At 37.0% G+C, this 288358-nt stretch overlaps 2 protein-coding genes across 4 annotated transcripts; one reads left to right on the forward strand and one right to left on the reverse strand.

Annotated features, from left to right (window-relative positions):
* Window positions 1-39877: 39877 nt before the first annotated feature.
* LOC131857729 (uncharacterized) lies at window positions 39878-43715 on the forward strand. Its single transcript, XM_059210436.1, has 5 exons — window positions 39878-40105; window positions 41975-42115; window positions 42246-42668; window positions 42781-43157; window positions 43364-43715. Exons 1-5 carry the CDS (start codon window positions 39878-39880, stop codon window positions 43713-43715), a joined length of 1521 nt encoding a protein of 506 aa, XP_059066419.1.
* A 21173-nt stretch (window positions 43716-64888) lies between these two features.
* LOC131034951 (eyes absent homolog) lies at window positions 64889-207635 on the reverse strand. Of its 3 annotated transcripts, none has more exons than XM_057966565.2 (8): window positions 207466-207635; window positions 207225-207263; window positions 173751-174062; window positions 173352-173519; window positions 116450-116543; window positions 83514-83720; window positions 76650-76941; window positions 64889-65395 (listed from the first exon to the last, which is right to left on the reverse strand). In XM_057966565.2, exons 1-7 carry the CDS (start codon window positions 207508-207510, stop codon window positions 76682-76684), a joined length of 1125 nt encoding a protein of 374 aa, XP_057822548.2. In that variant the 5' UTR covers window positions 207511-207635; the 3' UTR covers window positions 64889-65395; window positions 76650-76681. The 3 variants fall into 3 exon arrangements, with proteins under 3 accessions (XP_057822548.2, XP_057822549.2, XP_057822547.2); XM_057966566.2 differs by lacking the exon at window positions 64889-65395 and adding an exon at window positions 75874-76369; XM_057966564.2 differs by lacking the exon at window positions 64889-65395 and having other exon boundaries at window positions 76411-76941.
* Window positions 207636-288358: the final 80723 nt, after the last annotated feature.

A 288358-nucleotide genomic window follows, 5' to 3' on the forward strand; every position in this document is an offset into this window, starting at 1 on the left:
TTTAATTAATTGATTTTGAGTGTGGTTAAATGAATTAATTAAAATAAATTGAATAATTTATTTAATTAATTGGAGAAGGGGTTGAGGATGGATTAATTAAATATTAATTTAATTAACTGATTATTGAAGGTTAAAAATCAAATAAATAATAAATAGTCATTTAATTAAGTGGACAGATTTATGTGACTACATTTGCCCCTCTTTGATAGGTGCAGTTTATCGCGTCATTTGAAAGAAAGAAAAATAGGTGTGAATAAATATGCCCCATGAATGTTAATTTAGTGGGTGGTATGCTCCCTCGAGAGATGGCCCGAAAAATGTCAAAAAATCAAGCGATCTCTTGGAGTGGAGGGGAGGTGGAAGAGAAGAAATTAGCAATAATGGTGAAAGAATGGAAGAAATTAAGGTGACTATGGGGAAACGACAAGTGTTGGAAGTTCACATGGACCACAACGGTGATCGGGGTGAATTAGGGTGAGCGCTGGAGGGTATATGTGGGGGGGAAAGGGGACAAAACAGGCTCATTTGCATCTATCTCCCTGGCACTTTGGAGCTCTGACAGTGACTTTTGGTGAAGGAGTGAACAACGATCAGCATGCATGTACCCATAGCAGATCACTGGCTAGAGCGGATCCGTTGATTCCAGCGGCCAAATGACTACTAACCAACAGTACGCAAATTTTGAATTTTGGGTTTTGCGTATTTTTAGCATGTTTTTGCAAGCATCAAAGTCCAATCAAGACAATAGCGCTAAAAATGTGTTTTAGCACTTTTGTCTACTAAAATAGCACTATTGTGCCACAATGGTGCTATTGTCTACTAGTTTTAGCGCTATGGCTAGGTTTAGTGCATTTGTGTAGTAGTAATAGCACTATTGTGGTTTTTGTGTGATTGTGTGTTTGTTCTAGCGCGTTTGTTTTGGAATAGCGTTGTTGTGTAGTGGTTTTAGCGCATTTGGGTTTTAGCGCGATTGTGTAGTTGTTTTAGCACTTTTGTCGATAGAATAGCGCAGTTGTCAAAAAAAGATGCCTCAATGTTAGGAAAAATATCTCTTGATGTTTGTGTTGGGTGGATGGATGGACGAGTTGTTTTGAATCATAGCAGCCTCGTTGAGACTAGGTCATTATGATAAATGCCTATTGTAGTTTAGGTTTGCCATGATCAATTACCTGATGAGACCCGAATATACTTGATCAAAGTATCTATTGATAGTCTAGGTTGAAACTTAAGAAAGTTTGAAATAAAACAACTGATGGTGATGGTGATGTTGATGAGTGTAGGAGGACCCTCTTGTTTTACAGATGCGGGAGTGACATCCTACCACATAGCAGTTGCGAGAGTAGTTGACGGAGGCCGAGATAGATTGCATTGTAGCGACTAGGTTGTTCAATATGATGCATCTGCCCATGATTCAGACGAATCGCGGACTACTAATAGCACTAGCCGAGCGGTGGCACAACGAGACATGTACCTTCCACCTAGCGATGGGAGAGATGAGAATTACCCTAGAGGATGTGTGGCAGATACTGCATATCCCGATTTGAGTGGAGCTGGTGACCTATGACCGAGGACTAGGGATGACAACGGTGCAAAGGCTTTTTGTGGATGATGTATATATTGAGGATGGTTCGATCATATGAGCCTTTACCAACAATGTTATTAGGGATCGTCGAGGGTTTACTGTGCCCCAATCGACGTTCACATGGACTGGTCGTTGGTTGGGGCCAGGTGATTGAGCAGATGATGACTGAGGGGACCTGCTATGCCTGCGGACCATGTGTGCTAGTACATCTTTACACGGAGCTACACGAGGTGGCGTACTGGGAGGTGAGATCACTAAGAGGGATCACATTGCTACATGTCTAGGTGTGGGAGCACCTGCCAGTCACTCGGCCATTCTGCTTGAGATTCAGGGCGATAGACCAGCCCTATGCATGCATGTATGGAGGGATGATGAGCTAGCCCCACCTGGGGAAGTTAGAGTTTTGGCGACGAGATTTAGATGATTTACATAAAGTGATATGGAGGCCATATATCGAGTGTGAGCCCTGGGATGATGATGCAAAGGCCCTTCCATATGTATTTATGGCATGGCTTTTGATTGGTCCAACATCCTACCTTGTAGAGAGATAGGTGCCAGGGAGAGTGATGAGGCAGTTTGGATAGAGGCAGGGATTGCCAAGAGGGTCAGGTGAGTATGCACGGGCAATACGTGAGATATTCCAATGGGGACTAGTGTTACCATATGATCAGGTCTAGGATGAGTTCTAGACCTTATAGGCTAGACCATGGTAGATGAGGCCAGAGATTGTGGATGTAGGGGTGACAGAGGAGTACACACAGTATCGTACTGCACATCTGATTCCCTGCATTTCAGATCCCGCTGAGCTGATACCATATTTTCAGGATGAGAGGAGGCAACGACAGAAGAGGAGAGGAGGAGGAGGTGGTGCTGGTGGAGGAGGAGGAGATGGGGGAGAGGGAGGTGGTGGGGCAGGTTATGGTGGAGCAAGAGGAGGGGGAGGTGGTGGGGGTGGGGGATTTGGGGGTGGAGGTGGATTTGGAGGTGGAGGAGGTGGAGGGGGTAGATTATAACGAAGAGGTAGAGGTGGGTAACCGTTGCGACTGTCACAGGGTCCTTTGATACAGGGTGTTTCTATAGAAGGATGGGGGGATGTTGGTGAGGGAGCAAAGGCCAGGGAGATGGGAGAGGGAGCCACAAGTGGAGGAGAGGATCCTATGGAGATGGGAGAGGGAGCCATAGGTGGAAGAGGGGGAGACCTACAGGAGCACATGATAGTACTTTTGCAAACTCAACTTACAACAACAGAAGCACAACTCTACGATAGGGATGTAGAGATTGGAGCTAGGGACATTCAGTTGTTTGCATGGGAGTCAGAGTTGACAGTAGTGAGGCGAGAGCGAGATGATGCGGTTGATAGGGTGATCCAGCTGCAGGATACAGTTAGGGTTTTGGAGGGAGCACAAGCTTAGGGTCCGACGGAGACGATATTGAGTGCGATGCAAAGGGCATGGGAGAGATTGACTACTGGTGAGGGTTATATGAGCAGGTTGTGTCAGTTAGCCAGTGAGCTATGAGCTACTCTCAAATGCGGAGGGTGAGATCAGAGCGGTCATAGAGGATACAGAGTAGTGGGGGTGTTATGGGTCCTCCATGGCGAGATAGTGCGGGTGGAGCAAGGGGTAGTGGTGGAGTAGGGAGTGGTGGTGGTGCAACATCTAGCCAGAGTGCCATTTGAGAGTTGTTTATGCACTAGTTACTTTGTTATTTCGGACTGTACTCTGGATGGCTCTTAGTAGCCAGTATATTTTGACATCATTGTACTCCGATACATGTATGCTTTCTCGAGATGATATATGATGTGATATATGAGGAGATCCCATATATTGATATGATATGCATATATATGATGATATGTATGATTTTATGCAGGATGATGATTATGATTGATGCTTAGATTTATGCTTAGGTTTATGCTATGGGTGATGTTCTTTCTATATGTTCATGATGATGATATGACTTCTATATGCATATTATGGATGTGGTGCTAACATGTGGATGAAGGTGAGTAGATATATGATGCTTTGTGTAATGTTATAAATATGATGTAATCATGACTAAATGATGAGTTAATGATTGATGAGTATGTGATAGATAATACTTGTTTATGTTGATGATATGATATGCTAATATGAGTAAATGATGTATGTTTTTATGATGAACCTAAATGAATCAAATGTTTATGCAAATGTTTATGGTCCTAAATGAATGCATTTTAAATGGACAAACAAATGTGAATACAAATGTTTATGTTATGATTCTAAATGAATGCACTTAAAATGGATAAACAAATGTGAATACAAATGTTTATGCTATGATTCTAAATGGATAAACAAATGTGAATACAAATGTTTATGTTATGATTCTAAATGACTTAAAATAAAATGTGACTATGTGATAAATAAGATGAAATGATAATGCAAATACATGTAACTAAGGGATAATGATGACTGCACTATAATGCGATTAATGGAGAATGAATAACTGCACCTTAATGCAATTAAAGGATGATGAAAAACTGCACCTTAATGCAATTAAAAAGATAATGAAAGGAATGCATTTTTAATGTTTTAAAATGAATGTCCTAAAGGGATGAATGAATTGTCTTGATAATAAATGTACTGAAATGAAATGCAAGTTAATGATACTAAATGCACATGGTGTGTTAAATGTCCTAAGGTGACGAATAAATCAATATACCTAAATGATTATCGAAATGAATTGAAGTGCAACTAAATGATGATGAACTGAATGCAGTTGATGTCACTAACATGATAATGCCAGGTCTACATTCTTTATGAATGTAAGTTGGTGAGAATTTGTAGATGTGAGATGATGTATCAGAGAACTCCGTAACGATTTTTGTACCCAAGATAAACTTATTAGGTGTTTTCTCGTATAAGCCTGAATTTCTTGCATGCGACCAATGGATATGAACAATGAATGTGCAAATGAATGGGTGATATGCAATGAAATTCAATATATATAGATGAGATGAAATGATGTTCCATAGAGTATTCATAGTGCTTTATTTTCCTCATCGAGCATGGTAGTATCGTTATTGGCCAAGGTAGTGGGAACCAAGTTGGAGCATTGTACATATAAGCAAGCATTTATAGACAAGGAAAAGTGACTCTCCATTCTGGTTCATGTGCAGATGGTCGAGGTATACGCTGTAGTCAGTAAGCCATAGTGATCTATGACTAGGTTTTGCATAAGATCGCGTACCTTAGTGAACTTACCACGTAGAAACCATCAGTACATGCCCCAAAACTTCATTGAAACAATACGTAGACAACAAACAAAGAAAAAGATATTAGGAGCCATCCCAGCTACTCTAATCACTTGTGGATATCCCGGAGTAGCATAGGAACCTGATATGAATAAATAAATAACAAACCAGCCAAGTACTTGATAGCTTAAACAAAATATTCTTGTCAAAGAAAATGTTACCATGTCTTTGTTTTTTTTGTAAGGAAGGATGCATCCTTGTCGAGACAGTTGTGTGTACATGTTTTGATTGATTGATTGATTTGATAAGTGATCATCATTTGGGTAGCTCAAAATGTTTGTTTGGTGTCTGTTACGATGTGTATGTACAAGGAATAATATATGTTTTTGCAATGTTTTTGATTGATTTTTTATGTTTTATCATGTTTTTTTTGGATTTCGTGAGTGTTTTGAATGTTTTTGAATTTTGAGTTTTTACGAATGTTTTTGGTATTATTTCTAGACAAGTTTGAATGAAGAACTCAATGAATCACAAGTAATTTATAATCCACTTCCATCAGTAGGTTAAGAGTATTGCCCCCAGTTAGATGTGGCTATGAACGTGAGATGCAAGATACGTGAAGTAAATAACCCTGATTGCAGATCAATAACAAGCCATGGTTTGAATGATGGATCAATGGATGCAATGGATGTGATCGCAACAAGTTTGAAAGACAATGGAGCCATAGCTTTTACGAGTGGCACCTATTTTCCAGGTTTTCACCACCGTACTTACCCAAGGTGCCACCGTAATGGTTTTCACTGTTTGGATGAATGATTTGTTTTTACTATTTTGATTTTTTTTGTAGTTTCTTCAAGACATTTTTTTGAATGTTTTGGTGTTTTTCTGGTATGTGAGGGAGCCTAATGCTCTGTATAGCTTATGTATGAAACTGTTTGAGGTGCATGTTGTTGATCAGATCTGATAGCGGTTCTCCTTCTAAAGTTGCCACCTGATATGCCCCGGACCATGGGGATTCGGAACCGACTAGGCAACATATCATTTCAATTTTGAGGATATCATAAGCGGGGATCCAAAGTTGTTCTACCAAGAACTTGTAGCATGTTGAATTTTGCGGAAGATCGAGGAGAGATGCAATTGTTGCCATTGTGTCGGTAGCTTGATTTTGATCTCTAGGTACTTGCTCAAATGTGATAGTTGTAAATGATTCTTTATAACTATCCACCATCCTTTTATATGGCATGAGCTTATCATCCTTAGTTTGATACTCATCGGTGACTTGTCAGATGACTAGCTGAGAATCTCCATATACATGTAGCTCTTCTAGATGCCATTGTATAGCCAATCTGAGTCATGTGATCAAGGCCTCATATTCTTCTATATTATTGGTGCATGGGAAAGTGAGCCTGTATGACTTCAGGATGCTGTCACCTTGAGGTGTGATAAAAAGAATGCTTGCCCCCGACCCATGTCTAGAGTATATGAGCCATCAAAGTAGAGGTTCCATGGTTGTGTTATTGTGATCATGAAGATCTCTTCATTTGGAAAATTGGAAACAAGAGGATGGTCACCTGCGAGGGGTGCATTAGCCAACTGATTTGCAATAACTTTCCCCTTGATAGCCTTGCGGTCCACATACTCTATATCAAATTCACTCAAGATCATAACCCATTTGGCCAAGCAGCCTATCAATGTTGCCTTGTTGAGTAGGTATTTGAATTGAACAAAATAGAAAATACACAATTTTCATTTACCAGACAAGTACCTACATAAAAATCTTCATATGGGTCTTTGATGTAGACTACCTAGTTCTATGATTTGTCCACAAAATTTAGAGTTATGAGATATAAACCCTTAATTCTATCCATGATCACTAGTTAAACTATCACTGTGGATAATAATGTTGATGCCATGATCAAGGTTCTTGTATTATTATGCATTTCACCAACTCTATGCTTGACCACAAAGATTCAAATTTTGTAGATAGTTTACTCGTGTCACATGTCTACAATATTTCAATATTAATTTTATTTTTTTTAAATAATGTTTGTTGGTTAATAAACAACATGAATTTATCAAGCAACAAATTATGACTCCACCCTTTTTTTTTTTGATAAAAGTGACAAAGCCACTAAAATTTATATATTATATTAAAATAACAAATTATAAAGAGAGCTCAATCCCGTAGTAGGAGAGCACAACAAAACAATAACAGATATACAATGCAATCTCAATCCTAAATGACAGGAGAGTCAAAACATACATGAGAATTATGAGTCCCAACCAGAAATTTCAAACCCAAAATGTAAAAGTTAGACCACCCACCAACCCATAGTTACAAGAAAAAAATTGATATAGACATGAGGGTCGACTGGTAATAACACAATGCTGATAATATAACAAGGCCCATTACAATTGTTCAAAAAGATCATATAGAAGGTAGAGCAGCATGAAAGAGTATGACAAGACCACAACTAGGCCCACAAACTCGAGCTCTGTGAGAAATGAGCAGCTCCCACCATTTGAAGATCATTTGTAGAAAAGTCACCATCTTCATCACCAAACACTTGGAGAAGAGAAAGAATCATGAGAGGTTTTTCCCTGAGGTTGATCGTAAAAGAGAAGAGTGAATGAAGTGCTCCAACCAGAATGTCCGGACGAACTAGTTCAGACATGTCACACAATAACTTGATTGTGTCTTCATACCTGTTGCATATAATACCAGACCTAGCTATGTACAACAAATCTCCAAAATAACCATTAGAAAGAAATTTGTCCAACGAAAAAATGGAAGCAATGGGAAAATCCCCAATATCCATACATACATATTGAATCCACTTTTACAAATATTGAATAAATACATAAAATTATCGGTCATAGAAATAGTATTTTGCCTCTTATCAATAAATTTCTCAAAAGTGTGTGATTGGACTTTAGTCTCTTGACTTAATACTATACTAATTAATTTTTCATTAGCATCATAAATAACTTAAAAAGACTTTCTAAAATATCGTCATAGAAGTATAAAATCATCATTCACCTTCTTAAAGAGAATGATACACTTGGGGAAAGTGAATATCAACTAAAATAATATTTTCCACATATAGTGCATGAAGGGTACATAAATACTACTCAAACAAATGTCTCCCATTGGTTTTTATCACTATTTGGAGCTCTTACTCAAGTAAAAATTCTATAAATTAAATTCTTGATTAATTTGTTTTTGTTACTACTAGGTTAAGGAGAGTGGTTGGGTTGCTTACAAACCTCTTGAAGTAGGTTTCTAATTATACATTAAAAAAAATTAGATCACTTTCAAACATATTTACTACTTAATTGTTGGGTAAATATATCAGTTGTAAGGGTTTTCCAAATTAAATATTATTTTAATATCTTTGTGATGTTCTTGTTGTTGTTGTTCTTAATTCCATTTTTAATGTAGTGTCTATTTTATTTTTTATTTATATTAGTCTCTTTAATAAATTTGTGATATATTTAATTGTTCCTAATCAAAGGATTAATTCTCCTAGATTTACCATTTTGTATCAAAAAAATTGACGTAACTAAAAAGTCCTTTACAAATTCTTCTAAAAAAATTTTTTATAAAAAAATAGTACAATTGTCAAACATTTGATTTCTCACCTCAATTTGATTGAACTAGTGGTGCTTTCCATTTGTTTACATACCAAAGATCACCATTGATTACTAACATTTGACAAAAACTTCACAACACCACAACCTTGTTATTAGACTAATCAATTACTAAAATTATAATAAATTAATAGGATCTAATATCTATGTAGATAATAACTTAATCAAATAAATTTTAATTTATAATAACAATATGATAATTATTAAATTCAAAATTTTAAAAAACTGTATTATAATTTGTTACTAGAGCTGTATTATACAATGAGGAAGGGATAAGATCATTATGACTTTAAAATATTATTTTAAAATTAATTTGTGGCAAAAATTAATAATGTATTGTTATCATTAATCTTAAATGTGTTAAATCAATATTTAATAATATTATTGAAAAAATATTATTAATATGGATCAATGTATACTATTTTTTATTCATAAGAGGCATAAGGGAGTCATACCCCATATAATAAGAAAGAAGAATATTTCAAAGTGCATACCCTATGAATAAGGGGTGCAAAATACAAACTAAAGTGAGTAATATTCCCAAAGACAATGCCTTTGCAACACATGTCAAACCCATCATTATGTGGGCATAAAGACATATTGAAATTCAAAAGTTTCATTCTCTTGGATGATCTTTGTGTCACTAGATGATTTTGTTGAGAGGAATTCTTTCTCTTCACTTCTATCCAATCTTGATTTTTTTTGTAGTGGAGTATCCAAATTCTAATTTACATTACATTATTTTGGTGTCAACATCAACCTTGTGAACCCCAGTCCCCATGGAGGCATCAAACATCACTATACAATCTTTCCCCAAGTCCCAAGAGATATTAACATACTCAGGAAATGTTATAAAGTCATAAGAAAGATAAGTTGTTATAGAATTTTCATTCAAAATCAAAGTTAAAGAATCCCTTGCATTGACACCATTTAAATCAAATCATTCAAAGCCCTTGAAGATAGATCTTGTAAAACTATAGGAGGTGAATCTAATATTACTATTGCCTTAGGAATATCATGGGGTATTGAAGTATCATTTTGGGCCTCAGGGGAAATGATATAATGATGAGGTTTCACCCCCACCGACCAGGGACTTTCTCTTGAGGTCATATCACCCTGCCCAAAAGCTATCTTTTTACATTGTGCAATAGTATGATTTGAAAAGAAGTATTTCCAATAGCTAAAAGGGATTCTCTTATTGGAACCCATCCAGTGTCTCCCCTTGGGATTCATGACATCGTCAACAACCTCTTGTGAGAAACTTAACTAGGATGGTAGCGGTTCCCTGAACAGGTGCATCTTTTGGGAGAAAAGCTCAACTCCCTTCAAATGGTAGCAAAGAAGGGTCATGGACATTTGAATTTCCCTAGGTAATGTTAAGGGGGAAATTGTTGTAACATGTCTAGTATCTCCCCTCCAGATTCATGACAAGGTTTAACAGCCTCTTTCGAAATCCTTAATTAGGATGATAGCGATTTCTTGAACAGGTGCATCTTTTGGGAGAACGACGAGCTCAAATCACTTCATATCACATAATGTAGAGGCTACCTCCAATTTGTTTTACCCACTTTCAAATCTACCTCAACAAGAAGACCTTTGAAAAGGTCCATTTCAATGCATGGGCACACATAAGTTGAGCTAATATAATTAATGGTTTCCTCCGTGGAGTGAAGATAACTCCCAAGGCTATTGCCAATAGATTTCAAGCTCTACAATTCACAATATTGCAATTAAAGGTATGGTAGTTGGACCTAGAAGTTAGATGTAGAAAAATAATCTAGACAAGGATGGAAGGATGGAAACCAAGGTTTCAAACATAAGAATTCTCTATTGAGAAATGACGAATCCATTTCCATTAGTTTCCTCTTATCTTCAAGTGAGTTGACTTTGAAGATAAAAAACCTCTAGAACATGAGTAAATGCACACTTATTCCTCCATGCCCTCCTTCTAGTATTCAACATCCATGCATGCAGATCACACAAGTTTGGCCAAGTCTTGGTGAATTTGTAGATGAGGGTATGATCCATTAAACAGTTTTTCCTATCAAAGATATCCCTTCTCAAACAAATCTCCATAATTACTTTTGATCCACAAAAAGCTAAAGTGCCACCCAAATTGGTAGTCATCCCAAGAGAGGGAGAGGATGAGTGTCCAGAAGAGGGGTGGGATTGCATGTGCCATTAAATTGCATCAAAACCTATGAATCAACATGAAAAAAGGTTAACAAGATGCAGAAGGGGTTGTAACCCATCCATACTATGAGCCTACCCCATCGGAAAGCTAGGCACACCTATTAAGAATCTCCTTGAAGCTACATGGAGTGTCATTTGATTGTGAGGATGAGCTAGAGTAGATATATTGTGCAACAAGACTAGGGCATAGTGGAAGCATTAGTGAAATTTAACACACGTTAGCAACAAGGATCAATGTATATTTAATAAATTGGGAAATTGATTTTTTTATCCTAGTCAAATATAACATCAAAAAATTTAGGCATTTATCACTATGTAAAAGAAGGGGGCATAAAGGATATGTACATTTGTGATGATTTAGAAGACATTATAACTGAAAGGTTAATGTGAGACCTCACATATTGGAAAATTGCAAATAAATTAACATTGGAAAAGCAAGCAAACATAACTTTGAATGTCAATAGCACAATTATTGACTTGTAAAGAGAGGTGAAACGGACCGACTTTATCAAGACAGATGAAAGGACAGTGAAACATTTATATGAACGAAAAATGGCTATTAAAAGTAAAATTTATTGAGTTACAAGTGGGAAAGGTGAAGTTTCATTAAATGGCTAATAAAAGTATAATGTCTTTTCTATTAAAAGGAAAATTTATACTTTTTGAATATTTTATCATTTATGATGTTTGCAATTGATATTGCAAGCATTTAGCTAAAACTTTGCCTATAAATATGGTGTTATCATTGATATTGCTTGTTTTATACTTTTATTTTGAATGTGCAATCACATTATCATATTGGCTAATCTTTTATTTATATTTACAAACATATTTAAAAATTAATATTGCAATTCAGTTCACCTTGTTCTCAATGTTTGGTATTAGAGTTAATGGTTATGTTGAGTGAGGGGTTCCTTTCTCTTAAGTCTTATAGGTTTTTTCGGATATAGTGGGAGCTTTTGTATTGAACGTTTCACATATTTATTAAGAAGTCGTGGTCATTATTTCTCATCAAGACATTGATAATTTCAATGGAACCGGCTACAAGGTGTAGAAGTTGAAGATGAAAGATCTTATTGAGAAAGACTAGTGGTTTCCATTTTCACAATATATGAAACCATCTATAATGACTAATCAAGATTGGAATAAGTTGGAAAAGAAGGAATCCAAAATCATTTGATTGTGTCTTTTACATTTTGTTCTCTTGAACATCTCTAGTAAAGAAATTGCATCCAAGTTGTGAAAGAGAATAGGTAAAAATCTATCAAACTAAAAGTTTGTCTAAGAAGTTATCTCTTAAAATATGTTTATATTCCTTAAAGATAAAGGATGGTGATTATATTGTAGATCATTTAAATTCTTTCAATTTAATTATAAGTTAGTTTGCATCAGTAGATTTTAAGATAGAAGACGAGGATAATTGTATTTTGTTGTTTGTTTTTTGCCAAAATATTGGTAAAATCTAATTATTGTTATAAGTAATGGTAATTTAAAGCCAAAGATTGATAGTCTCATAGCTAAAATTTTCATAGAGCAAATGACAAGACAGACCATAAATTTTGGCTCCCACGATACCTTGTATGTGTAGGGCAGGTCCAAAGAGAAAGAGCCTAAAGAGGATGACAATAAGAATAATTCAAAACGATGTACTAAGACACTCAAAAAGGAGCAAAGTGAAGTGTTAAAATTTTGAAAAAAGATGGTATGTGAAGAAAGAATGTAGAAATAAGAAAAAAGAGTGTGAATTGCTTTACAAAAAGTCCTCATATGATAGTGATTTTGATTCTTTGTTTATTTATGCGAACACTTAATTAGTAATTATGCTTGGCTTATTCATTCAAGTTTCTCCTACCATATGACTCCCCATTAAGAATAGTTTTCTACATCTTTTACTTATGATAGGTGAGATGTTTTCGTCAGTGATAACAACAATAAGAAGATTGTTCGTAAGGGAAAGATAAAGCTGTGTCTCAAAAATGGAAGAGTTAAAACCCTTCATAATATTTTACATATTTCAAGAGTTGTAAGAAACTTACTTTAAGTATCCAAGGGTAAAAGTACAAAGTTGTGTCACACTTTTATAAAGGAAATGGTCAATGTTGATTCAACTTTTTAAATTAAATCAATGGAAAGTGAAATATATGTCTTGAATTTTGAAATGATGTAAACTAATAAAATTTATATTCTTTTGTCTATTTTATGTTTGTAAAATTTAACAAAAAATTAAAAAAAAAATTGAATGTAGTTTTTTATAAAGTAAACACTATAATTTAGTTGCTAATAAAATGCTGAAATTGAAGTTACACAAGCCACCACACTTTATTTTGTAAATTTTACCTTTTTTTCTTCAATTTTTTTATGTATATTGATAACTTGAAACTTTAGTGCATTGATATATTTTTTATAAATATATATTTTTCAATAAATTTAAAAAGTTGCGTGTGTTGAAATATAAGTCTTTCCAATTCCCGCCATTTTTTTTCTTAATTATTTATCGAAATTAGAAAAGAATTATATCATCTTGACAAATTCTTTTCTTTGCTACATATTTTTTTCAAAAAATTTAAAATAAATTTTAATATTTTTCCTTGACAAGATAATTGACCTTATATTTTAGTGCTAATGATCTACTTTCAATAAAAATAAAATATAAAAATAAATTAAAATATTTAAAGATATATATTTTGGAAAGCTCACTCATAGATCTATAAAAGGGTATTTTTACATTTCAAAAAAAAAATATTTATAAGAGTAGGAGTTGTTGAAACATCAAGTTTTTTCAATATTTTTTTTTGGTAATTAGACCCAAAGTGGCATAAAATATATATTTAGTAGAAACTTCCAATTGAAAAAGTTGTGGCCCATATATAACTTAGCTATTATGAATCTATATAGACCATATGTTTGACAATAATTAATTTTTAGTTAGACTTACTTAAATTCACTCATGCTTCTGAAACGTGACACAATTTTGTGCTTTTACCCCCAAGTTGAACATGATTTTGGGATCTTCATGTGACATTTGATAAGTTTGGTTGCATGTTGGTAAGACAGAGTTTGTAGTGCCCCTCCCTCTTTTGGCTTGTCAAACTTTGTGATTTATGCTCTGTTTGGTTCAACCCTGATTTTCGTATTGGTCGATTTTGATTTTGGAATGTGAGGCTTGTTTATGTTTCTAGGATTTCTTTATGACTATGATGTTACATGTTATGTGTTGGGTCAGAATAGTGATATTATGTGATGTATCTTCGTTTGGTATGTGTGTTAGATCATTATAGATGTATATCTACCTTGATCTTGTGTTTCTTATTATCTCTAATGTGTTTATGTGGTTGTGATCATTATTTGAATGGCATTGTCTTTGATGGAAACATATGATGTAGTTTATGAAGTGATTATTAGATGTATTCATACATGATATTTCATTAGTTTATTTATGAGTTTCTTTATATTTATTGATGTATACTGACTTGATGTACACTGCTTACATGTTTGATGTGCTTGGGTGAGGGGGAAAAGCGTCGCACTACTCTCTACGGGCAAGATACATCACTTCCATTCTCTACTCACGGCATGATATTTTGTGGTTCATATATATGTGTGTGTGTGTGCGCGCGCACGCGCGCGTATGCTTGACAGTTTGTTTATGCAGTTGCAGGTACCGAGCATCGACTCCATCTGAATTTTTCAGGTCTACGCGTGCTCTCCAACCTAATGGTAAAGTGGACAAGGAGATATCAATCAAACCCCGTTAGGCACCCTAGTTCCTTGTTCATCAAATCTTGTCAATCGTCACCCTCTATTAATTTACCATGTTTTGAGTTGTCGTAAATTGTTGCTCTTGCTTATAGTAAATAATTTTGTGAAATGATTAATATTTTACCCCCTCTTAGTATTTGGGATGCAGTTGATTAATTAATTAATAAGTTGGAATTGGTGGTACTTTAAGATTTAAATTATTTAATTAATTCAAAAGGAGTAATTGTGTTTTTAAAGATTAATTAATTATAGTTTCTTCATTTGGCTTGTTTAATTGAGTAACTTGAGGGCTTAGATTATTTTATAAATTGGAAAGATTAATTGAATAAAATTTATAAATATTCAATTTAGTATTTTCATTACTTTTGTATTAAATTATTAAAAAATAAAATTATTTCTTATTTGTTTTAAAAATCAATCTTAAAGAAAAGAATTAATATTTAATTAGAATATTTTGCATGTGGGTGGGAGTTACAAATTAATAAATAAAATAATTAATGAATTTTAATGTGGAGGAATCTGCATGTTGAGAGTTACAATTTTTTTAAGTTGTTTTTAATTGGGCTTTCTTGCATTTTGGAAGAGGAAGCTCTGTCGTGAAAAAAAAACTTCCTACAAATTGTTCTTGGTTTTGGAGATTTTGTTTATGAAATTTCTTGGGGGTTTTGCTCTAAATTTTGTGTGGAAGATTGTTGAAGCTCCTGTGGATATTGGCATTGTGTGGTAGGCTTCTGGCCTTTAATTTGTGCATGTTTTAATTCCATGTTATTCTGTTAAAAATCAGTTCACTGTTATCTTTTTATCAAATCAAGAACATATGGATATGTTTGATCATGGGAAAATTTGGGTTTTATAATTCTTGTTATTTTATTCCAGATCAAAAATTGGTATTCAGGAAAAGGGTTTTAATAATTAAAATCTTGATTTTGAATTTATCCTTGCATTTTGTGATTCTATATCTGTGGTTTTAAATCATGTATTCAAAATATATATATACATTTATTTTATATTTTTCTTACTAAGAAATTGAGTGTTTCCTATCTGTGTTGTATTCCTTATGATTTCCATTTGAAATTTAGGGGTGGATTCTTTTCATATTAGGGAAAATTGTCATTCTTAAATCTGAGATTAGACTCAGTAATGTTCTTCCTACCTGTGTTATGGTTTTGTTATCCATATCAGATTGGTTGAAATCTTCTTTTATATATATACATACTTGTATAAATCATATTTAATAATGTCGTTTGTGTTTTTTTACGTTCCTTCGAATTCATTAAATTAATTCTTGTTGTATGCGATTTTCAGAACTGTGGGTTTAATGTTATCACAGTGCATAATGATGGGGTGTAGTACCCCTCCTCGTTTGAACTTATTAGACTCATATTTTATTATTGTTTACTTTTAGTGGATACATTACCATGATGTGTTACTCAAACTTATATGACATTATTTCATGTTTTATCTGGACATGAGATGCATAATTTATTTGCAGTATTTCAGTACTTGTGATTTATGGCATTTTATGGATTATTGCTATGTACTGACACTTTATTTTATCTATGCAATGTGAAATTATATGTTGTGTATCTGCGAGTGTATTGGATGCAAGGGGACGATTTCCTTTCACTCACTTCGGTGATACAAGGAACGTCATGATTCTCCTTCATCGGTGTGTATGTCGTGTTTTCTATATTGTATATATGCATGTGTGGTTCGGTGATGCAGGATATTGCAAGTACAAGTATCGGGTAGGTATGGGGTATCATCTCCACCTGGCTTCACAAGTCTGAGTGTGCCTTATATTTGTCCAATGGAAGTGGAGGAGGTAGTAGTTGACCCTATTTTACCCAGTTACACTCTTGTGAGTATCATCAGTTGGAAGTCCTGTCAGTTTGTTCAGCCTTTGTATTTTGTCGTTTGATCTTTTTATGAGTATTTGTTTGGGGTTTACTCAGTTTGTGTGTTTTAGTGGATTTAATTAATTAATTAAATTTATGGAGTTATCTCATAGTTGGTATTTTGGGGAATTATGTATTTTATGCATGAGATTATAAATTTAACTAATTACAAGAAATTATTAATTTAGATTGCAAGTTGCATTGTATTCAAATTATATCTTATTTAAATTTTAGTGAAAAATAACTTAGATTAATTTCATTTATTGTTTCCTAGAAATTTAAATAAATAAATGAATAAAAGAATAAATTAGAATTAAAGTATTGCTTTAATTTATTTGTTTAGAAAATTAATTAATTTGCATGAGAAAAGAAAGAAAAAAATGATTATTTCTTATTGCGTGTTAATTTATTCCTTTCTTAGGAATTAAAAAATAAAATAAAATTGCTTTTATTACTAAAACTAAATATTAGGCTTTTGGGAAAAATATATGCAACCTAAAATTTTAGGTTAAAAAGAATAGATCTTTCTCTTTTTGGTACACAAGAAGGAGGCAGAGATTTTGGGAAGAAAATTATTTTTGAAGCAATATTTTGTTGAACAAGAAATTATCAAAGGATTGCTGGAAGAAGGATTGGCTTGAATAACTGGTACAGGACTGAGTTCTTCCACATGAATCTTCTAGGAAAGCTATACAGGTTGGGTGGCCTCTTCTGGTTGTTTTTAAAGAATATATTTTATCTCTTCCCTCTTTTTGATTGATGTGTGTTAAAATATTTGTCAAATCCAAAACCTCTTTCTGGTTATTTCATTATTTTTGGCTAAAATCCATTCCTGTGATTAATTCTAGTTTATGGAAATAAGTTATTTCCTGGGTGTTTGTAGATTAAAATTTGAGAAAATTGGGAAAAGTTAATATGACAAATTTTGCTTAGAATTTTATTGTGCATGAAAATTGCAAGATTTGGGAGAAATGGGATATACCAGAGAAAATATTCTCTCTTGTTTGGTTTTGGTTTCAATATTTGACCATGGTTGTTCTATCAATAATTGTGCATCTCTGTGAAATTATTTAGTTACTATAGAAATAAATTTAATTATTAATTAAATTTATTGGGTTATTAAAAGTAAGGGAAAATTGTTTTATTATATTATTTTGGAGAAAATATGTATTAATTAAACTCCCTAGAAATAAATTGTATTGGAAATAAATTTAATTGGAAATAAATTTTATTGAAAATAAAATTTAAGGTTTTTGGGGTATTGAAATTTAATATTTTAGGTTATTAAAATTTAATGTTTTTTTAGGTTATTGAACCTTTTAAAAAATATATATTAAAAAAAATGCATGTAGGGAAGGTTGATAGTTGCTACCGACGGTAGTACGGTAGCAGTACTACCGACGGTAGCATGCTGTTGGCATTTTGATGATGTTTTGATTGTCATTGATGGACACACACTTTCTTGATGTATGAGTTATGCTCAATCGGTAATTGTTCCAACTGGTATTATGTATTATAGTCTCTAGACTATCGGTGTTTTGCAGAAGATGTTTACCGGTCACAAATTGACTAAAGACCTCAAGCAGTATGGAGAACTCAAGCGGTATGAAGACCTCAAGTGGTTCGAGGATCTCAAGCGGTACGAAGGAACAAAGTGGTAGTTAACATTTTATAGTCTTCATTTTTGACAACCGGTAATCAGTATATTGTATGAACTGGTATTACTCTATGATGAGTTACCAATCGGTATTTCTGTGATAAGTTATCATCCACCAACACTTTGGCGGTGATTTTGTGTCGTGTTACCAAATGTGTCTAGATGCACTGAACCTAGGAACTTGTAGTTTAATCCTATTGGACCAACATGAAATCGGTTTCCTTTATAAGGACATCATGTCTAGGGTTTGGATAGATGAGAGATGTATGATGTATGAGAAGGTTATGTGTGATCTTTGCAGAAAAGATTAGGTCTATGAGAAGAGTTAGAGTGTGGAGATATTGAAGACTAAAGTAATGCTGAAATGCATTAACAGTGAGCTATCAAGGATCTAACCAAGCATACTGTGCTAGTATCTAGATCACTCACTTGTTGATTACTCACATCTTCGACAAGTCTGAAACCCTTAACCGGGTAGGCTAAGCAAAGCCTTTGTAAATCCTCTAACAAGGTGGTTCACAACTGTGGATTTGAAATCCTTTAGCAAGGTAGTCTTTAACAGAACTTATCTCCTAACAGAGATCTAGATTCCTAACAGGATCTGTTCTGGTGAAGAACATTGTATGACCTTAACTGGTCTGGTTTCTATTCTGTAGATAGTTACTTGCGAGTTTCTGCTCACCGTGGTTTTTCCCATTTGGGTTTCCATGTCAAAATATCTTGTGTTATGGTGATTGTGCTTTTGTGGGTGAATGCTTTATTTGCTATTTGGTTTGCATTTATCTTAATCAGTTTATTAGTGAATCTGTTATACCAGTTATCTGCTAAACTGTTTAAGAGTTTGAGTTATGTATTTTTTGGTATACTAATTCACCCCCCCCCCTCTTAGTATTCATCAATTGGTATCAGAGCCAACCTTTCTACAAGTCTAACCACTTGGAAGGAGATATGGGGGAATACACTGTGAGGGAACTTACTCATCGTCTCACTCAGACTGAGAGAGCTTATGATAAACTCAAAGTCAAGTATAAAGCCTCTTTGGCCAAGAGAAGAGAGCATGCTGAGAAATTTATGGAACTTACTGAAAATAGCTCTTCTGATGAAGCTGACATGGATCCCCTAGTTGAAGAAGTTGAAAAACTGAATGAATCTAAAGCCAACTTGAGAAAGGAGTTGGAAGGACTGACTATCAGAATGTGTCAAGAGCTTGAGAACCGAAGGAAAGCTGAAGATCTGGTAAAAGACAAAGATCATGAGATCTCCAAGCTGAAGCAAGAAATCAGTGCCCTTACCACTCATCTCCAAGAGAGTAAAGTGGAAAAAGAAGAAATGCAAGGTAAACTAAACATGGCTATTTCTGAGAATGCAACCTTGAAGGAATCCAATGCCTCTATTTCCAAGGAACTTACTAAGTCAAAGGAGATACTTGCCAAATTCAATCAGAGTACTGCTGAGATAGAGCAAAAGCTTGAATTGGCAAAACTGGTAAAGAATACCACTGGACTTGGTTTCTCTGGATATGAGGAAGGTGAGACCTCTGGAACAAAAGTTGAAGCATCAAAGAAGCAACCAACATCCAAGGATAAAGGTAAGCAAAAGTTTAAACCTGTTTGCTTCAATTGTCTCAAGGAAGGACATACTGCTAATGTGTGTAGAATCAAGACCTACAATAATTTTCCTTATTTTCTAAACAATAAGCCTAGATTCAATGGAAATTGCTATGCATGCAACAAGTTTGGGCATAGAGCATTTGAATGCAGATCTGTTTTGCACAACACTGGGAGATACCCTCCAAGGACTCAAGGAGTTATCCCGGAACCCTCTGTGAACCGAAATCCCAACCGGTATAATACCTATGACCATCGGTCAGGTGGCTATCAAGCGACAAATGGTTGGAGAGCAACCTATTTGATCTATCATGCTGGCGGTCACACTACTGCAACATGCAGAAGGAAGAATGGTAGCATGAATAATGGACCATGGAGAACACTTGGAATGGTATGCTATCATTGCAACAAAACGGGACACACTGCCAGAACCTGCAGAATGAGAAAGAACCTATCAGATGATATACCGATCACTCCAAAAGGAAAGATTGATGTTGAAACCGTTCAAGCGGGAATGAATAAAACTTGGAAAAAGAAACCTGAAGAAGTGTCACAGGATGAACCGGTTTTTGCACCTAGTGTGGAAGTCTCTGAACCGGCAAACTGAGCTTCAGAAAAGCTTAGGGGAGCATATCGGTGAAATATTTGAACCCTCGGTTTATATCGGTAAAGACTTTAACCAATATATGTGACCTGTCAATCGGCAGAAGACTTTAAAGTATATTTGCACCCTAACGGAGATGCATTTATTATGGTAGGTGAAAGTTTGTTTAAATGGGATTTTTGTCATCATTTTCACTTATCTGTTTTCGAGTGAAGAATTTTCAAGAGCAAAGCGACAAAGAGAGATTCGTCTAGCAATTCAAAGCGAATCCAAAAATTTTGCAGAGGAATCTAGCAACCTTTTAGTGAAGAACACTAAGCGGTGTTCTAGCAACCAGAGTGGTGTATTGTGGGAGACACTGCCAAACCCTAAATTTCAGTTTGTGAAGGTATTTCTCAAAATTCTTGTTTATCATTTAATCATGGCTTCGGCATCACACTCCAGTTCTAGTGTACCTGTGGATTCAGCCGAGTTTCTTCAAAAGAAGATGAAATACAATGCCCTATCCCAGATACCCACCTGAGTTATTGTTGAAGAGGATATTTCAGGATATATTGATTGTAAACTAGAAGACCTAGGATCCCTAGTGATCCATTCCTAGCTAGGTTTGTTCTGTGGGGATGACAAGAAAATCAAACCTGAATATAGCATCCTAGAGAGGAAGAAACTGCACAATGCGGTTTATTTTCTAGAAGAGTTCACTGAAGATCACATTTGCATCATCCTAAGTAGAGTGCACGGTGATAAAATGTATCTCGAGCGGACGCATGACATCACACCGGAAGCAATTTATATCGTCACTGATTTCTGTAACATTGGAGAAGTGTCAGCTCTAAGGAAGGTCACCAAAATAGAAATGACAAAGCTCACCGGTTCTCTGAGCGACCAACGGGCGATGACCGTCAACACCATCAAAGATGATTTGGTTAAGTATGCTTGCATGGTGATTGGCTACCGAATGTTTTATTCTAGTAGAATGAACTTTGTCCCTGATGCTGCAGTAAATGTTGCCTACAGAATGATCAAGGAAGATGCCTCATTTGATTTGTGTACCTGTTTGCAGAAGCAATTGCTACTAAACCTAAAGTCCATTAAACATGATAATGCTTTAAGGTTCAGGTTTGGACAACTTCTTGTCAGCCTATTCTTCTACTTTCAAGGCTATTTCACTGGAATAGGTGATGTGCAATGGTCTGCTAACTTACCGGTCTCCAGACAAATCAAGGAAAGTCTTCAAGTAGTGGGAACTTCACATTTGAGGTTCTAAACAAATACTTTGATGAATTCAAGCGGAAAATGAGCCAGAGGATGAGGATATCTAGAGATATTATGAAGAAATATGAAGATAACATCTGCTTCACCATAAAGGTAGATGAATGCATAATGGAAGCGGTGGAACCAAGAAAGGAAGCAGTTGAACCAATGGGGTATGAAGTGATGTATGATATATTGATCGGGTATGCCTCTACCCTGCTTGCCTCACCACTAGATGCTAAGAAAAAGAGAACCGATACCTACTTAGAGAGGGTAACACCGGTTGAAGATTCTACACAGAAAAAGGGCAAGGCAATGCCATCGGTATCAGCACCGGTTACCTCAGCCAGTCCAAAAGTGATCAAGCGGTCACTTGCCAAGAAGAAACCTGAGGTTGCTCCTGCTAAAGTATTTGAAAGGAAGCGGAAAATCAAAAACAGCTCACCGGAGTCAGAGGATATTGAACCGGATGTACAGCCAAAAAAGACCAGACAATCAATCAAGAAGGCAAAATATATCAGTAATGCACCTACAACGTCAACACTGGTAAATATAGATATTTCCTCTTACAAGCCGATGACACATTGTCAGAGGACTATTAAGAATATTAAGAGGAAGGTGCTTGATGATTTAAAAGAATATTTTGATAATTTTACTGATAGTGAGAAAGAAGAAGTAGAGCAGGAAATTATTAAATATTTATATGTCAATGACCAGTCGCCATCTGAAATTAGATCGGTCACACCAGATTCTTTATACAATTCTTTAGATAACAAATGGCACATTGCCATTGAAAAGGAACAAGAAGTAAGGGAAAAAGTCTTTGCACAATACTTTCCCAATGCCTCTAATTCTGAGTTATTTGAGATAATGGATAAGAACAAATGATTCTTCTTCATGAGAAGAAGAAGACTCAGGCTACTGGAAGGTAAAGCTTCTGAAGTAGAGAAGGACACGCATTTACATGCCAAATTTGTTGTCCAATTACACCAAGTGTCTGAGGCGAATCCGAAGGCTGAACAAGTACCTAATCTAACATTAGGCAAACTGGATGAAGCATTTGACAGTGAAGGGGAAAGAGTGACAGAAAAAAATGATCCCATTGATGTGGATGCATTAGATGTTGAGGATGTCACTCCGGACACAGAGAAGGAGAAACAGGACAAAGAAAAAGCAGAGAAAGAGAAATGGGACAAAGAAAAAGTTGAGAAAGAGAAGCAGGACAAAGATCAAATGAAGAAAGAGCAAGCGGAAAAAGAAAAGAAAGAAGAAGACAAGAGGAAAGAGGAAGAGAAAAAGAAAGAGGAAGAGAAAAAGAAAGAAGAGGAGAAGAGAAAATAAGAGGAGAAGAGGAAAGAAGAGGAGAAAAAGAAGGAGGAAGAAAAGAAAAAGTAGGAAGAAGACAAGAAGAAGGAAGAACTGAAGAAGAAACAAGAAGAGGAGCAAAAGAAGAAAGAAGAGGAAAAGAAAAGAGCAGCAGAGGAGAGGGAAGCAGAGAAAACCAAACAAGCGGAGACTCCCAAGGCAACCGGTGGTCAAGCCAAACCGGTTGACACCACCAGTCCGATTGACCTTCAATCAACAGATGAGTCCAAGTTGCTGCGAGGCATCAAACTGGCACAAGAAAGACTGGAAGAGTTGCGGAGGAAGAAGGAAAGGGATGTCATACAAACTGCGGTTGACACCCTTACCATTTTGATTCACGGTACTAACCTCCCCAGTACCGATTCCTCTCTGTCCAAGCTAAAACTCCTTTGTATTGTAGTAGAGGACCAAGTACAATGCTTGGAAGATGTTGTTGCAACCACTGCGAAGAAGAATAATGAAAAGGAACTCAACACTGCCTTAGTCAAGAAACTGAATGAGCTCCGGTCACAACTTCTGAAGCAGCAGAAGGATATTAGTGGTGCTATGGATGCAGGCAAATTATTGTTGAGTAAAATCTGCCAACCCCATCTATTTTGTGATGATATGCTTAAGCAGAAAGATAAACTCCAATCGGAGTTCCAGGCATACATCAGCAACTTCAAGATGCCATATGATTCATTTACTACATATGGGAAAATGGTTCATCATTATCAGCTGCAGACTGCCAGGGTAGAATCAGAAATTTGCAACCGAACAAAAGATTTGCAGGAGCTTCAACTAGTCTTATTACCCAGACTACAGATTCTTCAGAAATGTTTTCTCAATCTGGAAGCCATCACGGTAACTCAAGAGATGAGTACCATTGATTCTATGGAAGAACTAGTATTCCACATGTAGACAGAAAGTGAGATTGCTACCTCATTACTTAAGTCATGGTCATTGGCCATGAAAACTTTTATGCAGGATTTTAAATCTGTTTTTGATAAGTTTTATTCCTTATTGTCATAAACATTTACTCTATTTGTATATATAAGGAAACAAGGGTTATTCTACATTACTATGTCATTGTTGGCAAAGGGGGAGTAGTATTTAAAACTTTGGTGAATGTTACCATTTCATGTATACTTTCATGTTACCACTTTAGGGGAGTAGTATACATTGTAATTTCTGCAAAAGGGATAGTGTATATGCTTAGGGGGAGTAATTTTGATTATGGCATATTTTTGTTGTAAAAACACTTAGATGTCAAAATTTTCCTAAGTGTTGCCATCAATGCTAAAGGGGGAGATTGTTGGCATTTTGATGATGTTTTGATTATCATTGATGGACACACACTTTCTAGATGTATGCGTTATGCTCAACTGGTAATTGTTCCAACCAGTATTATGTATTATAGTCTCTAGACTATCGGTGTTTTGCAGAAGATGTTTACCAGTCACAAATTGACTGAAGACCTCAAGTGGTATGGAGAACTCAAGCGGTATGAAGACCTCAAGTGGTTCGAGGATCTCAAGCAGTACGAAGGAACAAAGTAGTAGTTAACATTTTCCAATCTTCATTTTTTACAACCGGTAATCAGTATATTGTATGAACCGGTATTACTCTTTGATGAGTTATCATCCACTGACACTTTGGTGGTGATTTTGTGTCGTGTTACCAAATGTGTCTAGATGCACTGAACCTAGGAACTTGTAGTTTAATCCTATTGGACCGACATGAAATTAGTTTCCTTTATAAGGACATCATGTCTAGGGTTTGGATAGATGAGAGATGTATGATGTATGAGAAGGTTATGTGCGATCTTTGCAGAAAAGATTAGGTCTGTGAGAAGAGTTAGAGTGTGGAGATATTGAAGACTGAAGTAATGTTGAAATGCATTAACAGTGAGCTATCAAGGATCTAACCAAGCATATTGTGCTAGTATCTAGATCACTCACTTGTTGATTACTCACATATTTGACAAGTCTGAAACCCTTAACCGAGTAGGCCCAGCAAAGCCTTTGTAAATCCTCTAACAAGGTGGTTCACAACTGTGGATCTGAAATCCTTTAGCAAGGTAGTCTTTAACAGGACTTATCTCCTAACAGAGATCTAGATTCCTAACAGGATCTGTTATGGTGAAGAACATTGTATGACCTTAACTGGACTGGCTTCTATTCTGTAGATAGTTACTTGTGAGTTTTTGCTCACTGTGGTTTTTCCCATTTGGGTTTCCACGTCAAAATATCTTGTGTTATGGTGATTGTTCTTTTGTGGGTGAATGCTTTATTTTCTATTTGGTTTGCATTTATCTTAATCGTTTATTAGCGAATCTGTTATACCATTTATCTGCTAAACTGTTTAAGAGTTTGAGTTGTGTATTTTTTGGTATACTAATTCACCCCCCCTCTTAGTATTCATCACATGCTACCGGCGGTAGCTTACGATAGCAGGGATTATTATAAATTCACGTTTCCTGGTTATTTCTCATGCAAACCGAAATATGGTACTTTCGGATTTCTGTGCCAGAGTTATAAAATTTGGTTTCTAATTAATTTATTTTATGTATATATGTATATATGTATGTATATGTATGTATATATATATATATATATATATTTGTATATATATGTATATATATATATATATGTGTGTGTGTGTGTATATATATATATTTTGATATATAAGTTTATTTTAAATTTTGAACATTATATCATTTAAGTATTATTTTAATACTATGCAAATTAATTCATGAGTGTATATATATATATATATAATTAATTCAGAATTTAGCTATTTTCAGAAAAGCTTATAATTTAAGATTCTATATTTATGCTTGGAAATACATTAGGGGGTTAATTTTTATGTGATTTTTTATAACCTTATTGGACAAATGACAACATTGATTTCCTTGTATTAATATAGTTGTATTTTCTTATTTTCTGGAAAATCTTAATTGCAAATATTTTATGCTTTTGCCTATTTAAAGAAAAGATTGCCTGTATTAGGATTGTGTAAATGGTATTTGCAGTCAAGCTTATTTTCGTTGCAATTCTAGTTGAGTTGTCGTTATGTCATATGTTGATATACCCCCTTGGTCAGGTGGTGTTGTATAACCCTGTTGATATGAGCCATTGTGTGTTTTGTTCCAAATGGTCAATCCTGGGTTAGTGATTGTGTATCCTTCACCTGTGGTTTGTCAGGATTAGATATGGTTGTCTATTTCGCCATAGAGTTCTCGTAGAGAGACCTTTCCTGTTAGTTTCCTATGAGAGAGAGTGGCTTTCGAGCGGGGGTCGCGCCCGAAGTGGATGGCAGGATAACCCCTCGAAAGTTACTTAATAAGTGATAACCTAATAATTGATTAGAGGGTGGGTAGATTAAATATTAATTAAGATAATGTGCCTCGCACATGGTTGAGTGCTTGTATAGGCTCAGGATGTGGTGAGAAGACCTGGAATGGCAAATTTACCACCTTGTCTTCACGAAAGGATTGGTAGGGTCCGCATGAGGCTTAGATGGAGCTGGAGGTTCGAGAGAGGTTACCAGGATAACCCAGGATGGGCGCCAGGACCTATGGAGGCCTACTAGGGTAACCACCTTAAGCCATGCGATGACACTCTCTCCTTAGAGTCACTAGTGTTTGTGAGTTGAGTCACATGGATGTTTGCGGAGTCATGTAGTTCTGTCGTACTTGTCTTATTTTGCTTGCTTGAGGGTCTTCTACTATCTCCTAGCACGGTGGGGTGGTTTCATTTCGGGATCACATGGTCGGGTGGTAGTGCCACTTCCCATCGGATGTTCTGGATTGTATCTTCAGGTGAGGTAAGGCTTCGCCGGTGTTTCTTGGTTCGTGGTTCATGTACCGGCTCTTGTTCGTGATCATTGTTCATTTGAGACCTTGTGGTCATTGTATCAAACTTTTATGTAACCTTGATATTGTAACTTTTGGATTTCGTGGTATTTTTGGAAGCCATGTATTTATGGATATTGTAATATTATATCGGTGGAATGTACGTTAATTCAATTGCTTTGATCCTTTGTATAAATGGTTTATGGATAAATAAATGCATTGGAATACTTTGATTCTTTCATTATGGAATTTAGATGTATGTGTAGGTTTTATCTTAAGCGTTTAATTTTCCTAATTGGATGGACAATTCGATTAACCATAGTGTTAATATAATCTGCGAATTAAATCTTCGTTGGTATCCCTTAGGAAATCATGTGTTAGACTTCTGTTGTGTTATTAAACGTGCTATTGTTATAATTTATGCACTTAATCTTTAAAAATATATATATTTCACCCTTAATTTCCTAGTTGTGTTGTTTTCCTTTAGGGTTCATGGCGGGGCATTACATGGGGGCCCGTGGGGAGACCACCCATGGCATGGGCAACTCAACCCACAGTGAGGCTTACCCCTCGTTGTGGGGAGCCATCCCCACTACCGTAGGGTGGGGACTTCCCCTCAGCACCCCTTTCCCCATTATTTGCTACTGTGAAACAATAGTCACATTGTCGTTGACAACTGCTGCATTTTATGTGATGCTCTAATTAATAACATATTCTTCCTTTATGTCTTACGACATGTCGTTTGAATTTATGTGATATATATATATATATATAGTTTGGGATGCACATTGTTAAATAATGTTCAGTCTTGGGGTTATGAAATTAGATATATCGATCTGGTTTATTTTTTTAATGATATCATATGTATATATATATATATATATATATATATATATATATATATATATATATATATATATATATATATATATATATATATGAATAATTGGTTCGTAAGTTCTAAAACTTTCCTTGTAGATAATGTTTTAATCATGATTGCAAAATGGTATTAACATATGACATTTTCACTATTAGATGAGAATGAATTGATTGTCTTATCATTCAAATGAATTTGTATTAGATTAAAAAGAATAATTAATGTATTAAATTTGGTTAAAATTTTATTGAAGTTAAATTTGGATTAAGAGAATAGATTGTATAATATTGATTGGTAAATTGAAATAATGGATAGTTAGTTTGATTTAATAATGGTATAGATGTTAATTGATCTCTTTGGTGTTGATGTATGATTGTATTCTTAATGCTTAGTTTCGTGATAACATGGTATTGCCTTGCTTTGGTCTATCATTGAGGGGTGCTCAATTATGTTGAGTCAATAGGATAAGACGTCATTGAGTCCTCCTTGCGTATGATTTCTCCTTGCTTTGGTATGTTGAGATATTGGTGTTTGCGTGAGACCCTGTTCCTATTGCCTTGAACCAACTTGATAGTTATCATTTTCTATCAAGTGGGCTAAGTCTTGCTAAGGTTGGAGTCTTGTCACTTTGTGTCTTGGATATCATGGCCTTGAGATTGTTTTGAATCCTAGGTGCAAGTAGGGGGAGTGGCTTCTATTGGGGGTCAGGACCCAAAGTGGTCGCCAAGGTAACCCAATGGAAGTTTTGTAATCAAGTGATAACTTAATTAATGAAATTGGGTGGGTAGTTAGATCACATTAATCAAGTTATTTCTTTGATGCCTCCTTGCCCGCAAACGCTTGTATAGGTTTGGGGTAAGTGGAGAAGGGCCTGGAATAGCTTCCACCAACCTTGTCTCCTTGAAAGGTTGGTGTGGTCCACTAGTGAATATATGGGGATTGGGGGTCGAGAGAGGTCACCAGGGTAACCCAGGACGGGGGTCAGGACCTAGTGAAGATCTACCAGGGTAACCCATAACATCCTAGTGATGACACTCTTCCCTTGCAACCTAGTGGTAACCCGTATCTTTTCCTTCTCTGTATCGTTGAGTTCCCAAAAGTGGTTGGCCTGCTCATGCTTGTTGCCTTTGTTATGTGTACTAGCCTTTGGAGTGTTGTTGTTATTCATGTGCTTCTATGGTGTTCTCTTGTGAGTCTCTCCCATGTAAAGTTTAATTGTTTCCTTGATAGTATGGATATGTGTTTCTCCGGTGAGTCATGATTGGTACTCTTGTTTATCTTGCTTCCGCCTAGTGGGTCTGACTTGTACCTCCTAGCATGGGGGGTGGACCTATTTTGGTGCCCCATGGTTGGGTGGAGTGCTTTTCGCACCCATTGGGTTTGGTCCTTCCAACTTCATGTTCATGTTGGATTGGAGAAGATTTAAAGACTATCATTGATGTACCATATTTATGTGTACTTCCCTACATGGGACTTTTGGGAGATTTGCATATTGAGGATCTATCATTTTGTATTTGTAAATTCTTATGTAAATTCTCGAGCAATGAAACAAGAATCTTGTATCCATGTATTATTCTATAATGTAATTCATAGGAGTTCCTTGTTATTATTTGAGTTAATGTATAATCTTGTGTAGCATCGTTATGGGGCCTTGAGGACATTTGTTAATGGATTCATTATGCATTTTTTTTTACCGTTTTATAGCATTGTATATGTTATATTTATTGTTTTAAAAAAAAATTATTCGCATTTTCATGTTCTTGGTTGTTATGTCCTTTGGGCCTCATGGCGGGGCGTGACAAAGTTTGGTGATTGTTGAAGGATTTTGAATAGGGACTTCATTTAGGCTTAGTTCCTCTACTTTTTGTACAACTCTTCCAATGCAAATGGCATAAAAAATGCATGTATATTGTGGCACCATAGATTGGATCACATAAATTAAAAAGGTCTTAGGACCATTCTTAATAAAAAGTTGGTTGAAGATATTTTTAATTATTCTATGAGTAGATATAATTTTTGTGAGCATTGTGTGTTTGGTAAACTAAATAGATCGTCATTTCCTCATGGGACTAAAAAGTCTAAGAGATTATTATTTAGTTCATTCATTTGAATGTGTTTGGACAAGTGGATGTTCTCTTTTGGAAAATATCATTATTATGTTACTTTCATTGATGGTGTCTCAAGAAACACTTGGATTAATTTTATGCATACAAAATCCAAGGTTTTCACTAATTTTAAGTAATTTTAAACCTTACTTGAGAAAAACACAAATCATAAGATAAGAGTTTTGAGATTTGACAATGGGGGTGAATATTTTTCTAGGTAATTTGATGAGTTATGTAAGTATGGATGTATTATTTTACAGAAGAATAATCCTTATACTCCCCCCAAAAAAATTGAAGTACAAAGAATGAACCAAACCTTGATGGAAAGAGCTAAGAGTATGTTAACTGGTGCTAAGCTTGATAGATTATTTTGGCTAGAAGCCATTTAAGTACTACTTGTTATTTAATTATTAGATCGCGTTGTTCAATTCTTGTTGATAAAACTCCTTATGAGATGTGGGTAGGTAGAAAGTCTCCTATTTCACATTTAAGGGTCTTTGGTTGTGAAGCTTCTACTCACATGCCTGAATATAATTAATATAAAAAAGATACAAAAACATAGAAATGCATCTTTGTTGGTTACAATGAGAATATAGAAGGTTATCAACTTTTGAATCCTCTAAATCAAAAAAATATTTTTTCTAGAAATATGATTTTCAAGGAGTTTAGAGCTTACTTAAGTGAAGAACGACCAAAGGAGAAATATAAGATGAAAATAGTGCACTTTGCTCAAGAAAGATAGAAAAGTAGAAAGATGCACATGTGGAAGAACAATTAGACGAATATGAGGATGGATAATAAGAAGAGGGTTCATGATGAGATCAAAGCCACAATGGAAGCAAAAACACAATAATCTGAAACAAGGGATTAGAGGCATATTCTAATCCTCCACTTTAAGGAAAATTATATTAATTAAAAAATCCTTTCGTGTCTCTTTCTTTAATGGTCCCTTTATATAACTATAACAAATACATCATAATTAGCCAATTAGTTCTAACTATTTCCTTAACCATCTCCAATAATATCTCTGACTATCTCCTATATCTCTCCAAATATCTCCATGATTCTCTCAACAGTATTTATCCCTACCTTCACTCATCTCTCATTCCTAGGTAGACTTCTAGAATTAGTCTACATTATTATTTTTCATCATATTATTCATTAAACATTACATTGAATTATTCCCTTTTTCATGAGAAATCTTCATTATATTCATCTTTCTTTAATCTTTTCTTCCATGGTCCTTTAATCTACAACTTTAGTTTTCCTAAAAAAAAAAAAAAAAAATTTAATTCTTGTACATTTTATCCCCCACTGCATCACCATCATCATCGTCATCATCATCATCATCATTGTATGTTTCTAGCTCACCCATAACCATGTTGCCAATGCTCCTACATCAATTCAAAGAGTTCAGATGATGTGCAAGATGAGAACACAAGAAGAAGAAAATGAAAATCCCACTACTCCTATCTTGAGAAGGTCCGCAAGATAATAGAATCCAATTGACAAGTATATACTACAAAATTTGTGTTTTGTATTTGCTTTGTTAAGTACTGATGAACTTTGTGTAGGAGAAGATGTCTCTAGATATTTGTGACACTTGATATCTTGTTCTTTTTTAAGAAAGGAAGAAATCCCATTGGTTAAAACTGGGTGCAAATGATTGGTTAGAGTGATACAAAGATAGATTGGAAGCTTTAGAAGTGCTACTCCCAAAGAAAGGGAGTTGATTATGGTTAAAAAAGAATCCCTTTTGTTTCTTAGTTAACTTCTATTAGATAAAATAGATGTTGGAAGTTCTTTCTTGCATTATGGCTAAAAAGAATCCCTTTTGTTTCTTAGATAACCTCTATTAGATAAAATAGATGTTAGAAGTTATTTCTTGCATAAGGATCTTGAGAAGGATATTTGCATGTAATAGCTTGATGGTTTTGTTGTGAAAGAAAAAAAATGCATTTTGTAGGTTACAATAATGTTTGTATGGTTTGAAACAATAACCCAAGATGTACTAAAAGTTTGATTTCTTTGCATTTGAGTTGGGTTTTTTATGAGTGAGGAGGATCATTATATTTATTTTAAGGTTATTGTTGATTAAAAATTACTATTATATTGTATACTGATGGCATGTTTATGGGTAACAATAAGGTGATGATTAGGGAGACCAAGGCTCGAATTTTCAACACATTTGATATAGACTTGGGGGATACATAATATATTCGTGAGATGAATATTAGAAAGGAATGGGCATACAAAAGGATTTCTTAAGCTAGAGCACGTATGTTGATACCATTCTGTGAAGGTTTGTTATGTAAGACGATATGCGAATAAATATTTTATTTTTTGGTAGCTACTAAGTTAAGTTAAGACATGCATCCTAATTCTGCTAATGAATTTGAATATATGTTTAAGGTCCCTCATGCTAGTTTCATTGGTAGTTTGATGTATATAATGGTTTGCACTAGACCAGATATAGCCTAATCAGTGGGATTTTTTAACAAGTTTATGTCTAACCCTATAGAGAGTATTGGACTTTTCTTAGAAGGGTGTTTAGATATTTACAAGGAACTTATAATTAATATTTTATTTATCATGGCATTGATGATGTAGTGTAGTCATTGGACATATAGGGTTTTGTTGATGTAGATTGGGAAGGTGACTTTGATAGTTGAAGGTCTAGTAGTGGCTATGCTTTTACTTTTTTTAGAGGTGTAATGAGTTCAATGAGTAAAAAATAGCCTATGATTACATTATCCACTACTAAAGTAGAGTACATGGTTGAAATATGACTTACTCGAGTGCTTCTTGAGTACATCTTATGCCAAAGCTAGTTAAATTGTGTAAGAAAATATACCTTTTGTGATGTTTTTCTCTTCGTGGCAGCCATATTTCTATTTGTGGTGATCTTGTAGGTGTGTTTATATTGATAATGTTTCATATGTCTCGTTGTCAATGTAGGTAGTGTTCATATACAATTGTGTGGTTATTTGATGTGAACTTGTAGTGGGATGTTGGTGGTTTTTATTGTGTATTAATTTTTTGTTTGGTTGTAGTTTGATAATTTATAATACAAAGATTCAATTAATCTCCATGTATTATTTATGATTGATATAGAATTGAACATGATGATATGGAAATGATCAAAGGCTCAAACATTAAGGAGTATGAAGCTAGGAATGTAAAGAAAAGAGAACAAAGGAGACAACTTTATAAATTGAACTTTGTATGTGAATATATACCATCATTGTCAATTCAACTAAATAATGAAAGCATCCGTTCAAACATGAAATACAAGAATTTGGCGAAACAAAGGAAATAAATCCAAAATATTTTTGTACTAAGTTAATTGAATCTAAAGTTGAAGGTACATCATATTTGCCATCTCAAATATGATATTGAACAAATTTCTCGGTGACTAATTGAATTAATAAATAATTAAATAATTAATGATGATGTTATACCAACTAATAAAACTATTTAAAGGACCATAAGCATACTAAATATTGAAGATGAACAAAATTTATCTAATGAAATAAATCTATGTAATGAAGCAAATGAGTGCTGCTACAACATTGTCTCCCACATTTGGAACATCTTAATTTTTGCCTAAAATCACATATTTTTTAGAAAAATTAATGATTTAAGTCTTGAGAGGTTCCATTTAAATGCCTTTAATATATCAAAGCACCTTGGATAAAACCCCTCTAATATTAAATCATACGCACAATGAAGTCTCCTTTGCATCCATCAAAATGCTGACAAAAAAATAACATTTGCTTCACCTTTTGGAAGATCAAATGAAGTCATTTAGAAAGTATGTTTTGAAAGCATTTAGCCCTTATTATAAGCATTCCAAAAAGTCTAATTTTAAATATATTCAATTTGATTGCCATTTTTTTTTATTTCTTATAAATGTATGTTTTTCATCAAAAAACAATGTCTTTATTTCGTAGACATGGAAAAATTAAAAATAGAGGAAAAAAATTATAAAGAATATTTGTCAATTCAATTAGCTAATGAAGCATCCATTAAAAAACATGGAATACAAGAATTTGGAGAAACAAAGGAAACACATACGAAATCTTTGTGTACTAAGGAAACTGAATCCCAAAGTTGAAGGCACATCATATTTTTCATCTAAAATATGATATTGAACAAATTTCTCAATCACTAATTGAATTAATAGATTTTTTGGTGATGATGTTATACCAAGGGAAAAAACTATTTAAAAGACCATAAGCATACCAAACATCGAAGATGAACAAAATTTATCTAATGAAACAAATTTATATAATGAAGCAAATGGGTGCTACTACAATAGTGTCTCCCACTTTTGGGACATTTAGATTTTTTTGCCTAAAATTACATTTTTTTTAACAAAAATTATTGATTTAAGTCTTGAGATGTTCCATCTAAATGTCTTTAATTGAAGACAATTAGACCAAAGCACCTTATATTATACCACCTTGGATATAACCTCTCTAATCTTAAATCATCTACACAATGGAGTCTCCTTTGCACCTATCAAAATGTTGACCAAAAAATCACATTTGCTTTACCTTTGGGAGATCAAATGGAGTCATTTAGAAAGTATGTTTTGTAAGTATGTAGCCCTTATTATAAGCATTCCAAAAAGTATAATTTTGAATATATTTAATCTGATTACCATGTTAAAAAAACTATAAAATGTATTTGTACCCTAGGTTGATGTCTTTATTTCAACAAAAAATAAGTTAATTTATATGCATACAAAAACAATGATGAAATACTTTTGACTACAATATTAGCATGGGCAACGACAGGAGATCCACAAACAGAGCTCCTCTCTTGAAAGCAGAGAAATCTCCACTCAAAGCTTTCAGAAAGCTAGGTCTTAGTCATGCAAGATGGATCGGTAGAAACAAATGTTACTATAAACAAGGGGCTTATTGGTGTCAACACTTCACAACTGGATTGTGATACTCTCTTTTCTTGAATAACTGAAAACAACAAATCTATTCTAACAAACCTATACTAATCACTAACATGGAGTAAATTGCAAAAGATGAGGGTTAGGAAAATAACTCAAAAATTAAATCCACTGGACAATGTTAATCAAAGGATCACTCACAGCATTTGACAGTTAAACCACATTTGCATGAATTTAATTTAACACAATCAATGCAAACATGATGCAATCATCTAAGGAATGAAATGAAGAATATTTTTTTAGAAACCATCAAACCAAAAAGCCATACCCATGCGCACATACAAAACATAATTCTTAATATGCTCTCCAAAGATTTGATGCAGCTCAGTTATCTTTGCAAGTGAACTATCAATTGAACAACACTACCAACTAATAACTTGATTGAATCATCAACACAAATAGAGATATTGAAATATGAACATGCTTCATCCACACTTCACAAAATCAGTAGAAAGCATGTAATGCCCCTCCAACTCTAACACGATTAAGAAAGTATCATGATATTGAACCTACACTTAGATGCAACTGTAGTAAGTATATTTGATATTGAAATGATAATCAATGCAATTAATTATTTGAAAGTAATTGGTTATATTACAATGGATATTTATATGGAAAGGGGCAATATCACAACATTCAAATACATGAGAATGCATGTGACAATAAAATCCCCTTCCAATGATTTTAATAATTTGTTTATTTACATGTATATGATGATGTCTAGATTATAATATGGGAATGTTCTGATTATACCATTTATAATGTGATTATTTGATGATGCTTTGGTAATGATGCAATGTTTAGATGTTCTATGAGGTTACTAACCATGTTACTGCGTGACCTCGATTGGGGAATGATTAATGACATTTTTAGTATATTGCATTATACAGATATGTATGCATAGGTGTTTGTATGTTTTGATTGACGCAAGTACATAGCATTGACTCCACCTAGCTTCACAAGTCTGAGCATACCTATATTCCCAAACAATGGATATAAGAGAGAGCACAATGGCCAAACATGTTTCCTAGCCTAAGCCATTGTTCCTAATTAGGACGATTCATCCCTAATTCTCATGGTCGCCATTGAGGTGATGATCGGTTACCCTTGTTGTGAATAACTAGTAAAGAGTGTTTGTGCATAGTCAGTTAGTCATCCATTATTGTTATTACAATATGAATATCATTGATATTTGATCTTTAGTGCGATAATGCATGGGCATGATGTTTAATGTGTATTTGATTTATAGTGAATCAAATGATTTTATTTTGGGGGTCCTTTGGGAGTTTTTGGTCTTGTGAATTTAAAATTTGAATTTTATTATTTTATATCCCACTTTCATAAAGTGAGCATATAGTATTGTTTGGAGTTCATATGTGGGAACACTTAGTCTTTTCTAATGTGTTGCTCTCAAACCCTATGGGGGAAGAATGGAATTGCTAGGATTTTGAATTTTTGGTGGTGGAAATTTTGTTGGCATTGGAAGGATTGTTTTGTGGAGCTTGGCAAGTTGTTCAAGTTTGGAGAGCTCTTGTGGAGTGTAGTGCTTCTTCTTTGCATTTGAAGTTTCTTCTGGAGCATGAGGTGGGAATTCTTAGTCTTGGATTGATTTGCCTACTTGATTTTCTTTACCCATGCTTAAGATGTGTTTTTATTTGTATTGGAACCCCCTTGCTCAATTGAGATTGCTCTTATTGACTGGATTATAATGTGTGTTTTGTGTGGTTGGGAAAAAGGGCATTCCAAAGGGTTTTGCTTCCTAATTTTCGAAGATCGATCTTAGGGGCATTTAGATTTCATTTTTGTGTAGCTTAGAGGTGTTTCTCAAATGGGTAGGAGCCAATTTTAGCTCAAACCTAGCCTCGGTGGTCCAATTGATGCCCTAGATAGTCTCCCAAAGTCAAACCCCCAATTTTGGCCCTGAATGACACTTCTGGCATGTAGGTGTGCATCTGCAAAGGAGTGTGGTGCACCTAATAAGCAGAATGGCACCATCAATGAGCAATGGCGCTATTGCAGCCAAGAATGATCACCAATATGACACCTTTGATCAATTTTATCCCGTTGTCACCATTTGGACTCATCTGACCTATAGGTTGGTTTCTAGAGCCTATTTGACTCTCATGTGAATGATGTATGATGATTTTAGTATGATGCTATGATGTGGCATGTAGAATTGTGCTCGTATGCTTATGCTTGAATTGGAATCAATTTGGATCCATTTCTTTGCTTTTGAGGCCCTATGAGTACCCCTTGAGTAGTGATAACATGATACATTGATATATGAGATTCATGAGTTTGATTTATGACTGTCATTTATATGCCTTGTGAAAGTGATCTATTGGATGTTGTTATGATGATTGTAATATATATCTATGCATCGTTCTCATGTGATTGAGAGTGGCTTTGACTGTTGAGACAATTATTGCGTTGAGATGTTTCATTTGATGTATGATTTGTGCCTCCTTGAGTGAATAGAACTAATAGTTCATGTTATGAGTAAAAGAAAATGCATGCTATATGCTTAATGGAAATTTATTGTGATTAACTTCTTCAGTTGCTCATGTGTTTGCATTTGAGTTCTTGTGTTCATGACGAGCTTGATGTGCCTAGGGTTTTAGTTGATGGAGTCAGTTGGGAAATGGAGCCTAATGTGAAACATATGATTGTGATAATATGAGATTATGGATTGTGTATTATTAGTATGTGTATTATACCCTCATGCGTCAATACTAGTGTAGGCCTGGGATGAGCTGGGAGGATGGTACCACCCAAGAGAGATGATTGTTGTTAGTAGGCTCCTCGTCTACATGAGAGGATTCCCCGACTCTGTGTGAGCTATTGGTGTTGTGTGATAGCACTTCCCTATTGTTCTCCTTATAATAAAGCCCTATTATAGATTGAGTAGAGACCCTATGGTGATCTCATGATTATATATCATTCTTATCATGATAGTACATTGCTTACTTGTATGTTATGTTGTGTCGTGTATGCTTCATGAATGGTGTGAGTCATTAGCCTATTGTATGTTGTTTTTTATTATTAAAGTAGCGTTAACTAGGGCGTAGACCCTTAACATAGCCAAGACTATCAACAATACAAAAACAATAGACAAGGGTGTTGACCCTTAAAAAAAACAGCCCAAAGGCAATAAAGGAAACAACAAAACAGGGGTGACAGATGAAAAAACCTATCAAACCTACAACAACCAAAGCCTAGCTCAAAGATGGGGAGAATCACCCACGCCAAGACAAATTTGGGGGAGAGAAGAATGTTTTCCCTTCTGCTTGCGACGAACCATGGTCCAGGCAATACTACCATTAAGTCCATCAAAAGAAGGATTGGGCGAGGAGGGCCCCATAGAGTTACAGTCAGCATCAACAAGCTGCTGCAGTAAAACATCAATAGGCTGCTGCAACAGAACAACATCAGGAGTTATTCGGCAAGAGTGGATCGATGGTGTAGAATAGGAGCAGCAAGCATAGGGCCAGAGGAGGCCAAGTTAGTAGCACCGAGGCGTTCAACAAGAGCTTCAACAACAGTGAGAGGCACTACCTCATCCCGGGAGGAGGAAGTCATTCGCCTGAGAGGAGTCATCGGTATTAGCAACATTGAACGTCAAATGATCAGCAGTAGCGTCCTTCCACCAGGTAGCAAAGCCTTTGCGCTGAGAAAGAACAGTCTGAAGCCAACTAACCCATAGAGAAGCACCTTCGACAGTGAAATGGAAGACCCTCATAGTCCAAGGATTGAGTCCAAGGCCTGTCCCCAACCATAAGAACCACATCCCCAAGGAGAGGCTTGGAAGTGTTAATGTCGATTAAAATGCGGACGAAGGTAGAGTGACCCATGGAGGACGTGGCATCATCAACCTTCAAGAATCAGCCAATAGAGTTACCAATGGCCTCATGACAGGAGTGCTCCCAAAACTAAAGAGGAAGATTAGGTAGGCAAACCCAAACCGGACACACATTGTATGTTGTTGCCTTGCTTGAGAGTCTGGGTTTTGTGACTATCTCCACGAACACTGGGAGTGAACCTAAGGGTACCACATGGTCAAGTGGCGCTTCACACCACCGTTGGGGACTGGTGGACTTTCTTGTGAGCACCTTGAAGAGATACTTCACATTTCCACTTACTTGTTCTTCCTCTTTCTGCATTGTTGGTTACATAAGTGATAATGATAGATGTGAGATTAGTTCATGTGTATGTTCTCTCTTAATTACTTTAAAAATAAAAATTCATTGTATTTCTAGTGTGTCTGCTCTTATCCTCTAGGGTTCCGGCATTATAAATTTCACACCAAAATTACATTAATATCTCTAAAGAATGTACATATCAATCTTCCAACCCCTTTTACAATCAAACCAAAGGTTTATATAGAGTTTACAAGTGCATATTTGCAAACCCGAGATTAGGGTTTCTTTGCAAAATTGAAGCCCAAAATTTATTAAAATTAGCAAGAAAACACACTCAAAATACTCCAAAACTAAAGCTACAGCTCACTAAACTTCATTCAAGAGGTAGATAACTCACTTGGGTAGGCCAAATTTGAAGAAAAATGCAGCTTATTCCACCGTTTTGATCTCTCCTTAATTGTTGTTCGCTTTCATGTGGGTTTGCATGAAAAACGTGGGTTTTTATTTTCCTTCAGTTGGTTGCACTTTAATTGAGTGTTGGTAGACCTTCTTAGACATGAGAAACAAAGAAAAATGATCCCCTTATCATGCTCATTCGACCTCTAGAAAAATTGGATTAACAAACAATGTCACTAAAAACATTATTCTACTTCTAGTCAATTGTCTTCCACTTGTGTACACTTGTATTTTGTCAAAATTTGAAGTATATTTCACTTTATAAATTTGCCACCTTCTCTAAAAAATGTTGATTGAAACTTTCCACCGTATTATGCAACTCATCTATGTTAGGTATTTTTGTATACTTCAAATTAATTACAAAGTTTTTGTTTTCAAATTGTGGAAGCTCAACTTCCATTATTTCTAAATGTTGTTTTATTGCCATCATTGTTGGCATTGTGTTGTCATTGATGTCAACTTATACAGATGCAGAGTTAACCAAATTGATAGAGATGGTGTTGACCCAAGTTGGCAGAGCTAAACAATCATGAGTTTGTGGTCATAACACACCGTGTTAGTCCCACATGAAGATATAGAAGGCAAGCATAGGATGTGTTATTAGGACTTGCAAATTGAACAAGAAGACATAGGCCAATGAGTTGGTAAGGCATTGGTCAAACTGGTCTAACTCAGAAAAAAAAGGACAGTTGCAATGGTGCTAACACACCATGTTAGTCCCACGCAGTTACAGGTCATGTTCGTCGCACACAGTTATGAAGAGCGCATAACACATCGTGTTATTGCTATCACTATCATAAACATCTATGAAATTGTGACAGGGGATATCAATAACATGACAGTTTATGTGGCCTTGCCATCCCGCACCAAGGAAGATCTCAAACGAAGGTCCTTGCGGGGTAACAATGAGACACTGCAAATGGTATTCCCCGCCATCCCTCGGCAAGAAAAACGTTGGACATAAACCCCTACGAGGTAACATAAAGTTGGAGTAGTTGGCGGCCCCCGCCATCCTACAACGTGCAAAGTTGGAAAGGAATGAACCCACGGGATAACTTAATAGCAAAGCGAATGGGTCTCCCCGTTACCCCGCAACATGAAAAAGGGAAGAGTGTTGATCACATGAGGTAACATAAGCAAAGAGAAAGATGCTAACACACAAAATTGGAGAGAGATGGTTCCATGGGGCAACAAGGAATAAAGAAATGTGTTGCACGTCGCTATCCCACGGAAAAGATGATTGTAGACAAAGGGCATTGCAAGGCAATTTTCACAGTAATGAAATGGTAATCTCACCAGCCCGCAAGAAGGTAGTATGATCTAAAATGATCTCGCGGGATAATAAAATATTAGATGATGTGCTTCCCCACCTTCCCGCAAATATATTGTGCAATGTTGCGATAGAGTTGAATTGGTGAACGATTGACGTGTTTTGTGACATGGCGCATTGAATTGTCACGGTGGCAACATTGACCAAGTTTTCTTGGTCAAATCTAGCACATCGACAATCCAGGTTTAAAGATGTAGAAGAACTAGATTTGGCGTGTTAATAGGGCAATCTGGGAACTTTTACAAATCGAATTTGACAGCTATTTGACTGAATAGTTAGATTCTCTATGTTGAGATGATAAGAACAAAGTGCAAACCGACTGAATGGACGATACGTATGCAGCATAGGAAATTGTACAGATCATGTTACATGATAATGATGTAAACTATGTTTGCTTGATCTGTGATGAGTTATGATTTGACCGACCTTATGGAGATGGATGCTGAATATATAAAGAGTATGTAAGTCGGCAAAGGTATATGGCATGTGTGTGAAGATTGTAGCAGGTAGATGAATGCAAGTTGGTGAATGTTGACGAATGTTGGACCGAGCAGAGAGAGACTTGCAAAACTGAAAAAGTGAACCTATTTTCTGAAGAAGCAAAGCAGAAATAGCAAATTCATATTTACTTATTGTTTTACATCAAGATTGTAGTCTTGCACGATAGTGTAGGGGATTGGTGTCTCCTGAAGGTTGGTGCCTTCAAATCTAGTTATTGTAAAGGGATTGGTGTCCCAGATTCAGAAGTAAATTGTAGGGGTTGGTGCTCCTTTGGATTGATGTCCATAAAAGTATAGGGGATTAGTGTCTCCTGAAGGTTGGTGCCTTCAAAATAATTGTAAACATTTGATTCATTTGTGAGGTTGGATTTGGAAAGTAGCTCCAAGCAGCATTTTCTCACCATGGTTTTTCCCATCTTAGGTCTTCCACGTATAACCTGGTGTTATGTGATGTGTTATTGATCTTTTCATTCTTCTACATTATATGTTTAATTTCTTGTGAGAATTGAAAAGTGGTTTTAGAATACACTGATTCAACCCACCCTTTTCAATGTATTTGAGTGTTCAACAATTGGTAACAGAGATAGGTTCCTTGGTACAGGCTTAACCGCTCAAGGTAGATCTTGGTCTTGAAAACATGGCAAGCAATGAAGGAGCTTCATCTAACAAGGCACCACTATTCAATGGTACATACTATGCTTTTTGGAAGATAAGAATGGAGTCATTCATTTCCTCTCTTAGATTTGATATTTGGCAGCCAGTTGTGATTGGGTATATACCTCCTACCAATTCGCCATCCACTCTTCATGAGAAGGAATATGAGAACAATGCAAAAGCAAAGAATGCCATATTGTGTAGACTTTCAAATTCAAAATTTGTCAAGGTAATGCACTGCTAAACTACAAAGGAGATTTGGGACAAACTTCAAAGTATCTATGAAGGTGATGTCATAGTGAAGCAGGCAAAATTGCAAACTCGTAGAGCTCAATTTGAGGGATTGAAGATGAAAGAAGAAGAACGAATTGCAGAGTATTTGCTTAGAATGGATGAAGTTACCAATGCCATCAGAGAACTTGGTGAAGAGATTAAAGATGTTGTGATCGTGAAGATGTTAAGATCTCTACCCTCAAGGTATGAGTCAAAAGTCTCTGCTATTGAAGAAGCTAAGAATCTAGATAGCTTTACTATGGATGAATTGTTTGGATCTCTTTATGCATATGAAATGAGAATAGGAAAAGGTGATTCATCAAAGAGAAGTTGCATTCAAGGCAGTTGAGATGGAAGATCCAGAGTTTGATCAAGAAGAGGCCAACTTTGTAAGAGGATTAGAGAGAGGATTGGGTAAGTACAAAGGAAAATTACATTTCAAATGTTTTGAGTGTGGTAAAGTAGGGCATTATGCATCTCAGTGTAGAATTGAAAAGGAAAGTGAGAATCAATTCAAACTTTCTAAAAACAAGAAAGGAAAGAATAAGAAGAGTCTATATTCCAAAGAAGATAGTGGTACCTCTCATGATGAAAGTGATACAGAAGATGTCACTGAACCTAAAAATAAAGAACAGTTATTCATGGCAATTGTTGAGGTTGAAACTGAAAAGAATGATAACGATGAAGAAGAAGAAGTTGAAGTTGATTTGGAAGGAGAAATCATTTCTGTCTTAATGATCAAGACCTTGCAAGAGCAAAGAATCAAAAATACAAAAAGAAGATTGAGGAATCTGAAGCACTAATTATTAGTCTCGATGTTAAATTGAAGATGCAAAAAAGATAAAGGATACATTGACAGAAAGTCTAAGGGCAAAAGAAAAAGAATGTGAGCTACTTGAAGCTAGAATAGTAAGTCTAAAGAAATATGACAAAAGCACTGAAGCCTTGGATAACATGTCAAGTAAACAACAAAAATCTGATACCTTGACTAGACTAGGCTGTGAGAAAGGGCAGTGTTCTAATAGCACTATGACAAATAAGAAGAAATGCAAAGATAAACTCAGTGATGTCTTTGTAAAAGCTGAAGATTTTGGGAAAGACGAAGAGAAGAACCGATCAATTGTAAAAAAGGACATGACAATTGACAAGAAAACTGAAAGACTAAGGGATTCATTGATGTCAATAGAAAGAAGAGAAGATTCAGAAAACCACCTACTGTCAGGCAACAACAAGCATTCAAGTTCAATCATTCTTTTCTTGGCTACTATTTTTCTTGCAATATGTTTGGTCATAAGGCAATAAACTGTAGACTTAATATGAGAACAAGTACCTTAATAAGTCAGAATCCATTTGCACCTCTTGCTGATTTCACTAGAGTATGTTATAAATATAACAATGTTGGTCATATAGCAAAATTTTGTAGAAGTGGCATTAAGTCTCCCAAACAAGAAATGAAAACCAATACTTATGAAAAGGGAGAAAATAAAGCTAAATCTGATACAGATCAAAAGAAAGAAACTAAAAGAGAATGGAAGGTGAAGAAGGAAGAGAAGAATGTAATGAAATCTCTGATTGTTCAAGTTGCCTTTCATGCACAAGATGAGAATGATACATGGTATGTTGACAGTGGTTGCTCAAGTCATATGGCAGGTGATAAGAGTAATTTTCTCTCATTAAAAGAGAATTGCAAAGGAACAGTAAGGTTTGGTTCAAATGACATTCCTACCATAGTCAGAAAAGGATCAATCAGTTTTGATAATGGAAGGACAACATAAACAAAATGTATTCTATGTTGAAGGGCTCAGACACAATTTGCTCAGTGTCAGTCAGATGTGTGATAATGGACACAATGTGGTGTTCCATAAGAAAGGATGTGATATCAAGAAAAGTGGAAGATTAGTTGTTGATGCACATAGAACAGATGGAAATTTATACATACTAAACAAGCTCAAGGAAAGGGATCCAAATGTCTCATGAGTCAAAAGGATGAAATTTGGCTATGGCATAAAAGGTTGGGACACATAAATTTTGACAATTTTGTCAAAATTTATGTGTCCCAACCTTGTCAAAATTTATGTGTCCCAACCTTTTATGCCATAGCCAAATTTCATCCTTTTGACTCATGAGACATTTGGATCCATTCCTTTCCTTGAGCTTGTTTAGTATGTATAAATTTCCATTGTCAAAATCAGTTCAAAGAAGCTTGTAAGAGGTATGTTTACTATTACAAAGCCATCAAACACTATATGTAAACATTGTCAAATTGGCAAGCAAACAAAAGTGACTTTTAAGACTAAAGAGCACTCAACTACAAGACCACTTGAGCTGATACACATTGATTTATGTGGACCTATGAGAACAAAAGGCTCGAATGGTGAAAGATATTTCATGTGGTTCATAGGTGACTTCACTAGAATGACTTGGGAGTGCTTCTTGAAAGAAAAATCAGAAGCATTTGAAAAAATCAAAACTTTTAGGCCTATGGTCGAAAACGAGACTAATCTAAGATTGAAATGTTTAAGGTCTGACAAAGGTGGAGAGTTCACATCAGAAGAGTTTGAAGATTATTGTGAAAAACATGGTATAAAAATACATCTCTCTGCAGCAAGGACACCACAGCAAAATGGTGTGGTTGAAAGGAAGAATAGGATAGTGCAAGAAATGGCAAGAACCATGCCGAATGAGTCAAAGCTAACAGATAGATTTTGGAAGGATAATGTTCATACAGCTATTCACATTCTAAACAGAGCATAATTGAGACCAAACAACTACAAAACACCATATGAATTATGGACAGGAAGAACAACTTAGTTAGTCACTTTAAAATCTTTCGAAGTGTTATGTAAAGCAATGATGAGATGTGTAAAAAGTTTGCTGAAGCTATGCAAAATGAATTTGAAATGTCCATGTGAGGTGAGTTGTCATTCTTTCTTGGTTTGCAAATCACTCAGACTGACAAAATTATTTTTATTTGTCAAACCAAGTATGTGAAGGAAATGTTAAAGAGGTTTCAGATGGAAGATTGCAATCCAACTGACACGCCCATGGTAACAGGGTGTAAACTAAGCTAAAATGATGAATCTCCATTGACAGATCGGACAAGATATAGATCAATGATTGGAGGTTTGTTGTATCTAATTGCTTCTAGGTCTGATATAATCCATGTTGTATGCATGGTTGCTAGGTTTCAGGTTGCTCCAAAGGAAACTCGTGTAAAGGCGGTCACAAGGATCTTCAAGAATCTACAACATACAAAGGCTATGGACTGTGGTATCCTAAAGGAAAATATTTTGATCTACATTCCTATATAGATGTTGATTGGGAAGGATGTGTTGATGATAGAAAGAGCACTAGTGGCGTTGCATTCTTTCTTGGAAACAAATTGGTTTCCTAGCACAGTAAGAAACAAGATTGTGTGTCCTTGTCCACTAAAAAAGCAGAATATATAGTTGTTGCTTCATGTTGCACTCAGTTGTTATGAATGAAACAGACTCTAAGGGACATCAAGGTAGAGTATGAATAAGCAATACCGATTCTTTGTGATAATACCAATGTTATTAACATATCAAAGAATCATGTGATGCATTCTAAAACGAAGCACATAGCCATCAAGCACCTTTTTTTGAGGGAAAAGGTTGCAAATCAAGAAGTTGGACTACAATATGTGGCTACAAAGGAGCAGGTTGCTGACACTTTTACAAAGCCACTTCCCAAGGAGACATTTGTGTTTCTGAGACAAAAGTTTGGGGTTTTACCCCTTTCTTCCTTATGAAGTGTCTCTTCAGAGAGGGCTTCTTCTCAAGGGGAGCGTCTGGATTTTTTTATTTTATCCTTGTTGCAAATTTTTAGTTCAAAGGGGGAATGCAGTAAGATAGAGCATCATGTGACTCACCCTTTGCCATTGTTGTCAAAGGGGGAGAAGATGAGCATCGGTTGACATCAATGCCAAAGGGGGAGATTGTTGGTATTGTATTATCATTGATGTCAACTTATATAGATGCAGAGTTAACCAAATCGATAAAGATGTTGTTGACCCAAGTTGGCAAAGCTGAAAAATCATGAGTTTGTGTTTATAACACATCGTATTAGTCCCACATGAGGATATAGAAGGCAGGCATAGGATGTGTTATTAGGGCTTGCAAATTGGACAAGAAGACATAGGCCATTGAGTTGGTAAGGCATTGGGCAAACTGGTCTAACTCAGAAAAAATATAGCAGTCGCAATGGTGCTAACAGAACGTGTTAGTCCCACGGAGTTACAGGTTGTGTTAGTCGCACACAGTTACAGAGAGCGCATAACACATCGTGTTATCGCTATCGCTATCATAGACAACTGTGAAATTGTGATAGGGGATATCAATAACATGAGTTTATGTGGCCCCGCCATCCCGCACCAAGGAAGACCTCAGACGAAAGTCCTTACATGATAACGATGAGACAGTGCAAATGGCGTTCCTTGCCATCCCGCAGCAAGAAAGACGTTGGACAAAAACCCCTGCGGGGTAACATAACATTGGAGTAGCTAGCAGCCCTCGCCATCCCGCAACGTGCAAAAATGGAAAGGAATGACCCCGCAGGATAACTTAATAGAAAAGTGAATGGGTCTCCCCACTACACCACAACATGAAAAAGGGAAGAGTGTTGATCACACGACATAACATAAGCAAAGAGAAAGATGCCCCCTGCTATCCCATGACACACAAAATTGGGGAGAGATGGTTCCGCGGGGCAACAAGGAATAAAGAAATGTGTTGCACCCCGCTATCCCGCGGCAAAGATGATTGTAGACAAAAGGGCATTGCAGGGCAGTTTTCACAGTAATGAAATGGTAATCTCGCTAGCCCGCAAGAAGGTAGTATGATCTAAAATGATCTCACGGGATAATGAAATATTAGATGATGTGCTTCCCCGCCTTCCCGCATATATATTGTGCAATGTTGCAATATAGTTGAATTGGTGAACGACTGATGTGTTTAGTGGTGTGGCGCGTTGAATTGTCACGATGGCAACATTGACCAAGTTTTCTTGGTCAAATCTAGCAAATCGATGGTCCAGTTTTAAAGATGTAAAAGAACTTGTACAAGTCGAATTTGACAACTATTTGATTGAATAGTTAGATTCTCTATGTTGAGATTAAAGAATAGAGTGCAAACCGACTGAATCGATGATCCGTATGCATCATAGGAAACTGTACAGATCGTGTTATATGGTAACAATGCAACCTATGTTTGTTTGATCTGTGATGAGTTATGATCCGACCGACCTTATGGAGGTGGATGATGAATATATAAAGAGTATGTAAGTCGGCAAAGGTATATAGCATGTGTGTGAAATTTGTAGCAGGTTGATGTATGAAGGTTGGTGAACGTTGAGGAATATTGGACCGAGCAAAGAGAGAGTTGCAGAGATGAAAAAGTCAACCTCTTTCCTGAAGAAGCAGAGCAGAACAACAATAGGTTCATATTTACTTATTGTTTTACATCAACATTGTAGTCTTGCACGATAGTGTACGGGATTGGTGCCTTCAAATCTAGTGGTTGTAAAGGGATTGGTGTCCCAAATTCAGAAGTAAATTGTAGGGGTTGGTGCTCCTTTGGATTGGTGTCCATAAAAGTATAGGGGATTGGTGTCTCTTGAAGGTTGGTGCCTTCAAAATAATTGTAAACATTTGATTCATTTGTGAGGCTCGATTTGGACAGTAGCTCCAAGCAACATTTTCTCATCGTGGTTTTTCCCATCTTGGATATTCCACGTATAACCTAGTGTTACGTGATGTGTTATTGATCTTTTCATTCTTCTACATTATATGTTTAATTTCTTGTGAGAACTGAAAAGTGGTTTTAGAATACACTGATTCAAACCCCCTTCTTAGTGTATTTGTGTGTTCAACAATCATTTCCTCCATTATTTGTCAAGAGCAACCTTTATGCATCTTATCTTTAAAAATTTGTATAATGATAGGAGCATTGTCCAATTCTAGTTTGTCATCGAGAAGAGTACCTTGAAGTCCTTTAACAAATTCCTCAGTATGGAATAGTAAAGAATTGTTAGCATTTATTTGCTCCAAACTCTATTCCTAGCCTTCTTGCACTCCCACACAACCATCTTTGTTGCCCAAATCCATTCTACTACAATATTTGTATCTAAATTTTCTAATAAAACCCATTTATTATGTAGAAAATGTTCATATGTATTTTTCACCAACTTGATGGTAGGGAGATAATTGTCCCATAGAGAATTAATTCATGTATACTTATTCCTTCTTTCCCCTCTCTTGATAACAGACCATGGAGAATAGTCAACTGAATTTGCAGATAGTCATAATCAACCAAGACTTGTTGAATAAATTCCTCTCTAAGTTTTTCAATCTCGACTCTCCATCATAACGACACTGCAATGAAAGAATCTCCCACCAAGATGATCCCTAACAATCCTTGTGTCAATGTAGCCTATATATTGGTTGAAGGAGCACCTATGTCAACAGGCCCAAGGAGTGACTGATATACTTCTTTAATTCTACATTAAGGGCTTTCAAAACCTGTTTAGCTTCTTCTTCTTTATCGATTCTTCGAAAAATTGTATCCATTTCTTAGCACAAAGAATGTATTTCTTCTTCCTTATTTTCCTATCCCAAATCTACTTCTTGAAATTGGTTGTTTTCAATCGCTATTTCACTTCCAAGTTTTTCAACTAGAGGCATAAACATTTGGGCCTTTTGATGGCCAAATGTATTAGTAGTAACCACCAAAAGTTTCCTAGCACACTTCTTTGCCTAAGGGGTGCAGAATGTCTTCTCTAGCATAGAGAAATCAACTTCCTTATAATTTATGTCTACTTGCAAATCTTCTTGCCAACAAGGGACCATTTGCTGAAATCTCCTTCAAGGGACCTTATTACTACAAACACAAAGAAATCAGTGATAGTGTAGTGACTCGTTCTAATCCTCTAAAGTTACAATTGAGGATAATGGTTATATCCATGTGTATTTGGATTTGTAAGGGATCCTTCTCTCCTTAGCCCTAGATAAGTGTCTTAAGCAACAAATAAGTAGACCACATACAAGCTCATATAAAATTTGGGGTCGGTCTTCACTCTCTGCAACTACTCATTCAGATTGTCACTTATCATTCTTCCTCAATCTATATATTTTGTTTTAGAAAGGATGGTTTTTATAAACAACAACATCCATGGTTGAAACTCCTTGGCATCTAGAAGCCTTTCCACTCTGCTAAGTAGAGTGACGCAATCTCTAGCATCAAGATGCAAATAAGCTCAATAAAAAATCTTTATTTGCTTGAGCTAACTCAATTTTTTGGACTTCTCCATCAAGTTCTCATTTATGTATATCATGGGATCCATTTCAACATTGCAATACTATTGTCCACATTCAGTTGTCACTTTTGTATGTGTCATGCTTTTGGATATGCAATGCATCTTCAATGGTATATTGAGAAATGTCTAGGATAACATCTCCCAAAGGACTGTAGACTCTTCGCTCATTTGAATTATATTTTGTTGCACATGCCAAGATTAGGTCCGAAGATTGAAATTCCACATGAAATCCAGCTGCTTAAACCAATCATGATCATACCAATGAAGTTGCCCACATAGTTTCCAGTCGAGCTACCATCCTTTGCAAGAACTCCTTGAGATCTACATGGTCAATGTTAGTATCAGTAATCTCCCTATCCAGTGAATGCATCTTCATAGGAGGAAGGTAGCCGTTGAATTTGTACTTCATTAGAACCACCTTTTGTTGAGACATCACCAAATCTGCACTCAAAACAACTTGAATTAGGAGCTCTATTGAATCAAGAAAATAACTAAAAACTCTAATGAAAGTGCCTTAGTAAAAGCAAGAAACTACATTGCCCATTAATTGAAGCACTCAAACTAATCTAAGAATTGCCTTAAATAAATTTCAAACACTACATATTTTGAGAGTCAGAGATATCAACGTCCTTGATCCGCACATTGAATCATATCAAGTGTCTTCGAGGGTCGAGGGTATTGCTACTTCCGATCCCTTCTTTATTGCGAGTGGGTGTATGAGTCGAGGGTCAGGAGTATTGCTATCCCCAATCCCCAATCAGTAAACACTGTCGGGGGTCGAGGATAGACTTTGATCCCTACTACTAAATGTTCTATAGTCGTAATCTTTTGGGGATGTGGGGGTGTGTCATCCTCGGTCCCCGACATGAGTATCCAGGATGAAACATCCTAGATCCTCGATAGGATCGAAATAAAACGTCAAGCGATTAATATTTTCGAGGTTCAAGTGTATTGACATCCTCAATTAGTATATCATCTTCAATTTTGGTGAAAAAAGTGAACCAAACCATCGTTAGTTATTCATGCAAAGGGTTTTAAAATCTAACTCAAGGCATAAAATGTAGGGAAGGAAAAACCCTACTTATTCAACTATCTAGGCTAAAACTGGACAAGGCAAGAAACAATAAAACCCTAGGGCACACATTAGCCAATTAGATATGTCGAGCAAAACAAAAAAGGGCTTGAAACACAAACTAAATGGGCTAATGGGAGGACTGAACTCCAATATATGAATTCAGAACACAAGGCTCTGAAAACAAACATGGAACCAAAACACACAAAAATGACAAGAAAATAAAACACAAGGAAGAAGTGAAAAAAAAGGGATGAAATGCTAACTAGGCAAGAGGAAAACAATATAGACTAACACCAACAATCACCAGAATGCTTGAGAAATGCACCAACTCCTTGCTAATTCACCCTCGAATCAATTTGACTACGCCAAAGAATGTGGGTAAATGAACGAGTGTCGAGCATATTTTGACACAAAAGAAAATGCATTAAATGTAGCACATGGTAGATAGACCTATTAGGGTTCACAAGTTGGGCTATCAAAGGTCACCAAGGTGGTGGCCTTTGGCACCTCTAATCCCCAATCCCCACCTACGTGAATTAAGGGTCAAAGCTATGACTACCCTCGATCCTCGAAATGTGAATGAAACCAACAAACAAAGCATGGGGCTCGGGGGTCAAGGGTCTCGATCCTTAAATGGGAAAGGGAACCTCTGATGATAGATCCTTGCAAGCCCGAAAAAGGCAAAAACGACAATGAAAAATGAAAAGAAAGGAAAGAAAAAAGGAAAAAGGGGGGGGGGGGACAAAGGGGGGGAACGACAGGGGAACAGAAAACAAACCAAAAAAAAGAGGGGGGCCCTTGTTTTTTGAAGTGAGAAAATAGGGTGTGAGTTGTGGAGACACAACAAATAGCACCAAACAAACAAAAATGCTTCTAGTATTTTCTCACCAACAAAGGACCATCTAGACCAAACATTGGTTGAAAGACAAGACTGCAACACCCAACTTGTGTTACTAATTATCATAAGGATCGCAAAACTATTTATACAAGTCAACATCAAGTGTGTGCAAAGTGAATTCATTTGACCCAAAATTCTTACAATAAGACTTCCTAAGAGAAGACCTATGTCAGAATCCGCTTTACCTAATTGTGTTTCTCAAGATATTTGGCCATAACTTTGCTACCAGTCAGGCATCCATAGCATTGATAGAGATACTAGTGATTTTCTCATAGCATAGCTTTACTGCTAGTCGAGTGTCCATAGCCCCAGTGGAGATATTAGAATCATCCCATTATAAATGAATTCTTAAGAATTTTGAATATCTTTTTGCTTTTTATTCTTTTATTTCATCATGATTCTTTTTTTTCTCTTTAGCAATTTCCACAATGTAGTCATCGTCTGTTTCTTCTCAATCATCATACTCCATACGGAGTTTGTAATAATGGTTAGAAACCACAATGTAATCTCGAGAAAGTACGTTCAAAAGATGTTTCTAACTTAGGTCTACTCAAAGGAAAACCTTCCCAAAACCTGGTATTTAATGTGTTTCAAGACATATAGATCTGAGATGTAAAATACAACTAGATAATCCAGTATGATAAATATCCTATTTAGCTCTTGGCACTACAAACATGTCTTTTAAGCAAGGTCTAAGTCACTAATAGTCTTTTGACAAGAAAATACACACAACATTAGTTATCCAAGATATTCAAGGGCCTAATCTATTTGGAGCGGAAGCCCTGAACAAACTCACTTACCCAAAACAAAGGAAAGAAACAAACAAAACCAAAAATTCAGAGAAGGAAAATAACACAAAGGAGGAAAACAAAAGAAAGGAAAAAACAAAACCTACAACCTACTATAATACAAGGGTAAAAACCTCGTTCTACTAGGATCTAGAATAATGTTTAAGGAATTACTTGTTGATAGGCAACATAACAAGTTCTACATCTAAAGTATTGATCTTAAAAAAATTGTCACCCGAGATTTCGGCTATCTGATATGGGCCAATCCATAAACGTTCAAATTTTGAATGGTTACGAACCTTTTCTTTAGATTTATCTCACATCAAGATCAAATCAGAAACCCTGAAAGCTTTTATCTTCTCTTTTATCAAACCAACGCTTGACTATGGCTTCATTTTCAGCCATGCATTCTAAAGTTGTAACTCTCTTTTCTTCAAGCTCTAAAAAATTGGTGAATCTAGCATGAATCTTAGTCTCCCTATCTGTGCGACCTACCATAAACTTAAGGATTGGAATTTTGAGGTTCATTGGAAAAACAAAGTCCAATCCATATACTAACTGAAAAGGGGAAGCACCCAAGCAGTTTTTTACCCTAACTCAATCTGTCCACAAAGCAAACTTCAACAAGGAGTGCCAATCTTTTGGATTTTGTTCTAACAACCACTTTGTTACCATTATTAAGTTCTTATCGGTGGATTCATCTACCTCATTCCCTTGTGGATAATAATTGGAGAAAAAATTAGTTACCTTATTTTCGAAAGCCCACTAAAGTAAATGAAGGGAGGAAAACGTAGGGCCATCATCACATACCAAATAAAACGGCATCCCAAACTTGGTGATAATATGCTCCTCCGGAAATTTGATCACAACCTTAGTGGTACAATTTTTGCATGCCAACGTCGTAGTCCAACGAGTACAATAATTTGTGGCAGTGGAGATCTACCTATGCCATGTAGAAGGAGGATTAATCATACCAATAAAATTATGGCCTCATTGGGTGAACAAATGTACCTCGTATGTAGGTTGTAGAGGCATTGCAGCATTCCTTTCTTTAGCGACACTCATGACAAACATGGAAAGATCGAACATGTTTGTTGGTGTCTTTGAACAAATTTGGTCAATAATAACCTGACCTCAATATCTGGTGTGCCATGGCCTCTACTGACCCATGCCCAATACCATACTTATCATGGAAGTCTTGTAACATCGTCAAGCTGTCATCTTTGTCAAAACATCTCAAATACAAACCATGATAATTTCTCTTACACATTTGGTAGCCCTTGATCATATATGAACTACTCTTAATTTTCAATGCTCGACACTATGATCCTATCATTCCATCAAGAAAATAATTTTGCAAGAGATAATACACCACATCCTTATAACATTCATCGGAAGTCACTACCTAGAAAGAACATTGATGACACGCAAAATGTTCCTCAGTTCCAGCTAATACCTTAGAAAGGCCTTATCCTCACACAAGCTTCATCAGTTGGATTGTCTAAATTAAACTCGAAATATTGCCATCCATTTACTTTGTCTCTCCCCCAACTCATTTTGCATAAGCATAGCTTTAATAGATGGGTCTAGTACAACTATGGTAGTTTTGCTTCTCAAAATATAGTGTTTGAACTTCTTTACTGCCTTTACCAAGGCAAAAGACTATCCAAATTGGGGTATCTAAGATCAACATCTTTGAAGGGTGCGTTCACGAAAGCAATTGGTTTTCCATCTCCTTCAAGCCCTTTTTGAGCCAACACTCCAGCACAAGAATGTTCAAAAGCAAAAGAGTAGATTTTGAATAGATGAGAGCAGTTTGGACTCATGAGCACATGTGCACTAACTATAGCAGTTTTGATTTCTGCAAATGCTTTCTTTGCTTTGATAGTCCACTCTATCTTCGCATTTTCTTTAGCATAACATTCAATGGGTGAACTACTTCAGCAAAGCCACTTAATATTTTTTTGCAAAAAAATTGATCTTTCCGAAGAATGACTTCAGTTCCTTCATGTTGTTGGGAAAAGTCAATTTTTGTATGGCTTCGATGCACTCCGGGTCTATTGCAATGCCCCTTTCTGAAATTACATGACCAAACAATTTCCCTTCTGTAACTTTGAAGATGCACTTGTTTGGATTCAATGAGATGCTAAAGTCCAAATAGCGTTGGAGTACCTTGGAGAGATCACTAACATGATCAGCTCTATTCTTTGAAAACACCAAGAGGTCATCCATGTAAATTGTAATACATTTTCCAACAAGACAACTAAAAGAAATGTTCATGGCTCATTGAAAGGTAGATCCTGCATTGATCAACCCAAAGGGCATTCGTTGATAAGCGAAAGTACCCCATTTGGTGGTGAAGGTCATTTTTAGCTTGTCTTCTTCCTGCACCATTACTTGATTGTAACCTAAATACCCATCTAGGAAGAATATCATTTGGGAACCATTTACTATTTGCAATACTTCCTGTAATGAAGGTAAGGGGTAATTATCCTTCTCGAAAGCCCAATTGAAATTCCAGAAATCCACACAAAGCCTTATATCTCCATTCTTTTTTTCTAAATGGGACTAGGTTCACCACCCAAGTGTAAAGAGCGTTGACAATATGATTTTTGCATTCAACAACTTCTAGACTTCCTTGAGAACTAAGGGTTCTATGAGTGCGTTAATTGGGAGTTGCCTTACTCTGAAAAGTTTTGTACCTAGCTTCAATGGGATGGTGGCCACTATCACTGAGGTATCATGTCTTTAACTCTTCATAACTCCATGAAATGACATGTTGATAATCTTTTAGAGCTCTCAGGATTTCTAACTTTTCTTGATTAGTACACACCTTGCCAATTAAGACTTCCCTTACATCTCCATCATCCCCCAGATTATGCAATTCACCTTTATCTCCTAACTTTGGTGGGGATTTTTTCATTTGATGACACCCATCTTGATCAATATTCTTTCCAAAGCTACCATCCCTTTTCGGATAGTGTTGGCCTTGAGGTTGATAATTCCTTCATCTTCAAGCTCTAGAAAATCTCTTTCTATCTTATCAATGATCTGGATTTCAAAAACTCCACTGCACAAAATGAATTCCAATATATGTTGGTCATCATCAAAATCTTGAAAGTTTGTGACATTATCGGGCATAGAGGGAATGGAAACTAGCTCTATTGAATATCTTTTAACTTTGGAGCCTTCCATAGGCTCAAGAGAACTGGCTGAAACAACCAGGGAATCGGTTGTAATATTCTTCCAACAAGGGGTTGACCTTATCTTGAATGCATCAAAACTTTCAATCAAGTCCCACACCCAATTGCAGTATGCACTAAATTTCTTGTCATGGCAAGAGTAGTATCTTTGTATCCAATGAATAAACAGATATGAATCTCCTTCGACTGTTATCAACAACTTTTTTTAGTGCAAACAGTAAACCATGAATTAAAGCCTCCTGTTTTGCAATATTGTTAGTATAGAAAAATTGGAGTCTAATAGTTGCAAAGGACTTTCCTTTAGGATTAATCAACTCAATGCCAGCTCTACATCCTTACTCTTTGACCCATCAAACCTTAACTTCCATATTCCTTCACTCTTGATGGATTTTGTCTTATCTTTTAGGCACTTTTCTTGTGAAGGTGAAGGAACCTTATCTTCTTCCTTTAATTCCAATTGTGAGGGTTGTTGATTCTTCTCCATACTTTCTTGTTGATCATGTGGGGCGAAAGTATGTTGATCTTTAATTATATCCTCAAAATCATTCAAAGGGATAGACTCTTATTCAATGTAAAAATCATCTGAGTTGTCTTCATGAGAGCCACTTTTCAACTCACTTGTTTGCTTGCCTGAATTTGAAAATTCTTGGTTTGATTCCTAAAGAAACTAAAGCTTGACCCTTGCCATTGCATCTTGACAAGCCGGGTAGGCAAACTTAGAATGTTCTTGATTGTGTATGTCGCACCATACTGGTAACAACAACATAGATGATTCTAATGAACCTAGATGCCTCAGATTCTTTGCCAATTCCTTAAATGAAACATCACTAGGGGTGAACTCTTGCACACCAGCAATTGGACTCCCTTCTGAATCACTATATTCGTTATGGTTGATTGCAAAATTCTTAGCCAGCTTGTAAATGCCTAAATCAACTTTTACAAAGTTGACTACTTCGTTCAAGGCATTGTAATCAATTGTCATTTCCTTCAATTTTGGCACAGCATCGATCTTGATTTGATTGATTATACCTCTCGCTGGCAAACACGGCTGAGTAAAATCAACAAAGAAACATCCTCTCAAGCATTTAGTCCATTCGCGACTAAGCAACATTCCACACAACTCAAGAATATCTACTACATGTATATCAATATATTCTTGAATACAAGGATCAACAAACAATTGAATATGGACAATCTTGAGCACTCCAATCACTTTGACTTCAGATTTGTCTAGTTGTATAACAACTCTATTGGTTGGATGAGGGGTCAAGTCTAGCTTTTGACAAATGGAATAGCGCATGACATTACACAAAGAACCCAAATCTATCAAACAATTGTACAAACTCTTACCAAAGATACCTATGCTTAGCATGAAAGGAGGAACTTCAGCTTTGTCCTTGTGCATGGTGAGCATAGCTTCAGATGCATTTACACTAGATAATTGCTTTATTGAGGATGGAGCACCACTACTCCTTGGCTGCTCTAGGGACTTGATCAATGCTTCTCTCTGAGTCGGATAGCTTTCGATTACATCATAAATTGACATATTCGATTTAGTCTTCTTCAACTCCTCTATTGCACTACTTGTCCATGGGGAGCACAGGTGACTTGACAACTAATGTGTATATGTGGAACTATCAGGCCCTTTAGGGGTAGCAGGATTATTACTTGCATGAGGGTCCGATGGTGTAGGAATAGACCCTAGAGGAATACCACGATCAAAGGATCTTTCTTACTCCTTAAATTCTAATTGCTTCGATTTGAACTTTAAAAAGCATGTACTTCAGCTGATACAGTCTCATTCTCCTTTTGGAAAGGGAAAAGAAATTCTTACTCGATAAGCAACTTTACTTGTAAGGACACAAGAATTGAGCATCATTGCATTCATAGGTTGAGATGAAGGTGATTGATTAGCTTGCATAATTTGAGAGACCTTTTGCGTCTCCCCACAATGAATGTCAAAATGGTCAAAAGTTCCATGTAGTCAACATTCATGTGTAGCAGGATTAGCTTCTGAAAAATCACATAAGTTTGCATTCTCCAGTTGATTAGGAATATTTTCATTGTTTGGTCTTGTAATCCAGAGCCTATTTGGTCTCTATTGTCCAAATCTCTTATTCCCAAAATTCTAATTATTTTGATTATAATTATGGGAATTGAAATTAGAGTCAACTAAGAAGTTAGATTCAACCTCAATTTTGTCAGTTCTCCAGTTACTTACGGCAACGTCTTCTTCACTACTTCTAACGCAGATGCTAGAAGTGACTTATGATATTTGCTTTGTTTGGCTTGTTGTCGAAAGAACGTTATCTTAGGTGGCTCATGGTTTGGATATGTCAACAATGGGGTTGAGGCAGCCACTTGTGGGACAAGCACAAGGTTCAACATAGGAGTATGATTGGTAATTACATGATTTAGAGCAGTAATAGGGTTGTTATGCCCCGAGGCAAGCAAAGATGGCACAACTCAAAAATTGCTAGCCCCTCTCGAATCCATTTGCCTAGGAATGACTACTACATGATCATACACTTTTTGCAAAGTATCAATTTGGTTATCAGGAAGCCTCTTAATGAACAAAGCAATGAGGGCTCAACTGAATTCAAATATACTTGGATCGCAACAGGCTTAGCAACTATGTAGGGTCTAACCAATTGTAGATACTGACTGTAGAAACGGCAGTTAAAAATGGCTATGGGCTCATTGGATTCTCTTTTGGCTGAGACAAACTAGTGGTATAAAATTGCACAATCAATGTAAATCTTGAATTGGCCCAAGAACTCGTTTTCCAAATCTTGTCATGTGGTTATAGTACTTTGGGGCAAATTGACATACCAACTATAGGCTAACTCACCCAAGGAATATGCGAGCAACCTACATAACACATCTTGGTGTTGAATTTCCTTTCAATTGCAAATTTTTTTGAACATCTTAAGATGTTCTTCTATTGTCTAGGATTCACCATATATGAACTTGGGACAAAATTTCTCTGAATTCTTGGGTAGGTCATATAATGGTTGATACTAAGTCAAATCGAGAGGTGAACTCTTAGCATTGCTGAAGAAGGCCATTTGAGCTATGGGTTGAACAACATTTGCTTCTATAAGATTCACTGGAGGAACTATGATGGTCAGGATCTAGTTGCTTTGAGAGGGATTTGGAGCAAAGGATGTCTCACCTCTAGATTTCCGTTTATCGGCTCTTGTTTTTCTATGTGGATCGTAAGATCCTCCTATACCGCTCAAGCAAGAAAGGTACCATATTTTCCAACTTTTAAAGTGGTAGGCCCTCCTCCTAGTGCTAGTTCTATTGATTGTGATGTTAGGACAGGCAATGGTAGGAGATCCACAAATAGAGCTCCTCTCTTAAAAAGAAGAGAAATCTCCACTCGAAGGTTCCAAAAGGCTAGGTCTTAGCCATCCTAGATAGATCAATAGAAACATATGTGATTGTAAACAAGGGGCCTAGTACTGTCCACACTTCAAAACTAGATTGTGATACTCCCTTTTCTTGAATGTTGTACATCTCTTCCATTTTTGTATTTTTTGGATTTAAGTCTGCAACAATAAACTAATTCAACAAATATGTTCTAACAATCCTACACTAATCACTAATGTGGAATTAATTGCAAAAGAGGAGGGTTAGGAAAATAACTCGAAAATTAAATATACTAGACACTGTTAATCAAAGGATCACTCATAAAATTTGATCATTAAACAACATCAATTAAGTCACATTTGCATGAATTAGATTAACACAATCCATACAAACATGATGCAATCATCTAAGGAATGAAATGAAGAATAAATTTACTAAATCCATCAAACTATAAAACCATACCCATGCCCGCATAAAGGACAAAATTCTTAATATGCTCTCTAGATATTTGAGAGCAACCAAGTTATCTTCAAAAATGAATTATTAATTCAACAACACTACCAACTAATAACCGTTTGAATCATCAACACAAACAAAGATATTGAAATATGAACATGGTTCATCCACATTTCACAATTCAGCAGAAAGCTCACACCAAAATTGCATTAATATCTCTTGAATGTATGTATCAATCATCCAACCCCTTTAACAATCAAAACAAGGGTTTATATAGTGTTTGCATGTGCAGATTTGCAAACACGAAATTAGGGCTTTTGGGAAAAATTTATTGAAATCAACAAGAAACCACCCTAAAACTACTCCAAAACTAAAGATACAGCTCCCTAAAATTCATTCAAGAAGTAGATAACTGATTTGGGCACCCAAATCTGAAGCAAAATGCAGCTTATTCCACCATTTTGATCCCTCCTTAATTGTTTTTCTCTTTGCAAGTTTGCATGAAAAATGTGGGTTTTTTTTTTCCTTCTATTGGATGTACTTTCACTAAGTGTTGTATGAGCTTCTTGGATGTTAAAAACAAAAGAAAGTGATCCCCTTAACATGCCAATTCAACCTCTACAAAAACTGGAGCTAACTAGCAATATAACTAAAAACAATATTCTGCTTCTAGGCGCTGCCTTCCACTTGTGTACACCTTTATTTTGTCCAAATTTGAAGTATATTTCACTTTATAAATTTGCCACCTTCTTTGGAAAATGTTGATTGAAACTTTCCACCATATTATGCAACTCATCTATGTCAGTCGTTTTCTATACTTCAATTAAATTATCAAATTTTTAACAAAAGTTCGAGACTACTTCTTTTTGTCTTCAAACTGTGGAAGCTTAGCTTTTATTATTTCTAAATGTTGTTTTGTTGCCATCATCTCCTCAATTATTTGCAGAAAGCAATCTTTATGCGTCATTTTTTTGAAAAATTGTTAGATGGTGTGAGCATTGTCCAGTTCCAATTTGTCATCGACAAGAGTACCTTGAAGTCCTTCAATAAATTCCTCGGCACGGGATAGTAAAGAATTGTTAGCATTGATTTTCTCTATAACTCTATTCTTAGCCTTCTTGTACTCCAACACAACCATCTTTCTTGCCCGGATCCATTCCACCATAGTATCCCTATCTGAATCTTCTGATAAGACTGCCTTATCATGTAACAATTGTTCATGTATATCTTTCACCAACTAGAGCGTTGGAAGATAACCGTCCCATAAGAGAATTGATTCATCTATACTTATAGTCAATTGATTTTGTGAATAGTCATAATCAACCAAGATCTCAATGTAGCCTGTGTAATGGTAGAAGGAGCACTTGTGTCAATAGGCCCAAGGAGTTGACTGATATACTTTAATCCTGCATTCTAAGCTTTCAACTCTTTAGTTTCTTCTTTTTTATCCATTTTTCGAAATATTGTATGCACTGCTTGGTGCAAAGAATGTCTTTCTCCTTCTTTATTTTGTTGTCCCAAATCTACTTCTTAGATTTGGTAGTCTTTAGGCCCCATTTCAGTTTCAAATTTGTCAACTAGAGGCATAGCTATTTAGGCCTTTTGAAGGCCAGATGCATTAGTAGTAACTACTAAAAGTTACCTAGCACGCTTATTTGGCTCAAGGGTATTGAAGATCTTCTCTAGCATAGAGAAATCAGCTTCTTCAACTTCCTTGTACTTTATTTCTCTACGTGCAAAGGTTCTTGCCAACCAAGTAGGAGTTGAGCCTATACCAACAATTTCAATTTGTTGTCGACCTGTGTTGTCTTGAGGTTGTTCCTCTCTTTCTTGGTTTCTGAAATCCTCAATATATTCCTCACTCTGACCTCCCACATTTTCATGAATCTCCTCAACATGGGAGTGCTCAATTTCTTCTTGACCCTTATCCTGTGTATCTTCCTTATGTTCTTCATGGTGCTCTTATTCTCCCATTGATGTATCATGTTCTTATTGTTGAACTTAACTAGTTGACATTGATATGTTATCTTGTTGTTCTTCCTCATGAAGAGCTTCTCGCTCTTCGTTTCATAAAGGCTCATTAACTTTTGTATGCTCAAAATGTGGTGGGAGGTCCTCATGTGTTTGTTATTGACCTTCTGCAAGATCCCTACCTAACATAGAAAGCAATGTTTCTTTGGTAGCCTTATCAAATGTTTCAGTCTTTGAAGCAGTACTAGAAGGTTGTGATTGCACTTGATTCGAAGGAACCGCATTGTCCACTTGTGGTATTTCTTCAATTGGCACATTTTCTTATGGAATGCCTCATTCACACCTCACTTCTCCTTCAACCACAGGTATTTCTTTTTCTAGCTCAATCCCCTTTTCAGCCTCAACCTCAGTGTCAAATTCTATATGGATCGTATCTTGAGGCAGATGTGATTATATTACATGTTCTTGTGGAACCTCTACTCAAGAGGATGGTTGAGGGCCTTCTTCTTCAAGGGCAATAGTGTGTTGCCCAGAGCATGTTACAGTGAGTTATTGATGCACTTCATCATCTGGTTTCTGAGTTGTAACATCAAGCTTTGTTCTTTTCCTTCTTTACAATAGAGGTCCAAGGTCATCCTCATCTTCTTCTTCTAACCAATCCTTGATTACTCTTATAGGAGGTAGTCCTTTAGGGCCTTTCCTCAATCTTCTATATAACATTAGTTCTTCTTTAGGAATTTCTTTGAGCTTCTCCTTTGCCTAAGTCAACCTAGTTCTCTAATGGATGGAAGATGAAGGAGGCACTCCAAGGAGTTTCTTTTCTCTTTCCAAATTGAGGAGTATTGGAAGAAGGTGCCTCTTGAGTTCCTTTCTTTTGTTCCATTGCTTATGAACCTTTAATGGAACCTTCTCCACATAGGACCTTGCATGTCCAGTAAGGTTCTTAGTAGGAGGTGGTTATCTTCTTGATGAAGTGAAAACCTTCTTACCCTTTAAAGTACTTGCTCCATCTCACAACAATTGAGTTTCTACTTGGGGGATGGACAACATGTCATAAGGGTGCCCCAGCCTTTCATTAGTATAATGTCTTACATATCATTCCCTTTTGTTCATATATTCTATCTCCAAGCAGTTGGGATCAACATTGTGAATTGGAATATCAAAAATTATTTTGTCATTATACAAAGAATGTAACCTATTCTCACTATCATGCTTTCTCACCTAATCAAATATCCACAACTTATCTACTTCTTGTGCCAAATCAAGCTCCATGCAATAATCATGTACTCTAACTCATGATCATTAGCACAGTTTCCCCATTAATCTTCACTATCAGGTACATGCTTGAAATGTGAGCCCATGATCTTACTAAACGTTTGTTGCACTCTACCTTTAATTGTTTCAAGGAGAACTCAAGGAGCTCTACTTCTACATTTTTGATAGCTTTTATCTCTAGGCATGAGTGTGCTCCTACTCTTACAAGTAGTTGGAAGCAAGGCTTATGCTTACTCTTGATAAATTTATGTGCATCTACAATCTATTTGCACAATTCCAAGACAATCATCCTGTCACATGGATATCGGGTGCAGCTTATGTGGCAATTGAGAATAATGGTTACACATGTGTTTTTGGATCTGTAAGGGATCCTTGTCTCCTTAGCCCTAGATAAGTGGCCTAAGCAGCACGCAAGTACATCACATATGAGGTCATATAATATTTGGAGTCGGTCTTCACTCTCCACAACTGCTCATTCAAATTGTCACTTATCATTCTTCCCCATACTATACACTCTTTTTTGGCAAGGATGGTTTGTATAAACAACAACATCCATGGTTGAAACTCCTTGGCATCTGGAAGTCCTACCACTTTGCTAAGAAGAGTGGCATAATCTATAGCATTAAGATGCAAATAAGCTCGACGAAAGTCTTTATATGCTTGATGTGACTCAGTTTTTGGACTTCTCCATCAAGGTCTGCATAAAATGTCCTTCAAATCTACAATAAATGGCCTTTGAAATCTACAACAACTAAACCTTCAAATCTGCAATTATTTGCCATTTAGATTTGCACAGATTCCCCTCAAGGTCTACTCTTAGGTCTACTACAATATGCCCTTTAGGTCTACAAAAATTTGCCTACAAAACTACTCTTAAAATCACCTTAGATATGCTTCTAAGGTCTACTCCAAATTTTCTATTGATGGAATAATACTCAATGATTTTCTTGTTTGAAATGTACCCCAATGACCTCTTATTTATACCAACACATATGCCCAAGCCAAGAAGGTCAACCCCAACAAAATAATTTATTTTATTTTATTTAATTTGCACCTCTCAAGGGGGTTGGCCTTCTTCAAGAAACTTAATTTCTAAAAATAAATTTCCCAAAATTGGGTACCACAAGGAGGGAGGCTAGCCACAAAAATGGAAAAAAATAAGTTGCAATTCTTAAACTCTTTAAACTCCTCCAAAAAGTGCAAGGAATTGGTCGACCCATGTAGAAATAAAGAAAAAATCATTCATTGAATTTAAATACAAAGACTTCCAAACTGAGTACTAGAGCTAATTTGATGTCTACATAAAACTCAATGGATGACCTTTGACATCAATGACAACAATTTCCAACACTACCATTGGTGGCCAAAGCTTTGCAAAATTTGTTGCTTGTCCTTTGAGGGAGAAAATTTGTCCCATATCTTGTGCCAAATCCTTCAAGATGGTTGTTTATTGCAAGGATGTGGTGGAAAACGAGGAATTTTATCAACGTAGGGATCTAGTGTCTAGATTCTACAACCTCTAACCTTCTCTACTTGACCTTCACAAATGGGTCTTAGGTTGTTTAATAGAGATTTAGTGCTAGGTAGCTTTTGGTCTTGGGGAGAGCACTCTCTCTCCATAAAGCCTTGGTCAACTTCTTTTAACCCTCTTACTAAGCCTCTAAATGTGCATCTAATGTGTGTTAGAATTATTAATCTTCCTTTCTAATTTTAGGAGGTTTCATGTTTATGAGGCCATAGGCAACTATATTAATTTCTTTTTAAAGGCCAATGATTACACTTCCTACATGGGATACTCTACTTTTCCTTGCATTATGATGGGCATTGACATCTCCAAGCCTCTACAAGGAGATGTGGTTTTGATGGTAGGGTAAAGGCCTTGGACTCAACCTCTTGATTATGAGGGTCTTCCCTTCAAATTTAGACAATACTTCTCCATCTATCACCTTGTTATGGATTGACCTCTCTCAACATAAGGGTGTTGCTATTTGGTGGAAGAATGATCACTTGACTATTCATAGCCCTAATTTTTTGTTAGATGGCTCTTCTTAAAATTATGATGATTTTTTAGTTTTTGGTGTAGCTCTAACATGCCCTTCGGGCACTATTAAAGAACCTCTTGCCTCAATCTCACAACCACTTTACCTTAGACTTTACATCAACTACATATTACTCATATGGTGAAAGGTCACTTTTCACCTCATTATTCCATTGCTCTTTCTTCACATGTTGATGGTCTTTTGATGGGGAAATCCCCCACTTCCTCTTGTTTGGAGAATCTAGAATAAAATATTTCTTGGACTATTGTTAGGAGGACAAAAGATCTTTCTAAATCGTCACCCCAAACTCATGCTAGTGGGTTTGGTAAGAGGCCAATTCATACTAGACCTAGTATTGCCAAAGACGAACCCCAAAGGTCTCAACTCTATCTTTTATTTGTAATTGTTTTAAATAATTTTGTTGTAGTAGTTCATCATTTTTTTCATTGTGATGTTTTTTTCTTATTTTTGGCCAGCTCAAGGGGCCCTTTTTAAAAAATTGATTATAGCAAAAAAACAATACATGTAACAGTATTTTGTACCGGATTATAATGACAACCTATACTAACAATATAACATCAATTATGTCCAAGACTTGATCAAAATTTGACCATCTAACTATCAACATGATTATGGTATGAGACTCAATAAACTATAACAGACACTAAATAATTATATGTTATGTACAAAACAACCACTAAATGCTCTATACAAATCAAAAAACAGAGATTGTATGCTCTCATATTCACTGATCCACCCAAGTTGTCCAGCCAAGGGGACGCTCCATCCAAATCACTTGTCTGGCATTCCTAATTGGGAGTGCACCATGGGCTGCCAACTTGGGCAATGTATTATCTCTTCATATTTCTGCCCTCATTGATCTCATTCATAAAGGTTGCTAATGCATTGACAAATGGGGTCCTCTCCATGTTGGCCCTGCTCCATGTGTAACCGTGAGAGATTTCTGATGTGTAAACTCTTGTGTGCCCATCCTCCAAGTATCTCTCAAACTTTTTCCTATCTATTCTCATCACAATAGTGACCTGCGCATCAACAAGGTAAAATGTGAATCTTCTAAAAGACTCGGTAAGCACCCTAGCTTTGTCCTAATACTTATCCTCAATTCTAATTTTCCATAAGAACCATAAAATTTCACAAGGTAGAATAAACCAAAACAAATTGCATTCCTTTCTTAAACCATGCACAAAGCCAGTGACAATGTTCATAATGTTAATAGTGTTAGCAATAATAATACCAAATAGGAGCTAAATTTCCTTAGCTATTATGCAATCAAAGAATAAATGGTTAGCAATTTCTGCTACTTCACATACACTACACAAATCAACAGCATGTTGCTCATTCCTGAAGGGCAGTCTATTAAGAATAAATAACCATTTGAAGCATTTCTTTTTAGGAGCCATAGTACTACTCCATAGTCTAATAAATGTATTATGTCATTGTTTGTTAGAGAAACCAACATGCCACGTTGCATTAATATGACAAATAATATCATCACTACAACATAAAGCATTATAAACAAGTGTTTCTTTTGTCCTCACAAGCGGAGTGCCATCCATCCAGGTGCAAGTAAGAAACATGCAATTGTTAACCATACAAGGTTTAGGGAGTTGGAGAATATTGCAAGCCTCTCGACGCATAGAATAAGTCCTCCAACTGGACACAGGAATATGAAATTCCTAAGACAATTCAACCCACAAGATAAGATGATCATTAATGATAATATCTTTAAAACAGCATATACCTTTACCATCCCAGCTCTTAGCTAGGAGCCTTGAATAAGAGCAAGGAGTTAGTCTTTGTGGAAAAGATTCCACCATATAGACCTCTCCCCACTAATATTACTATTACTGTTGACCCTACAATTAGAGACCCATGTCCTAACAGTTTCCCAAGCTTTCCAAATAGCTTTAAACACAAAAGAGCCTATCGTGGAGACAGGGAAGTTCCCAACAACTAGATCACTAAAGGGGAGAGACTTCTAGGATTTGGGTTGTTTAGGTACAGTCATCCTAATATTATTCCTAACAAGAACCTTCCAAGGTTTTTCTCCTTCCAACACATGAAACATCCATTTAGCAGCAAGAGCAATACCTTGAAGTTTGAGGTCCTTCAACCCCAGGCCCCCCATCCTTTTATCCATACAACACCATTCCCATTTAACAAAGTGCCTCTTCTTATTTCCTCTCCCATCCGAGTATGAATTGCTCTAATATTCAACTCATGTATTGTGGCTCCTAAAAAGAAATGCTTCAAATGGTTATTTATTCTTAATAGACTGCCCTTCAAGAATGAGCAACATGTTGTTGATTTGTGTAGTGTATGTAAAGTAGCAAAAACTGCTAACCATTTATTCTTTGATTGCATAATAGCTAAGGAAATTTAGCTCCTATTTGGTATTATTATTGTTGATATTGTTAACATTCTGAACATTGTCACTGGCTTTGTGCATGGTTTAAGAAAGGATTGTAATCTGTTTTGGTTTATACTACCTTGTGAAATTTTATGGTGCATATGGAAATTAGAAATGAGGATAAGTATTAGGGCAAAGCTAGGGTGCTTACTGAGTATTTTAGAAGACTCACATTTTACCTTGTTGATGTGCAAGTCACTATTGTGATGAGATTAGCAAAGAAAAAAATTTGAGAGATACTTGGAGGATGGGCACACAAGAGTTTACATATAAAAAATCTCTCACGAATACACATGGAGCAAGGCCAACATCTATGTTCTCTCTCTATAATCATTGGAAGCATATATAGAGCAGACCCCATTTTTCATGTTACACGGGTTAAAAGTAGCCTATATAGTCTATTACATGGTGAGGAGCCAAAATCCAAGATTAAATCCTTCCATTTACCATTAATAAGTTGGACAACACCACCTTTTTATTTCTCGTGTTTGGTGGCGATTTGACAAGCATCTTTCCATATAAATTTCAAGTTTACTAATAGGGTAAACTTAATTGCTTTGACTTCTTGAAGCATTACTATGTTTGTATCCCTATGTTGATTGAGAAACCTTTTGACCACATGCTTCCTATCAAGGGATTCAAGCCCCCAAATGTTCCAAGAGATGCATTTTTCATCATCATTAACATATATTTTATTTAGACTTCTTGGCAACCATAAAGCTGCTGAAAGACTTGGGGAATTCTGCCTTAGAATCAAGCTTTTTAGGGAGGGGGGATATTTTGCCTTTAGAGCCTTTAGGCCTCCCTCTTTTTCATCTGGCTCGGATGAATTTGCCTTTACCAACAGGCACAAGAGTTTCACCATAGTCGAGATCAACATCCCCTTGAATATCAAGCTCACACTCTAGATCCCCACTAGTGAACGAGTTGTTGGAATTCAACTCTGCCTCCACTTTAGACTCAAAACAAATATCCTCAAGGGAATTTTCATATTTGTTCAACTTAGTAGCACCATAAGGTACTACGCCAAGATTGAGAGACTTATCAAGGCTAGATGCTTTAATTGGCGGGTCAGCAGTAATGATATCAAAATAGGCACTATCTTTATCGGCCACATTTAAGGTTTCGTGGAGTCAAGCTCGGGGCAAACAATAGTCTGGGGGGTTGGAGGGGAAGGATCTACCCCTTAGGAATACAAATCCTTACTCCTTAACAAGAGCAAAATTCTTAGAATGAACCTCTAAAATAAAGTCAAAATTGTTGGTTACTTCTAGGGCATCTGTAGACTCCAGGGGGGATATTCTTCCCCTAACCTAGCCAAACAATTGTTGGCTCGTTCTTTATCCTCAAACCCTTTAACAATATATTTAGCCATAGAATTCCTTTTTACCATTGGGAAACCTCATCTCATGCGAGGTGGCACCAAAGTCATCATCCACTCTATCTTTTGTTTGTAATTGTTTTAAAAAAATTGTTGTAGTAGTCAAGCTCAAGGTGTCTTTTACAACCTTATGATAGCTTTTGTAAAGGGTCAAGGCCCTTATTTTCTTGCTTAATCTAATAAAAAAATTAGAGACTTGCTTATATTAGTGTTATGATTTTATAACCTATTTTATTATATTGATTTTTGAAGTTTATTACTTAACTAATTTTATAATTGCATTCATTTTACTATTTTTTATTTTATCATTTCATAATTTTATGATCTCTCTAATTTCACAATTTTATTAATTTTATAATTTATTTTTTAATTTATAATTTATCAATTTCTAATCTTATAATACTTTATTAATATACTTATTTTATTATTTTATTGAATATCGTAATTTTTTTCATTTTATTAATTTAAGTTTTTATCATTTTTTCAAATTTAATAATATAATTTTTATTTTACAATTATATTAATTTATAAATATATTGATCATTTAATTTTATTGATTTTAAAATTATAAGTGTTTAATTAAAAAGTAAGAATTCTTTAAATTTATACTTATTTTTTTAAATATGAACAAAATTCAAGTTTATGATCCTCGTTCTCTTCCCCTATCTAGTTCCTCTGTTGCCTCAATTGTCGAGTTCAACTCCCATATTTTGTGCAGCCCTTCCATATTAGTTTACTTTCAGTCTTTATTGCTACTTATGGGTTGAAACTTGCTCCCATTTTGTTCGTAGCCTCTTCTTCTAGGCTTCTTGTTTATATTTTTCTCTATTATTGTATATTTCTCTTATCTAATATATTTCATGCTTAATGTGTTTTCCTTATTAAAAAAAATGAACAAAAAAGGTAAACTTAATTTAAAATTTAAATTTAAATAATCGAAAATCACTAAGAAAAGAAAAAAATAGTTAGAAAGACAACTAGAGATTAAGTGGGGGAGTTTGGGGCAGCAGGAGCAAGTTTGATCAAAAGAGACTTTTCCACAACATACCATAAAATATCTACCATGCTCATATTATAGTTGAAGTGGCTTCAATCTAATATAAACCACTTCAATCGAAGTCTTCTTGCCATGAGGCACTACAAGGGTGTTAACAAGATTTGATCTAAGCAATTTTGACTGAACCTATCTTTGGTCAAACCCAGATGTGTTTGTACTAGATTGCATCATTAATTTTCCCTGTCCTCCTAAAAGGGGGACCTATTGTTGTACTTTTACCCATTTATAAGCATCTTTACTTGACTTATGACAACCATTGCTTCAAAAATCAAACTCATTGTTTACACTTGATTGCTAAATAAAACTATTGCAAATATATCTAATTCATGTGGCTTGCAATCCCCAAGTTTTTTGGTATATAAAGAGGCCAAATAATCTTTTGATCAAGTGAATAATGATCCTCACCTACAATATAATGTCCCTATTATTTCATGGCTTGAACAAATGTGTAGAGATGCATCTTGTAAAGAGTATTGTCACATGTGTTCACTAAATGTTTATGAATAGTATGCAACAAGATGTCTATATTGAGTATGTACAACACCAAATGTGAAATTCAATGCATTAGTCTTGATTTTGAAGGCATCGATGTCAAAGATTGAAAAGATGGTCATCCAAAAAAGCATGACTTTGAGTTCCCTAAATGCTTCATGTTATGTCCACTCAAATACTGAGCTATCTTGCATGATTTGATCCAACAAATGGAAAGATGAGAAACTCAAAACTAATGACCCATTGAAATTTATAAATAAAACAAGTTCTAATCATTGAATGTTCTTGATATTGTTTGGATCCACACAATTATTTTCATAATCTATGATGTACTTCAGCTACTAAACTTAAATAAGACCAAAGTTGCACATTTAAATTGGCTTACAACTCGTAAATGAGAAATGACCCCAAATTTAAGAGGGACTATTGTGTATGCCACCTAGTTGTAACTAGTGCATGTAGCAATTATATCATTTATAATCCACCTCATAAAAACTTTTCAAACTATTATATACTTTTTCCTATGCACCTCATGAGTGAATTATTTAAATTGTATCAAGGTGCTCAAGGCTAAAATTTGCCTACAAGAGAATAAAATACTTCTTGGTGCCTTGTATGTATTTTTAAGAAACCAGTGCATTTGAAGTGCCTTACACACTTACTTGGGGCTTTATTGAACATATTACTTACGAAAAAGGAATCATTGGAGCCATGAACCACAGTCAATGGTTCCAAACCATGTGGTACAATTAAAAGTTTGTACGTAAATATAAAGACATCAATGATCAATGCAAGCCATAATTGTCTTCCTTGTTAAGTAATGTTCCTATGTTTTCACCATTTACTACTGCCTACATCTATCCCATATGTTAAGTAGTTTAGGATTGCCCATTTAGATAAGTTGAGAGAAATAGTAAGGTAATTTCAAAACTAGAACATTGTTGATTTTAAAGTTCAAATCATCAATTTAGGACTATCATTATTTTGTCTTCAAGGAAATGACTTACAACTTGATGTGAAAGTATATTCAATTGTGATTTAGAGAATAAGACAATGAACCTTCAACTACATTTGACAACACCCACAAAGCTCCTTCATTTGATCAAGTCAGAAGATTATTGTGGCTAGGTTAAATCAATCATAAACTCTCATTACAACAACATCCTAGATCACTTTTCTTCAAGTCAAGCAAATGTTTCTCTGTGCATGTAGAAAACAAGAATTCCACCCACCATACTATAAGAGAAGAATAAATGAATGACAAAATTCATCAACATCATGAATCTTGTGGGTTTACTACACAATCTAAAATTCACTCAGAATATACTTGATATGTTTTAAATATTTTCTTCTATATATCCTATAATTTTATTTAAACTTGACAATAACCCAACTTTAAGTCCCTTTGTTCTTATGTACTTGGCATGTTACATTCAATCGAGTAGATCATAAATTCTTGGTTGTGGTTGCATATTCTTAACGATGATCTTGTTTTGAACTCTAAAATAATTGTGTAGGCATTCTTCAACACCACCACAATATGTTAGCCACATGGCAAATTGTTAGGACAGATTACATAGTGGTCCAAATACTTGTGCAATTGCTTCATCACTTCACCAAACCCAAAGGCTACAATTGTCTATATAACTCAATGGCGAGCAATTGAAGTGGTCCATATACTTGTGCAATTGCTTCATCACATCATCAAACTCAAAGGCTACAATTGTCTATATAACTCAATGGCAAGCAATTGAATTTTATAAAACTTACTAATCTCATGGTCTACCTTTCATTTTTTTGACAATCAACTTCATGCTTGAAATTCTTCTTTGAATTATTAGATTATCCCTCCAACTTTATTTGTTCCTCCTTAATTCAACTAACTTTAGATTCCTCCACTTCAACCACACCATCTAGTGTGAGCTTCACAAATATCAACACAAACATCTTCCATTGATACTTATCTTCACTTGATTTATGACCAACATTTTTATGAATAGTGACACAAGCATCTTTCTTGTATTGATAAGTCTCTTCACTTTATTTGTGACCATCACTCCTTAAAAAATCAAAATTATTTAAGCCCCAAAATCAAAGAGTATATCTACCCTTAAGTTTCTACCTAAATTTGATAAGAAAGATGTACTTCATCCAATCAAACTCTTGAATTTTGAACACTTTAATTTTGATTTTGAATACTTCAATTTTGGAAACTTTTCTTTGATATGACCATCTCCTTTGTAATGTTGATAGTGATTCTTTACAACCCCTGAATTTATGGCTAATCTCAACATTCCCTTTGCCTTGACCTTAATTATATTTTAGGCATTTTTATATTTTTGTTGAAGGTTTTTATCAATTTACATTTAAAATGTGTACATTAACACCTATCAATATTTTGAGCCTATGAATCGCAAGAAAGTGAAAAATAAAGTAGAGGTGTGGGATATCTTTTGCAGGGGGAACCTCTTATGTTGCCTTGACGCCATCAACAATCATGATCTTGTTTTGTCCAATGGTTTTGCCTCTTCATAGAAAGTTTATTTGGTCTTCATAAAAGGAATTTTGTTTAAGGTCCTAGAGAACCTGATAGCTTTGGCTACAAGACTCGAGATGGAACGAAGGAAAATTCAAAAGATGATCAAGAACTATGATCATGGGGAAATGAATAAATTCTTGCGGCCAAGAGAAAAGTTCAATAGATTCTAGAATGGCTTCAAAAGGGACGATCTTCTTGAGTACTAGAAAGAAGTTGCAAAGACCTTAATGTGCTACATCACACTAAAAAGGATATTTTAAAGGTTTTAATCTTACCTATTTCCCATGTTGAATCACTTGAGATGACACTAAAATGAACTTTTCTTAATGGATGTATAGTTCTCTTGAAGAGTCAATCGATAAAATTCTAATGGGTAAACATGATTTGCTCCTTCACCAAGGGCTAATATACTCTTTATATAAATTCCAATTAGCTAAAACCCCTGCCACCACACCAACCCCCCACCCCGTGACTCTTTGGTGGGCCCTTCAAAACATAAGCCTAAGGCCTCTACAACTAGAAATAAACATACCACTACGGGGTGAAAATTATTATGCCCTCTCTACCACTAGAACCCTCACACTCTACCAACCCTCAAATTCACTTGAAGGGAAAAAGCATTAACATGGTTGGCTCTAGAACCTCTAGCCACATCGATTCCCCTCCTAATAGTCTCAAGGAGAACCCGTCTACCCACCCCAAGGTCAAACCAAGAAAAGGATGAGTTACCCCAACCCCTCCTCTTCCATGTCCCTTGATAAAGCCAATATCTCTCTTGTGGACCATTCCACTTCTAACACCCCTAAAAAAAGTAGAGCCCAATCCTTTGAGTGATTATATATCCCCAACACAAAAAGACAAACGTCTAAAAGTAAACTGCCAAGGCTATTCTATCATGAAGGAAAAATTGGGGAAACTGCAAAATACTTCCAACTACACAGTAATGCTTTGAAATGGATGCTTGCCCAACAATTAACAGCCAAGAAAAGAATACAAGATATGAAATGGAAAGTGTACAAAGGCAATAGAGACTAGAAAAGCAACGTGGCAAGCAATAGAGTTTGGGAAGAGGTGGAAAAGTTTGCTGCAAAGTTCAACAAATGGAAGAATCTTGAACGGAGCATGGAAGAACTAAGAAAGAACCAAGAGGAAATAAGAAAGAACCAAGATGAAGTTGTATCTTCCAGTAGAGAAATAGTTAAAAATTTGGCCACTGGCAATTACGTCCTACACTCTGAGCTTCAGTAAAAGAAAGACGAGGTGCTGGAAGTTCCTACCAAAGGAACCAGGGCAAAGGTCATCGAGCAGAAAGCCAATGTGCTATAAGGATGATTATGTAGACAAAGGCAAAGTTCTTAAGAAGGTTTCCTTCATGGATAAACTTAGTTTTATCAGCACTGAATAGCAAGTTGGCAGATGGCTAGCGTCTTAATCTTTTATTGTTATATTCGTGATTCTGGGCTGTCCCCCTGCCATGTGTTGTATTACTCCAGTCTTTGTGTTTCAGTCTATGTTAATATTTGCTTTCTGCACTTGAGCCTCACTTCTCGTGAGACTCAAAGTATCTGCCTTTGTGGCCTTTTTGTTTAATAGGGCCTGGGCATTTTTTGTTTAACAGGACCTGGGCTATGTAATCGTATCTTTTACCAATATCAAAAACACCTATCAAAATTTCAATATATTACACTTGTAGACATAATTTGCCAATGATCTACTGTTTGAAGAGTAGAACCCACCTCCTATGTAATCATTAAGTCTTCGAGACATTTAATTAATGCTAAATATTCAATAAAATCAATTGCAAATTTTGGCGGGTTACCCTTGACTTAACCAAAAATACTAAGTTGTTTAGTTGTTGATATCTTGAAGTTTTCCCATTTTGTAAAAATCAAAAATTATTTGGGTACTCTTAACCAAAATACTAAGTTGATCGGTTATTCACTTGTTGAATTTTTTCTATTTTACTTTTGGCGACCTACCATTCAAACTCAAGGAATTTACATAGCTCTCATCATTTAAACGCACAATTGAACATCTTTGTGTGTAAGTACATAAGCTTTTTACTGTTTCCTAGATGTTTACACTAAATAGACCTCAAACTTCAAACTTCTTTAGTTAATAGTTAAAACTCATTGTCATATGATTTCGACTTTGCTAGAAATCTGATACACAACACTATATTGTTAGAACTTTGATCTGTTCTAGGTGGAAGCAAATACTTACAACAATTGTAGTATAATATCATTGTTGTCAGCTTAAATTGCCTGTTGTTATGTTTGATAATATTCGTTATCCGACAATGTATTAATTAATTCTATTAAGCAGGTTGTCACTCTCGGATAGGTAGGTGTCGGTTGGTTGACGGTTGTGTACCTCTCAGCAACTGTGCGAATTAAGATATATTTTACTGCCGTGTTTGGTATGCATTGTCATGTACATTATTATTTCTTGTATTTAATTTATCAGTTGTAGCGATAAACAATCATTCTAGAAATGCAACCAAATAAACAGAGATAGAAGTATATGCAGAAAACAAAATCTTAATAAAGCGACAGCTATCTTTCAGAAGAATTAAATTAGTACTTGGACAATTACAAAAAGTAGCTTCTAACAAGAGATGTAGAGTTCTCACACTCAAAACTCGAAAGGTGGGCAATGCACCTCCCTCTCTTGTTTGCTACGTGCAATTGTGTTAACTACATCAAGAAGATTAGATAGAGTGACCGGCATATAGAATTCACAGTCACTGTACAGGAAGAATTGACTTGTCCTAAAAATATATATGAAAAAATTTATTCCCAAGAAATGAAGAGGATGTTTGCTGAAGTGGTATCAAGTGAGGTTGTCCACTTGTGTATTTCTCATGTTTGTCATATTCCATACCCATGCCTCAAGGTATTAATCTATTTTAAATCATTTGCAGGCATCTTCATGATGATCAAGTTATTACCTAGAGGTCAACGAGGTATAACCCATCCTTTTCTCAAACATTTGCACAATTTTTTGTCACTCTGGTCATTTAAAAGATCAAGTTCTCAACTTGTGAACTTAAGTGTGTGTATATGTGTGTGCACACGCTTGAACCATGATTGGGCAATTATAAAGTTAGATTGATCTAATAGTCATAAAGTAGCATTTGATATGGCTCATAGTATTTCCAGACTGCTGAAAGTCTAAAACCAACAAGTATGCCTAGGTACAACTCAGACTGTACTTTACAGACCCTAAAATTAGCAGCATATGAGGTTGAAATTATTGTAAAATAGTACCTTTTTTTCAGTCAACACTAACCAAATGACGTGTACTCTCGAGATGCCTCATTCAGATTAGATATACACATTTATATGCTAAGCGTGTCATTTTATCATTATATCATTAATGCTGGATGTCTATATTATAAATTTTGAATTTCACTTGGTTACTTTTTCAAGCACAAGCACAAGCACAAAAAATATTAATTGCTTTGAAGATGAACTTTCGATAGTTTTCAAAGTTTGATTTCAATACATTCTTATGGTAACTTAATATAAGGAAAATCAACTATAAACCCTGTTATGTGTTGAAATTTCTTTTTAAAAACCTAAGATACGCCAAAAAGTAAATCTTAATTTGACGATATATATACTGAAAAGATTCTAGGACACCCACAAGCAATGTTACATTCAGCTATAACAGGCATTTCCAACAAAACCTTTCAACAATGGATCTTAATATGAAGGTTTGGGACAATCTTGAAATCACCTGTATGGCTACTGAAAGATGTTATTTGTGGAACAGCAACAAAACCATTCCCAAGTGAACGCTTGCTAGCTTGTTCCAACACCAACTTTCTTGGATTCCATTTGAAATTTCATAGTTTTTGCCATGTTATGAGAATTTGGCAAACTTATGATCCTATAATTAATTTTGTATAGATTTCTTATTTTCAATTTACCATATGCTTGCAGATTGTAATTATGAGATCTCATTTCATGACTATACATAGCACTTAAAATTCATAGAAGCGGTGATTTTGGATAAGAACCAAAGTACCTTGATAACATTTATAGCTGGACCTGTAAAAGCTTGTGAATTTAATTGAGATTTCGAGGTTGGAAAATCAGCACGTGACTTCAATCTGATTTTTGACTAGTTTATCAGACTAAATGCAAAAGGAGAGAAAATTCAATTTGCAGAAAATCAAATAAAGCAACATACTACATATCTTCCTGTACGCTCACAAAGTACCCCAATACAGATATATTACCATTATAATTAGTCCAATGAGTAACACGGCTGCTGTATCTGCTAACTAAAATTGAAAAAGGAATCCATAAACTATATATGCGACTTTATACTATGGAACACAACTTGTTTGAAGAATAAAAAGCGAAAGTCACTAAGAGTGAACTACTTACTAGTTACTACGAATAAGCACGATGCAAGCTCATTATTTTTCTGGACCATCATTCTGAGAGCTATCATATATGCAGTTCAGATAGTGTTTTATGGTAGAAAGAGAGAGACCCGGAAACCGATGTACTCCATTTGGGTGTGGATCAATTTTCACAAAAGGCCAGCTCAGGCTCTCTGCTGCTTGGCATTCTTCCATGCCATCTCCAATAACACAAAACTGTACTCCTGGCCCTTCAAAACGTTTTTTAATCAATTGAAAACACTGCAACTTTCCCACATCCCATGAGCTGTACACTGTGTAGGATATCAGATTATAAAAACAAATCATTACTTGTGAAAAATTTTGGAATTGACAAGAAAATTTACTGCTTATAATATGGAATCCTTCAAGACAAATTCTTTGAGAAAATAAAACATCTTACAAATCCAACTGAAGAAAATCTCAGACAAAAGGACTAGTTAGCATAGTAAAAATATCAGCATAACCACTACAATACAAGGAATTTATTAATTTTGAAACTTGTAGGTTGGTTTGTTGATTGAAATCACTAATTCCCAAACACAGAATTACAAACTAGGGAATATTAATTTATTTCTTATTTATTTAGCTGTAATTATAATTCTATACTTATAGAAACACAAGAATTGAGTACTTATAAAACAAAAGATGCTGAAATAATATTTTCATTGCTCCACTATGACAAATGTTAAACTTTGAAGTATAACATTCTTTCAAAAAAGAATTAAATCAAGATATTAGTTATCATAAATCAACTTTCAAGTGTAGGTTTAAATTTTAAAATGCTTTCCACATGAAGTCCTTCACCATCTGAATGTTTAAAAAATACATTTGACAGACCCACGAACTAATTACAGCATGCACTGACTCTTATACATTGATATATAAATATTGGAAAATAGAGAAAACATATCAATATAACTATGGAACGAAAGTCCATATAAAGCAACTTCTATCCCATTTGTTAGACGTGGAATTATTATGTATGTAAATTAGGTTTCACAAATCAGAGATAAAATCATTTGAGTAAGAAAAGACACCACACCTATGGTGCTATGTAAAGGTAATCAAATTTGAAGGGCAGGAATGCACTTTGTGGGATGCTAACATGAAACACTTTGGTTTTGCATGTTTTGAACAATTAACAGTTCAGTTGGCGAGAACAAGAAACATTATACTAGAACTTAAAATTTTGAGGATAAAGTTGCAGTTCCAAAGTTTTCAGTAGCATAGAACATGTTCAATATTTTTGCTTGAAAGCCAGAAGCCCAAAAGGTCAAAACGATCTAGATTTTGCTCCCAAGAGTATGGCCAAATATAATGGACAAATGAAGAAGTTCCATAGACTAAATCTTTAGTGTAAACAAAAGATCGTTCAATGCACGGGGGCTTCATTGGCTAGGCAATATTATATCACATGCATTCATATTGGGGGATTTAATATCCAAAAAATGAGGGTGCAATATATTGCCTATCGGTGAAAATTGGGGGTTTTTTAATTTCGGCTATAAAAAAATACAATAATTGGTGAAAATAGGGGGGCTTTTATTTTGGGTCGTGTATTGGGAGGAGGTGACAAAAAAGGAGTTTAAGGCAATATTTTTTGAAAATAGGGGGATTCTTTAGTATGCCATGAACACACGTGCTATAACCCAAGTTCACTAAGTGAAGCCCCCGTGGTTCAATGTATGCAGAGTAAGGATTTTAATAGATTATTTTGCATCTAATATAAAAAAATATGATGGTATAATTAACTTAGGCATCAAATTTCTTGTTGTATGATTCTTTAAATTTTCAATAAGGAACATGCTTTATGAATTTTCAGTTGTCAACAGAACCCATTAATTGCACTCCTTTTTCATCACTAACAATCAAAAGATAATATGAAACTGGAAAATCTTTATGGTCTAGAAGGATTTTGATTAGTACATAATAATTGGCTAAACTTCAAAGTTTAGAGATGATAGATATAAATAGTTTATTCTATTTTGATAGAAGGCATCAAGTTTGTTACTAATACATGTAACCTCAAGTTTGGGATCTGTTAAGTCTATGCCCGCAATGATCTTAAAGACAGAATAGCCCTGTGGCAATGGATGGCTAACTCACTCCCAAATATACCATGGGTGCTTGGTGGGGTTTTTAATATGATGGAGAGCAAAGAAGATAGAGAGGAGGTAACCCATAGGGTTGGAAAGGCAATGAAGCTATTAGAGAGGGAACATTGGGGAAAAAGCATATGACCAGGTTGAGTGGTCCTTTATCTCAATGGTTCTAGATGCTATTGGCTTTTCAGAATCCTACTACATGATGGTCAAAGTTCTTTTCCAAGATGCTAACGCACAAATAGATATCAATAGAGAGCTCGCTGATGCATTCCCCCTTGGCAGGTCTATGAGACAAGGGTGTTCGTTGGCCCCCTCTCTGTTTGTAATTGCATCAGAAGCTTTATACCATGCACTCAGAACTGAATTACTTGGTCCTAAAGTGATGGGTATCAGTTTACCAGATCAGTCTACAATACTCAATATCTAATTTGCTGATGGCACTGCCTTGTTCCATGCATTAGAAGAAGATAAATGATTAACCTAGTAAGCATGTTAGTGTTTTTTTGTAATGCTTCTGGATCTAAGATTTCTCAAACTAAGTCTACCTTACTAGGTTGGTCTAATGACCCTCCTGAGTGGGTGAGTCAGTCTGGGTGGCAGTGGGGTGGGCCTGGTATTCTGCTGCTTGATTTTGAAAAAGCATATGAACAGGTTGAGTGGTCCTTTATCTCAATGGTTCTAGATGCTATTGGCTTTCCGGAATCCTACTATAAGATGGTCAAAGTTCTATTCCAAGATGCTAACACACATATAGATATCAATGGAGAGCTCACTGATGCATTCCCCCTTGGCAGGTCTATTAGACAAGGGTGTCCATTGGCCCCCTCTCTGTTTGCAATTGCATCAGAAGCTTTATACCATGCACTCAGAACTGAATTACTTGGTCCTAAAGTGAAGGGTATCAGTTTACCAGATCAGTCTACAATACTCAATATCTAATTTGCTGATGGCACTGCCTTGTTCCATGCATTAGAAGAAGATAAATGATTAACCTAGCGAGCATGTTAGAGTTTTTTTGTAATGCTTCTGGATCTAAGATTTCTCAAACTAAGTCTACCTTACTAGGTTGGTCTAATGACCCTCCTGAGTGGGTGAGTCAGTTTGGGTGGCAGTGGGGTGTGCCTGGTAAAATTATAAGGTAACCTAGGTATTCCTTTTGAGCTTCCCCCTCACTACCTAATATGTGGGACTGGATGCATGCAAAAATTGAGAGAAAACTCAACAGTTTGAACAGAAATTATTTGTCTTTGGCAGGCAAACTTCAAGTTTGTCAGAAGATTCTATCCTCTTGCTCCATCTACTATGCTTCAATTTGGTTCTTTGCTGGCTATCAGGTTGAGAATGTACAAAGAATCATTAGACAATTCTTGTGGTCAGATGGGAGAGGTAAGAAAAGAATGCAAGCTGTAAAATGGGAGTGGTGTTGCTTGAGTAAAGAGTTAGGTGGATTGGGACCTGAGGATCTTAGGAAGCAAGGAATTGCATTGGGATTATCAATGCACTAGAGGGAAACGAACCATGGAAGATATTGATCAGGAGGAGTATTCAAGATGCTACCCCTAACAAGGCCAAAAAGTGGAAAGGGCTGCATAGTCATGATATTCTTTTTGGTAAGTTTAGTGCTACCCCCTTAGGATCTAATGTATTCTGTAGCATATGGAGGGCTTGGGAAACGTGTAAAAACAAGGTACAGTACAATTAGGCAGTTACATTGCAGAGAATAAGATATATGGTTTTAGATCCCCTTGGTGGAATGTGGAATGCAAAAATAAGTGTCTTGCAATACTACAGAGGTGCTCGGCGAAAAGATGGCATCAAGCTGGTATTACTCAATTAAATGACCTGTTTGTTAATAACAATATCAAGGTCTGGGAAATCATTAAAACTGAGTTCAACCTTGAAGATACTATTAAGAGATCATATTCTGTGTTAATATTCTGTGTTAATGAATACTATGTCTAAGTTAGAACAACCAATAAAGATCTTGAATGATGAGAATGACATGTTGCAGTTTAAATGGACGGATGGTACTCCCTTCCCTAATCTTAAAGCCCATGTTTGTACAAGATCCTCACCCAAGACTATGGTGTCTTTGAGCATATCAATAGATATTGGAATTTGAACCTCAATGACAAAGAATGCATGAAATTCTTTAAGGTCGTCTGGTCTAATAGTATTGAACAAAAACAACAATGTTTTGATGGCAATTAGCCCTGCAGAGACTAGTAATTAATCTGTAACCTGCTAGCTGTCTTGTTTGTGGATGTGTTGAGGATTGCTTTCATATTTTCTTTCAATGTAAATTTGCTAATGTGATCTAGTCACTTTTTATGGGTAACATTGTTTCCTAGAATGTTGTTGATAAAGTGTCATGGTTTGAAATCCTTGCTGGTTATGTCCATGGTCTGAGCAAAAAATTTAATTGGTTTTGGCTTGTATTGTCTACTGAAATCCTTTGGATTTTTGTGGAAAAGAAGAAATGAACATGTTCCAAGGTAAAGAGAGGGTTCTTATTGAGTCTGATTTTAGACTCACAAAGTTAATGATTATTGAACAAGTTACATATACATTGAAGCTTCCAGCTGAAAGGTTCATGAAGGTACTGGAGGAAGGCACCTCACCAATATTCAAAGAAGATATCCAGGATGCAGACTACTGGCCCCAAGATTTGAGGAAGATTGATAAGAAATTCCATGGAGAGTATTTAGATTTTCAGAACAAGTACTGCAAGGAACACCAATATCAATTGAAGAATAATGAAGCAGTAAGGTAAATTTAGATCACACACCAAAACTTTGATACTTCTAGTTGGGAGAAAATTTCTCCTCCCCTCATTACATTTGAGACCTTCCAGATCAGTAGGGTTGAACCAAAGAAAGATGACAAAGGAAAAGTCGAAGCAAAAGTTAATGAAAGTGAGGAGGAGGATCAGCAAAAGGGCAGTGACCATGAGGAGGATCAGGGAAAGGATAGTGATAGTGAGGACTAGTGTCCTGTGTTTAGACTAATTGTTTGAATTTGCTGCATATAGATATTATAAAGATGTAATGTGATGCTGTACCGAACTTCTCAGATGGTGATCTCTTCTTTACAAACTGGATCTTTATTTTTTTGTTGGTATTATGTCCAGCCTGGTTTGGGCTTAGAGTGAGTAACTATCTTGGTCACTAATATTGTAACCAGTCTGTGGATGTAGGCTCTCTTCTTTTTGGTAATCAATTTGCAATTCAAAATAATATATTCTTCATTGGTCAACCTTTCTATTTTTAAAAGTGTAGTAATGATTAAAAAACCTCTCCCTACCCACATTATAGATTTTCTTACTAGTAAAATAACTATCATCCAAGGGACCACATGCCAAATATCAAAACAAGGCAAACAAAAAAAGGAAGAGACTAGGATAGTTGTTGCATGGGGACAAGCATGGAAAGAGATATCTGATGGCTTGATCATAGAGGAACAAAACATGTTGCAACCCTGTAAGCACATCTAAAAAGTAACTGAGATAAGAAGCCAAGAAAAACAATGTACAAACACATTCACATTGTTTGCATTAAGGTAGTCAATAACCGTCCAGTCATTTTTATTTGAAGATTCTTAGAGATGTTCACACTCCCTGTAGGATCATCACTGATGGTCTGCAAAGCAATGTTGTGAAAGGCGAAAACCTGATCAGCCAATCAGATGGAAATCGCTACAAAGTGCACCAAGAATATACAGTAAATTTCCTGAAATGTTTTGTTGCACCTTCTATTAAGCAAACATTTGTGTTTTTCTTTACACATATCATGGAAAACACTCCAACTAGAGAGCATTGGTGCTATCTTTCTCTTTACGGAAATTCTTCACAATATAACAGAAAATGTGCAAAACATGTTTTTCTCCGTTTTTGTTTCCCAATAAGCTTACCCTTCACACTTACAGTCTTCCTTTAGCAGTTGTGCCTTCCTTCTTAATCATTTGACAACTTCCATCAGATGATGAGGTCAAGAATCTTATCCACACTTTTGTTTTAGAACCTATTATTATAACCTCTTCAACAGTCAAGTCTACTAGAGAGATCTTATACCCTAGATTACACCCTTAATTCTAGCAGAAAACTTTAAATGTCTTAACAAGAATAAGTGGATTCTGTTCAAAATTTACAATTTCATTTTACATGTAAATCAAGATCAAATCACTTTCAATAAAGCAAGCAAACAATCAAATCTTACAACATGTGATTGTCCATCAACCTGAAATGAAATAAAAAAATTGGGGAACTTACCACAAAGTAAATAAAGTTCAAGTCCCAGCAAATTGTGCTCTTGAGGCTTGGAATTGCTAACATTCATTAAAGGGGCACATTAGCAAGCAAGAATTGATTAAAAAAGGTTAAAATAGATACCCACCATCAAACTTGGCATCTAAGTACTCAAAACATTCCCTTTATTTGGTGCAGCCCCTCCAGAAATGTTTCTAGAAACACTTCCAAAAAAAACTTGCAATCCTAAATACAGATAATGGCATATAGATATACCAGCGATTATTGTGAGCTAAAAGTTTGTGCCTATTTCAAAGAAAAGAATGTATAATAATGATTTCTTTAAGACTACAAAGACAAGTTTATAAAAGAGAACTTTACACACCTAGATACATTTTATAAAAATTAGAAGGCACCACAAAAGAATTCATTACAGGTGAAGATTAGAATCAATGAAAAAAAATTAAAAGGAATCTTAGAGGGATTCGAAACTAACCATTGTCATAGGTGAACACACCATCCAAACCAAATAGCAAGCACTTGACTAGGCTAGGTACTAGTGTGCCTGATGTTACCAAAACATTTACATTTTGTGAAGCACTATCATCCTCAGATATATGTAGGCCTTTTCTGCTTTCAACATGAACAGCACCCTGTGTGGAAATACCCTGTGTTCGCAAGCAATCCTCCAAAAATGCCCTCCCTACATAATTGCAGAAACATTAATTAGCAATTTGAGAACAATAATTAATTTCAAACATTTCAAAACATAGGTGAAAGGACATAAGTTGTTAATAAACTTAATACTGTATCCAGTTAACATATACCTACAAAGTGCAGAACTGCATCATTCTTTAACAGTGGTAGCATAACTTTTACATTAAAGGAATCCATGTGGTCCATTCATCATTTCACCTAAGACACTATTTATTTCTACTTTGGAGCATTCAATTATGTGTGTGTTCTGTGCAATAAAGAGCTTAGACTTAAAAACATCTTGATAAAATGTCTTTCTGAACATCAAAAATTGGACACCAGCTCATAGGATATTAATGGTTCAAAACAAGTGTGTTGAGAGGAGAAGACTAACAATGAGTCTTTTGGTCCTGCCATAACATATCAACAAGTCCAACTTTTTCCATAATGCATCCCTTTCAATCCATCCTAGGCTTAATCTTCTGTAAGTTATGCTGAAGCATGCATGCAATTCAAATCCAGAGTTAATCATACAATTGATATATCATCATATACGTATTAGTCTAGGACAGGATAACGTAGCCAAATTATTCATTTAGTGTCAGTTCCCAAATTATTTATTTAGTGCCAATTCTTACCAAAATGAGCTAAGACTGCAGATATTGTTACTTGCAGATCACTTCATCAAACTCTAAATTGCATATGCCATTAGGGACAACCAAAGTTTTAGAATTGAAGAAACTTGTTTTCTATCCATTATCATATTTTTGCCCCCTTGAAAAAATAAGTATACTCTGTTTGTGCTCCTTTGTTACAAATGGGTCCTAATCATACTGAGTTATCATTCAAATGTCAATTTCCATATCCATGTCAAGGAAGGCTAGCCTCTTGATATCTGAATTTGGCAATTCAGATGGTGATTATTTTGCTCTAAAATTACTTTCACAAGATTGATATATTCAGCAAGAGCAATTTCCAACCCTTTTTCATCAGTTTGTTTCACCACAAGATTGATATATTCAGCAAATTTCTTCCCTACAAGATTGACACTTTCATTAAACTATACAAGACTTCAATAAGAGTGGTGTCCCCCCTTGATCCCCTTAGGTTCCTTTTAGTACTCATATAGAATTTTGTAGGCGTTTGTTGGGGGTTTACTAACCTCACTGGCAGGCATCTCAAGAAGTGGATCAACAGTCCAAATAGCATGACTGATGCTTGAAAGAAACTGAGAAGCCCAATGATGAGCAGAGCTACCTAGATAAGGGTTACAAACTTATATGACTTGATGGTACAACAAGAATCTGATTTCTCAGTTAACATGGTGCAGACCTCCATAAGAGGCGTGAATTTGGCAACCAAACAGGGTAAAGCAGCTCTAATATGAATAACAAGATTGAGTTATTGGATGTAATCTCTCTGCTGAGAAGTCTGACAATTATGCTGTGTGCCTTAGGGTTGAACATGCAAATGTGCAATGTCTTGTGTGGCAATGATTAATTTTGGAAAGCTGCCACATTGTTTGTTAAAGATGAGTCCAACAATTATAGGGAAATATACGTAAATTGGTTGTTAAAGATAAGTCTAGAAGGACATTCTCTAGTAAAGTGACCAAACTTGTCACATCTGAAGCATTGTACTCTAGAGAGGTCCTTTCTTCTCTTAGATTCATGAGCTGAATCAGAATTTCTATCTCTGTTCCTTTTGAAGTTTCCCTTCCTTCCTTTTCTTTTAGACGTATGGGCAGCAAGAACGTGATCTTCTTCATGATGAGATTTATGTCCAATTCCTCTTGCCTCCAATCTGCATTCCTCTTGAATGCAATCAGCTCTCAATCTCGACCAAACTTGGGTAACTCATTTCTTCCACTAATACCTTGAATGAAAGATTCCCAAGAGTGAGGAAGGCCATTCATGGCCAGCATAACCAGGTCTTTATCCTCAATAGAATCACCAATAGCATTGAGTTGATCCTTCAATTCTGTAATCTTCATAAAGAAGGAAACAACAGATTCACCTCTACTCATTTTAATATGAGGAAATTGACATCTCAATGCTAGAAATCTGCTAGAAATATTGAATTCATACAAGCCTTGAAGGCACTCGAACATATCTTTGGCTGAATTCAACTTGGATATAACAGGTACTAGATGATCCTTAACAGAATCAATTAGAATCTTTTTAGCCATGAGATTATTCTTCCTCATTGAGCTTTCTCGGTGTCATCTGAAGGTTCACCTACAACAGACTTCACATGGTTAAGAAAATCATTCTCTTATAGCACAATAAGAATCTTGAATTTCCATGAAGTGTAATTGGTTGCACCATCCAATCTGTCTTCAACTTTGAGTCCATTCACCATGATGGAAAAACTTGAAATAAACAGACTAGAGCTTCAAACAAAGAAAATTTCAAAACTAAGCAATCTGGTTCTGGATCTTTTCTTTAGACCCGCTCTAATGCCATGTTAAATTAGAACCAGAAAGATAAAAATTCAGAATCTGAAAAAATACAAAACAAGAGACACTACGATTATCCTGGGAAAACCCTCCACCTGAGGGTGAAAAACCCAGCCACACCAAAATTGAATTTTATTATCAATATGAATCTGATACAATGTTTTTAAGCCTAACAAGAAGCTCTTTAAAATGAGGACTTTTACCTTACATCCAGAATATGTCCTCTCTACAATGAGATGAGATCACATATCAATTGAACATAGAAAGATAGTACTGAGAGATCGAAAAACTACAAGACAGCTGAAGACGATATCATTCCTTCAAAATACATCCACAAAAGATTACTAAAAACATATGATAAAATTTCCTTGCTTAAGAATAACTCTGCACTCCTCGAACAACCTGTTACAATACACATACCAAAAAGAAAGAACAGGAGTACGAAAACAATATAACACAAGAGGACAGAAGACGGAAAGCAAAGAGACAAAGATTTCGGTGACAGTTACAAAGCAACTTGAAACTCCTCCCGCACCGACAAGATACACCAAGACGATGACACACGTGAACCTCATACCAACGGAGCTCACGGAAGAGATGAGAAGAAATATGATACGATATCTACTGAAGTTACAAACAATAACATGCCCTACCTGATTTCAAATAGATATTAAAGATTAAATCTTTACAAAACCATCACACAGTGATGTAAGAGGACTAATTTCTGTTTGTTTCAGTTTTCATCATTAGCAATTTAGCAAAGTTTTAAGTTTTCAACTCAGAGAACACACACCACATACGAATTCAATGGATAATTGATTCCAATCTGAGTAAACAGAGATTTAGGACCTGGCACAAGTTTGTGTGAGTTCACAGCTTCGAGTGAATAACAAGTGTTTGAGGAGATCCAGTAAAAATCTGATCTGGAAAATCCTCATGATCTGGCCTATAATGGTGGCAACTGGAATTTACAAAGTGCTATTGCCTTCAAGCCACTGAAACTACTTTAACTCTAGCATCCCTTTGAGATTGAAGCATGAAAACCTCAATTGCCGTCCAGTTTATAAACCCCTAGGTGATGGGATGACCTGGATGTAGCCGCACCTCTAGATTTTTTGCTGTGATCTTCTGCCCAGGTTTGCTCATCTAGGGCTTGTGTATATACTTCAAAGCCTGCTACAAGTGCCTAGATCTGATAGGTCTTCTCCAGTAGCTCCCCTATGCAGATAGCTGCAGGTCCCAGGCTCATGAATATGATCAGGAGGTAAGTATATGGTCTTCAATGTCTGCTGCAGAAGTCCAAGTCTTGATTAATTAAGCTTCAACAATCCCCTATGCAGATCACTCCAAATATTTGGGTATGGCAGTTTGTCAGATACTCCAATGTCTGACCTGTTGAAGGTTGTCACCTAGCAAATAATGTCTCCTTGCACAACTATTATTAAATCAACCCTTGAAGCACCCACTATTTGTGATCCTGAAAAACAAAATGAATCAATGGTTTAGACTTTAGCCCAGCCAGCGACTTCAGATTGAAGGTGGCAAGGAAAGGAATTCAGGTTTTTGTCCAAATAGCTTAATGTGTAAGTGTAGGGGGTTTTGTCCTAGCAAACACAGTATACTAGGAAGTTCAATTGCTTAAAAAAAATCTAGATAGATAGATGCCCGGAATGAAATCTTGATCTCTTTTGGAATAATCTGCATGAAGCCAACCTCATTTGAAAATGAATCCTATTATGGTACCGACCAGAACTTTGAATTTAAAAAATCTTTTATTTTATTTTTTTATTTTTATTTTTATATTGCTTATCACTTACAATTATTTTGTTAATATAAGCATCAACATAAGACCAATACAAGCTCTTGTGAGCACAACCATGAGACTGCTCCTTTCAAGGAACCACACTAGAACCACCTATGGAAGACCAAGAGTCTTAACTTAAAAATCCACTTGTTTAAAAACCAATTCCACATTAGAAGCCAACTATGGAAGACCAAGAGTCACAACTTAGAATTCCATATTAGATGTCCCTTTTGGGATTTGGTCTTGGGTCTCCACAATGAGAAATCAATGCTTTAACCAATTAAGCTCAACCACTTCGATTTTTTTATTATTATTATAATATAATTATATTATTAATATAATGTTTAAAAACACTTTCTTAGTATTTAAAATACTTTCATTTTATCTCAATATAAGGGACATGACAGTCCTCCCACCCCAAGTATTGCTTGTCCTCAAACAATGTCAACTCTAGAAACACTACCACTTCATGCCAAGGTAGCGTGCAATGGGGTGATGCTCATCAATCATGGGCACTGCTCCTATAAATTCAACAATGAAAAATTAACTATCTCCTTCAGCAATTATACTCACTAATCTTGGCTTCCTCATTGCCTCTTCCTTCTTAATGACCTCACCATCATATGTGCAAGCTTCAACATCAGATGCAAATACCACTTCCAACTCACTATTATTTAGTTTATCAAGGAATTCACAATTGTGGATTGTAGTACCTATTGTGACGTTTTCACACGTCACCCCAATGCAAATGCGGACCTGTTGACGTGTATTTTGTACACTATCAAACACAGAATAAAATACCTAAAGGTACCTTATCCTCTCTTGAGTAAAGCCTCCGAAAGCTGAAGATGTCGCGAAAAGGATCAATCGGGATGACTTCAAGGTTCTTGTATGTAGGGTCTCTACGTGTGGATAAGCTCTCTGTGGTATGATGTGATTTGCTGGAATCACAAGGGGACTTACATTTGATGATTGAACGTCTGATCTGCTTTGAATATTGCTGGAACACAAGCTCTTACTTGCTTTGATTTGAAAAAAAGGAAAAAAGATGAGGGCGAGGAAAGGATCTAATCCTAACACTAAGAATGTAAGAGCAATGAATGATCTTTGATGGAATTCTAACTAAGTCTTGTTTTGACATCCCAGGACCATCTCCACAAGGTTAGTGCGATCTTCGAAGGAAAGCTTTATGATGTTCAAATCATCACTGCAGGCATAGACACCATCAGGTTGATGCATATCAATGAAGAAGCGACAATTGAAGTTAAGCTTAGGCTGAATGATTCCAGTTGACTACGCAAGGCAAGTCTGCAATCAACAAACTGCTAGTAGTATGGATATACGAATTCCACCATCAATCAAGCACATTTCTTCCACTCATCTAATAACATGAAATCAAATACGAGAAGTATAGAGACCATGCAAATTGTCGAATCGACCCATAAATTTCACCATTTCTTCAATGAAGTTACAAGTCTTTTACAACAACATCTTGGCAACAATCTTTGCCTTCTCTCTCTACTCTACTTTAATTGCTATTCTATCAACTAGCTAACTACTCTCTATTCACTAACTCCTTTCTAACTGCTTCCAGCTCCTATTCTATTCTATCTGCCTTTACAAAAATGAAATGCCAGGGCTTATATAGTGCCCTTAATACAATTTGATGGCTTAGATCAATTCGAGATCAATGGCCAAGATTCAACAATGAAAACCCTAATTAGGGTTTGTTACAACCATTACATAACATTTAATGCTTGACCAATGATAAAATTGTATTGCTTAGACACATGTCCTCTCTAGAAAATTCCACCAATGGATAGCTAGGGTAGATACATCGGAGTTTGCGCCACCTTCCATGAGTTGGGTACATTGAATCTGGAAATTGTTGAGGTGGACCACATTAACTGGAGAAGTGATGACTAGGATGCCACCTTGTCTGACACTTGTAACTTGGTAAATATTCAACTTGATGTTGTTGAGAAGCTAGCTTTAATTAATTCATCTGGAACTATCTGCTTCTTCAACGAACCCTTGTTCTAACTTCTTGTGTCCTTGATGTGCAGGATGATTGATGTACCTCGCCTTGGAATACTGGATTGGAGAAGTCGCCCTTGATGACATTAGTCCAAAGAAGGTCGTCCTTGTCGATGCTAGGCTGGAGGAGGTCGCCTTTGTCCTTGCTTGATCGTCCTTGGAGGAGACCGTCCTTGATCTGGCTTGATTTTCCTTGAGGAGAGTCTTCCGACTTGTAGATCTTTCGAGCTTGGGAGTCGCCATCTTGATACCTACACAACATTTCACAATTAATAATATATCTTGAAGTGTAGAAAGGAAGATTCAAGATTCTAATTTAGGAAACTTCATGATAAATCTTGAGTTATCATTTCCTAATTTAGGATTTTCAAAGCAAAATTTAAATCTTCAAAAATGGTGCCAAGGTGATTACGCCATACCTTCACTTGGGAATTAATTCTAAAAAATGATGCAAAAATAGGAGAATTCGCTAGGCAAAATGTAGATCAAGACTCCCTTTAGCAAAATGCGCCCCCTTTAGCTTGGAAAAGAACTCCATCTTCCACTAGCTTCTTCAAGATCTGGAAATTCGCCTTCAAATGTCTTCAAAAATCTGGAAATTATCCTCCAATCTAGCAAGAAATTTGCCTCTTCAATAGTCTTCAATATGAATTTCGCCCTCCTTAGTCTCCACACTTAGTAGAAATTTGCTCCACTCCAGCTAGATTTCGCACTTCTTCTTTGCCCTTCCAAATCGCATTTGAAATGATGAGTGAATGATGGATTAAAATCGCTCAACACACCTCTCTTATATAGGCGCTCACCATTTCATTATCCATAGGCCGACTTGGTAAAATAGAACCAAAAATAAACAAAATTAATAAAAGGAGAAGGCCGACTTGCCCCAAAACATTAAAATGATACCTTAAGCGCTCCCATTTTGAATTTTAATTTAATAATTAATTTTAAATGCCTTTATAATTAAAAATTTCGATTTTCCAAGGCTTAAATTAATTATTAAATACCAACGCACCCTTATTAAATGCCAATTTAATTAAAATATTTCAAGGTTTTAGTGAATTTGGCATTTAATGCGATTTGTTTGAAGTAAGCGCTCAAGCTTGGGGAAAATAATGGATATCAATAACATCGCTCTGGTCCCTTGGAGAGGGACAGGAGCGCCCTAGCCAATTTTCATCGCATTTTGTGGTCTTTGTAACTTCATTCCTCCTTGAAGCATTTTTAAATATCATTCCAATCTTGTGCCTTGACCTGGATTCGTCCCAATTTGAGGAGGAAAGCTTGTTAATGTGTTTTTCGCCCTGGTCCCTTGGTGAGGGACAGGAGCGATTTTGCAATTATAAGCTCACTTGTGCTTTGCTAGTCTTCGAAATTATCTCCAATGGACCGATTATGCCTTTCTTCATTCACCTCAAACTTGAAATTCGCTTTACCTTTGCCAGAAATTTGTCCTGTGAGAAAATCGCTCTGGTCCCTTGGAGAGGGACAGGAGCATCTTTTGAAAATCGCTCTGGTCCCTTGGAGAGGGACAGGAGCGCTTTTGTTACTTAGGTTGATTTTCTTCATTGTGACCCACTCAAGTTATATTCAACGGGCAAAACATACTTCCAATGGACCGATTATGCCTTTCTTCATTCACCTCAAACTTGAAATTCGCTTTACCTTTGCCAGAAATTTGTCCTGTGAGAAAATCGCTCTGGTCCCTTGGAGAGGGACAGGAGCATCTTTTGAAAATCGCTCTGGTCCCTTGGAGAGGGACAGGAGCGCTTTTGTTACTTAGGTTGATTTTCTTCATTGTGACCCACTCAAGTTATATTCAACGGGCAAAACATACTTCCCTTGACCTCTTCAAATCGCGAAATCACTTAAATCTTGCAAGGATAATGCAAATTTGGAATTCAAGCTCCGGTCCTTCAGTGAGGGACAGGAGCGAATTTTGCCCTCTAGGCCAAATCTTTTCACTTTTCATCTCGAAATTCTTTTGCTAGGGAAGATTTCACCTTACTTCATGCTATGAATAAAAGTTAATGTCCAAAAAAGGTCTAAAATTGTGCATATAAAGAAAATCGCTCTGGTCCTTCAGTGAGGGACAAGAGCGCTTTTACCTCTCTAGACAAAAACTCCATCATTTCATTGCTTTTAATCAAGTCTAGATGCTCTATCACGTTCATTTCGTCCTTCACCATGCCTTTGATGTTCCAATTTGACCAAACAAGGTCAGGAATGACTCAAATAAGTCTTTTCGCCCTGGTCCCTTAGTGAGGGACAAGAGCGCTTTGCCTTGGTCCCTTGGAGATGGACAGGAGCGAAATTCGCTCTGGATCCTCAGTGAAGGGCAGGAGCGAAATTTGACTTTTTGAACTCTCTATCAGGATAATTTTTATGGAATATAACATTTAAGTATAAGAAACTTATACTTTAAGTTATATTCCATATATACTTTCAAGATGTTTGAGAGTGGTTTCAGACCTCCAGGAGTTATATTGCAAAATCTAGTTTTTTGAGGTTTTTCAGTTTCCAGACTTAGCCAAATTTCAGGATCAGGACATTCCAGACTTAGCCAAATTTTCAAGATCAGGACTTCACTCCAGCAGGACCTGCTATCCTATTGATCTCCCCGACAGCACTCAAAATGCAAAGGCTAATTAACAAAACCCTAAAAGACCAAAAAACAAACCCTAAAAAGCAAAAAAGCAAGGGTCCCCATTTGCAATGGGGTGATGTGTGAAAACGTCACAACAGGACCCCCTAGTTTTCACTTTTTTGGGTTGTGTCTTAGCATCTTAGGGTTTTGTCTCCGGTCTCTAGCCTCTACGAATGAGTCAAGTTTGTCAAAATTTGGAGGAGTCTTTGAAATCAATGAGGAAAAGTGATCAAATGGATTTTTTGATGCTACTGATGGGCTCAGATAGGTTGGAGTAAAATCGCAATTTCCTAGGATCAATTCTGACAACTTGCTTTATTTAGGAATTTATGTTTTTTTCTAAATTTAGAAATTTTTGTTTTTGGCATGTTGGGGCCAATCCGGGAACCTTCTTTTTTCGGCTTTGTTTTTTCCTAAAAATAGAAAGTTGTTTTTTTGGAAAGTTGCTTTTTGCTTTTTTTGAGGTTTTGGATTGTTTCAGGTTCAGAACAAGTGACAAGTCAGAAAAATTCATCCAGAATGGACCGAGCATGAAATATCTTTCGAATTCGGAAGATGTGTTCCAGAAAAGCTAAATTGAAGATTATGAGGAAATGGCTAAGTCTAGAATCAAGATCAGGAAATTTCAGAAATTTCCAATCCATGTCAAGTCCGCCTAGGGGAAGCATTAAAATTTCCAATCAATGATGAAGTCTGCTCTCAAGGTGATACAAACTTCCTTGCTCGCTAGCATACTCCGCCCTCAAGGTGGTATAAACTTCCTTGGTGACAAGCAAAGTCCGCCCAAGCCTAGGTATAAACTTCCTTGGTGGCTAGCAAAGTCTGCCCTTCCCTTAGGAAGAAATTCCTTGAGACCATAGCAAGTCTGCCTAAGGAGAGAAAAGCAAGGAAATTGGTTAAGTATTGGCACTTGGAGAAGAAAAGTTGGAATTTTCTTTTGCCCTCTAGCCTGAGAAAAATCCTATCAAGGCATCAAGTCGCCTTCCCAAGATGAAAGAATTCTCAAACAAACATGAATGTTCTCCAATGCCTAAGATAAATTCTAGTGCCAACACAAAGTCCACCCTCTAGGAAAGAAATCCTCCTTGCAAGAGAGCAAAGTCTGCCCTACTTCATTGGAGATCTTCCTTGCATACACTCAAACTCCACCTAGGCATAAAGAAAGGTTCCCTAAGCTATCATGAAGTCCGCCCTTGGTGGACCAGGATTATTTTTGAATAAAGCAAAAAGGATTTGCTTTAGGGAAAGGGAAAGAATTTGAGAGAGTTTGGGCAAAATTGGAAGTGATAAAGATAAAGCTTAAAAGCCTAGGCACTTGGTAAAATTCGCCAAACTTGAAAGTTTAAACTTGCCAAAGTCAAAGTGAAAAGCAATTAAAGCTGGAAACAAAGTAATTTGACTAGAGTGAGGAGTTTAAGTATTGAAAAAAGGAAAAAAAAAAAAAAAATTTACCCAAGGGGAAAGTCAAAGATGAAATCAGAAACTCATCTAAGTATTGGGAGCAAAAAGTGAACAAAGCCAAGGCACAATTTTAGTAAGATGAAAAAGTGATTAAAACAATTAAAGCAAAGCATAAGGGAATTTGCCTAAGGAAAAGAGTTTGAAAAGAGGTGAATAAAGCAAAAATAAATTGGAAAGAAGAAAAGGGCTTCTAGAATGAAGCAAAATAGGGAGTTGCCAATAAGATTTAAAACACAAAAAACAAGGAAGTTCGATTTGAAGAGCAAATTATGACTATATTCCTTAAAGCTCATTAAAGCTAAAAAAACAATGCAAGGAGGAGTTCAAATTTTCTGTAAGACATCAGCTTTGGCTATTCACTATTCACAATTTTTTTTCTCTTCATCCTTGTGAGTTCGAACTTCTTTTCTGAGTTGCAAGGCGAATTAGAAGTGTAATTGCAGGTTCACAGCAACTTCAAGAAAGGATTCCGACAAATTAGAGGCCATCCTTCTTCAATTCTTGCAGGTTTAGAAGTATTTTTAAGGTATATTCCAGTCCTTCTGGAGCACTTTTCTCAGTCTGAATTTTAATTCTCAGGCCTGCACACAAACTTTCTTTCACTAAATTCTTCAAGTTTCATGTTGCTTTTTCATACTTTTTCAATTTTGGATGCAGAAATTCCCTAAATCAGACTTAATTTTTACAAATTTAAGAGTTTTTCAAGTCTGATTTAATTTCCAGAATGATCCTAAGTCTGATGTGTTGGGAATTAGTGTTCACATAGAACACATAAAAAATAATAAGTTGAGAGGTTTGTTGAATAGATGATACAAATATATTGAATTGTTAAACTTAAAAGAACTCAATATATTTAGATAATTAGTTGTGGGAGTTTCCTATAATATAGGATCTGCATATCCTATAAATATGTAATGCCTATTGAATGAAAGATGAAAATAAGCATGTATTGTTTTATTTTTTAATTATTGCAGCTTCTGTATTCCTCTACCTATATTTTTAATATGGTATCAGAGCCTCGACCCCCATTTGCCTCTGTTTATTTTTCATCTTGTTATTCTGGAGTCATGCAGGAGTAATGCACATGCATCATGAATCTTATGGTAAGTGACCTGTCGGCTGATGATTATGAGAAAGAGGATATCAAGCAAGAAATATCTTAATTTGTGTGAACAGATCGACCATAGAAGCACTGGTACTCTTCAACGGGATTTCATTTCTTCATAGCATTGCAGATCCAATCATTGTCTCCACGGCTCCATTTACAGTTCGTGATTGGGTCTTGTCACTATTCTATTGATCGAAGCTTATATGATTGCTGTCGGCCTTGATTAATCAAAGGATTTGATGGTCTGTATTCTGTTTGTGCCCACGTCTGCTTCCTATTGCATAACAGGCAATCAGAAGGGATTAGAAGATTAAGGAGGGAGAATTGAGAGATCCAATGAGATAACAACAGCCCAAGACTTTGGCCCTATCAACGTTGGAAGAGGCATCTTGATAAAAATTCTAGCGCATGATTTCTGAATGACTTTTCCAGATAATACTTTTGTCTACTGCTAAAGATATAGATCCATAATACTGCAGCAGAAGGGCGACTGGTAGTCGATTCTAATATTACTCAGGTAGGAAATATCCTTGGTGCACAATTCACGATTTACATCATATATTATTGAGATGCAGGAAATTCAAGCTTTCCTTCCATAAATTTCAAGGGTGGTATGAATTAGTGTGGAACATTTTGTGCTTATACTTGAACACCATGAGGGAGATTGAGATCTCTTTGGAAGTTTTATTTTCTTTGGATGATGCCCATAACTAGATATCCTTCGAAGCCTACTGATTGTGCTTCTCTCCAAGTTATTTCTCTAAGTGGTGGAAGGAATAAATGCACTCTATATGATATTTTTCTTTTGTGACTAGCTATCAATCAATTAGCTAAGGGTCATAATAGTGAGTATGATAGCCGAGAGAATTGATAATTGGTCATTATTTCCTATTCCTCCATGTTGAAATATCTTTTTATGATTTGTTGGTGGTTTGGTAAAGTTTGACCATATTTTTTAAGTCGTAGGTTGTTATTTATGGTCTAGTTATTGTTAGGTCATATTGAGATATTTTATGTCATAGTTTAAAAAGTCAAGTTCTATTATTTAATTTATTTTAGAATTGGGTCCATCTTAATATGTTTTTAGTGTCATCAAGTCTATCAAAATCTAAAAATTGTCTCAATTGTAATCGGAGTGCATGATCAGTGGTACCCGACACTCCTTGAAAGAAGTTCACATCAAGGGGGGGAGGATATATTCTTTCCTCACAGCTGATGAAATGAGCCTCAAAAGAAAAATTTGCTAAGTAGCAATTTAATTGGAGGCAGGAGACAACGGAGGAAGGAGTACAATCAGTGTCCTCTCGTCAGTCACCAATGACGGGACCGCTTATCAGCTTTGGTGGCATTTTATTTTCTAGCATGCAGCATGATATGCTTTGTTTTCAATGTTCCTGGTTGTGTGCATAAATGGAAATTTCACATTGTTGGGGGGGGGGGAATAAAGTCAAAGGCAACTTCTAGTGGCAGTGGCAGTTGTCTATGTCGTTTGAGATCGAGTGGCAATGATTGATTAATAGTAACTACAATTAAGAATATTGTGTTCTTATGGAATGTAATGTGAAATATGTTCTAGTATAGATTTTTCCGATTTGTGATATGTATGTTGATTCCTATATAACTTCCCTGATGTACAAGCATAGTGGTGAACAAAAGCACCAAAGTAAGTCAGTTCATAGATCTTGAAAGGGTTTGTGGGAGGATCCAAAAAACCACATGAGATGAACAGATGAGTGGGTTCTTGTTCATGTCCAGCTTTATGGTAAACCTGTGTGAAAACCATGAAAGGTTGATAGAAGGTGCCTAGAGGGTGCCTTTCATTTTAAATCAATATCATAAGAGTTGGGCTTACTGCAGATAAAGGTTGTGAGTTCTCACCATTTTCACACTAAGGGGGGGAATGTTGGGAATTAGTGTTCACATAGGACACATAAAAAATAATAAGTTGAGAGGTTCGTTGAATAGATGACACGAATATATTGAGTTGTTAAAATAACTCAATATATTTAGATAATTAGTTGTGGGAGTTTCCTATAATATAGGATCTCCATATCCTATAAATATGTAATGCCTATTGAATGAAAGATGAAAATGAAGCACATATTGTTTTATTTTTTAATTATTGCAGCTTCTGTATTACTCTACCTATATTTTTAATATGATGTTCACTTCTAAATTCATAATCAGACATAAATTTCACAAATTTCCAACTGTTTATTGTTGATGTGATAGCGTCGGTCAGAACCCTTGTGGGCCGACATACACAACTAAATTGTCTAATTGGCCTTTTGGCCTTAGATAGTTTAGTTAAATTGATTTGTCTCTATTTATTTATATATCGATTATGTGTGAATTCCGCCACCTTTTGAACAAGACGTGTTCATTATGATATAACTAATCCCTATCAATAGACGTGTTGATTAGAATGTAATTGCTACTTATGAAGAGGTGTATTGGTCAATGAAAAGCTGACTTGATGAAGGAGACATGTTGGTTGGTGACACCTATGCATAGGTATAAAGATCGATCTCACCTTTCCTCATAAGCATCGAAAGAATTACCTCTGCACTTCATATCTCATCTTCAGCAGTCACGTGTTTCTTCTTCAGCGAAATATACTCCAGCAGATCATGTGAATTGTGTATCTTCACTAAGATCATCTACAGCAGATTATATATCCAATATAGCAGATCGGATTTTATCTATAGTAAATTGTTGCTATCCATATATTACTTCAAAGTGTGAAGCAAACTCATTCTAAAGTCTCTTGACATAATTGAGATAATAAAGACATATTTCTTTGCTAGGTTTTTCACCTTCAAGAGGAAGGTTTTCCCAGGGTAATCTCTATGCAAGGGTGTGAATATTTGTTTATCTAATCCGATCACTAAAACTTAACATGGTATCAGAGCCACGATAAAGAAAGATCGTGATCAGATTTCCCTACGGTGAATGGTGAACGGTCTTAAAGTCGAGGATAGGCTTGAAGGCACATCAAACTTCACCTCATGGAAGTTTAGAGTGCTTATTGCACTTGAAGAAAATGATCTTCTTCAGTTTGTGGAGGAAAAGGATTTAACCGAACCTGAAGATCATGAGGAGAAGCTTCAATTTAAGAAGAATGTGATCATAGCAAAGAAGATATTAATCGACTCCGTGACAGATCACTTAGTGCCTCTCATCTCCAAGATGACAATTGTGAGAGATATGTTCAAGACCTTGGAAGGTTTATATGAGATTAACAACACAAGTAGGGCTCTTGCGTTGAGACAACAACTTCATCAAGTAAAGATGGCAAAAGGGGAATCAGTTATGTCATTCTTCATGAAGATTTCAGAATTGAGAGATCAACTAAGCACAATTGGAGACCAAGTGATTGATAAAGACCTTGTCATGTTGGCTTTGAATGGTCTTCCTCATTCATGGGAGCCATTTATCCAAAGTATAAGTGGGAGGTCCAAGTTACCTAAATTTGATCATCTTCGAGCGGATTGCATTCAAGAAGAATCAAGATTGGCAGCTAGGGGAATTGTCAAAGTTTCTCAAAATGAAGACACTCATGTCCTTACCATCCAATATACCAAGAAAGGAAGAAATTGGAAGAAGGGCAACTTCAAAAGGAATAGAGATCAAACATCAGATTCTGCACCGGATTCAAAGAAGAAGAAGAAAGATCTCTCTCGCATTCAGTGTTTTAGATGTGACAAGTGTGGTCACTATGCAAGGGATTGTTTGACAAGGCCTAAGCAACAGTCAGCTAACATCAATGAAGTCTCATCTCAGAAGGAGGCAGAAGATAACTCTAATGGATTTCTATTCATATCAGCATTATCTAGCAATGTTCCTACGAATAGTGATACCTGGCTGATTGATAGTGGAGCCTCTAGACGCATCATTGGCTATCAGGAGCACCTTTCAGATTTGGTGGAGGATTCCAATCTCCAAGTGATCATTGGAGATGATGCACACTATTCAGTAAGAAGATTTGCTGCTACATCTCTCAACCTAGAATCTGGAGTCTCACTTCATCTAAGTGATCTTTTGTTCATGTCGAGAATCAAGAGAAACCTTGTGTCTATTTCAGCCGTGGAGGATAAGGGCTATCAAATTGCATTTTTTTATGGAAGAGTTCTTGCATGGCCAAAGAACTCCAGCATCAAGATTGCTCGTGTGATCGGGAATCGACATGAGAATTTGTATAGGCTCTACACTCTTCCAATCCAAGCTCTTCTTCATGATTCTTCCAGTTCTGGCAAACTTTGGCATAGAAGACTTGGGCATCTTCATTTCAAGGCTCTTCCATCACTGGAAAAGATGGTGAAAGGTATTTCTAAACTTAATCATGTACATGATGGTACTTTTAAAGGTTGTGCTATGGGTAAAAATATTAAGAGTCCTTTTCATAGCAGTGAACGTAGGTCTAAAGAAATTCTAGATCTTGTACATTCAAATTTATGTGGTCCAATGTCAGTACCATCCCTAAGTGGATTTTTGTATTATGTAACTTTCATAGATGACTACTCTAGGAAAACTTGGATTTATTTCTTAAGGTCTAAAGAGTCTGATGAAGTCCTAGGTAGATTTAAAGAGTTTAAGGCTCAAGTAGAAAACTTATCTGGGAGAAAAATTAAAGTTTTAAGGTCTGATAATGGAGGTGAGTACACCTCTGATAGCTTTCGTGATTTCTATATTGAGGTAGGGATCAAGAGGGAGTTTTGTGTCCCTTACAACCCTCAGCAAAATGGGCTTGCAAAAAGGAAGAACGCATCCATTGTTGAAGCTGCAAAAGCTATGATTCATGATCAAGACCTTCAAACTTTTCTATGGACAGAAGCTTCTAGAATAGCAGTGTATGTTCAGAACAGATGTCCTCACCGGATATTGTAGAATATGACTCCAGAAGAAGCCTTTTAAGGGATTAAGCCTGATGTCAATCACCTGAGAATCTTTGGTTGTCCTGTGTATGTTCATATTCCCAAGGATGAGGACCAAATTGGAACCTTCTGGCAAGAGAGGAATATCTGTGAGCTACAATGAAACCTCCAAAGCCTACCGAATTTACGTTCTTGGTCAGAAGCACATAAAGGTGAACAAAGATGTCAAATTTGAGGAAGATGTTGCATTCAGAAAATCTAAAGGGTCTTGCATGGAGATAGATGATGAAAACCATGAGACTCCTCAAGACATGGACATTGATCATACTCCAGAGATTCAGAGGGAGTCCGCTGAACCTATAGCAAATGATGATCCAATTGAACCTTTGGATCTTACTGATGGGCCTAGAGATATTGTTGTGAACCGGAAGAGACCCATTTGGGCAAGAAACACTATGCAGGAGGCAAAACAATTTGCAACTCCTAGAGGCACATTCAGAGAAAGTAAAAGACCACAGAGATTCTGTAGCTATGCTGCATTGATGTGTAATCTTATTGAGACTGAACCTTCCAGTGTTGAGGAAGCCTCAAAACAGCAAGTATGGAAAGATGAAATGGATGAAGAGTATCAATCCATTATTAAGAATGATGTGTGGGATATTGTTCCTAGACCTGAGGGGAAGTCAGTTGTATCTTCCAAGTGGTTGTACAAGATTAAGCATGCAGCTGATGAAAGCATTGAGAAATACAAAGCTAGATTTGTGGCTCGTCGTTTCTCTCAAAAAGAAGGAATAGACTATGAAGAAACATTTGCTCTTGTTGCTCGCTATACTTAATCTTTGCCATTGCAGCAGCTAAGGGATGGAAGCTACATCAGATGGATGTAAAGACAGTTTTTCTCAACGATGTGATTGAGGAAAAGGTCTACATTGAGCAGCCTAAGGGCTTCGTGGTTCATGGGAAAGAGTCTCATGTATGCAAATTGAAGAAAGCATTATATGGTCTTAAGCAGGCTCCTCGTGCATGAATTGACCGATACTTAGTGGATTTGGGTTTCTGCAAGAATGATGCTGATCCAAATCTTTACTTCAATGTATTCAATGGTGAAATGTTGATCTTGGTATTATATGTTGATGACCTATTTGTTACCAAGGAAGATCATCTCATCCTTAGATGCAAGAAGGAGTTGACTTCAGAATTTGAGATGAAGGACCTAGGACTCATGCATTTCTTTCTAGGTTTCGAAGTATGGTAGAGACCTAATGAGATTATCTTGAGTCGAGGAAAATACACCATTGACATCTTGAAGAGATTTGGAATGTTAGATTGCAAGTCTATGTCTACACCGATGGAAACTAACTTGAAGAAACTAAGGGAAGCTATAGCTAGTTCAGATCTTGTGGATCCTACTATGTACAAGCAATTGATTGGATCCTTGATGTATCTAGTCAACACTAGACCAAATATTAGCTATGCAGTGAGTGCACTTAGTCAGTTAATGTGTGAACCAAGACAAATACATCTAGTTGCAGCCAGGCATATTTTGATATACTTGCATGGCACAGTTGGATATGGCTTGAAATATTCTTCCAGTGTGGAACTGAATCTAGAAGGCTATTCTGATTTTGATTGGGCAGGGAGTGTTACTGATCAGAAGAGCACCTCTAGTTGTTGCTTCAGTTTGGGATCTGCTATGATTTCCTGGTGTAGCAAGAAGCAGTCTTCAGTGGCACTGAGCACCGCAGAGGCAGAATACATTGCAGCATGTGTGGCAACTCGCGAAGCAATGTGGCTTCGAAAGCTCCTTGCAGGATTGTTTGGACAATCATTGGAGCCTACCACTATTCATTGTGATAACCAAAGTTGTGTGAAGCTTTCAGTCAATCTAGTATTCCATGACAAAACAAAGCATGTTGAGATCCAGTACCACTACATTAGAGATATGGTACAGAGGAATGCTATTTAGTTGAGATACATTTGTACTGAGGAGCACACAGCTGACATTCTCACCAAGCCCCTTGCCAAAGTGAAGTTTATGCATTTTCGAGACAAGCTTGGAGTTGTAGAGAATAAAGCCCTTGCTGAGAGGGAGTCTCACCATCAGTAATTTCTTGAGATGTACTATAATGCATTTTTCTCTGCAAAAGAAGTTTGAGGTGCAAGCCCTTGTTAATGCATTCTTCTCTTCGAGAGAAGTTTGAGGTGCAAGCCCTTGTTAGTGCATTCTTCTCTGCGAGAGAGAAGTTTGAGGTGAAAGCCCTTGTTCCACCCTCTGCGAGAAGGTATGGTGGATCTACCCTCTGGGAGTAGCCATGGTGGATGTCATGTGAGAGACTCCATGACTTAGCACTTGTGTTTATTCACCCTCTAGGAGTAGCCATGGTTAACGTCATCACATTGAATGACTCCGTGATGAAGCACTTGTGTTCATTTGCATTTCCATACATGGGAGTAGCCATGATGGACCCACCCTCTGGGAGTAGCCATGTTGGATGTCACTATGTGACCTAGATATCGAGAAGGATTCCTCCCTAGCTAAGAGGGAGTGTTGATGTGATAGCGTCGGTCAGAACCCTTGTGGGCCGACATACACAACTAAATTGTCTAATTAGCCTTTCGACCTTAGACAATTTAGTTAAATCAATTTGTCTCTATTTATTTATATATCGATTATGTGTGAATCCCGCCACCATTTGAACAAGATGTGTTCATTATGATATAACTAATCCCTATCAATAGACATGTTGATTAGAATGTAATCGCTCCTTATGAAGAGGTCTATCGGTCAATGAAAAGCCGACTTGATGGAGACGTGTTGGTTGGTGACACCTATGCATAGGTATAAAGATCGATCTCACCTTTCCTCATAAGCATCGAATGAATTACCTCTACACTTCATATCTCATCTTCGGCAGTCACGTGTTTCTTCTTCAGCGAAATATACTCCAGCAGATCGTGTGAATTGTGTATCTTCATCAAGATCATCTACAGCAGATTATATATCCAATATAGCAGATCGGATTTTATCTATAGTAAATTGTTGTTATCCGTATATTACTTCAAAGTGTGAAGCAAACTCATTGTAAAGTCTCTTGACATAATTGAGGGAAGGTTTTCCCAGGGTAATCTCTGTGCAAGGGTGTGAATTTTTGTGTATCTAATCTGATCACTAAAACTTAACATTTAGAACTCTGATTTTCGTTTTTCAGACTTAATTCAGTCTGATTTTAGGTCTGATTTCAAGAATTGAATCAGAAAATCAGAGTTATCTTTCGAAAATTGTCATGTGAACATCATGCCTAACTTAGAAAGTTTCCATGATTTTCAGGTAATAGATGTCAACACGAAGAGGGATTTTCAAAAAGGTGTCGATGGAACAAGGAACCAGTTGGAAAGATGATTCCACAATGCATGGAAGGACAACATTCATGCTTCAAGGTGGAATCCAAAGACAAATTGAACAAAGAAAAAGTACTTGTACTTCACCAAGACATTCGAAAAGATTAAGTCAAGCAACAATGAAAGGCTTTACATCTACCTTGGATTTTTTTTGGAAATCCAAAACCAAACCAAAAGATTCCACATCAAGCAATTGGAACAACTTGATCATCCAAAAGATATTGCCTAAAGTATCAATACTTCTTCATGATGAGGAATCAAATCTGCAAGGCAAGCTGAGGTGGCATCCCAGTCATCAATCAACCAATCCAAGGGTTCCAAGTCATATGTGTCTAGGTGCAATGAACCAGACTTAACAAGTGGCTCCTATTTTTTCATTGGTTATCCAAAGTGTTGTAATTTTCCCATTGGCCAAAAGGAGTTTTTTTGCAATTAACCCTAATTAGGGTTTTATCTATTAATCTTGGTTGTTGATCTTGCATCAATCTAGGTTGTTGCTTTGTAATGGGGTGCCTATGTAAATCCCCCTCCTCTCATTTGTAAAGGGAGAGATTTCAAAGAAATTGGTGTAATAATACTTCTTAAGTGCTAAGACATAATTCATTGTTCAATTGTTGGTGAATCTTGTCTACTTTTGCAAGTTAGCATGGTTTCGTGGCTCTCCATAGAATAGATTTTAATTTCCAAGTTGTTAGATTGAATGAAGGATTCGATACAATTGCAATGTGGAATTGATGTGTTCATACTTCTAATGATTGGATGATTTTCAGTTATCATGCAAAGTTACCTTGAACTAGACTTCTATTGCTTTATTCATTGTTCAAAATGTTGGTGAATATGAGTGATATGAAAATCTTTTGATTTCCTTAGAAGATTGGACCGTTCTTGTGTAGTTGTTGAATTTGGTGAAGCAAGAATTGGTTTTGGATTCCACTTTTGCAATTTCTATCTCCAGAATTCATAGGATTAGCTTAAGATTAGAATTATCTTCCTGAACTCTCATCCTTTTGCCTTTTTTGCCAAGTCTAGATAGAAGTAGGATTGAAAAGAGCTCATTGAAAATCCTTCCAAAAAAAAAGAAAGTTACAAGCATCATCAATCAGCAGAACCCTTAGATTGATTCACTCCTCAAACAATTGTGCAAGTCCCCCTTGAGATTAACAGCATTTCACAACGAACCAACTGAGACTATCTACATTGAATGTGGAACCTTGGAGTCGTCTTTGTGATCACACAGTGCATCTGTTCAGCACTTAGAAGATTTTGATCAAGAGAGAATAGGATATCTCAAGGTATTTTATTCTAAGTTGCATGTGCATAAAAAACACACCAATAGTACCCCATCCTATCACCTTCAGAAAGTGGCTTAAGTTAGACTGTATGAGTGTAAATAAGTGATTGCAACAGTCTCATATTAACCAAAATTTCATCCTTGATGCTGCTAAAAATGTTGGAACATGTGTACCTAGTGCTCTCAAGTCTCAACACATGGTACCACTGAATCACTTCCCCAAACTTAGGAATTTTCTTTGTGCATATTGGTCTAAAGCTATCCAAAGAAGATTCAACTGGCTAAAATACTCTACCATGGTTGTTCCCATGCCTTCATTTTCTCAGAAATAAGGATACAGTAACTAGAAACCTCCTTGCATTAATCTCGAACCTCTTTAATGACAAAAAGTGGAAACTACACCTTCCATGAAATCAGTCTTTTCTTGGTAGCTGTCCCAAAGAGGTGAAAAAAACTAAGGATATAGAAAACAGAAGTACTAAGATGCAAAACAACGCCCCTAAGGATCCACGTATTATAGTTCTTGTCTCCAAAATTCCAAACACTCATACTGGGATGATGATTCTTGTTCATAAGGTCCATTTTTGACATATTCAAAATGGGTCAAACATTATCATAGTGTGGTATTTTACCTTGGAGGGAATCCTTATCGATCTTCATGTATTGCATGGCTTGGGTTTCCTGCATAATCACTTCCATCCTTTTCATTTCAACCATGCTTGGGGCTCCATTTTAAATACCTTGGGAGTATCACCTCCTTCCCATCCACTTTGAATTTGAACTCGATTGTTTTTTGTAACTTCCCCAAGTGAGTGCAACCATTGCACACCCAAAACTACATCCATTTCACCCAATCCCACAACGTAGAAATCGTCCTTAAGTTGATACTTCCACAAAAATAAGTTGGGTTGTTGAATCCATTCCCTACAAGGAATAATATGGCCGTCTACAAGCATAACCTCAAACCCATCAAACTCTTCCATATCCAAACCTTTCCTAAAACCAGATCTGCATCTATAAAATTATGAGTGGCCTCACTATGAATCAACACTGTCACTTCGTGATGCTACAATCTACACCCTCAAAGCATGATGCTTGGGTACCCTGAAAAGTGTAGCAAGATTACCTCCTAGGATCTCTTCTTCCTCTTTGCTCTTGGGCTCATCTCATTAATCATCACCTTAGATTTGGTTCCTTCTATCACTACATCCTCCTCAAGAAGAACCTTTATATTTCCCCAAGCATCTGTGGCCTGGCTCCCATGGTCTATAATGAAAGCACAACTCCTTACTCCAATGCTTGTTCTTTGTTTCTTCAACCTCATTTGGTTTTGGAGGTAATGCCATTGGTTGAGGGTATCTTTTTGGAAGGGTTTGTTATGTTGCTTTGTTGGTGCACTCTTGGGGTGGAATTTGTCCTCTGATAATGAATCTTCCAATTTCAAAGCCCTTCAGATGGCATCTTGTAAATATGTAGGCTCAAAACCTCTAACCAAACCTTGAAGTGACTCTGATAATCCCTCAATAATAATAAAAAATGAGTCTCCTCTCCATAACATTTGGCACCATGACTAAAACCTCTAAAATTCTACTACCATGCATCAACTCTTTGAAATGCACCTATAGGTCCTTTCGGTCAAATCTTTCTATGACCCTATGTGTGGAATCAACATATTTGACAATATGATGATGCCTTTGTGTGATTAATCCATGATGCCACCATTTGTGTGTTGTACCATCCAAGTCAAGAATAGAAAAGTTGATAGCTTCATCTTTTATCATAGGATTGAATGAGGTAATGTCCAATTTTTGAACCCAAACCCTTGTAGTGACCTTCCCTGAACAATCAAAAGTTGAAAGAGTCAACCTACTCAACCTCTATCGTAGATCTCTATTAAATTATTTTGTGTATTGTCTTTCTAAAATTCCAAATAAGGAGTCTGTATGAGCCCGAATGAAGCCTCTGAAGTTGCAAAAACAGGGATTACTCAGCAACATCCATGGAAAACTGAATTTTTTGAAATACACATGCCTCAAAATCAAAATTTGATTTCACCATTGTATATTGCATGAAAAATTAACCCAAATAGAAAAAAATTGCTCGAAAAAAGGAGTTAAAATAAGTTATCGGCATTTGAAAATCAGCTTCAAAAAACAAACTACCAACCATGAGGTGGGGCAAAAAAAACTATCCCACATCAGCTATAGAGACGCTAATTTTGCTCTTTATATGTTAAACATCATAACAGCATCGTTGAAGCCTTGAGGTGAGCCACATAGGAGTAGCAACTCAAACAAATTTTGGCTGACCTGGCGCTGACAACACTATTGATCATGTTGATGACTAGGCAGATATATGATGATGTGGCACATCGAGTTAGTGATGATGTGGCAAAACCATATGCTTTTGTGGCCTATTGATGTCTGCAATCTAGCGTGTCCATTGTGTTGATGTGGTGCATAGGCCAAGAGAAATCGTCAAGTGTCAAGCTGTTGGAGGATAAGAGGGTGCCTACGTGACGAAGACCGAGGACCTACACTACCAAATCCGTAGCGACACATGTCACTAATGCAATGTGGGGACTCGCGAGAACTGCAAGTACACGTAATACTGCGTAGGGTTGTCTGCGTAGATGCTGCACAAACAATACCCAAAAAAAATTAATTCTTTTTTTTTTAATTTTGAAATGAATTTTTTTTGAAAAACTATAAAAAACAGAAAATATATTTTAAAAATTGTGACCCATACCTACTAACAACGAACTCTAGACAAGGTCATTATGACGACCATACCAAACTGTATTAATGGCGATCGGGGCAAAAAATTTCCTCAACTCCGAGTGATGGTGTCTAATTTTGACGAATTGAAAGTCAATCTTGGGGTTAGGATGGTTTAAAACCATAAGTAAACCAAATGAATAAACTCTATTCAAACTAAGAAAATAAATAAAAAAATAAAGGAAAATCAAATTGTTCCATGAGGCCCCGTCCCCTCCCCCAAAATCCTTGTGTTTTCGTGATGGGAACGTTTCCAGAACACGGGAACTTGGGAGGAACGTCCCTCCATTGCATCGCCACCACCATCGAGACACTAGGGACTTGGGGACAGCAAGCAGTCCCCTACCCGTCTTGGGGACACCTAGAAGTCTCCCATAGCCCCCAATTAGAAACTCCAACCCTAAACAAAAAATGGTGAAAAATTTGTGAAAATAACATTAGTAATGAAGTTTGTGGGTTTTGGAGACCTTATTTGTACAAATGACATTTGTAATGAGTTACCCAACAGGTGAATATTTCACCTTAGCATCACTGCCCCTTGACCTTGTTGGGAGCTCTGCCCCCAAACCCCTATAAGAGGCGTTGCCCCTTGATCCCATTGGGGGCTTTGCCCCATACCCACAAGGGGCAGTTGCCCCTTGAACCCAAACCTACACCCACCATTCTTATTGTTAATGCAATAATTTCTATGTTTTTTATGTTTATCAATTTAAACTTTACTTAGCATGCCAAAGTTTCATTTGCACTTCTTATACTTATTCTTGATTCACTCCCAAAATTCCAAAACTTTGCCCAACATTGTTAATGTTCAAATTTTAATGCAATAACTATCATGTTTTTTATGCTTATTAGTGTAAACTTTACATAGTGTGGCAAAGTTTCATTTACAATTCTTATCAATGTTACAAGGCTCAGACTTGGCCCAAACTCGGCAAGCTGATTTTTTACTCGAATTCGGCACCCGGACTCGAGAAATTGAAAAACCCAAAAAAATCAAAGATTTTTAAGGATTTAAAACTTGTTTATGTTATTTTTTAGATCAGATTAATAGCAATTAAGATAAATCAACACAGTGAACAGATAATACACCAAGATACCCAAGGAAAACCTTCCTCTTGAAGGTGAAAAACCCAACAACACAGAAATCTCTGATTATATTTATTAGAACTGAATAAGACTTTACAATATTGCTTCACTCCTTGAAGCTATGAGAACAAGTTATTCATGATACACCACTGAATATGCAGACCGACCTGCACTAGGGCATTCAAAATGTGCAATCTGCTGATGCAATGATTCGATCTATTGTAGGATGACTTTGTTATGCTAAAGGATGAGTATGCTCTTGATGAGATATGAATTTGCTCTTCCTTAAGTATGAATCCATTGATAAATGGATGAATTCGCTTGACTGAATGTATTCACTGAATGTATTTGCTCTACTTGATGTGATTGTAATTGATTTTGATGGTAATGAGTGGAGATTCGATCTCCTTTAAATACAATGCAAGTGACCCTTCACCAAGGGTCGGTCCTCTTCTAAACAACACGTTTCAAGACATAGAGGTGGCGGACTTCCAAGTCGGCCATTCACATGATACATATAAATCATAATTACAAAAGCAAATCGGTTCAACTATGACTAATACATCGGAGCATATAAGTGTCTATAACACGGACCTATAATTGTCTAAAGCCGGTAGGCCAATTAGACAATTATATTAGCTATGTCAGCCATAGAAGGAATCTGACCATAGCTACAAACATCAACACTCCCTCTTAGATAGGGAGGAATCCTTCATGATGTCTCAATCACATAGTGACATCCACCATGGCTACTCCCAAAGGGTGGATCCATCATGGCTACTCCCATGAATGCAAATGCAAATGAACACAAGTGTCAATCACGGAATCACTCAACGTGATGTTGTCATCTCATCATGACGTTCACCATGGCTACTCCCAAAGGATGAATAAACACAAGTGCTAAGTCATGGATTCTCTCACATGACGTCCACTATGGCTACTCCCAAACGGTGGATCCAAGGCTTTCACCTCAAACTTCTCTCGCAGAGAAGAATGCACTAACAAGGGCTTGTACCTCAAACTTCTCTCGCAGAGAAGAATGCACTAACAAGGGCTTGCACCTCAAACTTCTCTCGAAGAGAAGAATGCATTAACAAGGGCTTGCACCTCAAACTTCTTTTGCAGAGAAGAATGCATTATAGTACATCTCAAGAAATTACTGATGGTGAGAATCCCTCTCAGCAAGTGCTTCATTCTCCATAACTCCAAGCTTGTCTCGAAAATGCACAAACTTCACTTTGGCAAGGGGTTAGGTGAGAATGTCAGTTGTTTGTTCCTCAATACAAATGTATCTCAACTGAACAGCATTCCTCTGTACCATATCTCTGATTTAGTGGTATTGGATCTCAACATGTTTTGTTCTGTCATGAAACACTGGATTGACAGATAGCTTCACACAGCTTTGGTTATCACAATGAATAACTGTAGGCTCCAACGATTGTCCAAATAATCCTACAAGAAGCTTCTGAAGCCACACTGCTTTGCGAGTTGCCACACATGCTGCAATGTATTCTGCCTCTGCAGTGCTCAGTGCCACTGAAGAGTACTTCCTGCTACACCAGGAAATCATAACAGATCCCAAACTAAAGCAACAACCAGAGGTGCTCTTCTGATCATTAACACTCCCTGCCCAATCAAAATCAAAATAGCCTTGCAAATTCAGAATATTTCAAGCCATATCCAACTATGCCACGCAAGTATCTCAAGATATGCTTGGCTGCAACTAGATGTATATGTCTTGGTTCACACATGAACTGACTAAGTGCACTCACTACATAGCAAATATTCGGTCTAGTGTTAAATAGATACATCAAGGATCCAATCAACTGCCTATACATAATAGGATCCACAAGATCTAAACTAGCTGCAAATTCCCTCAATTTCTTCAAGTTAGTTTCCATCGATGTAGACATAGACTTGCAATCTGACATTCCAAATCTCTTCAAGATGTCAATGGTGTATTTTCCTTGACTCAGGATAATCTCATTAGGCCTCTGCCATACTTCCAAACCTAAAAAGAAATGCATGAGTCCTAGGTCCTTCATCTCAAATTTTGAAGTCAACTTGTTCTTACATCTAAGGATGAGATGATCTTCCCCAATAAGAAATAAGTCATCAACATATAGAACCAAGATTAAAACTTCACCATTGAATACCTTGAAGTAAAGATTCGGATCAACATCATTTTTGTAGAAACCCAAACTCACCAAGCATTTGTCAATCCTTTCATACCATGCACGCGGAGCCTGCTTAAGACCATATAATGCTTTCTTCAATTTGCATACATGAGACTCTTTCCCATGAATTATGAAACCTTCAAGTTGCTCAATGTAGACCTCTTCCTCAATTATACCATTGAGAAAAGTTTCTTCACATCCATCTAATATAACTTCCATCCCTTAGCTGCTGCAATGGCAATGATGGTCCTGATGGAAGTATAGCAAGCAACAGGAGCAAATGTTTCTTCATAGTCTATTCCTTCTTTCTGAGAGAAACCACGAGCCACAAATCTAGCCTTGTACTTCTTGATGCTTCCATCAGCTGCATGTTTAATCTTGTATAGCCACTTGGAAGATACAACTAACTTTCCTTCAAGTCTAGGTACAATATCCCAAACGTCATTCTTAATAATGGATTGATATTCTTCATCCATAGCATCTTTCCATACTTGTTGTTTTGATGCTTCCTCAACACTAGAAGGTTTAGTCTAGATAAGATTACACATTAATGCAACATAGCTAGAGAATTTCTAAGGTCTTTTACTTTCTTTGAATGTGCCTCTAGGAGCCCCGAACTTTTCTGCCTCCTTCATAGTGTTCCTTGCCCAAAGAGGTCTCTTTCGATTCACAACAATATCTCTAGGCCCATCAGTCGGATCCAAATGTTCAATTGGATCATCAACCGCTACAGGTTCAGTAGACTCACTCTGAATCTCAAGAGAATGGTCAATGTCCATGTCTTGAGGAGTCTCATGATCTTCATCATCTATCTCCATGCATGAACCTTTAGATTTTTTGAATGCAACATCTTCCTCAAATGTAACATCTCTGTTCACTTCTATTTGCATCTGACCAGGAATGTAAATTCGGTAGGCTTTAGAGGTTTCACTGTAGCCCACAAATATTCTTCTCTAGCCAGAAGGTTCCAACTTGGTTCTTTTGTCTTTGGGTGTATGAATATACACTAGACAACCAAAGATTCTCAAGTGACTAACATCAAGCTTAATCCCTGAAAAGGTTTCTTCTGGAATCATATTCTACAATATCCAATGAAGACATCTATTCTAAACATACACAGTTGTTCTAGAAGCTTTTGCCCAAAGAAGGGTTTGAAGGTCTTGATCATGGATCATGGCTTTTGCAGCTTCAACAATGGATATGTTCTTTTTTTCTGCAACCCCATTTTGTTGTGGGTTGTAAGGGACACAAAACTCCCTCTTGATCCCTGCCTCAATACAGAAATCACGAAAGCTAACAGAGGTGTATTCACCTCCATTATCAGACCTTAAAACTTTAATTCACTTTCCAGATAAGTTCTACTTGAGCCTTAAACTCTTTAAATCTACCTAGGACTTCATCAGACTCTTTAGACCTTAAGAAATAAATCCAAGTCTTCCTAGAGTAGTCATCTATGAAAGTTACATAATACAAAAATCCACTTAGGGATGCTATTGACATTGGACCACATAAATCAGAATGTATAAGATCTAAAATTTCTTTTGACCTACTTTCACTGCTATAAAATGGACTCTTAATATTTTTACCCATAGAACAACCTTTACAAGTACCATCATGTACATGATCTTCTCCAATGATGGAAGAGCCCGGAAATGTAGATGCCCAAGTCTTCTATGCCATAGTTCACTGGAATTGGAAGAGTCATGTAGAAGAGCTTGAACTGGATGAGTGGAAAGCTTATACAAACTCTCATGTCAATTCCCGATCACAAGAGCAGTCTTGATGCTAGAGTTTTTTGGCTATGCAAGAACTCTCCCTTCTGAAAATGCTATTTGATAACCCTTATCCTCCAAGGCTGAAATAGACACAAGATTTCTCTTGATTCTTGGCACGAATAAGACATCCACTTAGATGAAGAGAAATTCCAGATTCTAGGTTGAGTGATGTAGCGCCAAATCCTTTCACTGAATAGCGTGCATCATCTCCAATGATTACTTGGAGATTAGACTCCCTTTCCATCAAATCCGAAAGATGTTCTCGATAGCCTGTGATATGTCGAGAAGCTCCACTATCAATTAGCCAAGTGTTACTATCTGTAGGAACATTACTTGATAAGGCAGATATGAAGAGGAATCCATTAGAGTTGACTTTTGCTTCCTTTTGAGTTGAGACTTCATTAATGTTCGCCATTTGTTGCTTAGGCCTTATCAAACAATCTCTTGCATAGTGACCAAACTTGTCACATCTAAAGCACTCAATGTGAGAGAGATCTTTCTTCTTCTTTGAATCAAGTGCAGAATCTGATCTTTGATCTCTATTCCTCTTGAAGTTGCCCTTCTTGCAATTTCTTCCTTTCTTGGTAGATTGAGTGGCAAGAACATGAATGTCTTCATTTTGAGAACCTTTGACAATTCCCCTGCTAGCCAATCTAGATTCTTGGATGCAATCCGCACGAAGACGATCAAACTTAAGCAATTTGGATCTCCCACTTATACTTTGAATAAATGGCTCCCAAGAATGAGGAAGGCCATTCAATGCCAACATGACAAGATCTTTATCAACCACTAGATCTCCAATAGCGCTTAGTTGATCCCTCAGTTCTGAGATCTTCATGAAGAATGACATGACTAATTCTCCTTTCGCCATCTTGACTTGATGAAGTTGTTGCCTCGATGCAAGAGCCCTACTTATGTTGTTGATCTCATATAGGCCTTCCAAGGTCTTGAACATGACTCTTGCAGTTGTCATCTTGGAAATGAGAGGCACTAAGTGATCCCTCACGGAGTCAATCAATATCTTTTTCGCTTTTATGGCATTCTTCTTGAATTAAAGTTTCTCCTCTTGATCTTCTGGCTTGGATAAGTCTTTTTCCTCCACAAACTGAAGAAGATCATTTTCTTCAAGTGCAATGAGCACTCTAAACTTCCACGATGTGAAGTTTGATGCGCCTTCAAGCCTATCCTCGACCTTAAGTCCATTCACCATTTTCACTTGCAAGGAACTACTCATTAGAATGAGAATAAATCGTTGCTTATAGAAAAATCTGATCACGATCTACTTCACCGTGGCTCTGATACCATGTTATTTTTTAGATCAGATTAATAGCAATTAAGATAAATCAACACAGTGAACAGATAATACACCAAGATATCCTAAGAAAACCTTCCTCTTGAAGGTGAAAAACCCAGCAACAAAGAAATCTCTGATTGTATTTATCAGAACTGAATAAGACTTTACAATATTGCTTCACTCCTTGAAGCTATGAGAACAAGTTATTCACGATACACCACTGTATATGCAGACCAACCTGCACTAGGGCATTCAAACTGTGCAATCTGCTGATGCAATGATTCGATCTGTTGTAGGATGACTTTGTTATGCTGAAGGATGATTTCGCTCTTGCTGAGATATGAATTTGCTCTTCCTTAAGCATGAATTCGCTGATCAATGGATGAATTTGCTTGACTGAATGTATTTGCTCTGCTTGATATGATTGTAATTGATTTCTGTGGTAATGAGTGGAGATTTGATCTCCTTTAAATACAATGCAAGTGACCCTTGACCAAGGGTCGGCCCTCTTCTAAACAACACGTTTCAAGACATAGAGGTGGCAGACTTCCAAGTCGGCAATTCACATGATAAATATAAATCATAATTACAAAAGCAAATCGGTTCAACTATGATTAATACATCGGAGCATATAAGTGTCTATAACTCGGACCTATAATTGTCTAAGGCTGGTAGACCAATTAGACAATTATATTAGCTATGTCGGCCATAGAAGGAATTCGACGATAGTTACAAACATCAACAGTTTCATGCACCCTTTAATAAATAAACCTTAAAGACACAATAAACTCGTCAAATAGAAGCTACTTTGACCACATCCACAAGTATATATTGACCACATAACTATAAATGCAAATTTTAGCTGAAGGAAATAACACATTTAGATATATAAATATTATCAAATGTGTACAAAACTAATGGAATATGAAATCTATGGCATCAAAAGTAAAACAACTATCAAAACTAAAAATATGTCTAGGAGCCTACATTACTCATTCCAACATCACAGCAAGTCATGTGTTGGCGTCCAAGATAGGTCCTTGATGATGATGTAGCCATGATATTTTCTTGTGCCTCAATGACTGGTGTGTATATTTGAGTGAGGAATTTATTATTTAAGTTTTCTTGAAGCCTTCAAGGCTACATGTTTTTTTGTCAAGCTCATTAACAAAGAGGAAGAGGAACAATTAAGTAAAAATATAAATGGTTATGTTCTAGTTTGACCTTAGCTAGGATACTAATAGATGGGATTGTTCTATGAGTTGCTTGTGTAGGGCATGATGATACATTTTTGCATTACGAGAATGGCATTTCTCACCAACCATGACAACTTGTACTCAGCAGTACAATGATTGTATCATGCCAACTTTGCCTATGGCAATCCTTGTATACTAAACAAGTTGTCCAGTGCATGAAACAAGATAATCCTTGATTGTGGCTTTAGCTATGAAGATGCAATGATTTGCAACAGGAGCTATGTAACATTGTAGATTTTATGATCACAATGTATAATTGGCCTGTTACTTGCTTAGACTTATAGTTTGATTGGGGTTTGGGAGCAAGAGCCTAATGGGGTTAAGCCTCACACAATGGTTTGGGGCAATGCCCCCAATGAGGTCAAGGAATAGTGGCCCTTGCAGGGATCTGGGGCAGCATCCCCAGCAGGGTCAAGAGCAGTGCCCCTCGTGGGGTCCGAGGGCAGCACCCTTGGTGTGTTCCCTATTGCAATACAAGGTGGGGTCAAGGAGGGAAGCCCCCGTCACCAAGTTCAAATGCAAACTTTCAAAATCACAAAGACCTTCATGGTGCACATAATTTTCATATTTTTTATAAATCCTAAATGGACATGCCATAAACCAAACAAGCATTGAAACTTTGTAAGTTTCTTTTTAAAAAGTAACTAAAATGTCAGATTAACACTTTACAATTTTATTTATTATCTTTTTTTAACTTTTTTTTCACCAATCTTGGTCAAATCTAGCCAACGGACTTGCCAAGTCTATGAGCCTTGCAAGACTCCCCCAAACCCGAGTCTTGGGTCCCTGGGCCTCTTTTGACCTAGCTCACCCCGAGACTCGACGAGTCTAGGTGAATCTTGTAACGATGGTTCTTATACTTATCCTTAAACATCTTTTTATAACTAATTATTCAAGTACCATATGTATTTGCGCCCCTCCTCCCCTCCCCTTTGTCATCCCCCCACCGTCTCCTCGCTGTCCCCAAAGAGGCCCTTGGTCCCCCCAACCCCAAAACCTATCCCCCCATCCCAAAAATCCATGGAACACTCAAAATCATCAAAATCCTACTTTCAAATGATTCTAAGCAACCATTATCTGAAAGATAATGATGAAGAAAAAAAGTGAAAGTCTCACATAAATGGAATAAGAATGTGTTTGTGTATCATAAATCTAAATAATCTGCTAATTTAAAATAATATATATGAAATATCTGAGTAAAATGATAAATACACCTAAGCAAAATTAAATGGATAGTTTAAAGGGACTTTAAAATTTTCTAAGACTTCTAGATCTCATTTTCATGTAAACCATACCTGCAGAAAGCCATCCATCAGTATAAGCATCCGTGACATCATAGAGATCTTGCCAAATTTGAATTTGTTCATTATCAAGAAGTTTGTGCAGTCCCTATTGGTTAAAAGGATGTAGTTTGGTATCAAAACAATGCCAGGTGCAATATTAAAACATAAAAGAAATGCCAATTGCAAAGTAAGGACAAAATTATGGCGGCTAAAGTATAATTGCAAAGTCTAAACTCATTGTAGTTATCAGCAAAGCCTCTTATAAGAAAAATTATTGGTGCATTTTAAATTAAAAGCTATATATCTTGACACAATAAAGACAATTAGAAATATACTTTATGGGAGAGAAATACAAGTTTATTGACTGCAATAAGACATTTTAAGCCTGATGCATTACCATGGGACCACAAAGGAATTCATTTATTGATTTCAATCCCCTTTTTTCCTAGTTTTACATCCTGTTTAATCATTATCACTCTTTATGTTTAAAAATGAAGCCACATAGGTGAGCCACAATAAGTACTATATTAGAAAAATAGTTTTGGATGCCAATTGAAATTTAATTTTTCTTATAAACTTGCAATTGGATGTGTGACCTCAAAACCTGGATAGGTTTCACAAAGGAAGTATCCTTCCACCTGCATAGCCAAGGGAGGCACCAAACCTACTACTCAAGTTTCCTTTATGCATTTACTTTTCACCACTTAGTTTTTGTTACTTCTGTATTTTCTTCTCGTGTTGATCATTAGATAAAAGGCCTCTCTTGTCAATGAGTGTATATTGCACAAGCCCTGGTGTAAATTTGAACAAGTAATTTATTATATCATCTGGAGTATGGGGCCAAATCATATATATACTAGAACTTCTGGCAGGAAAAAAAACTAGGATATTAAATGATCAATAACACAGCATAAGATTGACTTGGAAAAAGAATGTGATACAACACTAATTATAGAAGTTTAATGTATTGGTAGATTTAAGAATAATGATAGTTTGACATTTTGGGGACAAGGGGACGGGGGAAAAGATCCCTCCCCACACCTCCCCTCCCCATTTCTTTTTTTTGGCAGAGGTGTGGACATCCCCTCTACATGGTTTATGTCTCCTAGGAACATCCCCTAGACGGAAACCCTAGGGGGGAATGCTATTAGAATATTTAATAATATTTTAGTCACCTATATTTAGTTCCTTGTTTAATGGTCATTTAGCTTTTTAGTTAATTAGCTTTTAAGCTTTATTTAGCATTTAGCTTTTTCTTTTTAATTAATTAGCTTTTAAGCTTAATTTAGCTTTTAGCTCTTTAATCTTTTACTTTAACGTTATGTTCTAATTATAGAACATCGTCTTGTAACCTCTATATATACGTGTGTATATCTTTCAATGTAATCATCCGATTATTGAATCATTCATTCAATTTAATTTTCATGGTATCAGAGCATGGAAATTAAAAATTTCGAAAAAATTTTGTTATTAAAATTTTTCGAAGTTTTTATTGAAGAGATTTTTTTTTAGAACTGTTCTTTTTTAAAGATTTTTTTCTCTTCCTAGGCAGTTTTTTTTTTGCAGGTTGAAAATTTTCCTAGAGTTTCTACAATTTTCGACTAGGGTTTTGACCCTTCTGTTCAAGTCAAAATTTTATTTTGGTTGCAGTTTCTTGGTGGGTTTTCGAGAGCTCAACTGGGTCGTCGTCAAATTTTTCTGGGTGCATCATTTTCCGTGCCTCGATTTTTGAGCCGTCAAATCTGCATTTTGTTTTCAGATTCTTGGTGGGTTTTTCGAGAGCTTTTCTGGGTTGGTCTCAGATTTTTTTGGGGTGCCTCGATTTTTGTACCAGCAAATTTGCCTTGGAATTTAAAAACAATTCACAATTTCTGCTATTTTTGTGGACATTGGGATTTTTGCTGTTTTTTCGGCACCATTTATGCTGTTTTAAGTGTGCAGAAAATTTTAATTTTTGGGTTTCTTCCAAACCTCGAAATTTGTGCCTTGGAATTCGTGCTAGAATTCTCCTATAGGGTTTCAGTTTTTTCAACAGCTGTTTCTATTCTGATTTTTTCTAAAATCAGATTCTTTTGTCTCTTGCTTTCACTTAGTTGACCTCGATCAACCTCGATTTCCGTGATGGCATCATTAACCAACATCATATTGGAACACAGTCAGAAGTTCAATGGTCGCAACTACAACACCTAGAAACAGCGTATGCTTACCATCTTTGAGTATCATTGCCTTGATCAGCTTGTTTTGGACAAGGAATCTCGTCCTACAACAGCAAGTGATGATCAAGACAAACATGATGTGAAGAATCGAGAGGCTGTCATGCTTATCAAACTCTCTGTCACAGATGATCAACTCCCACAGGTGCCTTAAGGTAAAACAGCAAAAGAGATCTGGGATCTTTTGAAGGATCTTCATGAAATGTCCGACAAGAGCCGAGCTTTCTTTCTGAAGAATATGTTGTTTTCTATCATGATGGATGAGAAGTCATCTATCCGGGCACATCTTACGAAGATCAAGGACATCCGTGATAAGTTAGAAGCTATAGGTCAAACCATGGTGGAAGAGGATATGGTAGTGATCACACTGAAAAGCCTTCCCAGATCCTGCGAGCATTTCATTGATACGCTCAATATCTCCTCTACTAGTGTTGATTTGAAGTTTCCTGATCTTTGCAACAAGCTGCTCCAACAGGATCGATGGAAGCAACAGTTTGGAAGCAGCGCTAGTTCATCCACTGAACAGGCTTTTATAGCCTCAGCTTCGCATAAGTACAAGGGTAAAGCTCCGTCCTTCTAGCAGAAAGGACAAGGTCAAGGTCAACCTCGGCAATCTTCCAAAAAGAAGAGCTTGCAGTGTTCCTACTGTCATATATATGGCCATTTGGTGAAAGATTGCCAGAAATTGATAGCATCCTAGCAATCCAAACAGGGAGGGAAGAAGCAGAAAGCCAATTCTGCCACACATCCTGATCAGAAGGAATCTGCCTTCTATGCGTTCATGACCCAAACCTCCTCGGATGATGTTCAATCATCAGCCTAGTACATTGACTCTGGAGCCTCTCGACATTTCACACATCGTCGAGATTGGTTTACAGAGTACATGCCTTTCACTGATTCAGTGATCTTTGGTGGAGGTGAAGAGTATACTGTTGTCGACAAGGGCAATGTTCAGATTTCATCTGGTGGGAAGGATTTAATATTCCTCAATGTATACTTTGTACCTGGTATGAAGCTCAATCTACTGTCAGTCAGTCAGATTATGCAGCATTCACCACAGTTGGATGTCGTCTTCGAGTTGCACAAGTGCAGCATTGTTGACAGGGAGACTCGCACTACATTTGCAGTTGGTATTGAGGATCATGGTCTTTATAGACTTGTTGATTCTACTGGTTCTCAGGAGCTTGCCATGGCAGCTAGGAGTACTTCCATCAGCACTCTTTGGCATCAGCGATATGGGCATCTCAATGTCCACTATCTCTCTCAGTTGGTTTGAGAGGATCTAGTCATAGGATTACTTGAGATTCAAACTCAAAATCATGGAGTTTGCGGAGCGTGTCAAGCTGGAAAGCAGCATAGGACTCCGTTTTCAGATGGAGACGCTTGGAGAGCATCCAAGGTCTTGCAAATCGTTCATGCAGACATCTGTGGTCCCATGAACACTGCATCAGTCACTGGATGCAGGTATTTTCTATTATTTGTTGATGATTTCAACAGATGCATGTGGGTTTATTTTCTTAAGCAAAAATCAGAGGTGTTCACCATGTTTCAAACGTTTAAGGCCTTAGTGGAAAAAGGGTCTAGCTGTCAGATAGTCACTCTTCGGTTCGACAATGGAGGGACATTTTGTTCTACAGCGTTCACCAACTTTTGTGCATCACATGGCATTAAGCATCAGCTTACCACACCTTACACCCCACAGCAAAACAGTGTTGTTGAGCGCAGGAACCGTACAGTCACTGAGATGGCTCGGTCTATGTTGGAGCATAGAAATGTTCCAAAACACTTTTGGGCGGAAGCGGTCTTCACTGCAGTCTACCTTCTAAACCGGTCTCCCACAAAGGCCATTAAGAAGATGACTCCAGAGGAAGCTTGGTCTGGCAGGAAGCCCAAAATCAGTCATTTGAAAGTTTTTGGCTCTACAGCTTATGTTTGGATTCCAGATGCCACGCGCACCAAACTGGATCCAAAGAGTCAGAAATTGATGTTCATCGGCTACAATGACAACCACAAGGCATATCGGCTGGTTGATATAGACACTAATCACCTCATATTCAGTCGAGATGTAGTATTTGATGAAGAAAGAGGGCCTTTTCAGCCTTCCTCTCCTGATTTGAGCACTGAGGATCACCCTCCAAAGGCTGTAAGTATGGGTGTTCATCTTCCTTTAGCTCCACTTGATGGGAGGGATTTAGTTGACTCTGAAGTTGTGGGGTCTCCCAGGCATGACATTGCACCCCCTGACTTTCCTCAAGATCTTCTCGATCCACATCTAGAGAAGCTTGCTCCAGATATTCCAAGCACTCTTCATCCTACAGCAGATGTTGGTACTTCTACTCTCCGGCCTAAGTGGTGGGTCAAGACCATTGGTGATCTTCATGATGATGAGCTCATTGAGGGTAGATCCATTAGAGGTAAGAACCAACAACACACAGTTAATTTTGCTCTTATGGCCAACATTCACAGTATTTATGAGCCTCAAACATATACAGAGGCTAAAGGTGTACCTGAATTGGAAAAGGCTATGGCAGCGGAGCAACATAGTCTTCTGAAAAACAACACTTGGGTATTGTCTGATCTTCCTCTAGGAAAGAAGCCCATTGGCTGCAAATGGGTGTTTCAAGTCAAGTATAAAGCTGATGGAAGTCTTGATAAGTACAAGACTCGGTTGGTGGCAAAAGGGTTTTCACAAAAGGAGGGCATCGACTATGAAGAGACATTTGCTCCCACAGCCAAGATGAGTACCATTAGGCTTGTCCTCGCTCTCTCAGCTCAATTTGGATGGAAAGTCCCTCAAATGGACGTCAAGAGTGCCTTTCTCAATGGTGATTTGCAGGAAGAAGTCTACATGACGCAGCCTCCAGGTTTCAAGGTTGTCGGTAAGGAACACCAGGTATGTAGACTAGTCAAAGCACTCTATGGCCTCAAACAAGCTCCTCGTGCATGGTACATCAAAATTGATAAGTACTTGATTGATCAAGGCTTTCAGAGGAGTCCTTCAGATCCCAATTTGTATGTCAAACATAATGGTGATGATATTCTATTTCTAGTAGTCTATGTTGATGATCTCATCATTACTGGCAATGCAGCACATCTTGATCATGCAGGTCAAACAGAATTTGTGTCAGCATTTTGATATGACAGATTTGGGACTTCTCCATTATTGTCTCGGTGTAGAGGTTTGGCAGACTGATAGCCACATATTCATTTCTCAGTCAAAGTATGCCAAGAGCCTACTAGATAAGTTTCAAATGCAAGATTGTAAATTTGCATCTACACCTATGGAGATAGGGCTCAAATTATCAGCCAAATCAGATTCACCTGTAGTGGATGAGTCTTCATTCAGGCAACTAGTGGGCAGCCTCATCTATCTCATCGCCACTAGACCTCTGACCTGACATCAGTTATGCTGTGAACTATATTTCTCGCTTCATGTCAGCCACAAAAGTTGAACATTGGGTTGCAGCAAAGCGTGTGCTTAGATATGTGAAGGGTGTAAAGTTATTTCAATTTCAATTAAAGAACAAGTTATGAACTATGTATGCTATAAATGTATATGAGGAATTATGTTGATGTCTAATAATTCTGATTTTATCTGCAGGTCTGAAAGAGAGAGATCATTTTATGTTTTCTATGTCTCCTCCAAATGAATTCAATTGGTATATATATCATTTAGGCAACCGGTCAATTGGTGTATTGACCGGTCATGCCTTTTAGGCATGACCGATCAATGCACCCATTGATCGGTGCCTTTGTAATTATACCATTAACACAAGGCTGTTTATCGGTTCAAAACCTCGATAGTATATTGTAATATAATATAATGTTTGATCAAGATAATGAATCGGTTCATGTAAACACAGATGATTCAAAATGCACGATGTATGTAATCCAACCGGTGCAGTTGTTAACCACTGTTAATTCCAAATGAAGCGGTGTATGTATTAAGCCCGATAACAAATATGCCCGATGATTAAGCCCGATAACAGATGTGGATCGGTGCCAATAGTTATGCACCCGATAGCAAGTATGTATCGGCTAATAACCCAATAACTTATAGCATTTAATATGCTATCGGGTTAATACCCCGATAGCATAATGCTAAGCAATGTTTGTAAAATCCGATAATCATATGCAATATAAGTTTAGACATGAAGCATATAAATAACAGAACAAGGAAGGTTAGAAATATCTTATCTTGCATAAGCTACCATGCATTAACACTCCCTCTTAGCTTTGGAAGATAGATAAGGCAACCTGCATCACATTTCCTTTTCATAACTAAGATAATGTCAATCAACAAAAATCATTTATACATGAGAAGTACCATCAAGACAAATGATACAAAATAGAAGAACATCACTTGAGTATGTGACATAAAGTATTATTTTAACATGTGATAAAAGTAAGAGAATCATCACCTGATCATGTGAGAAATCACCAAAACATGTGATTTGTAAGATTCATCAAGATATCATCTAACACGTGATATTAGTATTGCCTAACACGCAATACTTAAGGATAAGTCTATGAGAAAGGTTAGTTTCTCATCATATCCAAGTTGTGATAAGTGCAATAACATTTGTCAATGTTTATCACAACATAGTCATGACAAAATCCATGACTTACCAGAGATCCAATCATGATCAATGGTTGAGATATCACCTACACGTGATATCAGTATTGCCTAACACGCAATACAAGGATAACCATATGAGAAGTGCTTAATTTCTCATTATATCCAAATTGTGATAATGCAATAACATTTGTGCAAATGTTGTATCACAACATGGTCATGGCACATCCATGACTTACTAGTGATCCAACATGATTACTGGTTTGACTATCATAAGATCGTCACCTTATGATGTCTACATACAAGTGTTCAGTATCTGAGAGATCGTCACCTCTTAGATATGAACACAGGTGGCAAGAAGCCAAGAGATAGTCCAGACATGACAAAGAAGTTTACACATTAAACATCTTAAATATATGTAAGTATAGATTACAAAGCAGATTACCTTTCTATCATACCTAAACCCTTTCTGAAGTGATCAACCTTCACTCTGGAAAGTGGTTTGGTCAGAATATCTGCAGTCTGATCTCCTGTACACACATATTCTAACTTTATCACATTCCTGTCAACCATATCTCGTACATAGTGATATGGAATCTCAATATGTTTGGACCTGTCATGAAATACTGGATTTACAGAAAGTTTTATACAGCTTTGATTATCACACTGAATAACTGTAGGTTTCATAGGTTCTCCAAATAATCCCACGAGCAATTTCCTTAGCCATACTGCTTCTCGGGTAGCCATTGAAGCTGCAATATATTCAGCCTCTGTGGAACTCTGAGCTACTGAAGATTGTTTTCTGCTGATCCAGGATATCATGGCTGACCCTAAACTGAAGCAACACCCTGAAGTGCTCTTTCTGTCAGTCACACTGCCAGCCCAATCTGAATCTGTAAATCCATGTAGATCTATGTCAACCTTTTCATATTTAAGACCAAGCTTTAGGGTACCTTGTAGATATCTCATTATATGTTTTACTGCAACCAGGTGTATCTCCTTAGGTTCACACATGAACTGACTTAAGGCATTAACAGCATAGCAGATATCTGGCCTTGTATTTACTAGATACATCAGGGACCCAATCATCTGCCTGTATTGAGTGGGGTCAGTAGGTCTTGATTCTGCTGCTGCTTCTTTAAGTTTATGGAAGTTGGTTTCCATAGGAGAGGTCATGGGTCTGCAGTTTAGCATTCTAAATCTTGTCAATATGTCCAAGGTGTACTTCCCTTGGTTCAGTACAATATTATCAAAATTCTACCATACTTCCAATCCTAGGAAGTAATGAAGAAGCCCCAAGTCTTTCATATCAAATTCTGTGGATAGATCTTTCTTGCATTGATCTATTAGGTGATTATCTCCTGTAATAAATAAGTCATCAACATATAAAATTAATATTAACATATCACCTTTATTTCTTTTGAGGTAGAGATTAGGATCTGCATCATTCTTAGAGAAACCCAGCTTTGAGAGGTAGGTGTCAATTCTTTCATACCAAACTCTGGGAGCCTGTTTGAGCCCATAAAGAGCTTTCTTGAGTCTACACACATGAGACTTTGCATCATGAATTTCAAACCCTTCAGGTTGCTCTAAGTAGACTTCTTCCATGATCTCGCCATTTAGGAATGCTGTCTTAACATCCATCTGATGTACCTTCCACCCCTTTGCTGCTGCAATGGCTAGGACAGCTCTTACTGATGTGTACCTGGCAACAGGTGCAAATGTTTCTTCGTAATCTATTCCTTCCTTCTGTGAGAACCCTCTAGCTACAAATTTGGCCTTGTGTTTTTCAATACTGCCATCTGCAGCATGCTTGATTTTAAACAACCATTTAGAAGACACGATAGACTTCTTGGTTGGCCTAGGAACGATCTCCCAAACATCATTCTTCATAATGGACTGATATTCTTCAGTCATGGCATCTATCCATACTTTATGTTTGAGTGCATCTGAAACATTGTTAGGTTCAGCTTTAGAGAGATCATTCATAAGTGCAACATAGTTGATGAATTTATTAGGCCTCTTGCTTTCCCTAAAGGTTCCTGAAGGAGCAGCGAACTTCTAAGCTTCTGCTATAGTTTTGGTGGCCCATAGTGGTCTTTTCTTGTGATTATCTATAGGTGGGTTTTGTGTTTCACTTATAGTTTCCTCAAGATACTCCCTCTGAAGCTCAGGAGTAGGTTCTTCTTCTAGGTTAGAAGTAGGATTATGAATTTCAGGTTCTATTGTATTTTGAGCCCTTTTGAAGGCTAAATCTTCTTCGAAGATTACATCCCTACTGAGTTCAATATTTCTCTGTCCTTGTACATAGATTCTGTAGGCTTTAGAAGTTTCACTGTATCCTACAAGTATTCCCCTTTTTCCAGAGGGTTCTAGTTTTAGTCTTTTCTCTTTAGGTACATGAATATAGACCGGACACCCAAATATCCTAAGATGGCTGCTATCTGGTTTTGTTTTGGTAAAGACTTCCTCAGGAGTTTTATCTTCAAGGTGTGAATGAGGACATCTATTTTGTATAAACACAGCAGTGTTGGTTGCTTCTGCCCAAAGGTTCAAGTTTAGATTTTGATCTAGTATCATGGCTTTGGCAGCTTCTACTATGGTCCTATTTTTCCTTTCAGCTACTCCATTTTGTTGTGGATTATAAGGTATTGATAACTCCCTCTTAATCCCAGAATTTTTACAAAAGTCTTTAAATAGTTCTGATGTGTATTCCCCCCCATTGTCAGTTCTTAAGGTTTTAATTTTGTTTTCAGAGAGATTTTCTGTTAATGTTTTAAACTCTTTGAACCTACTTAGGATCTCTTCTGATTCTTTACATTTCAGAAAGTAGATCCACGTCTTCCTAGAGTAGTCATCAACAAAAATTACATAGTACAAAAATCCCCCTAGCGAGGGTACGGACATAGGTCCACATACATCAGAATGAATTAACTCCAAAACTTTGCTAGTTTTCCTAGTACTATTCTGAAATGCATTTTTGGTATTTTTACCTAAGGCACACCCTTTGCAAGCCTCTGAATGATATTGCTTCAACTTAGGTAGACCTGTGACAAGGTTTCCCATGGTTGACAAAGCTCTATAATTCAGATGACCTAATCTCCTGTGCCATACTTCATTTGCATTAGTTGCTTCATGGATCAATGCTAGATTGGGCTCTGTACATAGCTCATACAAATAGCCTTGTCTTCAACCAATGACCTTAGCGTCTTTGATGGAGGATCTCTTTGGCCAAGCCAACACCTTGTTTTCCATGAAGGTCACTCTGTATCCTTGATCTTCTAGTGCTGATATGGAGATTAGATTTCTTTTGATGCCTGGAACATATAGTACTTCTTCAAGTCGTAGTGACATGCCTGACTTCAGTTTGATGGTGCAGGTTCCAATTCCTCTGACTGGATGTGAAGAATCGTCTCCGATGGTTACTTCCTCATCATCTTTCTCTATCATGGAGTCTAGTATTTCTCTAAAGCCGGTGATGTGTCTGGATGAACCACTGTCGATCACCCATGAGTTAGATTTGTTTGAAGTATGGCTTGTAAGTGCTGAGTAGAGGACATAGTTCTTGGAGTCATTTTCTTTTCTAAATTTCTTCACTTTTGCAAATGTGGCTTGCTTCCCTTTCTCCGAACAGTTTGCAACATAGTGTCCGAATTTGTCACACCTATAACATTGAACATGTGATAGGTCTTTCTTAGAAGTGTTCTTGCCTTGTTTGGCTTTTCTTTTCTTGAATTGCTTCTTTTTGTACCTTTTATTGATGTTTGTATTTAGGACTTGCAAGTCTTCATCTATATTCTTCTGTTTTATTCATACTTTGTTCAATCGAGATTCTTCTTGTAGACAGTCATCTCTTAGTCTTTCAAACTTAGGATATTTGGACCTTGCACTGATGCCTTGGACGAATGTGCTCCATCCACTAGGCAACCCATCTAAAGCAATGAGTGTTAGTTCTTTGCCTCGGATCTCGTAGTCCAAAGTTGCAAGTTCATCTTTTAGAACTGATATCCGCATGAAGTAGGCGTTGATTGTCTCCCCTTTGTTCATGGTGATATGATTTATTTCTCGTTTTAGTGCTAGAGTACGACTTGCATTTGATATCTCAAATGTCTTTTCAAGTGCCTTGAACATTTTATAAGCCGTCTCCTGCTTTCTAATGATGGGCATTTATTATTTCTTACCCCATCCACTATTATTTTAATAGCCTTATCATTTCCCTCGATCCATGTGGATTTCTCGGTTTCATCTTCTGGTTGTGCACTTTCAGTTTGGACATATGAATCAACTTTGTTTTCTCTTAAAATCATTTTGATTCTAAACTTCCAAGCTGAAAAATCTTCGCTACCTCCGAGTCTATCTTCGAATTTGATAGCGTTGGCCATTATGGAAATGTGATGTAGTTTGTAACTTAGTCCTTGAATTTTATCAAAATTGAATAGCCTTAGGTTCGATTACCTTGGCTCTGATACCATGTAAAGTTATTTCAATTTCAATTAAAGAACAAGTTATGAACTATGTATGCTATAAATGTATATGAGGAATTATGTTGATGTCTAATAATTCTGATTTTATCTGCAGGTCTGAAAGAGAGAGATCATTTTATGTTTTCTATGTCTCCTCCAAATGAATTCAATTGGTATATATATCATTTAGGCAACCGGTCAATTGGTGTATTGACCGGTCATGCCTTTTAGGCATGACCGATCAATGCACCCATTGATCGGTGCCTTTGTAATTATACCATTAACACAAGGCTGTTTATCGGTTCAAAACCTCGATAGTATATTGTAATATAATATAATGTTTGATCAAGATAATGAATCGATTCATGTAAACACCGATGATTCAAAATGCACGATGTATGTAATCCAACCGGTGCAGTTGTTAACCACTGTTAATTCCAAATGAAGCGGTGTATATATTAAGCCCGATAACAAATATGCCCGATGATTAAGCCCGATAACAGATGTGGATCGGTGCCAGTAGTTATGCACCCGATAGCAAGTATGTATCGGCTAATAACCCGATAACTTATAGCATTTAATATGCTATCGGGTTAATACCCCGATAGCATAATGCTAAGCAATGTTTGTAAAATCCGATAATCATATGCAATATAAGTTTAGACATGAAGCATGTAAATAACAGAACAAGGAAGGTTAGAAATATCTTATCTTGCATAAGCTACCATGCATTAACAAAGGGCACTCCCGATTTTGGCATTCTGTACAGCAGAAGCAAAGATCCTAGGCTGGTTGGTTTTACAGACTCGGATTGGGCAGGTTGTGTTGATGACAGAAAGTCAACTTCTGGGTATGTTTTCAACTTGGGTACAGGTGCAGTCACATGGACCAGCAAGAAGCAACAGGCAATAGCTCTTTCCTTGACCGAAGCAGAGTATCGGGGAACTATTAAGGCAGCATGTGAGGCAATTTGGCTACGTAGGATGCTTGCAGACATGCAAATGTCTCAACCAGGACCTACTCCCTTGTTTTGTGATAATCAAGGGGTTCTAAAATTAGCCAAAAATCCAGTATTCCATGAGCGGACAAAGCATGTGGAACTTCATTGTCATTTCATCCGCCAACATGTTGAAGATGGATCAGTGATACTGCAGTACATTCCTACAGAAGATCAGACTGCAGATATCCTCACCAAGTCCTTGAGCCCAGCAAAGTTTCTCAAATTTAGAGGGCAGCTTGGTGTGATAGATAGCATGACCATTAAGGGAGGGTATTAGAATATTTAATTATATTTTAGTCACCTATATTTAGTTCCTTGTTTAATGGTCATTTAGCTTTTTAGTTAATTAGTTTTTAAGCTTTATTTAGCATTTAGCTTTTTCTTTTTAATTAATTAGCTTTTAAGCTTAATTTAGCTTTTAGCTCTTTAATCTTTTACTTTAACGTTATGTTCTAATTATAGAACATCGTCTTGTAACCTCTATATATACGTGTGTATATCTTTCAATGTAATCATCCGATTATTGAATCATTCATTCAATTTATTTTTCAAATGCCACAGCATCCCTGATGCCCCTTTCATGTTCTGAGGACGCCCTGACATCTCCCACAAACATAGAATTTTGGGCCCTAGCACCCTTTCCAAACAGGTATATATTTTGTTTTGGTATGCTGGGCGCTATCCGCTGAAGTTTGATATGATTTTGGAATTATATTTCCAAGTTAGCTGCTGGGACACAAGCCCTAGCAGACATCAAGGTTGGGACGAAACTCCTGACCTTATCCTGTCAATTCTTCCTTCCATCGTTGGATTTACCTTGTTTGCATAGCTGTGGATCTGAATTTTGTTGGCTGCCATCATTAGGGTCTAATCAACTGGGCGCCAAAGGTAGAGAGGGTTTCCCAATGTCCAAGCGAATCTACTGGAGCTGCACCTAGGGTTTTCTGGTCTGAACTCCATTTCTAGAGCAGTGCCAAGGTCTTCAGAGTTTTATAAGCTTGGAAGGTCAGAGATCATTCATTTGGAAGTGGAAAACAACCCTATGGAAACCAGCACTGACTACCAGGTCAGCATTAACACCATTCACAGCCACGTTGTTCTTTTGCAGGCTCATACAAACCCAGATCAGAGCAGTGTAAGGCAGATAAACCATAAAACCTCAGGAAGTCTCTGATAGGGTCAGTTGTTAAATACACGGAAAATCAGAACCAGAAATGTGGAAGCCATTCAGTTCATTGGGAATCATCCATACGGGTAATTCAGGCCAGGCATATACCTGTACCTGATCACACAGGTCCTCTATCAATGTAAACTGTCACAGAATGTATGTCAACTTTATGTGATTGAAATTAAGTATATCAATACTACAATTTTCAAATTTGCAACTTGTTTCTCATGCATTTTGTGTCTCAATTTCAGATCTACAGAGTTGTTTATGGGATGATCACGTTTACCAGTCAATAGAAGTGTTTTAGCAGCATAACTTCCATTAACACTGTAACAGCAGATCATATGTCTAGAAATTTCTGTGTTTTCATTGTAATTGTTTGAGCTAACCGGAAACCCTAGATCCAAGGGAAGAGGACATTACAGGCCCTCACAAGGCTTCCCAACATAAAAATAGGCTATTTAACTTTATTTGCCCCGGCCAACTATCATTTCAGTGTTTCTATTTTCATTATCAGTTTTTGGGTTATACAAATGAGAAGAGAGTTCAACAAACTAAAAGTTGCAAGGAGGTGAAGAAAAACAAAGAAGTATGAAACAAAAGAAGGAACATGAAAAGGAGGAAGAAAGTATGTAATATATCTATGTGTTTTTATGGTTTTACTTTCATTTTTGTTTCCAAGTTGAAATTTTAAGATATTTGAAAATGCTTTTTGTAGACAACTAAAACTGTCCTAGCTTAATTAAATAAATATTTTATTTATTTAATTATTTTAACCTAAGCCTTCTATTAATTAAATAGATTTTTATTTATTTAATTAATTCATTTATCCTCTTCTAGCCTTTCTCCATTTGAATAAATATTTTTTAATATTTAAATTATCTTTTTCCTAAATTAAATAAATATTTTATTTATTTAATTGGTCCCACCTCTTTTATTAATTAAATAGATTTTTATTTATTTAATTAATTCATTAGCTTTTTTTCCTCCATGACACTTGTCATTCATCTCTTGATTTTATCCTAACCACCTTTAATATTTTATTGTTTCCTCTAACTACCCTTTAATCCTAGCCAACCATTTATCTTTTCACCTCTTAATCCTATCCCTCCATTATAAGGTGTCTTTTATATAAGAGGATCATTTCATCCTTAGCATCCCTAACTAAGTACTTTATGCAATCAATCTTTCATGTGATCAAGCAATCAAGCGTCTACATAACCACAATTCGTTATTTGTTGAGCTCTTGTGCACAATACAAAATCTGAGAGCAACTATATCAAACAAGATCAATGGAGATAGGAAACAATGGAGATCAAACCCTACTAAGCATGTGAATGGTATAATCTTTTTATTTTTTTATGTTTTACATGTTTTAAGTTCTTCATTGATGTATGGTGGATTTTTCTTTTTTTTCTCAAACCTTCAATGTTGTAGTTACAAACTTACACAAATCGTGTTGAAGTTTATCAAACCTCCAAACCTTACAAACTTGCAAATTTTGACTTGCCCAACCTTCATACAGATTATTTTAAAATTCTTCAAACTTACAAACCTGCTGCTTTTTATTGCTTTTAGCATGTGATGTCCCCAAACAAGACACCATCCAGTATTGTTAATATTAAGAAAGCTCCTAGTATTATCTTTATAAATAATATTAGTATTAAAGCCCATACAACACCTCCATCAAGATTGCTACATTCAAGACAATTTATTACATTTTACAGTCAGCAAGGCATCTCAGAATTAATCATCATATTAATCGATATCCCAAAACCAATGCAAAGCTGGATAATTAAATACTATTAACAAATGTTTGTATCCACCGATCGATATCATAAGAAGAAACATGGTATTGACCCCTCCTTGATAATTACCAGCGAATGAGTAGTCAGTAACTTGGATAATACGGGAAACAATCTATTTTACATCAATCCATTGATAATATGAATAGAAAGAATACAAGCAATCGAGGTTAGACATCTGGCAATAAGAGGTTGAATGATTGACCTGGAGATAAGCCATGATCCCCAATCGACTCAGACATATGATAGAGGAGATATATAGATAAGCATCAATTGATATAGTTTCGTGAGGAAGAGTTAATAAACAAAATAGGTTATTGGGTGATGAGTACGTAGACAGGAGTGATTACTCAGAGAAACGTCTAGTCAAAATGCTACAGGTTGTCTAAGATGCGAATTACTAAGACTCGGGGTAATGATACCGGTGTCCAATAAAATTGTATATTCGCCATCTCTGAAAATAAAGATAACAAAGGTATCAATAAGATAACAGTAATTACGATTCACTAATGACCCTTATGTCAGTGCGGTAATTACAGTGATATCGATTAGTATATATTATATAACGAACCCGATACAATGAAGGGATGCGATATGCTTGTGGAGAGGCATAATTAAGAAGAGACGTATCTCTTGAATCACTACCCTTTCATTATGTAAAGTACTTAAGGGAGTTCCTTCTTCTGTTTTTTTTGGGGAATTCAACTGGGGGAATAAATCTGGAAATTGTCATTAGACTCCTGACATTGAAGAAGGCATTATTCCGGTGTGCAGGGAATTATGCATACAATCTTCTGGGTCAAGCAATTGTGGAGAGCGTACCAGATCACCAACGGCTAATGAAAGCAATAATTAGTACTGTTTGATGCACTAAATATAAGATGACGATTTACATGAAAAACGCATTGGAGATTAATTAAGTCAAAGGTAGCGGGTCCAACAGAAATAATTGTGAAGCCGACTAAGGAATACAATAATCATTAGTACATTAAAGAGATGCATCAGTTTCTTATACGATGCCATTGGGATAATATATTTACCAAGCATGCGATCAATTTAAATCAGTTAGTCAAAACAAACAAAGAATTGACTTAGTCAAAAACGATTCAAATTAGTGAAAGGGCATTTTAAGACAGCGCTTAACAATTACGATTAAGACTCTACAAAAAAGTAGAGAATAGGAAAAAGATACAATAGAAGATATAAATATAGAAAGGCAGACCATCAGGAGAATAAATATGAATCAATCATTTAATAAAATTGTGTGAGATATTAATTAAAGAACGAAGTCATCAAGGTCTATCATCCTGTGTAAGGAACCATAACCGAATTTAAGAGCAATACTTGGAGATCTGCAGACATCATTGTTTCAGTCATAGTATATCTCCCATGGACAAATCGGAGGAAGTTACCAAGGCAGCGGTGATGACAAAGAAACGCAGCATGTAAGTTAGTATACTGGATTAAGGAAAAGGGCCACATAACGAGAAAACTATTAAGATAAGTTCTACCTTTTAAGCTAATCTTAAAATATCAAATCAAATATTAGAGTAAAGTATATTCAACTTTGTTCCAATTATGCTTATTAATATATTTCAGTTCTCACTTTCTAATTAAAATTGTGGCCTCAGGACTGACATTACATAGCATACAAAACACTGTTTTTTTTGTCACTTTTTGCAAGAAAAATTTGATAGTTCTTAAGCTGAGATATATTTATAAGTCTGTTGTTTTTTTATATACATATTGCCATTTTTTGTTGCACCATTTACAGGGTCAAGATGGAATTATTCAGAGCCAATGATGATCTTGATTTGGGCAATGAAATTACATGGAACCAACCAAGGGCAGTCAAACCCTAGCCAAATACACAAACAGTTCAACTAAAAGTGCATTGCAATCTGATTGCCCTTCTAAGTTGTTGGCACCATATGCCAAAAGCCCATTCAACAAGAGGCACAAATATAGCAGCTAATTAAAGTAGAAGTAGACATTGAAAATGCAACATTTATCCAAAGGGTTGAAAGAACAGCATTATGAGCGTTAAGCACACTTTTTACATGCATCTTGTAAAGGGATTAGACCTTCTAGGAATCCCACACTTGAGGAGAGGGCTGAGAAGAAGATCATATTATTTCAAGGGTGAATCATTGCACCAATAGTTGCTTGTACCCACTTGACCACTTCTTTGTCTAGTCAAAGAAAGGGATGAAAGATAACAAGCACCCAAATCTTGTTCTATACTTATAGTGATAAAGGTGCTACCTCCCATTACAGCTTTCATTCATAGGTAAAGTTGAATCGGATGGGTTGGCACCTCTATCAATCTGTAGTAGGGGTTCCACCATTTGAGGTGAGTGCAATAGATTCATGAGGGAAACAGAAAGTTACAAGTTCATCACCACCAAAACTGATCACAGACATGTTCAATGTGCAAGCAGTAGTGATTGGAAATGAGTTTATTGTCAATTTCTATTTTGATAATGGCATTCCTTTACATGTCACTCAGTCTTGTTTTTACAAGGAGATTAATAACAACGTAGGAAAATTCCTCCTATTTGTGTGTGCCCCAGTGAGACTAAATAGAGAACCACTCTCTTGGAAAAAATTTATTTCAAAATTAACCTGTTAATAGAGGAGAAGGTAAAATACATAACACATGGCTGCAGCATAATCATGTATGGGTGGAAAGATATTCAACACTGTCCACTCACCAACAATATTGTTTCTTGCATTGATGGACTTTCTTTCTTGAGGACAATTGATTGCTCAAGAAAATGCAAAGATATTGATTTTCAATTTCAGATCATGGGAGAATCCATTGAGGAGGTCCTTCCTTTAAAATGCTATGCAATTATGCAAATAATTATTGATGCAACATATGTCTGCAGAGCAACAAGTAGATCGATTCAATCTACATACAAAAACAGCTATTGGACCCCTTTTGTGTACATGTTATGAACCATAGTTGACTACTCCTCGGCAAAAGTTCACCAAGCCCAAAAAAAATCAACTCGACAAAAACTCAGCAAAAAATGCAGAAATTTTAAATATTGCTTAAATTTTATTAGAAACACTTTCTTTTTGCAAAAATCAATGAGAAAAGAAGATGCATCTAGTGAGACCATAAATGAGTACATAAACGTTTTCTATTATATTTGATTGATTTGAATGCAAATTGGGTACAAAATGGCATCCTCATGCGGAATGCTAATAGCTGATAGACTGAAACAAAATGAAAATAGTAAACTCTCTTTGTAAAACTAAAAGAAAATACTACATTTTACATCTTCCTCTTCCCTTATCTAGTGAAAACTAGGGGAGAGGTAGAACTAGAGGATCTAGTCCTTAGAGTCAATTGTGGTTCCTCCTAGGCGGTGACTCAACCTCCATCCTAGATGTAGATGCTGGTGGCAATGACTCCTCAACCTCATCAATGCCATCCAATCCTAAATCTCCTGCTACACTCACCTCCTCCAATGCCTGCCTCTCCAAATCATGGATCTTATCCTCGGTAAACAATGGAGGCTTCTCATCTCATCCTATCCAATCACTATAAGGATCCAACTCATCCAAATTAGTTGGATCATCTGATATTTCCTCTACCCTTCTTGTGCATAGAGTCATAGACAAAGATTTATTGCACAAAGACAAGGTCATTGAGGCATTTTTGAGCTAATTTGTTCCTCTTCTTCATGTGGATTGCCTCAAACAAGCTCCAGTTGCGCCCATAGTTGGATGCACTACAAGGTTGGCATAAGATGCAGAGGGCAAATCTTTCCAAATTTGGGGAATTTCCACCCGATTTGTCCACCAAGACTTTACAAAATAGAATAAGGAAGGAGCATGGAAAGAATCTTCAAGGCTGCCAGTAGAGATAAATAGGAGCCAGCAGTAACAGGTATGTAGAAGACTAATTTCTGCTAGAATATTAAAATATAGCAGTCAGTAAATTATAATTATATTAAAATCTTATTTATATTGTAATCTTAATCAAATGAAGAGCATTAATATGATATTAATTTGAGAAGCAAATTAGATGTAATTATTCAAAGTTTCAAACAACATTAAAATGACAAGACTGTTCGACATAACATATAAATATATCTGCACATTAATCCAGGAGTACATAATATAATCAAATTCAGTTTGCACAAATGATTGTAATGATGTAATTTCATATGATGCGAATAATATAAGAAATAATAAATTGATTGTAATGATGACAATAAAAGATTAATATTGATACAAAGTAATACTAACAGAAAACGTTAATGATAGCACAATACAAGGCACTAATGTAATATAATGAAATGTGATAATTATGTCAGATATAATTGACTATCACAATGTGATGAATTGAATAAATATAATAATAATAAATGATTCATTGTGAATAAGGGACTCTCTCTTAAGTACGCCACTCCATAGTGGATGCTTAACACCTGCCACATGGAGCCAAAAGGGATGAAGCATCTGCTCTTGGGCTTAAGAGGGAAGGTGGTTGTGATGAGGGGGAACAGTGATAGGATACCTCATTGGGTACGCCACTTCATGATGGATGCTTAACACCTACCATATGGAGCCAAGAGGGACATAGCATCTGCTCTTGGGCCTAGGATGGAGAATCTCTCGGACACCCTATCCAACTAGCCTACCCTAGTGTACTAAGGAATTGGATAATTAACACATTAAAATTTACATCACTCAATCTAATTCATTAGTATATGTTTCAGTTTATAAGTATTACTTTATGTATGTTCTCTAATTTGTGTTGCGGGAAAACAGCATACAAAGGTTCTCCCATAAACCTAATTACCGATTTTGGATTTGAGCAAATTTATAGGTTAATTTAAAGTATAACTAATTAGGGGACATTATAGTGGTATCAGAGCATCATCCTGCCAGCCTAGGGGGGTCAATAGTTGATGCAACCAAGTCAAAGAACCTTAAGGGCCCTTGAAAGAGAAAGAAAGAGGATTGTGGAGCAAGAATTAAGAACATTTGTGGAGAAAAATGAACAAAAGAAACAAGCCATGCTCCTAGCCTTGCAAAACATGAGCAATGCCATGTGTAACTTAAGACCAACCAAGAAAACAATAGGGATGAAAATTCCAGCCAATCAGTTAGTGACAATGGGACCAGCCCTGAAACAACCTTGCCTCCTTTCATACCTGGGGAAAGATTCTCAAGAGAATATGGAGAGATTAATAACCCAAATGTAGAAGCACTTGCCCTAGAATATGCTAGGCTTGAACCAGAAATCAAAAGGAGCATCCTCTTCCCAACTTATTGTGAGGCTAAAATAAAGACATCCCCAAAGGGAAAGGGACCACCGCCCAAACCGGGATATCCAAAACAAGATAGGGAAATTGAGCATTCCAAATTTTGATGGAACGGGGAAAACTGCAGCACATGCATGGATCCAAAAATTGGAAACCTATTTAACCCTTAGTCCCATGACAAAAAAAGATGCCATAACATTTGCCATATTACACTTAGATGGGGTTGCCCATGATTGGTTGCATCATGGGCTGATCACACAAGATCATAAAAACATAAGAACCTACAAGTCCTTCAAGAGGAGACTTATTGAAAGGTTTGATCAAACACACACCCAAAAATATTTTAGGGAGCTAGCCAAAATAAGGTAAAGGGGGACCCTTGAAGAGTATGTTTCCGAATTTCAAAAACTAGCAATTATGGTTTCAGGAATATCCGAGGAGAGACTTGCCTACCTCTTCGTAGAAGGTTTATCCGATAGCACCCGTGACTTAGTAAGTGCCTTAGATCCTTCCACACTCCAAGAGGCAATCCTAAAAGCCACCCGCCTAGATGTCGCCCAAGCAAAGGGAAAATAATACTCAAATAAGACATCAACAAAGAACAAACACTTCCATGAGAAGGACAAACATAAAAAGCAATATCGAGAGGAACTACGAAGAAAAGGCCTATGTTTTGACTGCAAAGAAAAGTGTGAACCGAGCCATTTGTGTAAGCAAAAGGAAGGACAGGAAAGGCAAAGATGTTTTAAGTGCAAAGAACCATGGGGTCCGGGACATGTTTGTAACCAAAAGAATCTTAGGAAGAAAAACTTATGCTTCAGATGCAAAGAAAAATGGGAACCAGGACACAGGTGTGGAAAAAGAAGTCAAGCTCACAATATTGAGGCCATGCTCCAAGAAACAGGGGAAGAAGTGAATCCATACAAAAGGACAAGGATTGATGATGAAGAAGAAGGAATCATTGTTGTCAACATAAATTGCCTATTGTTATGTTTGATAATATTTGTTATCCGACAAGGTATTAATTAATTGTATTGAGTGGGTTGTCAGTCTCGGGTGGTTATGTGTCGGTTGGTTGATGGTTGTGTACCTCTCGGCAACCGTCGGGTACTTTAAATATGTTGTGTACTATCAAGGAAGGGGGATGGTATTGTCGGATCTAGTGTAATCCTTGGCCGACCATCTTTGGTCTCTTCTCTGTAATAATTGAATGTGCGAATAAAGATATATTTTCTGCCGTGTCTGGTATGCATTGTCATGTACATTATTATTTCCTATATTTAATTTACCAATTGTACAAGCAAACATTTTGGCGTCGTTGCCTTAAAAGAAATCGGGTCAGCCTTGAGTGATTCATGTTCGTAGATCCCATCAAAGGTGAGAAGAGGCCACAGGGTGGTCAAGACCAAGCAATTAGGTGATCTGCCGACCCTCAGTCGGAGGGGGCACAGAGACGAGTCGAAGCCTAGAAGTACTCAGAGTGTTGGGACGCTGGAGGTGGACGTGTAGAGCACGCGCGCGTGTCTGAGAGTGCAAGGAAAGCACCAGAACGTAGCGGTCGGAACAGTTCACTCAAGTCCGACACACCTGGAAGTACTCGAAGTGTTGGGGATGCTGAAGGTGGACGTGTAGGACGCCTGCATGGCCGAGAGTGCAGGGAAAGCACCGGAACGTAGCGGTCGAAACAGTCCACCCAGGTCCAGCACACAAGGCGAATACACACGTACCTTCTGAGTGAAAATAATGTTGAACACCTAGGAGAAGCAGAAATTGCCGAAGTTCACGGGAGACGAGTCAAAGGACCCAGTACGGCATTGCAAAACATGCATAACCTTTTGGGAGGCAAATGGCCAAGATGACAGGGACTACTGGCTGAAGGCATTTCCCGCCACCCTTCGGGGGATCGCCATTGACTAGTGCACAGACCTCGACGCCCAGCACAAGACGAGATGGAGTGATTTGAAGAAAGCGTTCCAGGAGGAATTCAAACTCCTGAGGGATGATAATGAGATCGTGGCGGAAATCTATAATACTAAGCAAGGGAAAAATGAGAGTGTACGCGCTTACAACCGTAGGCTCAAAGAACTGTTGAACAAGATGGAAAGCCAGCCAGCCGACGGGTTGAAGAAGACGTGGTTCACAGAAGGATTGACACCCTCACTGCGCAAGAAGATGAAAGTAGTGCCTTCGTCCTCATACGCCGATGCGTACAATCGAGCAATGGACATCGAGAGTGAAAATAAAACCTCCTCCTGAGAGAAGAGAAAGACCAAGGATGATGAGAGCACCGAAGGTAGCAGTGACGAAGAATCCAAAACCGTACGAGCCCTTCGACGGGATATGTTGAGAATGATGAAAGAATTGAAGGCTGAGAAAGGAACCAGCAATGAAGGTAATGAACTATGGTGTATTGAGTGCAAAAGGGAGGGGCACACGAAAGCTAATTGTCCTAGAAATATGTTTTGTGAAATTTGCCAAGTGCTGGGGCATTCAATCAACGAGTGCTCATACAATTTGAAGATGAGAAGTACACAAGTACTCTTCACACAGGGAGAGTCCAACCAATTGAAATCACAGAATGTATCGCCAAGTGGTTATGGAAATCAACGAGGGCGAAACCAAATACAGTACCACTCCAAAAGGACGTCCTATCATACAGTGTCGGCAATGTAGTGAATGGGGACACTTTGCGAGAGAGTGCCATAGCAGGAAAGACAACATACAATTATTGTGCAAATGGTGTGGACCAAGTGACCATGAAGATGCCAACTACCCGAATCAGAAGGGTATTAATATGCTGGACGTGGAGGAACAAGAGGACGTAGTTTTGGCAATCACAAGAGCACAAACAAAGAAGGCAATGTATTCAAACTCTAGTACGGAAAAGGAACAAGCCGAAGTAGAACAAGTGTTGGCGAAGGAACGAGTAACTTCCAATGGAATTGCAAGTATGTCATTGCGGGAGTTAGAGAAGAACATAGTCCGACAAGTGCTACAAACAACCGTACCTATCAAGGTGGTAGACCTTCTTCAAACTATGCCGCAACTGAGAATGGCAATTGCCAACATAGTCAGTGACGACACAGTCTTCGAGAACCAATGTAAGCCACACAAGGAGGAACTGACAAGAAAACCATCAGCCAAAGGGAATGAGTCCAATGATCCAATGTTGTTGACGGTGAGCATCAGGAGGAAGTCGGCGATCGTCGAGATGGAAATAATGGGGAAGAAGTTGACAAACACCATTGTCGATGGAGGCTCGGGAGTAAATGTACTGCCAGAAGACACATGGAAATGTCTGGGGAAGCCGAAGCTTTGGCCGCCAACCTTCCACTTGGTAGGTGCCGACCAACACAACATCCAGCCGTTGGGAACATTGATGGCACAAAAAGTAATGATTGGGACACAACAATTTTTCTTGGACTTTGTAGTTATCCGGTTACAAAAGAAGGCGTACAATGCACTCCTTGGGAGGGGATGGTTGGTTACTGCCAAGGCGAACCATAACTGGAAGCGAAACACATTCTCGATCGAGAGTGACGGGAGGAAGCACGTCATTGACTTGAGGAACCAGGCGGTGAGTGAAAAACTGGCACCCTCGGACTCTGAGTCTGAGGGTGGAGAGTTAGGTATGGACAGAGGAAGGAAAGGCATGAAACCCAATGATGAAGGGGTGCTCAAACTAGAAGATTGCTCTGAAGATGAGACGAGTTCTCTTAATGGATTATTCCACTGGCAGATGGAGGATTATGAAGTTTTTCACCCCGACTGTAACATGCTACAAATTGGCCAAATTGAGGAAGTACAAAGTTCGTCGTACAATATTCATTTGTGCACATCCGGCGTTGGTATGTCTGGGTTGTACGAACAATTACCAAGTGAGCTTGTACCGTATGAACAGAGGCTGCCGAGTGGGAATGGGGAAGTATCTAAGGTGTACGAAGAAGATTCACAGGGCGAGGATCTGAAATTGGATGCTGTAGAGCCTGGTGGAGATGCCCTAAAGAAGTTAATACTATATGCTAAACGGTTCACATCAACCTAAAGCAATTCAGCCGTACGGTTTAGAGCAGACAAGAGCAAGTTGGCTCCTCAGGGTCCAGGTTGCGTCGACGTGATGAGGTTACCACACGAAGCTAAGAGCCCCAGCTACACCGTACAAACTAGAGAAGCCGAGTGTTGGAGATCCGTACGGTCAAGGGAGAGTCGGGGAAGCAGACTTGACAGCAAGACAATATCGAGAGAGGGAAGGAACATTCTCATCCAGCCACAGAAGAAGTCGAATCCGTACGATGTAGGTGAAGAAGCAAAAATACCGTACATTGTACGGTCAACAAGTACGGTCGACACATAGGCACAGAGCACCATTCCGTACAGCAAGGCGAGGAGTCCGTACGGCATACGTCAGAGAACCATTCCGTATGACGCACGACAAAGCACCATTCCATACGGCGTAGCTCACCCGTACGGCGTACCTAGTTCAATCAACCCATACGGCATAGCTCATCCAACCATTCCGTACGGCGTACAACATAAACTACATAGAGAAAAGGGTACTGTGTACAGTGAAACCGTACGGCGGATATGGCACAAGAGGCATCGTACGACATACATGGAAGTCGTACGGACATCATACATGAGGCATCATATAGTATACAGGGATGCAATCAGGGAGAGGTCGTTTGACCACGCTAAAGGTACGGCAACCAAAGGCGGAGGCCGTACGGCAACCAAGAGAAATCCGTACGGACCACAGGAGGAATACCATATGGTCAAGGAAGCAATATATCAAAAACTCGAAGGCATCAGCTTTGAGTTGGATGAAGGGAGTCTCAAGCCACACACCTATGCATCGTACAACCAAGAGAGAAGCACAAGTTTGTACGAAAGAACAAGTCAAAAAACACAATTCCCGTACGAGAGAATGCACCTTGATTAGAATTTTGACTTCATTGGCCTCGTTCCTGACGTCTTAAAAAAGCAGAAAATTGACGCACACCATGGAGTTTCGTTTGGGTTTGAAGGTTGTAATTTGGTGTTGGCGCTGCCTCAGGACTCTGTGAGGAGCGCTACCCCTCGACCCCGCAAGGGGCTCTGCCCCTTGACCCCACTGGGGGCGCTGCCCCCAAACCCTGTTGGAGCATTGCCCCAAACCCCCATTTGATTTGGCAAGTACACTACAAGTTGGGGTTGTCCAATCGAAGTCGCTATTTGTCGGTAGTCTTCCCGAATATTACTTGATGATTGCTTGTCGTCTGGAAGACGACTTTTTCTTTTGGGGGGGATTATGTTGTCGGCATAAATTGCCTATTGTTATGTTTGATAATATTTGTTATCCGACAAGGTATCAATTAATTGTACTAAGTGGATTGTCAGTCTCGAGTGGTTATGTGTCGGTTGGTTGACAGTCGTGTACCTCTCGGCAACCGTCGAGTCCTTTAAATATGTTGTGTACTATCAAGGAAGGGGGATGGTATTGTCGGATCTAGTGTAATCCTTGGCCGACCATCTTTGGTCTCTTCTCTGTAATAATTGAATGTGCGAATAAAGATATATTTTTTGTCGTGTCTGGTATGCATTGTCATGTACATTATTATTTCCTGTATTTAATTTACCAGTTGTACAAGCAAACAACCCTAGCTTGCAATTCAAAAGCATCCAAACATTATCCTTTTAGGATTCAAGGAACAATTAAAGGACAAAAGGTAACAGCCCTAGTTGACAATGGAGCAACTCATAATTTTATTGATCAAAACCTAGTTGCAAAATTGGATCTTGAAACTGAAGATTTCAAGGGATTTAATGTGACATTGGCCGATGGATCCACCATTTCTAGCAGGAAGAAGATTTCGCAACTCAACATCACTTTGGGAAGGCATCCAGTTAGAGATAAATTTTACATTGTAGATATGGGTGACACGGATGTAATCTTAGGAACTCCATGGATACATTCCTTGGGGCGCTTTATTTTTGACCACCCAAAACTAGAAATATGCTTTGTAAATGAAGGAAAGAAGGTTACTTTACATGGAATATTTGATGGATCACCTAGAGTGATTTCATCAAAAAAAATGGAGAAGGCCCTTAGACATGATCGAGTTGAATGGGTAGCTCAGTATCTAGTTTCGGATAAAACAACTCCTAAGGGGAAATCAGTCTGCATTGACATACAACAAATATTAAGGAAACATAAAAAGGTTTTCAGTGATATCCCACCCGAACTTCCCCCAAAAAGGAGCTTTGAGGATTACATTGAACTAGAAGAGGGAACAAAGCCAATTGTTACCACTCCTTACCGTCATCCCCACAAGTATAAGGAAGAAATTGAGAAAACCATAAAATAATTATCAAGGATGGGGCACATGCAACCCAGCTCCAGCCCCTTTGCATCATCAGTTGTGCTCTCAAAAAAGAAGGATGGCAATATGAGGATGTGTATTGACTACAAAGCATTAAACAAAAAGACAATTAAGAATAGATATCCCATTCCTCGAGTAGATGAACTTATTGATGAACTCCATGAGGTAGTCTACTTCTCAAAAATTGATCTAAGATCAAGTTACCACCAAATCAGGCTAAGAGAGGAAGACATACCAAAAATAGCTTTCTGGTCCCACTATGGACATTTTGAGTTTCTTGTCTTATAAGCCTTTGGGTTAACTAATTCCCAAGCTACTTTCCAATCCTGTATGAATCACATTTTCTGAGGGCAGTTGAGAAAATTCTTGTTAGTATCCTTCAATGATATATTGATCTACAGCAGAACATGGGAAGAACACTTGAAGCATATAGATGAGGTACTAAGCATACTAGAGCATCATTCCTTATTTGCTAAACAATCCAAGTGCGAATTTGGCATGGAGAAAATTTTGTACTTAGGCCATAAAATCAGTGCTCAAGGGGTAAAGGTTGATGAGGAGAAAATTGAAGCTATCCGAAGTTGGCCAAAACCCAAAACCCTAACTCAGCTCAGAGGATTCCTAGGACTATGCAGATATTACAAGAGGTTTGTGAACGGATTCTCAAAACTGACCTCACCCCACTCACCGATCTAACCAAAAAGGGAGCTTTCTCTTGGAATGAAAAGGCACAAGCAGCTTTCGAAACATTGAAGGAAGTGATGAGTTCGTGCCCTATATTAGCAAAACCTGATTTTAACTCACCCTTCTAACTATATTGTGAAGCTTTAGGAGAAGGCATCGGAGCAATATTGATGCAAAATAGACATCCCATAGCTTTCAAAAGCAGGAAACTCAAAGATATAGAAAAGGCATATTCAATCTATGACAAAGAAATGTTAGCTATAATGCATGCCCTAGAAAAATTTAGGCAATATCTAATCTGTGGGAGGTTCATGTTGTGACCTTTTTCACACATCGCCCCATTGCAAATGGGGACCCTCTCTTTTCCTGCTTTGTAGGGTTTTGTTAGTGTCCTATGACCTTTTGCTGTAGTTTCACCAAGCCTTGTCCAGTCCAGAGCATTTCAGGCCCTGACAATTGAAAGTTAGTTTTTGCAAGTCATGTGATTCCGAAATGTAAACACCACCAAAGTGCTTAGAGAGGCCAAAGGACGAAGATCGCAATTTATTTGGACGAATTTGGACAACTTTCTATTTTTAGAAAGTTTGCTTTTTTGCTTTTTCCTATTTTTTAGGAAGTTTCGGTTTTGGCATTTTTAGCCCAATCCCCCGGTATGGCTATTTTTAGAAAGTTTTCCCTATTTTTTAGGGATGTCTTCTTTTTGCTTTTTCGGAATGGGAACCTAGGGTTTGCACTTGTACCACTGACCAGCTTCGATCGGAACTCGAAAATTCCAAGTTTTGACCTAAAAAGCTAAATCCCTAGATTTTAGGCCTTTTGCTTTTTTGGGATGCAAACCTAGGGTTTACACTTGCACCACTAACCAGCTTTGATCGGGACTCAAAAATTCCAAGTTTTGACCTAAAAAGCTAAATCCCTAGATTTTAGGCTTTTTGCTTTTTCGGGATGCAAACCTAGGGTTTACACTTGCACCACTGATCAGCTTCGACCGGAACTCGAAAATTCCAACTTTTGACCTAAAAAGCCAAATCCCTAGATTTTAGGGGGCGTGATGCCTCAGATGATCCACCTAGGCATGGATTTCAAATTTCAAGTTAATCCGGTTAAATTTGATTAAGCTGTGAAATTTTGGATTTTTTCTAAGAAATTCGGCTAAGTCTGGAATGTCATCCTGATCCTGAAATTTGACTAAGTCTGGAAAATTGGAGAATCCTCCAAAAACTAGACTTTGCATTATAAGTCCTAGAGACCTGAAACCACTCTCAAACATCTTGACAATATATATGAAATATAACTTAAAGTATACCACTTATACTTAAATGTTATATTTCATATATAGTTCGCCCTCTTGAGAGCCTCCAAAAGTCCGCCTTGAAGAGCAAAGGTCTGGAAGTCCGCCCATGTTGGAGATGTCTAAAAGTCCGCTATGTTGGGAGGTAGACCAAAAGTCCGCCATGTTGAGAGATGTCTAAAGTCCGCCATGCATGTTGGAGAGGCTATGAAGAGGGAGCATAGAACTCCGCCCTCAAGGAGACCTTCCTAAAGTCCGCCTTGAGAGGCTTCAAAACTCCGCCATGTCTTGTGGACTCTCCAAAGTCTGCCCAAACTTGTTGGTGAAGATGGTAAGGACATCAAAACTCCGCCCAAGCATGTCAATTGGTGGTCATGCCTCTTAAACTCCGCCCTATGCCTTGTGGAGTGAGAAAAGAAGATGTGGGAGCCTTGTCCAAACTCCGCCCTCCAAGCATTGAGAGTCCTTAGAGGTCCGCCCTACCCTAGCAACAAGATGGAGAGGTCTAGATGTCTGCCTACGAGGAGCAACCTCCAAAGTCCGCCATAGGTTGGGAAGATTTTTGAAGAGCAACCTCCAAAGTCCGCCCAAGGTCTTCAAAGTGGTGGGAGCCTAGCCTAAAGTCCGCCACACATGTTAGGGAGAGCCATGAGGAAAGGCCTCCAAAGTCCGCCATGTCTTAGGACTCTCTAAACTCCGCCATGTGGGAACCAAGTCCAAAGTCTGCCCAAGGTAAGGAGACTCATCCAAAACTCCGCCCTATCCTACCATGTTAGTGGCCAACCCTTCAAAGTCCGCCATGTTTTGGAAGAGGCCATGATGGCCAACACTCTAAAGTCCGCCATGTGTGTGGGGTGCCCAAGGGGTGAAGTCCAAAGTCCGCCCTATGTTGGAGACCCATCAAAACTCCGCCCTACCCTAGCAAAATGATGCAAAGGTCTAGAAGTCCGCCCATGTTGGAGATGTCTTAGAAGTCCGCCTAGGGGGTGTGTTCCAAAGTCCACCCTATGCCTTAGCTAAAAATTCACCTTGATTGAGCTTTGCTCAAAGTCCGCCCTCCATGTTGAAGGGACCCTTCAAAACTCCGCCCAAGGAAGTAGATGCTAAGTATGATGTTGAAGAGCCTTCTCAAACTCCGCCATGCCTTGGAGAGGTAAGGAAAGTCCGCCCAAGTTTGAGGAAGATGAAGGTAAGCCTCCAAAAGTCCGCCTACACATAAAAGTCAAACAGAATCAACGAAAATACAAAGTGATGTCATGAAAATCCTTCAAGATTTCGAACTTAAATCCAAAATAGAAAGTTTTCAAAAGGAGAATAATGGAAGATTGATAAGGATTTCAAACTTAAATCCAAAATAGAAAGTTTTCAAAAGGAGAATATTGGAAGATTGATAAGGATTTCGAACTTAAATCCAAAATGGAAAGTTTTTTTTAAGAGAATATTGGAAAGATTAATAAATATTTCGAACTTATAGCCAAATTGGAAACTTTTGGAAACATGACAACACTTTCCAAAAGAATGAAGTTAAAATTGGAAACATGATTTGGAAGATTTTAAGGGTTTCTGATTGAGGATTTAACTTTATTTATAAATACATCGTTGTAAACTTCATTTCTACACCAAGAAGTTCGAAAATATTAAGGAGAGCATAGTAAAATACTTTCAATTTGGAGTTCATCTGGAGAAAGTTTTGGATATTGCTGGAAGTTGGATAAACTTTTTTGACAAAAGTTTCACAGATTTTTGGAGAAAGACAACCAGTATAAGGACGAATTATTGAATCTCTCCTGAATTTTTGAGTATTTTTGAAGGTGAAATTAAATTCATGATGCAGATTTATGTGAAAATGAGTATTTCCAGAGTTTGAGAAATGATTTTTAGTAAATTTGTTCGAATTTCTAAGGGAGGAAAATCATTTTTTTGGCTAAGTATAAGAAATTTTCGGAGTTATAACACTTAGTGTTGGATTGTGATCACAGTTATCTTGAAGGTTGGAGAATTTACATGTGAAAATCCCATTCTCATGGCTAAGTATGAAAATGAAGTGAAATTTTCCAAACACTTAGTCGTTCGCAGCCTCAATTTTTTTTAATCCAAGATAGATTTCTAACTTATTTTCTTTTGGTTTTACAGGTCGTAGGAGGAAATAGAAGCGGGATCATCATAGAGATCGCAGTTGGAGTTTCAAGCCAAACGAAAGATTGAGGACAAGTTCACAGGCAAGGTTCATCCGGACGTGAAGATAGCCAAAATTTGACTAAGTATGGGAAATGTTTCACAAAGAAAATTCCAATTTCCTCAATTATGATGAAGGCATGTCAGGGTATCGAGAAGAAGGACATGATCACAGCGTATGCCTAAATAGCTTGATCCCATCATTTCATATTTGCAAGGGGTTACCCAGAGCTTTTTAACCCTCCTCCCACGCAACATAAATTGGCAGCTGAAAGCAGGATCGTCACAGAAAACACAAATGGAGTTTCGAGCCAAATTCAGAATTGAAGACAGGACCACGAGCAAGGTTCATCCGAGTATAGAGAGGGCTAAAATTTGGCTAAGTATGAGAAAAACTTCACGAGGGGATTTCTTCTCCAAATTCAAGGCACTTGAAAGAATCTCAAGGCATCAAGAAAGAAAAGTTCTCAGACTTGGTGAAAATATGGAAAAGTTAGATAAACTTCCAACTTCTTGAAGGATTTCATCTCCTAAAGGAATTAAAAAAGGCAAGCTCCCAAGCAGAATCAAATGGCGACAAGGAATCAAATTTCCATACTTAGATGATTTCTTAACACAAATTGGAGAATTCAAGAAAGACATCCAACACGTTGAGGTGGCGCCTCGTCATTTTCCAACCAATCAGATCGCTCCAAGTCAACATGTCCAGGTTCAATGAACCTGACTTATCCAGAAGCTTCTAGAAGGGCACACTTCACAATGCAACAACCTTCTATTTTCATTGATGGTTCATATTTAGCAAGAAGGACAAGTGTCCCAAATGTAATTGGTCGAGGGTAGTTAGTTTGGGGAAACCCTAATTAGGGTTTATAGCTTTCAATCTGGGCCCTTGATCGTTGTTTGATCTCGGCCATTCATTCATTTTGAAAAACTATATAAGGTTGCCTCCTCTCATTTGGAGAGAGTGAGGTTTTTTGATGTATTGTTGCTTAAGGTCATTTCCAGATAATATATTGCATGTGCGCTGCTTTGTAATCTCTATTATTTGAATGATTTGCATGGTTTCAATTGCCTCAACACTTAGTTAAAATTAATCTAGATTTGCTTTCATTGTTGTTAATTTGAATGAAGGATTTGATAAGTATCAATTGACGGTGTATCTCCGCTCATACTTTTGGTAAATGGATGATTTCCATTCTACCGTGCAAAGTTAGTCTGAGCCCATCCCCTGTGCATCCCAACATCTCGATCATAAGCACAACGCATTGAAGATTGCACCAGCCTTGTGTAGTTGTCCCTAGTGTGGCGAAGCAAGGTTTGGTTTCTCGAGAGCACCCAGTTGATACCGTCTCCGAAATTCGTAGGATTAGATTAGCCTTCCTAAACCCTATCTCTTTTTCCCTTCCTTTTGAAAGTCTAAATCCCAGAAAAATTCCCCCCAAAAAAAAAAAGAAGAGCCTAAAAATTGTTAAATCCATCTAAGTCCAATAGTTCAAGATACTTGTCAAACGTAAGTCCCCCTTGAAATTTCAGCATACACTACCCAAGAAGCTATTCCACTAAAGTCGCTTGTTCGCACATATAGACCTTGGAATCAATAGTGATTTTTCAAGAGAGGATAGAATACCTTGGGAGGACTGTCATGTCCCCACATTTATAGTAGAAATAACTAATATATTTTTTTTGCCATATAATATGTAAAATCATATTAAAATTATTATATTACATTCTTATTTAAAAAATGATATCGTATTATTAATTTACATTTTATATATTGATTAATATTATAATTAACAATGTACAAAAAAATGCATTAAAAATATATATGTTAATAATATACAATAATAAAGGCTGTTCGATTTCCCCAAAGGCCAATGACTACTGTTATGAAACAGTGGGTTGACTGAATGGTCTCCACGTCAGATCATGGAGGGGCCCACTAGGCAAGAGGGTAGCGACCCCTCATAGAGCGCCACCCAAGGGAACCAACGTGGCCTTCCACTACCCTTGATGAGTAAGATAAATACCTCCCTCTTGTGCAAATACGGACATAAGGGAACAAGCACGAAAAGGATTTGCTAAATCTGCCAGTAAGGATAAGGAAGGAGCATGGAAAGAATCTTCAAGGCTGCCAGCAGAGATAAATAGGAGCCAACAGTAACAGGTATGTAGAAGACTAATTTCTGCTAGAATATTAAAATATAGCAGTCAGCAAATTATAATTATATTAAAATTTATTTATATATCATTAAATGTAACTGTTGTGTGTAATCTTAATCAAATGAAGAGCATTAATATGATAGTAATTTGAGTGGCAAATTAGATGTAATTATTCAAGCAACATTAAAATGACAAGACTGTTAGACATAACATATAAATATATCTGCACATTAATCCACGAGTACATAATATAATCAAATCAGTTTGTACAAATGATTGTAATGCTGTAATTTCATATGATGCGAATAATATAAGAAATAATAAATTGATTGTAATGATGACAATAAAAGATAAATATTGATACAAAGTAATAATAACAGAAAACGTTGATGATAACACAATACAAGGCACTAATGTAATATAATTAAATGTGATAATTATGTCAGATATAATTGACTATCATAATGTGATGAATTGAATAAATATAATAATAATAAATGATTCATTGTCAATAAGTGACTATCTCTTAAGTACGCCACTCCATAGTGGATGCCTAACACCTACCACATGGAGCCAAGAGGGGTGAAGCATCTGCTCTTGGTCTTAAGAGGGAAGGTAGTTCTGATGAAGGGGAACGGCGATAGGATACCTCACTGGGTACGCCACTCCATGATGGATGCTTAACACCTGCCATATGGAGCCAAGAGGGATGTAGCATCTGCTTTTGGGCCTAGGATGGAGGATCTCTTGGACACCCTATCCAACTAGCCTACCCTGTTGGAATACTAGGATCACTGAGAGGGGGGGGGTGAATCAGTGATCTGTAAAACAAGAATATCTTTAACCATTTGAAACTTTAAACCATTTGCATATGTAGCAAATAACATAATAACACCATCAACATTGAATGCATGTGCAACAGATATAAGATATAATAAACAATAAAGCACATGCACACGATAAGATAATTGACATAGCTTTTATAGTGGAAAACCCCTAAGAGTAAAAACCACTCTCCAATTTGTCTTTTATTAAGCCTTATAGGCAAATGTTTAGAGCACCCACTCTAGGAGCACCAACCCCTTACAATTTAGAAGCACCAACTTCTTGGAGCATCAACCCCACACTGATTTAGAAGCACCAACTTCCTGGAGCACCAACCCCATAAACAAGATACAAATAAAAGATTTAATCAGAGGGAAACTCTGTTACAATACAAAGCACTTGAAACAATTCAACATCACAGAGATCTTGTCTTTATCCCACAAATCCCCAATTTACAGTCTGGTCTTGTTGAGAAAGATAATCAAGACAATACATCAGCCACTGAAAAACCTTAGTGTTACCACTATGCTTTCTACCTGCACCAATCAATGATAAACATGCCAATACATCATTTCACAAGTATACCTACAAATATGACATTAACATTCTGTTATGCATCTGCAATCTTAATGTCAATAATCTTCCTCCTCAAACTACTTGCAACCATAACCCTGTCACAAAACTTCTGCAAACTGATACAGACACATACACATGACAATAAAATACATTTCTCTCTTCCAGTTACAAGCATGATATTTCCCTGTTATTCAAATTTACTTCAATCTGTCCTGCATTAGCTGTATTCATCCCTTCATTCTCCATTATAAACAATCACACATTTCAGTCCTTATTCGTTGGTGTAAACAATAAACATACAAACCCATACAAACCCTTGTCTACAAACAGACATACATTACTTCATAAAAGATCAAGAACAATATTTATAATCAGCAGAATCAGATTACCATTCTTTCTGTATCTTCTTCGTATGCTTCGTCACATAAAACGAATGGTTACAACACTGTTTGCAATAATATCCACATTCACTGCATTCTATATTGTATTCTCTGCTCACTATGTATTCTTGAATCCTCTGTCTTTGCACACAACTTTTAACTCACTGGTTCTTCCATTATGTTTGCGACATTTTTAGCATGATTTGATATACTTCGTTATCTGTAGAAAGCTATTCAATAAATATAATCCTAATTAACCTTCGAATGAATATGCATTTATAAAGTGTCTGTAGATAGTTAAGAAGTTGTATTCAGTTACAAGTGCCGCAACTGCCGCCAACTTCATTCCACCGTGGATCTTTAACAAATTAATTATATTTCAACATCATCTAGCTTATCAAATGTCAACTTTGTCTTGCCAAGTCATGCTGCTAACCAAACCTTGATTAAAAATCGGCAATATTAACCCATTTAAATACATGCATGGGTATGTAAGATAACCTTCTTCCCACGCTGAGAATTTATAAGCAATGAATATTCAATCAAAATACTGATGTTGGTTTCTTGGGACACTTGTTCAAAATGTAGATACCCTTCCACTCATTTGACGAATTAACTTGCAGCTATTACAACCCCAAGACATGCTCAAACAGGGTGTATAAATGTCACCAATCAACTGCTGGATATAAGCAACGTAAACTCTAAAGTTCCCTCACGAATTTATAGATATGATATTCTCAGTCACTAAATCCATAGGTTTGAACCAATCTGTGACTTATTTGCAGCGAATATAGGTAGGAATCGCACCAGATTAGTACCCCAAATTCACATTTTAAAACCATGAACAACAGAATGGAGGGCACGACTTTCTTGGAAGGTCAAGAGCAAACTATGAGACGATTTCTCCTTTCCATATACATCTTTATGATCCTCTCAAAGGTACCGTATAAATTGTTGAATCTACTTTAAACTAGTCGATTGCATTGTTGTAAAGTATTCTGAAGACTCTTGAGCACACTGGTGATAATTCTCCTATCAAATATTCATGCCTGATTCTTTGTCAAATTTGTCATTATATTTTGTCATCACATAAAGCTCCTGTCGCCCAAGACTTCTAAATCCTGGTTTTACTTTTGCTTGATTCAATAAAGTATTTATTACTTCACCCTGGTTCATATATAACCGTAGGCACCTTTTTATCAAATTTTGCACAAGTTGAATATCTTCACAGGAAACATTTTAAGAATTGGTTGTCGAAGTTACTCCCGTACTTGACTTAATAATATCAGATTCACATTGTGTCTTATGTGGCTGGTGTTCTTGCTCCTGTTTTGATTGTGATGACAATTGAACTTTTTGTTTCCATAGCTGAGGATCTTTCTGTTGCACCTGGTCTTGTTGAGACATGGGCTTCTGTTGCAATTAAAAAATTAGATTCCATCATATAAACTGTACACTTTCATAAATTTCCTTCCATCAGACAAGCAATTCAAAGACAAGCAAAGGGCCAATTCTACTATATGTTTGTCCAGCTTTCTCTCTTTCATGAATGTATCCATGTCATACACAAGATCAGATTTGTAGAGTCGTCCTATTATGAATCTAATCTGATCAACCATATGCCACGCCATTTACCAACCTTTTGACATCAATGACAAAACATGCCAAAGTCAACATACCCTAGTGTACCAAGGAATTGGATAATTAAGGAAAGCAACTAACCTACAATCTGATTTTTGTCTAACAAATTTGACTATATCTAACAAACATAACAATCTGATTTTATCTAATAAATATAATACCGATGGTAATTAATACATTAAAATTTACACCACTCAATCTAATTCATTAGTATATGTTTCAGTTTATAAGTATTACTTCATATATGTTCTCTAATTTTGTGTTGTAGGAAAATAGCATACAAAGGTACTCCCATAAACCTAATTACCTATTTTGGATTTGAGCAAATTTAGGTTAATTTAAAGTATAACTAATTAGGGGACATTACATGTGTTTTTCCTTTCTTATACTTTAAGTTATATTTCATGTATATATTGGCAAGATGTTTGAGTGGGGTTTCAAATCTCTGGGAGTTATAATGCAGATTCTAGGTTTCATTAGATCTTATAGATTTTCAAACCTAGTCAAATTTCAGTAATTGGCAAGCTCCTATCATCATTCTCTCGCTCTCTCCATCTCACTCTCTTTATCTCCCCCAAACTCTAGACCTGTCTCTCCCCCTATAACTCTTCCTCTATCCCCTCTCTCTACCTCTCTCTATCTCACTCTCTTCTCTCTCCCCCAAGATCTAAACTTATCTCTCTACATCTCTCTCTCTCACTCCCAGGCCCCCGCAAGAGGTCCTACCCTTAACCTCATTTTGGTTTGGACCCCAAACCCCCATCAAACTATAATTCTAAGCAAGTAATAGGCCAATGATGAATCATGATCATAAAAATCTACATAACACATATCCCTTGTTGCAAATCTCTGCATATTCATAATCAAAGCCACAATGAAGTATTATCTTGTTTCATATATTAGACAACTTGTTTAGTATACAAGGACCACCATACACAAAGTTGGCATACTATAGTCCTTGTACTACTGAATACAAGTCATATGTGGCAAGAAATGCCATTTGCATAATGCAAAATGTATCAATCATGCCTTGCATAGACAACTAGTAGAAGAATCTCATCTATTCATATCCTAGCTAAAGTCAAAATAGAACATAGCCATTTATCTTTTTACTTAACCACTCCTCTTTGTTAATGAGCTTGTCAACAAAACATGCAGTATTTAAGGCTTCAAAAACAAATAACTAATAAATTCCTTAGTTGAATATAAACACCAATCATTAAGACAAAAGCAAATATCATGACTACATCATCATCCAAGACCCATCTTAGATGTCAACGCATGACTTTTGATGTTGGGATGAGTAATGCAACCTCCTTTGAGCAGTCTTATAATTTTAGTTTTAATATTGTTTTGATGCCATGGAGTTCATATTCCATGAGTTTTGTAGACATTTGACAATATTTATGTATCTCAGTGTGTTACTTCCTTCAGCTACAATTTGCATTTACACTTATGGGATTGTTATATACTTGTGTATGTGATCAAATTAGCTTCTATTTGATGATGTTACTGTGACTTTAATATTTATTAAATAAAGGGTGCATAAAACAAGTTTTAAATCCTCAACAATCTCTAAATTTCTTGGCTTTTTCACTTTGCTGAGTTTTTGCCGATTTTTTTTGCCAAGTTTGAGTCTTGGGCCAAAACATGCTTGTCGAATCTGAGGCGAGTTCGAGTCTCATAACTATGGTCAAAACATGTTTTATCAAATTATGAACAGTTGTAAACTTGTAAATTTGAAATTTATTACTTGTAAGATGCATGTGAAAGACTCCAAATTTTGTACCTAGTGTTTGAGTGGTTCTTCCTCGCTTAACTAGCTCCTAAGAAAAGAGCCTACCTTTTGCTCCCATGTAACTTTGCAATTCATTGACAATGAGGTTTCTCAACTCAAGCCGGCATGCCATCCTCTAAATGAAAGTAGTGAGGCCCTCCATAACCTCTTCATTAGGATTTGAGAAGGTATTTGAGTAGAAAAAACCATGGTTAAAGAAGTACCCTACTACATGGATGGGTTGGTGGAGTTGATTGTTCCACCTCCTATCAATAATCTCCCATATGTGATCAAATTTGAGGTGGTCCACATGATAATTTTTTATAGACTCCTTGGCCCTATCCATGGCCTCATAAATATACCCCACTGGATTTTGATCCCCATCTGCCAAACAAATAACTCTAACCAAGGGCTCCAACACCTACTAATTAAAAATACAAAAAAATTAAAGTTACAAATTCATAATGAAAGACTTAAAAAAAAATATTCAATTTGAATTTAAATTCGAAGTTTTGAAGTTACCTTCACAACCTTTGTAGCTCTTTGTGCAAGACAGTTGTCAAAGACTATGCTTGCAACTCTCTCTCCTTCGGGCTTCTTTGAATAAGATGAGTCTAGCCATGCTTGACTCACAAACATTTGTTTCAAAGTCGTTAATGAACCAATAATGCTTTGCAACATTAAGGAAATCGTTACAAACCTTGTGACACCCAATCTTACCAACTCTTTCCCTTGGGTGTGATCTCTCATCAAAAGAACCCAAGGGTGATTGTGGATAAATTTTGTGATGCTCCTTGCATCATCTACAATTGGTTTCACCCAATCAGCTTTGCCTAAGTCCTCCAAAATAAGGTCAAGGACATGTGCTACACAAGGTGACCAAAAAAGTGTCTTTTGTTTGTCTTGGAGGATTCTCCCAAACACCACATATGTTGTTGCATTATCAGTTATTATTTGCACCACATTTTCTATGACCACCTCCTCGACAACTTCCTCCAACATTAAAGACATTTTTTTGCATTTTTGAGTTTGTTGGAGGCATCCACCAAATTCAAAAAAGCAACCTAATCTTTACAAGCTACCAAAAAAATAATAATGATGGGGTTTCTCCTATCCATCCACCCATCAAAAAGAATAGAGCAGCCATATTTTTCCATTCCTTTTTTTGTTCTTCCACCACTATCCTTGCCCTTTCAGTTGCATTCATAAGAAACCTACAAGTAAAAAGTAAACAAAAAATAGCCTAAATTCAATGTAAACTAGTACCATTAAAATTACCATAAATTAAAGAACATAAACTTAGTGTAAAATTCAACATAAATTATTATAAGTATAAATTAGCAAATAATTTAAATTAACTAACCTCCCACTCAAGTCTTTGCGAGAAGGCGCCTTGTAGCCTTTTCACGCAACTATCAATGTAGTAACCAAATTGTCCCAAAAATGATTACTTGACACATTGAAAGGAATGTTGTTAAAGTACCAAAAATCAGAACATGCAATATCTACATGTTCATGCACCTCCCTATTCCACCTAATAGCTTGCAATGATGTTTTTGCTCCAAGTGTGATTCTGGACACAAAAAATGTCTCGTGTGTAGACACTGTAATTGGCATTCTACTAGTAGACAAAGTGGAGGTCGTGGTGGATTTGTTTTGAATATGTAGACCACAAAGAGAGCCCACTATGCCCTGACATGCATCTTCATCTGATTCCAATTAGACTAGAGCACCTTGAGAAGCAGCTACGGATGCTGCCATGGCTGCCTTTGCCCTTTCTCTTTGCACTTCTTTCTCTTTTGCAGCTGCAAGTAGGGCAATCATTTCTCTTTTTTATTTCTTTGGTGGTCCTAGGACAAGCCTTGGCATCACAATGAGTAATGCCTACAAGATGTTATATGAGGTGGTTTATGCCTCCATGATATATTTTTTCTCATTCAATGCAATAAACTAATCCAAGTTTTGGTCCTTGATAGCCATATTTCCAAGTAGGGTATCTAGCTCCTACAAGATGAGTACCTACAAATAGTGGTGGCGACATTGATGGGGTGGAGCCTGAGGTTCAACAAGATGCAAAATCTTCTCTATTTGCCAATATAAATTAACCTACACATACAAAGCGAAAGCACAACATATTAATTTTTTAATTTTAAAACAACCTAAATTAGTTTATATCAATATAGTTAATTTAAATCAATTAAAATTTAATCAAATCTAAAGATTCTAAACATTTTCTTCTAAAAAAAAAAATTTTAAAAGTTAGGTATGAAAACATAGTGAAAATAGTGAAAAAATCAGAAAAATTTGACAAAAAATGGTGATGAATCTTATTCACCTCCAAAATCATTGCAAACACTTGCCATCTATCTTCTATCACAAGTTTCTAGCTCCTCTCATGCTAAGAGGAGAAAGTCCACATATAGCTTAAAGCACCCTCTAAAGAGGAACAAACTTACCTTGGTGAGAGTAGAAAAGTTTGTTGCATTGCATAATATTGTGTCTCATTGATTGCATGACACTTGAGTATATGCAAAGCCCAATGGCACAATAGGGATGTGTTGTGACCTTTTCACATATTGCCCCATTGCAAGCGGGGAACCCCTCTTTTTTCTGTTTTCTACGTAGTGTTGAAACAATATAGCTTCGGTCAGATAAATGATTGAATGAGAGATAAATGAAGTCTCTCATTCAATCATCTATCCTATTGATAAATCTACATACTAATGGTAGACATCATAATCATCCTTATAAGCATCAAGATATGATCGTATTTGCTATGCAGTGATTTCATTTATATGTTGTGATTATAATCGGTTCTGCATAACTATTCTAGTTGTCATATGACTACACTAATTAGTGTTGTCATATGATAACTACAATAGTTATCACCTTAACATATTTTTGCTCTTATACCGATTCATAATCGGGTTACATTTACCACCGATTACTACAAAATAGAATTAAGTATAAACCGATTGGTGATCGGTTAATAATTAAATTGCATTAGAAACTAACCAATATACTATCAGATGCAATGATAAACAAACCGCTTCTAATCACAAATCGTTTGGCATTTGTTTTAAATCGGTTTTGACATTAACCGATAGTTATTGGTTTGCTCCACGAAGAGGCACCACCCTTGATCAAGACATGTCTTGATCAGACATGTCATGAGACATGCCCGGTCAAGGCATGCCTTGATCTCAAGGCAATGCCTATATATGCCGTGAAGCATGCTGAAGATAATATCGAAATTCATAAATATTATCTACAGCCACCTGCAACCAAAGAAGTTTAAATTCATGATCAGAAAATAATTAAGTGAGTGCACATTAATAGCATTGAATATTGTCTAACAAATTAAAAGAAAGATAAAATCCTTAACATTCCAAATTTGAACATAAATTTGAATACTTTTACATGATATCAGAGCCAAGGTGATCGAAACTAAGGCATTCAAATTTGAGAAGTTCAAATCGAGGATATAGACATCACATTTCCATGGCTAACGCTATCAGATTTGAGGATAGACTTGAAGGAGGCAACAATTTCTCAGTGTGGAAATTCAAAATTAAGATGATTCTAAAAGAGAATAAAGTTGAATCATTTGTAAAAGTTGAATCTAAAGAACCTGAGAATGAACCAGACAAATCAGCATGGATCGAGGGAAATGAAAAGGCCATGAAGATCATTGTCGATGGAGTGAGAAATCACATTATGCCAATAATAACAAAATATGAGACTGCCTATCAAATGTTCAAAGCACTCGAAAGTGCATTCGAGATAAACAATGCAAGTAGAACCCTAGCTCTAAAAAGGGAAATGAATCATATAAGTATGAACAAAGGAGAGTCAATCAATACATACTTTATGCGGATATCAGCCCTAAGGGATGAACTGGCAACGCTTGGATATGAGATCCAAAGCAAAGAGCTAACACTCATTGCTCTAGATGGGTTGCCTAGTACATGGGAAACATTCGTCCAAGGCATTAGTGCAAGGGCTAAATATCCGAAATTTGATAGGCTAAAAGCAGATTGTCTTCAAGAGGAGTCAAGGTTAAATAAAAAGGGTATCAAGCAAAAGAACATAGATGAAGATCTCCATGTCCTAAATACCAACTCCAACAAGAAAAGCAAGAAGAAATATTTCAAGAAGAGAAAGAATCGACATGAGAAAAGGTCATCTAAGAAAGACAACTCTCACATTCAGTGCTTTAGGTGTGATCAATATGGACACTATGCAGCAAGATGTCTAGATAGAATCAAACAACAAGCTACATTTACAAAAGTGAAAAAGGAAGAACTTGACTCCGAGAAGCATGTATTCTACTCTGCCCTCTCTAGTCAAGTATCCAATAAATCTAACACCTGAATCATTGACAATGGGTCTTCAAGACACATCACTGGGTATAGAAAATTATTGGATTTCATGTTAGAAGAAACTGATGAAGAAGTAATCATTGGCGATGACTCTGCACATCCAGTGAAAGGCGTTGGTACCTGCACCATTAAGTTGAAGACAGGCATGTCCCTCCAACTCACTGGAGTCCTATTCGTTCCTGGCATCAAGAGGAACTTAATCTCCATATCTGCACTTGAAGACGATGGGTACAAAATAACCTTCATGAATGGTAAAGTTCTAGTATGGCCACAAAACTCTTCCATCAAGAAGGCTATAGCCCTAGGACATAGAAAAGGCTATTTGTACAAGGTATGTACTGAATCTAACCTAGCCCTACTTCATGAGATTGTAGATTCTAATGAAATTTGGCATAGAAGATTAGGTCATTTAAACTTTCATGCTTTATGTTCAATGGAAAAATTAGTAATTGGTTTGCCTAAGTTAAAACAATATCATTCTGGTACATGTAAGGGGTGTGCCCTAGGCAAAAATACCAAGAGTTCCTTTCAGAATAGTTCTAGGAAAACGAGCAATAATTTGGAACTAGTTCATTCTACCCTATGTGGGCCAATGTTTGTACCATCATTAAGAGGGTTCCTTTATTATGTAATATTCATTGATGACTTCTCCAAGAAGACCTGGATCTACTTCCTTAAACGTAAAGAATCTAAAGAGATTCTCAAGAGATTTAAGGAATTCAAATCCCTCTCTGAAAACTCTTCTGGAAAGAGAATAAAAGTCCTAAGAACTGATAATGGAAGGGAATATACCTCAAACATCTTTAGGGAATTTTGTGAAGAAGTTGGGATTAAGAGGGAGTTCATTGTTCCTTACAAACCCCAACAAAATGGGGTTGTTGAAAGGAAAAATAGAACCATTGTAGAAGCAACCAAAGCCATGCTCCTTGATCAGAACTTAGAAACTCACATTTGGGCAGAAGCCTCCAACACTGCTGTTTACATACAAAATAGATGTCCTCATTCCTACATTGAAGACAAAACCCTTGAAGAAGTCTTCACTGGGATAAAGCCAGATATCACCCACTTTAGAATACTTGGCTGCCCTGTTTACTTTCACATACCTAAAGAGAAAAGGACAAAACTAGAACCCTCTGGAAGAAAAGGAATCTTTGTTGGATACAGTGAAACCTCTAAAGCTTACCGAATTTTTTTACCTGGACATAGCAATATTGAACTTAGCAGAGATGTTATATTTGAAGAAGACATAGCCTTCAAAAGGGCTAAATACTCTATTGAGTCTGAAACCTATGCTCCATCTTCAGACCTAGAAGAAGATCCCACTCCTAAGATTCAGAAGGAGTGTTCAGAAGAAAATGATGCACAGATTCCTCCCCAAGAAATCCCTAAGAAAAGACCTCTATGGGCTCACAAAACAATGGAGGATGCAAGGGACTTTGCAGCCCCTTCAGGGACTTTTAGAGAAAGTAAGAGGCCCCGAAGATTTTCTAGCTATGTAGCCCTTATGAATGATCTCTCCAAATCAGAACCCTCTAGTGTACTAGAAGCTCTTAAACATCAAGTTTGGAAAAATACAATGTCTAAAGAATATACTTCCATACTTAACAATGATGTGTGGGAAATTGTTCCTAGGCCAAAAGGGAAATCCGTTGTCTCATCCAAGTGGTTGTTCAAAATCAAACATGCCGCAGATGGTAGCATAGAGAAACACAAAGCCAAATTTGTTGCCCGAGGATTCTCATAGAAAGAAGGGATAGACTATGATGAGACATTTGCTCCAGTTGCTAGGTACACCTCAGTCAGAGCAATATTGGCCATTGCAGCAGCCAAAGGTTGGAAAGTCCATCAGATGGATGTGAAAACTGCCTTCTTGAATGGTAAAATTGAGGAGGAAGTCTACTTAGAACAACCAGAAGGGTTTGAGATCCACAATACAGAAACACATGTGTGCAGATTAAAGAAAGCCCTATATGGTTAAAAATAGGCTCCCAGGGCCTGGTATGAATGAATTGACAACTATCTTCAAGGATTGGGATTCTCAAAAAATGATGCAGATACAAATCTATACTTCAAAAGGATCAAAGGTGATATGCTGATATTGATCTTATATGTTGATGATCTTCTAATTACAGGGGAAGATCACCTTATTGAACAATGTAAGAAAGACCTTGAAAAGGAATTTGATATGAAGGATTTAGGCCCTCTACATTACTTTCTTGGATTGGAAGTTTGGCAAAACTCTGACAATATTGTGCTCAATCAAGGAAAATACACCTTAGACATATTGAAGAGATTTGGTATGATGAACTGCAAACCCATGTCTTCTCCTATGGAAATAAATCTTCACAAATTGAAGGAGACAACAGCAGATTCCCCATTGATAGATCCCACTCTCTATTGACAGATGATTGGATCGTTAATGTACTTTGTCAATACTAGACCTGATATCTGTTAACCAGTAAATGCCTTGAGCCACTTCATGTGTGAACCTAAGGAGATACATCTTATGGCTGTGAAACATATTATGAGATATCTTCAAAGTACTCTTAACTATGGACTCAAGTATGAAAAAGTTGATTTGGATTTTCATGGGTTCACTGATTCAGATTGAGCTGAAAGTGTGACTGACAGGAAAAGCACCTTAGGATGTTGCTTCAGTTTGGGTTCAGCCATGATATCTTGGATTAGCAGGAAACAGTCTTCAGTAGCTCAGAGTTCTACAAAGGCCAAATATATCGCAGCTTCCATGGCTGCACGAGAAGTTGTATGGCTTCGAAAACTACTTGTGGGATTATTCGGTGAGCCACTGAAGCCTACTATAATTCATTGTGATAACCAAAGCTGTATAAAACTCTCCGTGAACCTTGTATTTCATGATAGATCCAAACACATAGAGATTCCTTACCACTATGTGAGAGACATGGTGGATAGGAATGTGATTCAGTTGCAGTATATAAGTACAAGAGACCAGACAGTAGACATACTGACCAAGCCTCTATCCAGAGTAAAAGTTGAACACTTCAGGAAAGGACTTGGTATGATTGAATTGTAACTTGCTTTATAATCTGTACTAATATATAAGGTGTTTAAAGTGTAAACCTTCTTTTGTCGTGTTATGACTTTATGGGCTCCTCCCCTTGTGTCCATTTCTAAGAAGTGACGACTTTTTAGATAATGAACACTTGTACTGAACATTACAAGGTGACGATCTTGTAATGTTGATATCATGCTGACTTGATATCATCTTTACTCATGGATGTGCCATGATATGTTATGGTAGACATTATGTGGCATAATGTCAATGCACATACCATAACCTGGATATAAGAGAATTCAATATTCTCAAATTATTTTATATCCAAGGTATCGCGTGTTATGTGATGCTGATATCACGTGCTATGTGATATCTCTACATCACGAGATGATGTGATATATTTCTGTATCACGTGTTATGTGATACATCATGTCACAAGCATATGTGACTTGATCGTTTGTATTACAAAGTCATGTAATACATTCTATTATGAGAAATGTGATGTTATATAAGTAGATGATTATTTATCTTCCCTAGCTAAGAGGGAGTGTTGAAACAATGTAGCTTCAGTAAGATAAATGATTGAATGAGAGATAAATGAAGTCTCTCATTCAATCATGTATCCTATCGATAAATCTACATACTAATGGTAGACATCATAATCATCCTTATAAGCATCAAGATATGATCATATTTGCTATGCAGTGATTTCATTTATATGCTGTGATTATAATCGGTTCTGCATAACTATTCTAGTTGTCATATGACAACACTAATTAGTGTTGTCATATGATAACTACAATAGTTATCACCTTAACATATTTTTGCTCTTATACCGATTCATAATCGGGTTACATTTACTATGACAACACTAATTAGTGTTGTCATATGATAACTACAATAGTTATCACCTTAACATATTTTTGCTCTTATACCGATTCATAATCGGGTTACATTTACCACCAATTATTACAAAATAGCATTAAGTATAAACCGATTGGTGATCGGTTAATAATTAAATTGCATTAGAAACTAACCGATATACTATCGAATGCAATGATAAACAAACCGCTTCTAATCACAAATCGTTTGGCATTTGTTTTAAATCGGTTTTGACATTAACCAATAGTTATCAGTTTGCTCCATGAAGAGGCACCACCCTTAATCAAGACATGTCTTGAGCGGACATGTCATGAGACATGTCCGGTCAAGGCATGCCTTGATCTCAAGGCAATGCCTATATATGTCGTGAAGCATGCTGAAGATAATATCGAAATTCATAAATATTATCTACAGCCACCTACAACCAAAGAAGTTTAAATTCATGATCAGAAAATAATTGAGTACACATTAATAGCATTGAATATTGTCTAAGAAATTAAAATAAAGATAAAATCCTTAACATTCCAAATTTGAACATAAATTTGAATACTTTTACAGTTAGTTTAGGGTTTTGGCAGTATAGTGGGCAATTTTGAATTCTCGTACCCGAGTCTCGGTTTTTTTATCATGCCTATTTGTCGTGTAGGGTTTTGAAGTTATAGGATCAAGTGTGTAAAAGTTGAGATTTTAAATGATCCTAATTTTGTCTAAGTGTAGACCTTTTGAGCGTTAATGTGTTTTTGAACATCCTCATCAATGATTTTAAGTGCTAAGGTGTTTTAGGACCTTTAGGAGTTGTTTTCTCGCTCCTAGGAAGTTATTCAAGTTGATTTTGCACTTTATCCCAATAGGTTTCCTTTTGTTTCGCTCAAATTTTGGTAAATTTGCGTAAGTCCCGATGTGTTTTATTAAAAATTCTAAGTGTCCAAATGATTTTGAGTGGTTAAACTGTTAAATTCCGGATGAAATTCCATATTCTAAGGGTCAAAATGTCAAAATTCCTAATGGGAGGTTCTTTGCCCCCCACATTCTGATGACCCATTATTTTCCCCCACTCAAAATCCTAACTAGTGGTGAATTTCCCCTGGATTCCTGATGGACCTAATTTTTCCCCCACTCATTATCCAGACATGGGGCAATTTTCCACCTAGATGGTATAAATTTGATTAAGTGTGGAAATTCTTCCTGACAACCCATGATTTTCCACGAGGACTACGGATGACTTTAATGAGGACTAAAATGATGATTCTTGATGCCTATCGATTTTCCACCAAGACTTTTGTGACGAGATTTTGAGGATTTTAATCCGGATGACTATCCAGACTGGGGTCAATTTTCCCCCAAGGTGATTTTTTGTGCTAGGTGGCAAGTTTGAATTGGAATTTTCACTCCAGACATAGATCGATTTTCCCTTGGAGACAATTTTGTGCAAAGTTGATGAAATTTTGATGGGGTTTTCATCCCAACATGGGGCAATTTTCCCCCAAATGAGCATTTAATAATTTTTCAATGGTTTTTTATTGGGATTTTTTATCCCAATTAAAATCGATTTTCCCCTAGAGGTCATTTTTTATCTAAATTTAAAAATATTTTTAATAAATTGACCCCACATTTAATTGTTTTAAAAGTGATGACTATTTAAAAAATAAAAACAATTAATAAATGATTTGCAATGAATATTAAATGATTTTCACCTTCTAGAAGCAAATCAATTTTCCCCAGGCAATATAAGTAACAAAGTTTTATCCCACATTGCTTGTGTGGTGAAAACTCAAGGCAAAAGCAAGTTTAAAAAGGAGAGGCCAGCAATATAATATTATTATATTTGCCAAGTGTGTTTCAGACTTAGGCGATTTTTCCTCCAGCTAGCGAATTTGGTGAAGTGTCAAGTTGACACATTTGGGGCTGAAATTGAATTCATTGCTTATTTTTCTTCATTTCCAGCCTTGGGTGATTTGTTTGGCTGCCATTGGAGGAAGTTATTTGCAGATGTTTTCAGACTTGTGTGTTTTGAGAGGTGGAGCCATACTTGAAAGGGGGAGATTTTATTTTGGAAATTATTTGACACCATTTTGGGTGAATTTCCTTCATTCTTGGTGGCTGCCATTGTCATTCCTTGTTGCGATAACTTCCAGATCTGAGTTTGACACCATTATTGCAGCTTGTGTGACCTCCATTGTTGGTTGGTAACATGTTTTCAGAAGTTTTTTTTCACCAACCAGCTTGTTCCAACTTAGGTGATTTTTGTTTGGAGGTGGTTTTGAGGAGTTTTAGAGCATTTTCAGACCTTCTTAATGTTGTTGCAGGTCTGAAACTCCATTGTCAAGGGGCTGTCCTCAGAAAACATTCATTTCCAGCCACTTACCTATTTAGGCGATTTCACTTGGAGTGCATTTTTGCACTATTTCATGGCAATTTTTTGAGTTTACTATCATTCCTAGAGGTGTTGGTTGTCTTCAGACTTGCTGGCAACCATTGTTGACTTTGGGAAGGTGTCCTCAGACAACGTTTGAGTGAAAACACTACTTTTCACACCTTTCCTAGTTCATTTCCCGATCCGGTATACTCCTTTGCACTCTAATTTTGATAAAATTTCTAAGTATAAGGAGGTGTCTTCAGACTTTGCTAAGTCTGAAAATTGATGATTTTAATGAAGTTCATGAGGGTTTCATACCCTAATCTTGCACATTTTTGTTCTATTTTCAGACTTTGTTTTAAATATGGATAAAATTCCTGATTTCCATCCATAAATTTGTCTAAATCATTAAGAAATCAGAACTTATTCAATTCTGAAAATAATTATTAAGATAAGTTTTACAAAGTGTCTAACTTTCAGCTTCATACAAGTGCAATGTTGAAGTCCAGAATTAGCATTCGGAGGGAACAATAGAAGATAGTTGAGACGGAATTCTATCCAGAATCCAAGATGTCATCCAGATGGAAGGAGATTATAGACACGAACGTGCATTTCCTGAACATGGGCCAACTGCGGCAGCGGATGATCGCAATTGGAAGCCAAATTCCTTCCCCAGCTTATGTAAACATTATGAAGAGTGGTATTTATTAGGCCGCTGTATTTCTGCAGTCCATGCAGTGTAGCGAGTCAATCCTGGAGTGTGCACGATGTTATGATCCTCGCTCCCGAATGATCAAGACTCCTAAGGGTGCCATCATTGCCTACCTTGCTGAGGATGCGATTGCTGAGGTGTTTGGAATTCCACGTGGAATAGACATGAAAGATAGAACCAAGGATGAATATGAAGAAAGATATAAGAAGAAGATGGATGCTTGCAAGACCATAGGGAACAAGGAATGGATGATCGAACCTAGGTCACATCATTTCAAGGCTCCCAAGACACTCATGCAGATTTCAAAGATGAATATGGTGATTTAGTATTCCTGCTTAACCGAGTGATGGGGATGTCGCAGGGTGCAATATATGATGGATGGATGTTCTATTTCATCCAGGATTGTCTGAAAGGAACACTTATTAATTGGTCGAAAATCATAAGTGACAATCTGGGTTTTTAGCTGAGGAATGTGGAGACATTTAGGTCATTCGCCATGACTTCCTATTTGGTGTACCTGCTTGCACGATTTGTTACCTACAAAGGATTGTTATGCAGAGGTGAATTCGGGAATGGACAAGGACAGTTCAGGAGTTATAAATGTTATCCACAACTGAACATGTATCAAATTGAAGATTATAAGAGGGTGAATGATGCATTCACTATGTACATAACGTGAATGTTGCAAGGCGAAATCCACAGGAGGTTGTCCAAGGAGACAACAGAGCTGATAGAGAAATATGGATCGTGGTACATACAGTTTCCCACTTTCACATACCTAAGGATTCATGGATTTCAATCTGAACCTTACAAGCTTCCTAGGTATCCTACAAACAGAATGATATTACTGGAGGTGGTGAGACAGCTTCTGGAGTTTGATTCTATCCAGAAGGACAAACATAGGACGGGCATGTCATTTCCTATTTCTGTAGGGAAGACAATGGAGGTTTGCCAATCCGCCGCAGCAGCTAGCACAGCAGTTGAAGAACTTGTGTTCTATCGATTTGCAACATACAAAAGAAGAGAAAGGTTTGATCCGAATAAGAAAATTGGAAGGATCAGGGGAGATAAGTTCATCCACAAGGTAGACATAGAAGATTATTGGGCCAACCTGATGGACTAGCAAGCAATGAAAAGAAGAATGTGGTCCAGAATGTCAGTGGATTTCATGAGGAAGTGTGGACTTTTCCTCGTTCCCGATCAGATATTAGATGACAACGATCATACGCATCCACTATATGAGAATGAAATGAAGAAGGCGATCTTGAAACAGATTTGAATGTATTGATGAGAGAGGTCTTGAGTTTCTCCTGAGGATGGGTAGACAGTCAGATGAACAAGTTAGTTGACATGGGTGTTACCTTCACTTATGAAAAGATGAAACAGGAGGATTCCTCTTCCGAAGATGATCAAAGGACTATCAGTGATATCAAGATTCATGCGGATGAGGAGAGTCAAGCTCCCAAGCAAAGGAAGAACACACCAGGAGAAGTCAAGGCTAGAAGGAAGACGATTGAAGAGGTTAAGAAGAAGAAACAAAAGATTATCATTCCTTCACCTATCATTCCTTCACCTCCCCTCAGTGTCTCATCAATCAAGGAAGTTGAAGTGCCAGAACATTACAGGGAGTTTGAGCAATGTTCCAACACAATGATATTAACAGAGAATGTTCAGGATTTACATGCCACAGCTACATCTGCTCCACCTAATGAAGATGATGATCAGTCGGGATCTCCTACTATCCTCTTAGAGGTTAGTTTGGCGAAGAATGAATACGATTTGACCAAGGATAATCCTGATGATGATGATGATGATGATGTTATCTCAGCGTTGAGAGAGCTTGATAGAAAGATATGTCTCGATGATGGTATGGAGATGGCCGCTATTCCTGATTAGCTAATGAAGAGTATGGAGAAAAGTAAGAAGATGGTAGAGGTGCAGCCTATTGACGACATTGATGACTACTTAGCTAAAAGCAACAAGGAGAAAGAATCTAAGAAAGCTGAGATTTTATGACGTATAGCTAGAGATGAGACAGGAATGCGGATTGCGCAGGTGGATGTTCCTATTGGAGATGTGACGACGAACATTGCTACTCCCATGGATTTCCAGATTACTTCAATTGCCCTTGGTCGTACTACAAAAGAGCAGGAGTTCCAGGAGGTTGGTGATGCTCTCAAGGCAATCAGTGCAAGATTGGACTGGGAGATTGAAAAAAGAGAGAAGTACAAAGAAGAGATATCAAACTTAGAGAGTACATTGCAGGGATAAGGCGTGAAAATCCCACCCTTATTTCCCCTATTGCAGTTGATCGTGGACTACATACACATTATGAGGCAGCGAAAGATACACTCTCGGAGGTGGAGAAATGGATTGAAGATACAAAGAGACAAGCGGATGATTTCCTTACTCATTTTGTCCAGGCTTTTGACAAGACAACGACACTCATGTTCAGGATGCAGTATCTAGAGGGAGTTTGGGAGGAATTCCGACCTATTCAGGAGAAGACTATTCCACGCCTCAAAGCTTTGAAGAAAGTTCCTATGACCACATTGATCAGGGAGAATATTGTGCATAATGGAGATAGATACGATTTCCATGTCTAGTATTGTTCATTAGCCATGAAGAAATCAACTTATGAGAGCGCACAAAAGAGTTGTGCAGAGATGGAAGGATCAATTCATGATATTCATTCGAAGATGCTTGCCTCAAATGAGGAATTATTGGGAGTTGATGTCAGTGAAGCCAGTGGATTACACATAACAGAATTGAGAGACAAAATGAAGTTCATGTATTTCAATCAATTGGACTCTTTGAAGAAGGGTCAGATAGATGATTTGGTCTCTTTGTTGATTAATGTTCACAATTCGCAAAAGCTCATGCCAGATTGGGAGAACACCTTGGATGCTTGCTCGGATGTGTTGGACGTGATTGATTTACAGCAGGATACCTTACCCACCATTTCCATGGAGGAGTTAGATTTTGTATTAGCTAGATTCTTGGATTATGTTGTGAGAGAAAGAGATGCAGTGCGGAATCTTCTAGAAGATTCCCTATTTGATGACTAGGTGTCTTTCTATTGGGCCATATGTTGGTGGCTCCATTTTTATGTAAACCCTAATTACGACAACTCTAGGGCTTTGTTGGCATTATCTTGGCCCTTGATTTTCATTGAATCTTGGGCATCCATTTTGTATGAGACTATATATACCTCATTGCCTCTCATTTGTAAGGGAGAGATTTTTGAGAATTGTTGGTAGATGTTGCAGATTTGAATATAAATCATTGTTCGACTTGATGGTGTTGTCTTGCATTCAAGGTTCTCAATTCCTCCAAGTTAGATTAGAATTTTAGATTGGAATTCTTTCAATGTTTGTTAGGTTGAATGAAAGAATTGTTGAACGTATTTGTGTGAAATCCATTAATCCATACCACTAGCCTCTTGCTGATTGTATGTGCGTCGTGCGTGGTCAATTGGAAATTTATGCAAACTTAACTTCAATTTTTATGCATCTATTGTTATGCATCAACTTGGGTGGTATCAATGCTTGATGGTAGTAATTTGAAAATCTATGAAATATACCTTAGATGATTGCACTAAGCTTGTGTCAAAATCTGTTTGACTTGATGGTGAGACCTTGCCTAGTTTGATTCCACTGAATTTTGTTCATCACTTCTTGCATTCTAGGTTTAGAATAGAATTCCTATCCCTACTCTCTTTTGTCCTTTTTAAAAAGTTGTTAGAATTGAGTCAAGAACTACATTGCCAAATCCTAAGTTGTCAGCATACTCATTCCACATTCATGATAAGTGAAGTTGATCCGAACAACTATGTAAGTTCCCAAGTGAAAACAGCAATTCACATCGACCATTGAGTTACCCACTCGTCAAGACCTGACTGTAGAAACCTTGGAATCATTTTAGTTGATCTTACCCTTAGCATCTGAGGTGATTTTGTTCAAGAGAGGGTAAAGTACTTTGGTATTTTATTCTAATGCTTGCATGTGCATAGAACACACATCAACGGGATGTAGAGGCTAGGAAAAAGTTTCCTAGATATCAAATGAAGATGATGATGACTCTAATATTGAGCTTTGTGCTCAAACAAAAATAGATGATAATGTCTCTAATTTTGAGCTTGGTGCTCAAACAAAAATAGCTATTGATATCTCTTTTGGCAATTTAATTTCATATTTATGCTGTCAAATTGCGACTCTAGTTAAATTTTCAACTCATTCGTTGATACACTCTTAAGTTAAAAAGAGATTGAGAAACATGGAAAGGAATGTCATTACCAAAACAGAAATTGGCAATAGCCTCATCGGTGACCTCCCTCAATTGCACATAAAATTAAGTGATGACAACAAAAAATGAAGGTGGTCTACTTGAACCTCATGGTGTACAAGAAACTATTGGTATAGTGATATGCCCTTAAAATTATTTGATCATCTCAAACCTCTCGTCAAGAGTGAGCTTTCCACAAGGCCCAGCACCTTTATCAAAGGTATGTAAAAAGTGCGCATTAACTCTTGTAATGCTGTCCTTCCTCAGCTGATTCCTCCTTTTCCTATTCCTCTTTCCATCTTTGTTTTTCTTCACACCTCTTCAGTTTTCAATTATTCAACTCTCTTCTTGTTTGTAAAACTCAATTATTGAAAAAGCAAATAGAAACAAGGAAATGATAAAGGGTTAGAGCAAGAATCTACTTTTTCGTGTTGGGAGGCTTTGATGGAGGTGATCGGAGCGGTGGAGAGGCAACAATTGTTTAGGTTTTTTTAAACAAGAAAAAGTATTTTTTGGGCATGTTCTAAAGTAACTCAATGCAAGAGATGTTAGACATACTAGGGTCATTGGGGATACCCTCGCATTTCCCTAGGGTTTCCATCTAAAGGGAATTCCAAGGAGATATCCCACATAGAGCAAAAGGCACCCCTAGGACATCACCAAAGATCTTAACTTCTCCCATACTTAATATATCCCCAACTCAAAAATGACAAAAAACAGGCAACAACACATTCCCTAGGAACAATGAATATTCCCATCTTTGCTTCATATTCCTCTTGAAGATGGAAGCCATATTTGGGAAAGAGGATATTTTTAAAATTTTATTATTGCTATTTGGGTTCCTTGAAGAGTATTACCACCTCACGAAAGAGATATAAATTTCTTGTTTTGGCACCACACTTGGAGAGATGCATAAAAACCTATGTTGAGATTGAAAATAAACTCGCTTCCAAGAGAGAGTGACACAATGTAGGAAGAAGATAGAGAGTTCTTTTTTGCTTGCAGGTCATTGGGAGCTCAAATGAGAGAACTAAGGAGTATGCAAAAGACAGAAGACTAAGGAAAAATCAGCATTGATGTTGTTTTTGCAAGGAATTGTTGATTTTGTTACAATACTAGGATCACAAGAAGATGACCATGCACAGTGATCATAGGGTGTGCTCGATTAACCACGGACAATGATTCTCATCATTGTTGCCCTCCCAACCATAAACGATATATTGTTATCATCTCCCCCGAGCACGGAAATTATATCCATGATATATATATATATATATATATATATATATATATATCAAATCTGGATATGACTTTACAGTATTGCTTCACTTCTTGAAGCTATATGAACAAGTTAATTTGCCATACAAAGAATACGATCTGTACGTAATAAGTTTGCTCATCTAATGAATTCGATGTGGCTGAAGAATGAAGTCAATCTGCTATGTAAGACGATCAGCAGTAGACCAAACACGAACTGTAGATGATAATGCACAGGCTGAAGGTGAAGGCGGATCTGTTTGCTCTTCTAATCGATCTTCTTGTGTGTCTTGTATAATTCAAACTGCCTTCAGTATGTTCAATCTGTTGTACACAGCGATCTGCCTTTATAATTATTATCAAGTCGATCTGATCTTATAATATCGATCTGCCTTTCTTATTTGATAATCCTCCTCATCAATAAGATCGTTCCTCTCAAATATATATATGCGTGGCACCCTTTCACCAAGAGTCAGCCCTTAAACAGTATGTCTCTTCATAAGTCGGCCCTTTCAAAACTTAACAAATATTTAATCAAGGCCCAATCGGTTATACACATACCGATTTAAATTAATATTAGTTTGCTTATTAATCATGCATATAAGAATTAAACGAATAGTGTATAAAGCATGGTGACAGTAAATAATCGGTTTACCAAATATGTAAGGCCGATAGGCCATTCACATATTTGGTCTCAGTTAGTCAGCCTGTAGGATTACTACCGACACTATATATATTATCAACAGGAATAACAGTATCGATTTGCCCTAATATCTGTTTAGAGCTATTTTATTTAAGTGAATATTAAAGCTTAAGTCTTATATTAAAGAAGCCCATGAGAAATAAAATAACTATAAAGTAAATAAAAATAGCTCTTCAATAAACAAATGTAAATTAAATTAAATAATTCTTAAATAGTTATAAAGTAAAATAAGATAACCCTTAAGTAAATATAATAACAATTCAAATAAAAACAAAATAAATAAAATAAAATGATTCTTTAATAGTTCTAAAGTAAAAAAAAATAACTCGTTAAGCAAAAACAATAGCTTTTCAAACAAAAATAATGTAAATAAAATAATTCTCAAGAAAACAGTTTACCTCTAAACGAATATCAATATGAGGAGAAATCAGCACTGATGTTGTGTTTCTGTAGGGTTGAAGAGTGAATTCTATGAGTGGAAACTCTATCAATGTTTGCCCATGATTGGATTTAGTGTTGCATTTCATATGGTGGGATTTGGTTTTGTGTTGGGGTCCATTTTATGTAGTAAATATCAGCAAATATAGTGTTAAATGGCTGCATGTAGGGTTGAAAGATTGACAGCATTTATGGGATGTGCTTTGACGAGAGAAAACAAGATGTAATGCTTTTAAATTGCTGGCAATAAAAATCAGCAAGTTTGTGTATGTTGTTTTATCCACAAGTTTGTGCGTGTTGTTATGATTTTTATTTTCTGATTTTTAACATCAAATTGACATAGATTTGTTTAAAATGAGGTTTATATTAGCAAACGGGTGTCTTGGGTGTGCCTATAAATCAACATCCAAAATCTACAATTTGATGTCATGAAATTTATTTATTCTGCATCTTTAGCCCACTGATTAGTATGGCTTCAGTATTCGCACCTGAACAAACTTATTGCGTATACAACGGTAACGGTAGGCATGTTTTCTCCTGTTTACATCATCACTAGGCTCAGCTAAGTTGTCATTATTGAAATCATAATTTGATAGATCCATGCCATCATCATAGTCACTCCATGCATCCAGATGTGACTCATTGAAGTTTTCAACCTGTTTCCACAAAACTGTCAAATTAACACTCAAAGAAACGCATATTCCAAAATCCAGACATTTCCTGAATATAGCTAATATTATATATTTTAGCATCTTGAAAAATGTATATGTTTTTGAAACCAATGACAACAGTAATAACTAATAAGACAACAATGGATCCAAAAAAGTAATTGTCAATCATATCCCTTTAGGAGGAGGAGAAAAATGTTAATAAAGCTCATAACAGACCTGCTCATAATAGAAAAATTCATCACAGACTTGAAGAATGTGTCTTTCCCATCGCCTTCCAATCTTTATGCCATGCTGAACATCCTTTGACCCACTGAACGGTTCAGCATACTTTCCATTGAGCAAAGATTTGAGCAAAATAAGTGTCTCATCCATATCCCAAATATAGACAGTCCTCTTATTTTTGGTTTTATTTGTATCTTCCTTAGGAACCACTGTAGTATGTACACCAAAAGGATTGGAATGGTTTATTAAGCATTCCTTTCCTCTTCCATGCACCAGGGTGCCCGTATCCAAAAGCACATCTGTATCCTGCATTGAATTATTTAAATCTTGTGAGTGTTTCCCAAAACAGTCTTTGTGGCAACGAACTCACTAGTCAATTGTCAGTCACTAACCAATGCAAAATGGCAGTATTGTCAACATTCCTATTCTCCTTTCCAAGATGAAATTTTAAGCACCTTCACAATGGGATCACAATGGGAACATTGCTGTATAAAAGAGGAGGTGCAATCTGAAATGCAGACAAAGGATATGTTCAGCTGTGTGATATTAAATAATCTGCAACGCACACAACTCCATGCAAACTAGTATTTTATTTTTAAAATCAAATCATCAATAAGATGGTCTACCAAACATTTTAGCCACAGTAATAAGCTGCACTGTGTGTACACTCCAAAAGCTAATCAATACAATGAGTCATTAGGAAAATACATACATTGTGGTTCTGCTGTTTCTTAATAAGCATATTACAAGACTATGGCATTTAGGATATAAACATAGTTCTAGTCATGCGAGAATGTATGAATTTTGGAAGGCATGTGCTATATTCATGGCAATATAATCTCTTATACTCGTGTGCATTCATGCCAGTAAAAATATTTTCAAATAAATAACAGCATATTGCTTTTCATTCTAGAATCTAAATATCTTGGCATATAGATTATGCTTTGAAAAAATATGATACATTTAGAACATGTACACAGACGACAACTTCCAGGCAAGCTCTACATTCCAGACATGAGAGAGCTCCACAAATAAATTTTCAATGCCAAAACCCTTATTTCTAGTCAGGGTATCTTTGAGAGTGTAATAAACAGTAAAACTCAACTTAAGCATGAGTGGTTTTACGTCCATGAAAACTTAGAAATGTATCTCTGGCCTCAAATCTATCAGAACACAGTACGTTAGCACAAACACTAGTACAAGTCAAGTTGAACTGAAGTTAGGGCCAACCCATCATACAACTGCAGGAAAATTGTTGATTGTAATTAGGGAATGGCGGATTCCAATTGCCTTGGGCAACATTGGAATCCACCCAAGGGGCCAGCCCCTTCTTCAACGTGTAGGGCTGGGCCCTATATCTCACGGCACTTCATAAAACCCCACGCTACATGCAAGATAACATGCTAACATGAATAGGGCCGACCCTATAAAGCATTTTGGTTAAAGAGATACAATAAATTAAAGGTTATTAATTTATCATAGGCCGACATAAATGGATCTTGCATCACATATAAGTAAAGACACATTCACCTCATTCAACACACAATTAATATCCTTCCATGCGAAATATACATCTGCCAAAATGCGAAGTTGAAGAAGCAATATTAGCGAACTATATCTGCCATTAAAGGTGCGAATTTCAGGTGCAAATATCATCATAAGGAGAGTGAACTGATCTAGGTCAAGGTGCTAAGGTTGCAGTCCAGCAAAGGTGCAGACTTCAGATACAATATAATGCAGACCTAGGGTGTGGACCTGATTGCTGTTTGAACTATTAAAGGGGGCAGACTTGAAGGCTTGATGCTTATGAAAGTGCAGTAAATGAAGAACATGTTGAGGGAAAATTTGTGAGAAACATTATCTCACAGATCTATCTACAATGTACATCCATATGAGAAGTAGCAATATATAAATGTCGTTTAGAGTTGTTGCTGGAAGGAGGTGATCAACTTGGGGGCTCTAGAATCCCAATAAACCTCATTTAAGGATTTGTGCCGAAGGATGATGGCCTCTCGAAAATAAAGATCCAAACACAGCTAATATGGATATCTAATGAAAGTAAAGAGATCATTGCCTAGGTCTCTCTAGAGGCATTACTATCTACCCTTAATCTTATAGTAAATGGTGAATCTAAAGATAAAATGCTTCTCGGTGTCCACATCTTGGAAGGAGCAAAGATGGTATATCCAACCATGGTGAGGAATATGATGGCCATCTCAATCTATAGCCAGTGAGATCATACACTCATTTGGCCAAAGAGAAACCTTAAGCCATGTGACCAATGAAGCTAGAGATAGTGAGGTCAACATAATATACCATCCTCCACTTATAAGGACTGCTCAGAATAAAAAACAAGATTCAAAAACAATTGAAGAGCAAGAGTGCACTATCAATTCTACTAATAGCATTTATCAAGAAATCCACTCAATTCACAAGCTCCCTTCATCAAGATATCTTTTGCGGGTGCTTCCTTTAATTGGACAAGAATCTAAAGATCATCCTCCACTTGCCAAAAGGTATTGTTACCTTTTGTTCGACCACATTATCGAATCTTGTAGGGTCATAAGCATCATCTATCCTTATCATTTGCAATCATGCTAGGGTGACACTGATTTAAGGTTCATTTGAACAATGCAGTCTTAACTACAAATAGAATCATTAAATCTTAAGATACTAAACAAGCTTCATGATCACTGTTGTCGGGAAATATGTATATCTTATGTTTTGGTAGTAATGTTATTTGTCAGTAGTTAATTGGCCGACGGGTAGGTAGTTGGAGTCGCGACAGTTGTGTCGCACCCCTTCGGCTGTTATATATTGTACTACATGCGGGTATTGAAGGAGGGGATGTTTTATGACAAATAATACTATGGACATTGGGTGCATTCTGAGTCATTAATGGAAAGTTTATTCTCGTATTCATCTTGTACTTGCATTGTTCATTTCTGCATTACTTCTGTACTCTTTCTGTTTAGCCAGTGAGGCAAACATTTTGAGCCGTTGCCGAGACATGCTCGGGAAAGGAAGGAGCGGATGGCGCACGGACACGATGGGCCTACCCGTTGGTGAGATAAACCCAGAGGCCGACGACGCGCAAACAGAGCTCTACCACGGAGAAGACACTCCAACAAGGGAATTCTCAATCCTCCTTCAGGTGGCCATCGAGACCTACATCCGAAGGGAGGCCACGGAGGCTGAAATCTCAACAAGTGTCGTGTGGATAGCACTGGAAGTTAGCCCGGCAGTAAATCGATTGATGAACCACCTCCCCCGGTTGCTTGCACAGGCATCACTGGCACAACGAACTCGCCCGGAGGAGATTGCCCAGGAAGAGCGACGCCAACAAATCCTCCAACAGTACGAAGAAAGCAGCCGTCGGGAAGCGGAGCGTGATGGTACGAGGCCAAGAGGAAATTGAACCCTGAATCCCAGAGGGATAAAAGAACATTCTATAATTGAATAAAGGTGTCATAATATTGACACAAGTTGTAGCTGATGAGATGAATTAATAGAGTGTTCTGTTTTTATGTGTTGTTATTTATGGAAATGTACGGGAATTAATGCCCAACCTATTAAACAAAGATAGAAATAAGAAAGCACAAACAGAGGAGTGGGAGGCCGCGCAGAGGGCCTTGATTCTGGAGCAACAAGTAGAACGTAGACGGAGGCTGAGGCAACTTGCCGAAGGACAACCTGCCGAAGGGTTGCCCGAAGGGAACCAAGGAGGTGTCACGGAGGGGGCAGAAGCCGAGGGAAATTTCTATGCGTCGCCAGAACACCGTAGGGTGAGAAGCCACAAAGAGTTTTTGGAGGAAACAAGGTTACGGAGGAATCTAGTCGAAGAGACCCGGGATCAGTTCAGAAACTTATCCCTTACGCCGCGAAGTGAGGACCACCAAAGGGAGCCAGTAGCGGGTGCGGGTGAGAACGAAGGAGAGGACAACCGTATGGCTGTAGGTGCGACACACGGCAGGCAAAACACCGTACCTCTAGTCACCCAAGCAGGACACACCACCGGCGCCGGAGGGAGTGGCGCAGGGGCACAGACACAGCCACAGCCACCTTCGGGGAGACAACCCCCATCAATGGCGAGTAAACAGAAACTGCCGAAGTTCAACAGCGACGGGAAGGAAGATCCCGTCCGCCATTGCCGCACTTGCGAAACCATATGGTCAGCGAACGGTGTTACCGACCAAGACGAATGGGTAACACAATTTCCAGCAACCTTAAGGGGAGTGGCCATCAACTGGTACTCAGATATGGATAAGACCAAAGTCGGCACATGGCCCAACCTGAAGAAGGAATTCGGGATAGAGTTCCGCCTTCTCAGAGACGACAATGAAATAGTAGCCGAAATCTATGGCACAAAGTAGAACAAGAACAAGACTGTCCGAGCCTATAATCGGCGGCTCAAGGAACTGTTGGGGAAAATGGAGAGTCAACCAGCGGATGGGTTGAAAAAGAGATGGTTCGTGGAGGGACTAAAACACTCCATCCGAAAGAAGATGAAAATTGTTCCACCAACCTCGTACGAAGATGCATTTAATAGAGCGATGGATCTCAAGAGCGAGACCAAGACATCCAAGAAGAGAAAGAAGAAGGATAGCTCGTCCGAGGATGATGACTCTTCCGAGGGGAGCAGCAGCGATGGCGAGTCCGGCAAAAAGGTGCAAGCTCTTCAAAAGGATATGCACCGTATGATGAAGGAATTTAAGAACATGAAAGGAAGCACGAGTAAAAACGAAAACGTGTGGTGCACGGAGTGTAAGGAAGGTGGTCACACAAAAGGCACCTGCTCGAAGAAGGCATTCTGCGAAATTTGCCAAATGTTGGGACACGTCGTCAAAGAGTGTCCCTACAACATGAAAAAAAAAGGGAACCAAGTATTCTTCACGCAAGAGCAACCCTCACTGTCTGCAGCAGTGGGCTCCGCCCAGCCGCAAGCCGACGCCACTGCATCATCCGGTGGTTATAGAGGTAACCGAAGAGGAGGGAAAGGCAACAACAACAACAATCGAAGCAGAATGCAGTATGACGCTAAGGGACGGCCAATAATTCAATGTCGGGCCTGCAACCAATGGGGGCACTTCGCTTGGGAGTGCTAGAATACTGAAACCCCCCAGAGCCTGTGTAGATGGTGCAGCCCCGGTGATCACGATGACACAAACTGTCCTAAGTCGAGGGTGAATCTGCTCAATATAGAGAAGATGGGTGAAGGCAAAGAAGTATTGGCAATCACTCACGCGCAGGCAAAGAAGGCAACGTATCCCGACCCCCGCACAGAAAAGGAGAGACTGCGGGAGGTGAAGGCCGACATTGAACGGGATATGTCGGCAGAAGGACGGAAGAACACAGAGATGATGAGTCCCTCAACCCGCCTGAAAGCGGAAAAGAATATCATTGGGCAAGTCTTGCAGATGGAGGTGCCGATAAAGGTAAAAGACCTTCTAGACTCCATGCCACATTTGAGGATTGCCATCCTCAGCAATGTGCAAAGCACCACACACGCACCTTCGAGTGCACCGCAGGTGGAGGTTCCCGTCAGCGCTTCGACTGACCCAATGTTACTAGCCTTGAACAGTGGTAGACACCCAACTGTGGTAGAAATGGGCATCCTTGGGACCATTCTAAAGGACACCATTGTGGACAGGGGTTCTGGGGTGAATGTACTACCAGAAGAGACATGGAAGAGGCTGGGCAAACCCACCCTGTGGCCACCCACATTCAATCTGGTGGGAGCCGGCCAACACGGCATCAAGCCCCTTGGCATATTGATGGCCCAGCAAGTGACAATTGGTACGCAACCCTTCCTGTTAGATTTTGTAGTTATTCCCTTGAAAAAGAAAGGCTATGACGCCATCCTGGGGAGAGTATGGTTGATCACCACGAGGGTGAACCATAACTGGAAGAAAAATACACTCTCCATGGAGAAGGGAGGGCGGAAATATATCATTGACCTACGGACCCAAGATGTTGGCGAAGAGCTCGCCTCTTCCAACTCGGACTCAGAGGATTCTAATAAATGGGAATGGGGTTCCGACGAAAGCAAAGACAAGAACACGATGGAGCCAAACAGTGAAGGGGTACTTGAATTGGAGGAATGTTCTGAAGACGAGGTGTGCTCACTCAACGGGCTCTTCCATTGGCAAATGGAGGATTACGAACTTTTTCAATGCAACATGTTGCAGATAGAGGAGCATGCCGATAAGGAGGTCTTCCCTCCGGAATACAGAGAATATAAGGAGGGGGAAGCCCGAGTGGACGAGGCACCCGCACATCAGTTCGAGAAAGACAAGCCAATTCAATTTGAAGAGTCCAAGCTGAAGGCAACAAACCTGGGAAAGGAGGAGGACCCACGGAATATATTAGTCGGGGATGACTGGGATCCCGTGCTGAAGGCAGCGGCCTTCAAAATATTTCTGGAGTTTAAAAACGTCTTCGCATGGATGTATAAAGACCTGAAGGGGGTACCTCCCGAACTGTGCGTGCACTGCATCCCGTTGGTACCCGGAGCCCAGCCTGTATGAAAAAGACCGTACCGGATGAACCGCAACTATGCAACGCGAGTGAACGAAGAGATAGAAAAAATGCTGGAGACCGGTATCATTTTCAAAGTACAAACAAGTGAATGGGTGTCGCCCATAGTCATTTCATTAAAGGAGGCTAACCAAATAAGGATTTGTGTGGACTTCCGGTGTCTCAAAGCAGTTACAATTAAAGACCCCTTCCCAACCCCGTTTGCGGAAATCATACTGGAGGAGGTAGCCGGCCATGACATGTACTTGTTTATGGATGGATTCTCCGGATATAACCAGATCTCAATCACCGAGGAAGATAAACTAAAGACCACCTTCGTGGTCGAAGATGGTGTCTATGCATACAACCGGATGCCATTCGACCTATGCAATGCACCTACAACATTCTAGCAAATTATACTACACATATTTGACAAGATGTCGGTAGGGAATTTTAAAGCCTTCCTCGACGACTGGTCCATCTATAGCGGGCAAGATACGCATTTGGTAGCCCTCAGAGAGTGCATGGAGAGATGCCGAAGGGCAAGGCTGGCCCTTAATCCAAAAAAATGTCGATTTATGGTGCCACAAGGCAAATTGCTTGGACACATTGTATGCAAAGCAGGTCTGAAGACGGACCTAGACAAAGTACGGGTGATCATGGAGATGGAGCCTCCTACGAATGTCACCAGGGTAAAGTCCTTCCTGGGCCATATCGGCTACTATAGGAGGTTCATAAAAAAATTTGCACAAATATCCCACCCCTTGGACAAGCTTACTCGCGAGCCATACACCTGGGGGACCCCGAAGAGTGAAGCATTTGAGGAATTGAAGACGAGGCTGGTAATTGCCCCCATCCTCGCTTACCCCAACTGGGACAAGGAGTTCCATGTCCATGTGGACGCTTCAAACTTTGCGATCGGTGCCACACTAGCCCAAGTGGGAGATCACGGGTTGGATCATCCCGTCTATTTTGCCAATAGACTGTTATCCACAGCGGAGAAAAATTACAGCACAACAGAACTGGAGGCATTGGGGATGATCTATGCGGTGCAAAAATTCAAACACTACCTGTTGGCGACACCGTTCACATTCTACGTAGACCATCAAGCCCTCATGTACTTGGTCAACAAGCCAATAATTCAGGGAAGGATTAGTCGATGGCTACTCTTGCTGCAAGAGTTTACGTTCACCATTATCGTGCGGCCTGGGAAAATCCATGTGATAGCGGACCAATTATCACGCATAAAGTCAGGAGAACCACCGAAAGGTGTGAAAGATGATTTTCCAAATGCCCACTTATTCCACATTGCTGCATTGCCACCATGGTACAAGGCCATCGGGGAGTATCTTTCTACTTCAATCTTCCCGCCAAGCATGCTACCAGGAGAACGAAGGAAACTGGTTTTATGAAGTCGAACATTCCAACTAATCAATGGACTGTTATATAAGATGGGACAGGATCAAATACTCAGAAGATGTGTGATGGAGGAGGAGGTGCCAAGAGTTCTCCGAGAGGCGCACGAAGGGCCGGCGGGGGGACACATGGGACCGGACACTACTGCACGGAAGGTGCTACTCACGGGCTTGTGGTGGCCCACGCAATATAATGATGCCCGAGAATGGGTTGTTGGTTGCGACACGTGCCAAAGGGCTGGGAAACCATTGAAGCGGGACTTTATGCCGCTCAACCCCTCGCACACGCAAGAATTATTTGAACAATGGGGGTTGGACTTTGTTGAACCATTCAAAGTCAATCGTGCTAGGCAGTGCAAATACATCGTGGTAGCCACGGAATATTTGACTAAGTGGGTGGAAGCACGGGCCCTACCCGATAACTCGGCGGTGAGTACAGCCAAATTTATTTATGAGCAAATCATTACTCGTTATGGTATCCCCATGCAACTGACGAGTGACCGAGGTGGCCATTTTGTCAACCATGTTATTAAGTTGCTCACGATAAAATTTAAGATCTTCCATTCTTTGTCGAGTCCTTACTACCCTCGAGCCAATGGGCAAGCGGAGGCCACGAACAAGATCCTTGTAGGAGTCATTTATAAGTCGTGCGGGGTTGAAGGGGAAGATTGGGAAGAGAAGTTACCCTCCGTGTTGTGGGCTTACCGCACGACATACAAAGTGACTACGGGACAAACGCCCTTCCAACTTATGTATGGGCAGGAAGCAGTGGTGCCCGCCGAATTCATGGTACCGAGTCTTTGTATTGCAATAGAAAATAGACTCGGCAATATGGAGAGCCTAAGGGAGTGACTTTATGCTCTGAAACTTGATGAGAAGCAAACGATGGCTCAGTGGGCAACAGAGGAGGAAGTTGTGGCACGATAAGCATCTAAAGCGAATGAAGTTCACCCCAGGACAACTCATGTTGAAATATAATGGGCGAAATGAAATTAAACCTGGAAAATTTAAAGTGAGGTGGCTAGGACCTTACAAAGTTCGCGAAGTCGCAGCAAACGGATCAGTTCAGCTGAGGACATTGGACGGCCGCAAAGTGACCGAAGCTGTGAACGGGCCCAAATTGAAGGTTTACCACAAACGGAGGGAACCTAGACCCTCCAATTAGGGTGTTTGAAAGTATTTTGAAAAAAAAAAAAATTTAAAAACGTAAGACCGTACAGCTGTACAGAACAAAAAAAAAAAAAAAGAAAGAAAAAGGGTGCCACCATCGGTGGCTACCGTGCAGTATCTATCCTTCGGCGGGAGCCACCATCAATGGGACACCATCGTGCGGCAGGAAAGCCACGGTCGGTGTGAACCACCATGCGGCAGGGTGCCACCACGGGAAAGCCACTGTGCGGTGGGAAACATAGGCGAAGAGAAGGAGACACCCACGTCGGCACAACAACACGAAAACGGAAGAAGGTAGTCTCTGCACTTCCACGCAAGGCATTCAAATTAGTTAGCCATACGAAGGAGCATACTAGCCGGAGGCACGAAGACGGCAAAATTGCACAACCGAAAGATCGTTGTACGGCCTCAACGCCATCCAGGAGGTAGTTAAGGTGGTTACGAAGGTGTTTCAAGACCGTACGGCTATAACCAGAAATCAGTTACACGAGAAATTAATGGAGTCGACTGGGAAACGGAGTTGGAAGAAGCAGTTGCAGGCTTCCTCTAGTAGCAGCCAGATGAATAGAAATACCAGGGTCCTGTCGTTAGGCGTGCATGTTGCAAGCAGCACAATGGATGCTCACGCAAGTTCGAAGAAAAAGCAAAAAACACCACAACCTGCGACAATTGGAAAAAATACATTGACTCCTTAGAATATCACCTTCGAGGGATTGAACAAGTCTGAATGCAGGAAATGGTGGCAGGACACACCCAACGATGATTTGGTGAAGCAGAACCTTCATAAGGCAGGAGTGGAGTGGGCTATCTGAATGCCCGTGTTTCCTATCCGAGAGTATGAGGGTGCCCTACGGTTCATGGTGGACACCTTTGACACACACACACGGACGAGTACTTTTGAGTATCTCGGGAGGGATGTCACCATATCCTTCAAAGCTGTGGACTTTACCAGAGTGTTCAGCATCCCAGGCAGACAGGGCAGGAAAATCGAGTTGAAGGCTAAGAAGATGAAGCGTGAGGAGAAAGAATATTGGATTAAATTAGTATCCAAAAACTTGACCAGGGCTGAGTTGGACGGCATGGTTGATGCCACGAAGGGACGAGGAATGCGCAAGACCTTTGTTGCAGAGGGCCACTGGCGGTGCATAATGGATGTCATTAAGAGCACGTTGACGGGATCTAGTAGGGCGTCGGACATCGCCCTCCCTCAGATTATGCTCATGAACGGGCTTATGAACGGCATTGTGTACAATTGGGTTGCGTTGCTAGCAGAGAGAATGTGTGAGTTCTTGACGATGCAGCATCGCACGTTTTATATGCCCCATTATGCCATAGGACTGTTCTTGGAGGCCACGCGGGAAGCAGTGCCGGAGGCAGAGTTGGAGGTATGGCCGCAGGGACCGTTGGCAGCAGGTGAGCCTCCTATCATGTATTGGAGACACCTTGACATTGGGCACTCTTCCGCGAAGCGAAAACGGATGGTAGATATGGCCTCAGGGGAGCCTGATAGTGGGAGGGAGACTTCCAGTAGTACAGAGGCTTCGGAGGCGAAGGATGAGGAGGATGATAGCAGCAAGGCGATGGAGGAGGGGAGGATGGATCCAACTGGGGAGAGGGTCCTTTTTGCCCCACCCTTGCTACCGATGGGCACACCTGTGATGTCATCTGGAGTGGGAGACACCTCTATTCCAACATTTGGGCAGAGCCGCACACCAGTTGCACTTGGCCCCATCCAGCAGCAGGTAGCATCACCTCCGCAGGGTCGAGCACTACCTTCGGGACCGGCCCCGGCCACGGAGGCACTTACAGAAGACATGGCGGAGTCATGTCCATATGGGTCACCGCATCGAGTAGTGGTAGATGAGGAGTAGGGACTGAGGGAGGTGGTTGATACGGAACCTCACGTGCGGTTGGATGTTGTTGGCCCTGAGGCAATGATGACCGTTTCTGCCTCCTTGTTGGAGGAGCCCATGGCTATGGCGACACACACTCCGGTCGTAGAGATGCAGAGAGTCTCGGGGATCCCTAGTACAAACCCGTCCATAGTGGCTATGGAGTGCTGGCTGACTCAGCGATTTCAGATGACAGTGGTACCACCCGTGGGAGCTGCTGTATTCTCACCTTGTCGAGAGACTCCAGCTGAGGTAGTAGACTTGAACGATTCATCTGCCGAGGCACATGTACCAGCAGTTGGGAACGAGGCAGGAGAGGTCGTCTCTGCCATCCAGGAGCAGGGGGATGCTACACCTCTAGTGGCGGAGGAGGTACCTTCATACCAGCAGGATGCGGCAGTATCAGTTCCGACAGAGACTTCTGAGTTACCCCTTGGCGCTCTTACATAGATGCCACTTCCATCACGGTCATAGCCTTCGGAGCGGGAGGGGGAGGACATTGAGGTCTATTTAGTTGACATGGTGACAAGGGGTAGGCGAGTGGTGGCCACAGCCCAGATGCGAGCATTACAGCAGGTTGTGGTGGAGTTAGAGAGGGTCCTACAGTTTATGCGGGTGGGCTGCCCTGCAGCCTTTGCTACATGCTTTGAGTCTCCGGGATGGCCGACTACTCAGACGAATGAGATGCTACAGGCTTGGATTGTGCGTGAGCCCATTGTGGAGAGTCGGGTGATGGCAGTCGTCCGAGAGATTGAGCAGGTCTACCGAGACGCCTACTATGCATTAAGGCATATGCAGCATGAGTCTGCGGTCCGCGAGGCTGCTCGAGTCAAGTTGGAGAGGGATGTGGCCAGTCAGAAGGCCTCGTGGGTAGCAGAGAGGGCACAGTTGTTGGTGCAGCTTGAGATGGCCCGAGCAGAGAAGCCTGAGGTGGAGACTCGCCTTTCGGCGGAGCACAGTGTGAGGAGCCTCGTGCAGCAGGAGTTGGATGCAGTCACTGCCGAGAGGAGCCAGTTGCAGGCTCGATTGGTCTTTATGATGGAGACAGCGGATACGAAAGAGGAGGAGTTGCTGGAAGCCGCGCATATGGTGAAGACGGCTTTGGAGAAAGTGTTGGTGGTGGAGCGTGATGTGACTACACGTACTCAGCAGGTTTATGAGCTTTGCGCCCGCTTGGCGGCCCAGACACCGGCATCTCAGCCTTCTACTTCAGAGACGCCTTCTCAACCCCCTCCTTAGTTTTGTCTTGGATGTATATTTTGTATGGGTTGCATTGTCTCTATTTTTGTTGTTAGTCGTCGGAGACGACTTCTTTTTGGGGGGGGATGATGTTGTCGGGAAATATGTATATCTTATGTTTTGGTAGTAATGTTATTTGTTAGTAGTTAGTTAGCCGACGGGTAGGTAGTTGGAGTCGCAACGGTTGTGTCACACCCCTTCGGCTGTTATATATTGTACTACCTGCGGGTATTGAAGGAGGGGATGTTTTACGACAGATAATACTATGGACATTGGGTGCATTCTGAGTCATCAATGGAAAGTTTATTCTCGTATTCATCTTGTACTTGCATTGTTCATTTCTGCATTACTTTTGTACTCTTTCTGTTTACCCAGTGAGGCAAACAATCACATAGGTTCAGTTATCACCAACTGTCACCAAGATGCAAATGGCTTCACTCTAAGGCCAATCCCAAGTATCCGACTTGCATTTTCACCCAGCCGCCCTCACCAAAAGGCATCTAGCTTATAGGGGCATTGGTGGTGAGGTGTGCAACCATTACCATAATCCATAACCAACCTAATTAGTGCAAAACTTTGACCATCCAGAGAAAGATTTGTATCATACTTTCTTAGCCACTCCAACATCCAACCCTTAATCAAAGATCTCACACACACATGCACATGGGACTCAACATCTAGACCCACACTAGTTTCAAATACATAGATCAAAAGGATTGCAACCACTTCATAGGGCCCAAGAACAAGTGAGTTAGAGAACTTCACCTACAATTGACCCACCTTGCTACAAGAAAGGTGGCGACATCCTATTACAAGAAGGATGACCATCATCCTACTATGACAAGTACAACCATGGCCTGCTTGCATCAATAAATACGACCACCAAGGCTAATACCTAACATGGAGCTCCACTCTCCATTTCATTGGTGGATTAAACCAATCCCATCGAGGCCTCAAGGCTGATCAACAATTATTTAGTTTCCCATGTGCCACCTACAAACTAAGGTACTCTAATTCATAAAGTATCCCCATTTCTGACTTATATAGTTATCATTCTAAAATGGATTGTACACATATAGACACTAAAACTCATTTTTTAGATTCTACAACACATCTTAACACTAGTAATATACCTTCTCAAAACCTCCTCCTCTTTAAATACGATCTCATTCCTCAACTTGTCCACCTTGGCCCCACACATGTTGCTCACGATTTTAGGAGCCTTTATTCAATGACTTCTCTTGATACTTTATTAAATTCCTAGAATATTTTCTCTAAAATTTCATTGGCCAATCTGGGTGGCATATTAACTCTTAGAATGCTCGGGATTTTTCATGTCATGAAAATTGTACCATTCCTTAAACTTTGTAAGCCATACAAAGATTCAACTTCTTCCAATTAGCTTCTCTTTGATGGTGTGTTTGAGTGGGCATCTTTTCCTCTTCCTCAACATCTCACTATTCGTCAATTCTACTTACCCTTTTCTCTATAATTTGCTAATCTTTGTCATGTTGGTTACGACAATCCTCCCAAGCTTCTTTGTTTCTATGAATATTCTCTTGGTTATCCTAGTTCATTTACTCAATGTGCATGCATTATCCTCGATTTTTGCCAATGTAAATGATATTAAGCAATCTAGCTACTTTTGTTGTCTTCAAAATTGACACATAGCCTCTCAGTTTGCCTTACTAATGGTCTGCACTATACACCATCACCAAACACCAATGCAATCACTGTCAAACAAAATACCACCTTTCTACTAGGTTTGGCATTGTCCCTATTAACAATTGCTTGCACAATCAAACTGATTTACCAAGGCACCAAGTTTCATGGGATAATATGAGAAAGAGTTAACATTGATATGTACAAGTTATTACCTATCTAGTTATTAGTGGAAACCTATTCACATCTTACGTTTACTTAGGTTCTAAGTTGTCCTAGGTGGCATTCTAGAAGTTGTACTAGTACATACCCACAAAGTATCTAGAGCAACATGGTCATCCCATCTACACTCTCAAGGGGATTTTAAAAACACCAAAACATTGGATAGCAAATCGATATATATTATAACCATTTAGTTTATTAAAATTTCCTCTATGATATCTAGAACCACAAGTTTCTCTTTATATCCTGCATATCCACAGCAAAGACCTCACTGATGCGGCTTTGCAAAGCCAAAGCTAATTCTTGATGACCTCGATTTCACAATGCATGAACAGCATGGTAACCCTTCAGGTACAACAAAGCCCAACTGCAAGAAGGGTTTCTGTTCTTAACAGCCTGATCATCCAATCGTATTGTCTACTGAATATCAGCATCATTTGTGAACACATAATCAAATATATCCATTAACTGAGAGATGGTGTGCATTCCACGAACACTTGCCAAGCAACATATGCGATACTTAGCAAGACAATAAGACTGCTGTCTAGATCATTGTTTCACAGAGACGACCAATGAAATCTTCAACAGATCGATATTAACGATCACCTCGTTAATATATAGAGTTTGAGCCCCCTTCATGCAACATCAAGATAGAGCCCATCTTACTTAGTATCCAAAGTATCCACAAGAGTGGGAGCAAAGAGACTGTAAGTTTCAAAAGAATTAGATTTAGATTACTGTTGGGATTGTATAAGCCAAGTGGATGGTGATGGAAGGATTTAGATTATTAATGCGGCTGTGGATTCAATCCATGTTGTTATGTTTTGTAGTTTGTTGTCTAAACGTTCGAGTACACCAGCTGCACAAAGGAAGATGGGACCTTCTAGTGGAGGACGTGGGTATTTTTGCAATGCATATGACACTCTTACACACCAATAAAATGCTCATCTTCGACCAGACGCTCACAGGTCCATCGCAGATCAGCAGAACTGACCCACTTTGCAATAGCAAAACACCAGCAGCAGGCGAGGATTGTTGGGCGCACTCCATCGAATACGACATTGCCAGCAACAAGGTTAGGCCTCTGCACGTCATGACCGACACATTTTGTTCTTTCGTCTCTTTTGCCAGCAATGGAACGCTGGTGCAGACTGGGGGATGGAGCAACGGCGACAGAGTGACATGTTTCTTCACTCCATGTTCGGAGTCGTCTTACGACTAGGTCGAATCTTCCACATTGCTGTCCTCCAGAAGATGGTAAGCTTCCAATCAGATATTCCCTGATGACCGCATCATCGTCGTGGGAGGGCGTAGATCGTTTAATTATGAATTTGTCCTGAAGCAACTAGGCGAGGAGGCCTTCCAGCTCCCGTTTCTGGTAAAGATGAATACCATCGGCGAGGAGAACAACTTGTACCCATTCACACATTTGTCTTCCAACGGCAATTTGTTCATCTTCACCAACAAGGATTCGATCCTCCTCGACTACAACAAAAACCAAGTGCTCAAAACTTTCCCCACCATGCCTGGCGATAGCCTGCGGAACTACCCTTCATCGGTTTCCTCCGTCATGCTCCTACTCGACTCCGCTAACAATTTCCAAAGGGTGGAGGTTCTCATCTGCGAGGGAGCACCTGATGGAGCCTTAAAAAAACACAATTAACCAAACATTCGTGGACGCGCTCAAGAGTTGCGAGAGAATTGAGATCACGTCTTCAAATCCAGTGTGGCAAATGGAGGCATGTCAGGGCTGAGGGTGATGAACGACATGCTCATTCACCGGCGAAACCCTCATAATCAATGGTGCCAAGTACGGAACCGCTGGTTGGCAATTTGCTAGAGAACCTGGTTCCGATACCATGTTGACGGGAGTGCTTGTTTAACCATAGGCAATAACACAAATCATCGATGCCTTCCCAACCATAGACGATATACTGCTGTCGTCTCCCCCGAGCACTTCTAATCAAGATAAATGCAAATAGACAATAGGTTCTATCTCCCTATATGTCGACCTACTGTGAATGACAAGCGATTGCTGAAGATGATGAATTCGATCTGCTATTGTGTGTTATGATTCATTGCAAGGGAGGAAGATTCGATCTTCCTTTATACTTATCAGAGGTGCCCCTTCACCAAGGGTCGGCACTCTCCAAAACATCACGACCCAATACAAGAGGTGGCGGACTTCCAACTCAGCCCCATTGGTTAATTGATATTTAGCAAATCGGTTATGCTAATATACATATACTGATTCATAATTACATTTGCATATTTAATACATATTTAAATCGGTTCTATAAATGCCTAAGGCCAATAGAACAATTAGACATTTGTATTGACTATGTCAGCTTGAAGGAATCCGACCATAGCTACATTATCATTAACAGCAAGTTCCTTTCTTCTCCATGAAGATGTGGGCAATGTTCTCAAACAAGGTTAGGTACAATGTTTTGGATCACTTGCATGTTATTAAAAAGAGACAAATTTGTCTTTAGATTGTTGTGGAGGTTTTAGCCAAGAAGTTGTGGGTCTCTCTTCTTGAAGAGGTCATTACTTTGTTTTCTAAGTGTTGTGAGTTGGAAGGAGGCAAGGATGAGGTGGCAAATGTTTCTCACGCCAATTAAAATGTACAAATTGGAATTGTGAATGCATCAAGGACAATGGGAAGGAGCCTAATTTGCCACCTCGTCTGTGTTATAAACTAATAAGTTTTTATATGCTTTCAGTCTGAGTAAAGTTAGCTTTTGCAATGACTTCAGCTTTTTTTGATAGATAATATGGGTGGGTTCATGATAAAATATCTCTATGTCTGGAATTTTGAGGAAGAAGAAAGAAGGGAGCATGTGAAACAAGGAGGAATTAATGGATGTAGAGAGGAATGGGCAGAAATGATGAAGGGTTGTAACTGTTTCAAAGGGCGATAATTATTAGAGGTTGTGACCCTTGCAACGGACAGATATTATGAAGAGGTGTGACTCTCCCTCACATGGGAAGATATAAAGTGGAGAATATTTCATTTGAGGAATACATCCAAGAAAGATCAACTTGGGGAATAGAAAATAAGCATTGTAATGAATAATCAGAAGTGCAGATCTGATTTGAATAATAAGACAGCAATGAGGAGACATGACCCATTTAAATGGATCTCTTTCCAAGGATATGTGTCTCCTCAATGAGATATGAAGGTATAAAAAGAGTAAGCAATTAATGGAAGAGGATCATCATCGAATCTCTCAAGCAGAATCAGATTCCAAGCACAATCAGTAAATAATTACATTTGCCAAGGAAGATCGAAGCATTCAGCATAACAGCACTTCAGTCCAGGATCAACTCATAGAGGTTGAACAGCATATAAACCAAAGTAAATTCATTCTCAAATCAGGCCTAATAAGACAAACTGATACTGTATCAGATCTGCCTTCCAAAGCACTAAGCAACAAAAGATAATGCTTAAGTGTATGTTCCTATAGAATACAAGATATGCTTGATTGTCTGAATCCCATCTTGTAGGAAGGGCCTGGGGTGTAAGCAAAAGGGGTCCTAGAGTTGACCATAATGGCTCCTAGGACCAGAGGGCACTTACGTAGAAGAGCCAGGGAACCCACTTAAAACCTCCACCCAACTCCGCAAGATGGCACTTGTCTTTAGGAAGATGAGACATTGATGGGGGAAAGAAGGTACAAGCACCCCACTAAGTAGGCCACCTTGATTGATGTCTTTATGACTACCCACCGAGGCCAAGAGGGCTCTGCCATTCACTTCACTCTTGGGATTAGTGTAGAAATGGCATGTGTGTGCATGTGTTTGTGTCTGTGTGTCTATGTGTGGTTGTGTGTCTGTGTTTGTGTTTGTGTGTCTCTGTGTGTTGGTGTGTCTCTGTGTGTGTCTATATTTGTGTCTCTGCGTGGGTGTGTTTGTGTGTCTATGTGTGCCTGCGTGCGTGCGTGCGTGTGCGTGTGCATGTGTGTGTGTGCGTGTGTGTGTCGAGGCCAAGAGGGCTCTGCCATTCACTTCGCGCTTGGGCTTAGTGTAGAAATGGCATGTGTGTGTGTGTCTGTGTCTGTGTGTGTCTATGTCTGTGTCTATGTTTGCGTCTGTGTCTATGTGTGTGTGTGTCTGTGGGTGTCTGTGTCTCTATGTGTGTGTGTGTGTGCGTGTGTCTGTGTGTCTGTGCATATGGGTGTGCGTGCGTGCGCGCGTGAGCGCACGTGTGAGTGTGTGTTGATGTTATGTTTTGTTTGCAAGATTCAAATCTAGGATCACATTATTTAAAGAAATGTTTACTTGGCAAGATTTAACCCTAACCCTAATATGTTGCAATTGTGATTCTAAGGTAAATTCTAGGTCAAATTAGCATGGGGACATTACACTTTTTAATATTATTATATATACATAATCATACCCATATCCAAGGAAATAACATCATACCAGCATCATTGAACCCATACTCAATCCAATATCCAAATCAAAACTTAGATTAAAAACATACATACTCATAACAACAATATAAATATGTTATGGGTTGAGCCAAATTGTTAATAACTTATTCCTATAGGGTTCTCATGTTGGAGACCCAAGTTTAAATCTCCATAGTGACAACTTAGCACCATAGCATGTGTAGGCGTGATATTCCTACAATTAGAGCAATAGGAGTGATATCCCCACAATTCGAGCAATATCCCCATGGTTTGAAATTGTGAGGCCTCATAGTGAACAAGAGGTTCTTAGTGGCTGATTATATGGGATGTGAGCTTTAAAACCAAGCCCTTAATTAATTTTCTAAAATTAATATTATATAAATAACTAAATATATTTAGAATTAATTAATTAATATATATCTCGATAGTTTTGATAGAGTAAAATGTCGCATTTGAACCTCCAACTCCCTACTAGAACCCTTTCTTCCCACATCAGCAATGTTGTGAATGGCAAAACTCTCTCCTCCTTGGAAAAATGCCAAAAGTGATCCACTATGGTTGTCTTTCTGTTGTCAAAGTGTTGCAATTCCTCCTACGACAATAGGATTTTTTTCAAAACTCACAAAGGACATGTAGTTGCATGATAGAGCGTCTCCATCCAAATCTGGTTCTCCAATCATAACCTTGACTCCGAACAAATGGTATCCTTCCTTGCTGCAATCCAACAATTCATGTTGCTCTTCAAGTAAGAAATCAGCCTATGATGGCTCAAAATTTTTACAGTCCAAGAATTCTTCGACAATTAAGTTGAATCAATGTGTTCTCACTCTTGGAAATAAGGTTGATGTGGGTGAAAGTGGTTTGCAAGTTTGAAAGAGCCCCTAAGGGGAAGGTTCAGCCCCTCACCTACACTAAAGCTTCCCTTGATCTAGAATTTGGGAATGAGGTGAAAGAATATGAGGTTATTTTGTTGAACATGATTTAATTGCCTACTTCAACCACCTCTAGCCCAACCTTCAATATCTACACTAGTTGATCTCTAAAAATTGGCAACCTATTATGGTAAATAGTTTGGAAATATACCCTAGCACTCGAGGGTTCTTTATTGAAGTTTTTGACTCTACCAAGTGGCTATTATTTGTGATCATTTTTGGTTTCACATTCACTAATGCTTGAGCCATGGCATCCAACTTTTAATCCCATCACCAAATCTTCCAATATGAAGCCAGTTTGGATGCGAATGCTAAATTTTCCACCTTATTTTTTGTTCAAGTCATGCTTTGAGGCAACTGACGACTCTTTAAGATGTTTTTTGACAACAAAAATGGTATCTAATTTAGGAAATTCTATGGAGGTGGCTCCCTCCTATGTCAAGCAAGAACAAGTATCTACCTAGTAGAAGGCCAATCAAGCCAAAAAGAACCATCCAACAAAGAATGTTTATCCACCACATCCAAATCATGAAAATGACAATGAATATTGGATTCTCGTGCAAAAGGAGAAAAACATTCCAGCCAAAAATGTTTCAAAGTGGCATAGCATGCTCCTTCATTCCTACGGTAAAAAGGATGTAAAAAGTTCAAGCTTAATTGTAGTTATTTGACCTGCATGCCATTCTTTTCCTTTATCAATATGATTCTTTGTCGTGAATCAGTCCAGCTCATGGGCTTTTCATTGATTGTATTATCTTTTCTTGAACAAATTTAAAGAAAGTGGGCCCTTATACACTCAAAATATAAAAAGAAAATTAATTAATTCATATAGTATAATTTTATAAATATATTTTTATAACCCCTTCATTATACATATATATTACAAATAAATATATAGATCAAGATTATATACTATCAAAGTTACCAACCGTATTATAATATGGTTGGTAACTTTGATAGTATATAATCTTGATCTGTATATTTATTTGTAATATATATGTCACGTATACATATGTATACATGTGTATATACATGTATATACATATATATGTAGATATATATATGTATATATATACATATATATGTATACATGTATGATGTATATACACGTATATACATATATATACATATATAAGTGTGTATATATGAGTGTGTGTATATATGTATATGTATATACATATATGCATATATATATACACATGTATATATGTATATACATATATACATATATATACACATGTATATATATCTATATAGGTATATACGTATAGTGTATAGGTATTTACATATATATATACATATACATATATATATATATATATAAGTATCGTCGTATACATACATACATATATGTATACGTATACATACATGTGTGTATACATATGCATACGTGTGTGTGTATATATATATATATATATCAAAGTTACTAAATGTATTATCTTTAAATGAAGATTATCATTAATTAAATTAACCCCTTCATTCAATTGATCTTTCTATATATATGATTGAGGACTCTAAATGGACATGAAGACTAAGCCTGAGCATAGACAAGAATAGAGAGTTCTCATATTCAGTATTCATGCCAACAAAGGAAGTGATGAAGGATGAGCTTTGAGTGGCCACAATAGCTCAGGGCATGAGCAGGGAGTTTTACGGGTACTTAATCAATGGCTGCCTCATAAATTCATGGCCTCACATGGCCACCCAAGAGTACATTTGGCTGCCATTTCCTCACTTAACAAATGCCTACCCTAAATAACTCTATGAATTTATAACCCTCACAAAATAGAGGCTTCTTCAATGTTGAAAACATTATGTCAAATAACAAAAGTCTTGTCATGTTTCTTCTATAGTTTTGAAAGCCACTAGAAAAGCAAATTGTAGTCATTTATGTACATCAGCTTGACTGACATTATCTTCACATTTTGTTGCTACTCTAAGCCACTTAGCCTATTGTAAACACCCTGAATGGAGAAAGGAGTGAAATAAACACCTAAATGAGAGCCTTGATTTCCACATCATCTAGACAAACACTAATAAATGAATTTATTCAAAAAACTTTGATTTTTTCAGGTTCACCTGTATGAACCCAAGTCATACCTGGTATGAACCAACCCTGGATACATACACAGACTTGTTCAAAGTGAGTACAGTCACAGGTTCAAAAAACCCAAAAATATAGATTTTTATAACCAGAAATTTTCTGCTTACCCTGGGAACACATCCCTTGCATTTTCAGACCCTATCCCCTATAGAGGATGTTTTATGGGCATGGGGACAAGTCAAACATATGCCCCAACCATCCCCAATTCGCAAAAAAAAACTAGGATATGTACCAGGGACACCTTTTTGCTAGGGAGAATCAGTAGACATCCCATCCCATATGGCCCAATACAATAAAAAAGAAGCATATTTTATTTAAGAAAGAGAAGGAACATCACATTGGGTTTGTTTTTACCCTATAGTCTAAGGATGATTCCATAGATTGAAAACTCGTCAAGTACTTTCAAAACTCACGAGCCAGAATACCAAACGAAGTACTTGCTGAGCACTTGCAGAACTCACGAATTACCAAGCTAAGTACTTCCCAATAACCTGCTAATGAGTTTTTATAAAACTTGTGGCGATTTTTCCCTATAAAACTCGTGAATCAACCAAGAAGTCGCAATTTTTTGGTTGATAACTCATCCATTTCTTGCCTCCAATTAAAAACTTGCACAGATTTCTTTCTTGAGTTTAAAAAAAACTGATTTTCACTCCATTTTAATGCAAATGATGACTTAAAGCACACAACGATGGTTTGTATGGTTTCAAAGGCCTTAATTTGGGCTTGGCAACAAAGGCTCCACCACTCGACCCTACAGCAACAAGGAGCATGTCAGGGGCACTGCCGTTAGAATCATCTAGGGCAGCACGGAGGAAAGCAGTCAAAGAAGAAGAGATTCAGATCTGCAAATGGAAGGGCATCAAATCAGACAATAACCTCACACCAGCAATCAGTTCAGATCAAAGTTGTTATTAAATTGCAGACAGTAACATAATTATTCAGTTGTGGTATGTATGGTAAATCTTTATGTTCAATATGTATGCCTAGCATATGAGGCACTATAATGCACAATTCTCTACATATTACATATTAATTTATGATAATATAATATCATGAGCAATAATATGGAATTCTAAATAGTAACAATCAATCAATGGCAAGATGAGGAAGGGAATACAAGGAGGGGGAATGGCAATAGATTCCTCACTAGGCACACCACCTCATATGAGATGGCAAAAGGCCACATGAGGCCAAGAGGGATGGGATATCTACTCTTGGGCCTAGGGTAGAGGATTGCTTCAGGCACCCTATACTACAAGGAGGGGGAACTATTATGAGGTCCTCTTCTAAGTACACCACCTCATGCTGGGTGACTGATAGCCCCATGAGGCCAAGCGGTTGTAAGGTGTGCCCCGCCCTTGGGCTCAGAAGAGATGGATACTCCAAGAACCCTATTGTAGTTTCTCCTCAAATCTTTACCATGGTTGACTATTGAGTTAAGGAGTTTCAATCATAGAAAGATGAATAAGGGTGGTATGATGAGGAGGAACTGCTGTAGGACACCTCACTAGGTACACCACCTCATATGAGATGGCGGAAGGCCACATGAGGCCAAGAGGGATGATCTATCCACTCTAGGGCCTAGGGTAGAGGATCGATTCGGGCACCCTATCATGTCTTCTTATCTTAACCCTTTATGGTTAAACTCCATTAATGAATTAGATATAATGTTCCTAACCCTCGTAGGAAAGATCTATTTTATGGATTATGCTTTCAATGATTATCTAACACGATTGCAAGGTCTCAACCAAAATCTATCTAGTTCACCAATTTAATTTTTAAATGATATCTCTAACTCTATTTCATTACTTGAAATTGTGATCTTAGGGCAAGAACTAGGACATTTCTATAAGGGGACAATACAATTGGTATCAGAGCCTTGATCCAGCCAGCCTGCAGGGTAAAGCCAAAACAATGCATTCTCATCAATAAGAAGGATCTAACAATACGTGTATGCTTCATGTCTACATATATTTGTGCATGCTCTGCGTCCTTATGCGTATGCTCCATGTTTGGCTCATACCTGATGTCATGCCCACAATTTGATAGCAGAACCATGATATGAAATTGTCTTACCAATGTAGGACTTCACAATTTTAGTAATCGTGCATCTTGACCCAATCGTATCATACAATAGATTGTATTACACATTATTAGATCATTACCAAATCGGTTGGAAAAAAGAAAATATCTTGTTAATGGAGTAATCAAATTAATCCACGTTAGGGGAAGGTGTGATTATGAAGAGGTATCACCAAACAAACAAAGAGGCACCCCTACATCCAATGGTTGTGTTCTTAATGAGCAATCATAACCCTTCGCCACCCAAAGGATAGATATAAAGGATGAAACCCAGCAGTCCCAAGGGATATCAAAGGAATAGAAAGATCGATCAGCACTTGAATACATTAGTTAATTTGTTAAATGTCTTCATTTGATAATGCAGCCATTCCAAATGCCTTTAATATATGCATAATTAGTAATATAGTAGGCATTTGTAATGACAATAAGATTCACCTATCACCATTAAACCATCTCATTATGGAGGGGGGATAGGGTACAGACAAGGAAGGCAAGTAGCATAAGGTCCATTCAAGTAGTGGTGACCCGAGAGGGACCGGGAGGCCGAGTTGCAAGTGTCATTCTGTGCTCCTAGGCTTGATGGACAGGCTCAAGGCACCTTGTATGATCCCCCAAGGTACTTCATGATGCGGGTAGGTTATTGGGGAAGATCTTAAGAGAATCTTAATCATATATTATAGTAAGTATAGTGATGTTTAGGATTCTTTCAATAACATTGTGTAATTACATATATTTGGTCATCTATTATGATAATGATTAAAATTCTCTTTGAAACAATGATAAAATATATGTTTATTTATCTATTGAAAACTAAACTACAATGATAAAATACATGTTTATTTATCTATTGAAAACTAAACTGGTTGCAGGCTCTAAATAAGGCATTAACCCAGGCCTCATTTGCAGAATTCTAGAGCCAATTAAGTTAGGTCCTAATAGGGGACATTACAAATGATATCAGAGCAACAATCCTGCCATCCTGCAGGGTAAGGATGAATCAACGAATGCATTCTAGTGAATGAGAAATCTAACAATACGTATATTGGCGTGTATGCTTCATACTTCATGTCTGCATATATTTATGTGTATGCTTTGCGTCATTATGTGTATGCTCCGAGTTCAATACACCTGATGTCTATTCCATGAATGTCTATGATTACTTTATGCTTAATAATTATGGAAATGCTCAGTATAAGATCTATTGATGCTTATATTGTTAAATAGAAATTATAGCAGGTCGATAGTCATAAGCCAATACTCATGAAATCAGGTAAGGAACAGTCTATATTAACAATACCAGGGCACACCCGGAGCAAGAGGACAGGGATCCTATGATCTCCGGATAAAATCTGAGCTGAAGAAAATTCACTGAGTACAATCTGAAATATGAACAAACATGAAACCCCAAATATATATATATATATATAGTGTGTGTGTGTGGGGGAGGGGGTGTATGAGTGCTGCATACAACCACACACCTACATTTATGGACTGGTTAAGATCCTATTACCAAGACTCTCAAATAATTAGAGGCATATGTGAGTCATGACACTGATGAAATTACAACTCTGGCAGAAACAAAGTATTGATCCTCAGAAAGGTATGACAACTCTGCTCATAAATACTGATGCACCAATTAAATAAAAAATTCAACATCATCTAAGAATTAATAAACACATGGCATACTCCTTATCATAGTGAAAATGCCCTTCATAAAATGGTGCAACACCTCGTACATTTTTTTTTTAAATTATTGCTCTAGTTGTCATAAACAGTACCAAGATATCTTACATTTTATAACCCTAAACAGTACTCAAACTGCTTCTCACAAAGACCATAATTAAAATACAAAGAATGATTGGACATAGTCATCTGTCAAACTCATAACATTTCACCATCTCTCAAACAAATTGTGTTAGGGTAAACTATCATATAAACAATGAAATACAGTAAACGAATTCCTAACATGAAATAAGCCTCCATCTTATGACAAATAGTAGCATTATCATTTCACATTCTTATCTGCTATAGATAACACATCCATGACAGAAGATCAACTGCTCTCAAACACCCTATACTGCAAGGAGGGGGAACTGTTATGAGGTCCTCTTCTAAGTACACCACCTCATGGTGGGTGATTGATAGTCCCATGAGGCCAAGGGGGTGCAAGGTGTGCCCCACCCTTGGGTTTAGAAGATAAGGATACTCTAGGCACCCTATTGTAGTTTCTCCTCAAATCTCTACCATGGTTGACTATTGGGTTAAGGAGTTTCAATCATAGGAAAGTGAATAAGGATGGTATGATGAGGGGGAACAACTGTAGGACACCTCACTAGGTACACCACCTCATATCTGATGTGGAAGGCCATATGAGGCCAAGAGGGATGGTATATCCACTCTTGGGCCTAGGGTAGAGGATCGATTCGAGCACCCTATCATGTCTCCTTATTCTAACCCTTTACGGTTGAACTCCATTAATGTATTAGATACAGAAAATGCTTAAGATAATGTTCCTAACCCTAGTAGGAAAGATCTATTTTATGGATTATGCTTTCGATTATTATCTAGCACAATTGCAAGGTCTCAACTAGGATCTATCTTGTTCAACAATTTAATTGGTAAAAGATATCTCTTACTTGGAATTGTGGTCTTAGGGCAAGAACTAGGGCATTTCTAAAAGGGGACGTTACAACCTGTCCAACAAACTTGGTGTAACATGGGAATTTTTTAAAACGTGTAACATTTGCTTGTATATATGCATTATATATAATATGAAATAACATTAACTAGGGCATTTCTAAAAGGGGACGTTACAAACTGTCCAACAAACTTGGTGTAACACAGGAATTTTTTTAAACGTGTACCATTTCCTTTTATACATGCATTATATATAATATGAAATAACAAAATTAGTTATATTCACTATTTACACAATTATTACATTGTTATTTTGTTCCCATATTTTGCCAAGTTTTTCCCCAATTTTTAACTCAAATGATTGTAATCCATTTATACTTTTATGAAGCCGTGCTAATGCAAGTAAATGGGATGCTGTCATGCTCTAATATTTAATCTCATGCATAATAGTTATATTAACTTGGTGTAGAGAAATTAGTTATATTAACTTGGAATGCAAGTAAATGGAATGCTGTCATGCTCTAATATTTAATCTCATGCATAATAGTTATATTAACTTGGTGTAGAGAAATTAGTTATATTAACTTGGTGTAGAGAAATTATATTGAATGCTCTAATAGTTATATTAACTTGGTGTAGAGAAATTAGTTATATTAACTTGGTGTAGAGAAATTAGTTATTTTGCCAAGTTTTTCCCCAATTTTTAACTCAAATGATTGTAATCCATTTATACTTTTATGAAGCCGTGCTAATGCAAGTAAATGGAATGCTGTCATGCTCTAATATTTAATCTCATGCATAATAGTTATATTAACTTGGTGTAGAGAAATTAGTTATATTAACTTGGTGTAGAGAAATTAGTTATATTAACTTGGAATGCAAGTAAATGGAATGCTGTCATGCTCTAATATTTAATCTCATGCATAATAGTTATATTAACTTGGTGTAGAGAAATTAGTTATATTAACTTGGTGTAGAGAAATTATATTGAATGCTCTAATAGTTATATTAACTTGGTGTAGAGAAATTAGTTATATTAACTTGGTGTAGAGAAATTATATTGAATGCATAATAGTTATATTAACTTGGTGTAGAGAAATTAGTTATATTAACTTGGTGTAGAGAAATTATATTGAATGCTCTAATAGTTATATTAACTTGGTGTAGAGAAATTAGTTATATTAACTTGGTGTAGAGAAATTAGTTATTTTGCCAAGTTTTTCCCCAATTTTTAACTCAAATGATTGTAATCCATTTATACTTTTATGAAGCTGTGCTAATGCAAGTAAATGGAATGCTGTCATGCTCTAATATTTAATCTCATGCATAATATAAATAACTATTATGCATGAGTTAAAAATTGGGGAAAAACTTGGCAAAATAACTAATTTCTCTACACCAAGTTAATATAACTAATTTCTCTACACCAAGTTAATATTCACTATTTACACAATTATTACATGCTCTAATTATATTGAATGCTCTAATAGTTATATTAACTTGGTGTAGAGAAATTAGTTATATTAACTTGGTGTAGAGAAATTAGTTATTTTGCCAAGCTTTTCCCCAATTTTTAACTCAAATGATTGTAATCCATTTATACTTTTATGAAGCCGTGCTAATGCAAGTAAATGGAATGCTGTCATGCTCTAATATTTAATCTCATGCATAATAGTTATATTAACTTGGTGTAGAGAAATTAGTTATATTAACTTGGTGTAGAGAAATTATATTGAATGCTCTAATAGTTATATTAACTTGGTGTAGAGAAATTAGTTATATTAACTTGGTGTAGAGAAATTATATTGAATGCTCTAATAGTTATATTAACTTGGTGTAGAGAAAATATATTGAATGCTCTAATAGTTATATTAACTTGGTGTAGAGAAATTAGTTATATTAACTTGGTGTAGAGAAATTATATTGAATGCTCTAATAGTTATATTAACTTGGTGTAGAGAATTCTCTACACCAAGTTAATATAACTAATTTCTCTACACCAAGTTAATATTCACTTTTTAAACGTGTACCATTTTCTTTTATATATGCATTATATATAATATGAAATAACAAAATTAGTTATATTCACTATTTACACAATTATTACATTGTTATTTTGTTCCCAAATTTTGCCAAAGTTTTTCCCCAATTTTTAACTCAAATGATTGTAATCCATTTATACTTTTATGAAGCCGTGCTAATGCAAGTAAATGGAATGCTGTCATGCTCTAATATTTAATCATTTTGTTCCATGTGTAAGTCACAAACTATAAATAAATGTAAAAACTAGTAATAAGCATGTTCTACTAATTGAATGATGATTGTTAATCAGAAGACCAGAAGTATATATTGAATTCATTGATTTAAACTGATCTTTTGAGTTCTAGCTGGCACTGAGCAGATCCATTTCTGAAGCTCTTGTTAAGTTCCCTTGCATATCTGGATCCTTTTATGTTGTTTCATATGCTTTAAAAGAAGAAAAAACACTTTACAATATTTTTTGTGTTCACATTTTGTTCCTTAGCAGTGTTTGCCAATGTTTGCAACAAGAAAAATCTAGGTTACCGGGTTCGCCTCTGGGCCCCCCTAGTACGGGTCCAGGTTCGACCGGGCCCGTGGTACGGGTCCGGTTCGACCTGGGTTCGACCAGGGTTCAAAAAACCCAGAGTGGGTTCAACCCTGGTCGAACCCAGTCGAACCCAGGTGGTTGGGCGGCCCGTAAAGTCACAAAACAATGCAAATTTAATTTTTTTTTCAATTCCGCCTTGTAAAAAGTGAGAGTTATAATCTAAAATTGACTTCTAAAACATTTTATTGACTCATTTCACCTCATTTGTGTTGCAAACAAAAGTTTTATGAGAACAAGTTGAATAAAGGGTGAACAAAATTTGGCTTCCAAGATCAAAGAGGAGGAGTTGAAGACTGATTTTTGAAGCTTCAACAAGTGTTGCAATATCATTTCCATACATTTTCAAGCTTCCATTGGCTGCAAGAGGTAGGTTTTTGAACATTTTTTTCCAACTATTTTTGTTTCACAAATTGTCAAACATGAAACTTGAATTTTTTTTCATTATTTAGTTTTTGTTTTTGAATATGTTTATATTATTTCTTGCCATAGGAACTAGAATGGCATCTACATCTTCCTCCATTGGCAATGAACAAATAATTGCAAAACAAAGAAATCTTCCTCCATTGGCAATGAACAAATAATTGCAAAACAAAGAAATCTTCCTCCATTGGCAATGAACAAATAATTGCAAAACAAAGAAATGATCCAAATTCTCCCTTATGGAAATATGTGGACATTATAAAACAACTTCTGGGAGGTGGGGGATTCCGTTGGAAATGCCATGGATGTGATATTGAACATAATAGTTCATATTATCGGGTGGTAGGTCATTTGTGTGGAATAAAAGGAAGAGGCATCAAAAAATGCCCTGGAAAAAATGGTAAACCTATACCAGATGAGACAGTGATGAAATATATTAGGGAGCATGACGCGGCAGAAGAGAGGGAAGCCCGTAGATTGAACCAAACCGCATCAAAGAAAACAAAGGGAATGCAAGGCCCTTCTAATCCCACTATTGTAGTAGAAGACCACCCCTTCTTTGCCACAAATGAACCTCAAAGTGAACCACCCTTGACATGTAAAAGAACAAAGGGGCCTTTAGAAACCGCATTCCAAAATGAGAGTAGAGACAATACTGACGAAAATATAGTAAGGTGCATTTATGCAAATGGGTTGTCATTCAATGTTGTTCGCTCCCCATATTGGAAGCAAATGATAAAAAGTGTTAATGAGGCTCCAAAAGGGTATAAGGGCCCCAGTTATGAGAAGGTACGTGGAACATTATTGGAGAAAGAGATGAAGGGGGTTGAAGATGCATTGAAACCCATAAGGGATTCATGGGTTGAGACAGGTGTAACAATTGTTTCAAATGGGTGGAAAGATGCTAAAAACCGTCCCTTGATCAATGTCATTGCGGTGTCCCCTAAAGGGGCAATGTTTTTGAGAGCTGTGGATTGTGAGGGCCAAATAAAAGATGGCCAATTTATTGCAGAAATTCTCATCTCTGCCATTGAGTCTGTGGGATCCCGCAATGTTGTCCAAGTCATAACGGACAATGCAAAAAATTGTAGAGCTGCTGGTTTGTTGGTTGAGCAACGCTATGAACACATCTTTTGGACACCTTGTGCGGTACATTCACTCAATCTTATGCTACAAAGGATTGGACAAAAAATAAAATGGATCAGAGATGTGTATGCAGTATGCAGAGGCTGAGGACATCCAGATGTTCATCACAAACCACCACATGTCTCAAGGGATTTTTAGAACCTATTTGAATTTGGAGCTATTGAAGGTAAGTGAAATTGTAATTTAATTTTACATTTTCTGATTTTTTTTAATTTTCAATGTTCATAATATCATTGTGTAAGCTATATTGTGTATTCTTCTTTAAAGTTTGGCTTTATTTTTTAATCATTTGGCATTAATTTGTGTTATAGGTTGCTGAGACCCGTTTTGCATCAACACAATCGTCTTAAGACGACTTGTGAAAGTTAGAGTGGCACTATGCAATATGGTGATCAGCACCAATTGGATTGTATGGAAGCAAAGTAGCACTGAGAGGGCAGAAAAAATTAGGGATAGAATATTGAGTGAGAAATGGTGGGATCTCGTTACATATCTCCTAAGTATCACTGAGCCCATCATGAGCATGATTCGCTATACAGACATGGATAGGCCTTACATAGGTGAGATTTATGATGGCATTGACTCAATGCTTGAAAAAATAAAGGTCACTATAAATGAAAAAGAGAATGATCCTCAGGAGAAATTCCTCAAAGAACTGGAAGTAATTATTGTAGAAAGGTGGAATAAGATGACCACTCCTTTGCACCTTCTTGCCTATGCATTGACACCTAAGTACTATAGCAATCAGTTTCTTGATAAACCAGGAAGGATTCCACCATGGAGAGATCTAGAAGTATCTGATGGGTACAAGGCAGCATTTCTTAGACTATATCCCGATGATGATTTGCGAGATGTTGTTACAAATGAGTTCATAGAATTCGCAAATAGGAATGGTCTAAGTGTTGATGCACTTCGTCATAGATCCAAGAAGGATGCTCATAGCTGGTGGTACTTCCATGGCACATGCTTCCAACACCTACAACCCCTCGCTATAAAAGTTTTATCACAAGTAAGTTTAATTAATTAAAATTTTAAATTTACAAGTTTTGGTTTATTTATGGTTTACTTTGTCTTCATAGGTTGCTAGTAATTTTATTTTTATTAATATATAACTTTAATTGTTTACTTTGTCTTCATAGGTTGCTAGTTCATCTGCTTCAGCACATACTCTTTCATCCACTCTGTAAAGCGCAATAGGCTGCTATCAAAAAGAGCGGAGAATTTAGTATATGTGCATTCCAAAGATGTGGGATATAGAGCCAGAGCATACTGGATGCTCCTGCTTCTCAGCTTCTTGCATTGACACTTGATGACTCGGAAATTGAGCCAACTTATAGTGCAAGTGCAAGTGGCATTGGCTCATCTAATGTCAATGTCAATGAGGAGGAGGAGGAGGAGGAGGATGATGAATTAGATGATCCATTTGATGATTAACCTTTAAGTTTAGATTGTTGAAAGTTGAAACAATGATACTTGAATATTTTGTCATTTTGATATCAAACTTGATGTATATGATGCTATTATGGTATGATCATGATGCTATGATTACAAGTTTATGTTTGTTTTGTTGTTTATATGATGCTATGTGACATGCAAATTTTAATTCATGCTTATACGCTTCACAAATGTCAAAATATATATATATATATAAAAATTACATGTTTTTGTACTAACGAACCCAAACGAATCCAAACCCCTTTTCAAAATTTTGCCGTACCGGCTACCGGGTTCTTCGAACCCAAACCCGTGCCCAAACCCGAACCGGCAATCTAGAGAAAAATGAACAGCAAAAATTGTAGTTTGATGCATCCTTTTGACATAAACCCTGAATGTTTTCAATCTTAATTATGCATATGAATCACAATCAATTGAAATTGCTGACTCGATGCCCTTTCATGATTCAATTTTATAACAGAATCTAAACAGATCCTTTGCCATAAATCTTATCGTGCACCCCAAAATTAAAATTGGAGAACGATCATTTCACAACAAACCTTCTCAATTCAATGACCATAAGTTATAGAAAAGAGAATTGAAAACCAAAAATTTCCCAATCATGCAATTTAAGTAAATCAACTGAACCTTCTGTAAATTGAATTTTATTGCCCAACACCTTGATATAGATAAATAATTTCTATAATAATTAGCTCCCCTCGGATTCCTAAAAATTCATTTCCAGCATTGAACAAGTTAATATACAGTGAACTTCCATTTCCTTGAAAGAGCATCCTAAAACTCACACTGTAGCCCAAGTTAACCCCTCACCATGGCCTGTAACCTCACCCAAAATTTCCCAAGGGACAAAGTAAAAGAAAATCACCACTAAAATAGCAGATTGAAGAGTCAAATGTCAATATGAATAAGCAAATATGCTCTCATGATCTGGACAGAGTATTCTCATGAAGCTCAATCAAACCCTCAATCATTATTTTATGACTCTGTAAAACTTGCCAGAACCTTAACCTTAGCGATTCCTATCAAGCCAAGCTGACTCCAACTATCTGACTTGCCACTCACTACCTAAAAGCCTAAAGATAACGGAAAAGAAGAATAAAACAGAAACCAGTAATCTACCTTACTTTATTTCGTCAAAATGTCTTAATTTCTTCTTTGCAGCACCGAAAGCGAATTGAAGGCATACTTTTTTGTGATTTCGACCAACTTTTGGTGATATTTTATCAATTTAGGTTGGCAAAGAATTGGCCTATATGGCAAAGTCCCAGTTCAAGACCAAAATGAATTTGCAGAGATCAGCACAGTTCAAGCCTTCACACGATGCCTTGGTTAGTGTTTTGTTGTTTATTTTAACAGCACGGGGAATGTATAAATTAAAATTCATACGGGCCGGTTCACAATTATTTGCAAAACTATTTGTTATAGTCATTTCTTATTATTTTGAAAAATCATTCCACATGCACTCATATAGATTTGTAAATTACGTAGCAATTGATAAAATAGATAAAAAATAAAAAATTGAGTACCTTTGCGTCCGAGTTCAAATCCTTCCGCAACTTTTTAATCTACCAGGAGAAAAGAAAACCAAAGACCAAAATAGATATAAATGTCCAAGAAAGCAAATGAATTTCGATTTTAACAGCAGACGAGAATAAAACGGATCAAAAATGGAAAAGCGATTCGGGGCAGCACAAAAAGACATTAACCACAAAATTTGACGGTAAATATCATAACATCGCATAAATTATTATTGCGCATTTGTCTCACCTCGGGTTCACATTCTGTAGAGGAATAATCGCAAGCTCTATCCATGTCTGACAGTGGTCTGGAGTTCGAATCACAGCGTGAAAAATAAATCTCTCCCCTGCTTCATCCCTTGTGACATGCTTGCCGATCGCTTGATTCAGCCAAATATTAATTTATATTTTTGGAATAATGTTTGCTTGAAAAAAATGAAGGCAAATCTAACTTCACCAATAAAGTAAAGGCACTTTATATTGAAAAAAATAAAATAAAATAACTAATTAATTTTTATATATGATTAAGGGCAAAATCATTTAATAGTAAGTTAGAGATTAACTTAGCTATGAAATGAATTGTATGGAATTTAAATAAATAAAATTAAAGATATTTAATTTTATACTTGGTAAATATATATTGAGTTTGATATCAAGAGTTTGTTCACATTATATTTAAGATTTATGTTTACAGACGTGGGTTCAAACCTAGTTTTGACTGAAAGAGACGGTTTACCCAACTGCGTCTAGGTGGGGTCTCTGGGTTTAGCATGCGGCTTAAAGGATTAGTATTTCCTTGCTTGGATTGACTTGGTAATAGGGTTGCAAGTGAGTTGCAGGGAAACCTTTGAGATGTGTGTGTGTGTGTGTGTGACGTATTGTGGTGAAAAATTAGGATTTCCACCACAAGAAGGATGAAAACCACTAATTTTAATTTAGGGACCAATTACATTAAAGAGGGGTAAACCCAATGGATCTAGCCACAAACCAGCAAGAATAAGGGCTGAGAATTCTATTGGATTTACTGAATTTGATTTGATTGCCCTCTTTTAAATTGAATTGTGAAAATGTTGAAATTAGGGTAAATGTACATAAATTGATGTAAAAATGCATGAACAATGAGCTACAGTCGTCGAATCGAGCCACCAACCTCGATCTAAGGAATGTAAATGTATTTGGATTTATTCCCAAAAGGAGCTCCTGAGTTGTTGGGACTGTGGTCGTGGTCGCCCTGGTCCTCTACACTTTTCGCACTCCAATGAAGGATCGATCCATCACAGTAAATAAAGCCAATTCTGAAGATCGCGGTTCCATACCTATTATTGCACATAGTAGAGAAGGGAAATAGGTTGGCAATAGGGGGTTTGCCTTAGGTCAAACCCCATTTTTTGAATTAACCATGAAATAGAAATGAAATATGTTTGAATTCCAATAATAGAAATGTTCTCCTTTTGAGGGAGATGTTGAATAATGACTGAAACACAAATGTTATACCTCCTTGTGAAGTTTTGTTTGTCTCCATAAGGAATTAGGGTTTCATGAAGTCTTCAACAATATAGAACATAAATGTCAACTTCAATGCTTGAATCTTGACTCTATCTCTGCTCCAATGCTTGAAAGAAGACCGATTGCTTGCTCACTTGATCTTGAATGCTTGATGTCAAATTGAATTTATGTGTGTATTCGAATGTCTTGAATGTATCTCCAAATGAGAGGGATAGACCTCCTTTTATACTTGCTTGTCGAAAACAACTTAATTTTCTGACATGAGCCGACACAGGGTTAAGATTCTCGCTCAAATGTTGTGACCATTAAGGGTCCCAAAAATGGGTCCTAATTGGGAGGACCAGGGCATTGGGTGCCCTGGTCTTGACCAATCAGGCACCAAAAATTAAGGAGGAAATGAAGTGTGGATTCAAAAACATGACAAATGTGCATGGTATGAGTAGAATCTGAAAGTCTCCAATTAGGCCTCGGTACACAAAAACCAAGGCGAGGGCCCAAATGAGGACAAAATTGTAAAGGAGTATAATTTAGGACGCTACATTTAGCCTCCACTTTAGCGAGAGTATGAGACTAAGCATACTCTCGATAAAGTACAAAGATTCACATTGAAAAGCTTTCATCAAGTTGTCAAAGAGGCAAGACACACCAAGCCTTCAGTAGACTTTAGGTATCTTACAACTTCAAGATCAAGATAAAAGGGACATTATAAAAGAGAGAAAGAAAGAGAACCACGACTACTAGCCTAGTAAGGTTCACTTACCATGAGTCGTGAAAAGAAAAATACCTAAATTACAAAGCAAATGACTAAGTTTGCAAAGTAACTTGAGTATTAAGATATGGAAAGAGAGAAACATTAAGTGGAGTGTATGCCCCCACGTTAAATTGATTGCATACACCATGATGGGAGAAATTGCTTTAAGGTAGTATACATGCATCCAAAAGTCAAACATGTTATCACAATGATATGCCCTCAAGAAAGGACAAGTCAAAGGATAATGGTCACAAAACACGAAACACATAAGGGTTCTACTTAACTTTGGGGTCAGTATAAATAATGAATATCATGTTGTTATCCTCGTTTCTAGCATTAGCAAAAATGAGGTTACCCCATAAAATTTCACTCGTTTGTGGTTTTTCATGCTCTATGGTTTGCTTTTTGAGATGTTTAGTGTAGTCAAAAGTGTGTTTTTCCTCGTTTTACCCCTTTTTCGCTAATTGTGCATGTTTCACAATTTAGGTGTAATTCGAGTCCGTAAACCCGATTTACACCAAGTTTCACAATATAGGTGTAATTCAGGTTCGTAAACCCGATGTACACCAAGTTTCACGATTTAGGTGTAATTCGGGTCCGTAAACCTAATTTACACCAAGTTTCACCTTTTAGGTGTAATTCGGATTCATAAACCGGATTTACACCTCGTTTGGCTAATTTCACCTTTTAGGTGTAATTCGGGTCTATAGACCCGAATTACACTTCATAGGTGCAAATCGGATTCATAAACCCGAATTGCACTTATTTAATACACTTTGAGTTATTTGTGGAATTTTTGAAGTGTTGGATTAGGAGTCTATTTTCCCTCTTTTAAAGGCTAAATTATCTCCTTAATTTCTATTTTAATCCCTCTAAGATTGAATTTGTGGCTGGAAGGAGAAGGATTCTCAACTTCCATTTCCAGGTATGAATTTCTTCCCTTCGATTTAGGGTTTTTATAACCCTTTTCGTTTTACTCTTTTCATGAATTTACATGTTTATCAAATCGTTTTTCATAGCTTTTCACCCGGTCGGATTTTTGATCGGAGTCAGGTTTTTATTTGATTCATCGATTTATATCACAGTGGTGTCGTAACGGGGCCGTAGGCTCGCCACACACCATTGATTGGTTCGTGGCGAGTCTGTGACCTCGCCACGACACCAAGTTTTACTTGCACATTGTATTTATATCACTATGGAGTTGTGGAGGGCCGACGACCCACCACGTTGTTTCTATATAGCAGTTTTTCTTCATGGTGTTGGCAAGGCCTTCGTCTTGCAGCTTGGTGTATGACAGGTCGGAGACCCCAACCAACACCCTGTCATGCCCTAGTTTTCTTTCAATACTCAAGTGGTGTTTGGTGGGGTCGTAGGCCTGTCGTAAACCACGAAATGGTGTATGTCGGGTCTATGACCCCACTCGACACCATTTCAAAATATTTGAAAATGCAGTGCTGGTTTATGAACCCACCCTGTGTTATATGATATTTATGCCATATTTAAAGTGTATGGCGGGTCTATAGACCTGACCAACACTTTGGTGTTTTTTCTTTAATATGTGTATTTCGGATCTATGGGTCCGAATTACACTTGTTTTGGGGGATTTTTTTCCAAAGAGTATTTGAATTATTTTTAAATGAATTATAATTACTTTCATTTTTTGTACACTTTTATAAATGAATTTTATCAAATATTTTTATTTGAAATTTGTTTATTTGCACACACGTAAATGGTAATTTTTCATTCCATTTACTTTGGAAATATTAAGTTATTTAAAAATAGGTTTTTGAAAAACCTAATTATCTATATTGTACTATTGTCAGAGTTTGTTCAAATCATATGAACAAAAATGAATTGATTAGGTGTATCATGTTGATACTATTTAATTTCTCTTTCTCTCAATATTGTTATCATAATAATGATAGAGGTATCTCCAAACAAAAGAGGGATGAAATTCAAGAAGCAAGACCTACATCCATTTTTTTCTTCTTCTTTAGTTACTTATAATATTAATCATATTAGAGACACAAAGATAGGTCATGTTGACCTAGAAGAATTTCTCAAGAGAATCAAGAAACCACCTTCATATCGGGGTATGGAAGCAATTATCAATAGTGGTATACACTTAGTTGCAACTTTTCCCATGTCAGCACAAGATCCTAAGTTTGTGATGGCAGTGGCGAAGCATTTTGATCCTGAAAGCAGAAGTGTGAAAGATGAATCTGGAAAGAAGTTAATCAGGGTTGATGAAGAGTTCTTTGATTTAGTGTTCAAATGTTCGAGTATTGAGAGATATTCAGATGTCACTATGCAATCAGTTGTAGCTTACTTTGACAGAAATTCTGACACGTGTATGCGTAATATTAATGACAATTGGCTTAAAACTCCAAGGCCGACTATTGCAAGATGGTCGGAAACTCTTCCCAGGTGTGACTTCGTTGAAGAAGTCAATGACTTGATAACTCTTTTGAGTAGAGTTAAAGCACTCCCCACTTCTAATACTTACCATAAGTGGATGTATCAATACATCGATGGGATCAAACATAATAAAGAGAAGATATTTTGTGGAAAAAATTATTGATGCCATTTGTGAACAACTCACCAAGGTTCCCACTACTCTCAAGTTCTACATGACTACTTACTTGGTGTATGTTGCGGCCTCGATGAGACACTTTCCTGGCTTGACCACTACTGGTGACAAAAGGCAAGTTGAGGTACATGAATACTATACCCTGTTGGTCTTAAAAGAAAGTCATAGTCATTTTCGAAGAGTCAATGATGCCTTCTTTGGTTATTATATGGTTATGATGGATAAAAACCTATATAATAAAAGGGTGTTTGATCACGCATGGGAAGATGTTAATCAATATGGATGCATGTTTCTTCAGTTTCCAACTTTTACCTATAGTAGGGTTGTGTGTTTCAATGGTGAGCCCTTCATGCTCCCTAGATATCCTTCTGACAAGATTGTGCTAATAGAGCTTTCTCGTCAGATGAATACAGTACATGAGTCCCAATCTGCTTCTCATAAGACAGGTTTGAAATTCTCTCCATTGGAAGATATTCTATCAATTGTATTTTTAAGGCTAGAGCCATGGAGGATGAGATGAGAAGAGTCACCATGAGATTCTTCAAAGCTAGGAAGGACTTTGACTATAGGGGTATGAGAAACAAACTGAAGAAGGCCTATGTGCATGTTTATCTTATCGAAGATGTTTGGGTTGATTGTAGATCCCAACATGATATAAGGAAACTTGATTATTGCTACTTTACAGTTGAGCAAATTGAGAACTTTGGTATTGCCAATGTTCCTAATGATCTGGAAGAGGATGGTGATATCTTGGATCCTTTATATGAAAAGAATAGGGTTTCTTCTACTCCTTTGCCTCTTATTCAATGGTTGCAGAAGGAGTGTATTTCCATTAGAGCACATTTTTAGAGTATTCTCACAAATACTAATATTTGGTTATCTTTACGTGGTGTTCCCCTAAAACCTTTCTCCTCTAGTTCCGATGACGATATTGGTGCCCGAATGGGAAAGAGATATGAGATTAGAACCAAGAACAAACAGGATCTTGTGGTTCCAGCGAAAGCTCCTAAATTGAAATTCATAGTTGGATCCAAGAAAGGTAAATCTTAGGAAGAGCCTTCAATTTTTAATGTTCAAGAGATATCAAAAATGGATGTACCAAATGAGCAAGAGGAGGGTGAATTTTTCGATGAAGAGTTAGCTCATGAACAAGAGGGTGATCAGGAACAAGATGAGTTGAATGTAGAAGAGTTGCCACAAACAAATGAATCTTTTCTCCAGGTATCTTCTCCTACATCTACATTGCAAGTTCCTATCTCTACTTTTGATCTGAGGCCTCTGATATTTTCAAGTGTTGTTTCATTAAGTATTTTTCATGTATCTTCCACAAGTGTTATTGAGTCAACGCTAGACACACCCCGTGATAATATTGAGAATGTTTTCTCGGCTTTTTCCACATTGTCTGGAGTGTCTGCATCTATATTAGATGATTTTGATAAGTTCATCAATGAGCCTACTCCTATGAATTTTCATTAGAAAATCCCACCAATGTGATCACCATAGCCTCTCCTTTTATGACTACAACTATTCAGGACTCTATCAATCCTTCCTAGGATGTGGTGGTTGGTGGGGAAGATGATTGTACCTTGCCACCTTTGTTGTTTTCTAATGCCCAGAAAAGGAAAGAAGCAAGTTGTTTCCCCTGAAGATTTTGATTTCAGTCAGCTTGTTCCTGTCAAATCCAAAACTACCAAGAAAGCTAAGACTCTGTCAAGAGTTAAGGTTGATAAGGATAAGAACAAGCATGCTGAGGTTGTTGTTCCTCCTTAAGATGCAATTATTGGTCAAGTATAGGATACTGATTATACTATTCAGAGGGTTGAGTTGGGAAAACAGACTCATGAATCTGCTCCAAGTGATGCAATATCAGCTTTGGAAGCTCTTGTGCTAGATATGATGAAGACAAAGTTAAGAAAGATCAACTCAAATAAAGGATCAATCAACTCACTTTGATCTTGATCAAGGTAAATAAGTCTTCTAAGACTATTGAGCCAATAACTTCTTCCTTGGATGAGCAAGTTGTTAAAAGAGTTGAGCAAGCGACATCTTCTAGTAGAGTTGTGGAAGAATGGATGGATCGTATTTTGAGTCAAGACACATGACTCATAGGTTCAACTAGTACCATTGTCAATAACCTTGATACCATCAGGAGAGAGATATATAGCACTATAGAGGTATTCTCCCAAGACCTCGAAACACAAGAAAGAGACTTTGAGGCTTGGTTGAAATTTGAAGATTATGATCCTGATGAACTCATACAGAATAATGTTATTCCTTCATGACGCATGTATGTGGAGCAACGAGAAGCCTTAGAACACAAAATGAACATTCTTGAGTGTTTAGTCAAGGATATGAGGAAGGCTTTAAAGGAATGTGTTGACAGGAAGGAAGATATTGTTACAAAGGTTTCAAAAATTCCATGTGTGTTTCTTGATCAAGATGGGAAAGTGCTACCAGTAGATGAGATCATTAAAGAATTTAGTTTACTTGTAATTGTTGAAGTTGATAGAGAGGATTTCTCTTTATCCTCGATTGATAAGTTGGTTGACCTTCAATTTATCTTGGATTTCTTAGATACTATTCCGAGGAAGCATAAGAAATGTCATATTGATTTAGAGGATTCCATTACTAGAGTCAAAATCATCACTAGTAATACCCAAGGACCTGATGGAGTTTAGTTGAAGCATGCTTTCCAGAAATTTGAGGAATTTAGAATAAGAATTCTACCTAAGGAAAGTGACACTTAGTCATTTTCATGATTCTCTAGTGGCTTTTTGTTTTATCCTGCGACACTTCAAGTGTCTTTTTGTAATTTCTCTTGCGTACCTACTAAGTGCACAAGTCCTAAGTCAAATCAAACTCTTCTTTGACTTAGTCATGGTTTAGTTATATTTTCCTATTTTCATGTTGCACCCCTCTTCTATATATATGAGGATTTTTATTGTAATAAGGATCTTTTTCCATCTTTATTTTATGCAACAAAACTCTACCCAAGTGAAAAACAAATTGAGACTTTGTGTTCTTTTTGTGAATTTACAATTTAATCAAGAAGGATTGAAGCTTGGTATTCAAAATTTGTTTTGAATTCAATCTTTGTGTGATATTTGATGTTCTTATGTCATTTAGTATCATATGATCTCAATTGATTAAAGTTGGTGAAATTTATTGGTGATAGATATTGAAGAACTTTGGATTTTTACAAGTAATCTTTGAGTTACTTTGAAGATTCAATAATTGGGATCCGATTAAGATAATATTGTTTCAAGTCTTTTTGCTTTTGCAAATTATCCCTTGAGTTAAATTTAAAAATATAGAAAGTGAAGTCTCTGTGTTGCGCAAACTATCTAGTTAGAGTGGAATATCTTTCAATGTATATGTCAATCTTAGAGCTAACGGTATATTTGGGTTACAATTTTTGATAGGAGTTATAATACATAAAGATAATCGTTGAGCTCTAAAGTGTGTGTGTTCCCGTCCCTAGGTCATTTTCAAAAAAGGAAAGTAACGGAAGACTTTGTTCTTTCATGGACACTTTACTTTGCAAAATAATTAGTTTAAGTATTATTGCAAGTTTTCAAGTTATTTAAATTAAGGGAAAAGTTTGTTCTTATAAGAGAATTGGATGGAATTGGTTCTGAAAAAAGAGAACTAAGTTGTTGTTGTACCTTTGATTAGTGTAAAGTTAGTAGGTAGAAGAAAGTAGAATAATTGTAGTAGAAAGTGGGAGCCTTACCTTATAATTTGGAGGGAGAGTATCTTGCCTTCTGAGAGATATTATCCTGAATGTTGTCGTGAAACACTCTTTTTGTAACCCTTTACAAGTTTACAAAATTTTCACCCAGCACATGTATATATTTGCATTGAATTTTTCTCATCCCCCAAAGAAAGTAGAACCACAATGGAAGAAGGGCACATGTGTCTTTTGAGTCAACATGAGAGAGAGCAAAAGAGATCTCACTACTTTGCACTGTCCTCAAGTAGACAACATTAGGGACAACAAATAGAAGAATTGAGAAACAAATAGAAGAAGGTTACAAACAAGAAAGAGAGGATAGAGAGAGAGAGAATGTGCAACACAAATGAATCTAATCAAGCAAGTCATCCAGCTCCCAATCTTGCTCAACATTGTTTTGGGAAGGTGGACAATATGCAAGAGGAGCAACTTCGAGCATAGTAGATGGAGCTACCACAAGTTCCAAACAAGGACCATGCTCTAATGATGGATCACTTTGTCTGTTACTAGGAGCTAGGATTAATGCTTGTGAAAATTGTTTAGATAAATGATTGTCAACATCAACATATTCATATTCATCATCATTATCATCAACATTGTTTTCATGAACATCATTTTCATCCATCTCTTCATCAAGATTAATAAAAATATGTTCTTTAATAAGAATAAAACATGAGCCATCATTTTTCTTAATAATTTTATGTCTTGGAGATTTAGGTTGAACTTCCTCCAGACTATGGTTAGGCGAAGGTTGGACAAATGGGATTATATCAACATTTGGTGTCTTCAGGGAGGAAATATTTTGAGAAGCAAGTTCACGAGCCTTAGCATGATGTCTCCATCAACGTTCTCTCGCACAACAATTTCTTTTAGTTTTAGCTGATGGTTGTGAAGGTTTAAGATCAATAGGAATAGCCTTCTACTCTTCTTTTAAAGAAGGATGCACAGGAGAAGGTTTTTTAGGTTGAAAGATAGGAGATGTCGGGAGAATCCCTTTGTAAGATGTAGGAGGTGGAACCACAACATATAAAGGAGGAATAGAGGGTGTAAGAAGGAGACCAGGTCCATCATGAGGAGGCAGAATAAGTCTATCATGAAGAAGAGGAATGGGTTTAGGATATCTAAGCTTACTCAAAGATAAGATCATCTCATTCTTCTACTTTTGATAGCATTGAAAGAGAGCATCACTGCAAGGCTTAAGAGGCTCAAATTTTTTAGACTAAAAATAATCAAGATTAACATCTCCACACCTCAGGTTATGGGTTGATACATGCTATGATTAATTGTTACGATTTTGTCATCAAGAGGGAATTTCAAACACTTATGAACAATAGAAGGAATTGCTTTCATGGAAGAGAGCCAAGGATGTCCCAACTTCACAAGAAATTGATCCAATGTAAGAATGATATCAAAGATGACATCTAAGTACTTAGTACCAACCTAAACCGGAAAAGAGTAATAGAGCCAATAGTGGGACAAGAGAAACCATCAAAGATCTTAATCACCACATCAGATTTATCATATGTTTTTTTGTTTTTGTTTTTTATTAAGCAAAAATAGGTTTTGAGGGGATCTGAAACCCCATACATCATATCTAAAGATAGATCAATAAAGTATCTAGGCCAGAATTAACAACAGCTAAACAGAATGGTCTGTAAGAGAGAAGGACAACATAAAAACAACATCCAGAGGAAAAGATAACAAAAAAAGCAACGAGATACTGGCAAAAAAGCAACAAAAAACAACCACCCAGCTAAATGAAAATATTGAGACTATAAGTAGCCTCTTTCTCTAGCATTAACATGGTCTTTGCAGCTTCCTTGAGGTCAAGAAGATCCTAAGGCATAGGAACCTCCACAGCCTTGGTGTTATGTCTAGTCCTCCTCATGGTGAGGGAGGTGTTGACTGGAGCATTCTCCCCCGTGCCCCTCTAACTCGACCTAGAGATATCCTTGGAGCTAGAGACCCCAACATCCATCTCCAGATCCACAAAGCTCTTGTCATTGTGCATTTTCTCCAATCTAGCCACCATAGCCGACATATTGGTAGCAGACACTCTCAGCATAGCCACACTATTCTCCATGATCTTCTTGAGGGCAATCTCAATTTTCTGCATTTTTAGGTTGATCTCCCCAAACTTTTCATCATATCTATACTTAAAAAGCTCTATAGCCTCACCATTTTTCTAAAGGAACTCTAACATCATTCTTTTTTTGTCTTCTTTCAATAGGGCACACTCATTGCTTTCAGAAATACTTCCTTTTTCTTGTTGATTTGTTCTTGCTTGACCCTCTTTCTCCACAACCCCTTCAATCACCATTTTAGCTGAGGAAGTTCTCTGCTTAAGACGTAAAGTCTTAATTTCATGAAACGCCTAGCGTTGGAATTGGTACATATCAACTAAGGCATTTCTAGTAGTTCCCAAGATATCGAACATCATTTCTGGCATGTCTCGTAAGTCCTAGGAATCCAATTCCATTGGTTCTGATTCCTGGTTTTCAGAAACTTTAGGATGTTGGTTATCCCCATAATCAAAATCAGATAAAATAATCCTCTTACCCTTCCCCTTGGGCTTCACCTTGCTAGTAGAGGTTTCCTTTGCTGATGAAATATCATTATTGATCTTGGGGATTATAACCCTCTTCTTGGGGGGGTTAGAGGCTGCGATCTTGTCATCAGACTCGGAATCATCAAAACCATCACTAGGGATATAATCCTCCTCTTTATCATCTAGACTAGCCTTTACCCTGTTAACCCTATCTTCCAAATGCTCATAAATTAAAAGGATTAACCCCTAATGAGCCAAAGGGCTTGACTTAGGGTTCTTAATGTGGTCAACCAGAGTGTCATTAAGGGAATAAACCAGATAAAAGGGAAAGGAAACCTTGTTCCCATATCTAAAATGATTCAGAAACACAAAATGGTAGTTATAAACTTTAGTAAACCTCCCATCAATCGTAACAAATTCCATAATCACTTTCAGCATTTTATGTCATAAGCGTTTTACCTGGTTGGGAACAAAGTAAGTCCTGTCGTGCTTGACAAGCCTCTCCTTTTCGTCTTCGTTCTTGGGAAAAGTCTTCACCGCATTGTCAGAGAATTTTATCCTTGAAGAATTTGGCCCCTTCCATCGACAACTTTGTCACCTCCGCAACCAACTTCTCATCCAAATTCATCGTCTGCCCAAAAAGAGTGACTCTCTTCTTGTTCCATCCCTTGACAAAGAGTTTGAAAGCCTGTTCCTTTGTCCCATGTAGCTTCTCCATATAATTGGTTATCCCCCCTTTCTATAATCTTCTCCAAACTTTATGTTCCTTCTTCCAACCTTCACAGCTAGTCCTATTAATATTTCCCCCCATGGTTTTGGCAATTACAACCTCACCTCGTTCGCCAGATAAACAATAGACTCTCCAAAAACAACAAAGAATAGCAAAGCCGAGGCAGAGAAAACACATAATCGCCCACAAAGCGTGCGGGGTAGTCCACCTCATGAAATCTAGAAACTTCCTGCCACCTTGAGCATCATTAATGATAAAAATCGATCTAAGGGCCATCATGAGATAATAAGGGAGCAACCTTTCCATTTATACAATCAAAAAATAATTTCTCCTTCACCTCTAAGGACATATTGCTTTCATCTTGCCACATCAAAGGGGTCAATAACTTAACTCCTAAGTTAGCAAAAGTGTTGGAAACCTTGTTTGCTTCCCTATAACACACCCATGAAAGCCTTCAATAATCTTAAGGGCTCTTATAATAATATTTTTATTTTTCCAAGAAGGCTTAGCCAAACCTTGTAGGCAATTGATAATATTTAAGGAATCCCCCTCTATCCAAACTTTTTAAAATTGTAGTTTCTCAATGATTATAAGACTTTCCATAGCAGTCATAGCTTCATTTATATGATTGGACTGGGAGCCCAAAGGCAGGGCCACCACAGCCACACAAAACCCTCTAAAATCTCTAACCACTCCCCCCCCCCTCCAACAGGTCCAAGGTTCCCCTTAGCTACCCCATTGAAGTTAACTTTCACCCATCCCTCCGAGGGGTAATTCCAGATTACATTGTCTCTAGATTTTTTTGTTTTGATTTTGCTAATATCATCCACTAACCCCCACTCCACAGAGATCCTCATATCCTCCTCAGAAATAGAAGTGGACAAAAGGTGGTTAATGCCACTGCAAATTAACTTCATATTTTATTTAATTGATTTGCACACCTTGTCAAAAACAATCTTAGCTAAACAAAATGATTTCCTAAAGATTTTGTTGTTTCTTTCCTTCCAAGCATGCCATGATACATAGGGAAACAACAGGGACCAAAGAATTTTGATAAAATAATTGGAAGAGGGAAACTTCCAAATCTTCCACCTTATCTGGAAACACCCAAGCTATCTTCCATTTCTTCAAGATCAGACTCCAAATCTCAGCTATGAAGGGGCAGTGAAGCACAAGGTGGGAGACAGATTCTTCGACATTGAGACATAAATGACATCTATTTGGGATCAAGAATCCTCTCTTACATAAGTTGTCATATTTATCTTATGTTACTTGATCCAATTCTAAGGTTTTTGGTGACTCTGCTGGGGATATGAGAATATAATCAGTTTCTACTCTGGCTAGTCAAAGCTATACTCGTGGGTGCATAAATCAAGGTGTTGTTGATCATGTCTTTGAACTTCTTCAAAAGCATCATTTTGATTACTTACCTGTGCATGCAAGTTCTTCCCTTCAGAGAACAAGGAGTTTTCTGCCTACAAGTCAGAGGTTTCCTATTCCAAGTGAAGCTTCAAGTGCATCAAGGCATTTGGTAATTCCACAAGTTAAAAGCTTTGAAATTGCATTGTTTCAGTCTTTCCAACCGGGAGCAATGGCTGCTTTAGGACCATGTGGACAAAATTTTGATCCTCATAATTTGACTCTACCTCTTCATCCTCTTCCACAAAGGTCAAGGAAGAATATTCCCAAGTTATTTGGGGATGGAAAGCAACATCTAGATGAACACATTGCAACATTTCATGTTGCATGTGCAATTCTTGGTGTTAAGTATGAAGATGTAGTAATACGTCTTTTTATTGAAACTTTGCAAGGTGCTGCTAATGATTGATTCTACCATTTGGCACCTCAAATTATTACAACCTGGGATGTGCTTAAGACTCAGTTTGAGGCACGTTTTAAGCCAACAGAAGATTCACATGCTCTTTTGGCTCAGTTAACTTCAATGAGAAAAGAGCCACATGAGCCCACGAGGGATTTTGTTGATAAATTTAACAAGTTGAAGAATAGAATTCCTACTACTTCTCAGCCCACTGAGGAAAATTTGAAATGTTTCTTTGTAAATGTGTACTCTATTGTATTTGACTCCAATTTCTGACGAATGTTTGGTGACATAGTGACAAAATATTGACGATTTACCAATGAAACCTTGGTTTGAATTTCGTCGTTGTAATGATGTTTTCTTTCTTGTCAAAATGACGACCAAAAATCATCGGTTGGTGGCAAGGGAAATGTTTGCAGTGTTCGTCGCAAATTTTTGTTCATCTATCGATGAAAAAAACCACAGAATGTTGCAAAACGCCCGTTTGAAATTGTCAAAAATACACCGAACTGTCGTCTATTTTTTGACGAGGTGGAGAAAACTTTCATTCTCATTTCAATGAAGTCAATGTTGCGTGTACAACAACCTCATCAAAAATGTTGTTGGTTCGTCGATCTCTATATGTTGAAGGTTTGACGACAATAAATGATCGGTATAGCTATGCCAAAAAAGTCATCTTTGAGGAAGTTTGTTTATCGGTTTAAGATATGTCGATATCTATTTTCGTCGAAATTGCAACGAAACACAACAATGTTTTTTTTGAAAAAATAATTCGATAAAAAATTATTCTTGACTCAGTGGAAGCATATCAAGATAATTTACCAATGGTTAGTTTTCGGCTTGACAAGATTTATCGGGATAGCTTAGTTGATGGCCAGGTGATCGGAATAGTTTCTATTGTCGATTTAAAGTTTTTGTACTATTTTGATACTATAAATCTGGCCGATGAGTCTCGATCGGTATAACTATGTTGATAGTGTTCCAAGGTGCATTTTCGGAAATAAGTCTATACTGTCGATTTATCCATTTTGTGCAATTTAGATAGTGTTGGGGGTTCCGATGCTATTGTGTTTCGGGATACCAATGCCAATAGAGGATAATTGACAATATGTCATCAGAATGACTTGTATTGTCATTTTAGTAGGTTTTTGTTATGTCGATAGTGTAATAGTACATTGCCACATGATGGAAGCAATAGGAAATATCATTAATTTGTAGTAATAGGACAATGTAATGAAAGCAACATCAACTTAGTGCTCAACAATTAAGAATGAAAAGTAGAGAGTCAAAAGTATCAGAGCATTTATATGCACATCAAGATAACATGAATAATGAACATTGATATCACTAATACATAAAGTTGTAGAACCGTATGACAGTTGGTCATCCTGTTACCAAAATTTCATTTCCTTATGCTTCCTCCTTTTGAAATTGGACTCTAATGAATAGAAAGACATTTATCAACATGCCCTGTTATATATAAGACTATTTGAAACCAAATGACATTATATCCTTGGAGTACTATTGTCACAGAGATCTGAAACTTGAAGGAAAATGATACATTTAATTAGTTTTCATTATCAAATCTCCCTACAAACCTCCACACCTACCATCTCTCGATGGAATCATGTTAAACATACCTTCGTAGACTATCTCCATACCTGATCATATAACATTAATCATTCATTCATCCATTAATAACATACAACATTCATTCATTCATCCATTAATAACATATAACATTCATTCATTAACATATAAAATTCATTCATTAACATATTCACATTCATTCATTAACATATAACATTCATTCTTTCAGTTTTTAAATATTATAAAAAATATGATTGTCAAAAATATCAGTTTTTAACATTCATTAACATATTATCAAAAATATGGTTAACATAATATGATTACAATCTCTCTTTTTTTGGTTTCTTTTTTGTAGCTAAATAAAGAATAAGTGGAGTATCATTTTCTAAATCATTTGCCCCCCTTCAATTGTTTTGCCCTCTGCTCGTGATCTTACTGTATGCCTAATTGTGTACTTATGATGTGGAGGCCGCTGCAAGGGAGGCTCTGCTGCAATAACAAAGAAATATTAAATTGATATGTTTTATTATTATTGTTACAAGTATTTCATAAATTAAAAGAACATTAGAGTGGTGCTCTTCACCTGATGGGGCCACGTCATGTTCCTGATCTTATCTTATAACCTCATGCTCAACATGTTGAACACCCTCTAAATCCTTTGGAGTTGAAACACGAAAGGTTACATTAATTAATACACCAATTGAAATTAAATATATATGTTTAAAAGAACATTAGAGTGGTGCTCTTTACCTGTTGGGCCCACATCATGTTCCTAATCTTGTCTTATAGCCTCATGCTCAACATGTTAAACACCCTCTAAATCCTCTGGAGTTGAAACATGAAAGGTTACATTAATTACAACACCAATTGCAATTAAATATATATGTTAAAAAGAACATTAGAGTGGTCCTTGTGGGGTTTGTGAGATCATAATAGCAATCTTGTTTCAGCGGTGGCGCTCCCCTTGGGAATTCAGACTAACCACCTCGCTGAAGCCATATGAGCATACCAAGGACTTAATTTAGCTAGAAAACATAACTACAAGCTTGTATGGGTGGAGGGTGATTCCAAAAATATTATTAACTATCTTAAAGGTATATCGAAGCCCTCTTGGAATGTCGAAGTCTGGATTAATAAGGCTAGGTCAATTATTAACTCTTTTGATCAAAGCTTCATATCCAATGTTTTTAGGGAGTCCAACTATGTGGCCGGCTACTTAGCTAATAAGGGAGTGAGAAGTACTTGTCAAATCAGCTAGACCAGTGAGGATAAATCAGACACTAAACTCTATATGCTTGCTCTTCATGATAGAAGTTGAGGAAGCTAATTTTATGAGTACTTTTGCCATCATAACTAGATTTGTATCTAGAAAGATTGGCCCCTTCCCACATATGGCATGTGTTTATAGTGGTTAGTGTCATTATTGCAGAACTAATTTGCATGCTTTATGGGTCGATATTGGCTTCATTTGGGCTTTATTTCTCAGTCTGAAAGCTGTGAGTTTCTTCAATCACAGAGTGAAGAGAAGAATGGGTGGAGCTAGGAAGAGAATTGAACCTCCAAGTTGTGTGCAGCTCAAGAAGGACAAGAAAATATGGAGGCTCTTGAAGAAAGGGGGTGTCACTCCATATATTGAGAGGTTACAGGGGAGAAATAAGGATGTGACAACCTATTTCGAGAAGCATTGGAAAGATGGAACTATCACATTGCATGGGTGCAAGGTGCTAATTGATGAGAGTTTGATTGCACATGTCACTGGCCTCTCGGCTGATGGGATGAAATATTACAAGGACAAAAACTATACGAAGATAGCGATACAAAAATTCCCTAGAAATGAAGAGAAGAGGGCCAAGATGGTGAAGAAAATGATGAGCTACTACGACATCCCTATCATCAAGGAATTCTGGGCGAAACTCCTCAAGGTAATTATGGAATATTTCACTCTTGATGTTTGGTTCACTAGGGTTTATGGTCATCATTTTGTGTTTCTGAATCACTTTTGTCATGGCATCAAGGTGTCCCTTCCTTTTTATCTGATGTCTGCCTTGAGGGCTAATTTTAGGGGCCAGAAAAAGAACCCTTTCAAGTTCCCTATCCTCCATGAAGGGCTTTTGGTACTTATTGACTCCCATTTTCGTGCCCTCCCTGCCCCGTGTAATACTTCTTATGAGGATAACACTAGCGGTGGGGAGTCAGGAGGTGAGGATTCCAACTTAGACTCTAAGGCGGATTCTCCTCCCCCTCATAAAAAAAACAAATCTGAGATTTCCCTAAAGGCTAAATCTTCTTTGGGTAGGGGTAAGAATGTGCAGAAGCAATTGGTTGTTTCTTCCTTGTCCACTTTGGCTGGCAAGGATTCCCCTGTGTCTAGTAGTAATAAGGCTAATTATGAGGGCATTGTGGGAGGTAATAGGGCTTGCATGAAGCCTGACAACAAGAACCTTGAGAAGCCCCCTTCGTCACCCCCTTTGCCACTTCTGCATAATACCACCAAGGACCTTCATGCGAAGAGTGCAAAGCTGAGTGATAAGAGGGATGACTATGACAATGTTCTGGGAATGGCCATGGACCACGCTATTGATACTTTCAGCATGTTTAAGTGGCTCTTTCATGAGCTTCAAGAGGTCAGACTCAACCAAAGGGCTTTGGGTAGCAAGATGGAAGCTATTCCTGTGGCATTGCTCAGGAAAATTAGAAAGATAACGGACAATGGATGGAAGAGGAAAAGAATTCAGTGGTGGAATGCATCAACAGAGATTTTGAGGACATTGATCAGATGCAAAAAATATTTGAGGATGGGCTCACCCATGTGGAAGAAAACTATAAGAAAATTCAAGCCACTCTCATGATAATTATGGCCAATAGTCACATGATTGTCAAACAAACCACGAAAGCCATGAATGCCATGGTGAATAATTTTGACAAAGTGCAACAAGAGAAAGTTTTGATCAATATTGGTGATGATAATGAGAAGAGTCGGGCTGATCAAGGCCCTTATAAGTGGACTCGGGGGAACATGAAGAAAAAAGTTGTGACTCGGAGTGTGGATTACAAAGAGATGAGGATGGTTGCTGATAAGCTGAGCCTATTGGAGGCTGGGATCGTAGCCTTATGTAATTGTTTTGGCTTTTCTGTGTTTCGGTGGTTTTGTGTTCTGGTTCTTTGATAGTCTTTTGTCTGCCCGTTTGGTGTTTGTTGGTTTCTTGGTCCTATCTTTTGCAACCTATTTTATTTTAATCTTCTAATTCTTTGATTCTAAGCCTTTTATAATCTTCTATGTAAGGGGTTTCAGGGCCCCTTTAAAACCTGTTTTTTGCCTTAATCCAAAACATTAGAGTTGTCCTCTTTACCTGATGGGGGCCACATCATGTTCTTGATCTTGTCTAGCCTGTTCATGCTTAACATGTTAATCACACTCTATAAGCTCTAAAGTTGAAACACGAAAGATTACATTAATTAATACACTAATTGCAACTAGAGATGTTTAATTGTATTAATCCATACTATGTTTTGTATAGGACATGATTACATCCAGTACCGGGATGCATACCATGACCTTCATCTGCAGGTTGTGCTCCACCCTCACCAAGCTGCATTCCAATGTCATGTGCACTATTTTCATTGCTTGCCTATTTAAAACAAATAGGCACATAATTACTTTATGGTGGAAATTAACATTGAATAGATTGCACAACTATTCAATTTTAATAAACTTCATTGAGTTTATTTACGTGTGTGTTGGATGTAGTGGAAGCTTCTATTTGCCCAGTCAAGACTCTTAGGTGTTCAGCCACGACTCCATAGCCTTGCTAAAAGGCAATCTTCAGGTCCTCTTCTATGGGCACTCTATTGAATTTAGAGCCCTGCATTTTTGCATAAGATCATGAATTTTGCTTCTATGGTGTGATAAAACGAAAACTGTTTGCAATTTATTATTTGGATGCAATATTTCATTTATTGATACTTTTAATTCATGCGGAAATTTTCATATAATCACCAGAGCCAAGTTTGTGTTGCCTATGTTTTTCTAGTCTTGCCTTTGTTGCCTTCGATGTGTCGAACAACCTATGAAAAGTTTGAAATACATTAGATTATGTAAAAAGAAAGAGTAATAGGCCCGGTGGTGTGTTTCCTTTTTTCTTTTCAGCCTTCTCCTTTCCATCTGACACTAGGTCCTTCCACTCCCTCTCTGGAATCATGAGGCACACTCGTACTTTTTGTTCTTCTCTAAATGTGACCTATATTGGTCCCTCACATACTTTAGATAGGTACCAGCTTTCTTAAGGACCTTGGTTCGGTTGAATATGTTATTATCGAACAACACAACTAAATGGTCAGTGAGCTCATCTTTTAAATCTTGATTTTGGGCATTCCATCATGTACATATGGTCGGCCCGAAGATCTCCAATGTAATATCATTTAGATGTTTATAAAAAACATAATTTCCCACAAAAAGATCATGGGATCATTAGTCTAAAAAGAGTGATAAATAGGTAAATTTCAATTGGATTATATATAATAATAATTAAAACATTTTAAAGTACCTGGGACCTTCTCTATCTTTATGGGAAGAAAATCCTCGGTCGCCATAAATGTGACCAATAATGTTCCCGTACTAGTAATATGGGAATATCCAGGAAATGTTGCTAAAACATCACCAATAGTAGTGGCCTCTGCATCCCCAGGTACATGTCCCGACACATGTTCTAGCATTTGTTCACTGCAAGAGCATGCAGTATGCGATGCCTGCATGCTATGTGTTGCCAAAATTTTAGTCCACAATATAGCCACAGATGATGGGGTCGGATGATGTGATGAATGTGCAAGAAGATTGGGATTGACACTTGAACCAACCCCTACTCCCTGAGCAGCACTTGCAGTACCCTGATCATGGCCATCAACATCATGAGGATGCAAAAATTATTGTAAAAATAACTCATATTTTAGTTCATGACATAAAAGAGTACAAAATATAAAACCATGAATGAATTTGTGTTATAATTAAAGATCTCATGACAACTTACTTGCAAGTTCCATGCTCTCTCAGTCAATAACTTAACCCTTTCTCTTATCTCATCTGTTTGAGGCATTATGAATAACAACTAAAGGATTTCTTCATTGCATTTTTTGGGGGTCTTCTTTATCATATCCAGAGGGTTTGTAAAATATGTGATGTCATCATTGCATAATAGTGACTGCACTTCCCTATGGATGCTCTCCTCTACTAATGGTGCCTTTCCCCTATCATCCAACTCTGACAATAATATAAAAAATATTATCGAAATTAACCCAATAAACTTACAAAAAAAACATAATAATAAAACATTTTGCTCATATCTAATTTGTACAATTACAATGAGGTAAACCTGTCGGGTAGAAGCGCCTGAAGATGCACCACAATCTATGCTCTGGGTCGAAGCCTTCCCAATATGATCAGTGTCTCGCTGTGACAAAAATTAAATATAAAAAAACATTACCGAAATGAAACCAATAGACTTATGAAAAAAAAACATGATAATAAAATGGTATATTGGAGTCATTAATTGGAGGTTGGGTAAAATGGTATATAGTATGTACCACCCCTATAGTAATTGTGTTTCTATCTATGCAATTCAAATTGTAATCGATTAGCAACTCTTCCCCTGCAGTTATTGATTTTATCACACATACGAATACACGGTTTCCCTCGCGTGGCTCAAATATGCAATTGGGTTGCTTATTTGTTGACCCAGGTCATGTACTATTTATAAACCCTGCAATATTGCCTGATGCTTTTGGCCTTCCATCAATGTACATAGCCACTCATTTACTTTGATACTTATCTTTTAGCTATATATAATTTGCTGAAAGTGCATACCTACGCATACTTCGTGTATATCAAACCAACTGCATCCAATCTTTTTAGCTGTAACAAGGTTCAACATACTTCATCAATTCAATAACTTTGTTGTAACAAACCTTTATGTCATCCATATAAAATAGGCCCAAACCATGTAATGATGATGGTGCTATACGATATATCCTCTCGTTGACACAAAAATCAGTGTTTATTGGAGGAAGTTCCTTGGGTACCCATTGTTTCCATAGATGTTTGTACCTCAAGGGCACCTCGATGTCGCCTATGCTCTCATCATCATAAGAACATGACCCCCCTTCAGCAAGAAAAAATCCATGTGTTTACAAAATTTTCTTTTAATATTTTGACCTCTAATTGATATCCCTCTTTTAGACCTACTACATGTCTCGCTTTCCTCTTCTCTTCCTGAATTTCCCTTGCTCGAGGAAGACAAATCTGACAAATACCTATTTGGTGGTACTTGCACTCCATCGAATGAGTCAAGGCAAATAAATACTCAACACTTTCTCTTGTGACAAGAGAATATTCTTAGGGGGGGTGTATGGTGCAGGAGCACCAAGAGCCCTTTGATGCTATTCCATGAGTAAATAAGGTCATTCCATGTATTGGATCAAAGTTGTAAGGTCATTGTGCCATTTTTTGTCATGTCTAGGCCAACTAGTTCCTGAATTGGTCAACACTGGTCAATGCCTCCAGAGGTGGCCAAAAGTGATGAAATTGATGTAATTCATGGTTTTATGTCATATTTATCATGTTTGAGGAGTCCTAGGTTGATAGGAGATCATTTGGTTGAAAATCGCAAAAGTTGTTAAAATTGCTCAAAAGTTGAAAATGAGCAACTTTGCAATTTTGGTCCAAAAAGTAGCATTTTGTCTCCCAAACAACTAACTAATTAGAAGGTTGGTAAAACAGTTGGTGAGGGTCTGTAATGACTATATAAATCCTCTTTGGATCGAAGGCGTAAATTGGTTTGTCTCTAATTGTTGCCCCCAAACTACTGCTCATTCTAATCCACAAAATGTTAATCCATTATTTCTAATATACTATTATTATTTCTAGTATACTATTATTATTTCTAATATACTATTATTATTATTTTTAATATACTTATGTGTATTCAATGCCAGCTCGTGCAGAAGGATAGTGCACATAGTCTGGTAGATGTGAGGAATGATGTTTCATGTGTTAATGCATTTAAAACCTTTAATTTTGGTGACCGATGTTAATGCATTTAAAGCCTTGGGCTTGTTTGCGGTCATCACTTTTGTTTTCTTTCTCAAAGCTGCAAGTGCAGGGTGGTTTTGGTCAGTGCCGAATGGAAGCGAATTTCACATTCTTGACCAACAAGATATTGGTGCTATTTTTGGGCAAGATAACAAATAGGAGGATGAAAGGTCTTTTCCTTTCAAAGACCAGCATCTGTATGAAGCAATTAAAATGCTTCTTGGGGAAGATTTCATCCATGTGAGTCATTGATATCGGACTAACATGGAAGTGTACTCTTTGATTATTGCTTTGGGGTTGCAATTTGAGGAAGAGGTGGAGAAGGTGAAGAGGGCTCTGAGAACTTTGATTGATTCAGACTACCTTTTGAATTTGGACGATATCTGTGAACGAGCAATTCCGAGTGTGGGTATTAGGACCTCTACAGGCCAGGATGTATCGGGTGCACCATTACCTTTTATCCGATGGCCGGAGGATGCCTTGAAGGCTCGTTGCAGGGACCTGGCTCATCGTGGGTGGGAAACATTCAAAACCTTTGTTAATTTGATGAGGATGGAGGAGATTCTACGGGCTTTGCACGAGGTGGTGAGAGTGGAGGTAGGTTGGGAGTTGTGACCAAGGCTGAGGATGACACAAGCAATGAAGTCCCTCTCTGACTTCAACAATGATCCAACATACAAGCCACTTATGGGTTATTTGTTGTGCTTGGTTTGGATTGTAGTTTTTTTTGGTCTGGCTCCTACTTTGATAAAATGTTGTTTCATGTCTTTGGTGTCTAGGATTTAGTCCCCAACTTTGTAAATTCGAGCTGGTGTCATGGACACTAATTTTGTATTGTTGGGTGTGTGGATATGGGTTTTTTTTGTATGCCATGAGGGTTTCTGCATCTGGTATGAATAGGTGGTTTTGTAGAAGTATTTTTTGGGTGGTAGGGCTGATTGGTGGTTTTATGAAACCGCTTTTCTCTGGTTCAAATGTACTTATTTTCTTATTAAATAATATAAATACCAATTATCGATAAAAAAAAAAAGCATATGTTATACTAAAAAAATTACTTGTCCTACAATAGAAAGCTAATTAATAACAATATTGTAACAAATATGAGCTCAAAGATTTAAAACTTTGTCAAGATGGCAAGTTTGCTGAAAAGGCAAAAGGACGGGATATATTCATTGTGTGAGGATGAAATGTTGTTGTTCTTCAAGATCAAGCAGAGCAGTACAGGTTTTTTTGATGCAGCTTAAACTTTTTGGATGATGTTTGTAGCTCTGTTATTATGACTAAAGCCCTATGTGTAGTCAATAAATTATGGCTAGGCTTTGGAAGGTTTAACAATTGGTCTTAAGGACTGATTTAATATTTTGAATGTAATTTCTAAATGTGGGAAAAAATCACTTACAGTCATTGTCCCTTGGTCAATTTTCCCTTTCTGAGTGCCCTCACCTCTCACTCTGGCTTTCCTCATGCCAAATGGTTCCTAGTCTTCCTCCTCCACTAAGTGGCCTTGCAACACTCGTCCAATGAAGTCTCGCAACTCTCTAATTAGGGGCTAGATGCAGTGGTTCTCGGTACAATTATCCAATTAGGGTCTCGATGCAGTATGCTATGTCGTTCTCCTATGCGGGCACGGTAGATATTCGAAATACATAGTTTATATATATGCTATGTCAACATATAGTTTATATACAAAATATATATGCTATGTCAACATGTAGTTTATATACAAAATATATATGCTATGTCAACATATAGTTTATTTTATTTTTTACAAAATATAATTTTTGTATGGTGGCTTGCTGAGCTTATATAGTTGGCTTTCTCTTTCTTTATAATTATTGATGATTTATATCCTATGATATGATTCAATATTATGTACAGTCCCAGTGATTGTTAAAAAGGCTTATGATATGTGATGTTTAATCATGAAAGATGTTTAAGAATCAGTGATTGAAATACTTATCCTTGTTTATAACAAGTTTTCTTCTATCCTATGATTCATTGATTATTGGTTTAAAACACTCATTACAACTAACATGGATATGAATTATGATGTAGGTGTGAGAAGGGATTGTTGAATATGAAGGAATGGTTTAGGAAAGTACTCCTTAATCCAAATGAGTCATTTTATTGTCATGGAATGTGTTAAGAGACTTAAAAAATATATTCAATCTAGTTAATATTGACACATCTAAAGCATGCCAAAGGAACTTTGGAGAAATGCTATGACATAAAGAAGATTGTTTAGGTGATGTCGAGTCCTTATCCATGAGGGTAGGAAACACATAGATGCATTGGTAGAAAAGGTTCCATTCAACTTGAGAAGAATGGTTTATTTGATCATTGTTGTTGAAGTTCATTAATGAAAGACATGAAGGATAAAACAGTTAAATATGCATCAATTACAAAGTTTGCTTAATACATGAACATAAGTGCTATATGTTGGGACAAATGTGTCTCCCATGAGGTTCGATCCCAGCATGTAGTAACAAAAGGAAACCAAATTTATGAATTCCACTAAGAAGCATCCCTTACCTCTTAAATTAATTCCATAGGTGGGTTTATCCTCCAATATAGTGCCATTGGTTAGCTTATCATGTGAACTTTCACTATAAGTAGGATTACCATACACTTTCATAACATGCATGTGAGGTTTAAAAAATGACGTTTATAAGTTCTTGTAAATTTGAAAGAAAGGCATGTTTTGACTTTTCCAATAGGTGTTAGGGGTTAATTTGACTTGGTTTTAGCATTAGAGTGACAAACCTTGTGGTTTAGGTGTTGGAACCCTATTTTTCTGACAAATTTTAGTCTTTCTCAAATAATAAGTTCCCTTGTCTTGCCATCACCAAGATTTTGTATTAAACCAGAAAAAGAAATATTTCTCTAAGACTCTGCTCAGAATTTTCTAAGTTGTCTACAAACATTGGATTGAGAAGAGCGGTTTATTTGATCATTGTTGTTGAAGTTCATTAATGAAAGACATGAAGGATAAAATAATTAAATATGCATCAATTACAGAGTTTTCTTAATACATGAACATGAGTGCTATATGTGGGGATAAATGTGGCTCCCATGAGGGTCGAGCCCAACATGTAGTAACAAAAGGAAACACAATCTATGAATCCCACTAAGAGGCATCCCTTACCTCTTAAATTAATTTCATAGGTGGGTTTATCCTCCAATATAGTGTCATTGGTTAGCTTATCATGTGAACTTCCGCTATAAGTAGGATTACCATACACTTTCATAACATGCATGTGTGGTTTCAAAAAGGACATTTATATGTTCTTGTGAATTTGAAAGAAAGGCATGTTTTGACTTTTCCAATAGGTGTTAGGGGTTAATTTGACTTGGTTTAAGCATTAGAGTGACAAACCTTGTGGTTTAGGTGTTGGAACCCTATTTTTTTGACAAAGTTTAGTCTTTCTCAAATAATAAGTTAATTCCCCTGGTCTTGTCATCACCAAGCTTTTGTATTCAACCAAAAAAAAAAATTCTTCTCTAAGACTCTGCTCATAATTTTCTAAGTTGTCTACAAACATTGGATTGGGAAGAATGGTTTATTTGATCATTGTTGTTGAGGTTCATTAATGAAAGACATAAAGGATAAAATAGTTAAATATGCATTAATTACAGAGTTTGCTTAATACATGGACATGAGTACTAAATGTGGGGGCAAATGTGGCTCCCATGAGGGTCGAGCCCAGCATGTAGTAACAAAAGGAAACAAAATCTATGAATTCCACTAAGAGGCATCCCTTACCTCTTAAATTAATTCCATAGGTGGGTTTATCCTCCAATATAGTGCCATTGGTTAGCTTATCATGTGAACTTCCGCTATAAGTAGGATTACCATACACTTTCATAACATGCACGTGTGGTTTCAAAAAGGATGTTTATATATTCTTGTGAATTTGAAAGAAAGGCATGTTTAGGGGTTAATTTGACTTGGTTTTAGCATTAGAGTGAAAAACCTCGTGGTTTAGGTGTTGGAACCCTATTTTTTTGACAAAGTTTAGTCTTTCTCAAATAATAAGTTAACTCCCCTGGTCTTGTCATCACCAAGCTTTTGTATTCAACCAAAAAAATAAATTCTTCTCTAAGACTCCGCTCAGAATTTTCTAAGTTGTCTAGAAACATTGGATGGAGAAGAATGGTTTATTTGATCATTATTGTTGAAGTTCATTAATGAAAGACATGAAGGATAAAACAGTTAAATATGCATCAATTATAGAGTTTGCTTAATACATGAACATGAGTGCTATATGTGAGGATAAATGTGGCTCCCATGAGGGTCGAGCCCAATATGTAGTAACAAAAGGGAATGAAATCTATGAATTCATTTCAGAAAATCAAGGAAGAAATACATTATACTCCTCCTTATATGAAATACTCATTATCAACAAGACTCGTGAAATACTACAATGAAAAAGAATGTTTCGAAGTAGCTAATAACAATGACACAGTAAGTATGACCTTCTTTGAAAGGGATACTTGTACCGAAAAGGATTTCATGTCGACATATAATCACGTTTGATATGCCAAAAATACAAATTTCGGTGTATTGTATATGTTCTACCAAATATTAAAGTACTTTGCCGAAAGCACATCCTACAATGAAGAGAAGATATATTGGGGTAAGTCATGCAGGTTATACTGACGATATAAGGTGTTTTTTCTTCCCACCAAATGTTTTTCGGCAAAGTATTTGAAGTCTCTTAAACCCTAGTTTGGTTTACGCTATCTCAATAACATTGACGGTTGATATTTGAAGTTTTAAGCTTGGTGCTCAGAATATGGAATTGAGATCTTAAGTAACCCAGAGTTGATTGCGTGACTTCTCGACTTGCATGCAACCACCATTAGTAACATATACATGGTAAGTGAATGTCTTTTCGAGTACATATCATAACTGGTGAAGATTGCGATTTGGCAAGAAAGGATAGATAAGATCTTGATATAATTGTTTGATTCAGAATAAGGCTGAACATAATGAGTAAAATCTTGTACGAGTCTTCTGAAGTTTACAGATGGTAGTTAAGGAGGGATTTGAAAGAAAAAAAAGCATGAGTTACAATTTGCATGATGTAGTAGTTGTAGGACTATTTTTGGAATCCTCTTTTTTCTATAAAATTAGCAAAGTTGTTCATTAACAGGAAAACACAATGAGTCTTATTTCTCGAAGAAGTTTGCTAACCTTGCCTAAGATGAAGTACCAGAGTTGTGCTTTTGTGTTGTTTTCATTTTACAACACTAGTTGGAGAGAGTGCCATTAGTCTCCTAGATAATCGGGGGGATCTTAGAAAGGATATAGATAATCGCGGGGATCTTGGAAGGTCTTCTCATTCATGAGGATCCTTTCAAGGATTGTCCATTTTTACCCTACACCACCGTATCACTCAAAGGGGGTGGAAGAGCGAAGAAGAGGAGCAATCAAGGAGGATGGATGGATCAGGTTCGTAAAAAGCTAGATCCTATCAGCGCATGGAAGCTGTGACCCCTTCTCAGTTCACATGCTTTTTGAATGAGCTCTTCTTTCTGCCCTCATTGCTACCAGTTCAGGGCAAAGGGATCCTTCTCTAGGTCTAAGGGTGCTTTATTTTTCATCCCGCAGGGCACAACTTCGAAGTAGTTTGGCTTTTTCGTGGGATGAAGTGGTGGAATTCATGCCTCCATTTGGAAGCATCTGCAACGCGATGGTGGCATGGCTCAGAAGTAGTTAAGACCCCATCAAAATAGTTTTTGGACATATTCTCTTTTCTTGTTGGTTTTGTAGAAGTTTCTTTTCTTGTTATGGGCTAAATGATGAGTCATAACAAATCTGCCAGATGTAAACAACTTGTAGCTTGTGCATTCCTTATGATATAAAAGGAATACCAAGGCTATAAGAAAAAGGGAGAGAACAAAAAATTATTTTCACCTTAGCAAGTCGAGTAGCATAAGCTAGTTTTATCAGTGGTTGTAGAGTCTACTTCAAAAGGGAGGAGTATGACTGAATCATTGTAAGATTTCAATTCGAAATGAAAAAAATAATTCATTGTCGTATGCTCTGTCTCCTAAATTGTCTTTTTATGAATTCATGTGAACAAATGTGTTAAGGATGGATTTGTTTACCGTGATATTTGCATATCATTTGTGTGATTTTTCACTTGGGTTATTTTTCAAGGAAAGTATTTAATTCTGTGAGCAGGTTGCAATGGGTTCAGTGTACAATTTTTTGGATATTCAAGAATGGGTGCACATGATAGTACTTGTGACACATAGTCAGGGGCACAGTTTCATTATCAACCAGTATAATGAGTTTCCTCAGAATATTATTGCTCCAATAGCCATGAAATAATGAACGATAGATAATGTGTTTTTTGTAATACTGCTTCCAAATTTGTCTCATGGATGTAATGTAAAAACCCCATATGTAATCCTGCTTTAGCATGTGTTATGGCTTCCTTTTTTGTCTTATGGAAGCAAGCCTAATTTGATAGGTATAGGTAACCCTGGAAGATGTTTAGGCCTATAGATAACCCTGGAAGATGTTTAGGCCTATAGGTAATCCTAGAAGATGTTTAGGCCTAGAATACTTGTTACTTTTTGTTGAAAATGTTAGAGAAAGTCTAGTTGATAAGAGCCCCCCACTTTTTTATACATTTTAAAACTTTTATTAAATATCAATATAAATATATACCAGGCTTTCAACATTAGGTACGTTCCATAAATAAAATATACTCATTTTTTAGCTTCCTATTATAAAACCAGTGATTTTAAGCTCCAACATTAGGTACATTCCATAAACAAAATATAGATCATGAATTAATTATGTAATGACATAAAAATTAAAAACATCATGAATTAATTATGTAACCATATAAGTCAAATATAATTCTATCAAGAAATCAATATCAGATAGATAATATAATCACTTAACTCATACATTTCAATGTCATTGATCTTCTTCTTCATCTAACTCTTTGTTTGTATCATCCAATCCATATTCAACATTGTAAGGATTAAGGGTAGGGTGTGAATTACAATTAGGGTTGGGATCAGAATTATAATTAGGGTCAAGATTTAGATTTGGTTAGGGCTAGGGTCAGGGTCAAGGTAAGGATTAAGGTTAAGATTAGCATTAGGATTAGGATTTGCTTTAGGTTTATGATTATGGTTATGGTTAGGGTTTAGGGATATCAAAGTAGTATTTCAAAAATTAGTTGAAGCTAACCTTATTAAATTCCCACATACCATAGTTTTCAATGACAATGCACCTAAACTTGCATGATACAAAGAAATTTAGTACTTTTAGCACTATCATGTAAAAGTTCATTCTATGTCCAAATGCATGAAATATAATAATTCTAGCCATATCTAATCAAACACAATGAGAGTTGTCTATCTTAGTGGGTCACATTGACGAAACCAAGGTCAACACTAGTAAGTTATCTATCTTATATGAATCAATATTGGTTTAGAAAATATGTCATTTTTTTGATCCATCAAATGTACCTAATCAATATAATTCTACTTTTAATCTAAACCCTAACGTAACCATGTCTGTCATTAAAAAAGGGATCATGAAATTTTTGTAACCTTGAAATTTCATAATGATGCTTAGTACCCCTGGCATATTAGTCATCACCAAGCTTTTCTATTTAAAAGGGTGAAAGGTTGAAGCTACAAAATTTTTCTTTCATCTAGCATTGAGCCCCACATCTCATCTCCATTATGCCCTAGATCCTATGTAAAGCATGCCTGATAAGACTCTAGCATAGTTATCTATCTTAGAGCTTCTTTTATATTCATCTATCCATAGGGACATATTGGCACCTAGTGATATTAAACTAGATCAATTGCCATAGTGGGTCAACTATCCTCATCTTATCAACCTATGCTTAGTTTAGCAAATATGTCATTTTTTGATCCATCAAATGTACCTAATCAATACAATTCTAATTTTAATCTAAACCCTAACATAACCATGTATATCATTAAAAAAGGGATCATGAAATTTTTGTAACCCTGAAATTTCATAACAATGCTTAATACCCCTGGCATGTTAGTCATCACCAAGATTTTGTATTTAAAAGGGTGAAAGGTTGAAGCTACAAAAGTTTTCTTTCATCTAGCATAGAGCCCCACATCTCATCTCCATTACGCCCTAGATCTTGCATAAAGCATGCTTGATAAGACCCAAGGAAGATCAGTAAAATAACCTTCATTAAGCAACACTTTATGTATATATTGGGATAGCTTACCCGATCTAAGAAGTCAATGATAAACATCAACATCAGGATAGCATTACTGAACATGAGGTCTTAACACCTATCAGAATTGTTGGTGTAAATAATTATTCATCTTGGATATTATTACACCTTACTTAAGTTTACTTAGGAAATGCATTTCATAGTAGTTTGGGTATGAGACACTTGGGTGTTTGTGCCACATTGGGATAGTGTGTGTAGGAGAATTTCCACCTTTTATGGTGTTGATCTTGTTGTTACACTCCACATTCAGTGGGTGATCCACCTCATGTGGACTATTATATTGTTTCTCCTACCTACCCACACCTATTTCCTACCTACCCTTGTTTCTTATTGAGCCACATGTCATATTTGTGTGCTCACATATCCATATAGCCTTATCTATATAAGCAGGCTCATATTCATTGTATGTATCAATTGATGATCCAGTTGATCAGTATTTTCATCTTGATAGAATACAATTTATTTCTATCATATATTTTGTCTCTCTTATTTGTGCTTTCCATTGCCTCTTGATCTTGGCAAAATCTCACATGGTATCAGAGCCATTAGAGTGTCATTGCTTTGCTAATTGAGAGAAATTTGATGCTATTTGGGGTTGTGTATTTTGGAGTTTTCTATTGCAGGTTATTATTGAAGCTTGATGGGTCAAATCTGAGGTCGCAATTGGATTGAGGAGGTCCAAGAAAGTCATTTTTGCCTTTTGTTTCATCCAAATCGGACTTCAAGGCCAAATCTAGAGGCATTTGAAGTTTGACGCTGCGGCAAAAATTTTCAAGGAAATTATAATTTTGCAGACATTTTTCAAATAGCGATATCTCACTCATACGGACTTGTTTTTCCAAGCAATTTTTTTTATTTTGGGGTAGAATTTCGTGATCTATACAGTGGTGCAGGAGTTTTCTGATTTTCAGATACATGTTTTTAAGAAATCATGAAATCCCGATTTTTACAACTTTGGAGGCTTCATTTGGGTTCATATGGACTCCTTTTCAGGTGCCATTTTTTTTGAAAGTTCATATTTTTTCATCTGCTTTCATAATCTGCCATTTGTTTGCAGTGATTTTAAGTAGAAATTGTACTTTTAGTATTTGGCCATTTTTGGCATATTTGGTACTTGTATTTTGCTTGGATCTTAGTTTAGATCACTAGCAGTATTTGTTGAAGTCTCTTAGATCTCATTTCGAGAAGTTGTAAATTGAAATCAGAAGTCCACTTTGCCTTGTTTTGCAAGTGGCCCATTGTATATACACTAAGTATAAAGTGCCAAAATCACCATTTTGGGGGGATTTCTTGATTGAGTATTTTGGAGGGGTGTATTGTGTGATTGTGCCTCTCTCTCTCTTGTGTTTTTTCATTTTGGTGCTATGGGTTCTCCTAAATTTCCACTTTTAACTCCTCATAATTATGCATCATGGAAAATTAAGGCATGGAGTAAACTAATGGAAAAAGGACTCATTCATTATGTAAATGAAACTATTATAGCACCACCTAATCCTAAGGCTGATCCTAATGCTCAAATTGAATGGCTTACTAAGAATGCTATGGCACTTGGAACTCTTAGAAAGTATGTATCAGATGACCTCATTTTTCACATTGATAAGTGTACAACAATTAAAGAGGCTTGGGATATATTTAAGAAATTGTATGGTCAAGTTGATGAGATTAAGGGCTACAAGCTTGATAGTGAACTCACAACTTTGGATCCCAAGGATTTTGATACAATCCAAGATTATGTCACAAAAGCAACCGAGTTAAGAGAAAAGCTAAAGGATTGTGGAATTGACAAAAAAGATGCTCAATTGGTTTATAACTTGTTGGACAAGCTTCCTTCAGAGTATGCAGCCTTTGTATCTAGCTTTCACACCCATAGGTTAGCTCAAGGTTCCTCATACACTTCTCCCTCATTTGATTCATTCACGGAGATGTTGATACTTGAGCAATCTAAGTTGACCATGATGGGGATTCTCAAATCTTCAAAGTCACAAGCTTTGGTGGCTAATAAAGGGAATCAAAGTAATCAAGGAAAAGGCAAGAATCAAAAGCAACCTAAGTCTAAACCACAACAAGATGGAGCACAATCTTCCTCTCCACAACAAGGTGATTCACCATTCTCACCTAAGAGGAAATCATATAAGGATAATTTTTTTTGTGGATATTTCAAGAAGCTGGGACATGATGAACATCATTGTTATAAGAAGGATATTGATGACTCGAAGAATCTTCTTGAGAAGAATAGAATCAACCTACCTTCTAGAACGTCTACATCGGCTTCTTCTTCCAAGGATAAAGGAAAGGATCACTCTTTTGGGACATATAAAGGAAAGGGACAAGCTCTTTGTGCTACTACAACTCATGATTCAGGGAGATGGCTTCTAGATTCAGGGGCTTCTCATCATATGGCATCTTCGCAGTCTAGGTTTTCTACATTTGAGCCTTGCCACATGCTGCAGATTTTGATGGGAAATCATACATACATGGATGCAATTGGGAAAGGATCTATTGCCATTGGGGATAACTCCTTCAATGATGTGTTGTGTGTACCCCACTTGACAAATAATCTTCTTTCCATCTATCAAATCACACATGGGGCAACTAGGAAAATTGTGGAGTTCACACCTGATTCAGTTATCATTAGAGACTTGGAGAGTGGAGCTATCATTGTGACTGGGGTGGTTGATCATGCATCTCAGTTGTACTCTTTTTCAGATTTTGGTCCTATTGATAAGGTTGGTTCTTCCTATGTTGATGATTCAGATTTTGAGGAGAACTTTGGGCATTTGAACTTGGGGATTCTCACATGTGACCCCATTCTTGAACCTTGCATTTCATCTCCTTCTATTGATATCACACCACCTATTGCACCTAATGATGCAGCTAGTGCGACAATTTTGCCTTCTTATGATTCAGTGCAGCAGGATATTTTATGTCTTCCATCTTCAATTGATTGGGATGCCTACTTGACAGACATTGCAGGTTTGTTTGTGGACTCCTACATTGCAGATTTGGGAGACACCATTCATGACATTCATCTTCTCTTTGATGAAGATGATCCTTCTTTGATTGTTGCGAGGGATAACTGTGACCCTCTTGTGCATTCTCTACATGATCAATCCTTAGAGGTTGACATGATTGTGGATACTTTTGTACAACACTTGGAGGAGGTCTCTTTATCTTTTGAGGAGACATATGAGTCTTTGGATATTGTTCTACATTCATCTCCACTAGATCTTGGAGTGCCTTTTTCAGCAGTGTGGCACAGTTTACCACCTTTGGAGGGGGTACCTTTTAGCATCAACATGGGGACACTTGAGCAGTTTTCAGAGATTTATTTCATCATGAGTATTTTTGCTTCATCTTCCCTTCATGGTTGGGGAGACTTCATGGATATACCTTTGGTTTTGTTTCTTCCTAAGGGGAGGAATGTTGTTCAACGTTTATGGAGCAGTTTCTTCATTCATCTTCGAGCTTCTATCATTGGTGCAGATTCCAGATTGAGGGGGGGCTTTCTAGTCTCTCTTCTTCTTCTCTCATATGGGGGGGACTTTTTCCTCACATGGGATTTTGTCCTTCACATACTTCTATGAGAGTTATTTGTATCTAGTTTTCATCTCTCTTTTGGGGGAGGGTTTTTCCCATTGGGTTTTTCTCTCTTTCCCCGCTTTGTGAGAGATTCCATTGCATTGGTTTGCACACATTTGCATTTGTACATGGGTACCTAATATGGCCTAGTAGCTGGGACCCATCTTGCATTGCTTAGTTGTATTGTAGACTTTAGTGCATTCCCTTAAGTTGCACTTAAGGGGGGGTGTTGGTGTAAATAATTATTCATCTTGGATATTATTACACCTTACTTAAGTTTACTTAGGAAATTCATTTCATAGTAGTTTGGGTATGAGACACTTGGGTGTTTGTGCCACATTGGGATAGTGTATGTAGGAGAATTTCCACCTTTTATGGTGTTGATCTTATTGTTACACTCCACATTCAGTGGGTGATCCACCTCATGTGGACTATTATATTGTTTCTCCTACCTACCCACACCTATTTCCTACCTACCCTTGTTTCTTATTGAGCCACATGTCATATTTGTGTGCTCACATATCCATATAGCCTTGTCTATATAAGCAGGCTCATATTCATTGTATGTATCGATTGATGATCCAGTTGATTAGTATTTTCATCTTGATAGAATACAGTTTATTTCTATCATATATTTTGTCTCTCTTATTTGTGCTTTCCATTGCCTCTTGATCTTGGCAAAATCTCACAAGAATAACTAATAAAAGAGAAATGAGAAATAAGAGGAAATTTATCTGCAGCGACAAATTTGTCATTATGGTGTCAAAATCAAAGGCATTGACAAAAAAGAGTTAAGTCGATGTCACATGTAGACAATACAATTCAAATTTAGAAAAGACTACTCCATTGATTAGCAGGTTGAAACATTTATTGTTGCACGAACGACATTCTCTGAGAATACATTCAGGAAAGTTTTTGCACCAAAGTTGGAGACATTTAGGGATGAAATCGGAGTGGGTTGAGAAGAACAATAACAACGAACAAATAAGTATCTCAAGCAATTCGTCTACGATTTCCTCAAGAAATTTATCGAATTGCTTATAAAATGGAAAGTTCTAGTAGTGTCAAGAAGAGGCAGAGAGGGGAAACAAGTAAGGTTAAAGGGAAGAAGTAGAAAACTAATGAGGTAAACATAGAAACTCAGGTAGAGGAGAGAAATTTGAGCCAAGACTTGATAGACCAATTGCCCAGTTCTACCACTAAACCTAAGAGGTATGTGCAATGGAAACTAGAAGAAAATTATAACAATGTGGGAGATGTGTATAAAACTATCAGGGGTTATGAGTTATTTTTGTTCCATTACTGTAGGCGTGGCATTCCTGATCCGATTTGCAACCCATGGAGATTAGGCTTGGGAAAACTAGTTGTTCCCAATGTTTATGTTAATGTGGATATACTGAAATTGTTGGCACAAAATTATGACCCCAAGAAGAGAGCAATTTACAATGGAGATGGGAAGTCTTATTTTTATGTGTCAAGAGATGCAATTTTCTGAATTTTTTGATTTGCCTAGGATTTACAAACATCCCATTATTCTTGAGGATTTGTTAAAGGAATACCAAAGGTTATACACCACCTATACATGATGGAGGCTTCCTCTTCATATGCTCAGTCCCAATGCACCATTGGAGGCAGAGGAAGGACTTGGATTTCATGTGAATTTGTTCAAAAATTACTTTATACTTATTACTCAGTTGGCCAGGTCCTGGGGTTGAACACCCCAGATTTCATGATGATTGAATCCATGGTCATTGCAGTAGACATTCAGAGCCTGAATGCCAAAGAATTTGACTATGCTAGATTTGTAGCAAGACAACTTGATATAGGGCTCACTGCCATCAAGAAGGATTCTTCCAAAATCTACTTCCCCCATTATTCTCTGCTAATGCATATGGTGTTATTCTATGGTCAAGAGTTTGGTTTGTGACCTGAGAAGATGAGAATAAAGCAATTTGATGATGACAATCAACCTTTGCCAGTCCAATTATGGACTTCGATATGGGATTGCAAATTTGTGAGATCTAGTTATATTCATTTTGAAGAGTTCTTGGTAAAAAGTTTATATAGGTTCTATGATCACCTATGCAATTTTGCACTTTCAAAAGAAGTTAAGAAATTTTTGAGGCCTGTAGACTTTAGGGGGCCTAAGACAATTCAACATAATTTGGGTGACTGGTACTATTTATCTTATGTGACAATTATTAGAGTCTATGGCTTTGATGAATCTCCACTTCTATTACCCAAGACAATGCCTGACAAAGTTGCCTATTTGGAAATTATTAGGCAGATGGGAGTTTCAAATCACATGCATTTTATTTCACATGACAAGCAAGCCTTTATGCTTGGAACTTTATGTGTTGGAGAATTCACTATTATTGGGAAAAAAGGTCAAGAGATCACATGGCATAAACTAGTCCATTTCAACTTAAAGTTGGGAGCACCAAGGAGATACTTTGACCCTGAAGGATATATTCATTCAACAAAAAAGAAACAAAAACTTGGTGAATATGTGCACATCCCATATATAAGGGATGACTTGATTAGAAACATGGATAAGTAGGAGGCTGAATTGGCCATTGATAACCATAACAGAGAAATGGAGCTAAGGGCGAGAGAGATACAGACAATTGATGTATCATCTTCCAATGATGAGGGATCATCATAAGGAGATGAGATTTCATTTGAGCAACTCTCCAATATGTTGATTAAAGAGCAAGGGTCCTCGGTTAGGGATCCAGATGAAGAAGTTCCCATAGAAGAGGATCCAAGGCAATCGACTTGTAAGGATTTCGTGTCTGATGACAATTTTGTAAAGTCTTCTGAATTTAAGTCTTTCTTGTATAAAATAAAAGGTAAATCAGTTAGGGAGAGTGATGGGGAGGTGAATACTTCTAATGAAAACCAATTATTGATTGCTTTGAGAAGTGAAGTAGAACAAGAAATGAATCAAATGACTCCTGAGAGAGGGAGAAAATTACTTGAAGATGCAGGCGTCTTAATCTTTCCTTGATGGGATCTAAATTCAGCTCTAATATTTGATAGTTTTCTCCATGATATTGATGCAAAACATAAGTTGTCTCCAAAAGGTGTGACCCAAGTGTACATGGGGTTTGTGTACAACCTAGATGAGGACTCTATGTTGATTTTGTCTTTATATCTTCCACACAAAAGACCCATGGTGATTGATACACAGAAGGCCTTTGGGCACATAATGACTCTGAAGGTTGGAGAAACAGATCCTGTAGTTCAACTGATCTGGGAGTGAATATTGCCAAATTGAATAAGGCACCCATTCAATTGTTGCTAAGAGAAAATGAGTCTACCAAAATTGAGAACATTAGACTAAATAAAGAGATTGATCATTTGAGAGAAATGTTGAAACAAAAAGAGCCACACAAACTATTAACACAAGGTGAAAGCTCGCACCCTCAAACCAAAGCTAACAAATTGAAAGGAGAATCTTCAACTCCAAGCTTGGTTGAGAAATGTCAAGAATTAAACTCTAACTATACTCATACAAAAGAGGTTCACAAATTTAATGGTATGAATGGATAAATACTGGGATATGTACTTTAAGAATGAGACCTTCATCGAGGAGCATGAGAGAGTGGATGAGCAACTGCATGAATGACTTAAAGAGATTCAAGGCAAAGATGAAACAGACCCTGAGGTTGTGCAGAATTGTGAACAACTGATAAAAAATCATAAAAAATATCTGAAGGCTCTAAAATCTGAGGGTGCTGATTTCCTTGGTGATGGATCAAATGACATCCCTCCTTTTCTTAATGAAGATGGAGATCAGAAGAACAAAGTGAAATGGATTGGGGAATGCCAACATGTGCTCAAGGATGCAATGAAATCTGCCAAAGATGAGGACATTGACAAAGTGGCAAACTACATGGAGGGAATGGTGTTGATGGAGGTGGAGGCATGAGACACTTTTCATGACTGTGATACTCATTTCAGCAAGAAATACTTGACACACTTAACCAAAGTGCATTTGTTCTTAACTAGATGATAACTACTTTCATTTAAAGATTAATGTTTTAATTTGTTTTCAAAAGGCTTTTTCAAAGGGTGTAACCCTATGTCATGTTATAAGTACTTGATGTAATCATTTAAAAAGGACAAGTTGATATATGTTTCTAATATTTTACAAGTTTTTAGAAGTTCAAGTTTCAAGCAGTTCTCATGTTCCAAGAACAAGACTCTTATTTTCAGAAGTAATATACATAAATCAGTTTCCTTATTTTCAAATGGTGTTGTGGATGTTTTTAGGATACATATGGCATAAAAATTAAAAACATCATGAATTAATTATGTAACCACATAAGTCAAATATAATTCTATCAAGAAATCAATATCAAATAGATAATATAATTGTATAACTCATACATTTCAATGTCATTGATCTTCTTCTTCATCCAACTCTTTATGTGTATCATCCGATCCAAATTCGACATTGTAAGGATTGGCCATATCATCATCATCTTCATTGATATCAGTTTTGATAATGTCATCATCCACACAGATGTCATCTTTATGAACATTAACTCCTAAATCATCATGATCTAGTTCCTCTTCTTCGACATCTTCCTCGGGCACGTCATCAACTAACTGTTGATCCTGATCATCATCTGCATCATCTTCTAGTTCTTTGGTATCTTCTTCTTCCACCATATTGTACTTTATCGACCTTCCTCTTGGATCATTTCTAACAACAAATGACCAACCCAGTTTACCTACAACCTCTAAGTAAAATACATGATCACATTGGCTTGGAAGAACATAGGGCTCATTTCCAACTCGCTCAAATGACCTTGTATTAACCATGGTAAATCCATTATCATGTTTAATAACAATTCTCTTAGGATCATTTTCATTAAATCGTAGCCTGTACCATTGGACGACGAACACAACTAATTTGAAGGACTTAAAGTCACACTCAAGTATATCATCCAAAATCCCATATTATTGATTTTTTAAGACTTCTAGATGTATGTCACTTCTAGATGAAACATTAGTCACCCGAAAGACTGCAGTTATCCTAGAATCATAAGTTTTCTTCATGTCATCCAACTTTTTGATTCAAAATTTACTACCATTGCACCACATAGTCTTGTGGTGTTTCACCTGCAATATGTCAAACATGTAAAAAGTCTTGCATCGTCAGATGATAAACATTTATTCTTGGTCAAATGTATGCAAAGAAAAATAACTCAGCATATATATACATAAATAATATAATTAAAAATAATTAAATAACATGGGTGATTAATATATTTATATATACCTATTTATCTCTTAAATAATATGCTAAATTAATTTACCTTGGTGTAACATTGGAATCTCCATTATGATGATCTTCTTTAACCAATGAAGACACACCTTCCCATGTTAATGTGCGACCAGATTGTTGACATTGTTCAATCCATATCATTATCCAATCAAGATTGTTTGAGACGTACAAATGTCGACCAAATGTATAAAAAACAATTGAAATTCATAAATGATGTATAATTAGTTAATTACCACAGTATACGACCTTAATTTATAATTGATTTGTATTGAAGACTAATAATTAAATAAGTGCAATATACATAAAAACCAAATGTAAATGTATTCTAATTAATCTCCATGACCATCTTATAATTACCTCTCACTTCTCTCAATCTACCTTTCCCCATCAGGTACTCCCCTTCAAATTTGTTAATGGAGTTGGGATCCCAAATGCGATCTACATGGAACTTTGCTGCAAACTTAGGAAGATATTCAGTAACGTACACCATGGTCTAGTATACCATATATCCCTCCACCATAGAACCGTCAGGATGTGCTCTTTGTCCAACCAAAGCCTTCAAAAATTTCAAGTGCCTCTCAACCATCCACATTGACCTTGTGTGTATAGGTCCACACAATTCAATCTCCTCAACTTGGTGTATGAGGTAGTGTTCTTGTGCATTGAAAAATGTCGAATGTAGACACTTTTGCATTTCACACATTAGACGAGGAATATTTCTCTTCCAAAAAATTTTCTTTATGGATTTATTTAGATGACAGTCATCTACAAGTGATTCAAGGCGCAAATATAAGATGTATACAATGAATTGAACAAATATCACTACTTACCTCATGTATTTTCCAAGATCATATATAACTTTCTTGACATAGTTGTTGAAGTTGTCTAGGAGAGATAGAGGTAGAATGTATTGCAACAACTATAAAATGATCTTTTCATTATTTTTCCAGAACTAGTAAACATAATACACTAAAAAGTAAATGTAGTATACAAATATATATATAATATACCAGAATAATTACCTTAATGAAGGTATGCCAATCATGTGTTTTCATCCCTAACCCAAATTCACCTTTCTTTGTTATGATATTATTTATGTTTGTTGCAAATCTTGTGGGAAATCAAATTTTTTGTATGACTTCTTTTATAGCATTGCTTTGCTGATCTGTTAATAACCAAGGAAGGGTGATTATATTAATTTGGTCTCCATCGCATTTAATTGAATGACATTTTTCATTGCATGATTGGCTTCCTGAATGTCACTACAAATTTTGACAATTTTTTCTTTGTCATGCCTTCCATCCAACATTTTCCACAATGTTTCTATTATATTCTTTCTAATATGCATTGTATCAAACAAATGCACAATTTGTAGCTACTCATAGTAGGACAATCTACTAAATTGTCTGGGATAACTTTTCAGTCCCTGTGGAAGCCGACCACTAATGCCTTGACGACCTTCATGAAGCATATAAGTTAAACAAATTAACAAAGACAATCATTGTCAATTACAACATGAGTAAACAAAAAACAATATAAAACATATCATATATGATAGATAAACAATTTGATTCGATGTATAACCTTGACAATTAATTCTAAACAATTTGATCTGATGTATAACCTTGATGATTAATTCTATTATATTCCAAATTCCATAGGAGAGATGTCATTCTTCGTGGTTTTGATGTAGTCTCTTCTTTCCCATTAAAAATATATTTTTTAGTAGTTCGATACTTATGATTTCTGTGGAGGAAGTGCCTATACTCATCAAACACCTGCTTTCCTAAACTTGTTGAAGGATGAGATTTCATCTTTGGACCACAAACTGGACATGCAAATTTTCCCTTTGTTTAAAGACCTGCAAGATCATATATAATTAGATTAAATATGTCAATTTTTATAATTATATATAATATCTATTTCATAGAATTAAATATCATTAAAGTGCAGTTGAACGTTATAACATACCACAAAAATGTTTTAGCTCTGGGGCATCATGAATTGTCCATACAAGCATTGCACGAAATTGAAATTGTCTTTGTCCTATTGGTCTTGAGATGTCATACATAGCGATGTCATTCCATAACTTTAGTAACTTGTCGATAAGAGGTTCGATATATACATTCATATCTTTAACTTGGTACTTACCTAGTTGAATGAACATAAACATTACATAATTATTATAACCATTTTACTAAAATATATATGGATTAATGTACATGACTATTAAATGAAAAAATTATAAGTAATTATGCAACAAATAAGACAAATGAGATGCTACTACATTAAAGAAAATTGATGTAAACAAATACCTGGAACAATCATTGCCAACATTATGTGCTCCCTCTTTATTGACATCCATAGAGGAATGTTGTTGATAACAAAAACATGCCACACTGAGTAAATAGATCTTAGCTCTCCAAATGGATTGACACCGTCCACTGCGAATGAAAGCCCGAGATTACAAGGTTCTACTTTAAAGTGTGGCCATTTTTCCTCCATGTCCCTAAATGCAGAATCATCCGCAGGCAATCAAAGAATGTCATCTCCACTTCTATTATGTGCATGGTAATCCATAAATTGTGCTAAGGTTTTGCACCTAAATAATCGTTGCATTGGAATAATGTGAATAGAATGAAGAACCTTGCAAGGCACCTTTTTTGTTAGTTGATCTGATCGATATCTATTGATATGACATTCTGGGCATTCTGTTGCAAATTCATGTTATTTATGATATATAATATGATCATTGGTACATGCATCTATTGCTTGATACTCCATTCCAATATCTTTCATAATAGCAGATAAATCTCGGTATGAGCAAGGTAAAATATTTGATGGTGGTAACAAAAAATCACCTATCAATCTACAACAATTTTTTTTTTAATATAAAGAATATTAATGGTACATATTTCATCCTTTATTTACTAGTGATGAACTAACAACAAAAATAGAGGAAAAAAATGACATATATGACATACCTTAACATCCATGAGATTGCTATGTTGGATATACCATTCATAACTATCAAGTTCAACACCAACAATACAATAGAGAGAAGAGTTGTTTCCGAGCTTTCATAAAGGGGATCACATGCCTTCTCAAGTATAGGTAAATCATGAACATCATCAAAGTCCTCTTGATCATCATGATCAGCTACACCACTAAATGTGTCATAGATCAATGTATTTGTACCATCATCTTCAACTATGTTTTCTGGCGCATGATCATCTTCTTTCATAGGATCATTAACTTCATCTTCGTTCCTCCACTTGTAAAACCACATTCTCCAAGCCGTGATAATCCATATCATGTGCCCTAGGGTGCCCCACCTTTATAATAATGATCGACACAATTAAACCATGGTCATGATCAAGTGATTTTTTGTATATATAAAAAATGTTAAAATGATATAAACATTTACAAATTCAATCAATATAAAGACATATAATGAACATCTTACCAATGGACGATAATCATGCCCCCCTTCAACGTGACCATGATGCCTACAATATTTCTCAGCTGTTGTTATTAAAAGTCTTCTCGTCTTTAATCCCTTTCAATTATTGCAAGGACAATAAAATTTCCTATCACCCTTTCTTTTCAATCTAGCCCACAATCTAGCAATTGTCTCTTCATTTTGTTCTAAAATAATATTATCTGACATGATTTTTCTTTACCAAGCTCCCAAGTATATGAAAATTTGATTACAATGGATCAATTTAAAGAGTCAACCACAAAAGTGCATACATTTAATTTGACAGAAGGTAAAAGACCCTCAAAGGTCAAAATCCCTTAATAAGGGTCTGGAATCCCAAAGGATCACCAACCCCTATTTTGAGAAACAACTCAGATGAATTAAAATGAAGATCAATTTTTTGTTACAATGAAGATACCTTGTTACAAATAATATTTTATAACTCTCGGTTGTACTCTGCACCTCGCCCTCTTCTACATTCTTTGTTATCAGCTCTTTGCTTTGAACTCTTCACTTTCCTCTATTTTCTATTTACTACTCTCTACACCGTGCTATTCATGCATTCAATGTTCTTCTCCTCTTTCCTCACTCTCTATTCTCTTCTCTCTCTACTCCACCCTCTAAACCACGTCTTCTTTCTACTCTACCAATTCTACTCTCATCATTAATTGTATTACCAAATTTACTTTTTGAGAGACTCTTCCTCTGTATCATAAAACTTCCACTAATTCTTGAGTTAATTTTTACTTCTCTTGATGTAAAAGTATTCAAGATATTGCATCTACCCTATAGATTGATAGCCACCAACATTAATTGACACACTTCCTTCTTTTGGTTCAAATTTCTATGTTCATATACGACCAGGCTCCCAACTACCATTAATTCTAGTATATTCATGCAATGATTCTCTATCAGCAATAAATCTCTTTCTTAGACAAAAATTAAGAATTTCATTTGTGCTTTACTTGCCACATCCTCAAGATCTTCTTTTGCATTAATTATGCCTTATTCAAAAGCTCCTGCTAAAGGTCCAGAATCCCCCGCACGGACGTTAGTTATAAATGCTTTTTTGACAAGCATTAGCTGCATAGGGTCGCAATTATAGATAAATTGTCGAAATTAATTTTATTTATTAAAAAATATTGGTCGAAACCCAGATGAATGCTAACCATATACCCATCGACCTAGAAGTTAAAGGGAATGTCGAAATAGTGACAAAAATCACGAAGCGTCGCAAGATCGACAAACATCGGGTAGAAACGAAAAAAATGAAAATTTTGCACAGTATTTGACGATACAAATAATTATTGGACTTTCGTTGGAATGTTTCGTCGGATTTTGTAGTCAAATGAGTTAGTAGTAATTGCCTAAAGTCAACTTCTTATTAAGAAGAACACCTCTAGCGGATTTGGTCGTGACTCAGTCTCAAGCAATGGAAATTGAATATCACTTAATCTTAGTTGGAAAGATTAAGAAAGATCCAATCAAGGCTAAAGTAAGTTTTTCTACTCCAGAAGTCTCAACTTTTTCTCTTGTGGGTGCTACTAATTCTATGGTCTAGAGACTTGCAAAGGAAGTGCTTTCCCTAAAAACCCAAATCTCTCATGCGTTCTTCCCTACGGCATATAGATATATTCCATGAAGGACCTACCCAAACAATGCTTCTAGCTATGTGGCTAGAAACTAGAATAAGTTGCCTCCCCCTCCTAGAAGGTTGGCTCTTGAAGCACCTCCTGTTAACGCCTCAGTGGGGTATTGTGAGACAGAGTAAGGAGACAATATTATTGAAGATCTTATACTTGAAGATGTTGTTAATTCCTTTCAGAAGGAAGAAGGATAATTAACAGGTGACTCTGAGTTCCAGTTCATGCAGTACCAGGAAGTCGAAGAAGAATGTGGGAATGAAGCTTTTGCAGTTTTCACTCATTCACAGCTCCTAACCAGTCTGATTAGTAGTCTGGTGATAAGATCAAAACAAAAGATGTTCCTTAGTTTCCTGTGACACTTGCAAAGAGAATTACTCATTTGCCTACCTTTCCCAAAGATCCAGTTGCAAATAAACAAGTAAGCATAATTGACCCTTCTTCGTCTAATATGTCAAAGAATGTTCCTGTCAATCGAAAACCTGCAAGTGACGTGTCTACTCCTTCACTTAATTTTCAATACCAATCTTTTGATATTATCAATCATGCTAAGAAAACTAAGATTCAAATGTCAGAAGTTGAATATCTTAAGGCTAACCCTGGCCAGTTTGATAGATTGGCAAAATTTGTCAAAGAAAAAGAAATTCCTCAAGTTCTTGTAGTCTCTCAAAATAACTGAGTTGTTGTCTGATCCACCATGTGAATTAGGATTGAGCCCTTTTATATTTCCCTTCTCATAAATGGGTACAAACTTAGCAACTGAGTAATAGATTACAAAACTTCAGATAATGTAATGCTCACTAAGATAGCTAATGCCTTAGATCTTACTCTTACCAAAACCTTTGGTAAATGTTTTTCAATTTAAAACAAACAAGTATCCTTGATTGGTCAAATCAAGGATACTCAGTTTGCTTTTTCTACCTATCCTAACAAGAGAATCAAGATGATTGTCTTGGTAGCTGATGTTCCAGCCTCCTATGGTATGCTTTTGGGAAGAAATTTCTGCAAAGATGTTGGAGGTGAGATCAATATGGATTGGTCAGAAGCAAGAATTCTTGTCAAAGGTGAGATGCAAAAATTACTTCCTAAAAAGGAAGTGAAGTATCCAATGGTAAAATCAAATGATCACAAGGCTCAAATTTTATTTAAGTCATCTGATATGGGTACTTATTTTTTTCAAACAGAAGAATAATCAAGTTCTTCATGTAGTTCCAGTAATGACAGTTTGTCAATAGAAGATTTTATGTCCATTTTTTCTTTTGTTGAAAATCCAAAATTTATGTCAGTATCTTCTAATGATGAAGCTTCCAATCCTCAGCTTGCAAATACAAACAATGATAATTAGGTATGGCTAATGGAGTTTGATGGTAGTTGTTCCTCTAATAGCTCTGGTGTTGGGGTTGTCCTAATTTCTCCTCAAGGTGAGATATTTCCATTTTCTTTCAAGCTTCAGTTTTCCAATACCAATAATATGGCCGAATATGAATCCTTATTGTTAGGAATGGATGTGGCTTGAAAGAAAGGTGTTAAAAGTTTGCATGCCCAAGGATATGCTGAGTTAGTCTTATGCCATGTTAGAAATATCTATCAGACTAGAAATGATTGGTTGAAACATTACAAAAAATTTGTTTGGGACAATATTGAAGGTTTTGATTCCTTCAATATTTCAATGGTATCAAGGGAGTTTAACTCTAGAGTTGTTTCTCTTTCTCAATCAACAACTCTTTGAATTCCTCACAATTATTTTTCCCAGGATGTATACTCTATTGAATTAATTTGTAGGCTAAGTGTACCAAATAATTGGGACCACTGGAAAATTTTCAATGATGATAAGCAAATTGTGAACTTCCTTGAAACTAGTGATAGTTTCAATAATCTGTACTTTGAAGGAAGTAATTGCTCTGATTCAGTAGTGAGTGATCATTCCTCACATAATGAAGGTTTCCTTCAAAAGGATTGGTGTCTCTCAAAAAATTATTTGATAAACATGATAGGTATATCAAACAACAACAAGTGTCACTAGACAATGCCATGGGATATCAAAAATACAATATTGAATCAGAAGGTGATCCAAAATTTATGAATATTGGTAACAGTTGTACACCAACTGAAAGGGAACAATTCATACAATTGTTACGTCAGTACAATGATGTGCTGGCATATTCCTATGATGATTTGAAATCTTTCAAACTCAAGGAAGTACAACATGATATTCACTTAGGTCCGAGACAACGCCTTTCAAGCAAAAGCAAAGGCAATATAATCCCAAGATTTCAGGTACTATACTATCAGAAATTCAAAAGATGTTGAATTTAAAAATAATATTCCCAATTCATCATTCAACTTGGATTGCTAATATTGTACCTGTAAGAAAGAAGAATGGAGAAATTCGCATCTGCATGAATTTTCATAATCTTAATTAGTACTCTTTAAAGGATGATTATCCTAAACTGGTGATGGATCAAGTCTTGTAGATAGTCACTGGTTCACAAATGTTCTCCATTCTTGATGGTTTCTCAGGCTACAACTAGATTGAGGTCAGTGAGGAAGATCAACATAAGACTGCCTTCACAACTCCTTGGGGTACCTTTTCTTATCGAAGGATGCCTTTTGTTTGATCAATGCGGGTGCAACCTTCTAGAGAGCTATGGACATGTCTTTCTGAGGTATCATTGGTAGGTATGTTGTTTTTTATTTGGATGACTTAACAATTTTCTCAAAATATTGTGACATTCATATTTTTCATCTTGAGGATGTTTTAAGAAGGTGTCATGAACATCTAATCTCTTTAAATCCCAAGAAGTCAGTTTTTGGGGTTACAAAAGGTAAGCTCCTTAGACATATTATGTCTAAGGAAGGGACCAAAATTGACCCAGAGAGGGTCAAAACCATACAAACTTTGTCCTTACTGTCAAGTAAAATAGTTGTACACTCATTCTTTGGTAAAGTTGACTTCTTGAGAAGGTTTGTTCTATACTTTGCCAAGAAAACACATCATATTGTGAATATGATGAAAGGAAAGACTACTTTTCACTGGACTCCAAAAGGGAAAGCAACCTTTGATGAAATTAAAGAAACAATAATCATGCTCCAGTGTTGGTATGTCCTGACTATACCAAAGATTTTATAATGTATAGCTATGCTTCTGATCATACACTTTCTACAATTCTAGTTCATAATATTTCAAAAGGTATTGAGTCTCCTACAGCGTTCATGAGTTGTCCTCTCAAAAATAACAAGCTTAAGTATTCTCAGATGGACAATCATGCCTATGTTGTGGTCAAAGCAGTGAAACATTTCCGATTTTACATTTTGAATTCACATGGCACATGTTTAGTTCCAGGTATTACAGTTAAGTCAATTTTGACACAACAAGATTTTGGGACTAAAAGAGGTAGTTAATTGGATAGAAAAAATCCAGGAAAATGAATTGGAGATTTGACCTACCAAGTTAGTTTAAGGAAAGTTTTTATGTCAATTGATGGCAAAGAATCATCCTAAAGGAGCAGTTCCTCTTGAAAGAGATTCACAAGGAAATATCCCTACAATGTTGTTTTGTGAGTACCGTGGATGAATGGTTTTGTAATATTGCTTCTTTTCTCACTTATGGTGAATTCCCTATACATATCACATATAAGGAGAAAAGGACTCTGAAGTGAAAAGAAACAAACTATGTTCTATGGGATAATGGTTTGTATACAAGGATTCTTGATGGCACTTTCTTAAGGTGTGTTGATAAAGCTCAACAGGATAAATTGTTGGAATCTTTCCATAACTTGGTTTGTGGCAGACATTTTTTAGCCCGAGTAACAATTCATAAGATCTTGCGAGCTAGGTACTATTGGCCTACCCTTTTTCGAGATACCTATGATTGGGTTAGGAAATGTGAATTGTGTCAATAGTTTGTTGGTAAATCTAATATTTCAATATTTCCTCTCAAGTCGGTGGTAGTTGAGGAACCATTTCAATAGTGGGGTATTGACTTCATTGGTCCAATTAATCCTCCTTCCAGTATGGGTCGTCACTATGTTTTGACTGCCACAAATTATTTCACCAAGTGGGTGGAAGAAATTCTTGTTAAGCATGCTACATCAAAGGTGGTATGTGATTTCATAAAAGAAACTATTGTTAGTAGGTTTGGTGTTCCAAACAAAATAGTAGTAGATAATGCTACCTATTTTTCCTCATATGAGATTTCTCAAATTTGTTTTGAAACTCATATAACACTTACCCATTCTTCGGGCTATTACCCACAAGGTAACGGTCAAGCAAAATCCAACAATAAGAATTTGATTACCATTATCAAGAAATTGGTTGATAAAAATCAATGTCTCTGGCACAAGGCATTGATTGTTTCTTTATGGGTGGATTGAATCAAACCAAAGAGGGCTATTGGTTTATCACCTTTTTAGCTTCTTTATGGTATCAATGCAGATATTCCAGTCACTTTGGAGCTACCAGCTTTAAAGTTAGTAAAGGCAATTGAGGATCAAACATATGAGAGTTTATTGGATAAGTGTATCATATTCCTCTCAAAACTTGAAGAAAAGCGGGTTCAAGTGGTGGACCACATTTCAGAACACCAAAATTAGGTCAAAGCTCTTTTTTATAAAAAGACTAAGCAAAGAGATTTCAAAGTGCAGGATCTTGTCCTCCTTTGGGATAAGAGGCATGAACCTAAAGGATTGCATGGCAAGTTTGAGTCTTTGTGGATGGGACCCTTCAGAATTCATGAAATTTGTGGTGAAGGCAGTTACCTCCTAGCATACAATGATGGAACTCCATTTTTATTAGCACATAGTGGCCAACATATCAAGTTATTGACTCAGTGAAGTTTTGACAAGTTGGTGTGATCTTCCCTTTTAGTTATTATTTTGCATCTTTTTCTTTTGTTCTTCCCTTTCGCCTAACTCTAGCACAATGGATGGATGAAGGGACTTAGAGCATTGGGATTCTACAATATTCACTCATTCTTGAAGAATGGTCAAAGATTGTTTTCCAGTCAAAGCGAATGTTATCCTCGATTTTTGTGTTGCGAGAATCGAGGATACCCCACAATTTTTTTTCTCATTTGTGGTTTTAATGCTCTATGCACACTTTGATGGTATGATGAAAGAACAAGGATCTGGTCAACTACTGGGAGGGGGGGGGGGGTGAATCAATAGATAGAAAAACTAATAAACTTTCACCTTTCTTCAAAACAACCACTCAAAGTAAACTTAGAACTATCAATGCAATATCTCTGTTAAGATAAAAACTATCAAGCTAAACCGGTTGACTATTACAAAAGATTAACAGTAAACAACTTGAAACTCTCAATCATCCAAATACTTTTACTTAACATAAGTAAAATCATTTCATATTGTTGTCGGTTATCATGACGTAACAAAGTGGATTAAGTAGTTAAAAAAATCAACCATAGAAACATAACCACAAAAATATTCACCACTTGACACAATATTTTTGATGTGGCAACCCAAATGGGAAAAACCACGGTTAGATGAGACTCACAAGATAACTATCTGAACTCTTCTGAAGTTTGCCTTGTTAGGAGCCAAGCCTGTTAAATCTTTTACAAAAAGTCCTGTTAAGAATAGATCCTATTAGGGACCACGTGGTTAAGGGATTGACTATAATGCCTTGTTAGAAGCAATACCCTGTGAGGAGTAACCTTTGTAAAGGATTTAGAATCCAAGCTAATGGATCACCTTGTTAGAGGATTTGAATAACACCAAGCTTGTTAGAGCTTACCCGATTAAGGGATTTAACTGTTTTAATTGTTAGAAAACAATAGGAGTTTGCTGATTTGTTTGAATAGCACTTCACTTGCTTGTTTAGATCATTTTCATGCTCCTATCTGCCTTTACTCAAACTGCAGATACATCATTTGGTTCGACAACCACACACTCAATCCAACTTTGCCAACACCTCAACTAAAACAACTCATTGACCTTATAAACAAATCAACTAGGTCGGTAACACAACAAAACCTTAATTCTCATAGAAATTAAAAATAAGTCAGTTCAAGTATGACCATTGGATTACATAAAAATCTCTAAACATCATTCAAGAAAGCCTCGACCGCTCCTTGATCACCGCTTCATCAAGCTCAGTAACTCATCACGCGCTTTGCATTACATGCAATATACTTGCTCATTCCCAAGACAAAAAACATTAACTCAACGTGCCAAAAATTCTTTGAAACTCTCCTCATACAATATGCATATGTGTCATAAGCATTACCGCTCACCATCAGACCATAAACCAATATAACCAATTCACCAAACTTAATCAGTCATGGTATATCAAAACAACAGGTAGGGTTTACTGGTTCAACTCTTCAATACTTAGCAATACCGATTCACTCCACAAACTTACCTACTGGTTACAGTTCCTTTCACTTAGCTCTTCCTACCAGTTATAAAACAACATTACAACAATAACATTACCGGTTTAATTGACATCAATGACAACATAACAAATCATTAATGCAATCTTCATGCAAATGCCAGCACACTTTACAAGACATCATTGTCGTTGTATGTGTGTTTTTTCTTTGTTTCTCCCCTTTTCACTTAAGTGTGAAATCTAGGTGCAAATAAGGTTTCTAAACCCGAGTTATGCCTTGCAAGTGAAAATCGGGTTTATAAACCCAATTTGCACCTATTTATGGCACTCTAAGTTAGCAAATGCCCCAATTGTGTAAATCGAATAGGAGTCTTTTTCTCTGGTTTTTAAGCCTTTCTTCCATCATTTTGGTTTGCATTTTTCTGACTTGAGCTTGCTTGAGGACAAGGGAGGAGGACTTGTTCGATTTCACCCAAACTTTTCCATCCTTTTGGGTATGCATTTCAATTTTGTTAGGGTTTTGAAGCCCTTTTTATCTTGAATGAATATTGTTTTACTGTTCAATTTGAATGAAGTTTCTCTTTACATATGTGATGTCACGCAGGATCATTGGCCTGAATGACACCATATTTGTGATGTCATTTGGGTCAATGGTCTTGGGGTGACATTTTCTTGTTGTAATTGGTTTTTATTTACCACACTATTCATAGTGGTGTTGGGTAGGGCCGCAACACACCACAATTCACTGTGGTGCATGGCGGGTCTGCGACCTCACCTTGCACTGGGTATGTCTTTTATTTTGTTTGCATTGATTACTACCTTAGTGGTGTTGGGGCGGGGCTATAGGGCCACCACACACCACACACTACAATGGTGTATGACGGGTCTGCGAACCTTCGCCACACCATGTTAACATTTATCACTTTGCACTTTATGTAATATGTCTGTGGTGTGAGGTGGGGCCATAGACCTGCCATGCACCACACTTTGCAGTGGTGTGTGATAGGTCTATGACCCTACCCCACATTATGTTTACTATCATATCCTCCACAATATAATACCAAGTGTTTGGTACTTGGCAGAGCCATAGGATCGCCATTGGTGTATGGTAGGTCTGTGACCCCGTCAAACACCAATGTTTATGTTAATGCCTTCCCTCTGGTGTAAGGTGGGGTTGTAAACCTACCCAAAACCAATTTGTAGAGTTGATAAGGTGTGTGGTGGGTTTGTGACCCCACCTTACACCTTTGTTAGACATAATGTACGACTGAGAGGGGGGTGAATCAGTGGTTCTTAATCTTTTCCCATTAACTATCCCATGTGAGTATATCGATTATCAGATCTAATAGAAAACTAACTTATCGGTTAAAGGGGAGACTAACTCAAAATAACTCACACATAAAGGAGACATCACATAACACCAACATATATGAGGAAAACCCAAGATGGGAAAAACCTCGATGAGAAATGTTGCTGGAGTTTACTACTCCAATCCAGCCTCACAAGGAATATTTGATTACACTGTTTAAGGCACCCACCCAAGGAGCACCAAGCCCTGATTTAGGGCACCAACCCAAGGAGAACCAACCCCCAATTTTAGGGCACCAACCCAAGGAGCTACAACCCCTACAACCCAAGGAGAACCAACCCCCAATTTTAGGGCACCAACCCAAGGAGCTACAACCCCTACAATGAGCTACAACTCAGTGACTACAAAACATAATCATTTACAAATTAATAACCTCGTTACAAATGGATTTTGTAACACTTTTGCAAATCTTTCTGCTGGATCTTCTATCTAGTTCACTGTTGGTTCTCTTTTTTCCAGTTCTACTCTCTGATGGTTCTCTCTTCTCTCAACTTCTCTTCTTCTCTCCACTGATACTATCTTTTGTTGGTACTCTGCTTGCCTACTCTGCATTCTTCTGCAACTCTTCACTGCCAGTTTGGTCACCATTGGTTACCTCACTGTTGTTGGTTGAACTCTTCAACCCTAGTCTCTCTCACACTCAGTCTCTCTTCTGATATTTGTTGAGTAATTGATTGATTTCTTCTCACATGCAACAACACTCTCATTTAGTAGCACAAACAATGTCTTTGGCTCGCATACTTATAGCCAGATTTTCCTGCCAAGACGTGAGTTTGAACTTGGCATGGTTAGGGTTTCTGCCATGCACTGAATTTATCTTTGATCATCATGACATATAAAATCCAATCTGATATCATGTCCTTGATTGATGTTCAATACTCAATCAATGAGCATCACCCATCTGTCTACCCTGCGAAACACGTCTTCTCTCTTTTGTTGTCTCTAGCATGTTTTTGGGCCTTTTGTTTGATTGATCACGTGAATGATGCAGTTTCATTCACCTACTTTTATCTGCAAGATCAATATTCTTTGTATCTCTGTTGTTTCTTTCATCTCGATCCTCAATCTTCTTCTTTTCTTCCTCGAGCCTCACAATCGTCATAAATTTTGACCAATGACCAGCTGCCTCACGGACATGACACTTCACCAACCTCTGTGAGCTTGCCACTTCAACTCCACATGGCATCCTTGTCGATGTCCACCTCAACAAAGATCTCTATGTCAGCTAGATTCAGTCACCGATAATCAACACACAACCGGTCCTTCTTTTTTGCCGGTTCTCTAACCCTATTGGTATCTCACACTTTACCGGTTAACCATCATGTTTGCACTTTGTTGATCTCCCAGTGGAACACCTTAATCGGTTGCCACACATGCCTATCCATAGCATTCTCATTCTCATTAGGTAGGAGCATGTCACTTAGCTTCTTTTCTCCCTTACCGATTCTCATGTGAACCGGTAGTCATCCTGATGACACCATGTGATTAACCTTCAACTGATTCCATATAAGGCATCTGCATGTCAGTTGCACTCTTTATCTACAACTACTTGGTGTTGCCTTCTTCATCAACCCAGACCATATCTCAACCGGTTTGTCAAAGTGAAAAACCCATCACACTTCATCTGTCTACATCTTTGATAACACCTTTCTTTACCAGTGGACTAACTCTACTATCAACATTTTTGTCAAGGTGACAACCATGTCCTTCAATCTCTGTACCGGAAACTCAACATGTCTACCTGGCTGATCCATTGCATATCCCTGATCTCATGCACCCGAGGTATCCTTTTGTTTCACTGGTAGATTCAGTGTGAGCCTTCAATCACCTGCCTTCTAGTTCTATCTTATTTCACAAAACTAAGATGCATACTTTGCATAATGGGAGATAAGCTCCACTTACCAGTGGGAGTGGATCCTTGTCATCTACATCCTACAATACACTCATGTGGCTTCCCTGTTTGTGCAACATATCTTCAACCAGGCACATGTGATCCAATTGGGCACACTCATTGTCAGTTGTCTCTTCACATGGTGACTGCATCTCTATCCGGTGGGAGTCTTGTTGTTCATAGCATACTGGTGACCTATACATCCTTCTCCTCCTGTGATGATGTGATTTAGAAAACACTCCACCTCTTCATCACAATCAACAGTTCAACATCTTGCTCATCTTGCTTGTACACTGGTCATAAGCTTTCCGGTTGGAAAATACTCACTTGGTTGATTTATCTTCTTCATGTCAACACATCACTTACCAATTGACATATTCTCCTTACCGGTAACCTGCCCATCTCTTCCACACAAGTCAAACACTGAATTGTATACCGGTGACTCCAAAGGTCATTCTACTAAATGACATTCTCTCCCTTACCTTACCAATTCACTACAACACAAGGTGATATCAAATATATCTCATTCTATATGCATCCATGACAATGCAACACATACATCTCTTATATTGGTATCCTGCCTATACCGGTTGACATCAGTGACAACACAATGCCAACAATCTCCCCCTTTGGCATTGATGTCAATTCATGTAGTATCCGACATACTACATAATATATCTCCTCCTTTGTGTGATCCAACTCTTCCCCTTTGTATAATCCATGGATTCTCACACATGTAGTATGTGGTATACTACATAATCTTTCTCCCCCTTTGACAATTGTCAAAGGGAACTGTCAGGGTCTCTCACCTCCTTGTATTTTCCAGTCACTATCAGATATTTTTTTCCCCTATTGCTCTTTATCAGATGCATCTCATCATTTGATACCAATTGGTATAATTTCTCAAGTTATAGCTCTTGAGATGGAGGACTTAACCATCAACTGGCACCAACTGAACATGTAAATTTGATACAAATTGTTAAAGCACTCAATTTGCAAAAGGATGTGTCAGTGAATACTAGTTACCTACTGGTTAGACTGCATCATCTCCCCTTTGATATGCATAAGTTATTTTGACCCCAAGATGCTGGTACCAAGTGTATGTTCTCCTCCAATTGTTTCTTCTCTGATACCAACTATATGTTCTCCTGTGCAGGTAACTCTCCCTTTATGCAGACAACTCTTCCAATGATCCAGTTGTGATTTCAATTGGATAGACATTGAAATATTTCACAATCCCGGATACCTCGAAAGGCACAAACATACCGGTACAACCATAGACACTTGCACACCCTCTATGTCCAGCAAGTCTGATACTAGTAAAAAAACATGGCTGTCAACACCCCCTGAGTCATGAATATTAGGTCCAAAGATGGGGCTCTAATCAACTCTATATACCAGTTGAGTTGTGAATATGTGATAATCTGATGATCTTTCAACCCCATCATATCCACCACAACCTATGACATGATTATGGATCTTCACAATACCATACAATGTCATCATCATGCCATGAATCAAACCGGTTAGCCCAAAAACATGTATGCCTACATGATCAACAACTGGGCCAACATATGTCTTTTAGGTCTTTTCCAATAACACCTGAGACAACCACCAAATTACATTGTTACCAAGGCTAATGCAATGATATCCAACTTCATTGTCTTACATAACTTGCAAGTACCTGTTAGCATCATACCGGTAACATCCTGTACATACCTGTTTCTTGTACCGGTCCATCATCACTATCGGAGCACCTTCTTGTAACTCCTAACACTTTGTGTCACTTTGCATTTGAGTCCAATTGTTAATCTCCATCTATTGACACATGAAATAGTGTTCCAACTCTGATTTGTAGATGTGTAGCCAAGGCCGCCACTACACATACTTATCATCTCATTTTCTTTATTCTTACCAGCAACAACTTGTTCTTCCATGTGTTCTCCTCCATTGAGGGGATGAATGATCTAGTCAATATGTTACTCCCCCTAAGGACTTGCATCTCCTTTAGGCCTTAGGAGATATCACCTATGCATTGAATGCACAGTGCCAGTCCATGGTTGCATCCTCTTGCTTCTTTCTCCATTCCCGCTTGGTCTCATTTTTCTTACCATTTTCAGACTTGGGAGCAGGTTTAGCCTTCTTTTGCTGATGGGTCCTTTCATTTTCGGACTTTGTTGCATAACTAGAAGTAGTGCTATAGTACCACACAACATCCATCCCAACTTCATGATTGGAGAATCTCTTAACATGCCGGTTTGACCATTTTCTTCTGGTCATGTTGTTGTGACTGGCAACCAAAACCAGTAGACCTCTTGATCTTGCAGGGACATTTATCCTTTGGTTCCATGCAGGCCTCTGACTTCCATATGCTCTATATCCACTTTTATGCAGAGCATAGTTACAATACTGGCCTCCATTTGATTACAAGTTCCTCTTCCTAGATTCAAACTCTCTATGGCCAATTCCATTGCAGTTATAACAAACATTATTTGCATAACCGAGAGAGGGGATATGTATGTCTCTACCCCTAGAAACATTTTTCTCATATGCACGATATCTATGAGATCCTAGATTATTGCTTCTAGATCTCTTTCTACATTCTTCTTCCCTATGGCCATGACCATTACATCCAAAGCAATAACATGAGAAGGAAGGTTTATAACTTACAAACTTATTCTGTCATGCATGGGGACATCTTACCGATCTGGCATCTCCATTTCTCCTTCTTTGAGGATGGATCCTAGGTTGTCCATTCTTTGCATTTCTTCCATCTGATATCTTCTTCTCCCACACTTGCTTTGTCTTATGGGCGGAAGCACTTCCTTGTCCTCTTCTGTTAGGAGGTCTTCTTTGTTGTCTTCTCATGTTCTTTCTTATGGTGAGGTTATCTTCTCCCATCTTCCCTTTTCCTTTGGGAACTGCATTGTTCCTCCTTCTCACAACTTTAGTCTTCATTCTTGCCTACAAGTCTTCACCAGTTGTGGTTAGATCTACCTTCTTCCGGGGAGCATTTCTAACTGTGAAGGTTTGTCCCTTGTTCTCTCCATTTGAGGAGACAATCAAAATGTCATTATGGGGTACATTCTTGTTGGTGGCACATTCAACGACACCACTTCCTAATCCTTCAGTGTCCTTGACACGCTTTTGCTTTTTCAACATTTTGTCCAAGGCATCACTGCTGCCATCAAACCAAATTCTTACCTTGAGCTCATCCAAACACTTCTCAAGGTCATTTTGGAGAACCTCCATTTCTCCAAGTGGCTGCTGATATTCTTTATCTTTTACTTCTAGCTCATATATTAGATCTTTACACCGACACTCCTTGGTGTCTTCTTCTTGAGTCTTCCACTCTGAGATACATTTCTCAGATTCTTCAAGGCATTTTATCAACTGGTTCTGCTCCACTATAGCAACATTATTGAATAGCTTGTATTCCTTTCTTACTCTACTAAGTTCTTCAAGTGCATTCACAAGCTCACCTTCAAGATCAACTTCTGCTTCATCTTCTTCTTCTTCTCCTTTACTATCACTGCCAAACACATCTTGTTGATAGGGGTGATCTGCATGATCATTCTCAGATGTGTGCCTCTGATCTTTTGATTCTTGTGCCATGAAGAGGTGGGTTCCTTCATCATTATTGTTTTAGCTACTAGTAGATCCACCTTCATCATCTGCAGATACATGAGATGCATTTCTCATCCTATCTTCATAAGCCGGTAGTAGTAGGCCCATTTCCATAGAGCTTTTTCAGTCTGTCCTATAATCTCTTTACCAATCTACATCTATCCACCTATGAGGAAACATCACTAGATAACCCAATGAGTATAGCTTTCATTGCTGCATCATTACACTGGTTTCTTGTATCTGCATCAAAGTCGGCGAGAGGACTAACTTTATTAGTGCAGCCATTTACAATAGACATCCATACATCATACCCTAAAGAGGATAAGTGAACTTCCATTCTACAAATCCAAATGGAATAGTTAGACCCATTAAACACCGAAGCTGGGATTGACACTAAATAGGCCATTGTGTCCTTAAGCCAAAATCCACCCAAGTTGGAGAAATCTCGTCTGACTGGGAACCTATGCTCTGATACCAATTGTTAGACACAATGTACCATTGAGAGGGGGGTGAATCAGTGGTTCTCAATCTTTTCCCATTAACTATCCTATGTGAGTATACTGGTTATCCGATCTAATAGAAAACTAACTTATCGGTTAAAGGGGAGATTAATTCCAAAGCAGTCATACATAAAGGAGACATCACATAACACTAGCATATACGAGGAAAACCCAAGATGGGAAAAATCTCGGTGAGAAATGTTGTTGGAGTCTACTGCTCCAATCTAGCCTCACAATGAATCTTTGATTACACTGTTTAGGGCACCAATCCAAGGAGCACCAACCCCTGATTTTAGGGCACCAACCCAAGGAGCTACAATCCCTGCATTGTGCTACAACTCAGTGACTACAAAACAAAATCATTTACAAATTAATAACCTTGATACAAATGGATTTTGTACCACTTCTGCAAATCTTTCTGCTGGATCTTCTATCCAGTTCACTACCAGTTCTCTGTCTGTCGGTTCTACTCTTTGTTGGTTCTCTCTTCTTTGAACTGCTCTGTTTCTCTCTACTAATTCTCTACTTGCCTACTCTGCACTCTTTTGCAGCTCTTCATTGCTGGTTTGGTCACCACCGATTACCTCACTGTTGCTGGTTGAACTATTCAACCCTAGTCTCTCTCACATTCAGTCTCTCTTCTAATATTCATTGAGTACTTGACTAATTTATTCTCACATGTAGCAACACTCTCTCATTCAGCAACACAAACAATGTCTTTGGCTCGCATACTTATAGCTAGATTTTCCCGTCAAGACGTGAGTTTAAACTTGGCACAGTTAGGGTTTCCGCCATGCACTGAATCTGCATCAGATCTGATATCTGATCATCGTGTCATATCAAATCCAATTTGATACCATATCCTTGATTGATGTTGAGTACTCAATCAATGAGCATTGTCCATCTGTCCATCTTGCGAAACACGTCTTCTCTCTTTTGCCATCTATAGCATGTTTTTTGGCCTTTTATCTGATCAATCATGTGAATGACGTTGTTTCCTTCACCCACTTTGATCTGCAAGATCAGTCTTCTTTGGATCTCTATTGTTTCCTTCATCTCGAGCCGCAATCTTCTGCTTTTCTTCCTCGAGCCTCGTAGTTGTCATAAATGTTGACCAACTGCCAGCTACCTCAAGAACATGACACTTCACTGACCTGTGCGAGATTGCCACTTCAAATCCATGTGACATCCTTGTCTATATCCACCTTAGCAAATATCTCTATGTTGGCTAGATTCGGTCACCGACAATCAACACACAACTGGTCCTTCTTTTCTGCCGGTTCTCTAATCCTGTAGGTATCTCACACTTTACCAGTTAACCATCATGTTTGCACTTTGCTGATCTGTCGGTGGAACACCTTAACCAGTCGTCAGACATGCCTATCAATAGCATGCTCATTCTCATCAGGTAGGAGCACATCACTTAGTTTCTTTTCTTCCTTACCGGTTCTCATGTTGACCAGTAGTCATCCTGATGACACCATGTCATCAACCTTCAACTGATTCCATCTAAGGCATCTGCATGCTGGTTGCACTCTCTATCTGTAGCTACTTCACCTTGCCTTCTTCTTCATCAACCCAGACCATATCTCAATTAGTTTGTCAAATTGACAAACCCATCACACTTCATCTGTCTGCATCTTTGATAACACCTTTCTTCACCACTGGACTAGTTTTGCTATCAACATGTTTGTCAAGGTGACAACCATATCCTTCAATCTTTGTACCGGCAACTCAACATGTCTACCCGGCTAATCCGGTGCATATCCCTAATCTCATGCACCTGAGGCATCCTTTTGTTTCACCGATAGATCCAATGTGAGCCTTCAATCACCTGCCTTCTACTTCTATCTTATCTCACAAAACTAAGATGCATAATTTGCATAATAGGAGATAATCTCCACTTACCAGTGGGAGTGGATCCTTGTCATCTGCATCTTGCAATGCACTCATGTGGCTTCCCTATTTGTGCAACATATCTTCAACCAGGCACATGTGATTTGATTGGGCACACTCACTGTCAGTCATCTCTTCACATGGTAACTGCATCTCTATCCGGTGGGAGTCCTGTTGTTCTGCATCCACACAACATACCGGTGACCTGTACATCCTTCTCCTCATGTGATGATGTGATTTAGAAAACACTCTGCCTCTTCATCACAATCAATAGTTCAACATATTTCTCATCCTGCTTGTACACTGGTCATAAGCTTTCCGGTTGGCAACTACTCACTTGGTTGATTTATCTTCTTCATGTCAACACATCACTTACCAATTGACATATTCTCCTTACTGGTAATGTGCCCATCTCTTCCACACAAGTCAAACACTGACTTGTATACTGGTGACTCCAAAGGTCATTCTACTGAATGACATTCTCTCCCTTACCTTATCAGTGCACTGCAACAGAAGGTGATATCAAAGATATCTCATTCTGTATGCATCCATGACAATGCAACACATACATCTCTTATACTGGCATCCTACCTACACCGGTTGACATCAATGACAACACAATGCCAACAACCTTAATTTTTATTTACTCCTTTCTTTAGGTGTATAGCGGGGATATAAACCTGTCATACACCTTTTCCCTTCCTCTTAAGTGCAATTCGAGTTTATGAACCTGAATTAACCTATTTGCCATGCTTTTTCATAAGTGATTTTTCAAGCTTATAAAATTGAATTTTATTTATCTCACACATGTAAATTGGAATTTTAAGCCCGATTTACCTTGGAGATATCATGTTATACTTTCACAAGGCTGATGATATTTTCTTGTTATAATGTTGTTGTATAAATGACAGAAGCTTCTCCAAGCAAGAAGGAAATGAAGTTTAAGAAATAAGATCTCCATTCGGTCTTCTTGCCTTCATCAGTCACATCCAATGTAGATCACATAAGAGATACAAAGATAGGCCATGTTGACCTATCTGAGTTTCTAAAGAGAATTGAGCAACCTTCTTCCTATAGAATAATGAAATTTATTACCAACAGTGGAGTCCATCTAGTGGCAACTTTCCTAATGTTTGCTCAAGATCCTAAGTTCGTCATGGTGGTTGCAAATAACTTTGATCTAGCTAGTAAGAGTTTAAAAGATGAAACTAGAAAGAAGTTGTTCAGGCTGGACGAGGACTTCTTCGACACTATTTTCAAGTGTCCCAGCATCGATAAATATTTAGACATTACAATGCAATAAACTCTAGCCTACTTTGATAGAAATTCTGACAATTGTAGGCGGAATATGAATGAAAATTGGTTGAAATCCCCAAGGCCAGCCATTGCTAGATGGTCGGAAACTCTTCCTAGATGTGTCTTCATTGAAGAAGTTAATAATTTAATAACTCTTTTGAGCAAGGTGAAAGGTCTTCCCACCTCCAACACCTACTATAAACAGATGTATCGATATATCCATGTAATCAAACAAAATAAGGATAAGATATTTTGGGGAAAAAAAATCAGTGATGTCATTTGTGAGCAACTCTCCAAGGTGCCTACCACTCTCAAGTTCTAGATGACCTCCTACTTGGTGTACGTTGCAGCCTCAATGAGGCATTTTCCAAGTCTATCCGCAATAGGTGATAGAAGGTAAGTTGCAGTGCATGAGTACTATTCCCATTTAATATTTAAGAATAGTCATAATTATTTTCAGAGGGTGAATGATGCTTTCTTTGGATACTACATGTGTGTGTTGAATAAGAATTTGTATAATAGAAGGGTATATGATCATGCCTGGGAGGTGGTGAACCAATATGGATGCATGTTCCTACAATTTACAACCTTTACATATCTTAGGGTTGGGTGTTTCAATGGTGAGCCTTTTATGCTCCCTAGATATCCCTTGGACAAAATTCTGTTGATGGAGCTAGCTTGTCAAATGGTGGCAGTTCATGAGGCCCAATATGGCTCTCATAAAATGGGTTTTAAATTCACTCTTACCATTGGTCTATATTATATCAATTCAATCTTCAAGGAAAGAGCAATGGAAGAGGAGGTGAGAAGAGTGACTATGAAGGTATTCAAAGCTAGGAGGGACTTTGAATATAGAGGGATGAGAAATAAGATGAAATAGGCATATGTTAATATGCAATGCATTGAAGATGTTTGGGCTGATTGCAGGTACGAGCATGACATTAGAAAGCTTGACTATTGTTGGTTGACAATTGATCATATCAGGGAATTTGACCTTGCTGACATTCCAGATGACCTAGAGGATGATGGTAATGTCTTAGATGTTACCTATGTTGATAATAAGGTATCTTCAACCCCTTTGCATCTCACCCAATGGTCACAAAAGGAGTACACTTCTATCTGAGATAGATTTTAAAGTATTCTTATGAATAAAAATGCATGGCTTTCAAGAAAAAGTATTCCATTGAAACCTTTCTCCTCTAGTTCTGATGATGACACTGTTGGCCCAATGGGAAGAAGATCAGAAATTAGAACCAAGAATAAATAGGATCTTGCCACTCCAAAAAAGGCTCCCAAATCAAATTTCACAGTTGGAACCAAGAAAGGGAAAGCCCAAGGAGAGCCATTGGCCTCTAATCTTCATGAGACACAAGAGTCTAAGGTACTAGATGGACAATTTGAAGGTGAGCATCCTGATGAAGAACCGATTGATGTTGATCAATTGGAAGAAGTTCAAGAATATGATCAAGAACAAGGTGAATTTGATGAAGAAGAGTTTCCACAAGTAGATAAATCCTTACCCCAGGTACCTCTTTTTTCATCTACAATACAAGTTCATGTTTCTACTTCTATGTCAGATCCTCCAGTGGTTAGTTGTATTTCTCCTACCAATATTATTCATGTATCTTCTACCAATGCTAGTGAATCTTCCTTAGATACTCTTCATGACAACTCCGAGAATGTTTTCTCTTCTTTTCCCATGTTCTCTGAGGTGTCTGCCATCATGCTAGATGATTTTGACAAGTTTATGACTAAGTCTGCTCCTAGGTCAAATGAATCATCTCTTGAAAATACTACGAGTGTTGGCATAATGACATCTCCTATTGTAACCACCACCATTCAAGATTTTATCAACCCCTCTCAAAATGTAGTAGTAGGTGAGGATGATGATTCAACTTTGCAACCAAGGTTATCTTCCAATGCACCAAAGAGAAAGAAGCAGACAATTTTGCCTGAAGATTTTGATTTTGGTCAACTTGTTCTTGTCAAACCTAAAACTACCAAGATGGCTAAAACTCTATCAAGGGTAAAGGTTGACAATGCAAAGAACAAGTATGTTGAGGTTGTTATGCCTCCCCTAGACACAAATATTGATAAGATCCAAGAGTTAGATTATGTGATCCATAGGATTGAACTAGGTAAGCAGACTCATGATTTCGTTGCACATGATGCTCAGTTAGCTTTGGAGGCCCTAGTATCTAGATATGATGAAGATAAAGTAAAAAAGGATCAACTCAAGGAAAAAATTGAGAAGATCACCTCAATTATTATCAAAGTAACTAAGTCCTCAAAAGCTATTGAACCGATAGCCTCATCTTTGGATGAACTAGTTGTAAAAAGAGCTAAGCATGCATCATCACAAAGCAGAGTTGTAGGAGAATGGATGGATAGAATGCTCAGTCAAGGTACATGACTCATAAGCTCAACTTGCACTATTATTAGTAATCTTTATGGTGTGAGAAGAGAAGTGGATAGCACCATAGAATCCTTCTCTTGGGAACTTGAAATATAAGAGAAAGATTTTGAAGCTTGGTTGAAATTTGAAGATTATGATCTAGATGATCTCATTCAAAATATGTTATCCCTTCGTGACAAATGTATATTGAGTAACGAGAGGCATTGGAGAATCAAATGAATATCCTGGAATGAATGGTCAAGGATATGAGAAAATCCCAAAGAGAATGTGCACATAAGAAGGAGATTGTTGCTAAAATCATTGAAATTCCATGTGCTTTCCTCGATGAGAATAAAAAAGTGCTTGATGTGGATGAAATCATTAAGAAATTTAGCTTGCTTGTGACTGTCGAGGTTGATAGGGAGGACTTCTCTTTGTCCTTAATTGATAAATTACTTGATTTATATTGAATCTTGGATTTCTTGGATTCACTTTTAAAGAAACACCAGAAGTGTTGCATTGACTTAGAAGATTTTATCACCAGGGTCAAGGTCATCGCCGACAATACCCAAGGACCCTATGAAATTCAAATGAAGAATATCTTGTAGAAGTTAGAATAATTTCAAAAGCAAGATTCAACTTGAGGAAATTAACACTTCTAAGTTATTTTAATGTTTTTCCTAGTGCAATTTTGATATGTCAATCGACACCCCAGGTGTCATTTTGTATATACTCATGTGCATGTGTTGAGTGCACAAGCCCTAAGTCAAATCGAACTCCTCTTTTGACTTAGTCTTATATTAGTTATAATTTCCTATTTTCATGCTACACCCCTCTTCTATATATATGAGGGTTATTATTGTAATAAGAATCTTTTTCCATCATTGTTTATGCAACGAAACTTTGCCAAAGTGAAGAGCAAATTGAGACTTGGTGTTCATTTTGTAAAATTTGCAGTTTAATAAAAAAGGAGATAATCTTGGCATTCAAAATTTGTTTTGGAAACAAAATTATGTGTGGTATGAATGTTCTTACATCATTAATATCATAATTTATTGAATGATTGGATTTGAGTATAGTTCTTAGTGCTAAATGTTGAAAATATTTTTTGAGTCTTTACAAGTAATCTTTGAGTTACTTTTGAAAATTCAATAATTGGAAATTGGTTGAGAGAAGGTTGTTTAAAGTCTTTGAGATTTTGCAAGTTATCTCTAAAATTTAAAGTCTTTGTGTTTTACGAATTATCTAGTTAGAGTAGAAGATCTTTTAATATATTTGTAAGTCTTTGAGCTGACAATATATTTGGGTTATAGCGGTTGATAGGAGTTGAGTATTCAAAAGAATCTTTGAGTTCTTAGTGTGTATAATTCTCATCCCCAGGTCATTTTTCAGAAAAAAGGGAAGTAACGAAAGATTTTATTCTTTCATGAACACTTTACTTCCCAGTTAACTTAGTTTTTAATATTACTACAAGATTAGAGTTATTTTAGCTAAGGGAATATATTCTTAAAAGAGAATTAGATATAGCTAGTTCTAAAAAAGAGAACTAAGTTGTTGTTTCATCCTGAAATAGTGTAAAGTTAGCAGGTATATAAAATAGAAAGTAATTGCAATAGAAAGGTGGAGCCTTCCCTTACAATTAGTAGAGATCATATCTTGCCTTCTAAAAGATATCATCTCAAGTGCTGTCATGAAACACACATTTTGTGAACCTTCATTATTTTACAAAATTTTCTCCCAACAAAGATATAAAGATATTCTTCAGTTATCACATTCACCATACACACTGGATCAATGAGCACCCCTCATGAGAGTATGTCTTTAATCCTCGTAATGATATATAATGGGCCATCAGGTTCTTCAATAGTCTCACTAGGATCATTGAAGGTAATGCATAGGTCCTTAGAAGGTGTAGGTTTATCAATAAGATTCACCACATTATAAGACTCAAGGCCAAGATCATTAGGAGAAAAGGCAAGATGCTCAGATTCAATCACATTAGTAGAATGAGAAGGCAAAGTATTAGTAAAGATTTGGAGGTTTTGATTAGGAGGAGCTACAAATTTATTTCCTTTGTCATTCACACCAACTACAGATATGGTATTGTTATCAATCAAATCTTGAATTCTAGTCCTTAGATAATAACACTTTTCAATGTCATGATCAGGTTGACGATGATATTGGCAAAAAGCTTTGGAATCATGATAAAGTGTAGAAGTTTTGGATGTGTCAATTGGTTTGATGGGAGGAAGTTTCAACACATTTTTTCTCAACAATTGTGTCATAATGCTATGCAAAGATTCAAAAAAGAGGAGTAAATTATTTTCTAAAATACTTGGATAAAGGAGGCACCCCTATTGTCATGGCTACTACATGGGTATTGTTGTTGTCATTGAATTTTATTAATCCCTTAATTGGTTTAAACTTTGCATAAGGTTGTTGAGTACTTTCATTCTTATCAACCAGAGCCATTGAAGAAGATTGTTCAAATTGACTCACTTGAAGTTGATAGTTATGAAGCACTGTGCACAACTGTGTAAAGGAAGTAAACTAAAAAAAGAGAGGCTTATCACTAATGTCTTTTTGTAAATTAGAAATAAACATTATTTGAACATCTTGATTAGACACAGGATAATAAATTTGAGAATACAAATGCTTATATCTACCAATAAATTTAGTCACTTTTTCTTTAATGTCTTGCTTATAATGAATCAAATCAGTGAAAGTAATCTTAGGAGAAATATTATTATGAAATTGTTGAATGAAAGAATTAGCCAATTATTGAAATTATCTAATAGAATAAGGAGGAAAATAACAATACCATTGCAATGCTTTATCCCTAAATGTTCTAGTAAACAATTTAGCCAAAAGTAGATTTGATCATGAGTAAAATCACTACACAAAGTTTGAAATATTTTCACATGAGTCAAGGGATCACCTTTTTCATTAGAAATCTCTAATTGAGGGACTTCTACATGTTTAGGAGGGTCAACATGAACAATGCCATTAGATAATGGGATTGCTACATTTAATGTGGGCACATTAAACTTGGATTGGTTCATGGAAGCTATTTGTTGTTGCAAGGATGGCACAGTTTGAGCTAGGCTATTAATGGTTGCTTCGATGGATGGGTTGAAATTAGACATGTTGTATTAGGATGGAGGAGTAGCATTGTTTAATGAAGAGGAGGTTGACAATAACGAGGTGGAATAATATGATAGGTAGATACGGGAGATGATTGGGTCACAAATGGAAGACTCATGGAAGGAGGTATGAAAGAGTTTTGATTATAAATGTTGACACCTTGACTGAGATGTGTAGGAATAACATTTTTGTGTGTAAGTAGCCATGATGTGAGATGTGAAAGTAGGCACACTAGTCATAGAAGTAGTCTTAGGAATAAAATGATTAACTTGACTAGGAGGTTGAGAGTAACCCATGACTTAAGAACAACTTTTCATAGGCATGATATTAGTGTCAACAATATGAGAAAGGCAACACAAAAAATCAACACCAACTTTATCACTTTGAACCATTGTTTTTAATCCTTCAATAAATGGGATAGCCTCACTTTCCAGGTATTGTTGAGTCATCTATTCTTGAAGATTTTCAAATTCATTGTCATTCTTCTCCAGTTGGTCAACAAAAACCCGTTAGTGATTCACCCACATCATGAGAATTATATAAAGAATGAAGATAAATAACATCAATTGTTGGAATAGAAAAACCACCCACATTCTCATGAAACAAGTTATCCAAATTAGGCTCCATATCCTTAGTAATTAAACCTTGGGAAGCCTTAATTCTACAACTTATTCTCAGACAGTTCAAATAACTGGAAGACAACTTAGAGGGGTGGGGTGGGCTTGAATCAATTGTCACAGATTACCAGAACCTTAAGCAATTAAAACTTTAATATCGGAACCCAAAACATTAATACCGAAATAGAAGTTAAACCAATTAAGCATAAACAATAATCACAAAATAAATACCATCCACATGACACCAAGATTTATACGTGGAAAACTCGATAAAGGGAAAAACCACGGTGGGAAGCCTACCCACTGTCGGATAATACTTGTACAGTAAGTATGTGAATTACAATTGAGGGGCCTACACTTGTAGGAAGGCCAACAACCTCGAGTGCACTGCTCATCACAAAAGGAGTCTCACTAACTACATAGAAATCCAGAGAAGTGTTTGAAATGCAAAGATAGCATCTCCTATGCCTGAGTACAGTTCTGGTTAAGCTCAATAACAGAGGACTAAATCCTCTTACATAAACCCAATTCGATCTCTAATGCTCAATCAAATCCTCTGCCTGAATGATATTACATTATTCGCACATTACATATCCATATCCCATTCCCATGATCTTATCCCTATCATGATCTACAATGAGATCTTACATATATAAATACAAACCCTCGATCATAAACAATCAGGTCGACCACTAGACAATAAACCAATTACATGTTGGCCTTGCACCAAACAAATAATATCCAACACATAAGACATCTTGAAAAAGTATCGAGAAGTCCAATCCACACTCTTCATTAAACCGGTCCATAACCTAGATCATCCGGGACCCAATATAGGTCCACACGCTACAACAATGATCTCCATCCGCCAAGTCTTGAGCATGATCACCATCAGTCATCCTGAAACTTCACTAGAAGCTGCACCAACACCACTTATGCAATTCATCAAAGATCTTCATCAAAAGCTCTGTCGGTGCAACCCTCATCAGAACTAGAAGCCAAGCTTCTAAGAAAACATGATAGCATCCGATCACTAGACCAAAACCAACTGACTAAATATGAACATTAGTATCATGAATAAGCCAATTACATAACCAAATCATACCGGAGCCTACCAAATCATGCCAGATCCAAACCATCCAGAAACTACAGAACCTATTGGGACCATAAGGGTGCCGGTAAAGCATCCAAACAACTAGTGTTGGCATCAATGACAAAACATCAATGCAACACATAATCAATTCCATAAAATGACCAACACTAATGGTAGTAAAACTCATGCACAAAGGAGGGAATTTTGAATTTGAATTTGAATTTGAAAATCATGATATAAAATTTTGTGAAAAATGACTGATTAAGCAATTAGCTAAGCAATTTGAATTGTTCATGAACTTGAAAAAAAAATGCATCCAGATCATAGGATAACATTCATAAAGATCAGATCTGAAAATTGATTTGAAAAATTATGCAATCCACATGATAAATTTTAGAATTATAAATTAGGGTTTTTGTAAATTTAACCACTAAATTTATGTAATTCAATTTGAAAATGACATCTACGAGGGAAAATTTGAATTTTAAATTAAATAAATAATCAAATTTGAAATAATAAACCTGAATTAGACAACCCACAAGCTCCATTTAAGAATAAAAAATTAGGGTTTTGTGAAATTAACCTCTAAATTTTTGAAATTCAATGAAAAATTAAACAAGTTGTATATGTAAATTTAAATTTAAAATGTATAAACACTCAAATCTGAGAACATAAATCAGAATTACAAGTGTAAGGAGTTAGGTTCACCAAAATGTATCGTGGTGAAAAATTAGGGTTTCCACCACAAGAAGGATGGAAACCACTAATTTTTACTTAGGGACCAATTACATTAAAGAGGGGTAAACCCAATGCATCTAGCCATAAACCAACAAGGACAAGGGTTGAGAATTCTATTCGATTTACTGAATTTGATTTGATTGCCCTCTTTTAAATTGAATTGTGAAAATACTGAAATTAGGGTAAATGTGCAAGAATTGGTGTAAAAACGCATGAACTGTGAGCTACAGTCATCAGATCGAGCCACAAAACTAGATCTAATGAATGCAAATGTATTCGGATTTATTCCTAGAAGGAGCCCCTAATTTGTCAGGATCATGGTGGTGGATGCCCTGGTCCTCCGCACTTTTCTCACTCTAATGGGGGATCGATTCATCACTGTAAATAAAGCCAATTATGAATATCACAACTTTGTACCTATTCCTCCACACAGTAGAGAAGGGAAATAGATTGTCAATAGGGGTTTGCCTTAGGTCAAACCCTGGTTTTGGAATTAACCATAAAATAGAAATGAAAATATGTTTGAATTGCAATAATAGAAATGTTCTCCTTTTGAGGGAGATGCTAAATAATGATTGAAACATAAATGCTATACCTCCTTGTGAAGTTGTGTTTGTCTCCACACAAAATTAGGGTTTCATGAAGTCTTCAACAATATAGAACATAAATGTCAACTTCAATGCTTGAATCTTGACTTTATCTCTGCTCCAATGCTTAAAAGAAGATTGATTTCTTGCTCACTTGATCTAGAATTCTTGATGTCAAATTTAATTGATGTATGTGTGTGCTCAAATGTCTTGAATGTATCTCCAAATGAGAGGGGTAGACCTCCTTTTATACTTGCTTGTCTAAAAACAACTTAATTTTCCAACATGAACTGACATAGGGTCAGGATTCTGGCTCAAATTTTGTGACTGTTAGGGGGTCCAAAAATGGGTCATAATTGGGAGGACCAGGGCATTGGGCACCCTGGTCCCTTGAGGAGCAGGGCACCATGCCCTAGTCTTGACCAATGAAGCACCAAAAATTAAGGGGAAAATGAAGTTCAGAGTAAAAAACATGACAAATATGCATGGTATGAGCAGAACCAAGTTTCCAATCAGGCCTCGAGACACAAACGCCAAGGTGAGGGCCCAAATGAGGACAAAATTGTAAGGGAGTATAATTCTTATTGTTATACATCATTTAAGAGTTTTTTGGATAAAATAATGTTCTCCTTTAGTTAAACTCTTATTGTTAATATAATGATTCAATGAAAGAGATCAAAGACAACAAACAAACATTTAATAATGTCTTAGATGCTAATGCAAATTTATTATATGATTTCTATGGTCCAATTTGTTTTGTATGTGATGAAGAAATGTCAATAAGTTCTCCTACATGGATGTTCTATTATTCTAAAATGAATCGAGGTTTTTCTTTGAATACAACTATCTAGCACATGAGTAAATAAATTTTTTGATTAATAAGTAATTACTAGTTGGAGAGAGTTGGCTTGGGTCTAAAATTTAAATTGGAAAGTTCTAAGGTCATTTCCACTTTCACAAAACTAACTTGAGTCAATTATATAGTCATAAATTTGATCAGGGTAAGGAATGGATGAAACAAAAATCAAGACCAATCCTTGGAGATGTGTGCAAATAAAATCAAGTTAGTTTGTAACTTCTACACTAAAGCGAAAGTGAGGCACTTGTACACTCTTCATTGTATAAAGGGAAACCTAGTCAAAGTGAGCTTGAAATAAAAATGAAAAGTGTAAAGTATCTAATTTTTAACATTATATTTTGCTCCCATTTTGACTTGTATGTGAAACACTATGAAGATGTGTGTCATAAATAAACAAGTAATCAACATGAAAGTGAATTTTAACACACATCACATTCACATATGTGAACATTATGTATTTATATAAGAACACTCATAAAAAGAATAACAATGTTAATTTTGGTACTCTAATAACAAAGTTACATATTTATTTTGCACTCATTCAATGTGTCCCCACTTATGTGTTGTTTAGCCTATGCTAGCCCTAGTTTCTACTTTGTCTAGCCATGTGTTAAATATTCACACATATCTTATTCCTATTGAGTCCTTAATTTACCATTTAGTTTTTAGGCAAAATATTTAATGTGCTTTTACCCCTTTATTGCCCTCATTTTTCTAATTTCTCACATGTGATATTTTTTGCATGAACCACTTCCTCTTTCCTATTTTCCCCTCATCATTTTCTCTTGTGAATTTGAGGCCAATAACATTAAATTCTAGGTGCATCCACTTCAAGGTACACCTCCCCTACTTAGCAATGGCCCTAATAAGTTTGCCAATTAGCCTCAAATTTTATTAGACAACTATTAGTCCCTTCCCTATCCCTTTCCAACTTTAGTTTCTCCAAAAGTTACTATATCCTCTCACAAATCTATGAACAAGAGCCTTCCCTCCTTTATCAGTCTCATTCATAATCAATTTTCATCTTTTGTGTTATCATTTTGTTGGAGATTTGGTGTGCTTGGAATCTATTATTTGCCATTTTATATCTCATTTTTTCTCCATGTCCTTATGTAATCACTTTCTTCATTTTCATAGCTATAGAATCCAATTTCCCTATCCATTTTTACATAACCATCCCTTTCCATCATCCCAATCCTTCCTTTGATCCCCACTCCCATTTATCCATCTCATTTGTTTATCTTTCCCATGTTCATGATTTAGGTTTTTTATTATTATTATTTGGTTTTACATGTTTCCTTTCTTCCTAACCACTATATTGTTATGGTATTGTTGTCATAGCCATTTTACACCCTTTTTTTGCAAAAATTAATTATGTGAATTTGTGTTGGAAAACCACAAGGGGACTAACTAAAATAGTTTTCCTTATAATATTTTATTTTATGGGTGTTTTGGTTTTGTAAGTATTTCTTAGTTGATTTGAGATAATTATCGAGAGCTATGGTGAAAATTTTGGAGCTAAATAAGTCATTTACAATTTATGTTGCTTTCAATAGAGGGAACCTCCCCCCTTTTAGAGAATATCTCATGAGTGTCTCATTGTCACATCTTCTATTCTTTTAGTCAAATTAAGGTTTTATTTATTGTATTTTCATTTATTTGAGCTCATTTTTTTTTTGTTTCAAGTCAAAAAATATTTGTGCCTCTTTAAGGTACACCTACACCCCTACAAGGTGCGCTTGTGCCCCTTTGACAAAAAAGTATCTCTTGGAGTCTTCAAACTTTCCAAGTTTTTTCTTGGAAATATTCTAAACATTCTTATTTTATACAATTCTTTCTTCTAGGCACACAAGTTCCACTTTTTATGGTTGACAATTCAATTTCCTAGAATAGTTTATAGTTTATGTTTCTAACCTTCTAATTTGTATATGCAACTACTTTGTCACTAGTATTTTGCTAGGCCTAAATCTTGTGCAATCTAGATAGGTCAAATTAGGATGTTTTTATTCACTTATAAAACCTCTTAGATTGGTATATTTTAATTGACACTTAAGAACAAAAATATACATTTTATTTTCTTTCATTTGTTGAATAGTAACTTGCACACTTCTATTCCAAGGTGTGCACTCTTGGTCTCTTTGTGATGTGCAACACAATGCTCAGGTTTGTGATATGGATTAACTTCCTCACATGGATTCATTAATTTTAGAAATTTTATCAAGTATTAATAGGTCAATCTTTTGGTGCAATGACAACCGTGTTTCTAACAAGTGGTATCAGAGCATAGGTCACGACAAACCCCTTGCTTGCACTGAGGGGGGATTGTTGCAAGATGTGAACCATTGGTCTCCTTTTTCTATGTAGCATAGTGCTTGGGTTTGTGACATGGCTTAACCACCTCTTGTGGATTCATTAAGTCTCACGGTTGTGTCAAGCATTAATAGGTCAATCTTTTAGTGCAACGATATTTGTGTTTCTAATAGCTTCTATTCCTATGATTTTCTCAATACTTCCTCTTGTTTGTCTCTTTTGTATTGTTTCCCCTTTCAAAAACCTTGGGTTCATGTGTAGCCTTATATCCTTATGCTTGTAGATTTATGCCATCGCTCCCATCTCTTTCCTGTTCTCTATCCATGTCATTCCTCTTTATCCTTAATCTCATCATTAATTTCTTCCTAACTGTCTCTTTCTTTTCGTTTCTCTTATCAATTATGTCTTGATCACTACTTAATGATATGTGACCTTGTCTTACCCATATTCTTCTCTTCTCACTCATTCTCCTAAATCCACAAATCCTCCACATTATTTCTACTAGTTTACTAACCCCCTATGATGATTCCAAATATAAAGATTTATCTTTTAATGTTTCCAATAGATTCTTTTGAGATGATGATGAAACCTTGTGATACTTTGGATCCTCCTTTGGTTTTTTCTTCATTAACATTTGATTTTTGTTTTAAACATTTCATATCCTGCAGATTACATTATGACATGGATTCCTACCATTTTACTTCTCTCCCTAATACATCTTGAATTTATCCCTTATAGACGAGTTCATCATGCTATGAATGTACTCACCTTCATGATATACCCTTGATTAATTTTTCGACCATTATTGAACCCACTTTCTTCTTATTCTTTGTAGTCCTTCCTATATTTTTTGAAATATTTTCACCTACTTCTACGCCTCTTTATGATGGATTCTCTTTCACCCTTTTCCCAACTACCTCTGCTGAACCCATTGATTTTTCACTTTATTGTTATGATTGGTCACCTCCTTCATGTAATAATGAGCCTAAGAGTGCCTATTTAAGTGAATATAATGAAAAGGAAATTATCTATGTTTTCATTTTAATGGCACATTAGATTCATGTTGTGATCAATATCCAAATGTTTATCTTCCTTCTACTAACAATTTGTTAATATACCTAATGTGTTTCTACTTATCTCTCTAAAGTTATGATATTATTCAATTAAAGAGATTATAAACTAAATGTGCAAATATGTCTTCTATCAATGACTTGTGTGGTGGAAAATTTATAGTGACATCTTTTGTTTCTCACCCTTCTCATGATCACATATTTAGTTGATTGAATTTGTCTATATTTTTTTTTACAAGTTCTTGAGTATGATTATCACCTATTCTCCCGCTCTAAAACACTCACGTTTCACTTTTTGAGTTGTTTTCCCCTTGTTTATTCTTGTAATCATGTTATCATACATGTGCTTAAAGGGCCTAATATAAAACTTAGAGACATTTCTAAGATGGTGTATTACCCTCCTATCTCTACCACTCTATCCACGTTAAACTTTACTATCCTTCTCATATTGTGATTATTGTGAAGGTAGGTTTTGGAATTATGGTTTCACCAATTAGGACAGTAAGACCACTTTCACAAGATCAACCAACTTTTAAAAGGGGGATTGAAACCCAATAGATCTAGCCACAATTTAATTAGAGAAGAGGGTTGAGATGTTGATTAGATATGCCTATTTTTTGTTTTTCCTTTTATAGAGTTGAAATCGGATTTGAATTGTAAAGTTCTAGGGTAAAACAATAGAGAAATAGAGAAAAAGAGAAATAAACAAAATGTTATAGACTTCACACAGAGCCACAGATAGATATTTGAGAAGAGAGAGTAAATCAAAACTCGTAGTTGAAACTCTAGGCCAAATTGTCAGCACCAGGAGGGTAGGGCGACATGGTCCTGCAACTTCTGAACAGACAAGTGGGAATTTTTCTGAATTAGGAAGATGCACAAGATCCATTGTTAGAAGATCAAGCAAAATTCTTGGGACTAGGGCAATGTGGCTACGTAGTCCTCCACTTTTCGCAGTTGTACAAGCTGAGCCTGTTCATCATCATCATTTAATCTATGAAAATATTTGATTGCAACACCTGAATTAATTTCCTTGGTGAAGCTTTCTTGAATCTTCATGTAAAGGGTTTAGGATGTCATGTAAAATATCTTCATGGAAAGTTGATCATGGATGTCATCTTGAATTCTTGAACTTGACTTGACCTATCCTTCAATGTTTGATGAATGCTTGATTATTTGCTCACTTGAATTGAATTTTCTAGAGTTTAATTGAGAGAGAGATCCATCCATCTTAGACTTCAAATGAGAGAGGTAGCCTCCTTTTATGATTAACCATCCAAAAATTATTTGAATTTCTTGAGCAAGCCGACATAGGACCTAAATTCCTACCCACTTGAAGTGACTGTTGATGGGACCAAATTTGGGTCTTGATTAGGAAGACCAGGGCACCATGGCTACCCTATTCTTGAGCCAAGAGTAGCCCCCCCAGTGCCCTGGTCCTGTTAATCAGGATTGCAATAGGGGTTAGAAAAGGGAGTTGAAAATGTATATTTTTGGAAGGAGTGAGCAAAATCAAAGTAGACATTAGGCATTGAAAGATATAATGCCAAAGTGAGGTCTAGGTTAGGATTAAATTGTATGCAGAAATAATTTATGATGCTACATTTAGCCCCCACTTTAGCGGGAGTATGATACTACACCCTTACTCACAGTAAAGTACAAAGTTACATTGAAAAAATTTAACCAAGATACCAAAGAGACAAGACACACCAAACCCTCAGAGACTTTAGGATCTTACTAGTCTAATATAGAGATAAAAGGAACTACAAATGAAGGGGAAGAGAATGACTATAGTGGCTTAGTAAGATTTTTTCTTACTATGAGTCATGAAAAAGAAATTTTTGAAATACCAAATTACAAAGCAGAAGGCTCTGTTTGCAAAGTAACTTGAAAATTGAATTGAATTGAAAACATGTCATTGGTGTGTGTGCATAAAGTGTAACATTGAGCGGAGTATATGTCCCCACATTAAAGCGATTGTGTAGGCCTTATAAAGAGAAATGAATTTAAGGTAGCACACATCCAAAAGACAAGCATGCTACCACAATGAGATGCCCCCAAGAAAGGACAAATCAAAGGATAATGGTCACAAAACATAAAGGAAAAAAACATAAGGGATCCACTAACTCTGGGGTCAGTAATGCTCTTGTGACAAATAATATATATCAAGAATAATTTTATTGAATTGACCTCATCCCCCAAAGGTAGTGGAACTACAAACATAATGGAAGAAGAGTACACAAGGTAACAAAACAATGTCTTTTTGAGTCAACATGGAAGAGACCAAAAAGGAGATCTCAATGCTTTGCATCATCCCCAAGTAGACAACACAAAGACACATTTACAAACAATAACACATGTACGACATAACATAGATATGACATATAGAAGAATTGAGATACAAATAGAGGAATGTCACAATGGATTCAACCTCTTTATTAACTTGCACTAATGAAGTAACAAGGGTCATCCAAATAGAACCTAACATAACACAAAAATATATCAATCAACATATCACAGGGGAAGCACATTATAAACAATCAAACACACATCAGATAATCCATCTAAAATGTCACAAAGTAGTGTATGAAGGAGAGAAAACATCTGAACATGCAAAATAAAGTACTTGCAACTGAAAAAGGATATGCAACCGTTGCACATGCATGGGATAAGAATCTCTATGATTATGTCATCATGGAGGGATACTCACTGGACAAAGGTATGATGGAAAAAATGCACTACACAAACACCATGACACTTTATAATATAGTGCATGTACAAAATAAGGCACAACAAAATGTGCAAAATCCTCAAAAACCCTACACAAGAGTGACACTTTATCTTAGTGCATCTACAACAAATAAGTGCATGAAAAAGATGCTCAAAATGCCCAAATAGGGTGAAGTGCTAGAAATACATGTAGAACAACCCAAGAGAATCCATTTGACACAAATAGAAAGTTTTCATGAGCCAAAAGGACCAATTAATCAGCTATAAAGAGGAAAACACAAAAGATTGAATAAAAACAACCTAGGAAAAAATATGGTTTAAATAGCAACAAATCTAGATGGAGGACTCCACCAAATTTCCAATGATATCTAGTTTTTGAAAAATAGAGATCGAATGTGCAAGTTACGGCCCCAGAAGCGTAAAATTGAAGGTTGACTTTGGAGGCTTGGTACAAAAACTTGGGGCAGAACCTAACAAAACCATTACACTATCATATTAGCACCGAAACCAACTTTTTTAGAATATATCATTTGTGCAGTTTTGATTTTGTATGACTACATTATGGCCAAAAAACCACTTGCATGTCAATTAGGGCTTGGAAGACTTGAAGGGTTTTGAAAAATAGAAAGTTTCCAAAAATATAAAGTTTTTAAACTTATAAAGTTTCTGAAACATTTCAATAATAGAAACATTTCAAAAATGGAAACTTTCAAAAAATGAAATTTTAAAAAAAATCAAATGCTCGTTTCACTTCAAAAGTTGATAAAAAATTACCCAGTTCCAAATCCACACAAGAAGGCAAACTTGGAGACTGTACATTGCTTTTGAGAAACGAAACCCTCAAATATTGAGAAGGTGTTTGTTGAATCCACGGTTTGATACTATGTTGAATTTTGCAACACAACCTTTCAAGATTAAAAAACAAACTAGAACACCTTCCGCAAACAAGAGTAATAAGAAAAATATGCCATATTCCTCAAAAGAAAATATTATAGAATGAAATTAGAATACATAATGATGTTCTTTTATAGAGAGCACAAATATTCCCTAAGCTAAATTTAGGAGAACTAAAGAGAAAGCATGAGGAGCTTAAAAAATCTTGACTCTAGCTAAACTACAAGCAAAAGTAAGTGAAGTTTATGAGAAAAATGTATAACTAGATGTTAAAATTCTCTAACACTTACTATAGAACATGGGATAAATGCATTCATAGTAAGCCAATCTAACCAATTTTCATTCTCAATCTACCCTATAGCCCTAGTATCACCAAAGTCCTCTAGCCTTGACAGTTCTTAACACACGTATACCTAAGGAACTAGAGATATTAAAGTTTGACAAATACGATGGAAAGGGATATCCATAGACACATGTCTCTTCTTTCAGTGCTCTCTATAGTGATTTCTTATTTCATGATCATCTTTAGCAAAATATTTCTTATGATATCTCAAGGAGGCCACACTGAATTGGTTTCGCTTGCTCTCTAGTAAATCTATCTTTTCATTTGAGCAACTGATGAATCAATTCCTTCAACACTTTTAGGAAAACATTTGACCTAATCAACTTCACTAATATGGTTCATTGAAAGCAAGGTCCTCATGAAAAGGCCATAAATTTCATCTATAGATACCAATCTCTCTATTCTTAATTTCTCTTATGTCCTGCTAGATTTTGATATCTAGAGGGTATTTATAGGCAATATTCAACCAACATTGATGGAGAAATTTATTTTGATGAAGTATTCTTCCTTTCCTCATTTGTGTACTACACTATGCAACTATTGGTAGACCTTGATGCAACATGGGGGGTTCCACCTCATCCGCTCATCTTGATAGTCACAAATATGTGTCTTTCTATGGGGGTCTAAGAAAAATAAAGCTACATCTTAAGTCATAATTATACTCCAAGCTAATAAGAAGAACACATTGGGTTCACAATGTAATAGAATATTTACCAAATTATTTGATGTATATTAGAGTGTGTTGTAAAAGTTATTAAAAAATAATCTTATACCCTTCTAGAGATAAGACCACTCCTAGACAACAAGCCATATCCTAGTTGGTATGATGCACAAATTTTTTGTCAATACCATAGAGTGCTAGGTCATGATGCCAAGTGTTGAGTGCATCTTGAACATGTCATACAAGACCACATAGGCAATGGTACCATCCTTCTTGATTGTAACTGTGGCATCGTAAATTGTACACCTTTAATTAGGGTGTCCAATTTAATACTCTCCTAGCATCTATTTTAGTATTTCTCATTCCTCTTTGCATAATAGGATCTTTATTGATTTAAATTAATATTTAATTCAATATTTTGAGTCTTATTCCACTTTAATACATTATCACACTCTCATTTGGGCTCATATTTCTAGGTGTGCCCTTTATCTTTTATTATCCTAATTTATCAAAGATCGTACCCCATTTTAAATCTCAAGACATGTTTCCCCCATATAGACATCATATATGGGCACACAAACTTAATTATGACATTAAAACCCTATTATCTCCAATTCCTAAAAAATTGAGTTGAAAGTGTATCAAGACAAAAATATTTCCATTATCTCACACTTTTTGTCCCAAATTTTGCGAGGATAATAAGATGGTCCTATCCTATTCAAATCAAGCTTCGTGCAAAAATATTATAATTCTAAGTTGGCCTAAAGGTGATTTCATTACGAAATTCCTATATAAGGCATCACTCTCAATCCATTTCATCAATCTAGCATGATCACATTCTTGCATCTACGACTTTCATTCAAGAGCAAATTTGATTCAAGGAGTAACAAACTACATCAAGACATCTTCCTTTATGTTTCAATTATGATTTTATGATAGATTTTATGTGATTTGTCATGTTATTGCATCAACACATGGAGGACTTATCCTAAGAGCATTGCATCACCTATTGAAGGTATAATCTAAATTCAAGCATTTCAATTCAGATTTAGCCTTGCCCTCAAAGGGAATAATTTTCCTATTCAATTCCAATTCAATTATAGGGTTGATTACAAACACGGGGTTCGACCTAGGTAAACCCCTATCCACAACACCATTTTTCTCCTCTTGCGTGTAGTTATAGGTTTTTGGTCAACAAACAAATAGAAAGCAACACCTGGAACCAGGATGAGAAAACCTTGGACCAGGGTTATCTAGGCACCACAGTCAAAGAACAAGGCATTTTGGGCATCCTAGTCCTCATAATTCTAAACCAAATTTTAGGAGAGTAAAGTATAGGTTCTCAGAAGGTCACAATTGAGTTTGTGTACAAAAGTCTAAAGACCAGTGCACTTTGGGCAGCCTGGTCGCGTGATTTCAACTCCATATTTCATTCACAGGTGCACTAGTACATTTTCTATCCCTTTTCACCCTTTTTTTCGAGTTTCTATGTGAGTATCATATAGCATAGTCAATTTGTTGGGTGAAAATTTTGTAAACTAGTGAAGGTTCACAAAATGTATATTTCACAACACTTGGGATAATTTATCTTAGAAGGAAAGATATGCTCCCTCCTAATTATAAGGGAAGACAAGATCACCAACTTTGAAGTTTCTTTGCTTCGCTTTTTTGTGAAAAAGAGCTTTGACTTGATTTTGGTGTTCAAAAATATGGTTCACCACTTGAACTCACTTTTCTTCAAGTTCCAAGAGGAACATGATGCACTTATCCATTGAAATTTCATATGTTTGATCCTTAATGGACTTTACCAGCTTCAAAGATGGTATCTCTAAAGTAACTAGAATTTCTGCATTAGTACCATAAAGAACCTGGAAAGGTGATAACCCAATAGTCATTTTTGGTGTGATTTTTTCTGCCCACAAAGCATCAATCAACATCTTATGCCATAAACACTAATTTTCATCAACCAATTTCTTGATTATGGTAATCTTATTTTTTCTACTGGATTGTACCTAACCATTACCCTATGGGTAATAATTTGAATAATGGGCAAGAGTAATATGATGCTCAATACCAAACTGAGTGATCTCATATGAATAAAAATATGTAGCATTATATGCTACTATCTTGTTTGGAGCACCAAACCTACTGACAATATTCTCTTTAATGA

Source organism: Cryptomeria japonica, chromosome 8 (assembly GCF_030272615.1).
Source record: "Cryptomeria japonica chromosome 8, Sugi_1.0, whole genome shotgun sequence".
Lineage (NCBI taxonomy): Eukaryota > Viridiplantae > Streptophyta > Pinopsida > Cupressales > Cupressaceae > Cryptomeria > Cryptomeria japonica.

What these genes read in the sequence shown, in the direction of transcription:
- LOC131857729 (XM_059210436.1), top strand. Translation starts at nt 39,878, where the DNA reads ATGGTGCTAACACACCATGTTAGTCCCACGCAGTTACAGGTCATGTTC. An exon ending in ACAATGAGACACTGCAAATG is followed by an intron (nt 40,106 to 41,974) that starts GTATTCCCCGCC and finishes ATAGTGAAGCAG; the next exon opens with GCAAAATTGCAAACTCGTAG. An exon ending in AGATTAAAGATGTTGTGATC is followed by an intron (nt 42,116 to 42,245) that starts GTGAAGATGTTA and finishes AAATGAGAATAG; the next exon opens with GAAAAGGTGATTCATCAAAG.
- LOC131034951 (XM_057966565.2), bottom strand. Translation starts at nt 207,510, where the DNA reads ATGGATAGAGCTTGCGATTATTCCTCTACAGAATGTGAACCCGAG. An exon ending in ATTTGAACTCGGACGCAAAG is followed by an intron (nt 174,063 to 207,224) that starts GTACTCAATTTT and finishes AATTCAATGCAG; the next exon opens with GATACAGATGTGCTTTTGGA. An exon ending in TGATGGATGGCTTTCTGCAG is followed by an intron (nt 83,721 to 116,449) that starts GTATGGTTTACA and finishes GCAATTATGTAG; the next exon opens with GGAGGGCATTTTTGGAGGAT.